Consider the following 251,996-nt stretch of genomic DNA (forward strand, 5'->3'; position numbering starts at 1 on the left):
GAGTGCACCTCCCTCACACCCCCACCCCAGCCCCAGAAAGTATCACCTGGGACCAGTAGCCCTGATCCCAGCTGCTGAGCTCTGAAATCCACATTCCCCCAGGCTGCCCCCAGCCAGAGGTCTGGCACGGCAAGGATACTGAGGCAGGCCCGTTCCCAGGGCACAGGGAACTTGCCGATGGCGCTGCGGGCCCTTTCCTCAGGGCCGGACCTGCAGCGCTGACCCACGGCGCTCCCCAGCTGCTTCTTGGAGGGTGCAGGTTAACACAGAGACCAGCCACCAATGCCACGGTTCATGCTACTGCCATTCCTCACCCAGCGGCGGCACAGGCCTCCCAGCCGGCACCCCGACACCTGGCCCCCAGGTTCCATCCTCCAGGCAGTGACCAGACCAACCCTTGGAAAACATGAATTTAAGGCCAGGCATGGTGTAATCCCAGCACTTGGGAGGCCAAGGTGGGAGGATTGCTTGAGCCCAGGAGTTTGAGATCAATCTGGGCAACATAGCGAGACCCTGTCGCAACAAAAATAGAGTTGTTGTTTTTTTTAAGTAAGTTACGTTAAATTATTAAAAAGACTTGTGATTGAAAGGCTCACAGAGCACTGAAAAGAAGACCCATACCCACAGACTAAGAGGAAAGAAAATCTAAACAGCCAAGACGAACAGGAGAAAGCTATGTCGACGCGAAGTCAAAGACTAGAAGTTATGAGCACAGGAGGAGTCAGGGCATCCCGGGAGACCAAAGCATGTGGGTGGCTGGTACGTCTGTGTCTGCTCAGGAGAGCACAGATGTTAATTCAGAAAACAGACGGCATTGAAAAGAAATACGAGGCTGGGCGCGGTGGCTCACGCCTATAATCCCAGCACTTTGGGAGGCCGAGGCGGGTGGATCACGAGGTCAAGAGATCGAGACCATCCTGGTCAACAAGGTGAAACCCTATCTCTACTAAAATTACAAAAATTAGCTGGGCATGGTGGCGCGTGCCTGTAATCCCAGCTACTCGGGAGGCTGAGGCAGGAGAATTGCCTGAACCCAGGAGGCGGAGGTTGCAGTGAGCCGAGATCGCGCCATTGCACTCCAGCCTGGGTAACAAGAGTGAAACTCCGTCTCAAAAAAAAAAAAAAAGAAAAAAGAAAAGAAATACGGAAAAAGTGAGACCAACTGAAATAACAGATTAAAATGGTAGAAACTGGTCCAAAAATATCAACAATCACGATAGAACAAAGTGGACTGTACCTAACAGTCAAACAGCAGACGCAGGTAGGGTGGGCTTTTAAAATCCTGATACACACGGTTTACCAAAGACACACATGAAGCCTAAGGACATACAGAGGCGGGAGACGATGGAGCGGGCGAACGCTCGCCAAGGGAAGGGACTCAGACACGAGGCTCTGCTAGGGATAGAGAGGCCACTAAGTGAGGATAAAAGGTTCAATTCACCCAGACGAGGAAGCGATTTTTTTTCTCTTTTTTTTTTTTTTTTTGAGACAGAGTCTGGCTCTGTTGCCAGGCTAGAATGTAGTGGTGTGATCTCGGCTCACTGCAACCTCCACTTCCCCGGTTCAAGCAATTCTCCTGCCTCAGCTTCCCAAGTATCTGGGACTACAGGCACCCGCCACCACGCCCAGCTAGTTTTTTTGTATTTTAGTAGAGACAGAGTTTCACCATGTTGGCCAGGATGGTCTCGATCTCCTGACCTTGTGATCCGCCCACCACAGCCTCCCAAAGTGCTGGGATTACAGGCGTGAGCCACTGCACCCAGCCCAGCGATTTTAAACCCAAGTGCACCCGATGGAGGGGCCTCGAAAACCGTGACACACAGAGAGAAGCAGGCAGAGCACGGATCTCGCTGGGAGGTTTCAACATATCCCTCAAAATACTGATCGTTCAACTATTAACAGAAAAGCAGCAACGGCTGAGATCTGGGACCCAATCAACAACGTGCATCCAGGGTTTTGCAGCCCATGAAGAACAAAAGCTCAAGGGGCCACGTATGGAAATCCGCCACGGACTACCCCAGCCACGAGAAAGGGCCTCCGTGTACTTCAAAGACCAGGTCTTACCCAGCCCATGAGCCCCGACCAGGTGCAGGAAGACAAGATATTCCCAACAAAAGGGAGAGGCTTTTTCAAAGGCCTCGCATGTTTGTTCTGGACAGCATAAAACAGCACTAAGTCATTCACGGGTTAAAGAAAAATATCAAAGTGGAAATGCCTACATCTAGTTGGAATTCTGGAAGGAAAGCAGCGATGGCTAAGTTTTCTAGAACTGCAAAAAGAAAGATACTGGCTTCCAGATTCAGAGAGCCCGGCTCTTGCTCTCCGGAAATTAGGCAGGCAGAAGACTCGGCACCAAACGTGAGGCAGAAACAGAACAGCAGGCGGAACCCGCAAGTGTGCCCTGCACATCTCGAGAGTGAGGCTCCCAGCTGCTGAGTGGGGCGCCGGGCAGCCTGGGGTCAGACGTTTGTTTACACACACACACACACACACACACACACACACAACATGCACACAACACCCACACAAGGAACCTCCCCTCACGCTCCGTTCTCTGCCGTGTGTGGCCTTGATATCTGCTTTTCAGGTTGACTGGAGATCGTTGGCCACATTTGCCATGAAAAGATAAGCGGTCTTCGCCATGGGCTCACCCGTGGTGCACAGAACTCCCAGCCCAGAGACCGCCCACGTCTGAGAACAGAATCACCAGCTACTTAGAAGGCCCAGCCCAGGCTGGGCACAGCGGCTCATGCCTGTAATCCCAACACTGTGGGAGGCAGAGATGGGAGGATCACTTGAGCCCAGGATTTCAAGACCCGCCTGGGCAACATGGTGAAAGCTCATCTCTCCAAAAAAAAAAGCAAAACAAAACAGCCAGGCATGATGGCCTGCACCTGTGGTCCCAGCTACTCGGGAGGCTAAGGTGGGAGGATCACTTGAGCCCAGGAGGTCAAGGTTGCAGTGAGCTGAGATCAAATTGAACCACTGCACTCCAACCCAGGGAAATACCCTGCCCCCAAAAAAAAGAAGAAGAAGAAAAAGAAGAAGGCACAGTCTAGGTGCAACTTAAGCCCACCAGCATCCTTCGAACCATAGCAGTTCAAATTAAAACAAGCCATTGGCCCTATTCTAATTTTTTTAAGGGCAAAATGGAAAAACGTCTGGCCTGAGAAGGAAATGCCGTATGTTACTCCGGGGTGGACTGTCAAGTCACTCTCCCCATCCGGGGCCAGAGCAGGATCCGTCAGGCCTCAGCATGGTGTGAAATGAGGCCTTTCCTGTCATAGAACGTGACGAAACAGTTGTGACATAACCACTTGGCATTTTGCTGTATACCAGTCCAGACCTTTAAACAAGATGCTGGGGTGGCCAGCCTGCTCTTTGGAAACACGGGGCTGGCAGAGGCCGCCCCTGCCCCTCGTCCCTGGCCCAGCACTATACTGCCTTTGCGCTGTGGTCAGAGACCAGCACTTCCCCTGCATCCCCTCCTACTCAGAGTTAATCCCAGCCCAGCCAGGGCGGGGAGACAGGTGTCACCAAAGAATCGCACTGGCTCCGCTCTGTCCTCCTGAGCCTCTGGGCAGTCCCACACTGCCAGGGCGTCTGCCCAGGAGCCTTCAAAGACCCCAGGCCCCTCTCCTTCATCTGCATCCAGGCATGGGCCTCATGACACCTCTTTGGGTTTCAGGCCGATATTAAATACACTAATCATGGTGTGGAAGGAGTTTCTGGCTCAACAGTAACCAAAGGCACAGAGAGAGAAGGACGTGAGGCAGGCACTGCACCGTGTCCCGCCGGCCTCCACCTCCCCACCCCTACACCCTGTAAGAAGCTCCAGAGTGGCCCCTGGGTACATCGGGATCCCCTCAAGGACCACAGGGTCCTGGAGGGCAGGGACAGTGGCCGGTTTACCTGGGATTTCCCAGCAGGGCCTGGCCTGAGGCTGATGGCGCTCAGACGTGTCTCCACATCTGCTTGGCTCCCCGCCACCAGCCCTACTGGGGCCTCCTTCCTCGGGCTGGCAGCCTGCTGAGCTCCCCTATTCCCTCCACATGCCTGGCAAGGGGCAGCCTGCCCAGAGCACTCACTGTCCCCAGGGCCACCACTCAGAGCCTGGGATGCTCACTTCCACCATGGTTTTTGTTATTTTTTGCTTGTTTTGGTTTTTTTGAGACAGAGTTTTGCTCTTGTTGCCCAGGCTGGAGTGCAATGACGAGATCTCAGCTCACCTAAACCTCCACCTCCTGGGTTCAAGCGATTCTCCTGCCTCAGCCTCCCGAGTACCTGGGATTACAGGTGACCACCACCATGACCAGTTAATTTTGTATTTTTGGTAGAGACAGGGTTTCACCATGTTGGCCAGGCTGGTCTCAAACTCCCAACTTCAGGTGATCCACCTGCCTCAGCATCCCAAAGTGCTGGGATGACAGGCATGAGCCACTGTGCCCGGCACCCCCATGGTTTAAACTCTGCCCCTTCCCATGCCACAGACTCCTTGTGCAGCAAGGCCTGATCACTCTCCAACATCTGTGCATCGGACTTGGGCACCCCACCTTCACATCCGGCCTCAGTGGTGCACCCCCCGTCCCGCCTCTGGTATGCCTCTCACTCCAGGAGCCTTCACAAGGGCTATTCCCTCTGCCTGGAAAGCCCTCCCCTAATTCTCCCATCCAAGTACTAACCAGGCCAACCTTGCTCAGCTTCCAAGATCAGAGGAGATGGGGTGTGCTCAGGGGCCAGAGCAGGATCCGTCAGGCCTCAGCATGGACCCATAACCCCGCCCTATTCTGTTCACCTGGCTGCTTCCTGTTCAGCATTTGGGGCTTCATTTAACTGGCAGCCTCCTTACGAAGGTCTTCCCTGACGCCCTTCCGTTCCCCTTCGCCCCAGCCCACTTTGCACACTGCTTCTCTGAATTCAGGTACTCCTGATTTTCCAATCATCACGTCGCATCGTAACTGTTGGTTTCCTGGGAGGCACAGGGTCAGGCTCCGCGTGGGCAGGGGACGTCTTCAAGGTGTGCTTACTGGATTAACCAAAGGTCGATGCCAATACAGGGTATCCCTGTGGGTGAAGATCCCCCTCCCTCAAGCTCACCGTGAGAAGACGCCTCCTCTGGCCCTTTTGCCCCAGCCGCCCTGACTCTCCCAGGTGAAAAGAAGCTGGTCGTGATATTTGCATGGCTGTGCCACGTGGAACTTTTACTGTGGGGCCATTTCCTAAGATCATGGGGTCCCATCGCTGATTCTCTCATCACTCCGCAGCTGATGGGGACAGGAAACTGCTCTGGGCACACCACTTGTGCGATCTCCGGCCACAAACAGCCACTCATCTGGCTGAGCGCAGAGGCATACAGGTGAAGGGGGTGGAGGGGCTGCTGAAGGTGGATGGTGCTTCGTTTTCTTTGGTCAGTAGAAGAGTGCAGAGAGCCCCCTGCCCATCCCAGCAGACCGAAGGAGGCTTTTTGTTTTCAAGGGCTAGGCCTCTAAAAGCAATGGATTATATCGTTCAGGCTGCATCAGTTGTGTTTGTGTTGTCAAAAGCAATAGTAGGCCGGGCGTGGTGGCTCACGCCTGTAATCCTAGCACTTTTGGAGGCCAAGGTGTGTGGATTATCTGAGGTCAGAAGTTTGAGATCAGCACGGCCAACATGATGACACACCACTCTACTAAAAATACAAAACTTAGCCAGGCGTGGTGGCATACACCTGTACTCCCAGCTACTCCGGAGGCTGAGGCAGGAGAATCATTTGAACCCAGGAGGTGGAGGCTGCAGTGAGCCAAGATCAATCGCGCCATTGTGCTCCAGACTGGGTGACAGAGTGAGACTCTGTCTCAAAAAAAAAAAAAGGCAATAGGGGAAAGCTACCGGGGAGTCGTAGGGGGCTCCCTACAGTCAGCTGATAACCAGGAACAACAGGGCCTGGAACAAGGGAGGGGACGGAGGGGGGTGTCTCAGTGAGGGGAATGGCAACATCTCTTTGTGCTCCACAGGTTTAAAAAACAACATGGCCAAGGCTCTCCCAGGTGTCGGTGGGATGGGAGGCACGGCCCAACTCTGAAACTGTCACGGCACAGTGGGCAGCCACCCTGGGGAACCCAGCTGGGATGACAGAGACAGCCCTGCACCTGGCATTCCTCATAATGGGGCCAGGCCCTGGGGGAGTCCTGAAGCCACAGACATAGATAGCCTGCGCCCTCTTCTGCCCCCAGTTCAGCGTGTTGCAGATCGGCCTCTGAACCGTAAGCGAAGACAGCACAGCAGGCACAGTGGCCTGTGGACTACTCCCCGAGAGCAAAAATGCCAAAGAACAGCCAAGCCGGCATGCTGGCTCACGCCTGGAATCCCAGCAGTTTGCAAGACCGAGGCAGGCAGATCCCTTGAGCCCAGGAGTTCGAGACCAGCCTGGGCAACACAATGAAACCCTGTTTCTACAAAAGGCACAAAAATTAGCTGGGCATGGTGGGAGGATCACTTGAGCCAAGGAGGTAGAGGCTGCAGTGAGCCTTGATCGTGCACTGCACTCCAGCCTGGGCAACAGAGCAAGACCTGGTTTCTAAAAAAAAATAAAAGTAGAGGCCGGATGTGGTGGCTCACGCCTGTAATCCCAGCATTTTGGGAGGCTGAGGTGGGCGGATCACCTGAGGTGGGGAGTTCAAGACCAGCCTGACCAACACGGGGAAACCCCGTCTGTACTAAAAATACAAAATTAGCCAGGCATGGTGGTGGGCATCTGTAATCCCAGCTACTTGGGAGGCTGAGGCAGGAGAATTGCTTGAACCTGGGAGGTGGAGGTTGCAGTGAGCTGAGAACACACCATTGCACTCCAGCCTGGGCAATAAGAGCGAAACCCCGTCTCAAAAAGAAAAGAAAGAAAAGAGAAAAGAAAGAGAAGAGAAGAGAAAATAAAAGATAGCCATTCATCAGAACAGCCACTCATCCTGGCTCTCAGCCCTCCCACATGCGCCCTGTACTGGCCAGCTACCTGGCTCACACACCATCTCTGCCTTCCCCAAGCTACTCTAGAGAGGGCTACCCCACAAAGCTCCCTAGGCAAAGTCTGACCGTAATAACAGCTAAGAATAGCTGCCTCTATTTAATACTTCAGGTACTGTGCCAGGAATGCCATAATTTACTCACCTGGCACTGACACCAACCTGCCCAGATGGGCACCATGACTGCCCCCGTCCCACTGCTGAGAAACAGGCACAGAGAGACGAAGTAACTGCTGGGGTCTACCCACCCGGTAAGCAGAGGCGCAGGATTCAGACCCCAGCCCCCCTCACAGCCTTCCAGGGCTCCACTTCGCCCATGGTCCCACCACTGCCACCCACCTGCCCACCTGGGCATCCCTGACGCTGCTGGCTGTCCCCTCAGTCCCTCCCCCAATCCTCCTGGCTTCTGTCGGGCTTTCTCCCTCCTTTCTCCTACCTTCCAGGGTCCCTGACCCCAAAAAGCCCTTCCAGGCTCTCCCTAACCTGACGTGCCTCTTCGACCCTTGAACTCCCAAAGTCTCTCTCTTTTGTTACCACAACTCACAGTTAGGGAAGAATTCTGCATGACAAACAGCACATACATTCAAACATGGAACTGAAACAAAACATTTCCCAGAACGATACTGTACTTAACCGTTACTGCACGCGGAGCACCCCGACCTGGTGTGTGCCGCTTTCATTTTTAAAAATGCTTTGCTGCATAGGATACACAACGCCAAGAGCGAGCCCGATGCAGCGATGGACCAGGTGGCCATGATGTGTCCAGCACTCACCCTCGATCTCCGTACAACGTCTCAAGAACCTCGCTTTAGGCTGGCATGCTGACTCGCACTTGTAATCCCAGCACTTTGGGAGGCCAAAGTGGGCAGACTGCTTGAGCCCAGGAGTTCAAGACCAGCCTGGGCAACATGGTGAGACCCCCTCCCCCTCGATCTCTACAAAAAATAGAAAAATTAGCTGGGTGTCGTGGCCTGTGCCTGTAGTCCCAGCTACTCAGGGGGCTGAGGTGGGAGGATCACCTGAGCCCGGGAGGTCGAGGCTGCAGTGAGCCATGACTGAACCACTGCACTCAGGCCTGGGTGACAGAGCAGGACCCTGTCTCAAAAGAAAAAAAAAAAGGAACCAGCCTCACTTTGATAGCACGTGATTTCCCTTTACTGAGATCCGTCACAACCACATATGTCTCCACTGGCCAGGGATGGGCTGTAAGAGCTCAGAAGAGGCAAATGTTATTTGGGGGTAGTGGGGAGCGTGCAGGGCTCCCCTGAGCACACCCTGCCCTAAGGGTTGTGTCATTCCAAGGAAAAAGGTATTTTGAAGCATAGTGCCAGCGAGCACGACACGTCTGCAGAGGCCCTGCTCGTCCCAGGCCTGCCAGGTCGTGCCCCGGGTTAGAGTTCAACTAAAACAATCTAAATTCTCACAGACCGTGTTAATGACCTGGGCGCCAAAGACGAAAACCTGTCTGTCTTAAGATGTATGGAATTTCACAGAAGGCCAACAGAAACAGATACAAGTGTTCACAATGAATTCCGTAGGCAATTGAATCCAAAGAACCAGATAAAAACATGTCACTGCAATTTAAAAAGGCTCGTAGGCACATCGCGTGCATATCAGAATTTCTGCTGAACACTGAATGTTGAGTTTGTTGGGAGGTGGCGACTATCATGAAAATAGGAAAGTACCCAGAGCGGACTTGATCTGGGCAGGAACGCGAAATTAAACAAATGTATCCATGTTTAAAAAAAGGTTCAGATTCAAACTTGGAAGGATACAGTATCTGAAAATAAAAAATGTTTCTAGCTGGCAGGGAGGTAGAAGAGACCCCTGAAAATAATTGTCTGAGACCTGGATTCTAGACCAGCTCTTCCTAAAGCAGCCCAGCTCTTACTCACGAAAAACAGGGGTTGGGACCAAAAGGCTTCCCATGTCCCTTCCAAATCTAAGTGTCTCTCACTCTAAAGCAGAAATTGCAGGCTGGGTGCGGTGGCTCACGCCCGTAATCCTAACACTTTAGGGAGGCTGAAGCAGGTGAATCACCTGAGCTCAGGAGTTCCGAGACCAGGACAACATTATGATAAAACCCCATCTCTACTTAAAATACAAAAAATTAGCCAGGCAGGCCAGGCACGGTGGCTCACGCCTGTAATCCCAGCACTTTGGGAGACCGAGGCGGGTGGATCACCTGAGGTCAGGTGTTCAAGACCAGGCTGGCCAACATGGTGAGACCCGTCACTACTAAAAATACAAAAATTAGCCAAGCGTGGTGATGCATGCCTGTAATCCCAGCTACTCAGGAGTCTGAGGCAGGAGAATCGCTTGAACCCGGGAGGCGGAGGTTGCAGTGAGCCAAGATCGTGCCACTACACTCCAGCCTGGCAACAGAACAAGACTTCATCCCAAAACAAAAACAAAAAATTAGCCAGGCATGGTGGTGCACACCTGCAATCCCAGCTACTTGGGAGGCTGAGGCACGAGAATTGCTCGAACCCAGGAGGTGGAGGCTGCAGTGAACTGACATTGCACCACTGCACCCCAGCCTGGGAGACAGAGTGAGACTCTGTCTAAAAACGAACAAATAAAAATTTAAAAATAAAATAGGCCGGGCGCGGTGGCTCAAGCCTGTAATCCCAGCACTTTGGGAGGCCGAGGCGGGTGGATCACGAGGTCAAGAGATCGAGACCGTTCTGGTCAACATGGTGAAACCCCGTCTCTACTAATACAAAAAATTAGCTGGGCATGGTGGCGCGTGCCTGTAATCCCAGCTACTCAGGAGGCTGAGGCAGGAGAATTGCCTGAACCCAGGAGGCGGAGGTTGCGGTGAGCCGAGATCGCGCCATTGCACTCCAGCCTGGGTAACGAGCGAAACTTCGCCTCAAAAAAAAAAAAATAATAAAAATAATAATAATAATAATAATAAAATAAAATAAAAAAGTAAAACAAAAATTGCAAACCGGCGGCCTACTGGCCAGTAAAATCCTTCAGTGTTTTGTTTGGGCTGCATGGAGCTTTTTCTTCCTAACTGAATAGAAATGCCGCTAAATTGAGCCCCTCCAGTTTGCCACAATCACCGCCGTTCCTTACTGCCTTGCCCCAGCCTGCTTCCCTCTGCCATCACCTGCTCGGCCCCTGAAGGACTCGGGCTTGGGATTGCTGTGCTCTGAGGTTAAGGGATTCCCATCACCGCACTTGATCCCATTACCACTTAGACCCGACCGATAGATGATGTCAGTGTACTTTGGTTTCTACCTGGTTGCTGAGCAAATTTCATGGCTTTACAATCTGGAGGCGGGCGGGCACCCTGTGGAGTACTATCATTCCTATACACAGGACACTGATAGCTCAAAACGCAGAGGCTTCTTCAGAGTCACACAGTTAGTAAGTCAGAGAGTTAAAATAATTTCTATTTGCCAAAGAAATGTTTAATTTGAAAAATCTGGAAAGATACAAACTGAAAACAAATTTTGTATATATATATGACTATAATTAATATTTATGATACATCATGTTTAATTGCAAAAATGTGAGCTTTTTATACATTCACCGTTTTGCATATATTTGCTTTTTTTTTTAAGAGTGGTGGGTCTCACCATGTTGCCCAGGTTGGAGAGAAGTGGCTATTCCCAGGCATGATCATAACACACTACAACCTTGAACTCCTGTGCTCAAGCAATCCTCCTGCCTCAGCCTCCCAGGTTTCTGGGACCATAGGTGAATAACACCATGCCCAGCTTTTATGCTGTATATATTTGGACATAGTCACTTAGTCTATTATTGTAGGGTACTGGCTTTTTGTTATTGTGGTAAAATAATGATTAAAATTTACCATTTTAACCATTTTTAAGTGCACAGTTCAGTGGCATTAAATATAATTACATTATTGTTCAACTCTCACCACCACTAATCTCCAGAAGTTTTTCATCTTATAAAACTGAGAGTCCGAAACATTGAACCACGACTCCCTCCAGCCCCTGCCCCTGTCTACTTGCTGTCTCTATGAATTTGCCCGCTCTAGGTACTCCATCCTAGCAGATGAAGTACTTCCATGGTATTTCTCCTTTTGTAACTGGCTTACTTCCCTTAGTTTCACTGATGAACCTTGAAGACATTATGCTGAGGGAAATAGACCCGTCATGGCTTTAAATTCTGACCGTGATTTGAAAGCAGCAAAGGTGTGTGTTAAAAATGGCTATGAACTTTGCAGATGCCTAGCAAGAGAGCATGGAATGTGAAGGACCCAGCCCGGAAGACTTCCTTCTGCACGAAGTACCCAAACATACACGTAGCCTTTATGAGCCGAACTAAAAAAAGGATTTCTGAGCACAGGCTCCTGGCACATAAAGCTCAGAATAGCTGAGCTTCGCTTACCAAGTATAACAGCACAAAATGTCACGCCGGGAATATTGAATGTGGGAGTTCATTGCTCAAGGAAAAAAAAAATCCCTCACCTAATTTAAGGAAACTCTAAATGAATCCATTTTTCTGTTGTAAAATCTCTACATTGCAACAGTCCCATCTGGTGCTAACTATATTTGCTTAGAGAAAGGAGTACCACAAAAGAAAGGTTATTTAGAGCACGCGATGGTTTCTGGATGGTTCTTCCATCTACTAGAGAACATAACAGAGACCTAGGAAATGGACCCTATGTGTGGACAGAAACTTGTGCCAACGGAAGGTTAGAAACATCACATTCCAGGCCAGGTATAGTGGCTCAGCTTGTAATCCCAGCACTTTGGGATCCAAGGTGGGTGGATCACTTGAAGCCAGGAGTCGGAGACTAGCCTGGTCAACACGGTAAAACCCCATCTCTACAAAAAATACAAAAATTAGCCAGGCATGGTGTTACACGCCTGTAGTCCCAGCTACTCGGGAGGCTTCCATCGCTCGGGCCCCGGACGCGGAGGCTGCAGTGAGCCTAGATCACACCATTACACTCCAGCCTGGGCAACAGAGTGAGGCACTGTCTAAAACAAGACAAAACGAAAATCACCTTCTGGGTCAAGAAGAGGATCAGACTCATCTCACCTTACACCAGAAGCCCTTGCTTCTGTACCGTCCATCTCCTTGTGAGACGGTCACTCTGGGAAATCGGCAGGGTAGCCAGTCCTACCGTATGGGGATTGTAAGTTACTACAGACTTGGTTTCAGGACAGTGACAGAAATATAGATTAGTTTCCTGCTGTCCATATCACAAGGGAGGAGTCTGATGGGAAAGAACACAGCCTGCTGGGCTTTGCAAGGAAGCACACACTACCCGTCTCTCAGGACCCTGCCTCTTGCCTGTGCCCACACAGCAGCTCTGCTCAAGTGACCCTCCTGCCTCAGCCTCCAGAGCAGCTGGGATTACAGGTGGGCAACATGGTGCCTGGTTTTTAATTTGTATATATTTGAATATAGTCACTTAGGTTATAATTGCAGCCTTGGTCAAGCTGCATAACCTCTCAGTGCCTCAGTTTCCTCATCTGAGCCAAAGTGGAGCAGCAATAGAATCTCTATTGGACAATTGCTATCGTGAGGATCCAATGATTAGTGTATCTGAAGCAGTGAAGCAACCGTAGCAGAGCTGCCGCCGGGCACTGGCTGACACTTTAGGAGTCTCCCAGAGTGGACAATGAGCAAGGGCCGTGCTCCACATTTCATGCGATTTGAGTGTTTTTAAATGTCTGTGGTTAGTTCACGTCCCCAAAGCAATACATTCTCTCACTAGACCCACCAGAAGAAAAAACAAAACAAAAACTGATAGATTTAACTCCTAAACCCAGGTACCTGAGAATGAGACCTTATTTGGAAATCAGGTTACTGCAGATTTAATCAAGCTACAATGTGGCCACACTGGGGTAGGGCAGGTCCTCGATCAAATATGTCTGGTGTCCTTATAAGAAGAGACACAGAGAGGAAAACGCCAAGTGAAGATACTTTATGTAAAGGCGAGGAAACCAAGTGATGACAGAGACAGATCTGGAGGTCCATGGCTGCAAGCCAAGAAACGCCAAAGACGGTGAGCAGCCACCAGACAGAGAGCACGTGGCACGGCCAACCCACCAGACGACAGAGAGCGTGCAGCACCGCCAACACACCAGACGACAGGGAGCGTGCAGCACGGCCAACCCACCAGATGACAGGGAGAGTGCGCGGCACCACCAACCCACCAGACGACAGGGAGAGTGCGTGGCATGGCCAACCCACCAGACGACAGGGAGCGCGCGGCACCGCCAACCCACCAGACGACAGGGAGAGTGCGCGGCACCGCCAACCAACCAGATGACAGGGAGCGCGCGGCACCGCCAACCCACCAGACGACAGGGAGAGTGCGCGGCACCGCCAACCCACCAGACGACAGGGAGAGTGCGTGGCACGGCCAACCCACCAGACGACAGGGAGCGCGCGGCACTGCCAACCCACCAGACGACAGGGAGAGTGCGCAGCACGGCCAACCAACCAGATGACAGGCAGCGCGTGGCACCGCCAACCCACCAGACGACAGGGAGCGCGCGGCACCGCCAACCCACCAGACGACAGGGAGAGTGCGTGGCACGGCCAACCCACCAGACGACAGGGAGCGCACGGCACCGCCAACCCACCAGACGACAGGGAGAGCGCGCGGCACCGCCAACCCACCAGACGACAGGGAGAGTGCACGGCACCGCCAACCCACCAGACGACAGGGAGAGTGCGTGGCACGGCCAACCCACCAGACGACAGGGAGCACGCGGCACCGCCAACCCACCAGACGACAGGGAGAGTGCGCGGCACCGCCAACCCACCAGACGACAGGGAGCGCGCGGCACGGCCAACCCACCAGACGACAGGGAGAGCGCGCGGCACGGCCAACCCACCAGACGACAGGGAGAGCGCGCGACACGGCCAACCCACCAGACGACAGGGAGAGCGCGCGGCACGGCCAACCCACCAGACGACAGGGAGAGCGCGCGGCACGGCCAACCCACCAGACGACAGGGAGAGCGCGCGGCACGGCCAACCCACCAGACGACAGGGAGAGTGCGCGGCACGGCCAACCCACCAGACGACAGGGAGAGTGCGTGGCACGGCCAACCCACCAGACGACAGGGAGAGTGCGTGGCACGGCCAACCCACCAGACGACAGGGAGCGCGCGGCACCGCCAACCCACCAGACGACAGGGAGAGTGCGCGGCACGGCCAACCCACAGACGACAGGGAGAGTGCGCGGCACTGCCAACCCACCAGACGACAGGGAGAGTGCGCGGCACGGCCAACCCACCAGACGACGGAGAGTGCGCGGCACGGCCAACCCACCAGACGACAGGGAGAGTGCGCGGCACTGCCAACCCACCAGACGACAGGGAGAGTGCGTGGCACGGCCAACCCACCAGACGACAGGGAGCGCGCGGCACCGCCAACCCACCAGACGACAGGGAGAGTGCGTGGCACGGCCAACCCACCAGACGACAGGGAGCGCGCGGCACCGCCAACCCACCAGACGACAGGGAGAGTGCGCGGCACGGCCAACCCACCAGACGACAGGGAGAGTGCGCGGCACGGCCAACCCACCAGACGACAGGGAGAGTGCGCGGCACGGCCAACCCACCAGACGACAGGGAGAGTGCGCGGCACCGCCAACCCACCAGACGACAGGGAGCGCGCGGCACCGCCAACCCACCAGACGACAGGGATTGCGCGGCACCGCCAACCCACCAGATGACAGGGAGAGTGCGCGGCACAGCCAACCCACCAGACGACAGGGAGAGTGCGCGGCACCGCCAACCCACCAGACGACAGGGAGCGCGCGGCACCGCCAACCCACCAGACGACAGAGAGAGCGCGCGGCACGGCCAACCCACCAGACAACAGAGAGAGCGCGCGGCACGGCCAACCCACCATACGACAGGGAGAGCGTGCGGCACGGCCAACCCACCAGACGACAGGGAGAGCGCGCGGCACCGCCAACCCACCAGACGACAGGGAGAGTGCGCGGCACGGCCAACCCACCAGACGACAGGGAGAGTGCGTGGCACGGCCAACCCACCAGACGACAGGGAGCGCGCGGCACCGCCAACCCACCAGACGACAGGGAGCGCGCCGCACCGCCAACCCACCAGACGACAGGGAGAGCTCGAGGCACGGCCAACCCACCAGACGACAGAGAGCTCGAGGCACGGCCAACCCACCAGACGACAGAGAGCGCGCGGCACCGCCAACCCACCAGACGACAGAGAGAGCGCGCGGCACGGCCAACCCACCAGACGACAGGGAGAGCGCGCGGCACCGCCAACCCACCAGACGACAGGGAGAGCGTGCGGCACAGCCAACCCACCAGACGACAGGGAGAGCGCGCGGCACCGCCAACCCACCAGACGACAGGGAGAGCACGCAGCACGGCCAACCCACCAGACGACAGAGAGAGCGCGCGGCACGGCCAACCCACCAGACGACAGGGAGAGTGCGCGGCACGGCCAACCCACCAGACAGAGCGCGCGCGGCACCGCCAACCCACCAGACGACAGGGAGAGCGCGCGGCACTGCCAACCCACCAGACAGAGAGCGCGCGGCACCGCCAACCCAAGGATTGGGACTTCTGGCCTGTGGAACTGTGAAAAAATAAATCTCTTTTTTTCTTGATAGAGTCTCACTCTGTCTCCCAGGCTGGAGTACAGTGACACCATCTCAGCTCACTGCAAACTCCACCTCCCTCAGGTTCAAGAGATTCTTTTGCCTCAGTTTCCCGAGTAGCTGGGATTAGAGGCGTAAGCCACCAGGCATGGATAATTTTTGTATTTTTAGTAGAGATGGGGTTTCACCATGTTGACCAGGATGGTCTCGATCTCTTGACCTCGTGATCCACCCACCTCGGCCTCCCAAAGTGCTGGGATTACAGGCGTGGGCCACTGCGCCCAGCCAAAAACTGAATTTCTGTTTTTTTGTTTTTTGTTTTTTGTTTTTTTTTTTGAGACGGAGTTTCGCTCTTGTTACCCAGGCTGGAGTGCAATGGCGCGATCTCGGCTCACCGCAACCTCCGCCTCCTGGGTTCAGGCAATTCTCCTGCCTCAGCCTCGCGAGTAGCTGGGATTACAGGCGTGAGCCACCGCGCCCCGCCCCCGGAAGTGCTGGGGTTACAGGCGTGAGCCACCGCGCCCCGCTCCCGGAAGTGCTGGGGTTACAGGCGTGAGCCACCGCGTCCGGCCCCCGGAAGTGCTGGGGTTACAGGCGTGCTGTTGTTTTAAGCCACACAGTTTCTGTTGCTTTGTTACACCAGCCTTGGAAAACTAGGACATTGTCTTAACTGGTTTTTGTTGTTGTTATTTTATTACTGTTATTTTATTCTGTTAAGTCCATATATTATATAAAACATAACAGGAAAAATGAACAAATGTATAAATAAATGGACCAAACTGTAAAATCAGGGAGAAATAAAAAGTTAAAGATGAAGCTGTTGTTCCTCAAGATGAGGGAACAAAATTTTACAAAAGGAGCGAGTAGGCACTCGCTTAACTCTACATGGAGAACATCCTTCTCAAGCAAGGTGGAAGAGGAGGAATAATATTCCCAAAGACCGACCGGGCCACTTGGAGACCAAAAGGAGAGGAAAAAGGCATTTAGGAAGCAAGCCAGGAAAAGAAGCTATTCCACGCCTGACTAGGTAAGGGAAGCTAAGGCAACCATACCAAAGATAAGTTACCCATCACGCCAGCATGAAGCCAGTGGCAAAATACCTCAAGACATTTTAAACCCAGAGAAGTGTATGAAAAATACGATAGTTAACCAAGCAAATTAAAATCAAAGAACTAATGGTAAAAATCTCTTCAGATCTGAAATCCAAGATACTCATTTTCCATTAATTCTGTGTCTTATGGGGGAAAAAGAAAGTGACAAACGTAAAGGTTTTTTCATTTCTGCTGGGGAGGGGGAAGGACAAATAGAACTGTTTTCCAATTAGTCTCCACTGTATACACACACACTCACACACATACATAGACACACACACGCCAAAAATACCCAAACAACAAAGAACAGGAATCAAAAGCCAAAACACCCGCAAACTGCACCAATACTTCATATTTTGACCGAAAAAAAATAACCTGGGAGGAAGTGCAAAATGCAAAATCAAATGACCAAAAAATGCTGAACAAACAGCGTTATTAATATACAAAATATTTGTATTGCTGAACTAGTAACTAGTAACAGGTGACGTTCTCCATGTCTGTAAAACTCTGGAACCACATAGCTGATTTGTTACATCCAGTCCATGCCAGCTTCCAAAAACCAAAATTGTAGTTAGCTTCACTCTTTATGCCTCATCGACATTTTCTACGAGATCTGGAACGTCATCATCCTCCGCGTCAGTGTCTTCTGGCTTCGCTGCTTCACTAAGACTTGCCGTGGGAACTGCTCAGCTAACTTCGCAAGGCTTGTTAAGCTGTCAGCACCAAGCTGAGTTAATATTCCAGGAAGCATTTCTGTGATTGGTTTGGCTTCTGCATGACTAGTGATTGCAAAGGTGTTAGCAGAAAGGGAAGCTTGGACTTTGGGACTGTTGAAATGAGTAACTGTCCCGTCATCTTTAATCATGTTCATCTCTTCAGTACCAGCTGTATTATTCAAAGCCAGTTTTTTTAGAGAACTCTGAAGCTTTTTGTCAGCAGCTGTAGCTGTTCTGTGTACCGCCTTCTTTCTGCGAGCTGTACCCTCGCCCCCTATCCGGACCTGAACCTGAAGTTTGGCTAACTTTTCTTGATTCATGCTGCTGGTAAATCTGAAGCAGGGAGGGTCCTCCGACACCAGCAAGTGGCAAGAGCAAGATGGCTGCCTCCGTCCTAACTGTTTAAATCCTCTAGGGCTAGCAGACGGGGGACATGCCACACATGTCCACTGAATGAATACATAAATGAGTAGAGATAAACAAAGGGATAAGGCACACCTGGAGGGGGAGAGGGCCCACGCCCACCTGGAGGGGGACAGGGCCCACGCCCACCTGGAGGGGGACAGGGCCCACGCCCACCTGGAGGGGGAGAGGGCCCACGCCCACCTGGAGGGGGACAGGGCCCACGCCCACCTGGAGGGGGACAGGGCCCACGCACACCTGGAGGGGAACAGTGTTCACCCACATACCTGGACAGGGAGTCACTGGATCTTTTCTGTGAGCCCTCAGGCCCCAACTTTGGGTCTAAATGGGTAGCTGAAACTTGGCTCCTGTAAAATGTGGGTATGTCAGGCCCCAACTTTGGGTCTAAATGAGCAGCTGAAACTTGGCTCCTATTATGTGGGTATGTCCCAGAGTACAAGTGCTTCCAATTTTTCAAGGAACTGGATTTTTAGGTGAAATCTTCCATGTTTTTCAATGTTGTCTCATGAAGAAAGTCCCCCCCTCAGGGGCCATTTGCATCTCCAGCGTCTGGTGCCCCCGGGCAGGATGCACACTGGCTAAGGAGTCTGTGGTGTAAAGGAAAACGCATGTTCACAGGCCAGGCAGGAGGACCGCACAGCCAAGTGGATCTTCCCTGACACGCAGATGTCCTGTCGTCCTGTGTTAGCTACCAGGGTTAGGACTTGGATCCTGCCTCTCCTCATGTGAAACTTAAAAAAGCATCTGAGCAAAGGAAATCCAACTGAGGGAAGAGAAGCAAATCTCTAGGATCTAGATGCACCACACAGGACCTAGTCCGGAGGAAGAGCTCTGAAGCTGGGAGTCAGGACACCTGACCCCCCAACTCGAGGCAAATCATCCCTCTCAGTCTAGGCTTCCTCATCCACAAAATGAAGGGGTAAAATGTATACTTGCCACCTCCTAGGGTGTGAGGCAGCCAGTGAGAGAGCACAGGTGACCAGACTTTGTCAGTACTGCAAGGACAGTGGCACCTTCCTAATCCTACAGGTGCAATCGCTCTAATGCCACTCCCACCAAGTCACCATTAGATCTGGGGACCACTTTTCAAATGCACCCACTGGGGCAGAGATTTTGTTTTTCTTTTTCACAGACAGACTACCTAAATTAGGGCAGCTGGAATATCTCAAAAGAAAGCTTCTGAGACTATGCTGAGGGGAAGAAGGGCATTTGGGTTCCAGCATCATGGGGATCCCCCAGTGTTAAGGCACATGACAGTCCTGGGAATAGCAGCTCCTGCGTCCCCTGGGACTTTGTCACTGGGGTGCTGTGTGTGGCTTCAATGTGACCAAGACAAAACCAACCTGACAGGGTAGGGCCTGCTCCGATCCTTCCACGTTTCTCCATCATCTGCTGCGTGCAGGACACTGTGCAGGCAGAATCAATACCACTGTGTGTTTTTTTCTTTTTCCAGAAACGCGACAATGCGGGATGCCTGGTGGGCGGGGTCACAGCTCCATACTTGGGATGGGGAAGACATTATGTCAGTCTCCAGCGCTCTCTCACCTGGACCCCCGTCTTTCTTCAGACACCTCTGCTTCCTGCCTCTGTCCCTTTGGGAACTGAAGGCCTGTTCTTAGCCAGAGTCCTTTCTTCTCAAGCATGAGTCCCCTGCCCTCCAGTTGCTTGGCCCAGTAAGGAAGTCAGACAAGGAAGCAGGCAACTGCGATCAAGTGATGTGAATGCCAGTGGTGTGGGGTAGGTGTGGTCTGGGCATGGAGTGGGCAGGTGCTCAGAGGGTCAGAGATTTCATGAAGGGCAAGCAGATATTAGCCTCTCCTTGTTTACATGTGACCTCTGGGGCAGGGTCTGTGATGCAGGCGGGCCTACACCCTTGCTGCCTAGCACAGAATTATGTATTGATAGGGATGCACTAGATTACCATGGTTTAGGACACCAGCCCTCAATTCAGCCGACGCCTCTGTACTCACCCGGTAACTTTCAGTCGCCTTCCAGCAGCTTCAAATGTCTGCTCTATGAACACCCCTGTGACTGGCTAGCGCTAGAAGAAAAATGATGCATACACCCTGTACAGCTTGTCCTGAAGTAGGAGAGACCAAAACTTAATAGTGTGCAGCTTTAAAAGTTGAGAGAGGGGTGTCAGAGGGAGGCCAGCTGGCCGGCCAGACTGTCCCTCACAGTAGACGATACCTGAGCCCATTCAAGAGCCCGCAGCTCAGAAACACAAGGCTCTCGGAATTGACCTTGGTCGGGGGTTGGGAAGGAGGGGACGCTCATTCATGCTCAAGAAAGTCACAACCAAAAGGCCAGTTTACCGATCTACCTTCCAGCAGCTATTCCAGTCTGCCATCGGGACACGTGCGGATACGTGTAACTCGTGTACTCGTTAACAAGGTTTTCACAAGCACTAAGTTTCCATTAGTTCATGAACTGTGAGCATCTGCTGGGGGAAATAACGCAGCCAGATGAGGTGGAGATCCAGAAAGGGGAAGCGGAATTGTGCAATGAGCTTGGCGTCACACAAGCTGGAGTTCAAACGCTGCCCATCATTTATTAGGGAGGTAACTTTGGAGAAAATTGCTTAACCTTCCTGAGTCTCTTTCCTCCCCTGTAAAATGGGCATAACAACATCCCCTTACGTGATTAGTAAAGAATGGGACTACATATGTAAAATGCCTAGTTTTCTTTGTTTTTGTGTTTATCTGGAGAGGCTATGCCACATAATTTTTAAGGGAACAGGCTTTGGGATCAGACAGATGTGTCTTTAAATCCTAGCGCTGCCACTTACTAGGTACATGATTTGGGTAAATTGCTTAATTATTTTCCCACTAAGCCTCAGTTTGCTCATTGGTAAAATGGGAATACAAATTTCTCATAGGGTCTGAGAAATAAGATAATGTATGCAAAGGACTTAGAAAACTTCTAGGATACAAGCATTCAACAAATGGTATGATTAAGGGTAATTTTTAGGTGCCAATATCCAGAATAAGCAAGGAACTCAACTCAACCACAAAAAATAAATAAATCTGATTTTAAAATAGACAAAGGATCTCAATAAATATATCTCCAAGACATAAAAATGGCCAACACATGTATGAAAAAATGCTTAACATCACTAATCAACAGGGAAATGCAAATCGAAACCACAAATCACAACCACAAAGACAAAAAAATAACAAATTCTGGCAAAGTTGCAGAGAAAAGGAAACTGATGCACTGCTAGTGGGAAGGTAAATTAGTACAGCCATTATGAAAAACAGCAAGGAGGCTTCTCAAAAAAATAAAACTAGGTCTTCCATATGATCCAGCAATCCCACTACTGGGTATTTATCCAAAGGAAATCAAATCAATATTATCAAAGAGATATCTGCACCCCCATGTTTATTGCGGCACCAGTCACAATACCAAAGATATGAAATAAACTTAAGCGTCTACCCACAAATGAAAGGATAGGCTGGTTGCAGTGGCTCATGCCTGTAATCCCAGCACTTTGGGAGGCCAAGGCGGGAGGAATGCTTGAGGCCAGGAGTTTGAGACCAGCCTGGGCAACACAGTGAGACCCCATCTTATTGTTAAAAAAAATGGATAAAGAAAATTTATTACAGGCCAGGCAAGGTGGCTCACACCTGTAATACCAGTACTTTGGGAGGCCAAGGTGGGTAGATCACGAGGTCAGGAGTTCGAGACCAGCCTGTTCAACATGGTGAAACCCTGACTCTACTATGAAAATACAAAAATTAGCCGGGCATGATGGCACGCACCAATAGTCCCAGCTACTCAGGAGGCTGAGGCAGGAGAATTGCTTGAACCCAGAAGGCAGAGGTTGCAGTGAGCCAAGATTGCACCACTGCACTCCAGCCTGGGCAACAGAGTGAGACTCCGTCTCAAAAAAAAAGAAAATGTGTTTTATCTGTGTGCTAGAATACCATTCAGTCATTAAAAAAAAAAAAAATGATATCCTGTTATCTGAAGCAACATGGCCGAGAATGGAGGACAGTATCATACTAAGTCAGGCACAGAAAGATAAATACCACATATTCTCATTTATATGTGACAGCTTCAAAAAAAAATTGACTTCATGGAAGTAGACAGTTGAATTGTGATTTATTAAAAGCTGGGAAGGGTAGTGAGAGGGGAAGAGAGGGAGAAGTTGATACAAAATTACAGCTTCACAAGTTCTAGTGCTCTGTAGTATTTCAGGGTGAATATACTTAACAATAATCTATTGAATATTTTCAAAAAGCTAGAGAATTCTGAATGTTCCCAACACAAAGAAATGATAAATATCTGAGGTGATGGATATGCTGATTACTCTGCTTTGATCATTATACATTGTATACATGTACTGAAATACCACTTTGTATCCTGTGTGTAGTTATGTGTTAACTAAAAATAAAAGGGAAAAAAATAACACAAGTTTTTTGTTTGTTTGTTTTGTTTTGAGACAGTCTCATTCTGTGGCCCAGGCTAGAGTGCAATGGCTCGATCCTGGTTCACTGAAACATTCCCCTCTCGGGTTCAAGTGATTCTCCTGCCTCAGCCTCCTGAGTAGCTGGGACTACAGGTGTGTGCCAGCACGCTCCGCTAATTTTTTGTATTTTTAGTAGAGACTGGGTTTCACTGTGTTAGCCAGGATGGTCTCAATCTCCTGACCTCATGATCCACCAGCCTCAGCCTCCCAAAGTGCTGGGATTACAGGCTTGAGCCACCGCACCGGGCCAAGAGTAATTTTTTAAAGTTGTCCATGGTTGCATACAAATAAATGAGTGGTACACATACTAAAAAGTAGTTAAAATTATCACAAACTTCTTTAATGAAATTAAAAATTGTGCCATTAAACATACGAGAAAGCTAATTCAGGTTTTGCTATTAAAACTTTTCTGAAGAGGAAGGCCTCTTACCTCAGACTAGTTTCACACCCATACTTCACAAAAAGAGTTTCTAAAATAACATCATTTGTGTGCTGTCAAGCAAGCAAAAACTCACAACTGTTTCAATATCGCTAAGTCACGCTCCACAGTGAAACAGCAGGAGCATCTCTGTGATCCCCAGGCTGGAGTGCAGTGGTGAGATCTACGCTCACTGCAACCTCCGACTCCTGGGTTCAAGCGATCCTCCTGCCTCAGCCTCCCGAGTAGCTGGGATTACAGGCGCCCGCCAGCACGCCCAGCTAATTTTTTAATTTTTTTTTTTTTTTAGTAGAGACGAGGTTTTGCCATGTTGGGCAGGCTGGTCTCAAACTCTTGACCTCAGGTGATCTGCCCGCCTCAGCCTCCCAAAGTGCTGGGATTACAGGCGTGAGCCACCACGCCCGGCCTGGGATCCGCTTTTCTAGTCTGTCTGATGGGAACCCTGGTACTCATAAGGCACTGTGCATTTGGCTTAACAACTACACACCAGCTTACACACTGTGGGATTAGAAAAGTCTCTGCTCTAAAGGACACAAATCACCTCTCAATCCTGGATCGTGCCTTTTTTTCTTCCCACCAACACTGCCGATTTTTGTTTATAAAGCTTTTAAGTTATGGAAGTGCGATCTTGGATTTTAATAAAAATCAACAGAGCTTCCAATTCTAACCTTAGTGCAAATGCAACTGCTCTAAAACAAAAGGCAGCCCCTTATCCACCTCATCCTGTCCTCAGCAACACTGCGCTTTTCCAGATCGGGAAATCTGCACGGCCATTCAGGACTTCACGATGATTGCACCTGAAACCAGAGTGCAGGTCAGCGGGGCTCTCAATCTATTGCAGCTAAGTTATGTCTTCGAACTTCAGGGTGGACTATGGATGCGTTAAGTCTCAAGTTTTCACACACACAAAAATCCAAGTTTCAGAAAGAATGGGAGAGTTTCAACAGAACTAAAATATGAGAGCCTCTTTCTACTTTTTTTTTTTTGAGACAGTCTCTCACTCTGTCGTCCAGGCTGGAGTGCAGTGGTGTGACCTCGACTCACTGCAACCTCTGCCTCCCGGCTTCAAGACTTCTCCTGCATCAACCTCACACGTAGCTAGGATTACAAGCCCGACACCACGCCAGCTAATTTTTTGTATTTTCAGTAAAGACAGGGTTTCACCACGTTGGCCAGGCTGATCTCGAACTCCTGACCTCAGGTGATCCGCCCACCTCAGCCAACCAAAGTGCTGGGATTACAGGCATGAGCCACCGCGACCAGTGTAAGTAACAGTAATTTTCAATGGAATACACTGGAATCTCATTATAAACTCCTGATCAGGGCTACGATTTCCCTGTCAAGGAATTCACAAGTCATTAACTGGAGGGGTGGGGTCGACAGGATGCCGACGAGGAGCAGGTACAGGGAAGCAGGAAGGAAGGACAGCGCTTTTCAAGCCTGGGAGCGGGGGAAGCCTTCACCAGAAGGCGGGACCCCACCACGAAGCGCCTTCAGGAGGCCCCAGGATTCCAAACCAGTTAAGGGCCTCCTCTTCCGAAAACGGGAAGCGCGCAGGCCCGGGGGCAGGCCGGCACCCAGGCGGCGGGGCAGCCTCACGACCGCCCCAGGCGGTCACTGGCGAGTCCCAGGCTCATTCCGCCTGCGGCCACTCCACCCAGGTCCGACACAGAAGACAGCCCTGGGATGAAAAACCCAGGCCTGGGGCTTAGGATGGAAAAACAACTCATTCCTCGAGGCCCGGAGACTTGCGTCCCCGGGGGGGACCGGAAAACGGACGAGCGCCCGCAGCTGGCAGAACGCGGTCGGGTTTCCTCTCCCCGAAAGTGTCGGCCTCAGAAACACGGCCTCGAGAGGGGTTTCGAGCGCGGTGGTCCTGGGACCCGGGAGTCGCCGCGACGCCGCGGCCTGGCCCAGACCCGACGTCGGGGAAACCAACCGCCATCTTCCCCGCAGCGCCCAAATTGACAAAACGCCGTCCCCCGCGGCCCGGCCCTGCCGCCAGAGCCGCTCTGGCTCTCGCGACAACCGAAGGCTGCGCCGCGAAGGCCTCTGGGAAGCGAGGGGGAGGGGAGAGGAAGGAAGCGGGGCTCGAGGCTGGAGGCGGGCCGAGGCCACAAGTGGAGCCTCAGGAAGCAGAAGGGGTGCGGAAAGGCGCGATTGACGCCGCAAGCGAGCCAATGACGAGCGAGCTGTGGCAGGCCTCGAGCCAATGGGCAGTGAGGCCTGACGCAGGGGGCGGGCGCTGGGGCCGAGGGTAGCTTGAGCGCGGCGGCGGCGTTGTTCAGTCAGAGCGAGAACATTCCAGAGGTGAGTCCGCTGGAGGGGCGGCGGCCCCGCGCCCCCTGCCCGGTGCTCCCCACCCCCTCGACCCCGCGGGCTGCTGGCTGGCGGGGAAGGCGCACCCCCCGACCCGCCCGCGGCTCACGGCGCCGTCTCTCCGCGCCAGGTCGCCAGGCTCCGGCGCTGACGGGTGTGGACCGCGGACGTCGCTGGGACAGCCCCTCCCCGCTGCTCGGCGGCGGCACCTGGCCCGGCCGCTCCTCGCTGCGCTCCGCCTCCGCCGACTCGGACTCGGACTCGGGTTTATATCGCGCCTCACTTCATCCCAGTCCCGGGCGAGCAGCGTTGGGTTTATGTCTTTATTTGACGAAAACGGTGAGTCTCGGGCGCGGCGGGCCGGGAGATGGCGGCCGCACAAGATGGCGGCGGCCGCCGCGTGACCCCGCCGCGGCGTGTGGCGCAGTTTGGGGGGGCGGCGGGCGGGCCCGGGCCCCGGCCGCCCCCTCCCCGCGCGCTCGCCGGGCCGGCCTCGCCCCTTCCCCGGCCTCGCGGGAGCGCGCCGCGCGTGCCCGCCGCTCGGGCTGACTCAGGTCCCGGCTGCTGCATTTGTGAGTCATCGCGCGCTCTGGGCGGGGGCGACCGTAGCCCCGGCGCCTCTCGGCCGGGTGTCGCTTCCCGGCCGCGCGCCCTCCCGGGCCGCCGGCTCTCGGGGACGCGCTGGGGATGGGGCCGGACGCCCGGGTCGCGCGCCGCCCGCCTTCGCGGAGCTGCTCGGAGCGCGGTAGCCATGGGGACCGGGGCGAAGGTTAACCGAGTGTTTGCTTAGCCAGGAAAAGGGAGGCCGGGCCGGGCCTGGCGTTTGGCGTTCGCCGGCGCTCCCGTGCTTTAATGGCACTGCTGGGCGGGCGCTGCGTTGAAGGAAGTGCAGCTTTGAAGTAGGCCATGGTTGCCGAAGCAACAATTAGTTGTAAAGGATGGTTCCCTAGTTTCTCCTTGAGAATGATGACGAACGGGGTGTGCCTGAGCAGTCTGCTGATCCGGGGCGGAGGGGGCTCGGGTTCGCTCTTCAGCACTTACTGGATGGCCGCAGAAGCAGATGCTGACCTGCTGCTTGCCCTCGGTCTGATGGAAACCCACGGCGGCTGAGACAGCACAGCGTGTTTTCTTACCAGGCATTTGCCTGCCAGAGTCAAAGCTTCGTTGAAATCGAGGCCTTTTAAGTTCCCGCAGGTGTACTGTGTTAGAGGAGAATGGCTATTTGCACGTGATCTCAGATGCTTTTTAAGGTAGAATTAAGCAGAAGCATAACTAACCAGAACGTAAAAGGAGGCGTTTTCGAGTAGCAGTGATGTTAAACCTGGGGGTTGGGGGTTGTGTGTTCTCTTTTCTCTTTCAGAGCTGTTGCGCAGCCATTGGTACCTGTATTGGGGAAACATAGCATACAAGCAAGAAGCTCACAGCCTCAGTGGCGAAAATTTTTTCATGTCAGAGACCGAGAACTCTTGCAGTCGTTTATGTCATCCCTTCTTCTCCAGACAGAAGATACCAAAAAGTTGCAATCAAAGATCTCTTCATCTTATTGATAAAGCCACTAATAATAAGCCAAAATGTCTGTCAACGTCAACCGCAGCGTGTCAGACCAGTTCTATCGCTACAAGATGCCCCGTCTGATTGCCAAGGTAGTATATACTGCTCTTCATTTTAGTTGATAGCTCTTTTTGCAGAGTTTTGAAGATTCCATCTGTCGGGGGAATCTGCAAAATTAAAATTTTTATTTCCTTTAGGTTGAGGGCAAAGGAAATGGAATCAAGACAGTTATAGTCAACATGGTTGACGTTGCCAAGGCGCTTAATCGGCCTCCAACGTGTAAGTAAAGCTTGGAAAAGTCTAAAAAGAGGGGACATTATGGATAGAGTCTTCAAAGTCTTTGAGCTGCGAAACTTGTTCTAATTGTATGCTAGTTGATTAGCTTACAAGTTAACTAAGGAACTCTGGTTTATTGGTTGTCATGAATTTACAAAACTACCAGGAGAACACATTTCTTTTTTTTTTTCTTTCTTTTTTTTTTTTTTGAGACAGAGTTTTCGCTCTTGTTACCCAGGCTGGAGTGCAATGGCGAGATCTCGGCTGACCGCAACTTCCGCCTCCTGGTTTCAGGCAATTCTCCTGCCTCAGCCTCCTGAGTAGCTGGGATTACAGGCACTCGCCACCCTGCCCAGCTAATTTTTTGTATTTTTAGTAGAGACGGGGTTTCACCATGTTGACCAGGATGGTCTCGATCTCTTGACCTCATGACCCACCCGCCTCGGCCTCCCAAAGTGCTGGGATTACAGGCGTGAGCCACCGCGCCCGGCCTAGAGAACACATTTCTTTAACCCTGTAATTTAAAAAGAGTGGTGGCTCGGGAGTGCAATCCCAGCACTTTGGGAAGCCAAGGCGGGTGGGTCATGAGGTCAGTAGTTGGAGACCAGCTTGGCCGACAAAGAGAAACCCCGTCCCTACTAAAAATACAAAAATTAGTCGGGTGTGGTGGCATGCCCCTGTAGTTCCAGCTACTCATGAGGCTGAGGCGGTTGAATTGCTTGAACCCGGGGAGCAGAGGTTGTAGTAAGACCACATCATTGCACTCGAGCCTGGGTGGCAGAGTGAGACTGCATCTCAAAAAAAAAAAAAGAGTGGTGGTTGAGTTAAGTAACTGTATAATGATCTAAACTTTTTTCATTCAAATAGATCCCACCAAATATTTTGGTTGTGAGCTGGGAGCACAGACCCAGTTTGATGTTAAGAATGACCGTTACATTGTCAATGGATCTCATGAGGCGAATAAGCTGCAAGACATGTTGGATGGATTCATTAAAAAATTTGTTCTCTGTCCTGAATGTGAGAATCCTGAAACAGATCTGGTGAGTGCTTTTGTGGTTGTTGTCAAAACAAAAGCCATATACCTACTTTTATGATCAGTTCTGTAATATCACAAAGTCACCTTCCTGAGAAGGCAGAACAGATGTAATTGTAAATCAAACCCAAAACCTCCAGTTTTGGGGATATTTCCATTCTTTTTTTAAAATAGGTCACTGTGTGAAAAACGTTTATTTTGTATGTGAAGCTGTGGTTTAGATGTCTTCTGATGAGATATTTTTATGTTATGGATAACGTAACTTGTTTTTATTTTTTATTTTGGCAGCATGTCAATCCAAAGAAGCAAACAATAGGTAATTCTTGTAAAGCCTGTGGCTATCGAGGCATGCTTGACACACATCATAAACTCTGCACATTCATTCTCAAAAACCCACCTGGTGAGTCTTCATGATGAACTCCTAAGATCCTAACACAAAGTGACTGTTGGGAATAAAACAGAAGGTTTTTTTGGAATAGGAATATAAGAGAGGCCCAGCACAGTGGCTCATGCCTGTAATCCCATCATTTGGGGACGCCAGGGTGGGTGGATCACTTGAGGCCAGGAGTTCAGGACCAGCCTGGCCAACATAGTGAAACCCACCCCGTTAATAAAAATACAAAAATTAGCCAAGCATGGTGGCACACTCCTGTAGTTCCAGCTACTCAGGTGGCTGAGACAGAAGAATCACTTGAATCTGGGAGGCAGAGGTTGCACTGAACTGAGATCGCGCCACTGTACTCCAGCCTGTGCAACAGCGAGCTTCTGTCTCAAAATATAAGGAATTTTCAGTCTTGGCACTATATTTTATCAAATCTAAGACATCTTCCAAAACTGTACTGTTAACCATTAAAGGTGAAAAACAGGCTGCCGATTAAACTGTGCCATATAATCAATTAAGACAGCTTATCTTGATGAAGTAATGACTAAAATTTTGATGGAAACCCAGCAAAGGATCTGTGTAAAGAGGGACCCCTTTATTAAACTTAAGCATTGCAAGCAACACTCTGTGGCAGATAATCACAACTGTCTGACACAATTTGAGCTTGCTATAGCAAAAAAGTCTAACCTATTCCGGTGTTCTCTCTCCCGTGAGATAAACCCTTATATAGACTTAAACACTGTTATAACTGTTGGCTAAAGCTGGGTTGAGTAAATGACCTTGTTCATGAGGGATGGCAGAGAGGGGTCCTTAGGGCCACCTTTCACTCCCTGGTTGAGACATCATCACTTCATTTTAATCTTCCCTAGCAGTTATATCCCTAATATTTTGTGTCACTCCATTCTTAGGCTGACGTTTTCATCTTACGTAATATATGAATTTGAAATACATGATGAATTTGATCTGTGAAGCCTCTTAAGTAGCATTGTGTGTGACGTGATTTTTCTGAGGGGATCCATAGTATAGTAAGGACAGGTTTTAAATGTTCATAATGGGCAGTGAGGTAAATTATGGGGCTAAATTTTTATTTCCCTTTTTCTCTATAGAGAATAGTGACAGTGGTACAGGAAAGAAAGAAAAGGAGAAGAAAAATAGAAAGGGCAAAGACAAGGAAAATGGCTCCGTATCCAGCAGTGAGACACCACCACCACCGCCGCCAAATGAAATTGGTCCTCCTCCACATACGGTGGTGAGTGTGGGGTTAAGGGCCTAGTGGGCACTAAAGTTGTGTAAAGTATATGACGTTCGGTTCAGGTGGACGGAAATGTTGAAACTCACTTTCAGTGTAATACACTAATACTTTGGATTCCAAGTACTATTGGCTGTTTGAGTTAAGGTGAACCCAATTTTGGTAGGGGATGAACTTGATGCCATTAACTTGACAAAATCTGACCCTTTTTCGTGTTTATGGCCTTGGATCAAGTAACTCTGTTTTCATAAACAGGAAGAAGAGGAGGATGATGATTGGGGAGAAGATACAACTGAGGAAGCTCAAAGACGTCGAATGGATGAGATCAGTGACCATGCGAAAGTTCTGACTCTCAGCGATGATTTGGAAAGAACAGTTGAGGAGCGGGTCAACATCCTGTTTGATTTTGTTAAGGTAAAACCTTAGCTTGGTCTGTAAATCAGCTTCAACCCAGCCTTGGGCCTTTAGATACGTGATACTTTAAACTGTATAAAGGATTACTCTGCATGGCTTATTTTCACTTTTTTGTTCATTCATTGGAGGGTGGTTCCAGGCACTATATGTCAACTGCCAAATTAGGTAGGAAAAAATACGTCCATCAGAGTAGGGACTGATTGATATCTTGAGCCTGGCAAATTGTGCCTCTATTTTACTGAATTGTTTCCCTTTTACTTGTAGAAGAAGAAAGAAGAGGGAATTATTGATTCATCTGACAAAGAAATTGTTGCTGAAGCAGAAAGACTAGATGTAAAAGCCATGGGCCCTCTTGTTCTGACTGAAGTTCTTTTTAATGAGAAGATCAGAGAACAGATTAAGAAATATAGGCGCCATTTCCTACGAGTAAGTGACTTACTCTGGATTCATGAATGAGATTACAGCTGTGTGGCTTTCAGGATGGTCATTTTAACCACTTTTGCTTGTCCTGTCATGCTTGAAAGTGGGGATAATTGGCCCACCTCTGTCCATCTGAAAGTGCTGCACATAGGCCCTTACAAACTTAATGGGGATCTTTATGCATTGACCTTTTTGAACCACTGGTGAATGGGCCATGCACTTACAGAACACTCTTAAGGGAAGGAATATTTGGGTACTAGCGTTGTCAAGTTAGAACATATAAAAAAGCTTGTTAACGCCAAGGTATCTATTTGCAGTTTTGTCACAACAACAAGAAAGCTCAACGGTACCTTCTTCATGGTTTGGAGTGTGTGGTAGCAATGCATCAAGCTCAGCTTATCTCCAAGATTCCACATATCTTGAAGGAGATGTATGATGCAGACCTTTTAGAAGAAGAGGTCATCATCAGCTGGTCGGAAAAGGTGGGGAATATATAGGTGGGCTCTTTAAGTTCACAGGTGTTCGGTTGGGTGGGGGTGGGGGTGGTAGTTGATAAAGAGTCTCATTCTGTCTCAGGGTGGAGTACAATGGTGTGATCTTGGCTCACTGCAACCTCCGCCTCCCGGGTTCAAGCAGTTCTGCCTCAGCGTCCTGAGTAGCTGGGATTACAGGCATCTGCCACCATGCCCGGCTATTTTTGTATTTTTAGTAGAGACGGTTTTACCATGTTGGCCAGGTTGGTGTTGAAACTTTTGACCTGAGGTAATCCACCTGCTTCGGCATCCAAAGTGCAGAGCTGTTCACTAGTATTGAGACAGCGTTTTGGGATCAAGAAGTAGTGTTTAATACCTAGTCTCTACGCTGAAGTTCAGTCCTTATGCTATAGGTTGTGATTCCCACCATGTCTGTTTTGTAGTCATGACGAACTGGTGAGACTAATAATGTGTTTGTTGAGTACGTATATTCTGTTGAGAATTCAGACTTATTATGACCCAGTCTCTTCAAAGAGATAACGGGGGGTTGTATAAATAATCAAAAATTGTTAAGTTCGGGAGACTGAGGCAGGAGAATTGCTTGACTCCTGGAGGCAGAGGTTGAAGTGAGCCAAGGTCGTGCCACTGCAATCCAGCCTGGGCCACAGAGTGAGAGTGTCTTTAAAAAAAAAAAAATTAAGTCCTCAAGAGAATTGTACCCAATTTTTTAGGCCTCTAAGAAATATGTCTCCAAAGAACTTGCCAAAGAGATTCGTGTCAAAGCAGAACCGTTTATAAAATGGTTGAAGGAGGCAGAGGAAGAATCTTCCGGTGGTGAAGAAGAAGATGAAGATGAGAACATTGAGGTAAACACTGCAGGGGGAGGGTGTTGCGTAGTGTTGGCAATGGGTGCTTGAGGTTTACAAAGGTCTGTGAGGAGTGATAAAATGGCAGTTTGGGGTAATTTCAAGTTTAGAATTTAAGATGCAATAAAATATAGCTTCCCAATAATTTGGAAAATAATAGGGTGTTGGAAGCCATTCCTACTCCTACACATTATAGTCTATTAAAAAAACTTGTAAAATATTAAGACTGTGGAACCTGTGTAAGATAACCTATAGGTTTTGCATAACAAAGCTGTTCAGTGAAGAAGAAATGGCTGCATCTAGGCAGTTTTCCTCCTTTGTGACCACAATTTATATTGATTTGTTTTATAAACAGATTTATCAGCTTATGTTGAATAAAATTATTCCTTTTATCAGGTGGTGTATTCGAAGACTGCCAGTGTACCGAAAGTTGAAACCGTAAAGTCTGACAACAAGGACGACGACATTGATATTGATGCCATTTAAGGGGATGGATGCAACCTAGCTTAACAGTGTAATGCTGCAGATTTTTTCCCATTATCAGCCAGAAGTGCAACATGTATGTGCAAAAGCTAAAATGGCTTAACATCATGCTACACTTTACACTAAAAATCTATTACTGTGAGTGGTCTGTAATTAAGCCCAGTGAGACACCTAGGGAGTCCATACACATCAGTGAGCAGATGTAGTTTGCTTATTTATAGCATGTTTCTTTTTGAAAAAACTAGTGGTGGACACATTTGGATCACATTTATACAGTTATAAAAATAAAGATTTGATTTTGGTCATTCTACAGATGTTTGGCTCTGAATGACTTAAGCTGAAGTAACTGGCTCCTTTTTTAAATGTGCCATCATTTCACCTGATGAGCATTCTTGGAGCCTGCTAGATGTTGTTAGGTGCTGAGGCTGTAAAGAGGTCTTCAACAGAAGGTAAAGCAAACTTACTTGTGATTACCTTATTCAGCCCATTAAATATAGTACTAAAGTTTTATCTCTGGTCCCTCAAATCGGCATCCGGTAGTGTCCGTTCTGAGGTAGATTGATAAATGAGTGCAACATCTTACCAAGAAGTAAATATGACCTGATGACCTGAGTGTCCTATAAAAGCAGATTTTGAAACTTGGAGAGTTGTACATCATGTACACTTGCCCCAAATCGTAGTCTTTGAAATCATATGCATTGCACATTGGATGAGCCAGGGAAATCATTACATTAGCAAGCATTTTGTGTGTGTGTAGTAGTTACTTTGTACTGAGAGAATTTGCTTTGGGGTGCAATTAAACAATAGACTGATTTTATTTGGGAGAAACAGGGAAGGGTGCACTCACTAGCAACCTAAGCATAATTTTTCAGCTTTTGCCCTTAGGGTTTAAATTACAATTCTAAAATGTTAGACGTGCTGTATCTTTTTGTTCAGTGTGGGCCCCCCCCCCCCCATGGTGGTTGTTTAATGCCTTTTACATTTGGACACAGTTTATGCTTTTTAGATTTTGGTTGCTGTGGTGCCAAAGTAAGTGTTTACTGTGTTTCAAATTTGGTTTTTTTTTTTTCCAAGAATGTCTTATTTAAAAAGAAAGCTAAAAGTATACTACTAAGTCAGAGCCTCTATTTTGGTGTAAGACTTGGGATATTTTTTACTTCACATTGAATATAGCCAGGCACCCAAGAGTCTGATGGCCACCTGAGTGCAGGTGACAAAGATCTGACAGAGCCTATGCAGGGCTTTAGATTTGGACACACAAGAGTCAATAACTTGCCCGTGAACTCCTTGCCTGATCTAAACTCAATATGAGTTCTGATTGTGTTTGAGTAATCATCTTTAAGGTTAAACTTGTTGACAGTTACCCCTTTTCACAAAGTGCACAGTGGGAATTGAGAATCGATAGGGTTAATTTTCGAGCAGTGGCTTATATATAATTCACCTCTTTTTTTGTGACTTATCTCACAGATAATGAGACCTTAGCAAGCGTAAAAAATTTTTCACATTGAAACGATACAAACATTTGATGTAATAACCGTGTTGGCTTGTTGTTGTAAGGAATTGAAACCTAGCAATCTACTGGAAAGGCAAGAATTGGCCTCCAGCTGCCTGTGCTAGATCGTAGTGCGAGTGGAGAGGAGCCACGTACCTGGAGGGAACGTGCTTTGTCACACCAAAGAGGATTTGTTTCTTCAAACACGATGTTGTCTAGGTTTCAGATTCTTTGCCGGGAGGTCGGTTTGCTTTCATTAACTGGAATTCTAAAGGAGATACTGGTGACCTAAGCTAAGTTGCATTCAACGTGTAGTGTCAAGCTAATGAGGTTCTGTTATAAAGCTTCTACTTTTTATCTGAGGGAAAATGTTCAGGGCTTCTAGAACACTAAAAATTTTAGCTTAGACCAGTGTTCAGTCTGGTGCCAAACTTCCAATGGAATTCAAATTCACATAATCTGAACTTTGTTCGCAGGTTATCCTAATAGAGTAATTCTTCACTTTGCTCTATTAAACTGTCTTAAGGATTTCTTGTTTCAAACAGCTAAGTTACTTGATTAAAATAATGATAAAATTGTATTTTGTCTCTGCTTTAATAAGTTTCCATTTTATAATGAGATCAAAGCATTGGAATCTGCAGTTTGGTAGCTGTTGCTTTGAATTTGTGTTGGATGTATCTTGCAGTTACACTCGCCAGCCTCACAAAGCAGTTCATTTAATCGGGTCACTGGCTTCTTTTAGGTTTGCTAGTCTGTGAACTGAGAATCTGCCTCAATTTTATTTTTTGAAATATTGACGGATACTTAGGGAACTCAGGCTTCAAATACACAGCTCTGTAATTGTGGAAATAGTATATATCTCTAGTTTAAAATGGGGGGGGCTGCTTTTTCTTTTTTTGGGTGGGGGAACGGAGTTTTGCTCTTGTTGCCCAGGCTGTAGTGCAATGGTGCGTTCTTGACTCACTGCAACCTCTGCCTCCTGGGTTCAAGCGATTCTCTTGCCTCAGCCTCCTGAGTAGCTGGGATCACAGGCATGTGCCACCACGCCCAGCTGATTTTTTATTTTTAGTAGAGACGGGGTTTCTCCATGTTGGCCAGGCTGTTGAAACTCCCAGCCTCAGGTGATCGCCTGCCTTGGGATTACAGGCGTGAGCCACGGTGCCCGGCCAAGGATTGCTTTCTAAACAAATATATTCTGAAGTTAACAGAGTTAAAAAATAAATAGCATGGGTCCTAAAATTTAGAGTGGGGCAAACAGGTACTCTAATCCAGTGCTTCCCGCTTGACAAGGAAGGTGTATCAGGATGGAGTCCCGAAGCTGTTTGTTCCAGTATACTGAGCACTGTCTTTATGCCTTTGGCCTAGAGATGCCAGAAGAATGAAAGCTGGGCATCTGCAAAAAGCAGATATGTGAATTTGAACCTTTGTGTTTTCTGTTAGTTCAGTCACTCCTCACAATGGTCCTGAGGCATAGGTACTGTTTACCAAGGTAACTTGTCTAACAAAATAACCAAGCCTTGATGTATTTTAAATTTCTCTGACATGTCTGCAGACAGTCCTTACCTAACCAACCCTTTTTGCTAATTGCCCACAGCTTGACCTACCAGTATTCCATTCCAGAGTAACCAGAAAACGCACAGTTGACCTTGTCCCTGCATTGTCTTTTTGATGGTTCAAATTTTCAGTCTTTCTGACGACTGCAGAACCAGAGCAATCTCAGCACCAGAAACAGTGCTGCACTTCTCTCTGCCCTCTCAAGGGCTCAGGGAGTCATTCAGTCATCTCTGTCCCCAGTACTCTGTACACATACTGACTCATAATGACATTCTGTAAGTGGAGTGACAGCAGATGACTTGCCAACGGTCTCATTGTAGGTTTGTAACACAGTAACCCTGTGACCCTTTGATAATAGGTTGGGAGCTCAGGATTTATGCCCACCTGTCTGTTCAGCCATAGCAAGTTTTGTTCTGGAAATCAAATTTCTGTGTTTTTTTTGTATGGCCAGAAAATGAAGGGCTTGTATGTGCTGGGATGTGAGAATAGCTACAGAGGAGTTCTTTTCTTGGAACCTAGATGGAGGTGCAGTGTGGGGGCCTCTCGAGTGGCAGGATCTGAGTTGGTCCTGCCACCTGCCATTTGCTTATGTAGTAGATTATTTTTAAGAGGAGGAGGATTCACTTGGATGTTAGGATCAAATCTGGATTCTGTCCTGGGCCTTACTGTAAAACTAGGGGACTGCCTTTCCACATCAGTGGGGGTGGAAACCTGCGTGCAGCCCTCAGAATGCCTGGCTAGGGCAGTAGGGGAGATTGTCTAAAAGGACAGAATATGCCTGCAACTGAAGACGTTTAGAGCAGGAGTCGGAACAAGGAGAGCAGTTGGCAGCTGCAAGGGAAGAGCTGTTGCTGGCTGTGGAGCATTTGAGGGGGCAGTCTTTGTCTCAGCCCCTAGTAGCCCATGGGTGGTTGTCACCAGCAACACTAGTGATTCCCAGACAAAGCCAGGTGACTATGGACAAGCTGTGCTCTCATGTGACCCCGTATCTGCAAATAGCCCCCAAACCATTGGGTAGCCCATCCTGTCACGTGCCAGGGCCCCAGCAAGCAGAGTTCTGTCCGACAGATGACATTAGTTGGGAAGCTTCTGCCACCACAGGCACAGGGCAGCCATGAGCTGGGCAGGGACACGTCAGTCCCTTGTGTGTTGCTCTTGGGAGAATGGGCCCTAGAGCTGCTAGTGATAGAATGGCATTGTGCCCCTAGTGACTGAGGACCATGAGGACAGACGGCCTGCACCAGTGCAGCTGAGTGGGCTTCCCAGGAAGGCGGCCTGCAACTTGCCTTTCAGCATGTCTAGCACTTGGCGAAGGAAGGGATCCTTCCAAAGTGTACCCGGATTGGTGGCACAAGCATTGGGTTACACATGCACTTCTCAAGGAGGAAACAAGCCCAGAGTCCCACAACAAATGCACATGGAGGTTGGGCCCCAGCTTCTGCTGTCACAAACCAGTGTTAGTCCTCTCCGTATGTGGCCCTCATGTCCTTACTGCCCCAGGGAGGACCTAGGATAGAGGTAGGGAGGAAATTTCTCATCCTTAGAATGTACAGTGGGGAGAGGACAGCAGTTCTCCAGGTCCTGGGGTAAAGTTGCAACTGACAGGCCTGGAGCCTTCTGAAGGGACCATCTGTGGACTGAAAAGCAAGTCACAGAGGGGTGGGTGGCCGTCTGCTCATTCATCCCACCAGATCCTTGAGTCCCTACTCCACGCCAGGCCTCTGGCAGTTCACACTTGACATCCTAAAGGAGCTCGCAGGCCAAGGCAGGCAAACAGGGATAGAGCCTTAGAGAAGGGAGGAGAGCGTCACAGAAAGAGGCAGTGTTCATGCAGGTTCTCAAAGGATGGGTAGGAGTTTGCCCCGGAGAGGAAAGTGGAGGAGCACTCCTGGAAGGTGGAAGCTCCATGGTGGATGGTGGGGCTGAGGCTGGTGGAAGCAGCAGGCGCTCCTGGACAAGTCTGCATCCCTCTGTTGCCAGGGAGGTTAAGGTCCTGTGGGAGACAGGAAAGGAGGTGAGGGGCAGGGCAGCGAGCAGACTGGTCAGAAGGATGCACTTCAGCCTGGGAAGCTTGGGTCCCCAACCAGCCTTGGCTATCTATGGTGAGGGCACGGTGCCCAGAGTGGAAAGGTTAGCAGGTCCAGGCTCCTGTCCCACAGCAGAATCTGAGGTCCCAGGAGCAATGAAACCTCTCTCTCTCTCCTCTCCCTTCTCTCTCTCTCTCTTTACTCTCTCGAGACTGGGATCGCCTATTTGGGGTCTACTTAAAGGCCAAGACCCAGGAGCAGGGCCATGGAGGTTCAGGAACAGTTCTCTAATTACAAGTTTGGGGTTCTCAGATTTGATCACCGTCTCTTCTCTGTTCATCAAGTGTTTTGAGTGTGTGTGTGTAGCAGAGACGCACGCTGTTGCCCAGGCTGGAGTGCAGTGGCACAATCTCAGCTGACTGCAACCTCCGGAGTTCAAGCCATTCTTCTGCCTCCACCTCCCGAGTAGCTGGGAATATAAGCCTGCACCAGCACACCCAGCTAATTTTTGTATTTTTAGTAGAAACGGGGTTTCACCATGTTAGCCAGGCTAGTCTTGAACTCCCCACCTCAAGTGATCTGCCTGCTTCAGCCTCCCAAAATGCTGGGATTACTAATAAAGTTCTTTTGATGACAAGATACAAAGTAACTCTTAAGTCAGGAAGCCAGCTGGGGATTAGGGGATAGTTTACCTAAGATTGACCTGGTGATAGAATCAATGGGAACCTCAACTGCACAAGTCTGGCATTCCAAGGACCCAGAGGCAGGAACAGGTCCAGCCTTGCGGATACATTGTACCCACTCACACTATTGTCTCCATAGTTTTGCCATTGATATGATTCCAACCATATGACATTCTGGAAAAGGCAAAACTGTGGAGACAATGAAAGCATCTGTGGTGGCTAGGAAGGGTTAGGCCGAGCCCAGGATTTTTAGGGCGGTGACATTACTTTGTATGAGCCTATAATGGTGCATGTATGTCATGATACATTTGTCCAAGCCTGTGAAATGTGCGCCACCCACAGTGGACCCTGAGGACTTTGGGTGATCATGATGTGTCAGCCTTGGCTCATCAGTTTTGACAGATGCACCATCTGGTGGAGAGGGAGTCTGGGAACTGTGCCTTCCATTCAATTTTGCTGTGAACCTAAAACCTCTTTTTAAAAAAGGTTAACTAGGGTCGGGTGCGGTGGCTCAAGCCTGTAATCCCAGCACTTTGGGAGGCCGAGGCGGGTGGATCACGAGGTCAAGAGATCGAGACCATCCTGGTCAACATGGTGAAACCCCGTCTCTACTGAAAATACAAAAAATTAGCTGGGCATAGTGGCGCGTGCCTGTAATCCCAGCTACTCGGGAGGCTGAGGCAGGAGAATTGCCTGAACCCAGGAGGCGGAGGTTGCGGTGAGCCGAGATCGCGCCATTGCACTCCAGCCTGGGTAACAAGAGCGAAACTCTGTCTCAAAAAAAAAAAAAAGGTTAACTAAAAAATAAAAAGTCTTTCTTTTTTTTGGAAAAGAGTAAAAAACCCAGGTATCTAAAAAGCAGGAAAATCTGAAAGAAATGTAGTAACAAGTTCACACGTTTTAAATCCCAATGAAAGTAAATGGAATAAATCTGTCAGGTCAAGGACAAGCCATAAGCTTGAATTTTTAAGTCTAGCAATACACTGTTTACAAGAGCATCACCTAAAATATGACAAGAGAAGTTGAAAGGATGAGAAAAGGTATTGTAGACATATACTAACCAAAGATGTAGCTCTTTGAATCTCAGAAAAAGTAGATTTGAATAAAGTATGAAAGTTGTCAGAATCAAAATGGGGTCACTTGAATTCAAGAAAAAAAAATGAACAGATAGAGTGGGGTTTGTAGTCTTTTGTGACAGTGAAAGTTCTCATGCTGGTGTGTCCAATAACAAAACTATCACAAAATGTTGCAAAAACCACAGCCTTGTACAAAAAGCATCACAGCCTTATACAAAAAAAATACTTCAAGGACATCTACCCAGCAACTGCCTGCCTAGCTGTGGACTTGCATCACCCCGGTTATGGATCTTTGTAGCCACAAATAATCTCAAAACAATTATGTAATCTTCATTTTTCCCATTTCTCTTTTAAAAACCATTCTCTCGGCCAGGCATTGTGGTGCACACCTTTGGGAGGCCGAGGCGGGTGAATCCGGAGGTCAGGAGTTCGAGACCAGCCTAACCAACATAGTGAAAACCATCTCTCCTAAAAATACAAAAAATTAGCCTGGTGTGGTGGCACATGCCTGTAATTCCAGCTACTTGGAAGGCTAAAGCAGGAGAATCACTTGACCCTGGGAAGTGGAGATTGCAGTGACCTGAGATGGAGTCACTGCACTCCAGCCTGGGCGACAAAGTGAGACTCCGCCTCAAAAAAAAATTCTCTCCCTTCACCCACCTAAAGCACACATACAGCTCACTATGACATGTCTATTGCCATTGCAATGCCCTATTCCTGAATACATAACTTTCTTTTAAAGAGCCTCTCTCTATTATTTAATTGACCTAAATGGGGTCAGAAATGGGACCTAAAGAAAGATCACTATCACACGCCGGGCACAATGGCTGACACCTGTAATCCCGGCACTTAGGGAGGCTGAGGCGGGTGGATTACCAGAAGTTTGAGACCAGCTTGGCCAACATGGTGCAACCTCGTCTCTACTAAAACTACAAAAATTAGCCCGCCCTAGTGACAAGCACCTGTAATCCCAGCTACGTGTGAGGCTGAGACAGGAGAATCACTTGAACCCAAGAGGCAGAGGTCACAGGGAGCCAAGATTGTGCCACTGCACTCTAGCCTGAGCAGCAAAGAGCGAAACTTCGTCTCCAAAAAAAGAAGAAAGCTCACTATCAGGAAGAACTCTTCTTTTCGGCCAGTATGCAGTCCTCTAATGAGCCCTTTGAGCTTCGGCCTTGGTGAGTCTCGCTCAGGCCAACCCTCCCTCTTTTTGGTGGAAGCTTTTTTTTTTTTTTGGTTGAGAATTTTTTATATTCAAGATCTGGTTTGGTTATGAGGCCACCTTAATAAAGAACCTTACATCCCTCCTGAGATGATAAAAGACTGTCTTTTTCTGGTAAGTCCTTTCTGGTGAATTACTTTTTTTTTTTTTTTTTTTTTTGAGACGGAGTTTTGCTGTTGTTACCCAGGCTGGAGTGCAATGGCGTGATCTGGGCTCACTGCAACCTCTGCCTCCTGGGTTCAATCAATTCTCCTCCCTCAGCCTCTGAGTAGCTGGGATTACAGGCGCGTGCCACCACACCCAGCTAATTTTTGTATTTTTAGTAGAGACGGGGTTTCACCTTGTTGACCAGGATGGTCTCCATCTCTTGACCTCATGATCCACCCGCCTCGGCCTCCCAAAGTGCTGGGATTACAGGCTTGAGCCACCGCGCCCAGCCTGAATTCAGTTTTGGTCTGAGCGTGTAAGGTAATACTTGGTCTGACCTGCATGCCTGGGGTAAAATTTGGCGAACACTCCTCTCGGTGTCCTTCGATTTGGTTTCACTTGTTTCCCTGGCTTGTTTTCAAAAAAATCTTCCACCGTTGAAAACGCCAAAATACCGGTCCAAACTCCTGACATTCTGACAGGATAAAAAAGATATTCTTTGCTCTTGAGAGATTAATAAAAAGCAGAATGGGATTCTCAAACATTACAACATGCTAGGCTTTCTGGGACTCCAGCCAGTTACATACTATAGCTCATTCTTGTGAACATTTTTTAAATGATGGACAAATTATGTCAAGGAAAAATCAGAGCTCAAATGATCATTACTTGAACTTCAAACAAACAAACAAAACCCCTGCAACTATAGAGTTCGGGTAGCCAGGCGCGGTGGCTCACGTCTGTAATTGCAGCACTTTGGAGGCCAAGGCGGGTGGATCACTTGAGGTCAGGAGTTCAAGACCAGCCTGACCAATGTGGTGAAACCCTATCTCTACAAAAAATACAAAAATTACCTGGGCATGATGGCACACGCCTATAATCCCAGCTACTCGGGAGACTGAGGCACTAGAATTGCTTGAACCTGGGAGGCAGAGGCTGCACTCCAGCCTGGTCAACAGAGTGAGACTCCGTCTCAGAGTTAATGTAAAGCCTTCTAAAAGTTTCTCTCTCTCTCTCTCTCTCTCTCTCTCTCTCTCCCTCCTTTCTCTCTCTCTCTCTCTCTCTCTCTCTCTCTCTCTCTCTGTCTCCCTATTTCTCTGCTGGCTCTTCTTCTGGTATTAAGATAAAACTCACTGCTTATGGTATTCCAGCCAAGTTTTTTTTTTTTTAAGTCTTAAAGGGCTTTCAGATTAATAGCTTATAAATGACAAAGGCTCCATGGTAACCAACAACCTAGACACCTTTTAGAAATGTAAATTTAGGTTTGCTTGACTAATAATTGCTTAGGGTGATGGAACAGTTAATTGAAAGATTAACAGTCTAAAAGAAAAGAGCTAGATAAATATTTATAAAGGTCAGGCTCTCAGATTAAACAGGCCAGAATCTTGAGCTCAGAGCAATAATATAAAATATCACTATGGGCCAGACGCTGTGATTCATGCCTGTAATGCCAGCACTTTGGGAAGCCAAGGCAAGTGGATCACCTAAGGTCAGGAGTTCGAGACCAGCCTGGCCAACATGGTGGAACCCCCTCTCTACTAAAAACAAAAATACAAAACTTAGCTGGGCGTGGTGGCATGTGCCTGTAGTTCCAGCAACTCGGGAGGCTGAGGCAGGAGAATTACTTGAACCCAGAAGGTGAAAACTGCAGAGAACACTCAAGTCTGGGTGATAGGGCGAAACTCTGTCTCAAATAAATAACTAAAATTTTAAAACAAAATAAAATAAAAAATAAAGTATCCCTGTGTATTGCTACATACTATAACTGGAAAAATTCCTCTAGGAAATTTGAGGCCCATATATGCAAAATGAGAAAACAGGCAACCTGGTTTCAACAGGCCACACCTAATTCCCTGTGGGCACTTGCATTGTTCGATTGGTTGCCTTTAAGCCTAGGTTTGTGGCTCAAAATCATTATGCAATGAAATTGTCATATTACTATTAATTTTACTTTTTATTTTGCCTTTTTAAACTTCATACTGGGCTGGGCACGGTGGTTCTCACGCCTGTAATCCCAGCACTTTGGGAAGCCGAGATAGGTGGATCACCTGAGGTCAGAAGTTCGCAACCAGCCTGGCCAACACGGTGAAACCCCGTCTCTACTAAAAATACAAAAATTAGCCAGGCATGGTGGCAGGCACCTGTAATCCTAGCTACTTGGGAGGCTGAAGCAGGAGAATCACTTGAACCCTGAGGTGGAGGTTGCAGTGAGCCAAGACTGCGCCATTGCACTCCAGCCTGGGTGACAAAAACAAAACTCCAGCTCAAAAACAAAACAAAAACACAAAAAAACTTTATACTGTTATTTGTTAAAATTTTCGCGAAGCCTGGTACAGTGACTCACACCTGTAATCCCAGCACTGTGGGAGGCCAAGTTGGGCAAATCACTTGAGCCCAGGAGGTCAAGACCAGCCAGGGCAACATGGTGGAATCTCCATCTTTATAAAAATGCAAAAAATTAGCCGGATGTGATGGCATGCACCTGTAGTCCCAGCTACTGGGGAGGCTGAGGTAGGAAGATTGCTTGAGCCCAGAAGGCGGAGGTTGCAGTAAGCTGAGATCGTGCCACCGCACTCCAGCCTGGGTGACAGATTGAGACCCTGTCTCAAAAGAAATTTAAAAAATTGTTTTTGAAGAATGGCAGGGCACAGCAGTTCACGCCTGTAATCCCAACACTTTGGGAGGCTGAAGTAGGAGGATCAGTTGAGGCCAGGAGTTTGAGAACAACCTGGGCAACAAAGTGATACCGTGTCTCTACAAAAAAATTGAAAAATTTAGCCAGGTACAGTGGCCTGCACCTGTAGTCCCAGCTACTCAAGAGGCTAAGGCAGAAGGATCCCTTGAGCCCAAGAGTTTAAGGTTGCAGTGAGCTATGATCGAACCACTGCAGTCCAGCCTGGGTGACAGAGCAAAACCTTGTCTCAAAAAAAATTTACAGAACTACAACTTCTAACAGAATAATGCTGGCCTGGCACTTTGAAATGATTGGGGAAAAAAAAACCCTGTGGAACAGACAAAATTGAACTTAATAATGGATTCTAGGTAGACTTAGCTGCCATCCTGTCCCTTCAAACCTCCCTTGTTGTTCACAGGTGGCTAAAAGGGTTTTGACACTGGCCCTGGTCGGCAATCACTCCCTGCAGTGCGGGACAAGGCTGGCAACCAGGACAGGTCCATCCTGGTATCCAGGGACAATCAAAACCTAACCACGGGCTGATTGACCACTGAGGCTTTCAGAGGAAGATCTTGATCAAAAGGGAGAAACGTGAAGCCTGTCAGAATGAAAATGGAGTCATTTGTGTTTTAAAAGGCAAAAACCAACCAACCAAACAACCCTGAGAAATAGAGCCAGGCAAGGCTGTGAAGAGAACATTCTCCTGCTCATTTGTCCAATCACAACTACCACCGATCACAAAAGACTACAAAAACCACAGCCTGCACAAAGGCCGTCACACCTGACACAAGTAATACTTCTGCAAGGACACCCGCCCGGCAACAGCCCGTCCAACCTTGGACCGGCGTCGGCCTTGTGATTGACCTTCATGGCCAAGGACAATTATCTCAAAACAATGATGTAATTCTCCTCACTTTTCCTTTAAAAGCTCTTCTCTCCCTTCACCTCCCTAAGTACACACACAGCTCACTATGACATGCATATTCCCATCGCAATGCCCTATTCCCAGATACCTTTTTCTTTGAGAGAGCATCTCTCTGTTTATTTTGTTGACAAACCCAGAAAAGTCATTAGGAATAAAGAGGATCGCCACAATGTGAGGAACCATCAACACATCAGAAATAACAGTTCTGGCTGGGCGCGGTGGCTCACACCTATAATCCCAGCGCTTTGGGAATCACCTGAGGTCAGGAGTTTGAGACCAGTCTGGCCAACATAGTGAAACCCCGCCTCTACTAAAAAGTACAAAAATTAGCTGAGCATGGAGGTGACCACCTGTAGTCCCAGCTACTCGGGAGGCTGAGGCAGGAGAATTGCTTGAACCCGGGAAGCGGAGGTTGCAGTGAGCCGAGATCGCGCCATTGCACTCCAGCCAGAGCAACAGAGTGAGACTCTGTCTCAGAAAAGAATAACAGTTATATCACTGAATGCACCTGCTGAAATACTCGCAAAATATATGAAGCAAAAATTTATGAAAGAGCCATAATAAAATACCGATACATACGCATCGGAACAGCTGAAATTTGAAACTTGACAACACCAGATACGGTGAGGAAGTGGGGCCACTGGGACTCTTACATACTGCAGGTTGGTCTGTAATATGGTACCAATACTTTGGGAAAAGTTCTGTTTCTTTTTTTTGTTTTTTTAGTAGAAACAGGGTTTCACCATGTTTTTCAGGCTGGTCTCCTCGAGCTAATTTTATATTTCTTGAAACCTTCAGAACATTTGCTTCTTTTTTTTTTTTTGAGACGGAGTTTCGCTCTTGTTACCCAGGCTGGAGTGCAATGGCGCGATCTCGGCTCACCGCAACCTCCGCCTCCTGGGTTCAGGCAATTCTCCTGCCTCAGCCTCCTGAGTAGCTGGGATTACAGGCACGCGCCACCACGCCCAGCTAATTTTTTGTATTAGTAGAGACGGGGTTTCACCATGTTGACCAGGATGGTCTCGATCTCTTGACCTCGTGATCCACCCGCCTCGGCCTCCCAAAGTGCTGGGATTACAGGCTTGAGCCACCGCGCCCGGCCGAACATTTGCTTCTTAAACACTTTTTGACTAGAGAAAAGCTATGTTCATTCAACAAATGTTTCTGTTTACATTAATATCATAGTTTTACAACTTTTTGTTGTTGTCGTTGTTGTTGTTGTTGAGACAGTCTTGCTCTGTAGCCCAGGCTAGAGTGAGGTGGTGTGGTCTTGGCTCACTGTAACCTCCTCCTCCCGGGTTCTAGTGATTCTTCTGCCTCAGCCTCCTGAGTACCTGGGATTACAGGCATCCGCCAGCACTCCCAGCTACATTTTTGTATTTTTAGTAGAGATGAGATTTCACCATGTTGGCCAGGCTGGTCTCCAACTTCTGACCTCAGGTGATCCACCCACCTCGGCCTCCTAAAGTCCTGGGATTACAGGTGTGAGCCTCTGAGCCCAGCCTTGGTGGAGTGTTTTTCTTACTACAAAATTAGGATACACCATATTGTCATAGGCAATTCAGGCATTGTATCTCACATATATACTAATAGACATTGTGATTAAATTTTATTGAAGCAGATCTTACATACAGAAGACTGCAATAAATCATAGTGTACAGGTCAATAATTATTTCAGAGTGAATTTGTGATGTAATTTAAATGGGTTCTAAAAAGACAAGCCACCATAAACTGAAGTCAACAAATATGTAACAATTTACATTTTAGTATATATTCCCTTACTTGTGCAACGTGAAAAATTAGCAACATGATCACTATTCCAAAGTTTTTCTTTTTGTTGTTGTTTTTGGGCTTTTTCTTTTCTTTTGAGAGACAAAGTCTCGCTCTATGGCCCAGGCTGGTCTTCAACTCAAGCAAGCCTCCACCTCAGCCTCCCAACACGCTGGGATTATAGTCGTGAGCACCTGGCCTTACCATTCTTTCAATGGTTTTGTATGTTTGCAATTTTTCATAATAAAATGTTGAAAATTTGATGGAAGGACAGAGAAATGGACAAACACACCTTTGTCATGGGCGCTTTAAACGAATCTCTTTCAGTTATTGAAACAACAAACAGGTTACCTTCCAGGGATAATTAGACTGACAGCTTATTTCTTTTTTTGTTTTTGTTTTGTTTTGTTGAGGCAGAGTCTCACTCTGTTGCCCAGGCTGGAGTGCAGCGGCACGAACTCAGCTCACTGCAACCCCTGCCTCCCGGGTTCAAGCGAGTCTCCTGCCTCAGCCTCCTGAGTAGCTGAGATTACACGCACACACCCCAACACCCAGCTAATTTTTGTACTTGTAGTAGAGACGGAGTTTCACCATGTTGGCCAGGATGGTCTCGAACTCCTGAACTCAGGTGATCCGCCCGCCTCGGCCTCCCAGAGTAATTGGGATTACAAGCATGAGTCACTGAGCCCGACCTACAGCTTATTTCTTAACAGCGAGAATGAAAGGCAGAAAACGAAGAGAAATGATCTCTTCATTTGTGCTAGGGGTGGGGAAGATGTTCCCAGTGAAAACAGCTTTCAGGAATGAGGGGGAAATAAGGCATATTTATACCAGCCGCGACTGAGAGCTTCTGACCAATAGGCGTGCACCAAAGGACATCCTAAAGGATACGCTTCACGTGGAAGGGAAAGGATCCCAGCTGGAAGGCCTGAGAAGCAAGGAGGAATAAGGACTAAGAAGGCGGCCTGGCGCAGTGGCTCATGCCTGTAATCCCAGCACCTTGCGGGAGGCTGAGGTAGGGGGATGCTTCAGCCCAGGAGTTCCACTGGGGCAACACAGCAAAACCCCATCTCAATGGGAAACACAAAATCATTAGCTGGGATGGTGGCACAGGTGTGTAGTCCCTGCCACTTGGGAGACTGAGGTGGGAGGATTGATGTGCCAAGGAGGTGGAGGCTGCAGTGAGTCAAGATCGCACCCACTGCACTCCGTCCTGGCTGACAGAGCAAGACCCTGCCTCAAAAAAAAATAAAAGGTAAGAAGGTGACAAATGTCTGAGCAAACCTAAAAGGACGGCAGTGAAAATAACGTGTTGTGGGTATTACAAGTCAGGTTCCTCAGTAAGCAGACTCGGAGACACAGATTTGCAGTCAAGAAGCTTCCGGGGCATGTTCCTGGGACCCACACCGGCGGGGAATGAGGGCAGTGGATGGGCAGAGGGAGAGGCTGAGCGGCAATGCGGCCATAACCGGGGGCTGAGGTGACTCTGCAGGGAGCTCGGGAGCCGGAACGTCCCTTCAGAGTGTACCATCTCTGGGCAAGGGAGCTGGGACTTTATACCAGGCACTGGATACGGGCTGCTCTGGGAAAGGGGGTGTGACCTTGACCCAGGCAGGAGCTTTCTTCAGCTGAGAGAGATTCCTGGAGTGTGGGTCAGCTGAGAGTTGTCAGGCAGAATCTCTGGGCAGTGGGGAGCAACAGCCTTAGCACGGGCAGAGCGGGTGGGCGAGGGTGGGAACAGCGTGGGCAGCACATCATGCCATGCACTATGTAGGGTTGATAAAGACATTAAAAACCTCAAGCAGGCAATACTTTTCTTATTTAACTTATATTTCTTTTTTATTGCTGGTGTCACTAATTTTTTTTATTCTCTTATATAATTTATATTTCTCTCTTTTTCTCTTTTTTGAGACCAAGTCTTGCTCTGTCACTCAGGCTGGGGTGCAGTGCGTGATCTCAGCTCACTGCAACCTCTGTCGCCCAGGTTCAAGTGATTTTCATGCCTCACCCTAAGGCTCCGAAGTAGCTGGGCTTACAGGCGCCCACCACCATACCCTGCTAATTTTTATATCTTTAATAGAGATGGGGTTTCATCATGTTGGCCAGGCCAGTCTCAAACTCCTGACCTCAGTGATCTGCCTGCCTCGGCCTCCCAAAGTGCTGGGATTACGTTACAGATATTAGCCACTGTGCCTGGCCTTATATTTCTTTTTTATTGAGCAGACAGTAATAACATATATTAATAACAAAAAGACAAATATACTGGGTGCAGTGGCTCACGCCTGTAATCCCAGCACTTTGGGAGGCCAAGGTGGACAGATCACGAGGTCAAGAGATCGAGGCCATCCTGGCCAACATGGTGAAACCTCGTCTCTACTGAAAAATATAAAAATTAGGCCGGGCATGGTGACTCATGCCTGTAATCCCAGCACTTTGGGAGGCCAAGGCAGGTGGATCACAAGGTCAGGAGATCGAGATCATCCTGGTCAACATGGTGAAACCCTGTCTCTACTAAAAATACAAAAAAATTAGCTGGGTGTGGTGGTACACGCCTGTAATCCCAGCTACTCAGGCAGATCACCTGAGGTCAGGAGTTCAAGACCAACCTGGTCAACATGGTAAAACCCCATCTCTATTAAAAATACAAAAAAATTAGCTGGGCATGGTGGCACGCCCTGTAATCGTAGCTACTTGGGAGGCTGAGGCAGGAGGATCGGTTAAACCCGGGAGGTGGAGGTTGCAGTGAGCCGTGATCATGCCACTGCACTCCAGCCTAGGTGACAGAATGAGACTCCACCTAAAAAATAGTAATAGTAAATAAATTATAAAGTTTAAAGTAGAAAGAAAGACCACTGAATTAGATGATCACTAATACACATAATGTCATGATGAATTTTTGTGAAAGTGCAATTAGATACATTAACATGGAATTCTAAGAAATATCCATTTAACCCAAAAGAAGGTAGAAAACGTGAAAGAGATTGTTGAGGAGAAGGGAACAAACAGAAGGCAAATAGTACAACCGTAGATGAAATCCAGTGCTGTCAATACCTACAACCGTAGGTGAAACCCAGTGCTGTCAATAGCTACAACCGTAGGTGAAACCCAGTGCTGTCAATAGCTACAACCGTAGGTGAAACCCAGTGCTGTCAATAGCTACAACCGTAGGTGAAACTCAGTGCTGTCAATAGCTACAACCGTAGGTGAAACCCAGTGCTGTCAATAGCTACAACCGTAGGTGAAACCCAGTGCTGTCAATAGCTACAACCGTAGGTGAAACCCAGTGCTGTCAATAGCTACAACCGTAGGTGAAACCCAGTGCTGTCAATAGCTACAACCGTAGGTGAAACCCAGTGCTGTCAATAGCTACAACCGTAGGTGAAACCCAGTGCTGTCAATAGCTACAACCGTAGGTGAAACCCAGTGCTGTCAATAGCTACAACCGTAGGTGAAACCCAGTGCTGTCAATAGCTACAACCGTAGGTGAAACCCAGTGCTGTCAATAGCTACAACCGTAGGTGAAACCCAGTGCTGTCAATAGCTACAACCGTAGGTGAAACCCAGTGCTGTCAATAGCTGCAACCGTAGGTGAAACCCAGTGCTGTCAATAGCTACAACCGTAGGTGAAACCCAGTGCTGTCAATAGCTGCAACCGTAGGTGAAACCCAGTGCTGTCAATAGCTGCAACCGTAGGTGAAACCCAGTGCTGTCAATAGCTACAACCGTAGGTGAAACCCAGTGCTGTCAATAGCTACAACCGTAGGTGAAACCCAGTGCTGTCAATAGCTACAACCGTAGGTGAAACCCAGTGCTGTCAATAGCTACAACCGTAGGTGAAACCCAGTGCTGTCAATAGCTACAACCGTAGGTGAAACCCAGTGCTGTCAATAGCTACAACCGTAGGTGAAACCCAGTGCTGTCGATAGCTACAACCGTAGGTGAAACCCAGTGCTGTCGATAGCTGCAACCGTAGGTGAAACCCAGTGCTGTCGATAGCTGCAACCGTAGGTGAAACCCAGTGCTGTCGATAGCTGCAACCGTAGGTGAAACCCAGTGCTGTCGATAGCTGCAACCGTAGGTGAAACCCAGTGCTGTCGATAGCTACAACCGTAGGTGAAACCCAGTGCTGTCGATAGCTACAACCGTAGGTGAAACCCAGTGCTGTCGATAGCTACAACCGTAGGTGAAACCCAGTGCTGTCGATAGCTGCAACCGTAGGTGAAACCCAGTGCTGTCGATAGCTGCAACCGTAGGTGAAACCCAGTGCTGTCGATAGCTACAACCGTAGGTGAAACCCAGTGCTGTCGATAGCTGCAACCGTAGGTGAAACCCAGTGCTGTCGATAGCTGCAACCGTAGGTGAAACCCAGTGCTGTCGATAGCTGCAACCGTAGGTGAAACCCAGTGCTGTCGATAGCTGCAACCGTAGGTGAAACCCAGTGCTGTCGATAGCTGCAACCGTAGGTGAAACCCAGTGCTGTCGATAGCTGCAACCGTAGGTGAAACCCAGTGCTGTCGATAGCTGCAACCGTAGGTGAAACCCAGTGCTGTCGATAGCTGCAACCGTAGGTGAAACCCAGTGCTGTCGATAGCTGCAACCGTAGGTGAAACCCAGTGCTGTCGATAGCTGCAACCGTAGGTGAAACCCAGTGCTGTCGATAGCTGCAACCGTAGGTGAAACCCAGTGCTGTCGATAGCTGCAACCGTAGGTGAAACCCAGTGCTGTCGATAGCTACAACCGTAGGTGAAACCCAGTGCTGTCGATAGCTACAACCGTAGATGAAACCCAGTGCTGTCGATAGCTACAACCGTAGGTGAAACCCAGTGCTGTCGATAGCTGCAACCGTAGGTGAAACCCAGTGCTGTCAATAGCTGCAACCGTAGGTGAAACCCAGTGCTGTCGATAGCTACAACCGTAGGTGAAACCCAGTGCTGTCGATAGCTACAACCGTAGGTGAAACCCAGTGCTGTCGATAGCTACAACCGTAGGTGAAACCCAGTGCTGTCGATAGCTACAACCGTAGGTGAAACCCAGTGCTGTCGATAGCTACAACCGTAGGTGAAACCCAGTGCTGTCGATAGCTACAACCGTAGGTGAAACCCAGTGCTGTCGATAGCTACAACCGTAGGTGAAACCCAGTGCTGTCGATAGCTGCAACCGTAGGTGAAACCCAGTGCTGTCGATAGCTACAACCGTAGGTGAAACCCAGTGCTGTCGATAGCTACAACCGTAGGTGAAACCCAGTGCTGTCGATAGCTACAACCGTAGGTGAAACCCAGTGCTGTCGATAGCTACAACCGTAGGTGAAACCCAGTGCTGTCGATAGCTACAACCGTAGGTGAAACCCAGTGCTGTCGATAGCTACAACCGTAGGTGAAACCCAGTGCTGTCGATAGCTACAACCGTAGGTGAAACCCAGTGCTGTCGATAGCTACAACCGTAGGTGAAACCCAGTGCTGTCGATAGCTACAACCGTAGGTGAAACCCAGTGCTGTCAATAGCTACAACCGTAGGTGAAACCCAGTGCTGTCGATAGCTACATTAAATGTAAATAGACGAAACACTAAAAAGCAGAGATTATCAGGGTAATTTTTTTTTTTTTGAGACAGAGTCTTGCTCTGTCACCGGGTGCCAGGCTGGAGTGCAGCGGCAATATCTCGGCTCACTGCAACCTCCGTCTCCCAGGTTCAAGCAATTCTCCTGCCTCAGCCTCCCAAGTAGCTGGGACTACAGGCACGCACCCACCACGCCCAGCTAATTTTTTTTTCTTTTTTTTTCTTTTTTTATCTTTTTCTTTCTACTTTTGCCCAGTTAATTTTTATATTTTTTAGTAGAGATGAGGTTTCACCATGTTGGCCAGGATGGTCTTGATCTCTTGACCTCATGATCCGCCCACCTCGGCCTCCCAAAGTGCTGGGATTAGAGGCATGAGCCACTGCACCCGGACTATCAGGGTAAATTTTTAAAAGCTCCACCCAATTATGTTATTCACACTAGAGCCATATAAATGTACAGTCACAGAAGGCTGGGCGCAGTGGCTCACACCTGTAATTCAACCACTTTGGGAGGTCGAGACGGGCGGATCGCTTGAGGTCAAGAGTTCAAAACCAGCCTGGGCAACATGGCCAAACCCCATCTCTACAAAAAATACAAAAATTAGCCAGGCATGGTGGTGTGCACTTGTACTCCCAGCTACTCAGGAGGCTGAGGTGGGAGGATAGCTTGAGCATGGGAGGTTGAGGCTGCACTGAGCCATGATTGAGCCACTGCACTGCAGCCTAGGCAACGGAGACCTTGTCTCAAAAAAACAAAAACAAAAAATAAAGTCACAGAGAGGCTGACAGTACGAGGCGGCACAGGAAGGCTAGATATTAGATTCTGTAGATTTCAAAACAAAGAATATTACCAGGGATACAAGAGACATTTGAGATGATAAAAGATCAAGTCACCAGAAAGACACAACAGTCAAAAAAATGTGAATGGTTGACAGTTTCAAAATACATGAAGCTCTGCTAGAACAGTGAAGAAGGGAAATGGAAAAAAAATACATGAAGAAAAAACGGATGGAATTAAAATTTAGTCAAGATGTAGAAGTTCATATTTCAGGTAACTTGACCCAATTGACACTTACAGAACATTCCCCCCAGCAACGGAAGAACACATTTTTTTTCCAAGTGCACACATCACACTCACCAGCATGGACTATACATTGGATCAGTTTCTTTCTTTCTTATTTTTTTCTTAGACAGAGTCTCACTTCATCACCCAGGCTGCCAGGCTGGGGGGCAGCAGCACCATCTCAGCTCACTGCAACCTCCACCTCCCAAGTTCAAGCAATTCTCATGTCTCAGCCTCCAAGTGGCTGGAATTACAGGCATGCGCCACCACACTGGCTATTTTTTTGTTTGTTTGATTGTTTGTTTGTTTGTTTGTTTTGTAGAGACGGGATTTCACCATGTTGGCCAGGCTGGTTTCAAACTCCTGACCTCAGGCGATCCGCCCACCTCCGCTTCCCAAAGTGCTGGGATTGCAGGTGTGAGCCACTGTGCCCTGCCTGGACCAGTTTCTTATGATGTTAGACCTATACTTACCATGCGACCTGGAAATCCCACTCCCAAGTATTTACCCAGGGAAAAGTAAACTTACATTCATGCAAAACCTGTATGCTCATGTTTTTAGCAGCTTTATTTATGTTTGCCAAAACCTGGAAACAACTCAAATATCCTTTAATTGATGAAAGAATAAACAAACTACGGTACATCCATAGAATCGCATCCTACTCAACAGTAAAAATGACAAACTCTTGCCACGTGCCACAACATGGATGGATCTCAAATGCATCGTGCTAAACGAGAAAGGCTGCGTGTTGTGTGATTCTGTTCACAGGAGATCTGGAAAGGCAAAGCCAGAGACAAGGCAGATTGGGACAGACTGGGGGTTGCCAGGAGTCAGGACGGAGATAAGTGGGCTATGAAGGGGCAGCAGGAAGGGTCAGGTGGTGGAATTGTTCTGTTTCTAATGTGGTGGTGGCTGGTGCGTGATTATATGCGTTTGCCAAAACTCATAAAACTGGGCATCAAAGGAACGATTTGTTGTTGTTGTTGTTGTTGAGATGGAGACTCGCTCTTGTCGCCCAGGCTGGAGTGCAGTGGCACAATCTCGGCTCACTGCAACCTCCGCCTCCTGGGTTCAAGCAATTCTCCTGCCTCAGCCTCCTGAGTAGCTGGGATTACAGGTGCACACCACCACGCCCGGCTAATTTTTGTATTTTTAGTAGAGACGGGGTTTCACCATGTTGGTCAGGTTGGTCTTGAACTCCTCACTTCAGGTGATCCGCCTGCCTTGACCTTCCAGAATGCTGGGATTACAGACATGAGCCACTGCGCCTGGCCAGGAGTGATTTTTATTACATGGAAAACATTCCAATCACTATGTAAAATGAAAATAAAAAGAAATATCTAGGTATGATAAATCTATTTAACAAAAAACAACAAACTGTATTAAATGAATAAATAATAAGATCTTTTCTTTTTCTCTTTTTTTTTGAGACAGAATCTCCATTTGTAGCCCCAGGCTGGAGTACAGTGGCATGATCTTGGCTCACTGAAACCTCTGCCTGCCAGGTCCCGGTTCAGTCAATTCTCCTGCCTCAGCCTCCTGAGTAGCGGGGATTACAGGCGTGCACCACCACACTCAGCTAATGTTTGTATTTTTAGTAGAGACAGGGTTTCACCATGTTGGCCAGGATGGTCTCAATCTCCTGACCTTGTGAGGGAGAGTGAGGGAGGGAGGGAGGGAGGAAGGATGGAAGGGAGGGAGGGAGGGAGGGAGGAAGGAAGGAAGGAAGGAAGGAAGGAAGGAAGGAAGGAAGGAAGGAAGGAAGGAAGGAACGAACGTAGGTTGGCTGGTTAGTTCCTCAGTGAGTATGTCTATGCAAACCTAACCCCAAAGGTTGAGGAAGGCAAGAAGCCAGAGAAAGAGGCTGAAAAATCCAGTTTCTCAGAAAGAAACGTTGAGAAGGGATTTACAAAGAGAAGTCAGGTCTCAGGTGGCCACAAGACAGTGGATGCCCACGCCTACCGTCCAGAAGGTATCCTTCCTATAGTAAGCTTTTAGGGTAAAGACATGTGCAGTTGGTCACGCCTCAGACTTTCTTGAAAAACTTGTGAGCAACAAAGAGGTTAGAAAAACACCCCCGGGCGTGGTGGCTCACGCCTGTAATCCAAGCACTTTGGAGGCCAAGGCGGGCAGATCACCTGAGGTCTGTCATCACGGTGGTTTGCTTCAAGATGGCGTCCCTCTTACACTCCTGTCCTTCCTATTGTAGAAAACAGGCTACTTTCCTACAGTAGGTAGAGAGGCTGGGAGCCATGTGATCCCAGCACTTTGGGAGGCCAAGGCAGGAGAGTCACTTGAGGCCAGGAGCTAGAGACCAGCCCAAGAAACAGTGAGAACACATCTCTATAAAAAGTACAAAAAGGCTTGGCATGGTGGCTCATGCCTGTAATCCCAGCACTTTGGGAGGCCAAGGCAGTTGGATCATGAGGTCAGGAGATCAAGACCATCCTGGCTAACACAGTGAAACCCTGTCTCTACTAAAAATACAAAAAATTAGCCAGGCGTGGTGGCACATGCCTGTAGTCCCAGCTACTCAGGAGGCTGAGGCAAGAGAATTACTTGAACCCAGGAGGCGGAGGTTGCAGTGAGCCAAGATTGTGACACTGCACTCCAGCCTGGGCGAGAGAGCAAGAATCCATCTCAAAAAAAAAATGTACAAAATATTAGCAGTATGTGGTGGCACATGTCTGTAGTCATAGCTACTCAGGAGGCTGAGATGAGGGGATTGCTTAAGCCTGGGAGGTTGAGGCTGCAGTGAGCCATGATCATGCCACTGCACTCCAGCCTGAGTGACAGAGTAAGACCCTGCCTCAAAAAATAATAGGTAAAATAAATATACAAGATATATATTGCATACACAGATATTTCAGTTAAAATATACAAAATATAAAACTATCTATTTCGGCCGGGCGCGGTGGCTCACGCCTGTAATCCCAGCACTTTGGGAGGCCGAGGCGGGTGGATCACGAGGTCAAGAGATTGAGACCATCCTGGTCAACATGGTGAAACCCCGTCTCTACTAAAAATACAAAAATTAGCTGGGCATGGTGGTGCGTGCCTGTAATCCCAGCTACTCAGGAGGCTGAGGCAGGAGAATTGCCTGAACCCAGGAGGCGGAGGTTGCGGTGAGCCGAGATCACGCCATTGCACTCCAGCCTGGGTAACAAGAGCGAAATTCCGTCTCAAAAAAAAAAAAAAACTATCTATTTCATTACATGCCTAGGATTCTCCAGAGTGGCCACGGCAACCGGTGTCTCTCAAGATGGCAGTTGCAGTATCAGCATGGCTCCCAGAGTGGGTAGAGCAAAGCCGCCGGTGGACCCTCAAGGGAGCTGGAATATCAGTGGGAAATCACCTTTGTTGTAGTAAGCCACTGAGACGGGGACAGTCCGGTCAGCCCAGCCTCTTTGCCTGAGGCATGCCTGATGCTGAGCGTGTCCTTTCCGAGTTCTCCTTTCAGTCGACATCAGTCTAAGTCAGCCTACGTCAGTCTATGTCCATTTACATCAGTCCACGTCAGTCTACGCCAGTCTACGCCAGTCTACGTCAGTCTACGTCAGCCTACGTCAGCCTACGTCAGTCTATGTATGTCAGTCTATGTCAGTCTATGTCCATTTACATCAGTCCACGTCAGTCTGTCAGTCTACGTCAGCCTACGTCAGTCTACGTCAGCCTACGTCAGTCTACGTCAGTCTACGTCAGTCTACGTATGTCAGTCTATGTCAGTCTATGTCCATTTACATCAGTCCACGTCAGTCTATGTCAGCCTATGTCAGCCTACGTCAGCCTACGTCAGTCTACGTCAGCCTACGTCAGTCTACGTCAGCCTACGTCAGCCTAAGTCAGCCTGTCGGTCTATGTCAGCCTACGTTAGTCTACGTCAGTCTACGTCAGCCTAGGTCAGCCTGTCAGTCTATGTCACCCTACATCAGCCTACGTCAGTCTACGTCAGTCTATGTATGTCAGTCTATGTCAGTCTATGTCCATTTACATCAGTCCACGTCAGTCTATGTCAGTCTACGTCTGTCCACATCAGTGGACATGCATATATAATGTCTACATCAGTCCACATCAGTCTATGTCAGTCTACGTCTGTCCACATCAGTGGACATGCATATATAATGTCTACATCAGTCCACGTCAGTCTATGTCAGTCTGCGTCTGTCCACATCAGTGGACATGCATATATAATGTCTACATCAGTCTATGTCAGGCTATGTCAGGCTATGTCAGTCTATGTCAGTCTGTAAAAGGGATTTTTGCTGAAACATTTTCTTGTTATGTCTGTGGCTAGCCACCCTTACAGAAAAAAAAGTCAATGTTATCAGAAATATTTTATGCATATTCAAGTGAAATCACACTTTTTCTCTTTTTTATAACACAAATGATTGCATGTTTTACATCCTGTTCTCAACCTTGTTTTTTTGACTTTATATTTTAGAAAGAAATTATTCCATAGCAGTACATATATATTTTCCTCATCATTTTTTTTTTTTTTTGAGATGGAGTCTTGCTCCGTCGCCAGGCTGGAGTGCAGTGGCATGATCTTGGCTCACTGCAACCTCCACCTCCTGGGTTCAAGCGATTCTTCCACCTCAGCCTCCCGAGTAGCTGGGACTACAGGCATGTGCCACCATGCCCGGCTAATTTTTGTATTTTTAGTAGAGACGGGGTTTCACCATGTTGGCCAGGATGGTCTCGGTCTCTTGACCTTGTGACCCACCCACCTCGGACTCCCAAAGTACTGGGCTTACAGGCGTGAGCCACCACGCCCAGCCTCCTCATCATTTTTTATAGCAAAATTATATTTCATTGCTAGAATGTAGCAATATTTATTTATTTAACCAGTGCCCTATTGATGGACCTTTGAGATGCTTCCAATCTTTTGCTATTACAAGCAATACTAGGTTAACCTTCAGTATACTGGAAAAAGGAATTATTATACAAAATTCATCTTGGGTCCAAAGGATCCTTTTCATTATATTTATATTTTAAGTAGCTTTATGAATAATTCATAGAAGAATAAAGGGGTAGTAACAAACAACTGTATTAGGAATGATGATAAGAATGGAAGTGTAGGAAACCCAAATTTCAACCCCAAACTCTCCTGTTTTGAAAGTATATATACCAAGAAAGGGCTGGGCACGGCGGCTGACACCTGTAATCCCAGCACTTTGGGAGGCCAAAGTGGATGGATCACTTGAGGTCAGGAGTTTGAGAGCAGCTTGGGCAAGGTGGCAAAACCCCATCTCTACAAATAAAACAAAACAGATTAGCTGGGCATGGTGGTGCATTCCTGTAGTCCCAGGTACTTGGGAGGCTGAGATGGGAGGATCACTTGAGCCCAAGAGGCAGAGGCTGCAGTGAACTGAGATCAAGCTGCACTCCAGCCTGGATGGCGGAATGAAACCCTGTCTTAAAAAAAGAAAGAAACAGCTGGGCGTGGTGGCTCACGCCTGTAATCCCAGCACTTTGGGAGGCCGAGATGGGCAGATCACCTGAAGTCAGGAGTTTGAGACCAGCCTGGCCAACGTGGTGAAACCCCGTCTCTACTAAAAATACAAAATTAGCTGGGCATGGTGGCATGTGCCGGTAATCCCAGCAACTCGAGGCACAAGAATCACTTGAACCCAGGAGGTGGAGGTTGCAGTGAGTAGAGAATGAGCCATTGCCCTCCAGGATGGAGGGCTGACAAGAGGGAAATTCCATCTCGAAAAAAGCAAGAAAAGAAAAGAAAAAAGGAAGGAAGGAAAGAAGGAAGGAAGGAGGGAGGGAAGGAAGGAAAGGAAGGAAGGAAAGAAAGAAGGAAGGAAGGAAGGAAAGAGGCCAGGCGCGGTGGCACACGCCTATAATCCCATCATTTTGGGAGGCCGAGGTGGATAGATCACCTGAGGTCAGGAGTTTGAGACCAGCCTAGCCAACATGGTGAAATCCCATCTCTACTAAAAATCAAAATTAGCCATCCATGGTGGTGGGCACCTGTAATCCCAGCTACTTGGAAGGCTGAGGCAGGAGAACTGTTTAAACCCAGGAGGTTGCAGTGAGTCACGATCGCGCCACTGCACTCTAGCTTGGGCAGCAAGAGCAAAACTCCATCTCAAAAAAGAAAGAAAGAAGGTACATATACCAAGAATGGGCTGCATGCAAAACAAGACGAACGTTTCTTTCTTTTTCTTTTTTTTTTTGAGACGGAGTGTCGCTCTTGTTACCCAGGCTGGAGTGCAATGGTGCGATCTTGGCTCACCGCAACCTCCGCCTCCTGGGTTCAGGCAATTCTCCTGCCTCAGCCTCCTGAGTAGCTGGAATTACAGGCACGCGCCACCGTGCCCAGCTAATTTTTTGCATTTTTAGTAGAGACAGGGTTTCACCATGTTGACCAGGATGGTCTCGATCTCTTGACCTCGTGATCCACCCGCCTCGGCCTCCCAAAGTGCTGATTACAGGCGTGAGCCACCGCACCCGGCCGTTTCTTTCCCTCCTCTGAAAGAACCCTGGAGGGAATCAGCACAGTGCTGATATGACGCTTTCAACAGCATCCGGGGCCAGCCTCCCATCTTTCTGCCCCACTCAGACCCACTCACTCCTCACTGCCGGTGGTCCTGTCCAGGCACAACTTCTCCAGGACTCTGGTTGGTCACACTCTCTGGGGTCATTCACAAGACAAGCGTTGGTGGGAAGAATCACACCCTGGCTGCTGCCAATGCCGTGAGGCTGTACGTGATACTCGCCATCTTCCTCCTCTCTGAACCATCTAGACCTTCTGCAGAACAGCACACTGGTCACCGTAACAGTGTGTGGCCCCTCCCCACATTCTTTCGCTCTCATTCCTGCCCAGTGAAACGCCTGCTACCGCTTTGCCTTCCGCCATGAGTAAGAGCTTCCTGAGGCCTTACCAGAAGACGCTGGCACTATGCTTCCTGCACAGCCTACCGAGCCAGGAGACAAGTGGCCTCTTTCCTTATAAATTACCCAGCCTCGGGTATTTCTTCATAGCAATGCAAGCGACATTTTAATGCAGCACACTGTAATAAATTACTTTTACAAGAATTCCCATTGCAGGCGCTGCTTCTAGGAACTTGACCTAGGCTAGCTGGAACCCCCGTCTCATCCTACGAAGGAGACCACAAGGATGGGATTCCTTAAGGACGACTCACTGGCTGAATGACAGGGAGCACCCACCACAGGTGGCGGTGGAGTATTGACAGTCCCTGACACGACCGAGCCCTGCAGTGGCTAAAACTTCCCCGGTGGTGCCCTGGGGTCACGACAGTCTCCGTGCGTCGTCTTCCCTGCAGCAATGTGAATTCTCCAGCTCTCTGTCACAATACAGTTCAAGACCTGACCCCTGGCCATGTGGTGTCCTGAGGCTGTAGGTGATGCTCATCGAGGGGGCGCTGAGGGAGAGGTGTTGGTGCAACAGCGGCGGATGACTCGGGTGTCTGAGCCACCTGCTGTGCAGCCCATTGCGCCCTCTGGTCCTGCCATGCGGAACTGCAGATGTACCACTTGCATCTCACCGTGGCTTGCTGTTGGGCTCACCTGACCTGAAGACGTGGTGGGTCCAGCGGAATCACTTTTTTTGTTTGTTTTTGTTTTTTTGTTTTTAATGGATACAAAGCCTTGCTCTGTCACCCAGGCTGAAGTGCAGTGGCATGATCTCAGCTTACTGCAACCTCCACCTCCTGGGTTCAAGCAATTCTCCTATCTCAGCCTCCCAAGTAGCTGGGATTACAGGGACCTGCCACCAGACTCAGCTAATTTTTGTATGTTTAGTAGAGACTGGGTTTTGCCATCTTGGCCAGGCTGGTGACCCTTCAGTGATCCACCTTCAGTGATCCCCCCCCGCCTCAGCCTCCCAGAGGGCTGGGATTACAGGCATGAGCTACTGTACCAGGCAGAATCACCGCCTCTTGGGAAGTTCTAGCCATCAGACAGTTTCTAGCAGGGCCCAGGAGCACATCAGGGCTGCTTTTTGAGTGGTCTGTGGTTCTCTGTTGTGTAAGGCACAGACTTTCTCCAGAACCCAAGGAGTCTGTACTGGGAGGTAGCATCTTTCCCAACCGCAGCCCCTCTAGTTCCATTGCACCTGCTGAGTTGTGGGTGCATGCAGGAAGCTGCTCGTGTGGCCGCCTGCACTCCTGAAGAGCTCTTTCTGCTCCTGGCCCAATGCAAAACTAGCAGTCTTCCACGTGACCTGATGAATGGATTAAACCGTCCACGAGGAGGCTCTTGATTCTTCATAGACTTTATCTCCAGTCCTCTGAATGGCATGTGTCTTACCAAGGCATCTGCTCTGATTCACATGACACCCTTGATACAGTGACCAGTGTGCTGTTCTGCAGAAGGTCTAGATGGTTCAGAGAGGAGGAAGATGGCGAGTATCAGGTACAGCCTCACGGCATTGGCAGCAGCCAGGGTGTGATTCTTCCCACCAACGCTTGCCTTGTGAATGACCCCAGAGAGTGTGACCAACCAGAGTCCTGGAGAAGTTGTGCCTGGACAGGACCACCGGCAGTGAGGAGTGAGTGGGTCTGAGTGGGGCAGAAAGATGGGAGGCTGGCCCCGGATGCTGTTGAAAGCATCACATCAGCACTGTGCTGATTCCCTCCAGGGTTCTTTCAGAGGAGGGAAAGAAACATTCGTCTTGTTTTGCATATTTTTTCATATATATGCAGCTAAAACTAGTCCAAGCTGATACAAAGGGGAAGATAAATACGCCCAGGAACAATGTGAAGAGTGTCGGAGAAACCCCCACTCAACGTCAGAGAGACAGCCAGGCCAGAGCAGCCCCAGCACGTCGTGGGCAAGATGACAGTCAACAGCTCGGCAGATACGCAAGCGCACACAGGGCTGCCACGAGGAAGGAAGATGCCAGTGTCACGAAGCACCTCCACCACCAACAACAAGATTTAAATCTAAAAGCCTTCTTTAATCTAGAAAGAAGGCTACTAGGGACTAGATAGCATCCTCCCAAAAATTTCTGTATTGCAGGCCAAACTCCCAATGTGATGGAATTTGGAGACAGAGCTTTTGGGAGGTGATAGGGTTAGATGAGGCCACAAGGGTGGGGCCCTCATGACAGGATTCGTGCCTTTATAATAAGAGACACCAGAAAGCATTTTTTGTTTTTTTTTGAGACAGGATCTTGCTCTGTTGCCCAGGCTAGAGTGCAGTGTCACAGTCTCAGTTCACTGAAGCCTTGACTTCCTGGGCTCAAGTAATTCTCCCACCTCAGCCTCCCAAGTACCTGGGACTACAGGCATGTGTCCCCACACCCACCCAATTTTGTTTATTTATTTTTTGTAGAGACAAGGTCTCACTATGTTGCCCAGCTACTGGTCTTTAACTCCTGGATTCAAGCAATCCTTCTGCTTCAGTTTCCCAAAGTGTGGGGATTACAGGTATGAGCCACCACGCTCAGCACAGGAAGCACTCTGAAGTGTGTTCTCTCTCTCTTTCTCTCTCTCTTTTTCTCTTTCCCGCTCTCCCCTGTGGGGTCGCATGAAGAACACAGCAAGCCAGGAGGAAAGCCCTCACTGGGAGCTGACCATGCTGACACCATGATCTGGGACTCTGCAGCCTCCAGAAGTATCAGAAAATAAACCTGATTGTGTAAGCCAGTCAGTCCATGGTTATTTTGTCATGGCAACTAAAGCAGACTAAAGATACATTTTTACTAAATGCAATGTGTGATCCTCAGTTGGAATCTGATTTTTTTAATTTAACCCGCAAAGGAAAGAAACAAAGACAAGTGTAAAAACAGGTGAAATTCAATCCAAGGCAGAAAAGCAGGTGTCCCCAGATGCATCTCCTCATAAAAGAGCTCATAACAGTGGCTCATGCCTGTAATCCCAGCACTTTGGGAGGCTGAAGTGGGTGGATCTCGTGAGGTCAGGAGTTTGAGACCAGCCTGGCCAACATGGTGAAACCCCGTCTCTGCTAAAAATACAAAAATTAGCCAGCCATGGTGGTGGGCACCTGTAATCCCAGCTACTCCAGAGGCTGAGACAGGAGAATTGCTTGAACCCTGGAGGTGGAAGTTGTAGCCTGAGTGACAGAGACAGACTCCGTCTCAAAAAAAAAAAAAAAAAAAAAAAAAAGCAACTTATAACTCTAGGGAAAAAAGCAAAAGTTGAATATAGAAAAATGTAGCACTGCACAACTTGGCTCTACAGTGATGAAATTTTGTATTATCTTAAAGAAAAGTATTGACCGATCTTCATCTTCAGACTTAACCTATAGGTAAAGGACAGAAAGCTTTATTCTGGGCCAGGTGCAGTATATAATCCCGACACTTTAGGAGACTGAGGCAGGGGGATTGCTTGAGTTGAGGAGTTCAAGACCAGCCTGGGCAACATAGTGAGATCCCATCTCTACAAAAAAAATCTAAAAATTAGCCAAGTGTGGTGGCATTGACCTGTGGTCCCAGCCACTTGGGAGGCTGAGTTGGGAAGCTCTATCTCAAAAACAAACAAACAAACAAAAAAAAAAAAACTTCATTTTGATTGCAAACATATTACAAATACTATTAATTCTGACAGTATAAAAGTAATAGTATAGATGACTTACGTTGGGAGCTGGAAGGTGGAAGTCATAAAGCCAAGGTTAGAGAAATAAATATCTTCATCTTCCTTTGTTGATGGTCAAGAGAAGCCTCTATGGATAGAAGAACCTGTAATAAAATCACAAACATTATCTTTAAGCTTATAGGAGGAACCAATAGAGGGATTGAAAATAATTAGAATGGCCGGACGTGGTGGCTCACACCTGAAATCCCAGCACTTTGGGAAGCTGAGGCAGGAAGATTGCTTGAATCCAGGACTCCTTGAGGTCAGGAGTTTGAGACCAGCCTGGCCAACATGGTGAAACCCTGTCTCTACTAAAAATACAAAAATTAGCCAGCTGTGGTGGCGCATGCCTGTAGTTCCAGCTACTTGGGAGGCTGAGGCAGAAGAATGGCTTGAACCCAGGAGGCAGAGGCTGCAGTGAGCCAAGATTGCACCACTGCACTCCAACCTGGGAGGCAGAGCAAGACTCCGTCTCAAAAAAAAAAAGAGACAATATTTCATATGTTGCCCTGGCTGGTCTCAAACTCCTGAGTTCAAATTATCTGGCCGCCTTGGCCTCCCAAAGTGCTGGAAGTTGTGAGCTGCGGGGTGTGAGCCGCTGTGCCTGGCCTCTTGCTGTGTCATTATCTACTAGACGTGCAGTGTTAAGGTCTCGGTTCTGTCAGTCCTGCCTTGTCTCTGAGCTGCTGCCTTACCGCATCACAGTCTTATGAGCTCTTCTTTTTTTTTTTTTTTTTTCTTTAAACAGAGTCTTGCTCTGTTGCCCAGGCTGGAGTGCAGTGGTGAGATCTCGGCTCACTGCCACCTCAGCCTTCTGGATTCAAGCAATTCTCTTGCCTGCCTCAGCCTCCTGAGTAGCTGGGATTACAGGTGCACGCCACCACGCCTGGCTAATTTTTTGTATTTTTAGTAGAGATGGGGTTAAACCATGTTGATCCGGCTGGTCTTCAACTCCTGACCTCAAATGATTTGCCCGCCTCGGCCTCCCAAAGTGCAGGAATTACAGGCGTGAGCCACCACGCCCGGCAGCAAGTTGCTTTTCTTTCTTTGTTGCATTGTCTTCCTTTACTGCATCTGGAGGCTCTTCCAGAATCTCAAGGGTGCTCTGGCGTCTGTGGAATCGCCTTGTTTTCGGGATGCCCCCGCCCACGGCTGTCGTGTTCTGCTCCAGTCTGAGCCTGCGCCCACTGTCTTCCCGGTCTTCCTTCATTGCTGTCGGAGTTGAATCTTCTGCTTCCTGGATCCCATGGGTTCCTCTCTCTGCCATCGCAAATCCCCAAGGAGCTTTCCCAGAAAGGGCATGTGGGAGAGAAATTGTTCCGAGTCCACGTGTCTTAGGTGCGTAACAAACTTCCCACAAAGCTCAGTGGCAAAACAACCGTTTATTTTTTCCTTGCATCTCTGTGGTTCAGCGGGTCCAGGCCGGTCTGGCTGGGCTTGACCCTGGACTGTGGATCAGCTCCCGGTCAGCTCCATCCGTCTTTTGTCCTGCGTGAACCAGCAGCTACCAGAAGGATGCGTCTCTTGGTGGAAGACACAGCCCAAGCCCACGCGAGCATATTGCAGGTTTCTGCAGGGTCACGTCTGCTTCCATCTGATTGGCCAAAGCAAGTCACGTGGCCAAGCCCAACCACAGAGGCCGGGAAGTTGGCGCCCCCAGCGGAGCTCAAGGGGAAGGAGTGAATATTTGCTAGGTGATAATAGGATCTTCCACAGCATGTAAGTCTAAAACTGTCTTTCTTCTGTCCTTACATTTTATTGATCAATTAGCTAGGTACAGAATTTCAAGTTTAAGGTGATTTTTACTGAGAACACTAAAGACGTTGCTCCAGGGTCCTCCAGCACCCAACGATGCTGTGAGTTTGATGTGATTGAATTTTCATTCCTTGCTAGGTTAATTTCTCTCTCTCTCTCAGAGCTTTTAGAATTGTCTGCCTTGTAGATTTTTCTTTGCTTTCTTTCTCAAAGTACTGTTTTATGTATGTTAAAGAATATGTACAATCAGTCTGGGCAAGGTGGCTCATGCCTGTAATCCCAGCAGTTTGGGAGGCTGAGGCAGGCAAATCACCTGAGATCAAAAAAAAAAAAAAAAAAAAAAATGACTTGATTACTATATATATACATACATACTGTGTTTTTTCCTATACCTGCATACCCATGATAAAGTGTAATTTATAAATTAAGCACAGTAAGAGATTAACAATAACAATGAAATAGAACAATTATAATAACCTGTTGTAATAAAAGTTATGTGAATGTGGTCTCCCTATCTCTCTCTCTCAAAATATCTTATGATATTGTATTCACCCTCCCTCTTGTGATAAGGTGAGATGATAAAATGCCAGCATCACTGCTCTTGCCTTTTGGGGCCATTATTCATTATAACGGGGTCACTTGAACACAAGCGCTGTGATACCGTGAGAGCTGATCGGAGACGGCTGAGTGACTAACGAGGCAGGTAGCATGTGAAATGTGGGTACGCTGGACAAAGGGATGATTCACATCCTAAGCAGGATGGAACAAGCTAGCAAGAGATTGCATCATGCTTCTCAGAACGGTGCACAGTTTAAAACTTATGAATTGTTTACTTCTGGAATTTTCCATTTAATATTTTTGGGCCACAGTTGACCATGAGTAACTGAAACCTCAGAAAGTAAAGCCTTGGGTAAGGAGGGGCTACCATGGCATACTCTGCTTCTGTGCGGCTTTGCCCACCACCCTCTCAGTTAATGATGTCAGAAATTACATCTTTGTGCATTGGGTGCCAAAAAAATTAACTTATTACTGTTTTTTTATTATTAGTCTTTTAAATGGTGTCCCACAGGCTTCCGGGACCCTGTTTCCTCCTCTTCAGTCTTCCTTCTTTCTGTCAATTGTCTTATCTTCAAGTTTGTTGATTCTTCTTCCGCCTGTTCAAATCTGCTTCTGAATCCTTGATGAATTTCTCATTTCAGTTACTGTGCTCTTCAGCTACAGAATTTCCTTTCACTTCCTTCTTGCATTCACTATATTTGTATTGATCTTTCCATTTTGTCCATAAATCATGTGCTTCACTTTGCGTCGTTCTTTTTTTTTGGTGGGGGGGAGCAGTTAAACAGTTTTTTTGTTCAACTCCTCCTCTTTCTTCTTCCTCCTCGTCTTCTTCATCTTCCTCTTTTTCCGGGCCACTTTAGCAGGACCCTTTGCGTCATCAAACTTTCCTTTTGACTTAGAGTCAGCAACGTCCTTCTCACACTTCTCCTTCAGCTTCGCCGCCTTAGTGATGGAAGGCTGCTTTTCGCTGTCATATAGGTTACTCCACATCTCACCCAGCTTTTTGCCATGTCTCCAATAGAGATGCCGGGGTTTGTGGATTTCGTCTCGGGGCGGAATTCTGAACGGAACAGGAAGAAGCAGGGGATGGCCGTGTGGGGGCATTAGGAAGCTCCTTCTCGCCTCCGTTTCCCAATCATAGCATACTTTATCTGCCTTTGCATTTTCATCAGATTCAGACTTCTCTTTCTCATTGTGTTGCACCTCTCAGAGGACTTCTTGGAAAATTCTGCAAAATCGACAGGGACCTCTGGGTTTTTCTTCTAAAGTCCTTCTCTGCACGTCTGCACAAAGAAGACATAAGCAGACATCTTGCCCTTTGGTTTCTTGGGGTCATGTTTAGCCATCCTGACTGTATTGTTCGCTAGTCTCTGTCAGCATCTTTCTTTAGCTCTCTGGGCATTATTAATCAGACAAAATGCTTTGTCTAGTAAGCATAAAAGACAAAGTCAGCCAGGCGCAGTGGCTCATGCCTGTAATCCCAGCACTTTGGAAGGCCAAGGCAGGCAGATCACTTTAGGTCAGGAGTTCGAGACCAGCCTGGCCAACATGGTGAAACCCTATTTCTACTGAAAATACAAAAAATTAGCCGGGTGTGGTGGCACATGCCTGTAATCCCAGCTACTCAGGAGGCTGAGGCAGGAGAATCTCTCGAACTCAGGAGGTGGAGGTTGCAGTGAACCAAGATTGTGCCTCTGCACTCCAGCCTGGGTGACAGAGCAAAACTTTAAAAATTCTCCTGTATATGTGGTTGCTTTTGAATATCCTAATCCTTAATTTTTTGGCCACCAAAAGGAGAAAAGGGGGGGAAAAAGAATACATCTCTCCAATATTTGGAGGACAGGGTTGTATGTTAACCCTGGCTGCTGCAAGCTATGCCAAGAATGACTGCATGTAGGGCTGAGGGGCTGGGGAACGAGTAGCCACTAGCATGCAAAGAGAGGACATTGACCGAAATTAACCAAGATTCACATTCAAGCTGTTACGGTTTGAATGTGTGTCCCTTTCCAAACTCATGTTGAAATTTGATTGACATTTTAACAGTATTACGAGTTGGGAGGTTTAAGAGATGATCAGGGCCACGTGTGGTGACCCTCACCTGTAATCTTAGCATTTTGGGAGGCTGAGGCAGGAGGATTGCTTGGGCCCAGGAGTTCAAGACCAGGCTAGGTAACATAGGGAGACCCCCCGCCGCCCGCTTCTCTACAAATAAATAAATAAATAAATTAGCCAGGCATGGTGGCACATACTAGCTACTCAGGAGGCTGAGGTGGGAGGATACTGGGGCCTGGGAGGTTGAGGCTGCAGTTAGCTGTAATCATGCCACTGCACTCCAGCCTGGGAGACAGAGCAAGACCCTGACTCTAAAATTAAAATTTAAATACAGAATAAAAAATTTAAAAGTTAGCCAGGTGTGGTGGTGCATACCTGTAGTCCTCGCTACTCAGGAGGCTGAATTGGGGGGATCACTCGAGCCCAGGATTTCAAGGCTGCAGGAAGCTATGATCATGTCACTGCATGCTATCCTGGGTAACAGAGTGAAACCATGTGCGCGGTGGCTCACACCTGTAATCCCAGCACTTTGGGAGGCCGAAGTGGGCGGATCACAAGGTCAAGAGATCAAGACCATCCTGGCCAACATGGTGAAACCCCGTGTCTACTAAAATACAAAAAAAATTAGCTGGGCGTGGTGGCGTGTGCCTGTAGTCCCAGCTACTCCAGAGGCTGAGGCAGGAGACTTGCTTGAACCCAGGAGGCAGAGGTTGCAGTGAGCCGAGATCACACCACTGCACTCCAGCCTGGCGCCTGGCAACAGCGCAAGACTGTCTCAATAAATAAATAAAGAAAATAAAAATAAGAGATGATTATACCACGAGAGTGGAGTGAATTAATTAATGCCATTATCTTGGGAATGCATTTATTATTATGGGAGTGAGTTAATTATAAAAGGAAGAAATCTGGGTACAGTGACTCATACCTATAATCTCAGTACTTTGGGAGGCCAAAGTGGGAGGATTGCTTGAGCTCGGGAGTTTCAGAAAGCCTGGGAAACATGGTGAGATCCTGTCTCTACTAAAAATAAAAAAGCTAGCCAGGCACAGTGCACATGCCTGAAGTCCCAGCTACTAGGGAGGCTGAAGTGGGAGGATTTCTTGAGCCCAGGAGGTTGAGGCTGCAGTGAGCTATGATCATGCCACTGCACTCCAGCCTGGGTGACAGAGTGAGACTCTGTCTAAAAAAAAGACAGGGGGGGAAGAATTAGACCCCCTTTTGCTCTTTCTTTCTCTCTCTCTCTTTGCCCTTCTCAATGGGCTGACACCATAACAAGACCCTCATCAGATGCCAGCTCATTGATCTTGGACTTCCCAGCCTCCAAAACTGTGAACCAATGAATTAATTTTCTTGTAAATTACCCAGTCTGTGTCATTCGGCATTCTGTTATAGCAGCACAAAAAGGAGTAGGATACAAGCCTTCCCCTGGAAGCTGCAAGCCTTCAGATGGACTCTCGAGTTCCCGAATAGTTGCATCAGACAGATTCTGCCAGATTGTTGACTGGATGGGGGCGACAGATTCCTGGCACTTCCTACCCTATCATCTTCCATGATATCACTGCTATAAAAAGAATGCTTACAACTCAATAATAAAAAGACAACTCACTTAAAAGTTGGGCTAAGCGTCTGTATACACATTTTTCCAAAGAAAATATACAAGTGGCTCATAAGCACATGAAAAGATGTTCAACACCATTAACCCTCAGGGAAATTCAAATCAAAATCACAGTGAGATACTACTTCACACCCCCGAGAATGGTACGCTAGGCCCCAAAATGGCACCCCCAAAAGACAGCCATATCCAATCTCTAGAATATGTATTTGTTACCTAATATGACAAAACAAGTGATTAATTTAAGGACTTGCGAGGAGGAAGTTATCCTGGATTATCTGGATGGGCTCTAAACGCAATCACCTACAACCTTATGAAAAAAAAGGCAGATGGTGTTTTGAGAGAGACAGACACACAGAGGAGAAGCCCATACGAAAAGCGAGGAAGACACTGGAGTGATGCAGTGACGAGCCGAGGAGCACCGGCAAGCACCAAGTTGGACGAGGCAAGGATTGGAGCCTCCACTGGAACCTCCGGAGGAAGCGCGGCCCTGCTGACGTCACAGGTCCAGACTTCTAGTCTCCAGGTGTATTAGCCTGTTCTCACGCTGCTAATAAAGGCGTACCTGAGGCCGCGCAACACATAAAGAAAAGAGGTTTGATGGACTCACGGTTTCACACGGCTGGGGAGGCCTCACAGTCAGAGTGGAAGGCGAAGCAGGAGCAAAGGCAAGCCTTACATGGAGGCAGGCAAAGGAGAGCGTGTGCAGGGGACCCTCCCTTTATAAAACCATCGGATCTTGTGAGACTTGCTTACTATGATGGGAACAGCGCAGGAAAAACCCGTCCCCATGGTTACCTCCCACCAGGTCCCTTCCATGACACGTGGAGATTATTATAAGTCGAGGTGAGATCCAGGTGGGGACACTGAGCCGAACCCTATCACCAGGACCGAGAGAATCCATTTCTGTTGTTTTGAGCCGCCCAGTTCATGACGATTTGTCCCAGTAGCCACGGAACACTAACACAGTGTATGGGATAATAACAAATGTTCGTGAAGGTGGGGAGAAACTGAACCTTCACATACATACGCTGCTGGTGGGAATGGAAAATGGTGCAGAGACTTTGGAAAACAGGCTGGCAGTTACTCAAAAAATTAAATATAGCGTTACCATATGACCCAGCAATTCCACTCCCTAGGAAGATACCAAAGGTAAATGAAAACGTATGTCCACACAAAAACTTGCCCATGAATCCTACAGCAGTATTAATCTTATTAGTCAAAAAGTGGAAACAACGCCAACATCCATCAGCTGATAAATGGCTAACAGTGTGGTCTGTCTACACAACGGAATATTATTCAGTGTTGGGTTGTTTGCTATTTCTTTGTGTCTTACAGGAAATATTTATATATTTGAGACACTAATGTTTTGTTAATCATGTGCATGAAAATTTTTTTTCCAAGTTTTTTTTTTTTTTTTTTTTTTTGAGATGAAGTCTCACCGTGTTTCCTAGACTGTAGTGCAGTGGTGTAATCATGGCTCACTGCGGCTTCAACCTCCTGGGCTCAAGGGATCCTCCTGCCTCAGCTTCCCGAGCTGTGTGCCACTATATCTGGGTGATGAAAGGCTTTTTTGTAGAAATGAGGTCTCATTATGTTGTTCAGGCTGATCTTGAACTCCTGCCCTCCCAAGCAATCCTCCCAACTAAGTCTCCCAAAGTGCTGGGATTCCCACCTGGCCTTCTCCAAGTTCTTAGGCTGTCTTTACAACACCTTTAATGGGGCTGAAGCAGTTTAATTTGAACTTTCCTGGTTGTTGACAAGATTAAACATCTTTACATATGGTTGTTGACAATCTGACATCCTCTTGTCACTTCTTGTGAAGTGTCTTTTTTTTTTTAAGACAGAGTGTCACTCTGTCACCCAGGCTGGAGTGGAATGGCGTGATCCTGACTCACTGCAATCCCCACCCCAGGCTTCTAGCGATTCTCCTGCGTCAGCCTCCCGAGTAGCTGAGATTACAGGTGTCTGCCACCTTGTCCAGCTAATTTTTTTGTATTTTTAGAAAAGATGAGGTTTTGCCATGTTGGCCAGGCTGGTCTTGAACGCCTGACCTCAGGTGATCCTCACCCACCTCCGCCTCCCAAAGTGCTAGGACTACAGGCATGAGCCACCGTGCCCGGCCGTGAAGTGCCTTTTTAAGTATCTTTTCTATTTTACTATTGGGCTGTTTGGCTTTTTCTTAAAGATCGTCGACATTTTTTACATACCCTGAACATGCGCCTGTGTCAGCTCTGTGCTGCACACACGTCTTCTCCAGGATGTTTGCTTGGCTTTTCCGTTCTTGTTGTTTGTTTTCTCTTTGAATAATGTTGTTTTATGAACAGAAGTTCTTACTTTTACTGTAAAAAAAATTGTCAGTCTTTTCTTTAGGGTTATTTCTATGCCTATTTAATCAACTTTCCCTACTCTAAACTCCTAAAGATAATCCTTTATTTTAAATTCTCCAAGCTTTCTATTTTATCTTGTGTATTTATTTCCTTTTTTTTTAAATTGAGGCAGGGTCTCACTCTGATTCCCAGGCTGGAGAGCAGTGGCACAATCTCAGCTCACTACAGCCTCCAACTCCTGGGCTCAGAGGATCCTCCCACCTCAGCCTCCTGAGTAGCTGGGACTCCAGCCACACACCACCATGCCCACACACCACCATGGCCAGCTAATTTTTGTGGTTTTGTTTGTTTGTTTGTTTTTGTAGAGACGGGTTCACCATGTTGCCCAGGCTGGTGTTTTGTGTATTTATATCTACAATTAATTTTTCTGTATGGTGTGAAGTAGGGATCAAGTTTCTGTTTTTTTCCTATGGGAATATCCAATAGTTCCAGAACCACTAATTTAAAAGAATGTTGGTCAACATTCAGAGTAAGAACAACAAAAACAAAAAAAACAAAAAAACTTGGGCCAGGCACGGTGGCTCTCGCTGGTAATCCCAGCACTTTGGGAGGCTGAGGCAGGTGGATTGCTTGAGCTCAAGAGTTTGAGACAAGTCTGGCCAACATGGAGAAACCCCATTTAAGAAAAAAAAAAAAAAGAAAAAGAAGTAATTGTTTCTTGCTGGTCCACTGGACGATTTTTGTATTTGTGCACTAAAATCACACTGCCTTAATGACCATACTTTATAATAAACCTTGACAGGCAGCGAGGTAATTGTCCTGCCTGGTTCCTCTTCTTTAGGAGAGTTTTTGGATATTCTCATTCCTTTGTGTTTTCATTTTATTTATTTAGAGACAAGGTCTTGCTCTGTTGCCCAGGCTGGACTGAAGTGGCAGATCGTGGCTCCCTGCATCCTTCTCCTCCTGGGTTCGAGTGATCCTCCCACCTCAGCCTCCCAAGTAACTGGGACTACAGGCATGCATTACCACACCTGGCTAATTTTTGTATTTTTTTTTAACAACTGTTAATCAATTTATTACAATAGTTGACTTAAGCATCTGCAATGATGACTTCGACCTGAACTCCTGGCTCAATACTGATGGAAGTAATCTGCTTAACAGTCTCAGTAGGACTGTGGGAGTCAATAAGTCGCTTGTGGATTCCCATTTGGAGATGATCCCACCATCTTAGAAGCTTCACCACAAGGTGTTTTTCTTGTAGTGATTCTCAAAGTCTTGGTGGGCATTTGAACTGGTCCTTTCACTTCGAGATTCTTTTCCTTTGCTCCTCTGATCAAGTCAGCACACACCTTCTCCAGGGGTTTTATGTCGTGGCTCCTTAGAGTGATTCAAATTCCATGAATTGTCACCTCGGGTTCCACAGGTGTTCTTCCGGTTTCCTTAAAAGCCATGGCAGCTGCGCGGCTTCCTGACCGAATTGTTCCCCGGCGACTGCGAACAGCGGTGAGTCAGGGGCAGGAGCGGGCAGATCAGAGCTCCACACCATCTACGACCGCGTCTTCCTCGAAGAGCTACGTTCTGGATTTTTGTAGAGATGGAGGGCTTGCCATGTTGCCCAGGCTGGTCTCGAACTCCTGGGCTCAAGTGATCCAACCACCTCGGCCTCCCAAAGTGCCGGCATTACAGGCCTGAGCCGTGGTCGACCGGGCCTTTTTCTCACTCTTGACGTTTTTTTTTTTTTTCAAATTCCTCTTTGTCTTTGGTGAGTCACCAGGGATGAGATTTTTAGCTTTGTTGATTCTGTTGCATGTTTGTTTCCATTTCATTATTTTTCCTCTCTTTTATTTCCTATCCTGTGCTTTCTTTGGGTTTGGCTTGCTGTTCCTTTAAGTTTCCTGAGATGTTTGCATAGTTCATGGATTTTCAGCGTTTCTTGTCTGAAATCATTTGTATGGAACTGAAATAATGTCTTCTTTGATAATCTGGTGGAATTCACCTGAAAACTATTTGAGCTTGCTTTGATTTCCTTAAAAGGAACGGAGCTAGTCACGTTCTATTTCTTCTTGGGTTGTTTTGATGATACCGTGTTTGAGGAACTGATTGGTTTTGCATAAGCTTTCAAAATTTATTGATGCAAATTTGTTCATTGAATTTCCTTATTTTTTAAATCTCTGAACATCTGTAGTTGTATCTTCCTTTGTGTTTTCTAATACTTACTTATGCTTTCTCTGTTTTATTCTGGGTTAGCCAGGCTAGAGTTTTGCCTTTTTTTAATGAGTTTTTACAAAGAACTGTTTCTGGGCTTTATCGATCTCTTTATATCTTTGGGATTTCCTTAATTTCTGCTTACTGTGTCCTTTTAACCTTCTTTGTGTACACTGTGTTCTTTTTCTTTCTTTCTTTTCCTTTTTTTTTTTTTTTTTCTGAGACAGAGTCTCACTCTGTCACCCAGGCTGGAGTGCAATGGCTCAATCTCGGCTCACTGCAACCTCCACCTCCCAGGTTCAAGCAATTCTCCTGCCTCAGCCTCCTGAGTAGCTGGGATTACAGGCACACACCACCATGATTGGCTAATTTTTGAATTTTTAGTAGAGATGGGGTTTCACCATATTTGCCAGGCTGGTCTTGAACTCCTGACCTCAGGCAACCCGCCTCAGCCTCTCAAAGTGCTGGGATTACAGGCGTGAGCCACCGCACCCGGCCTGCGTTCTTTTTCTTTATCATTATTATTTTTGAACTCTGTCACCTCTCAGGATGCATTCTTTTTCTATCTACACAATATGAACACATAGCTTATTAGTGTTTAGCCCTTTTTCTCTTATTCAAGCATAAAAGCTACAATTTTCTGTCTTAATGCTGCTTTTGTTGTATCCCACAAGTTTCGATGTATATCATAAAATTTTTATTATTATTTAACTTTATTCTTTTTAAAAACTTTTCTAACTTTATTCTTTTCTTCTTGATTTCTTTGACCTATAAATTATTGGTGTGGTGTGTGTGTGTGTTCAAATTTGTGGGATTCTTTGATAATCTTTGACTCCTGAATTGCTTTGTGGTTAGAGAATGTGGCCTGTATGAGATCTGTTCTGAAAGTGGTTTAAGACTTTCTTCATGGTGCAATACATGATCTTTTTTCATTTTTTCTTTTTTTTTTTTTGAGACAGAGTCTTTCTCTGCCACCCAGGCTGGAGTGCAGTGGCACAATCTCAGCTCACCACAACCTCTGCCTCCCAGGTTCAAGTGATTCTCCTGCTTCAGTTTCCCGAGTAGGTGGGATTACAGGTGCCTGCCACTGCGCCCAGCTAATTTTTGTATTTTTAGTAGAGACAAGGTTTCACCATCTTGGCCAGGCTGGTCTCAAACTCCTGACCTCAGCTGATCCACTTGCTTCAGCCTCCCAAAGTGCTGGGATTACAAGCATGAGCCACCTCGCTCAGCCTTTTCTTTGTTTCTTTTTTTTTTTAAAGACAGGGTGTTGCTATGTTGCCCAGGTTAATCTCAAACCCCTGGGCTCAAGTAATATTCCCACCTCAGCCTCCCTAGTAGCTGGGACTACAGGCATGCACCACTGTGCCTGGCATGATCCTTTTTTTTTTTTTTTTTGAGATGGAGTCTCGCTCTGTCACCTAGACTGGAGTGCAGTGGCACAATCTTGGCTCACTGCAACCTCCGCCTCCTGGGTTCAAGCGATTCTCCTGCCTCAGCCTCCTGAGTAGCTGGGACTACAGGTGCCCGCCACCATGCCAGGTTAATTTTTGTATTTTTAGTAGAGACAGGGTTTCACCGAGTTGGCCAGGCTAGTCTTGAACTCCTGGCCTTGTGATCGCCCACCTCAACCTCCCAAAGTGCTGGTTTCATGGATGGTTCAGAAGAATATGTAGTCCCTAAATGCTGATGAAGAGTTCTGTATATGTCCATTACATCAAGCTTATAAACTACATTGTTCAAAGAATCTATCTTTAATTATTTTTGTATGTTTGATTTCCCAGCAGTTAAAGGAGTTATTAAAATCTTTCATGTTTGTGAATACATGCTCCATAGTTCTGGCAATGTTGCTTTATATATTTTGAAACTTTTTTTTTTTTTTTTTTTTTTTGAGACGGAGTTTCGCTCTTGTTACCCAGGCTGGAGTGCAATGGCGCGATCTCGGCTCACCGCAACCTCTGCCTCCTGGGTTCAAGCAATTCTCCTGCCTCAGCCTCCTGAGTAGCTGGGATTACAGGCACGCGCCACCATGCCCAGCTAATTTTTTATATTTTTAGTAGAAACGGGGTTTCACCATGTTGACCAGGATGGTCTCGATCTCTTGTCCTCGTGATCCACCCATCTCGGCCTCCCAAAGTGCTAGGATTATAGGCGTGAGCCACCACGCCCGGCCATTTTGAAGCTATTTTATTAGATGTATACAAATTTTAAGTTACATCACCCTGGTAAATTAAACACTTTGTTATTATATAGTGACACACTTTATTTCTAATAATGCATTTTGTCTTAAAACCTATTTTGTGTGATATTAATATGGTTACAACAGTTTTATTTTTATTAGTATTTGCTTGGCCTATCCTTTTCTATCTTTTTATTTCAGCTTTTCTGGGAATCCCAGTTACTTGGGAGGCTGAGGCAGGAGAATCACTTGAACCTGGGAGGTGGAGGTTGCAGTGAGCCAAGATTGCACCACTGCACTCCAGCCTGGGTGACAGAGTGAGACTCCATTTCAAAAACAACAACAACAACAAAAATATATACATATATACACACACACATATATGTATATTTGTATAGATATGTATATCTATTTAACATTCTTACCAGCAGCGTATTTCTCTATATTCTGGTCAACAGTTACATCATATTATCTGGGGTTTTGACGATAGACATTCTCGTGGGTGTGGAGTGATACCTCATTGTGGTTAGATAGATGGCATTTCCCTCATGGCCAATACTGTGGAGCATCTTTTCATATGTTTATTGGTCACTTGTATGTCTTCTTGGTAAAAATATATACAATATATACTTTGTAGAAACCTACACAAATATATATATTTGTATATATACATATATATAATTGATTTTCGTATCTTGTATCCTGTAACCTTGCTGAATTTGTTCATTAAGTCTTAATTTTTAAGTGGATTTCTTAGTTCTTTTGTTTGTTTGTTTGTTTTGACCAAGTCTTGTTCTGTCGCCCAGGCTGAGTGCAGTGTCGAAATCTTGGCTCACTGCAACCTCCGCCTCCCAGGTTCAAGCAATTCTCCTGCCTCAACCTCCTGAGTAGCTGGGACTACAGGTGTGCGCCACCACACCCAGCTAATTTTTTTGTATTTTTAGTAGAAACAGGGTTTCGCCATGTTGGCCAGGCTGGTCTTCAACTCCTGACCTCAGCTGATCCACCAGCCTGGGCCTCCCAAAGCACTGGGATTACAGGCATGATCCATCATGCCTGGCCAGATTTCTTAGTATTTTCTATATACAGAATCATGACATCTGCAAATAGAGTTTTCCTTTCCAATCTGTTGCCTTTTATTTTCTTGCCTAATTGCCCTAGCTAGAACCTCCAGTGCAATGTTGAATAGAAATGCCGAGAGCAGGCATCTTTGTCTTGTTCACAATCTTAGGAAGAAAGCATTCAGTCCTTCACCGTAGTTGCTGCCTTTTTTTTTTCTTGAGACTGAGTCTCGCTCTGTCACCCAGGCTGGAGTGCACGATCTCAGCTTACTGCAAACTTCGCCTCCCAACTTCAAGCAATTCTCATTCCTCAGCCCCCGGAGAAACTGGGATTACAGGCGTGCGCCACCACACCCAGCTAATTTTTGTATTTTTAGTAGAGACAGGGTTTCGCCATGTTGGCCAGGTTGGTTTCAAACTCCTGACCTCAGGTGATCCACCCACCTCGGCCTCCCAAAGTGCTGGGATTACAGACGTGAGCCACCTCACCTGGCCCATAGATGTTCTTTATACAAAGTTCCTGTCTATTCCTGGTTTGTTAAGGGTGGCTTTTTTGTTTTTTGTTTTTATCATGAAATTGTCTTGTGGCCAGATATGGTGGCTCACATCTATAATCTCAGCACTTTGGGAAGCTGAGGTTGGAGAATCACTTGAGGCCAGGAGTTTGAGATCAGCCTGAGCAACATAGCAAGACACCATTTCTAAAAAAAAAATTTTTTTTTACTCTGCTCCCCTCACCCTCAAAATTTTTTTTTAAAGAATTAGCCAGGTATGGTAGCATGGCGGTATTCCTAGCTACTCAGGAAGCTGAGGCAGGAGGATTGCTTGAACCCAGGAGTTTGAGGCTACAGTGAGGTATGCCTGTGCCACTGCACTATGGCCTGGGTAACAGAGCTAGACTGTCTCTAAAAACAAGGTGTTGCATGGCCGGGCACGGTGGCTCAGACCTGTAATCCCAGCACTTTGGTAGGCTGAGGCAGGCAGATCACCTGATGCCAGGAGTTCGAGACCAACCTGGACAACATGGTGAAACTCTGTCTCTACTAAAAATACAAAAATTAGCCAGGCATGGTGGCACACACCTGTAATCCCAGCTGCTTGAGGGGCTGAGGCATGAGAATTGCTTGAACCCAGGAGGCAGAGGTTACAGTGAGCCGAGATCCCGCCAATCCTGTCACTGCACTCTAGCCTGGGCAACAAGAGCGAAGAACGCCATCTCAAAAAAAAAAACAAAGGGTGTTGCAGTTTGTCAAATGCTTTTTCTGTGCCTATTGATATGATTATATGGTTTTTGGCCAGGTGCAGTGGCTCACACCTGTAATCCCAGCACTTTGGGAGGCTGAAGCAGGTGGATCACCTGAGGTCAGGAGGTTGAGACCAGCCTGGCCAACGTGGTGAAACTAACCTCTACTAAAAATACAAAAATCAGCTGGGTGTGGTGGCGGGTGCCTGTAATCCCAGCTACTTGGGGGCTGAGGCAGGAGACTCACTCAAACCCAGGAGGTGGAGGCTGCAGTGAGCTAAGATCGTGCCACTACACCCCAGCCCTGGGCAACAAGAACAAAACTCCACCTCAAAACAAAACAAAACAAAACAAAAAAACAGAGTCAGGAATGACAGTGTGCTCCTCAGGGCCAGGCCTGAGGAGTGGAAGACAGCGGAACCATCACACACGCGCACACACACACGCGCACACACACACACGTGCGTACACGCACGTACACACATGCACACGCGCACGCACGCACGCACACACTCACACACACACTAAGCCCTTTTTCCATTTCAACCCTAAAATTGTAATTTTGAAAATATCATGCTTATAAAAATAGGATCTCTTCCAAGTAGGTTTCTGGTTTTAGGAGGTTTTAGGAAGTTTGGGGGTGTTATTGTATATGGGTTTTTTGTTATTGTTTTGTTTTTTGTTTTGTTTTTGCCTTAGGTGTACATTGGAGGATTTGCTTTAACAGAATATCTTTTTGGCTTTACTGGCTATCCTGGCCAGTTCCTGCTTATTAATACTCAAAGACGTCAATTATTCATCTGCACTTGGGTATATTACACACGCCGAGTCATCCATCCTCCTGCCCTCTTTGTTAAAGGAGGCTTTGAGGCCAGCAGCCCCATGGGGAAGGCGTGTAGTTGGGACTCAGGGCTGACTCAGAGGGCCAGCCCTGGCCAGCTCATGTCTGAGGTCACATCCGAGGGAGAGGAGGCAGCAGAGCTGAGTGAACAGAATCTTGTTCTAACAACATCCCAGGCTCCACGCTGCCTTGCCATGCTGTCTGTGTGAGGTCAGGGATTTGTCGAGATGAAGGGCTAGACCTTGGAGAGTTTTGCTCTTTCAATTCTGCTCTCGTCCTTGACCTGAAATTAAACTAGCAGCAAATAGTTTCTATATGCAATGGTGGCAGCTGATGTGTGCTGAGGAAAATGATGGTCAGTCAGAACCATGTGATCCTCAGATGGGGCAGGAAGGTCAGAGGCAAGGCTACTCGGCAGCCAAGTACAGAGTCACGGTGGAATCTCTGTCTCCTGATGACCATCAGCCTCCTGCAAGGAATTCATAGTGAGGGTCAGAACAGTGGAGGGCCTGCTGTTCTGTGTGCACTGACTCCCAGGTAAAACCAGATCCATAGGGGAGAAGGGAGCAAGATGATTATTTATTCATTTATTTGAGAAGGAGTCTCACTCTGTTGTCCAGGCTGGAGTGCAGTGGCATCATCTCGGCTCACTGCAACCTCTGGCTCAAGAGGCTCAAGCCATTCTTGTTCCTCACCTTCTAGAGTAGCTGGGATTATAGGCATGTGCCACCACGCCATGCTCATTTTTGTATTTTTAATAGAGACCGGTTTCACCATGTCGGCCAGACTAGTCTCAAACTCCTGGGCTCAAGTGATCCGCCCTCCTCGGCCTCCAAAAGTGCTGGGATTATGGGTGTGAGCCACCGTGCCTGGCCACCACTACCCTGATTTTTGTGTTTTTCATCCCCTTGTGTTTTTTTCAATAGTTTCATTCTACACGTTTGCATCTTGAAACAATATGTTGTTTGGTTTTGCATGTTTTCACTTCTGAATCATGCTATGTATATTCTAAGAATTGCTTGGGTTTATTTTTAATAATAACTCAAGATTATGATACTGAGACGCATTCAGTTTGTTGTGTGTGGCTGTAAAATTTTTTCTCTCTGTTGTATACTGTTTCTTTGTGTGAATATGCCGTTTTCTGTATTCATACAGATAATGGACATTTGAACTGTTTCCAGTGTGTTTCTGTAACAAACTATAGTGCTATGACTATTGTCACACATGTGCCCTGTGCGTATGTTTGAGAGTTTCTTTTTTTTGAGACAGAGTCTCACTCTGTCACCCAGGCTGGAGTGTAGTGGCACGATCTTGGCTCACCGCAGCCTCTGCCTCCCAGGTTCAAGTGATTCTGCCTCAACCTCTCAAGAAGCTGGGATTACAGGCGTGGACCACTAGGCCCAGCTAGTTTTTTTGTATTTTTAGTAGAGACAGGGTTTCACCATGTTGGCCAGGCTGGTCTTGAACTCCTGACCTCAGGCGATCCACCCTCCTTGGCCTCCCAAAGTGCTGGGATGACAGGCATGAGCCACTGCGCCCAGCCAAGAGTTTCTTTAGGATAAATACTTTGGGTGGAATTGCTCAGTTGTAGGGGCCGCACAGCTTCAGCTTTAATTGCTAATGTCAGATTGTTGTCCAAAATGTCAATTTTAATGGTTTTTGCCAAAAAACTAAGTTTTGGCTTTGTTGATTCCCTCTGACTCCAAGCTCTGTTCTCCTCTGAGGGGAGGGGTGGAAAGTGCAGCCGCCCAGGAGGTGAGTCCTCTGAGCTTTGGAAGGGTGGACTCTGCGCCTACTGTGCCAGTGCTTTCTGGGATTTTCTCCATGGACCCCCAGAGCAACTGTGAGCGGTAGCTATCACCATTCCCATGTCTGCCAGGGCCTTGATCTTGGATTTCCCAGCCTCCAGAACTGTGAAGAATAAATTTCTGCTGTTTTAAGCCACCCAGTCTATGGCATTTTGTTATAGCATCCAGAATGGTCTGAAGTAGCTTGCATTTGCAACAACAGATGACTTTAAGTGTTTGTTCTTATTATTTACCAACCCCAAGTGCCTGTTGCTGTCTTTTGCATATATTTCTATTGGGTTGTTGATCTTATTAAATTATAGATCTTTCTGTCTCCCTCTTTCTTTTCTTTTTCTTTCCCTCTTTCTTTCCTTCCTTCTTTTTTTTCTTTCTTTTCTTTCTTTCTTTCCTTGATGGAGTTTTGCTCTTTTTGCCCAGGCTGGAGTGCAATGGCACAATCTCAGCTCACTACACCCTCTGCCTACCAGGTTCAAGTGATTCTCCTGCCTTAGCCTCCCGAGTAGCTGGGATTACAGGTGCGCACCACCATACTTGGCTAATTTTGTATTTTTAGTAGAGATGGGGTTTCACCAAGTTGGGCAGGCTGATCTCGATCTCCTGACCTCAGGTGATCCGCCCATCTCAGCCTCCCAAAGTGCTGGGATTACAGGCCTGAGCCACCGCCCCCAGTCATATTATAGATGTTTCTTATATGGCATGGATTGAAATCAGTTAGAACTCCTCCCAGTTTGAGGCTCTCATTTTTACCCTCTTTATGGTGTTTTTGAAAAACATAAACTGTTAAAAGGTTTAACTGAGTGCCCTTTGCACCTTTCCATTTCGCACTATGTGTACCGATGACCAAAAGAAAAAATGAAATTTGAATTAAAACCAAAGAGCTTAGTCTGTATCACTCTCCCCTGATTACATTTCTAAATTGCAGTTCTCCTGTCCTGAATTTACAATATTCATGAGTTCTGCTGTGTGTGTCCTGTGACCTGGGAGTGGGCACGTTCTCTGTTCACAGCTATGTCCTCAATGCTTCAAATATATCTTTGCCCAAAGTAGGTGCTCAACACACACTGTGGATGGAAGGAACAAAGGAAGGAGAGAGGAGTGGGTGGAGCCACCAAAGACTGATGTGGCTTTTTATGACTCCACCTAATGGGGGCCAAACGGCTCCAAGGGTAGGGCAGCAGCCTGAGTAATAGAGGAAACAGTCTTTCCTCAAGCAGAGCTTAGACTTTATTATCTTTGGAAAACCTGTTTGTATTTCGGAGATGTGCTTACTTTAATACATCAGCCCTACGATGATGGGCAGGTCTGAGGCTCCAGGAGTGCTGGGCAGGCTATTCACCCACACACTCCTCTGTATCCTTTTTCACCTGCCTGTCTCTGGAGCCAGTCGGTGTCAGAGCCAGCAGACTGGAGTCTAAGGGCACTGCTTTCTGCCCGTGAGCTGAAGCAAGCCTCTTGCCCTTCTGAATCTCCAAGTCCTTGCCCGCAAAGCAGAGGCGATGATAGAAACGCTAACGCCTTATCTGGTGCTGCAGGATCCCTTACCAAGGGTTTTTATGTCTCCTATCAGAGCTCAGTGCTCAGGGAGGTAGGCGAAACTGGAGGAGAAAACAGGGGAGGTGGAGCGAGTCTCTCACGCCCCACCCTGTGCGGCCTCATGAGCCTTGATCTGTGTTCTGCAGACTCCAAGCTCTGTGCTCCTCTGCGGGGGGGTGGGGGTCGGGGGTGGAAAGTGCAGCCGCCCAGGAGGTGAGTCCTCTGCGCCTACTGTGCCAGTGCTCTCTGGGAGTTTTCTCCATGGACCCCAGAGCAACTGTGACTGCTCGCATTACCATTCCCATTTGACTTCAGAAACCGTGCCTGAGAGACAGGAAGTCATTTGCCCAAGGTCCCCCAGCATTCAGGGTCGTAGCCAGAGTTCCAACTCCAAAGCCCTCACCTCTGTCTTACCACTGTGGTCTCCCTAGACCTTTAGGCACGGTTCCAGACAGTGGGTTTTCCCAGCTCAGAGCAGAGTGGGGCATGAGACAGGGCACCGTCAAGAGGGCCAGGTTACCAGAAGCTGGTGATGACAACTGTGTATGTGTGTGTCTAGAACTGGATGGGTACCGATCATCTTCAGCAGATCCGAGAGCTGGAGAGTTACTGCAGGGGAATGGCCCTTTCCCTCTCACATCCCCAGGGCCGTCTCCACACCGCGGTGAAGCATGGGATACCTCCGGGCTGCGGGAAAAGTTGAGGCAATTTTTCAGAATAGTGTGCTTAGGAAGGTGGGGGTACCCATGTTCTCCCCAAGAGGTGTTCCATCCAGAGCTATCTGGAAAGGCTGTGGTACTGGAAGCCAGAAGGCAGAAAATCACTGATGCATCTCTACCGAGTTTTCAACTGGGGCCTCTTCTGACCTAAGCACAGGAGGCTCAAGGGCCTGCACTAACCAGGGATGGCAGGATTGACTGCAGAGTTTCGGCCTTGGAGCCCAGGCCTGGCTCTCCCTTTGCTTGCTCCTGACATTGGATGCATTACAGCCCCTCCTGGGTCTCTCACGTGCCCATTGACGTGTCACAGGCTGTTGGAGAGTTAGAGGGTCCTAGCATGGGTGTCTCGTGCCAGGTATACAGCTGGAGCTCGATAAATGTACTGTGACCTCAGGCAGGAAAAGCCAAGGAGGGGCAGGGCCACCCTGGGGGCCGGTCTACAGAGTCTTCAAGGAAGAAGCGAAGACGAGGACGAGGACAGGACGAGAGCAGGGAGGCTTCGGGCAGGCAGGGGAGCCTTTCAAGGTGGGCGAATGGCAGGAACACAGTCTAGGAAGTGAGAATTCCTGGGTGCCTTCTGGGCCTTGAAGCAGGGCTCACAGAGGGCAACAGTACCCCACTGGGATGAAGAAGGGGCCTGGAGGAGTAGATTAAAAGAACAGCAGCTTGCCTGCCTTCGTCCTCGATGTAGGGGGCAGCAGCCTGCATGGAGTCCAAACGGACCTCATATTTCCCAAAGACTCAAAGTATCTGGGGCCTCCCTGGAGTGTCCCAGGAACACCTACTGCCTGGCCCCTCCTCTTGTCCCTGCCGCCAGCATGATGACCCCAATGTCTCGTCAGTATCACACTCTGCTCTTCTCCATTTCTGTGGCTCTCCATATTCTCATGCTTAGCTGTTGGTCTGCAACATATCTGTGTACACACACACACCCCCAATACACACACGCACTGAGGAATGCTCCCGGGTCCCAGCAGTCCCCATACTCTGGTGGAGGAGCTGTGCTTGTGAGGGCTGTGATGTGGTGGCGAGCCTGCAGCAGCCTTGCCACACCTCAACTAGATGTGGTGCAGAGAGCATGGGCCTGTGGGTCAGCAGATACGCCACTCAGCATGATGGTACGGGTTAGGATCACACTGGGCTGCAAGTAACACACCACCCAACTGTGGTGGGTCCAATAAACAGGTGCTGCTTTTTTTTTTTTTCTGAGATGGGGTCTTGCTCTGTTGCCAGGCTGCAGTGCAGTGGCGCAATCTTGGCTCACTGCAACCACCACCTCCCAGGTTCAAGTGATTCTTCTGCCTCAGTCTCCCAGATAGCTGGGATTACAGGCACATGCCACCACGCGCAGCTAATTTTTCTATTTTTAGTAGAAACGGGGTTTCACCATGTTGGCCAGGATGGTCTTGATCTCTTGACCTTGTGATCTGCTCACCTCGGCCTCCGACAGTGCTGGGAGTACAGGCGTGAGCCACCGCACCCGGCCCTAGCAGGTACTGATTTTTTTTACATAAGAAATCAGGACAATGGCAATCTAACTGCTAGCGCAGTGCTCGAAACTGCCATGAGGGACCTAGACACTTTCTTTCTGGTGCTTATGTGTGTGTTGGGGGGTCTGCTGGGGCTTGGGAGATTTGGGCCCCCATTCTGGCTCTGTTGCTAACGAGTTGTCCAGCTTCAGATAAAGCTTCTAAAGCTTTCATTCCATCTCTTTGTCTTATTTGTTTTTAAAATTGTGGGCTGAGTACGGTTGCTCCTGCCTATAATCCCAGCACTTTGGGAGGCTGAGGTGGGAGCATTGCTGGAAGCCAGGAGTTTGAGACTAGCCTGAGCAAAATGGCAAACCCTCATCTGTACAAAAAATATATATATACAAAATTTTAGCCAGGCATGGTGGCACATGCCTGTGGCCCTGGCTACTTGGGAAACTAAGGCAGGTGGATCACTTGAGCCCCGAAGGTTGAGGCTGCAGTGAGCTATGATTGCGCCATTGCACTCTAGCCTGGGTGACAAAGTGAGGCCCTATCTCAAAAGTGAATAAATAAAACTGTGGTAAAATACATATAACATAAAACCATCTTAACCATTTTTAGGTGTGCAGTTTAATGGCATTGGGCACATTCACGTTGTTGTGCAATCTGGCCTCTGTCTCTTACCTTCCCAAATGGAAACTCTGCCCATTAAGCAGGAACTCTCTATTTCTCCCTCCCCACTGGCACCACCGTTCTACTTCCTGTCTCAATGAATTTGACTGTGCCAGGTAGTTCATAGAAGAGGGATCATACAGAATTTGTCCTTTTGTGTCTGACTTATTTCACTCATCATAATGTCCCCAAGGTCCGTCCATGTTGTAGCTAATGTCAGAATTTTCCCTCTTTTTTTTTTTTTTTGAGACAGAGTCTCACTCTGTCGCCAGGCACCAGGCTGGAGTGCAGTGGCATGATCTCAGCTAACTGCAACCTCCGCCTCCCAGGTTCAAGGAATTCTCCTGCCTCAGCCACCCTCTGAATAGCTGGGACTACAGGCGTGCGCCACCATGCCCAGCTAATTTTTTTTTGTATTTTTAGTAGAGACAGGGTTTCACCATGTTGGCCAGGATGGTCTCGATCTCTTGACCTCATGATCCACCCACCTTGGCCTCCCAAAGTGCTGGGATTACAGGCATGAGCCACTGCGCCCGGCCAGAGTTTTCCCTCTTTTTAAGGTTGATAATATTCCACTGCATGGACATACCACATTTTGTCTAGCCATTCGTCTGTGGATGGACACTTGCTTTGCTTTCACATTTCAGCTATTGTGAATAAGGCTGCCATGAACATGGGTGGGCAGATATTTTCTTTTCTTTTTCTTTCTGTGACCTGCCTTGGAAAGATATTTTCTTGAGACTGTATTTTCAATTCTATCTACCTAGAAGTGGGATTACTAGATCATATGGTAATTCTATTCCTAATTATTTTCAAGAAACTTAATACTGTTTTTCATAGAAACTGCCCCATTTCACATCCCACCAAGAGTGCACAGTTTCCGATTTCTCCACGTTCTTGCCAAAATTTGTTATTTTCTGTTTTTTGGTAGTAGATATTCTAATGGCTAAGAGGTGGCATGTCACCTCTTTGAGACTCAGTTTCTCATCTGTCCCACAGGGACACAGTAGGGCTAGATTATCTCCAGCTTCTGATGTTTCATGGTGCCTTCCTTCCTGCCGTGAAAGTGAGTACTGCTTATGCACATATACGACTTGGTAAATTTAGTTATATCTTTTCAGGTTGGGGCCCCAAGGTAGAAACTATTTTAATATGAAGACAGGAAACAAGAAATATGAAAATTCTGGGCCACAGAGAGTCCTTCGAACAGAACAATGCTTTACTCTTTCTTCTCCTCCTCTTCTTTGCTTTTTTGCTTGTAACTCACACACCCGGGTGGCTGGGCACAGTGGATCACAACTGTAATCCCAGCACTTTGGGAGGCAGAGATAGGAGGGTTGCTTGAGGCTGGGAGTTCAGTTAGGACAAGACTTGATCTCTACAAATAAAAATTATCTGGGTGTGGTGGTGCATGCCTGTAGTCCTAGCTATTCAGAAGGCTGAGGCGGAAGGATCACCTGAGCCCCGGAGTTTGTGGCTGCAGTGAGCTATGATTACACCACTGTGTCCCAGCCTGGGCAATAGAGCAAGACCCTGTGTGACTCAAGCAACAACAAAGGAAGGGAGGGAGGGAGGGAGGGAGGGAAGAAAAGAAGGGAGGAAGGGAGGGAGGAAGGAAGGGAGGAAGGAAGGGAGGAAGGAAGGGAGAGAGGAAAGAAGGGAGGAAGGAAGGGAGGGAGGAAGGGAGGAAGGAAGGGAGGGAGGAAGGAAGGGAGGAAGGAAGGGAGGGAGGAAGGGAAGAAAAGGAAGGAAGGGGGGAGGAAGGAAGGGAGGGAGGAAGGGAGGGAGGAAGGAAGGGAGGGAGGAAGGGAGGAAGGAAGGGAGGGAGGAAGGAAGGGAGGAAGGAAGGGAGGGAGGAAGGAAGGGAGGGAGGAAGGGAGGGAGGAAGGAAGGGAGGGAGGAAGGAAGGGAGGGAGGAAGGGAGGAAGGAAGGGAGGGAGGAAGGAAGGGAGGGAGGGAGGGAGGGAGGAAGGGAGGGAGGAAGGAAGGGAAGAAAAGGAAGGAAGGGAGGGAGGAAGGGAAGAAAAGAAAGGAAGGGAGGGAGGGAAGAAAAGAAAGGGAGGGAGGGAGGGAAAGAAAGAAAAAAGAAAGAGAAAGGAAGGAAGAAAGGAAGGAAGGGAGGGAGGGAAAGAAAGAGAGAAGAAGGAAGGAAGGAAGGGAGGAAGGAAGGAAGAAAGAGAGACAGAGAAAGAAAGAAGAAAAAAGAAACACACACATCTATCTCCAGCTCTTTACAGTGTCATGATGTCATTTAACATAAGTGCAAGGAAGAGTTCAAGGCATTTAATTCCAGCCTTTACAAAACCCAGAAGCATCTTGAGTTAAGTACTGTTATCTTCATTCCTAACGTTTGGCATTTGTTGACTCATTATTTCATACATGGCTTGGGTGAGAAAAGCACCTGGGTGGAAACCTCCTTCCCCAGCTACTTCTCTGGCCACTGTGGACAGTTCTGAATTTCCCATATGCTTTCTTGCAGCTCCTGCCTGAGGCTGAAACCCTTTCTGGGGTGTTTTCCCAACTGTTATCAGGATCGGATGCAGAACCAGATGCTGTGTTCTGTCCAAACCCCGTCGGGCTCCTGCCTTCTCCTGCAGTCTCACTTCTCACCGCTCACTCTCCTGATACTTACCCAGACCCACCATGTGGCTTCTCATGGCAGTGCTTATCAGGCCATCTTTTTGCTTGGACTGTCCTTTCCACCCATCCTCCCACAGCTAACTCTGCTCACGCTTTTACACTCAGCATAAACATCCTCTCCCCCAGGGAGCCGTCCCTGACCCAAACGCCCAAGTTGAGCTAAATGTCCCTGCTTGGGTCTCCCACAACTTATGCTCACCCACATTGCAGTCAAAGTGTGCAAAGCACACACTTGACTAATGGGAATTCCACTAACTCTGCTTGGCCAGAAGGAGAAAGAGAATAACTTTATTTATTTATTTATTTATTTATTTATTTATTTATTTATTTACTTTTGAAGCAGGGTCTTGCTCTGTCTCCCAGGCAGGAGTGCAGTGGCATTGTCCTTCTGCACCGCCACCCCCCCATTTTTTTTTTTTTTTTTTTTTTTAAGATTTTGTAGAGACAAGGTCTCACTCTGTTGCCCAGGCTGGTCTCCAACTCCTGGGCTCAAGTGACCCTCCCACCTCAGACTCCCAAGTAGCTGGGATTACAGATGTGCATGCCATTTCCCTATTCACTTTATTTTATTTTATTATTTATTTTTGTTTTTGAGATGCAGTCTTGTTCTGTTGCTCAGGCTGGAATGCAGTGGCTTGATCTCAGCTCACTGCAATCTTTGCCTCCCAGGTTCAAGAGTTTCTCTCACCTCAGCCTCCTAAGTAGCTGGGACTACAGGTGTGCACCATCATACCTGGCTGTTTTTTGTATTTTAGCAGAGATGGAGTTTCACCATGTTGGCCAGGCTGGTCTCAAACTCCTGAGCTCAGGCAACCTGCCCACCTCCACCTTGGCCTCCCAAAGTGTTAGGATTACTGTGCTGGCCCCTATTCACATTTTAAATAGAACCAGTCTTGGCCCCCAGAGCACTCCCCTGTGAGGGTTAGGTGGGAGCCCCGAGTGTATCTTAGTCCTCAGGTGTTTTAACATTGGGAGCCTCTGGCCTCTCTGGGAGTGAATCTGGCATTTAAAGATACATATATTTCCTGGAGCAAGAAATTTCTCAAATATAGCAAGACAGTTGGGATGCCAAGGACCAAAGGAAAAGCAAGCACGACATAGCCACCCACTCCGAGGGCTTATGATCCAAGCTCTGGGAACTAGGTTAGAACCCCAGCTCTGTTGCTAACCAACCTGGGTACTTTAGCCAAGTCACTGTACCTGTCTAGACTTCAGATCGCAAGTCCGCAGTAACAAATGTCATGAACTCACAAGGTAGACTCGACCCTTAGTAACAGTTCGTGTCACCTCCATCCCACACTACTCTCCCTCTTTGGACCCTGCACCCATGGATTTCATCCACCGCCAGCTAGGAGCTGAGCAGAGGCACCGAACACGTGAAGAGGTGAACTGGCAAGGAAGGCTTCCAGGACAGGTAGCATTTCCAGAGTTCCAGCCTGCAGGCATCTACCGAGCCTGGCCGAGGCTGGCACGCAGAGATGCTTCCAGCCTTCCAGCAGCTACGCACCGACTGTAAGAAAAGCCTGCTTATAAATCCCCTATAGGCATTCAGGAGCTGGTGGGGCCTCTACAAATTCGTTTCGCCCCCGACCACATCTTTGTGCCACCTTCGTTATTGCAGTCTTCCATCCGGATGGCATTTAGCTGGGCCCGGGTCTGTCACCCGCCTGACCACCAGTTCCTTGAGGGCAAGAGGCGTCTGCTACCATTGGGGTCTGCGCCCAGATCGCAGCTGCTCAGATCCGGAGACGGGAAGGTCTGTTGGCGAGAGCTTGTCGCCTGGGTCACAGTTAAGGATTCAAGAGCCCGGCTCCTTCCCGTAGCCCCGGCCCTGTCATTAATTGCTTCTGTGCCTCCATTCTGTGCTGCGCAGTCCCAGGGATGCAACCGCAACTTTTGCGCATAGTAGGCTCTCGATCTGTAATCCAGCCAACCCAGGCCGGTAGTCTGTAAATGCCAACTCAGCGGGAGGGCTCTGGCTGCTGCCCAGGGCCGTTTCCCGGCTCCTTCGGGGTTGCCCGCGCGTTCCTGACAGGAGGAACCCGCAGCTCGCGGGAGTCAGCGGAGACCCGGCCGGCACTTCCCAGCCCTCTGCACCGCCCCCGCGGCGGGGTCTGGACCAAGTCGCCCCTAGCAACAGCAATCGGGCCGGCTTTTCCAGGCCACGCTGATTGGCCGGACTCCGGGAGGCGGCGTGTCGTCACTTCCGGCAGCCGGAGGCAGCAGAGGAAGCCGAGGGGCGGCCATCTTGAGTCCGTGAGGCTCCGAGGTGCCGGGGTGCGGCGGCAGCAGCAGTAGCGGCAGCCACTAGGGCGGAGGCTGAGGCAGCAAGCTCGCTGGAGAGGGAGAAGCAGCCGGGCGCAGGCGCCTTCTCCGTAGGCCGTTCCATGGTCGGCGGCTACAGCCCGCGGCGGCCTGTCGTGCGCTCCACTTCCTTCACATCCTCCTCCGTCTCCTATTTTTCAGGGGCCGCCGGCGGCGCTGTGTGGAGGCCCGCGAGCTGAAATTGGCGGCGCGACGGGCGGGAGTGGAGAAGGAGGCGAGGGGGCCGGGGCTCGCGGGGCGCCCAGAGACGAGGGGACGCCGGCGGGCGGAAGCGCAGCACGCCGCGCGCAGCCTCAGCCGCGCGCAGCCTCAGCCCCGCCACTGCCGCCCTCCCGGGCTCCTCGCCGCGGCCGCCGGGGCAGGGAGAGAATGAGCCCCGGTACCCGCCGGGGTACGGCCCGGGCCAGGCCCGGGATCTAGGCAGCCGTAGGGGGAAGGGAGCCGCCCTCCCCACGGCGCCGCTCCAGAACTGCCGTGGACTCGAGGGCGCTGGTCGCCGGCCTTCTGGGGCTGTGCTGTTTTGTTTTCACCCTCGCATTGTGCAGAATTAAAGTGCAGTAAAATGTCCACTAGGACCCCATTGCCAACAGTGAATGAACGAGACACTGAAAACGTAAGTAACCTGGGCGTTCTCGTTGGCGGACCTTCAGGGTGGCCTTCGTGCTCCTCGGGCCGTGCCTTGCAGTCTGCTGTTCCCCCCCGGCGCGAACGCTCTGGAAATAGAGGGCAGGCCGTAGTTACCGAGAGGCAGCCGGGTCGGACCGTTTCCTCCAGAAGTCCGCCCTATCCCCCGCTCGCGGGCGGGTCTGCGAAGTCTATGGATTATGCGGGCGGTCTCGTCGATTAATAAAGCTCAAAAAAGTTGCAACGTTACGGATCGGTTCTTTGAAAGGTCAGGTTGCCGCACAATGGATTGTGCAAGTGTGTGTGTATCAGATCACTGCAGTGGTCAGTGCTTATTTTAACCAAACTCTGCTTTTAACTTGGTCAGGCAATTCTTCAGAGACCGTCACATTAATAACATATATTACTGGTGCTGATTAATGGATTCGGTCAAGTGGACTGTCTCGTTCTTTAAGATGGTCTGGAACTAAATTTAATCACAGCCACTAAGTGTCCACTGAGGGATCTTTGCGGAATTCCAAAACACTAGAGCGCAGCCTTTATTAAGGCACAGATTCCTGTGCATACAAATCTTTTTTGAAGGAGTTGCTTAAACATTTTGAAAAGCAGAAAAGCAGATGTATAGTGAAGCTCTGCTCTGTCACTCACTGCCTAGCAGAAGGACACCCGCTGGGGGCTTCGCTGTCGTCCTTCCTAAAAAGAGGTTGGCTTAGACGAGCTCTTAGGTCTCTTTCAGCGCTCACAGGCTATGATTTTATAAACGGAACCTTTTATTTTGTTCATGTGAAACTACAGAATGCTAGGAACAGCGCTGCTAGAGAATGAGAACTGGTAGTAGAAATTCCATTGAAGAAATGTTTGACTCTGTTCGTTTTCTGAACTCTTCTCTAACACACTGGGTTCAAAAGTGTTTCAATCTAGTTGTTGGCTGTCTTCTGTAAAACATCTAGCAAATAACTTGTAAAGAAATTTCACTGGCCTTTCATTAAAAGTGTTATGAGGTAATTGCTGGCACGAAATGTCTTCTCTTAGGGAATGCTTCCTTGCTTTGAGTATTTTCATGCTTTCAGTAATGTCCTGAGATGTGGCCTACTGGTGTCAGTGCTTTCATTTTGATCTTAAAAATGCCACTTGTTTGCTGGATAGCTGTCTGATAATTTATCCAGCTGGATAGCTGGACGCTTTAGTCTAAAGCGTCCCTGTAGCATATTAGTGTATAATATTTACTTTAACCCTCAGTAGGTAGAACAGTGGTCTCTGTTTCTCCACCCGAGATAGATTAGAAAATTATGTAAAGAGTAATAGAAACTCTTAGACTAGGTGAATCAGGGAACTAATTTTCTTATAGTCCGTTTAAAGACACTTTTTTTTTTTTTTTTTTTGGTGAGGTAGACCGAGTTTCTGTCTCCCAGGCTGGAGGGCAGTCGTGTGATCTTGGCTCACTGCAACCTCCACCTCTCAGGCTGAAGTGATTATCAAGCCTCAGCCTCCCGAGTAGCTGGGATTACATGCGTGCACCACCATGCCCGGCTAATTTTTGTGTTTTTAATAGAGATGGGATTTTACCATGTTGGCCAGGCTGGTCTGGAACTCCTGGCCTCATGTGATCCACCCGCCTCGGCCTCCCAAAGTGCTGGGATTACAGGCGTGAGCCACTGTGCCTGATTGATTAGTTTTGATCATTGATCTTCACTCAGAAGCAAAACCTTGCATTGGACCAGAGTAGGAGCTCCATACTTTCTAAACTGAAGCCAAAAACAGTCATAGCAGATTTGTGGTAATGAAGGATTTCAAATGAGTCTTCTTTTCTTTTCTTTTTTCTTTTCTTTCTTTTCTTTTTTCTTTCTTTTTGAGACAGAGTCTGGGCTTTGTCACCCAGGCTGGAGTGTAGTGGCACGATCTCAGCTCACTGCAACCTCCACCTCCCTGGTTCAAGCGATTCTCCTGCCTTAGCCTCCTGAGTAGCTGAGATTACAGGCATGTACCACCGTGCCCAGCTAATTTTGTCTTTTTAGTAGAGACGGGGTTTCTCTATGTTGGTCAGGCTGGTCTTGAACTTCCAACCTCAGGTTATTTGCCCACCTCAGCCTCCTGAAGTGCTCTGATTGCAGGTGTGAGCCATCAGCCATGTAGTGTATTTAAAACTGAATTGTTGGCTGTGTTTCAATCAGGTTTATCACACACTGTTGCATTAATTTAACGTGCCCTGTTACATTTTTAACTCTTGTATTGGCATGTTCTGGAAGGAGCTATGTATCTTTCACAGTGTGGTGCCCTTGTGTCAGTGTTACAACTCAGGTATATATCATATTACCTACATGACTGTACTGCTAAGTATTAGGCTTCCTGCCAATTGAGTGGTGAACATAAAAGAATGAATGGGAGCTCTCATTCTGTTGAGAAGCTTTTTTCTTAAAGTTAGTTTTATTGAGATAGAATGTTGATCCATTTTAAGTATACAGTTTGGTGAGTTTTGACAAACGTATAGTTATGTAACCACCTTCACAAGAGGTAGAACACTCCATTGCCAGAGAGGTCCCTTATGGCCCATTATAGTCAGTGCCCTCTCTCTTTCTCAGCCCCTGGGTGACCACTGATCTGCTTTCTGTCCCTATAGTTTTGCCTTTTCTAGAATGCTGTGTAAATGGAGTCACAGAGTAAGTAATTTTTTGTGTCTTCTTTCACTTAGCATAGTGCTTTTGAGATTTATTTTTTGAGTGTGTGTCAGTAGTTCATTCCTTTTTATTGCTGTGTAGTAGTTCATTGTTTGGATGTACCACAATTTTTTTAAATCCACTTACCAGTGGTGGACATTTTTTACTATTATGACTAGAACAGTTTTGTTTTTCTATTCTGTAAAAATACTTTTTATTGTGCTTATCCCAGGAATCTTACTTAATTGTGTATAACCGTGATAAGCATGTTACTTGTTAGATAAAGACTAAGAAAAGGCAGACGGGGTGTGGTGGCTCATGCCTGTAATCACACCACTTTGAGAGGCTGAGGCAGGTAGATGCCTTGAGGCCAGGAGTTTGAGACCATCCTGGCCAACATGGTGAAACCCCATCTCTACAAAAAAACAAAAACAAAAATTAGCTGGGTGCAGTAGTGCATGCCTGTCATCCCAGCTACTTGGGAGGCTGAGGCGGGAGAATCGCTTGAACCCAAGAGGCGGAGATTGCAGTGAGCCGAGATCATGCCACTGCTCTCCAGCCTGGGTGACAGAGCCTGTCTCAAAAAAAAAAAAAAAAAAAAAAAAAAAGCAGATAATTTGCAACAAAAATATTATCTTCATCTTTGTACGCTAACCTGTTTTTGATTGATTTCCAAATGTTGATGTCCACCCTTAGTGAATGGGTACATAAAAGTTCACTGTCGCCACATGGTGTTGTAGCTCAAAAGAACCAGTCAGTCTGATCCAGTAAGGATGATGAGACTCAGGGAGGTGACAGAGGCTGCTAGTAGTGACAGGAGACCACTATTTAGTAGCAAAGCGTCTGCCAGGCTCCAGATCGCTAGCTTAGGCTCCACAAGGAGATGTAGTTGTACCTATACACAGAATATTTCTAAAACTTTTGAAGCTTGTGGATCAGGGGTGTCCAATCTTTTGGCTTTTCCGGGCCACATTGGAAGAATTGTTTTGGGCTACAGATAAAATACACTAACACTAATGGTAGTTGATGAACTTAAAAAAAAATTGCCAAAAAAATCTCATAATGTTTTGAGAAAGTTTATGAATTTGTGTTGGGTCACTTTCAAAGCTGTGCTGGGCTGCATGCAGCCCTCAGGCCATGAGTTGAACAAACTTGCTGTGGATTTTATTTTTATTTTCTTTTGAGACAGTATCTTGCTCTGTCACCCAGGCTGGAGTACAATGGAGCAATCACAGCTTACTGTAGCCTTGACATCCTGGGCTTAAGCAGTTCTCCCGACTCAGCCTCTCGCATGCATGGCTAATTTTTTTATTTTTTTTTGTAGAGACAAGATCTCCCTATATTGCCCAGGGTGGTCTCTAACTCCTGGGCTCAAGCCGTCCTCCTATCCCAGCCTCCCAAAGCACTGGAATTACAGGCGTGAGCCACCACACTCAGTCAAAACAATTTTTTTTTTTTTTTTTTTTTTTTGAGATGGAGTTTCGCTCGTTACCCAGGCTGGAGTGCAATGGCGCGATCTCGGCTCACCGCAACCTCCGCCTCCCGGATTCAGGCAATTCTCCTGCCTCAGCCTCCTGAGTAGCTGGGATTACAGGCACGCGCCACCATGCCCAGCTAATTTTTTGTATTTTTAGTAGAGACGGAGTTTCACCATGTTGACCAGGACAAAACAATTTTTTAAAAATGTTTTATTATAGGAAAATTTAAATAAATAGAATATTATTTATTAATATCTCTCAGACCCAGGGCGATTTTGCCCTCTAGTGGACATTTGACAATGTCTAAAGACGTTTTTGGTTAACACAACTAGAGAGAGGTTTGACTGACCAGGAATGCTGCTTAACATTTTACAGTACACAGGACAGCCTTCCACAACAAAGAATTACCTGGCCTAAAATGTGAGTAGTACCAGGTTTGAGAAACCCTGATGTGTATACTCAGCCCCCATGTACTCAACAGCGCAGCTCAGTGGCCAGTCGTATTTCATTTATTTATTTATTTGTTTGTTTATTTTTTGAGACGGAGTTTCGCTCTTGTTACTCAGGCTGGAGTGCAATGGCGTGATCTTGGCTCACCGCAGCCTCGACCTCCTGGGTTCAGGCGATTCTCCTGCCTCAGCCTCCTGAGTAGCTGGGATTACAGACACATGCCACCATGCCCAGCTAATTTTTTATATTTTTAGTAGAGACAGGGTTTCACTATGTTGACCAGGATGGTCTCGATCTCTTGACCTCGTGATCCACCCGCCTTGGCCTCCCAAAGTGCTGGGATTACAGGCGTGAGCCACCGCGCCCGGCCCGCGATGAAGTCTTTTTTAAGAAAAATAGAATCAATACCTTTATCATATTTTCTTAATATCAAATATCCAGTGTCTAAATATCTCACATTTCTAATTTTAAAACTCTGTTCAAATTAGAATTCATCTTGAATTCATACACTGTTGTTGGCTGATATGTAAAATATGCCTTTTTTTTTTTTTAATATTGAGACGGACTTTCGCTCTGTCACCCAGGTTGGAGTGCAGTGGCAAGATCTCACCTCACTGCCAACCTCTGTCTCCTGGGTTCAAGCGATTCTTGTGCCTTCTGAGTACCTGAGATTACAGGTGCCCGTCACCACACCTGGCTAATTTTTTTGTATTTTTAGTAGAGATGGGGTTTCACCATGTTGACCAGACTATTCTCGAACTCCTGACTTCAGATGATCTACCCGCCTCAGCCTTCCAAACTACTGGGATTATAGGTGTGAGCCACCAAGGCAACCAGTTTGCATTTCAGTTTATGTTCTGTAGTTACATGGAGTCACGGACACATCCTTTTTCTATACTGGCAAAATTAGAAACATAGTTTTCACCTAAATTTCAAAGGATATGATACTTTTTTTTTTTTTGAGACAGAGTCTCACTTTGTCACCCAAGCTAGAGTACAATGGCATGGTCTCGGCTCACTGCAACCTCCATCTCCTGGGTTCAAGTGATTCTCCTGCCTCAGCCTCCCGAGTAGCTAGGACTACAGGCGTGTGCCACCACACCAGGCTAATTTTTTTTTTATTTGTAGTAGAGATGGGGTTTCACCTCATTGGCCAGGTTGGTCTTGAGCTCCTGACCTCATGATCTGCTCGCCTCGGCCTCCCAAAGTGCCCAGCTAATTTTTGTATTATTAATAGAGACGGGGTTTCACCATATTGGTCAGGCTGGTCTCAAACTCCTGACCTCAAGTTATCCACCAGCCTCAGCCTCCCAAAGTGCTGGGGATTACAAGCATGAGCCACGGCACCCAGCCAAAATCTCAACACTACTTTCTTATATTACAGATGTGAGCCACTGGGCCTGGCCGGATATGACACTTTGTAAGCCCTGGGTTATTTGCCAAAGTACTAGAGGCCCAGGGCTTTCCCAGTTATTTAACAGCTACTGATATGTGTGCATCATGTACTTATTATTAGTTAATGCAGATAGTCCCCCAAATTTCTGACCTCTGTGAAATAAACTGATGATGCTGCTGTCTAGCCAGCTCTCGGTTATGTGAGACTGAATTAACCTGTTCAGCAAGTCTGAGTGCCTACCATGTTATGACGCTGTGCTAGGTGCTATAGAGGCCATATACCTGGGAAGCATAGCATTCCCACACTTTAGGAATTCCTACCCCCTGCGGGACAAAGCAGTCTGAGCTTTGTGAAACTAGTCTGTAACTCTCAAACTTAAGCATAATTAGAATCACCTGGGCCGGGCGCGGTGGCTCAAGCCTGTAACCCCAGCACTTTGGGAGGCCGAGGCGGGTGGATCACGAGGTCAAGAGATCGAGACCATCCTGGTCAACATGGTGAAACCCCATCTCTACTAATACAAAAAAAAAAAAAAAATTAGCTGGGCATGGTAGCGCGTGCCTGTAATCCCAGCTACTCAGGGGACTGAGGCAGGAGAATTGCCTGAACCCAGGAGGCGGAGGTTGCGGTGAGCCGAGATCGTGCCATTGCACTCCAGTCTGAGTAACAAGAGCGAAACTCCATCTCAAAAAAAAAAAAAAGAATCACCTGACGGGTTTTAGAACCCTGATTGCAGGGCCTCACCCCCAGACCTTGATTTTAACTGTAGCGTTTGAATTTCTAGGCTGCGCACAGTGGCTCATGCCTGTAACTCCAGCACTTTGGGAAGCAGAGGCGGGTGGATCACGAGGTCAAGAGATCGAGACCATCCTGGCCAACATGGTGAAACCCTGTCTTTACTAAAAATACAAAAATAAGCTGGGCGTGGTGGTGCCAGCTACTCAGGAGGCTGAGGCAAGAGAATCACTTTAACCCAGGGGGCGGAGGTTATAGTGAGCCAGAATCACGACACTGCACCACTCCAGCCTGGCAACAGAGTGAAACTCTGTCTCAAAAAAAAGAGAGAGAATTTGGATTTCTAACAAGTTGCCAGGCGATGTTGATGCTCCAGGTCCAGGGACCACACTTACACTGTAGCAGGAATTTCTGATTATTTATTAAGAAAAAAAAAGAATCACTGCCTTAGTGTTGAGTGAAGCCTTGCTAACTAAACTATACTCCTTTTAGATTGTGCTGTGACTATATCAAGGAGAGGTTTCCAAATGATTTAACTGAGTTTTCAGGATCCAGTTAAAAAAAAAAACTGCCTGTTTATTAAAAAGTGTAGTTGTGGAAAATAGCAATAGTTGCCATTTGATGATCACTTACTGTATACCAGGCAACAATAGAGTACTTTATAGAGTAATTTCATTTAAAATATGTAGTATGGTTTTATTTAAGCAGCTTTTTTTTTTTTTTTGGAATTGGAGTCTCGTACTGTCACCCAGGCTAGTGTGCAGTGGCATGATCTTGGCTTACTGCGACCTCTGCCTCCTGGGTTCTAGTGATTCTCCTGCCTCACTACAGGTGGCCGCCACCACACCCGGCTAATTTTTTGTATTTTTAGTAGAGTCGGGGTTTCACTGTGTTGATCAGGCTGGTGTCGAACTCCTGATTTCATGATCCTCTCGCCTCGGCCTCCCAAAATGCTGGGATTACAGGTGTGAGCCACCGTGCCCAGTTTAATCAGCTTTTTGACTTCTAAGGACAACCTCTTGAATCAAGCAAGGTGTTTGGGCCTTATTAGAAAAAAGTTGGCCTGTAGTTTCAGCTACTCAGGAGGCTAAGGCCAGAGGGTCACTTGAGGCCAGGAATTCAAGTCCACCTGGACAACATGGTGAAACTCTGTAACTTAAGAAAAAAGAAAAAGTTGGCCGGGCGCTGTGGCTCACGCCTGTAATCCTAGCACTTTGGGAGGTCGAGGTGGGTGGATCACCTGAGGTCAGGAGTTCAAGACCAGCCTGGCCATCATGGTGAAACCCCATCTTTAAAGAAAAAAGAAAAAGTTGATCTTTGAAGAATTCATGAAAATACCTAGGCAGAATTTGCAGGGAAAGATCTTATAAACTTCAATTTGAACGTCATTTTCATCTTCTGTATGTAAATTAGGTAAAGGTTGAAATTTGTAGTAAGTAGAATTTTGGTCATTTCAATTATATAACTCATATACATTGTAATTAGACTTACATAGTGCATTATTTACATTGTAATTACATAGAGGCTTACACACAATCTAGTATAAATTAATAGTAACTATTTGATTTCAAAGAGGACTGTTCTGCATTTTATTACTCTTTTTTTGTTTCCTTTTTTTTTTTTGAGACAGAGTTTCACTCTTGTTGCCCAGGCTGGAGTCCACTGGCATGACCTCAGCTCACTGCAACCTCTGCTTCCCAGCTCCAAGTGATTCTCCTGCCTCAGCCTCCTGAGTAGCTGGGATTACAGGGGTGCCCCATCACGCTCAACAAATTTTTTGTATTTTTAGTAGAGACAGTGTTTCACCATGTTGGTCAAGCTGGTCTCGAACTCCTGACCTCAGATGATCCACCCACCTTGGCCTCCCAAAGTGCTGGGATTACAGGCTTGAGGCACTGCACCCAGCCTGCATTTTATTATTCTAAGATATAGCCAAATTTTATGCCTGGAATTTGTTCTGGGCTGGAACAAATTCCTAGTAAGAGTCAGGGAATGTTCCATGACTTGTGGCTTTTTAGAAAAGAAAAAGGAGTCAGGGAATGCAGCACCCTCTGATCACAACTGGGAGATCTAAAGCAGAAAATTCATTTGTCTCATAACCAATTTAAATTTTCAAATTAACCTGAAAGAGGAAATAAATCTCTTACCTGGGAAGCTTTAATGTCCCATCTCATACAAGAAGTTAAAGATTGTGCTTGGAGTTGGTCTGCAAAAGTAATAAGGAATTTGTACTGACCCATCTGCACCTGCTTTTACAGAGCAATAGGAAGGGCAGAGTTGGTGTTGGAAGAAAAGGCCTTTTTTGGAGGAGGGGAAGCATCCAACTTTGTCTTCAGCCTAGAGTTCACTAGCACTTCACTCTAGCCATTCAAGCCGCTTGACTATGATGAGTCTTGTGTACTTTGTAGACTAGATAAGACATTGTTTCTGTGGGTTATGTGGGACTCTGGTGTTCAGTGTTGAAGCTCAAACAAAGCAGGTATTTTTTCTGTATTTCTTGTTAATAGGCAGTTGCTTTTGGTTGGACCTAAATATTGTGGGATTTGTGTAGGGACAGTTCACACAGCATTTGTTTTGGCAGAATTTAGTATGAAATCCAAGAAGTTGGATTCACAGGTTTTGTTTCTAGAATTTTACATAACCCTAGTCTTTTTTATTTATTACTTATTTTTAAATTTTTTTGTGATGGAGTCTTGCTCTGTCGCCCAGGCTAGAGTGCAGTGGCATGATCTTGGCTCACCGCAACCTCCACCACCCAGGTTTCAGCAATTCTCCTGACTCAGCCTCCTGAGTAGCTGGGATTACAGGCGCCCGCCACCTCACCCAGCTAATTTTTGTATTATTAATAGAGACTGGGTTTCACCATATTGGTCAGGCTGGTCTCAAACTCCTGACCTCAAGTTATCCACCAGCCTCAGCCTCCCAAAGTGCTGGGATTACAAGCGTGAGCCACGGCACCCAGCCAAAATCTTAACACTACTTTCTTGAAGGGATGTGTGATAGAAAGAGTCTGGACTTCAAAGTGGAAGACAAAAATGGGAGCCTAAGACTGATTTAGAGAAAGCTTTTCTGAAGACAGTTATGAGGTAGAATGGAGAAGATATGGAGCAAAAAAGGAAGGAACAACAACATATAAAAGGAGAAATTAAAATTTAGTTATAGAGTGGAATTTAAAATTGGTCTTGCAATTTAAGTAATTGTGGACAAATTAATTCACTTGCCTATGCCTCATTTTTTTTTTTAATCAAAAGAGAAAAACATCTCAAGTTGTGTTTCTGTTTTTTTGTTTGTTTACTTAGATTTTTATGTCTTTTCACTTTCTCAATCTCCTCTATGGTCATATTCATCAGGCATTCTGTCACTTTCATCACTGTCAGGCTGGCCTTGTGTTCTATCTAGGCCTGCTGCATAGCTGTCATCCTGAGATCTCCCTTCACCCATTACCTAGGGATTCCTTTTAACTTTCCTATTGGGTCCTATTTTCTTCGCCTTGGTTCACTCCCAGGTTTCATTACAGCAGTTCTTCCAGTGATTTTCTGAGAAAGTTGCTGGGAGGTAAAATTTTAAAATCCTTTTGTATCTGAAAACATCTTTATTCTGTCCCCATACTTGACTGATACGTTGACTGCATATACACTTCCAGACTGAATACCCTTTTTCCTCAGAATTTTGTTTTTTTTCCTTATATAGCATCTGACACTCCGATTTGGAGAGATATAATGCTATTTTGAGTCTTGCTTGTTTTTCTGCATTTATTTAAGGCTAACTGGAAGTTCTGTGCATTTAGATGGATCTTTAATACAACAGTGGGGCATACTGTTAATGCTTTATGGAGCTCTTGATACCAGTATATTTTGTGTTATCACTCGGCCTGGGCAAGCACAGAATGCCCATATTCCAGGGAGCTGAGTCAGGAAAGAGAGCAGAAAGAAAAATCTGTGGCTTTGTGTTTTCTTTCCTTGTTTTCAGTATCCCTGCCCTCAGTTGTGCCCTTTGTCCTTAAGCCCAGAGACTTTCCATTTTGCCCTTTCTGAGGAACCTCCAGTTTTTTTTCCACAGTGGGAGAGGAGACCTGGGGATCTGTTATTTAATGGACTGACAGATCATCTTGTTTCAGGCTTACTTCACTCATATTTGTAGAGGTACTTGGTACCACCAGTTCCTGAACCTTTTGAGGGTTCTATAATACAAATCAGGATTTTCCAATATCTCTATAGCTGGTTTAGGATTAATCTTTCTTATCTGTGTTAAGTCATTTTCCTTCTTTTTTTTTTTTTTTTTTAGCTTCTGAAAGGGTATCTTTAGTTTCTAAAATTGTATCATCATTTCTGTTTTCTTTGTCTTGTGTTTTTTTCCTTATGCCTTTTTTTTTTTCTTTACTTTCATTTTAATGGAGTTTGGAGAGGGAGACAAGGTAAATACAGCCATGATTTTTAACAGACATGGATTAGGTATTTACATATGCCAATATATGTCTTTAAAATTTAGCTACTGCTTGTTATTATAAATAACAAACTAAAATTTATAGACTTCTTGAAAAATTGATGGTAAATCTGGCTAATGGTAGGGGGTTGTGCTAGCGTAGTGCTTCCCCTTACTCCCAAGCTTTCCTACCTCTTCTTGGTTGGTGCCTAGCCTGAGTAGACCCTCATCTCTCATAAGAACTCTCCTACTTGCCCTTCAAAGACTCCATCCTTTCACATCTTGGGATACCTTTTTTCCTTCATCTCACCCAAATATGATCATGTCCTTTGGATGCCTAGAGCTGCATTATCCAGCACAATGCCCAGTAGCCACACACGTGGCTACCAAGTACTTGAAATGTGGTTAGTCTGAATTAAGGTGTTCTGTAAGTATAAAAGATAAACCAGACTTCAAAGACAGTATTTCGAAAATAGGATATAAAGTTTTTTTATATTATACACTGAAATATTGGGGTATATATTGGGTTAACTAAAATATGTTATTTAATTTAACATATTAAATGTTTCTTTTTACATTTATTAATGTAGCTACTAGAAAATTGAAAATTACATATGTATGTCACATTATACACCTATTAGACAGCATTAGAGTATTCACTCTGATTTTCTTCTCTTTTTTTGAGAAGGAGTTTTCGCTCTTGCTGCCCAGGAGTACAGTGGTGCGATCTCGGCTCGCCACAACCTCCGCCTCCAGGGTTCAAGTGATTCTTCTACCTCAGCCTCCCGAGAAGCTGGGATTACAGGCATGCACCACCATGTTCGGCTAATTTTGTATTTTTAGTAGAGACGGAGTTTCTCCATGTTGGTCGGGTTGGCCTCAAACTCCTGACCTCATGTGATCTGCCCACCTCGGCCTCCCAAAGTGCTGGGATTGCAGGCGTGAGCCACTGTGCCCGGCCTTCACTCTGATCTTATGGGGCAGGAATTGCCCCTTGTTTCAGTTACTGTTCCCCCGTTAGCACCCCACGTATATTGTGAGTAACTTGAAGGTTTAACATCACACTTTTCTATTTCTTTTATTTCCTGATAATGCCTTCCATATAGTTGACTAGCCAAAAGTTACTGAATCAACATTTTTTTAGCCACAGCTTATGCCTTAGAGTTTTTTATTCTGAGGATTAGACAAGTAAATTATTTTTCAGTATATTATGCTAGTTCACCAACTATACCAGTAACAATTATTATATTCAGAAGTGAAACAGATTTTACTGTATTTATGGGACAGTAACAGTTCCCCCTTCCTATTCATATTCTTAGATGCTTTCTCATAAATTCAGCTGTGAAGAGTCACATTATCTTTGGTCTGTGTGACACTATCTTGTTTTATCTATTTCTGTCAATCCCCATATGTCATTTCTCTTACCTTCCGTCCCACATTACTGTTTTAATGTGTTTAGTATGTGTGTGTGTGTGTGTGTTCTTACACAGTTTATTTTGGTATGTTTGGTATGTAAATATTGCAGATGTCTCATCTGTGCACTTAATATATTGCATCTAACTGCTAAATAGCACTCCGTTGTATGCATCTACCACATTTTACCCATCTGCTCACCAGAGGTGCACATGCGGGTTTTCTCTAACTCTCTGCCACCACAAAAAAAAAAATGCTACAACATCTTCATGCAAGTCCGCTTATGGAACAATGTAAGAGTTTCTTTGGGATGTGTAGCTTGGAATGGACCTGCTGGGTCACAGGAAATGTCAGATTGTTCTTCTGGATGGCTGCTTGCCATCAATAGTGCATGAGAGTTTTTGTATTCCCCTTTCTCTGCCAACATTTCAGAGCTTTCTAATTTTTTGCCACCTAACAGGCATGTTATGGTACTACATTGTGGTTTTAACTTGTATTTCTCTATGATTTTTAGAATCTCTATATATTCCTTGGCTTTGAGGGCATTCTTTTCTGTAAATGCCATTTTTCCTTTGTCCGTTTTTCTATTGGTTGCTGTCTTTTTCTTGTTGATCCTTAGTAGTTCCTTAATTTTTTTTTTTTATTTTTTTGAGATGGAGTCCCACTCTGTTGTCCAGACTGGAGTAGCTGGGACTAAAGGCGTGTGCCATCACACCTGGCTAATTTTTGTGTTTTTAGTAGAGACAGGGTTTCACCTTGTTGGCCAGGCTGGTCTTGAACTCCTGACCTCAAGTGATCTGCCTGCCTTGACCTCCCAAAGTGCTGGGATTACAGGTGTGAGCCACCGCGCCCAGCCAATTTTTTTATTTTCTAGATATTACTCTGTTGTAGGCTTAAGACATTGCAGCTATCTTCTCTGTTCTTCATCTTTCCATAATACCCTTCATGAATAGAAAGCCTTACGTTTTATAAAATGAACATGCTTTTAAAGTTTGACTTAAATACTTCTATCAGAAGGATATTCTCTTACATTTTTTTTTTTTTTTTTTTTTGAAATGGAGTTTTACTCTTGCTGCCCAGACTGGAGTGCAATGGCACAATCTTGGCTCACCGCAACCTCCGCCTCCCGGGTTCAGGCAATTCTTCTGCCTCAGCCTCCTGAGTAGCTGGGATTACAGGCATGTGCCACTACCTACGCCTGGCTAATTTTGTATTTTTAGTAGAGATGGGGTTTCTCCATGTTGGCCAGGCTGCTCTCAAACTCCTGACCTCAGGTGATCTGCCTGTCTAAGCCTCCCAAAGTGCTGGGATTACAGGCATGAGCCACTGTGCCCAGCCTCTCTTACATTTCTTATGCTAATCTTTTATCATTTTGCCTTTCCTGTGTAGGTTTTTGTTCCCTCTAGATTTAGCCTACTTTTGTATGTGGCCTTAGGTAGGCATCTACTTTTATTTTTCTCCATTGGCTCATAGAGTAAACCAGTTTCCTCACTGCTGTCTATTCAGCAACCCATCCTTTCCCCACTGGTTTATGGGGCCCTCTTTATTGTATCTTATGTTCCCATATCTTCATGTCTTTTATTCTTGTATCCTGTTGCATTGGTCTATTTTTTTATTCTTGTGCCGATATCTCACAGCTCTCCTTTACACTTAGCATGGCTTTGCAGTATATTTATTTTTCTTTCTTTCTTTCTTCTTTTTTTTTGAGACAGAGTCTCACTCTGTCGCCCAGGCTGGAGTGCAACATGTTCCTCCTGGTTTCAAGCTGTTCTCCTGCCTCAGCCTCTCAAGTAGCTGGGATTACAGGCATGCACCACCACGCCCTGCTAATTTTTGTATTTTTAGTAGAGACGAGGTTTCACCATGTTGGCCAGGCTGGTCTAGAACTCGTGACCTCCAGTGATCCGCCCACCTCAACCTTCCAAAGTGTTGGGATTACAGACATTATTAAACTTTTTGTTTTTTGAAATAATTTGACATACAGAAAAATTGTAAAATAATAATAATAATAATAATAATAATGTAATAATGATGGTTGGCTCTCTCACATCTTACAGCTTTTTCTTTCCTTGAAGCAGTGGCCATGACTTTCACGTATTATGTTACATAGTAATAATGCACAACTTTGTCTTGTTTCTGATCTTAAATGATTCTGGAAGTTCTCTCCATTTATTTCATTTTATTTTTTCCCATTCTAGCACTGGAGAATAAGTAAACGAGAATAAATTTTCATGTAGTGTAATATTTGCAGAAGGTTGGGGTTTTTAATTGTTTTGATTGTTGTTTTTTGGGGGGTCAGTGATTTTTATCAAATCAATGACATTCCATTCTAATCCTAGTTTGCTGTTGAGTTTTGTGGGGGCTTTTTGGTAGAGACAGGGTCTTGCTATGTTTGCCCAGGCGTGTCTCAGACTCCTGGGTTTAAACAAACCTCTTTCTTCAGCCTCTGAAGGTACTGGGATTACGAGTGTGAGTCACCATGTCTGACCAAGAGTTTTTAAATTATAAATTGTTCAGTCTTATCAAATCCTTTTTCTGTGTTGAATGAAATAATTGCCTGGCTGCTTTCAAAAGTGAAATGTGACCTTGTGAATATCTCTAAAGTATAAAATACTTGGAGAACAGCCATTTATTGTCACAATTTGGCTTTTTAGTTTTTTTTTTTTTTAACATTTGGAAACCCTGCCTGTATGTTAAGGAGGTAGCTTGTAATTTTAGGATTAGAAAGGATGTAGGGGCACACTTCTTGTGTTTTACAGAAGGGACCAAGTTCTGTTCAGGAAGATTTGAAACATAGTGTAAAGTTGTTGCTGTTTTAAACTTGTAAACCTGATTTCTTCTCATGTGTGAGGTACTTAAGTAGGCCTCTCAAATTTCAGGTTGGTTCTCTGCCTGGTAGGTGTAAGGACAAAACTATTCCGGAACCTTATTAATGTTAAAATATTTTTTTTACTGACTTACTGCTGGCAAGGATTTTTTTAAAAAAGATTTTTAAAATGTGTCTAAGAAACGTCTTCTGATTATACAGTTATTTACAATCTGGTTCTTTTATATGTGGGCAAAATTAAGAACTAATATGTAAAACAAAATGGAGTGCATTCCCATTGATTTTTCTTACTGCTTTGCAATGATGTGGCATCTATGTCAGTTAGTAGTGCTTTGGCTAAACATCACAAAGACCTAACACAGTGGCCTAAACAAATAGGGGTTTATTTTTCTCCAGAAAGACTGGAGGTATGCAGCATCTTGCTTTAGTTCAGCAGTTCAGTAATATTGGAGTTGGTGGTTTTTTAAAAGTAGTTTTGTCTTTTCTCTCGTGTTTGAGACCTTGTAGCTACAGGATAACATTATATAGCCACAGCTACATGGTTGCATTCAAGGAAGGAGGAAGGAACTGTATTGACAACTCTGTCCTCCCTCCTCACCCTTTTTTTTTTTTCCTGAGACGAAGTCTCACTCTGTTGCTCAAGCTGGAGTGCAGTGGCAGGATCTCTGCTCACTGCAGCCTCCACCTCCTGAGTTCAAGCGATTCTCATGCTTCGGCCTCCCAAATAGCTGGAATAGGCATGCACCACCACGCCTAGCTAAATTTTGTACTTTTAGTAGAGATGGGGTTTCACCATGTTGGCCAGGATGGTCTCGAACTCCTGAACTCAGATGATCCGCCAGCCTCAGCCTCCCAAAGTGCTGGGATTACAGTTGTGAGTCACCATGCCCAGCCTCCTCTTTTATGATAAATTTCCCCAGACATTACCAACCCATACCCGCTTACCCACGTTGCCACCTAGTAGACTTTAATAAGAACTGGCCAGAACTAAGCCAGATGGTTATCTCTAGCTGCAGAGAAGTTTGAGAAAACAAGTATGACTGGCCATGTGGTCTCCCTGAACACACGTTCAACTTGAAGAAGGAAATCTCATGCCTTTGGCTATATTCCACATTATTTTCAGTAGCAGTGTACATATTCTGGTTTTCATGGTGGATGAAGTGATACCAGCTCAGTTCCACAGGAGGGAGAAGAATCAAGGCTCATTTAATCTATAAGAATTAAACTTGGCAGCTTTTGAGTACCCATTAGGTTCATAATCTGCCATAAAATATTATAAGGGAGCACAGGCATGGTGGCTTACACCTGTAATATCAGCACTTTGGGAGACCAGGGCAGGAGGATCACTTGAGGCCAGGAGTTTGAGACAAGCCTGGGCAACATAGTGAGACCCATCTCTAAAAAAAATTAAAACATTAGCTATGTGTGGTGCACGTGCCTGTAGTCCCAGCTACTAGGGAGGCTGAGGTGGGATGACCCCTTAAATCCAGGAGTTCAAGGCTGCAGTTAGCTATGATCACACTACTGCACTCTACTAGCCTGGGCAACAGAACGATACCCTGTCTCAAAAAAAAAAAAAAAAAAAAAAGAAAAGAAAAATCAAGTTTTTATCCAAGATTTATATAACGCGCACGCACGTGTGTGTGTGTGTGTGTGTGCAGGTTGTTTATTGGCTCTTTGGGAAGAAAAAAATGTATGAAATAGTACAAGAATTCAGAATTATTTGTTTAAATGTTTAGTGTTGATACTGAGTGTTATGATATAGGAATAGGAAACTTTTTCTTAGGGTCAGTGATGGATACTTGGGAGAATAAAATGAAGGCCAAATGGAAGCAAAAGACGATTTAATTTGCTTCTGTTTTGAGGGAATTTTTTAAAAGTTAACTCTTAAATTTTTAATTTAAGGACTTTGTCAGGAAACATCAAATTAAATATATTAAGTTTAACAACCTAACAAACATCAGATCTTTCAATCTGTTGTATGAGGAAATACAAGTTTCTTTCTGCTTTCTATTATGACTGTTGATTTGCATGATTGTGTTTTAGGTTAGGCTGGGTTATGCTGTGCTAATACACATCACCAAAATCCTAGTGATTTAACACAGTAAAAAGCTTTTACTCACACCAAGTCTACTTGAGGGATCCCAGTAAGGAGAAGTAACAAATTCTGATGAGATGCAGGGAGAGCCATAGAAGGCTTCATGATGATGGTGACAGATGATCTAAACATAATAGAATGAGTAGGTTTTTCTTAGGTTTAAAGAGAAGAAAGGACATTCAAACTGAGGGAACAACACTATGACTGAGTCAGAGCTAGACTCAAAGCTAGAGTATACTGGATGATGTAGTGGGAGAGGAAGAATAGATGAGCAGGCCTTGAATTAATTTAACATTCAGCAAAAATGTGTTGCATATCTACTATGGGCTAGGCACTGTTTCAGATCTGGGGGAATATCTGATAATGAACAAAACCCAAAAACCCTGTCCTCGTGAAGGCTACAACATGCTAGTGGATGAAGTCCTAAGGAGTTAGTATTTTATTATAAGCACATTGGTGAGGAAGCAAAGATAGGAATGTTGGATGCCTATCAATCTTAAGATTTTCCTGGCTGGGCACGGTGACTCACACCTGTAATCCCAGCACTTTGGGAAGCCAGAGTGGCTAGATCACTTGAGGTCAGCAGTTCAAGACCAGCCTGGCCAACATAGTGAAACCCTCTCTCTACTAAAAATACAAAAATTAGCCAGGTGTGGTGGCACACACCTGTAGTTCCAGCTACTCGTGAGGTCGGGGCAGGAGAATTGCTCGAATCAGAGAGGCGAAGGTTGCAGTGAGCTGAGATTGTGCCACCACATTTCAGCTGACAGAGGGAGAATCCATCTTAAAAAAAAAAGATTTTTCTAATATTCTATTTTACATGAAATAGAAGGCAGTTGGTTTGCATGAAAATTATTATTTCATCAATTTAACTGCCTCATGGAAAGCACACGTCGAAGTCAAACATAGAGATGAATATCTGAAATTAAAACATTTTATTTGGGAAGCAAGAATTGCTGTTTGGGGCACACACACAGACCACACGATGGTCTTCAGTATGTCTGAAGAACAAAGTAAAGGATGGAGGGTTTTTTTTGTTTTTTATTTTGGAGACGGAGTATCACTCTGTTGCCAGGCTAAAGTACAGTGGCTCCATCTCAGCTCACTGCAGCCTCTGACTCCCTGGATCAAGCGATTTTCCTGCCTCAGCCTCCAAAGTAGCTGGGATTACAGGCATGCATCACCACACCCAGCTAATTTTTGTATTTTTAGTAGAGCTGGGGTTTCACCATGTTAGCCAGGATGATCTTGATCTCCTGACCTTGTGATCCACCAACCTCAGCCTCCCAAAGTGCTGGGAATACAGGCGTGAGCCACTGCACCCAGCCCCAGCTGCTATTCTAAGATCCAAGGGATAATGAATTCTTGTTTTTGTTTTCATGAAACTTAAATTCTAGTGTAATCAAAATCATGTAGAAATAAATATAAACGTGATCACCCAACTTCTTTTAAAATTATACTGCAGTTGATGTAATCATTTGTATTACAATAGCATGCATCTTGTGCACAACAAAATCTACCTGTTTTTGTATTAAAGCCTTAGTGTCAAAGCTTTGTTATTTTAGTCTTTTCTTTTATCAACTCTGTATTTCTAAATGGGCTATTTTCCCAAAGTTCTAATATGGAAATTAGAATCATTTTTGTTATAGGAATAGTGCTACAAGTTACCTAGATTTGTAACTAGGTCATGAAAAGCCTGTTTTATCTAAAATACACATTTGCAGTAAAAACTTAGAAATTGTTGTTGGGATGCAGTATTATGTGATAATTGAGTAAAACAGACAACAGCCTATCCCCAAACCTGGTATGTGAGTGTGAAAATATTAGTTAGAGTAATAGTGAAGAAGTAGATGGAGATTAATATGGAAATTCTGAAAAGTACATCTTTTGAGAAATTCAGAGGTAGATGGCACAAGTTTTAAAGCTTACTTTTACTTTAAAACACCTGAATTTTGTTTCTTTGACAGGTGTATTACAAAGCAGTTTATCAGCTAGATCAGGCTTGTTTTGACTTATGGGTATATAGAGAAAGACAGGGCATTTTCCTGGACAAAAAGTTGGAAAAGAAGAACATATAAAGGGGATCGAAGTGGCTGTGAGTGCATATGAAGTGAGCAGGAGTTAACTGCCACAGTGGGGAAGGGATTGGGACATCTAATCCTTTGAGTGTGTATAGGGCCAAGGGAGCAGTAGTAGCAGGATGCCTGCGCATACAGAAGTGTACACAGTGTGTACACAGAAGTGTAATTCTCAGACCTGAATGTTTCATAGGATAGAGACATATTGAGTACTTTATTCAATATGCATATTGAGTACTTTATTCATCTGTTCAACAAGGGCCATCTATTAAGCGCCATACAGTCTAGCTGTTTCTTTAAGCACATTGTTTTGAATTACTGTTAGCAGTGTAGTGTAGAAAGGAAATTGGGAATCCACGTTCTGTATGGATTTCCCCCTGAACAGTTATGTGGCTGTATTCTTATCTGGTGAATGGGGACATTAGCGTTTCCCTGCTCTACAGGCTGTAGTGAGGCTCAGGTGTGCAGGTGCACTTGATAGCATGTGGAAAAGTTGAGCACTGTATAACCGGAAGGCAGCCCTTTTACTCCTATTTTATATAACAGCCATGTATGCAAAATATCTAATTTCTTCCTGAACACCCAGTTGAACTTTAACACTTGGTATTTTTCTTCTCAGAATTGTCATTTTCCTCATAAATTTATATTATGTGGTTAAATTCCTTTGAAGTGCTTAGATACTTTAGGATTAAAGTAGGAATGTTGTTTCTTCAATTAGAAGCTCTTAGAACTTGGCAAGTACTCTGTGTTCTCTCATTTCCTTATCTTTGTGTATGCTGTATTGCAGCACACGTCACATGGAGATGGGCGTCAAGAAGTTACCTCTCGCACCAGCCGCCCAGGAGCTCGGTGTAGAAACTCTATAGCTTCCTGTGCAGATGAACAACCTCACATCGGAAACTACAGACTGTTGAAAACAATCGGCAAGGGGAATTTTGCAAAAGTAAAATTGGCAAGACATATCCTTACAGGCAGAGAGGTAAATACCAGTTATGCTTATTTCTGTTATGACTGTTGCTCTGTTTATTTCCATGTAAGAGAGAGAAAAGAATACGGATATATTTGGCCTTATTTCTAAGCTAACTAAGCTTTTTATTTGTTTTATTTTATTTTATTTTCAAGACAGGGTCTCTCCCTGTCACCCAGGCTGGAGTGCAGTGGCGCAGTCATGGCTCATTATAGCCTCGACCTCTTGGGCTGAGGTGATTCTCTCCCACCTCAGCCTCCTGAGTAGCTGAGACTACAGGTATGTGCTGCCTCACCTGGCTAATTTTTTTAAAAAAATTTTGTAGAGACAGAGTTCTCACCATGTTGCTCAGGCTGGTCTCTAACTCCTGAGCTCAAGCAGTCCTTCTGCCTCAACCTCCACAAGTGTTGGGATTATAGGCATGAGCATTGTGCCTGGCTAATTAAGCTTTTTCTTTTTGGGGGTGCGGGCACAGGGGACGGAGTCTTGCTCTGTAGCCCAGGCCTGGAGTGCAGTGATGTGGTCTCAGCTCACTGCAACCTCTGCCTCCTGGGTTCAAGTGATTCTCCTGCTTCAGCCTCCCTAGTAGCAAGGATTACAGGCATGTGCTGCCACGCCTGACCAATTTTTGTTTTTTTTTAGTAGAGACGGGGTTTCATCATGTTAGCCAGGCTGGTCTCAAACTCCTGACCTCAGGTGATCCGCCCTCCTCACCCTCCCAGAGTGCTGGGATTACACGCGTGAGCCACTGTGCCCAGCCTAATTAAGCTTTTTCAAAAGAACATGAAACATATATTAGTTGCCTGGGAGTTATTTTGCTTTCCCATTACTTTAAAATGTTGTAAATATCATAGAGGGTTTAAATAATCTTTACCTTTAAAAATGAGTAACGTTGCCCGGCGCGGTGGCTCACGCCCGTAATCCCAGCGCTTTGGGAGGCTGGGGCGGGCAGATCACGAGGTCAAGAGATCGAGACCATGCTGGCCAACATGGTGAAACCCCATCTCTACTAAAAATACAAAAATTAGCTGGGCATGGTGGCGGAGGTTGCAGTGAGCCAAGATTGCGCCACTGCACTCCAGCCTGGCGACAGAACGAGACTCTGTCTCAGAAAAAAAAATGAGTAATGTTTTGTTCTTTTTCAGTAGTAAATGTCTGCCACCACAGTAAAAATTGTCTTTAACTTAAGGTACACACTTACATGTTTGAGCTCATATTACTTGCAAATCGATAGTATTGTCGATATTTACAAATTTATCTTCAAGAGGTTTCTTCATTTCTCTGCTTTTCTCATAGTGTATATTTAATGGGTTATTGTGTAGGAAGGCACATACTTTCCTAACCTTTGTGAAATGGCTTTCTGCTCAGCCCCATTTCTATTAATAAAAAATACATATATTAAAACCACAAAATTAACTCCCCCCTGTTGTGTGGTACAGAGCCTGTTTTGCTGTGCTTTTTTTTTTTTGACAAAGTTTTGCTCTTTCACCAGGCTGGAGTGCAGTGGCATGATCTTGACTCACTGCAACCTCCGCCTCCTGGGTTCAAACAATTTTCCTGCCTCAGCCTCCCGAGTAGCTGGGATTACAGGTGCCCGCCACCATGTCCAACTAATTTTTGTATTTTTAGTAGAAACAGGGTTTCACCATGTTGGTCAGCATGGTCTCGATCTCTTGACCTCGTGATCTGCCTGCCTCAGCCTCCCAAAGTGCTGGAATTAAAGGCATGAGCCACTGTACCCGGCCTGTTTTGCTTCTTTGATGTAGTTTGTTGCATTTAGGTCTTTGCACCTACTGTTCCCTGTACGTGAAATACTCTTTACCCTTCTGTTTAGGGATCACTTCTGAGAATCATTGACAGATCATCTTTTCCCATGCATGGGATCCCATAAAAATCCAAATATCCCCTTTGATGGCACAATTTACATTGTAATGGAATTGCCCGTTTGTCTCCTTCTCCAGTCTGTAGGTGAAAACGACAGAATTTAACACAGTGCTTGGAACCTGTTAGGTACTTAACAAATATTTGTTAAGTGAATGTAATAATACTGTTGTTGGTTTTTTTTTTTTTTTTTTTTTTGGAGGAGGGTGACAGAGTCTTGCTCTGTTGCCCAGGCTGGAGTGCAGCAGTGCCATCTCAGCTCACTGCAACCTCTGCCTCCTGGGTTCAAGTGATTCTTCTGCTTCAGCCTCCCGAATAGCTGGGATTACAGGCACCCACCACCGCACCCAGCTCATTTTTTGTATTTTTAGTAGAGATGGGGTTTCACCGTGTTGGCCAGGCTGGTCTCGAACTCTTGATGTCAGGTGATCTGCCCGCCTTAGCCTCCCAAAGTGCTGGGATTACAGGCGTGAGCCACCGTGCCTGGCCTGAATGTAGTAATACTTTTGAAGGAAGCTTTTAAAACAAATGCTGTCCCTGTGATAGATGTGCCAAGACTGTGACACATACACTATAGCATTTATGCTTACAGCCCACCAGGCCTGGGACTGCGGGAGCATGACCCCTGGGTCAGTCATCTGTCAACAGGCATCCTCTGTTTGCAGCAGTGTGCCCTATAAATATTCTCATTTCCTGTGTGTGCTGAGACTTGGAAAAGGTTGGAAAGCACTGGACTATGCTAACTGGAATCTTAAAAGACTCTTGCCAGAAATTTGCCTCTTCACAATTCATCCCAATGTTAGTGATAAAATCCTTGTGGATTTTTAGTCATGACTCCTGTTGTTGAGCTGCCTTAGATTACTTTTGGAACCTGTAAACAGCTTGTGTGGGCGGAGCTATCCCTGTTGTCCTTGATTAAAGCTTTCTTGAGATAAGGAACCAGACCTCTGAGTTTAATTCTCACCAGTTCCAGGTGGCTACTTGCCAGCTTCCTGATGTGGGCAGAGATGGTGGGCTAAGAGAGCATTGGGACAGACACACCCTCTCCCATTTACTTTACCTAACTTACATTGGCTGGAGTCTGGCCTGTGGTGTTTACTTCTAGTAGGTTCTTTCTCTAGAAATCCTTGAATATGACTGGCACTATGGTTTAATTTAAAATTTTTGTCAGTTTTTTAATAACTGAACAAAATCATTTTACTTTTTTTTTTGCCTATTGTAGATATGACCCAGAATCATATAAAATGTAAACATTATAGAAATTCATTATGTAGAAAGTAAAAGTTTCTCGAAATTTGTCTCTTCAAAGACAATCACTTTCAGCAGTTTGGTGTATATTCCCAGAGTTTTTTATATACACATTAACTTTTTAAAAGATTTTAACAAAAAGGGACTCATATGGGACATAATGATAGTTTTTTAGCTTAGTAATGTACCTTGACCATGTCTGGGTCTTAGTACTCATAGATCTGACACACTCAGTTTAAAGGCAGCATAGTCTTCCTCTGTAGGCTGGTATCATAGTTTATTTCATATCAGTGGTCATTAGAGTTGTTTCTAATTTTTTGTTGTTACGAATGTATCTGCAATGGACATTCTTTAGCATTGTGTGTTCTTGTTAAGTGTTTCTGTAGGATAATTCCTAGAAATGGAAGTCCTAGGTCAAAGTCGACAAATATTTGACATTGTAATAGATATTACTAAATTTGTTTTGAATAAAAAGTGATGTGTATCTACTTTGTCATCCTACCAAAATGAATGAATGTTCATTTTCCTACATGTTTCTACACTAGATAATTTTTGTCTATCTGAATGTCTTAGTCTGTTTTTGCTGCTGTAACACAATACCAGAGACTAGGTAATTTATAAGGAAAAGAAATGTATTTCTTACAGTTTGGAAGCTGAGAAGTCCAAGATCCAGGGCCTGCATCTGGCCAGGGCCTTCTTGAAACATGAAGGCATGATGGAAGGGCAAAGGGTGGAGAGTAGCAGGGAGGGAAGGGAAGAGGAGGAGAAAGAGAGAAAAGAGGGCAGAGCCCTTGCAGCCTGCTTGGCTCTCTAGGGCCCCACCTCTTAGTACTGCTGCAGTGGCAGTTACATTTTAACATGAGTTTGGGAGGAGACAAACATTCAAACCGTAACACGGATGGACAAAAAAATGATGTAGAAGAAAACAGAAGTTGCTTTTTCCCTTTTCACTACTTAGATTTATGATCTTTTAATATATTTTTGTCATTATTTTCTTTTTAAAACAAATTCCCTGGCCACCCACAGTAACTCATGCCTCTAATCCTAGCGCTTTGGGAGGCCACAGCAGGAAGATCACTTGAGCCCAGGAGTACAAGGCTGCATTGAGCTGTGATTGTACCACTGTACTCCAGCCTGGGCAGCAGTGGACGTGCTCTAAAATAAATAAATAAAGCAAGTTTCCTGTTTATATCATTTATTCATCTTTCTTTTTAAAAAAAAAATCTTAGTAATTTAAACCCTTTATGTTTTAGTCATCTGTCTGATGTGTCTGTTGTGTAGGTTATGAATATCTTTCCCTAGATTGTTACTTCTCTTAACTGTTTATGATATCTTAGGGAAGTTTTTAAGTATTTTTGTGGCAAAATTGTTTCATCTTTTTCTTTATTACGTTTGGGTTTCATGTCTTCGTGAAGATTTGTCCCATGACTTAAAAACCAGTTCCGTATCTTCTTCTAATATTCCTCTTACAGCTCACATTTTAACATTTAATTCATGTGGTATATAGTTGGGAGGATTCATATTAGGTGTAGGGATATGGCTTTTTTTTTTCCACTTGGATGATGACAATAGTCTCAGAACCATCAGTTCTCTCCCCCGATTGAAGATACCTGCGTTAACACATGCGGAATTCTTGTATGTGTCCCGTTGTTTCTCCAGTCTGTTTAGTCCCATACCATAGTGTTTTTATTACTACAGCTGTGGATGATATATTTTAGGTCAAATTCCCCTCCTGATGATTCTTTTTTTTTTTTTTTTTTTTTTTTTTTTGTGAGACAGAGTCTCACTCTGTCGCCAGGCTGGAGTGCAGTGGTGTTAACTTGCCTCACTGCAGCCTCCGCCTCCAGGATTCAAGTGATTCTCCTGCCTCATCCTCCCAAGTAGCTGGGACTACAGGTGCTCACCACCGTACCGGGCTAATTTTTGTAATTTTAGTAGAGACGGAGTTTCATCATGTTGGCCAGGATGGTCTTGGTCTCTTGACCTAATGATTTGCCCAGCTTCGTCTCCCAACATGCTGGAGTTACAGGTGTGAGCCACCGCACCTGACCAATAATTCTTATTTTTCGAAATTTTCATGTATATATATTTCGGCCATTTACTCTTCCAGATGAATTTTAAAATTAAATTGCCATTTTCTAAAAACAGAACATGAAATTTTGATTAGACTAAGTTTCACGGGATTAGTTGTTTTTTTTTGTTTGTTTGTTTTGTTTTGTTTTACTAGTGGCAGTAGAATTTATTCAGACGTGCCTTAATATACTTGCTGGGGCTTGCCCATGGTGCTCTTTATATATAAGGCCTAGACATTCTGCCAGTTTTTCTCAAACAGTGACACCAAGAAGTTAACAGCCAGGTGAATGTTATACACAAGCTCATTGTCTGTCATCTTCACGTGGCCGACGGCCACAGCCAGACATAACACCTTCTTCATTTGGAACTTGATTATGGACTTTGCCTCATTCACTTTGGCCAGCATGTTTTCGTTGTGTGTGAGCAGGGTACAGAACTTCCCTGCCTTATTTAGGCCTGGGCCAAGGATTCATGGGATTTGCTTGATGCGAAACTCTGAAGCCAAAAATGCATCATACTTCTTTGGCCAGCTTCTTGACCAGTTTCTTATTCTTGTTGAGTTTTTTCAGCGCCTCGATGTCCATGTGGGGGATATCCATGGCCTTGCCCTTGTCACAGTCCTGCTGGTCCCCCAGGACATACACTTGGGGCAGAGAGTGGACTTAAGCCTGATGGTGCCCAAGAAGCACTTGCCCTTGTGGGGTTCATGGTTCTTCAAGCTGATCTGCAACTCCACTGTCTCCAGGAACTTGTGGCGCTTGCACTGGTTCCCGTGCAGGACTTCCTGCCCCACCTCATACAGGGTGTCGTGGGAGACTTTGCTGTTCATGGCTTCTCCACCCATGCTAACTGGAAAAGAGGGATTAGTTGATTTTCTAAATTATTAATAGTTTGGGAGGAAATTGATATTTTCGTGATGCTAAGTCTTTTCAGGAATATGCAGTGTGTCTCAAATTTGTTTTCAGGGTTTATAACTTTTTTTAGCTCTTTTTATGTAATGCTTGTTAAATTCATTCTGTAGGTGTAGATATTTTATAATTTTTGTTGCTAAAAATGGGACTTTTTTTTCCCTCAAGGCAATAATATATAACATCTTGCATTTGGGAAACTTCTGATCTCTCATTTGGAACATCGAAAATTAAGCTTATGTTATTTTTTAATAGCACACTTTTTATTTGGTTTTCAGTTCTATGAATTTTAGCTCATGTACAGGTTCATGTTACCACCATTATAATCAGGATATGGAACAGACCCATTGCTCTAGTCCCTTGTGCTGTCCATTTAAATGGTAACCCCCTCCTCTACCATAACCTCCTGCAACCGCCTGTCTGTTCTCCATCCTCATAGTTTTATTTATTTTATTTTACTTTTTTGATATAGAATCTCCATCTCTCCCCCAGGTTGGAGCGCAGTGGTTCTGTCTTGGCTCACTGAAGCCTCCATCTCTTGGGTTCAGGCAGTCCTCCCACCTCAGCCTCCCCAGTAGCTGGACCACAGGCACACAGCACTGCACCCAGCTTACTTTATTTTATTTATTTTATTTAATTTTATTTTTGGTAGAGACCGGGTTTCACCATATTGTCCAGGCTGCTCTTGAACTCCTGAGCTCAAGCAGTCGATTTGCCGTGGCCTCCCAAAGTCCTGAGATTACAGGTGTGAGCCACCACGCTTAGGCAGTTGCCTTTTCTTGAGAATATCAAATAAAATGGGATCAGTTGATATGTATGTAACCTTTTGAAACTGGCTTCTTCTCACTGAGCCTAATGCCTTTAAGATTGATTCAGGCTGTTGCGTATATTGACAGTTTGTTTTGTTGCTGAGAAGTATTCTGTTGTATGGGTAGACCACAGTTGGTATTAGCTCTCCCACTGAAGGACATTTGAATAGTTTCCAGTGTTTGGCAGTTATGAATAGAGCTCCTGTACAAGTTTTTGTGTGAACATAAGTTTCAGTTTCTCCAGGAGTGACATTACTGGATCATAAGGTAAAGAATTAAGTGAATTGTTAACTAGAAAACTGGTTTTATATAACAGTATAATATTCCTTGTAGAAAGAAACCTAAAGCCTCTGGTCTATATTGGTATATTTTTATTACTTAGTACTGTTCTCAGCTAACATCTTACTTTTGTCAGTGTTCTCTTGCCCTGTGATGGGAATGTGATATATTTTGCCTATTGAAGAACTAAAACCTCTGAAGAAAACCCAGAGGGTTGCAGAAAGAGTAGCATTGATGATTTGGGGACTTAATTTATTCTGAGGCAGTATAAGATAAAGGGTTATTGTGTATTATGTTGAAAGTTTTAACTGCTATCCTTGTGGTAAGAATAGAGATGTAGAATTATATAGTGAAAAGAATTTTCTAAAAGATGGGAGTAGGGATAATCTATATCATGCATTTAAGTCACAAGGATGTTGTGAACATACAAAATACTCATGAAAAACTGTGTGTTCATTGGAAGAGAGGCATTTTAATTTAACAAACATGTTGGAGTAAGAATTAAAACCAAGATATGGTAATATGTACACTCTGGGCACCATTTTAAATCGAGTCTTTAAATAGCCTGCTTATGGTGTAAGTTCAATTTAGATGAGACCTCCCCCCTCCCCAGGATGGTGTAGACCATGAACCAATCAGAAATGGACATCAAAATGCTCATTTTATATATTTTTAAAATACATGTACCAGTTGTGAAATTCATCTGATTTAGCTCTTAAATTTAGAAAATGCTACCCATTATCCATATTGTCCTGGAAGCATCCATCCCATATTTACTGTGAATTTGGGGATGTTAGTTGTATCTGCTATCTTGCTTTTGACCAACTTTTCATAACTTATGGTTATTTTGGTGTGATATATTGCCTGTTTTACACCAGTTGTCTTTCAAGTTCATTATTCCCCCCACCCCACTAATTTTCATAGCCTCCCAGAGACCTTTCCCCTCACATGAACTACAGATAACTCACTTCTATCAGTCATTTGTACTTAATTGGAGTTATTTATTGTTAAAAGATTATTTACCTAAAGTAATGCATGCACATAGCTTAAAAAGTCAAATATACTAAAAACTTGTAATGACAATCAGAAGTTTCTTACCGCTCTTTTTCCTAGCCACAGGGAGATGTTAGGCCAAGGTATTTTTTAGAAGATGGACAAAATATCAATACATTTCTTTACTCATGGGGATAATCTAATAGAAAGGAGGAAAATGGAACTGCGGAAGAGATTTTGGAACAGGTGAGGGGATGGTGGAGACATTGGCCTTTGGATAAAGTGGACAGTTCTTCCATAGAAATAGAAGGAAAGCCGGCCAGGCGTGGTGGCTCACGCCTGTAATCCCTGCACTTTGGGAGGCTGAGGCAGGTGGATCACCTGAGGTCAGGAGTTCAAGACCAGCCTGGCCAACATGATCAAACCCCATCTTTACTAAAAATACAAAAAAATAGCTGGGTGTGGTGGCAGGTGCCTGTAATCTCAGCTACTCAGGAGGCTGAGTCAGGAGAATCACTTCAACCTGGGAGGCGGAGGTTGCGGTGAGTCGAGATCACACCAATTCCCTCCAGCCTGGGCAGCAAGAGCAAAACTCCATCTCCAAAATAAATAAATTAATTAATTAAATAAAACAAAGAAATAGGAGGGAAGCAGAAGGTGCTGGCATCGGTGCAGGTGAGGGGATACTAATGGTAGTAGGAGCTTGTAGAAATTCTCTTCCGAGTGCAAGCTATTTTTTCGCTAAAACGGAAAGCGACTGGTGTAAGATGAGATATGTTAGAGATGTGAATAGATTAAGTAATTGCTAGACCAGCAGGAGAGTAAATAGAGTAGAGAAAAAAGAAGTGCCAGGCAGCCTTAAGGCCAGTGACCAAGGATTTAAAGTGGGAAGAGTCAGCATGGAGGTGTGTTACTCTCCAGCCGCATTCAGTTGCCCAGCTGCAGGCAGGACATTTGCAGAGATTCGGGTTTTGTCACATTAGCATAGTGAAACGAGAAAGGAGCAAGGGCATTGATATGGAACCTCCCGGGGAGTGGTCACAATGAAATTAGGGATACAATGAGGAAGTAAGAACTTGAGGAAGACTGACCCTATGAAGGTGGTGGGGTAAGTGGATTACAGATGATGGTGAGTTCCAGTAGCTGTTGGAGTACTAGATTGAGTGAGCTGGAAGGTAGGAGAAGTTGGTTAAAGAATAGGAAGCTCAAAATTGGATCATGAAAGGTTTTCAGATATTGGTAATATCAGAGACTGGAGTATGACCATGTAAGTGGCTTAAGTATGTAACGTTTTTTTCTTTCTGGAAGTTTGTCCTTGGTTTTTAGAAATTTCACATTGAGGTGCCAAGAGAGTTAGTCTTCATTCATTGTTCTTGGTGCTCATTGGACCCTTTTCATATAGGGATTTTTGTCTTTCAGTTCTGGAAATTTGTCTCTTGTTTTTCTTTTCAACTTAATCTTCATTCTGGAATCCTTAACCAAAGACTAGAGTGCTTGAAAAGAGCCTCAATTTTTATAAAAATCTGTCTTCTATCTCTGTTTTTTTACTTTCTGGGAAATATTTTTAACTTTATCTTCCAGTCTGTTAAAAATATGTGTGGGGGCTGGGTGTGGTGGCTCATGCCTGTAATCTCAGCACTTTGGGAAGCTGAGGCAGGAGGATCACTTGAGGTCAGGAGTTTGAAACCAGCCTGGCCAACATGGTGAAACCCTGCCTCTACTAAAAAATCCAAAAAAATTAGCCAGGTGTGGTGTCGTGTGCCTGTAATCCCAGCTACTTGGGAGGCTGAAGCAGGAGAATTGCTTGAACCCAGGAGGTGGAGGTTGCGCCACTGTGCAAGTGAGCCAAGATCGAGCCACTGCACTCCCGTCTGGGTGACAGAGCAAGACTCTGTCTCAAAAAAAAAGAAAAGGTGGGGCCGGGCGTGGTGGCTCATGCCTGTAATCACAGCACTTTGGGAGGTCAAGGCAGGTGAATCACAAGGTGTCAGGAGTTAAAGACGAGCCTGGCCAAGGTTGTAAAACCCCGTCTCTACTAAAAATACAAAAATTAGCCAGGCGTGATGGTGGGCATCTGCAATCCCAGCTACTTGAGAGGCTGAGGCAGGGAATTGCTTGAACCTGGGAGGCAGAGGTTGCAGTGAGCTGAGAGCCGAGATTGTGCCACTGCACTCCAGCCTGGGCAACAGAGCGAGACTCCATCTCACACACACACAAAAAAAGCTGCGTGTGTGTCTTGTCTTCTTTCCCCAGTTTACTCTTTGATCATTTTTATCTGTTTGTTGTTGTTGTCTTTACAGCATCTAGCTCTGATATAATGAATGCTGTTTCTTCTGTTGGCTCCCTGAGAATAGTAAAGGCTTTTTTTTTTTTAACTTTTTTTTGAGACAGAGTCTCCCTCTGTCACCTGGGCCTGGAGTGCAGTGGCGCAATCTCGGCTCACTGCAACCTCTCACAAGTTATGTTAACAAGTTTGGAGAATAGAGGAGAAAAAAATCCCACAATCCTCATATTTTGAATACCATTTTCATTTTTGTATGTTCTCCATATACATGTTTTTTCAACGTTTTTATTGTAATTTTGTATCTCATTTTTTCTGCCCTTGGATTTTTATCCAAAGCAGTTTTCTATATTGCCACGTAATTGTCATAATTGTTCATTTCAGTGGTTACGTACAATGCCATTGATGAAAACAACAGTTCTCAAACTTTTCTGTCTCAGAACTCCTTTAAATTGAAAATTGAGAACTCCCCAAAGCTTTCGTTTATTAGGGTTATCTATATTGATAGCTACTGAATTGAAGTTATTACTTAGGAAACTTAAGATATATATTAATTCATTAAAAATAATCCTGTTACATGATAATGTAAATAACATATTTTCATGAAAAACAACTCTTTTCCAAAGCAAATTATTGAGACAGTAATATTTAAATTTTTGGCAAACCCCTTTAATGTCTGGCTTAACAGAAGATAGCTGGGTTCCCATATCTGCTCTGCATTCACACTATTTCGGTGTGTTGTTTTGGTTGAAGTGTATGAAGAAATGTATAGCCAACAAAGGAAGGGAGTATCTTAATACCCTTTTCAGGTGATTGTGGGTGTTGTTCTTTGACATTATATCAAAACTCAGTAGTTTTTGGGGGCTGGGTAGACAGTGATGAATCGAATTTTTATTCAAAACTGTTTGTGACTGACAATCAAAAGTTAAAACCCAGAATGATTTGCTTCAATTTAAAATTAATTATATCCTAAGAGCAGGAGTCCACCAGGTTGCCTGAGGGGAGGGGTGAGCTGGCCCAGGTCAGAAACAGCAGGTCAAAACTCCTGTGCTGATCAGTGGGATGGGAATTGGGATCAAGATTGCCCCTGTGAATAGCCGCTGCACTGCAGCCTGGGGAACGTGGGGAGATCCTGTCTCTTAAAAAAAAGAAACACACCTGTAATCCCAGCACTTTGGGAGGCCGAGGTGGGCGGATCACAAGGTCAAGGGATCGAGACCATCCTGGCCAACATGGTGAAACCCCGTCTCTACTAAAAATACAAAAATTAGCTGGGTGTGGTGGCGCGCGCCTGTGGTCCCAGCTACTTGAGAGACTGAGGCGGAAGAATCACTTGAACCCAGTAGGGAGAGGTTGCAGTGAGCCGAGATTACGCCACTGCACTCCAGTCTGGTGACACAGCAAGACTCCGTCACAAAAAAAAAAAAAACGAAAAAGAAACAAAAACTAATTGTAGCAGATTTGAAAACAAGCAGGACAAGGGTGAAAGCAAGCCTTGGTGTAAAATATATATTTTTTCTATATATGTTACATAACTTATGTAACTAAAAATCATAAAAACAATCAGCATGGGCTGGGCGCGGTGGCTCAAGCCTGTAATCCCAGCACTTTGGGAGGCCGAGGTGGGTGGATCACGAGGTCAAGAGATCGAGACCATCCTGGTCAACATGGTGAAACCCCGTCTCTACTGATACAAAAAATTAGCTGAGCATGGTGGCGCGTGCCTGTAATCCCAGCTACTCAGGAGGCTGAGGCAGGAGAATTGCCTGAACCCAGGAGGCGGAGGTTGCGGTGAGCCGAGATCACGCCATTGCACTCCAGCCTGGGTAACAAGAGCGAAACTCCGTCTCAAAAAAAAAAAAAAAACAATCAGCATGCTTTTAGTACAACCTGGAGGTATAGTTAATGTACAGGAAAAAAAACTCCATATAAACCTAATCCCAGTATATTAAAAAATCACTTGATTTTACAGTTTCAAACATTTTTTTTTCTTTTTGAGACGGTCTCGCTCTGTCACCCAGGCTGGAGTGTAGTGGTGTGATCTCGGCTCACTGCAGCTATCTACCTCTTGGGCCCAAGCAATCCTTCCACCTCAGCCTCCTGAGTAGCTGGAACCACAAGTGTGAGCCACCACATCCAGCTAATTTTTTGTATTTTCTGTAGAGATGAAGTCTCCACATGTTGCCCAGGCTGGCTTCCAACTCCTGGGCTAAAGTGATCCTTCTGCCTGGGCCTCCCAAAGTGCTGGGATTATAGGGATGAGCCACCGCACCCAGTCAACACTTTTTTTAATTGTGGTAAAATATATACAGCATAAAAGTTATTTTAACCATTTTTTAAGTGTGTAGTTCAGTGACATCAAGTATATGTAAATTGTTGGACAACCATCACTCATTTCCAAGGCAGATAGTTAATACTCACATTTTGTGGATTCTGTATTTGCAAATTCATCTACTTGATGCAATTTATTTATAACCCGAAAATCAGTACAGTGTGTTGGTAATCCTTTTTGGGCATAAGCAGAATGATGAAAAGATGTGCACATCCCTAGCTGTGGTTCAGCAAGGGAACACTTTGCCTTCTTATTTCAGTCTTTGTGCTGTAAACTAGTGTCTTTTTTGTGGTCTATTTAATGCCTTTTTTTTTTTTTTTGCATTTTTGTACTTTTTGTTGATGATTTTGCTGTTTAAAATGGGCCCCAAGCATAGTGCTGAAGTGCTAGCTAGTCTTCCTAACGCACACTTGAGTGAAACTTACCTAACACATGCGTTTTCTTTGTAAGGCACATCATAACCTTGCTATGGATAAAACTGTGGACATTTGAGTTTTTTCCTTGCACTGTGCATGGCTTTGATGCTTTACAAAGAAGATGCATGTGTTAGAAATTTCACTCAAGTGTGCATTTCAGTGCTGTGACTGTGAGTTCAGTGTTAACCAATAATATATAGTAAAGAAGACACACACGAAACAGATTGATCAGTTGATGCAAAAATGTTGTGACGAGAAGCTTGCAGAAACCTAACCCTATATTTCCCCTAGAAGCAATGATTTAGTATTCACTAATTCAGTGAGTACAGTAACTTCATAGAATGTCACCACAAACAACAAGAATTGACTATATCTCCTTTTTTGAAAGAAGAGGCTTTATTATGGGAAGGGCATTAGGAAAAATCATAGGCTTTCCTCATTTGCCTGATTTTTGATTCTGTTCATGTCTTCAAGAGAGGAGACCTAAGAAGAAAACTGAGAGCTCCCAGTAAATGGGTAACAAGTGCCTGGCTTAGCTTCATGGAGGCCAGAAGAACTTTGGCCTTTACACTGGGACATTTCATACACACAGCACAGAGTTGTTTTCTCCAGACAGTTGAGTTTGTCCTTTTCCAGGCATATTCTAGGGTTGTCTTCCTGTGCCCTACTGCATGTGCCACTATACTGTTATATTTTTATCTCCCAGAAATTCTTCAAAGTCACTTGTCTACTGGCGGCGCGACACCCCTTCCTTTCTCTTGGCCGTTCCTTGTCATTTGGTCTTTATTCTTCAGTGGGCCTGTCAGGTGGCAGGAGAGTGAAATGCATGTGATCAGTATGCCATTGTTAACCAATGTCCTCATTATGGTTATGAAAATAACTTTTTATTTAATTATTTTTATTCAAGTTACATATTACACACAGTTTAAAGAGTTAGAGTTACGGTTCAAGACTTGTTACAAGAGTCCCCCTAGACTCACCTGTTTCCCTGTCTCCCAAGATGGCCACTTTTAATCTTTTAAAGTGATTCTTTAGTCTTTTAAATGCTTCTTTCATACTTTATAACATGCTTGTAGTCTTACTTGTTTTTCAGGTTTAGGCATTATCGATTGACATTTAAAGTCATCATGGACTTTAAAAAGCACAAATATTCTTTATTGAAATGTACCACAGGCTGGGCGTGGTATGGCTCATGCCTGTAATCCCAGCACTTTGGGAGGCTGAGGTAGGCAGATCACCTGAAGTCAGGAATTTTGAGACCACCCTGACCAATATGGTGAAACCCTGTCTCTGCTAAAAATAGAAAAATCAGCCAGGCATGGTGGCATGTGCCTGTAGTCCCAGCTACTTGAGAGGCTGAGATAGGAGAATTGCTTGAACCCAGGAGGCAGAGGTTGCAGTGAGCTGAGGTCGCGCCACTGCATTCTGGCCTGTGCGACAGAGCAAGACTCCGTCTCAAAAGGAAAAAAAAGGCCAGGCACAGTGGCTCATGCCTGTAATCCCAGCACTTTGGGAGTCCGAGGTGGGTGGAAAATGAGGTCAAGAGATTGAGACCATTCTGGCCAACATGGTGAAACCCTGTCTCTACTAAAAATAAAAAAAATTAGCCAGGCATGGTGGTACACACCTGTAGTCCCAGCTACTCGGGAGGCTGAGGCAGGAGAATTGCTTGAACCCGGGAGGCGGAGGTTGTAGTGAGCCAAGATCATGCCATTGTACTCCAGCTGGGACGACAGAGTGAGACTCTGTCTCAAAAAATAATAATAATAACATAACACACATAAAGTGCCAAATCATAAATGTACAGCTTGATGAATTATCACAAAGTAAACACATTTGAATTACCATGACCCAGGCAAAAAATATACTGTGACCTACACCCTAGAAGCCTCCCTTTGGCCTCCTTCAAATCCCTTCACTACCTCCACTTCCTCAAGTGAACCACTGTGCCAGCTTCTAATGCCGTAGGTTTCATTTGTTTGTTGTTTTAACATTGTACTAATAGAATGTTACGGTATTATTAATAATAGCATACTTTGTGTCTACTTCTTTTACTCTACTTCATGCTTGTGATGTTCTTCCACGTTGAGGTTTTCATTTGTAACCAACTGTTGTAGTTGTTTGCCCTGGTTTCCATTTGCTATGGATTGAATTATATGTCCTCAAAATTTGTATGTGTAAGCCCTAACCCGAAGTGTGACTGTATTTGGTGATAGGGTCTTTATAGAAGATTAAGTGGAGTTGCAACTATGAGCCCCCATTGATAGGATTAGTGTTCTTACATGAAGAGACACCAGAAAGCTAGCTTTCTCTACCATGTGAGAACACAGGGAGAGGGTGGCCATCTGCAAGCAAGCCAGGGAGAAGGTCCCCTTCAGAACTGTGGTGTTTTCGTTATGGCAGTCCAAGGTGACTAATGCGTCGTTCTTCAGGCACTCCGTCCCCCTAACAGACTTGCAATCTTTTTTTTTTTTAGCCTCCTGTTTTAGTGGTTGTGGATGCTGTAACACCTTTCAGAAGCAGGGTGTTAGGATCTTTTGACCATTAGCGAACTAACAGAAAGTGGAAGATAAGGATTTTTCTCCAGTGGGTGTTTGCTGTGGATTCATTGGGAGAAGCCCTTCTCATGTATGAGCTGTCCTTATCCCTATTTTGTAATTTTCCACTTTGCTGCTGGAACAGAGAGAATGTAAATGGAATTTCCCAGAAATTTCCACAACAGGTGACTCTCACTTAGTGTGCCCCCTTGGCATTTGTTGCGTCTGCCTTTACCCAACTCCACAATCACTGGAATTAAGGAGTGGTCTTCTCTCAAGTCTGCACCTTTCTGAGGCACTGCAATCGGGGACACCCCACAGTTACCACCTGTTTTGGTTACCCCAAGATTTCAGCTTTGTCTGAGCTCTCCAGACTCCAGCTCTGGACCAAGGTGATTTTGGTGGAGTCATCCCAGCAGCGAGCTAGGAGGAAGAGGGGATTAGGCATTCCTGCTCAGACTTCCTTGCTGCACATACACATGTCACGCTAAATGATGATGTTTCACTCTGGGTGCCCTTTCTACAGTTTGGTTAAGCTGAATGAAACATATTTGAAGCTCCTATTTTTGCTTCAGATGCTGAAGATGAAAGCATTTAAGAACGGAGTCAGGCTGGGTGCGGTGGCTCATTTCTGTAATCCCAGCACTTTGGGAGGCCAGGATCACCAGCCTGGCCAACGTGGCAAAACTCCATCTCTACTAAAAAAATACAAAAATTAGCCAGGCGTGGTGGCATGCGCCTGTAATCCCAGCTACTTAGGAGGCCAAGGCATGAGAGTCGCTTGAACCCAGGAGGTGGAGGTTGCAGTGAGCTAAGATCCTGCCACTGCGCTCCAGCCTGGGTGACAGTCTCAAGGAAAAAAAGAAAATGAATGAAATCTTTAGAATAGTGGCAGGATGCTGTGGCTCATGGCTATAATCCTAGCACTTCGGGAGGCTGAGACGGGCAGATTGCTTGAGCCCAGGAGTTTGAGACCAGCCTGGGAAACATAAGGATACCTCATTTCTACAAAAAATTAGCTGGACATGGTGGCACGTGCCTATAGTTCCATCTACTCAGGAGGCTGAGACAGGAGAATCACTTGGGTCTGGGGAAGTCAAGGATGCAATGAGCTATGATCATGTCACTGCCCTCCACTCTGGACAACAGAGTGAGACGTCGTCTCAGAAAAAAAAAAAAAGAATCTTCAGCATAGGAGGACGATACTGAGCAGAACCAGGAGAAACTAGTGATTAAGAGTGCAGGTGTGAAAATAGAAACTAGATCTCAGGAGTTCAGAGAGAAGAAGAACTGGAAAGATAGCATGTTTGATGGATTTGGCCTTGAGTAGGAGGAAGGAAACAGAATGGAGGCCAGAACAGTGTGTGTCTGTCTAAGGATTTCTCTGGAATTGGGAGATCCAGGTATACCATGTAAAATTACTTATGAAGGTAAAGTTTGAAGAAAATTCATTCGACTTTGATTTATATAATTTTTAAAACCACATTATCTGGTAAAACACCAGAAGTCCTGTTTCTTGGTTACTGATACGAGTGTTCAAGGCCTCAGATCAACTCAGCATGCATTTATGTATTTATGTATGTACGTATGTATTTCTTTATTTAGGGATGGAGTCTCATTCTGTCGCCCAGGCTGGTTGCAGTGGCTCTATCTTGGCTCACTGAAGCATGCATTCATTTATTTAATCTTTTTTGAGATGGCGTCTCATTCTGTCACCCAGGCTGGAGGGCAATGGCTCCATCTTGGCTCACTGCAACCTCTCCCTCCAGGTTTCAAGTGATTATCCTGCCTCAGCCTTCCGAGTAGCTGGTGGAATTATAGGCATCCGCCACCAAGCCCAGCTAATTTTTGTCTTTTTAGTAGAGATGGGGTTTCACCATGTTGGGCAGGCTTGTCTCGAACTCCTGACTTCAGGTGATCCACCCACCTCAGCCTCCCAAAGTGTTGAGATTACAGGTGTGAGCCACCATGCCTGGACAACTCAGCATTTATTGAGTACTCCTTGTGTACCAGTTAGGGCTATAAAGATGAATAAGATATTTTCCCCAGTTGAGACATGTATAAGACAGTTCACATTTGCATATTTCAGTAGTCAGTATTTTTTTGCTTATTCAGTTTCCATTGAAACTCATATTTTCGAAATATAAAATTAGAATTCCAATTTTGTATTTTTCAGGCACACACACTCATTTTCCCTCCACTCCTTCCCCAGTTCTGATTTGCTTCCTCCCAAAGATGGGGGTGATGGTTCATCCACTCCAGGGTCAGAATCACTGGATGCCTTGTTGCAGTGATTTTTTCTGTGGCTCCTCTGGAGGTTATAGGCTCCTAGGGAATAAATAATGTGGTCAGGTGGAGGCTTCAGACCAAGTTAAGCAGGGTTTTAAAAACATGGTGTTCATATACATAGTGTAGCCATTCTCAAAACTATGGCATGAGGAGACTCCTGGAGGTTTCCTGAGACAGTTTTAAGGAGTCTGCTGAGTCAAAAAACTATTTTTGTGATACTATTAAAACATCTGCTTTTTTCATTTTTTTCTCTCACAAGTGTAGAGTGGAATTTTCCAGCGGTTACATGATGTGTGTGTGATATAGCACAACAGATTGAATGCAGAAGCTCCTATGAAAATTTCATACAAATATATTACTTGTGTTATAATAGGCTTATTGTTATTTTGAAATGAATTGTTAAATATTTATTTATTTATTTTTTTACAGTTTCTCAGTGTTTACTTGTATTATGGTAAATATTCATTGATACAACCCACATTTGGGGGACATCAGTAACCTTTAAGAGTGTAAAAGGGGACCAAAAAGTGTGAGAACCTTTGTTGTAGGGAAACTCTAAGCTCATTCCCTGGTCTTTGGCTATAGATGCTTTCTCCAGGGGTGGATCTTCCTGTGTCCTGCAGGGTGTCCAGTAGGAAGCACAGCCTCTTTGCTCTTACGGAGGTGGGCTCATTTGCTGTTCTGGAGCTCAAAGCAAGTGCAAAACAGTTATTTTATATTTCCTGGTCATGGCAAAGCCTCCACTTTTGTTCCCTTCTGTCGTCACTTTCGTTCTTTCCCCATTCTGGATACCCATAGTCCACAGAAATCATTTTTACCTGACAGTGATAAGCTGACCAGAAGCTATAGAAGCTGTGGTACGTCCTGTATATCCTAATGGTTTTTAAAAATACTGGCTGGGGCATATTCACCCTTTCTGAACAAAGGCTGCTAGGTGACCCTTTGGTTGCCTCCATATGTATTCACTTGGTTAGCCCACAGATTGCCTTGGACCTAGTTCCCTTTCCTTCTTCAACTGCCCAAAGGGCTTTTCTATTTTTTTAAAAAATAAGATGTTTTTAAAGTTTTCAGATACAACAGCTACTTATTTGTATGCTTACTTATCCCAGAGTCAGCTAAATTTAAAGTGTCAGTAAATTGTAAATAAAAGATTTACTACATTGCATATGTTTTTAGAAGTGCTTTCTGTGTATAATTTCTCTCTCTCTTTTTTTTTTCTTGGTTTGGAGGAGATTTTCCCCTTGTCTATAAGTAACTTAAATATAAAATGTTATAACAGTACCCTTATTAGATTGAAGCCCCAATTTGCTTTTCTTTTTTTCTTTTTTTTCTTTAAGTGAAAGGAAGTTTATTAAAGAAGTAAAGAAACAGGCCAGGCACAGTGACTCATGCTTGTAATCCCAGCACTTTGGGAGGCCAAGGAAGGTGGATCACCTGAGGTCAGGAGTTCAAGATCAGCCTGGCCAACATGGTGAAACCCCATCTCTGCTAAAAATACAAAATTAGCCAGGTGTGGTTGTGGGTGCCTGTAATCCCAGCTACTTTGGAGGCTGAGGCGGGAGAATCACTTAGAACCTGGGAGGCAGAGGTTGCAATGAGTCGAGATCGTGCTACTGCACTCCAGCCTGGGCAACAGAGGGAGACTCTGCCTTAAAAAAAAAAAAAAAGAAGTAAAGAAACAAAAGAATGGCTACTCCATAGACAGAGAGCATGGGCTGCTTGACTGAGTCTACTTATAGTGATTTCTTGATATTGCTAAACAAGGGGTGGATTATTCATGAGCTCTCCAGGAAAAGGGCAGAGATTTCCTGGAACTGAAGATCCCTCCCCTTTTAGGGTAACTTCTCAAAATAGCTGTGGCATTTGTAAACTGTCACGGCTGGTGGGAGTGTCTTTTAGCATGTTGATACATCATAATTAGTGTATAATGAGCAGTGAGTATGACCAGAGGACACTTTTCATCGCCATCTTGGTTTTGGTGGGTTTTGGCCTGCTTCTTTACCACGTCCTGTTCTTGTCAGCAGGGTCTTAGTGACCTGTATCTTGTGCCGAGCTCCTCCTATCTCATCCTGTTGCTGAGAATGCCTAACCTCCTGGGAATGCAGTCCAGTAGGTCTCAGACTTATTTTACTCAGCCCCTTTTCAATATGGAGTTGCTCTGGTTCAAACACTTCTGACATATTTTCCCCCTCCCTTTTACAGGGGGACCCTTAGTCCTAAAGAATTGTAGAGGGACAAAGATCTATCATCTGTAACTTCTTCAGGCCAAATAGGGGTGATTTGACTATTAGGGTCTCGTGTAATTAAGGTAGAGAGAAATTTAGTCAAAAAGCATTGGTATGGAAGCTTCTATTTTCAGTTACACAGTTTTATAAAGTTATAATTGCTTATTGTAACCAGCTGAGTTTTAGGTTTTGAGGTTTGTTTGCTTGCTTGCTTGCTTCTTAGCAATGCCATATATCTTGGCATTTATCAGTCCATAATTACTAGATTCTTAAAATCCATAAATATTTTTTTCTAGGTTGCAATAAAAATAATTGACAAAACTCAGTTGAATCCAACAAGTCTACAAAAGGTAAGATTGGTTCAATGTCCAGTATTTTTTAAACTATTGTCAGTGCTAATTGCCATCTAATTTGTCCCTTAAATACCTCAACTGTTATTTTTATTTTATGTTTAATGCCATAAAGCTTCCTATTCCTCAAATTAGTGCAGCTTAATGTAGTATTTCATAAAAATGGTTGGGTTATTTTCAGTCAAAGATTTAGCTGTACAAGGCTGTACTTTTTATTGGATATTCTAAATATTGACTAGAGAGTACAAAAATGTTTTCATGTAATTGATGTGCAGATTTGTACCTTTCTTATAGCTAATACTGAAAATTTTAAAGTCAACACTTTGGCTTCCTTAAACCCTTGACACACCACATCTGATTAAGGAATGACAATTAATATAAAAGGGAAATGTAAAAGTAAAACTGAAAGTGGAAAAGCATGTTCATAAAGCATTATTGCCATTGGTTTCATTTAACATCGATCAAGTCTTTGCTCTAGTGCCTTTTAGAATCACCTGGGCAAACTTTTGAAAGTCTTAACACTTGCATAATAATGCCTAAGCAATTAGGTAGGGCCCAGGCATAGGTATTTCACTGGTAGGTTCATCAGCAAATAATTAATGATCTTCATAAGAAAATCTTTCTAGTTGTTTTTAGCTTTGCAGAGTCTTTTTACGTACTTCATTTGATTTCTAGATTTGGCCTATAGTAGTTGGCAGGGTACAAAGACCATGAACTAGGAGCAGGAAGTACTGAATTTAAGTCCTGGCTCTGCCACTTAACCAGATGTCTGATTTGACCTTGAGCAAGGCACTTAACTTTTCTGGACCTTGGGTTTCTCACCTTTAAAATGGAGATAATTGGCTGGGCTTGTGGTGGCTCACACTTGTAATCCCAGCACTTTGAGAGGCTGAGGCAGGCGGATCACAAGGTCAAGAGATCAAGACCATCCTGATCAACATGGTGAAACCCATCTCTACTAAAATACAAAAAAGAAAAAAAAAATTAGCCGGATGTGGTGGCGTCCACCTGTAGTCCCAGCTACTTGAGAGACTGAAACAGGAGAACTGCTTGAACCAGGAGGTGGAGTTTGCAGTGAGCCAAGATCACGCCACTGCACTCCAGCCTGTTGACAGAGCAAGACTCCGTCTCAAAATAAATAAATAATAAGTAAAAAATAAATTTAAAAAATGGAGATATTTTCATCTTCTCATGATGGATGTGACTATTATTAAAACAACACATGTAAAAGAGCTTTGTAAACTGCAGTGCACTATACATTTGTAAGATGTTTTGATAAGTGCAATGCTGTATATATATTACTAATGTATTCCTCATGGTTATTTATATCCTGGTAATTTTGAAGCCCTGTCCCTGTTATGTGTGTGGGAGGTGGGGAAGGAGATAGACTTTATCTTGCACTAAAAATGTTATTGAGACAAGTAGTTTTTGTGATCTGCAACCCATATGGGCTTTAGGGCTTCTCAAGGTGGGCATGAAACATCTAAAAATTCCAGTCCTTTGTCCTGAACAGTAAATTTTATCTATTTCCTTAAACTTTCTATATTCATCTGTCTAAGGATTTGGTACTAATAAATACATTAGGGGTTACTAAAATTTGGTATTCAGAACTAAAGACATACGCAGATGTTTACTGAGGACTCTAATTGAGTAGTCTATGATGTTACATACCTTTCACTGTTCATGCGTACCTGGATATAATTGTAATCCTAGCAGTTTTCCAGGAAAAAATTTTATCATGGTGTTGTATCAAGTTGGCTGCAGTTTTTTCTTCTTGTTTGCTTCCTTCCTTTCTTCATTTTTATTTTATTTTATTGGTCCTGATTTTTAATTGCTGCTCTTTTATTGTTTGTCACATTATTATTAGTTTGTCTGGTTAGCCCACTAGTGTGAAGATTTTTTTGTGGTATCATTCAAGTATGAACCATCCACAGAAGACCTATTCTAAAGCTAGCTCTATCCCAAGTTAAATAACTTGATAAGTATAATATTATACGGCATTATTTAAAATTGTGTATATAACTTGATATAAAGTAAATTAGAAGCATTTTATATACATTTCTTTCACTTTCTTTTTCATAAGAGGTTTCTTATCTCCAGCCTCCCCTTCTCGTCCCCCTACCAATTCCTGCCATTTTGCAACAATGTAGAGTGTTCCAGGAGACCTTGTCAGCCCCCTTTGGAATAGTCATTCTTGCAGCCTTTTTTCTTGTCAGCACTATTCATAGCTGTTTCACACTTACTTCAGGAACAGCACTCTTAGATAGTGATTTAAAGCTGTGGAGCATGCCCTAGCAGCTAAGATTCATTGTAAAGAACATTCTGCCATCAACAGTATGCAGTCTGTTTTTACTGCCACTACCAAAAAAGGTAGACTGGCTCATTCAGGCAGTGTTTGAACACGCGTGTTAAAATATCAGTTTCATGATATTCAGGCTTGCACGCTGGGTCATGAATATTTACTAAATGCACATGTAAGTAAATCTGAGTTGACTCTGTTTGCAAATTGATATTATTTTCACAGATGAGTGTCTTCATTTTTCCTTTGTATTTTTCTAGCCATTGAATTAATAAACGTTAGATTTTAGTGAGAGATTTATTTTTCACCACTGTTTTTGTACTGTTTTTTTCTTTAAAAGATGAGTCTTGCTCTGTTGCCCAGTCTGGACTCGAACTTCCAGGCATAAGCAGTCTTCCCACTTCAGCCTCCCAAGCAGCTGGGACTCCAAAGGCACACCACAGCATCTGGCTGTATACCTTCTAACTTCTCACTACTCTATCTGGGATGCTATTCTATTTTTAAGCATATTTTAGGTCAGCTTTTTTTTTTTTGAAACGGAGTCTTGCTCTGTCGGCCAGGCTGGAGTGCAGTGGTGTGATCTGAGTTCACTGCAACCTCCGCCTTTTGGGTTCAAGCTATTCTCCCTCAGCCTCCTGAGTAGCTAGGACTACAGGCGTATGCCACTACACCTGGCTAATTTTTGTATTTTTAGTAGAGATGGGGGTTTTGCCATGTTAGCCAAGCTGATCCGGTCTGAAACTCCTGACCTTAGCCTCCCTTAGCCACCTGCCTTAGCCTCCCCAAGTGCTGAGATTACAGGTGTGAGCCACCACACCCATGCTGAGGTGGGCAGATCACTTGAGGTCAGGAGTTCCAGACCAGCCTGGCCAACATGGTGAAACCCTGTCTCTACTAAAAATACAAAAATTAGCTGGGTCAGGAGGCTGAGGCAGGAGAGTCGCTTAAATGCAGGAGGCAACAGAGTAAGACTTTGTCTCAAAAAAAACAAGAAATTTGTAACATGTAATGAAATAAAATAATTGATTTTTTAAAAATGTATTCAGGATAGTTGGTTAGTTAGCCAACCTTGAGCACATTCAGGGATAGAGACACACTCCTTCCCATAGCATCTTATGCCAGTGTTCAGTGGCTTTGTTATTAGAGCCTTTTCCCCTTACTTCAGAGTAGCATCTGTCTTCTAGAAACTTCTACAACACTGTTCTCTATTTTGCCATATGGAGTTATAGTCACTCCAAACATGGCCCTTAGAAGTTGCTATTTTGGGTCTTCTTGATTTTCTCTTCTCCAGAGTAAATACCCTCAGCCTCTGTGGGTACTCCCACAGGAGTTGCCCTCAACAGAGGTCTACTTTATTCCATACTTGGAATTGTTTCTCCCCTGCCACCTGAATTTGTTTGATTCCTGCTGAAATTCATTTAATTGATTTTCTGCCTTAATTCCAATCTTTTGGGGCATTTTGGAATAATGGGTCTTTTGTATTAGCTGCTATATAAATTGCATATGGAAGTCTCCATCCAATTAAAATATTAAGGCAAGAACAAGACCTTCAAAGGAGAATTCATCCTTCTAAGTTGATACTGCTGACCCAGTAGTAAAGCATATTTTGAGTAAGATTTAACCACCATTCTTAAATCTAGACTGACTAGGACAGAAAGGGAAATCCCTGTGTTTTTAAATTTTAATGAGATTTACAGAGGAAGAAAAAAAGGAACATTAAACACAAATATATGTGAAATACCCAGTAGGATTTATTGAAGCATTATTGACTGTAGATTTCATCAGGGTCTTTGTGGGGAAATCCTGCTTATACCCACCTCAGTCTCCTTCCTTCCTTCCATTCTTCCTTCCTTCAGCTGGCCTTATCGTGATTCTAAAATAGGGCAACACTGCATTCCATAAAATAGAATAAGTGTTCCTATGAGCTGAGCAGAAGTTGGCTTTAGAGCCAAAGACTGAAGGATGCTGAGGCAGGCCAGGCTCAGTGGCTAACTCCTGTAATCCCAGCACCTTGGAAGGCTGAGGCAAGAGGATCACTTGAGTGCAGAAATTTGAGACCAGCCTAGGCAACATAGACAGGCCTGTCTCTACAAATTAAATAAATAAATAAAACAAATTAACCAGGTGTCGTGGTGTGTACCTGTAGTCCCAGTTACTCTGGAGGCTGAGATGGAAGGATCGCTTGAGTCTAGCAGTTGAAGGCTGTAGTGGACTACGATGGTGCCCCTGCACTACAGCCTGGGCAACAGAGCAAAACTGTCTCAAAAAAAGAAGCTAAAGCAAAGAACAAAGAGTGTATTGGTCCTTTCGGAGTTACTTTTTCGTAAGGCAGGGTCAAGGAAACAGAACAATAGACCACAATAGACTACACCACATAGAAAGATAACTGATTAGTTAACATCAGGTTAATTCACACTACATTTGTTTCCTGTAAGGGTTAAAGCAGTAGGAACTTCATTATTGTGCCAGTTGAAGTTTTTTTGTTTGTTTGTTTGTTTAGACAGAGTCTCACCTTGTCGTCCAGGCTGGAGTGCAGTGGCGTGATCTCAGCTCACTGCAACCTCCACCTTCCGGGTTCAAGAGATTCTCCTGCATCAGCCCCCTGAGTAGCTGGGACTACAAGTGCACGCCACCACGCCCAGATAATTTTTGTATTTTTAGTAGAGACAGTTTTGCTATGTTGGTCAGGTTGGTCTCTAAATCCTGACCTCAGGTGATCCGCCTGCCTCAGCCTCCCAAAGTGCTGGGATTACAGGCGTGAGCCACTGCACCCAGCCAGGACAGTATAAATCTTCAATTGGGGGCTGGGCGCAGTGGCACACACCTGTAATCCCAGCACTTTGAGAGGCTGAGGTAGGCAGAACACCTGAGGCTAGGAGTTCGGGACCACCCTGGCCAACATGGTGAAACCCTGTCTCTATTAAAAATACAAAAATTAGCCGGACATGGTGGCATAGCCCCAGCTACCCAGGAGGCTGAGGCACAAGAACAGCTTGAACCTGGGAGGCAGAGGTTGCAGTGAGCCAAGATCGGGCCACTGCACTCTAGCCTGGATGACAGAATGAGACTCTGTCTCAGAAAATAAGTAAATACATAATAAACTGCCCTGTTCAGGAAATTTCCTGTTATCTCCTTTTTTTCTGGTTTCTAGGAAGGTCAGATAACTTAGTTTAGGTTTGGGAATGTGAAACTTTAGCAGGGATTACTCCATTTTTAATTTTAATTTGGTCTCCTGAGGCCTAATGTAGGAGCTTAGTCCCAGACAATGGCTTCCTATAATTTTTATTTAACGGTCAATCCTCTCCCCGCTTTTGGTCAGGCTCTCACCTGGGTAAGAGTGTAACCGAAACCTAGGATACCCTTCTGTTCTCAGTTGCCATCATTTTGGGTTTCCCGTTTCAGCATGCCATTGACAGGGTATTCTCATTATCATGTGTTTCTTCTGAGTTTTTGTTGTTCTAGCCAGAGAGAAACCATTTGATATCTGACAGGTGGCTATATGGAGACACTTAACACTCTGGGAGGATACAGCATACCAGAGACTGCTGTTATGACTATCATGAGGATCATACGAAGCGTTTAGAGTATGCTTCTTAGCCAGGGTTTCCATGAACCAAATCAACTAAAATTGTATAGACAAATAAAGGAGTCTGCCAATTTTAAGCAGGTAGTCTTCTCTACCATACCAAATCGCAATGAGAAGTGTCATGAACTGCAGATTCCTTCCTGTTTAGTAGGCAATCCAGCATCCTGTGACTGGCTAACTATAAAGCAGGGCGTGCAAGTTACCCACAGAAGCTCCCAATTGTGAAATTTTAGCTGCAGCATGGTCCTGCCAAAGTGTAAGAAGAAGGCATTAGTAAGGAAAAATTAAGAGGGGTAAAAGCCTTATTACGAAGTCTTCTTGTTCCGACAGTCTTGGGAAAAGCTGTCCATAGCCTACAGTCCACAACCTCTTGTCCTGGTTCACAGTTTGAATGTCTCTGGTTTTGGTATCTGGCATTCTGGTGAATTCTCTGTGTGGCCTACACATCAGGCATGAGACTTGAAATTTACATTGAGTTGTTGGCTTTGGTTTATAGGGCTTCCAAAATTGAGCAGTTCATTCTTCATTGGCAAGTTGTAGCCAGATATTAAAGAAAACTAGAAGAATTTAGAATCTAGTTCAGTCAAGAATAATCTTATTAGGTCATTTCTGGAAGTTATTTCTGTGAATTAATATTTTATTCATTGTGCCTCTCAAGCCTGGTCCACTGTGATCCCCTCAAGCCCTAGACACCTACCCAGGAATAGGAAGCTGTTTTCTTTTTAAAGTTGGTGTTTGCTTTGGAGCCACTGTTAGTGCTTACAGCTCTGCAGACGTAGTGGCCTTTTTTTGACATCCTAGGGAATCTTGGTTGTGGGACATATCAGGGAACCTTGTAATTTGAAAGCAGGGAGAACCAGTTCATGCTTTTCATGTGATCTATTGTGTAATTACTTTTACTGCTGCCACCACTGGGTTATTTAGGGCACCGTTGATTTGGTTTTCTTAAACCAGTAGCTTTCAACCCTTCCTGTGCATTAGAAACATTTGTGGAGTTTGAAAAAAGCATATTTCCTTCACAGTACTTTCCTCCCTAGAGGTCCTATCTGGTGGGTCTAGAGATGTGGTGATCCCAGTACACAACCCAGATGAGAATGGCTCCTGGTCTGCCTTCAGTTTCCCCTAAAGTTCTTAATTTCTCTCCTCTTCCAAAAGGTAACCTGTCTTCTTTATTTATTTATTTTATTGATTAAGTGATTGATTGTTGGGGTCTTGTTTTGTTGCCCAGGCTGGAATGTAGCGGCAAGACTAGAGCTCACTGCAGCCTTGAATTTCTGGGCTCAAGTATCCTTCTACCTCAGCCTCTTAAGGTAGCTGGGACTAGAGGTGCGCACCACCACACCCAACTAAAGTAACCTATTTTATTTTTTTATTTCACAGAGCCTCCCTCTGTTACCCAGGCTGGAGTGCAGTGGCATAATTTCAACTCACTGCAACCTCCACCTCCCGAGTTCAAGTGATTCTCCTGCCTCAGCCTCCTAAGCAGTTGAGATTGCAGGCACTTGCTGCTACACCCAGCTAATTTTTGTATTTTTAGTAGAGGTAGGGTTTTGCCATGTTGGCCAGGCTGGTTTCAAACTCCTGACCTCAAGTGATCCACTCGCTTCTAAAAGTGCTGGATTACAGGCATAAGCCACCATGCCCGGCAAAGTAACCTATTTTAAAGATGACTCCTTCCCCACATATTCTAAGTTTCATAGACAGCTTCCACTGCTAAATACTTCCTCCCTCTCTGGAACTCTTCCTAGGAATACCTTAGTACCCAGTTCCTGGCCTCTTTTCTCTATTGGGTGAAGCAGAAGTTATTTTGGGAATCCTTTTCATTGAACAACTCTTTTCATCTTTTTCTTTTCTTTTTAAGTACCTTTCTCTTTCATTTTTTTATATTGACTTATAGCAGGTCAGTAGTTCAGGTCATTAACAAAAGTAGTAACCACTGTAAAAATAGTTGTTACAGTTTTGCCTGTCATGTACAATCCAGTGTCTACATTCAGATCAGTGTCATAAATCTGATAAATTAATACAAATAGGGGATGGCACAAATGAAATCCAAGACAGATGCTTGTTTGACTGACTGACTGATTGATTGATTGATTCAAGGTTTTACTTTGTAGCCCAAGCTGAAGTGCAATGTCGTGATTATAGCTCACTGCAGCTGGAACTTCTGGGCTCAAGCAATCCTCCCGTCTTGACCTCCCAAAGCACTGCAATTATAGGCATGAGTCACCGCCCCCAGCCTGATTTTACATATTTAAAATATTGAGAATAAAAATGTATATTTTTTTTAGACTTTAAAAGAGGTATAAGAAATAGAAAAATAATACAGCTTCAATATTGTTGCTTCTTTATTCCTTACAAACTTTTAAATGTATTGCCAGACTTATTTTTGTTTTGGCAAGAAATAGTACAGCTTGATATTTAGAATACATTGTAAACTGAGAATATTAGAGTGTATTTTGGGGGTTTGTTTTATGTTTTGAGAAGCAAGGTCTCACTGTCTTGCCCAAGCTGGTCTCAGATTCCTGGATTCAAGCATCCTCCTGAGGATTCCAGTCTGCCTTCCAAGGAGCTAGGATTATAGGCACACACCACCATACCCAGCATACAATGATCATTGTATCAATGATTCATTATGCTGTTTTGTAAAAGTCACCAAGGAACCAAGTGTTTTAAGTAGGTTAAACTTAGAGCATAGCTCGGACCCATTTGCAGAAAATATAAACTTGGGTACAAATTAGACCTTTGTGAGAGAATTATAACAGCAACATAGCTAGAATCACAATTACATGTCTAGTGTTTATTATGTAGCAGGTGCTATTCCATGCACTCTGTATGTCAAACATCCTTTATTTGTAGAGTTGACAGGGCCAGGGAGGTCACGTTACCTAGACTCAGCGAGTGGTGCAGCTGGGTTGGAATTAGGTCGTATGGCCCTGGAGTCAGTTTTAATGACTATACATACTTTACATCATTGCATGTACATTTCACAACAATCCTGTGAAGTAGATGTTTGTAAAATCTGTCTTATAGATAAGTAGGTGGCTCTCTAAGATTTTGTGGCTTGTTCACTCATCCAGTGAATAAGGGACTGAACTAGCATTAGAACCTAAATCCGTAGCCTCAGATAGCTTTCTTTCCCTTGGAGAGCCAGTCGTTCATAGTACTTTCCATACGGGAAGGAAGCAAAGGAACATATTGAAATTCACCTTGCAGGTGGTAGATACCTAGTAAAATCTGATAAGTTAATTTTGTTAATACCAAATTCATTTTCACACTAAATTATTTTTTTTCTGATGTTGCTCTGATTCTAGGAATCTTGACCACCAGAACCTTGAGTTTGGGAGATGAGAGAAAATTCTTAGTTTGTCTTTGAAATATTTGATCATAAAAACCACATTGTTGGCCAGGTGTGGTGACTTAGGAAGCTGTAATCCCAGCACTTTGGGATGCCGAGGCAGGCAGATTGCTGAGCTTAGGAGTTCAAGACCAATCTGGGCAACGTGGCAAAACCCTGTCTCTACATACAGAAATTAGCCAGATGTGGTGGTGTGCACCTGTAGTCCCAGCTACTTGGCAGGCTGAGGCTGAAGGATTGCTTGAGCCCAGGAGGTCGACGCTTCACTGAACCATGTTCGTGCCACGGCACTCCAGCCTGGGTGACAGAGCAAGACCCTATCTCTTAAAAAAACACACATTGTTGCTACACTTGTTTTACATTTTTAGAAAACTGCTTTGTTGTATTAATCAGCTGAAGCAAAGCGATTTTTTAAATTTAGTTTTTAATTTTTATTAAATAGTGACTATATACAAAAGAATGTTCTGTTCCATGTTTAGCGTATAAATATGTATATGAGATGAACACCTTTATACTACCTGGTTTAAGAAATAGATCTTCAACAGTACCTTTAAATCAGTTCCATATTGTGCCCCTCCTCAACCTGATTCCCCTTCTTCATTTCCCACTTACTGGGTAACCGCTAACAAGGATTTTCTTAGTATTTTCTTGCTTGTCTGTATAATTTTACCACATATGGATCCCTCATCAATGTAGTGTAAAGGTTTTTTTTGTCTGTCTGTTTTTTGTTTCTTTTGGGTTTGTTGAGTTTTTTTCTTTTTTTTTTTTTTTGAGACTGAGTCTCACACTGTCTCCTAGACTGGAGTGCAGTGGTGCCATCTCGGCTCACAGTAACCTCTGCCTCCCAGGTTCAAGTGATCTTGTGCCTCAGCCTCCTGAGTAGCTGGGATTACAGGCGCCCACCACCACACCCAGCTAATTTTTGTATTTTTAATATGGACCAGGTTTCATCATGTTGGCCAGGCTGGTCTCAAACTCCTGACCTCAAGCGATCCACCCACCTTGGCCTCCCAAAGTGCTGGGATTACAGGCGTGAGCCACTCTGCCTGGCCAATGTAGTGTAAAGTTTTGAACATTGTATAAATAGACTCATGCTATATGTATTCTCCTGTTGGCTTTTGCTTTCTTTTTCTTTTTCTTTTTTTTTTAGACGGAGTTTCGCTCTTGTTGTCCAGGCTGGAGTGCAGTGGCACGATCTCAACTCACTACAGCCTCTGCCTCCTGGGTTCAAGTGATTCTCCTGTCTCAGCCTCCCAAGTAGCTGGGATTACAGGCACGCACCACCATGCCTAATTAATTTTTGTATTTTTAGTAGAGACGGGGTTTCACCATGTTGGCCAGGCTGGTCTCGAACTCCTGACCTCAAGTGATCTGCCCCCCTCGGCCTCCCAAAGTGCTGGGATTACAGGCGTGAACCACCGTGCCTGGTGCTTTCTTTTACCTCCATTGTGTTCCATGTTGATGTATTTTGCTATAATTCACCTTCACTGCTATGTCCACTTTCAAGAATATATAGTATCCCATTATGTGAATATGCCACTCTGTATTTATCCATTCTGTGGTTCAGGCACATTTGGATTGCTTTCTATATTGCAAACATGACTATTTGTATTGCAAACATGACTGCTGTGAATTGTCCTTTGTATGTCCTGGCACACTTGTGAAGTATTTCTTAAAGCTGTATACTTAGAATTCTTGTGTCACGGGGTCTGTCTGCACATCCTCCTCCTTCATTAGAAAAGGCCAAATTATTTCCAGAGCAGGTGTGCTAATTTATATTTTCATCAGTAACTTGTAAGAGAGCACAAGTAATGTAGCATCATTATCAAAATTTGATTTTCTCTGATTTTTTAAAATTTGTGCCATCACAGGAGAATTGCTTGAACCTGGGAGGCAGAGGTTGCAGTGAGCCAAGATCATGCCACTGCACTCCAGCCTAGCGACAGAGTAAGACTCTGTCTCAAAAGAATTTTTTAAAAAAGTTGTACCATCAGTTTAGTAAATATAAAACTGATATTTAGCCAGGCATGGTGACTCACTTCTGTAATCCCAGCACTTTGGGAGCATGAGATGGGAAGATCTCTCGAAGCTAGGAGTTCAAGACCAGCCTGGGCAACAGAGCAAGAATGTATCTACAAAAATATATTTTTTTAATTAGCTGGGCATGGTGATACATAGCTGTGGTCTCACATACTTGGGAGGCTGAATATTGTATTAAGCCCAGGAGTTCACAGCTGCAGTGAGCTGTGATCACACCACTGCACCCCAGCCAAGGGCAACAGAGCCAGATCCTCTCTCAAAAAAAAGAAAAAAAAAAAATCTAATTGTGGTTTTAATGTAACATTTTCCTGATTACTGATGAGGTCACACATTTTTTCATATTTAGTTTTTTTTGTGCCTATTCGTTTCTTTTAATTTCTAGTGGATTTTTTTATTTTAGGATATAATTGTATATCCTGGATTCTATTATATATATGTGGCACATATCTTCTACTTGATGGTATGTCTTCACTCTCTTGATATTGTCTCTTAGTAAATAGCAGAGGCTCTAACTTTGAAGCAGCTGAATTTATCAGTCTTTTTATATATATATATATACATATGCTTTGTACTTTTTCTGTCTTCTTTAAGAAATTCTTCTCTACCTGGAGTCATAAAAAATATTCTTCTCTGTTGTCTTCAAGTGTTTAATCTTTAAACCACCAGCAGTCATGTGTTATGAGGCAGGGATTCAGTTTCATGGTTTTTCATCTGTATAATCACTTGCTGCCTCACTTCTCCTTTCTTTACTGATCTGCATTGTGGACAGTCTGCATGTCTAAACACACGCTTTGTTCTTCAGAGTGGTTATTCTGGTTCACTTACCAATTGCCATTTTGAAGGCAATTATTTTTATTTTCATATTTTTTAATTATATTTTTAATGATAGGATACCAGATGATAACTAGAACCCCAAAATACATAGGTGAAAATCAGAGCTACATTGATAGAAACACAGGCATGACAGAGAAGACTTTATAACTTAACTCTCTTATGCCATTCATGAATGACATGGTAAATAGGGGAAAAAAAGGTATATATCTTAATATACAGCACCTGCATTAGCCCATATTATAGCTGTTCAATTTTAATCCTGTTTTCAGGATACATAACAGCTGTTGTGCTAGGATGTTATTGTCATAACTATTAAATCAATGTGTGATGACTATGAGGTAAATTATTTTCTCAGAGTTGGGCAATACATAACATTTGAATAAGCCAGGCTAACATCTTTCTAGGCTATAGTTTCTAATGTAGAGCAATAAAAATAGAACCAAACAAAAGACTCAAACGTGGAACTTAAAACAGAATTCTTAGATCAAAGAAAAATTACAAACCAAAATTGCAGTATATCTAGAAATTAATGATAATAAACTGTGTGTCAGAACCTATGTAGTACTGCTTTTTGGTGGTCCAGGAAATTTATATCCTTAAACATTATTAAACAAGAATGACAAGGAATGCATTACGTATTAAACTAATCATTTAGAAAAGGGAATAAATAATAATATAAGGAGTTAGTAAAGGCAGAAAAGGAGTCATTAAAAGCAGAAAATAATGAACTTGAAAACAATAGAAATGTTAAGTCCAAAACTTTGGGGGGTGTTTGGTTTTTTGTTTTGTTTTTTGTTGTTGTTGCCAGGAAGTGAGAAAAGAGGCATGAAATAGATAAGCTACTAGGTATTGCCAGGGGGAAGGGAGAGAAAACACACAGACAAAATGGAAAATAAGGAGGAAATACCAGATACTGAAGAACTTAAATTATTTTAAGGGAACCTTTTGTACAACTCTGAAAAAGAAAGCCCAAAGAAATGGATAATTTTCTAGGAAACTGTGACTTATCAAAATTGACTCTAGAAAAGAATCGATACACATCAGTAACAACAGAGTTGAGAAGCTGATTAAAAGGAGAATAGGTACCCATCTTGTATTGCCAAACCTGGAATTGATTATTGAATTCTTTGAGATCTGTGAGTACGTACGCCTACCTCTGTCCAGCTGTTCCAGAACTTAAGAAGAGGAACTTCGAAATTCTTTTCACAAATTTAGAAACATTGCTATTGAAATATATTAGAAACAGGAAAGAAAACTACAGTTCAGTTTCACTTATAATATCTATTCTAAAATTGGGAATTAATATCAGCCTATAGGACTAAATACTGATACATTTATCTTTGTTTCCCCCAGGATTCACTAAATGATGGTAAAGGAATTAAAAAGCAGGCAAAAAGAGACCAGGAATTGGGTACTGAGGCATTCTCAGGAAGAGCCCCAAGAGATGGAGGAGATACCCAGCTGTTACAGGGGAAGTTGTCTTTGAGACTTGGAGCACTTGGGGATGGGGTCATCTTTAAAACAGGTTACCTACCTAGCACAAGGGAGACCAGACCAGCCAGCCAGTTCTCTGCCTCTGTGGCAACCAGTGACATCAGTTTCTTTGAATCCTTCCAGAGATCTCTGTATATTAAGAAGCAGTTTTTTTTTTTCTCCTTTTTTTACACAAGTGCATTTTCTTGAAAATTCCTTCTTGTGAACTTTGCCAGCCTCTCTGTCTTGGTTTGTCTGAGAGGACCTTTGATGCATTCTTCCCTTTAGGTGCTGTGGTAATTGAGGCAAAGTTTCTGTACAGTGATGAGGGAGTGATTTAGGTGGCCTGGTCTTCCGTGCCATACCTGTGTATCTGGAGAAGGGAGCCCGAACACCTTCATTGTGATGGTTTAGATCAGTTTTATGTCAGTAATCCCTGTGTTCTCTTTCACGTACTCATTTTACTTTCGTATTGGTTGGTAAAATTGTCTTATTTATTTTTGACTAGCTAGAGACTAATATTCTCTCTCTTTGCCTTTTTTTTCTACTTGTCAAAAGGTAAAATTTTCTTTTTCCTACAATAATACTTGATAACCCCAGGTCCTGGCTATTGGGACATGTTTCTTTACTTCTCTGATACTGTAGATTTAGTGTCCTTGATATCCCCGTTGCCAGGATATCACATCTTTGCCTTCAAAGGTGTTTATCTTCCTCTTGTGTGCCAGTTCCGTCAAAGATGTGAAAATGTGTGGAGGATGTAGATTGATCAGTGAGGAGAGAATTCTTTTACTTTATACATTTCTATGTAATTTGATTTTTTTTCCAACTAACATCTATTTAAGATTGAAAAGGGGGCCGGGCGCAGTGGCTCACGCCTATAATCCCAGCACTTTGGGAGGCCAGGGCGGGTGGATCACGAGGTCAAGAGATCGAGACCATCCTGGTCAACAAGGTGAAACCCCGTCTCTACTAAAAAATACAAAAATTAGCTGGGCATGGTGGTGCACGCCTGTAATCCCAGCTACTCGGGAGGCTGAGGCAGGAGAATTGCTTGAACCCAGGAGGTGGAGGTTGCGGTGAGCCAAGATCGCGCCATTGCACTCCAGCCTGGGTAACAAGAGCGAAAGTCCGTCTCAAAAAAAAAAAAGAAAGATTGAAAAGGGAATGTGAAGAAATAACTTGTATTAAGATAATAGAAATAGGTGAGTTTCTCTTATTTAAATGTCCTTTTACAATTACAAAACTTTAAAAATTGTATTGTACAGTCCTCATAGGGACTTTTTTTTTAAAGTTCACATTTACCTTTCAGTAAATTATTCCTATCCAAATTTGACCATCTTTGGCCACCAGATTCAGAGATTATGAAGTCTCTTGCATTTTTATCGCACTGGTATGCCAGTTGTCAACTTCATAAAAAGTTCTGTGCCACTACTTACCAGTTGCTCTGGACTTTTCTATATCAGCTGCTTATAATTTGTTGATTCTTTTAGTTAAATTTCTGAGGTAGCAGTGTGGAATCCTGAGATGAGCGTTGACTTTGGAGTCAGGCAACCCAAAGTGAGAATTCTGGCTCCAGTATTTATTAGCTGAGTCTTTGGACAAGTTTCCTAACCTGTCTCAGTCATCTTTCTCTGTATACTGGAGCTGATCATACTCAGCTGGTAGAGTTGTGAAAATTAAGCTTAGATAAGATTGTAGATGTAAAGCACCTGGCTATGTGCTTCAGCCACAGCAGGCACTGGATAACTATTAGCTTCCTGCTTCCTCCCTGTCCTCCTTGTTTAGCTTATCATAAAGCTTATTTACACATTTGCTGCCTGCCAGTATCTACCTAATGCATAATTCCAATAGAGAGGTGAATATGTAATGTTGTTTGGGCTAATACCTAGCCACTAGCTTTCTAAGGAGTCTTTGGCTGCTCCTTTTGCCTACGGAATTAAATGTGTACTTTGTTTTCACATTGCATCCCTCTGCTGTAACTCAGCAGTTCTCAAATTTTAATACAGTGTCTGCAGAATATTAATCTGCTGCTGCCTAACAAATTCCTCCAGAACTTAGCAACTTAAAGCCAAATCCCTTGAATTCCTGTAATAGTCCATCTTTTTCCTGCTCTTTGGCTCTAATTCACTTTGTTTCATTTCTACTGTAAGTAGGGACTTGAAAATGATTGCCTTCATTTGACCGCTGCTCTGTCATCAGAACTGTGACAGCTCTGCAACAAGCATTGTGCTGCTGAGGATTTAAAAGCTGTGTGGTCATTAGAATGCTAAGGCTAGCTCAAACCGCAGTCGTTGGTAGTTAGTGCTTTCATGCAGGCGTTTATCAAATGCATTTCAGTTGTGTGCCAGGCTTGGTTTCAGGTATACAGTAGTGAAAGGAGACAGGCATGCTCCCTGTATGTGACACAAAATAATAAACAGATGCACAAAAATGTGTCTTCAGAACTTGAAAGACATCCCAGGAAAGAAGTGAACAGGTGGCTATGATATCAAACAAGGAGACTGACTTTGTTAAGTTTTCAGAGAACCTTCCTGAGACTTAAAGGGAGAAGACATTTAAAGGAATTTAGTAGGTCCCATGGCCAGGCGCGGTGGCTCACACCTGTAATCCCAGTGCTTTGGAAGGCCAAGGAGGACAGATCACCTGAGATCAGGAGTTAGAGACCAGTCTGGCCAACGTGGCAAAACCCTGTCTCTACAAAAAATACAAAAATTAGCCAGGCATGATGGCGCACAATTGTAATCCCAGCTACTCCGGAGACTGAGACAGAAGAATCCCTTGAATCTGGGAGTGGGAGGTTTCAGTGAGCCAAGATTGCACCACTGCACTCCAGCCTGGGCAGCAGAGTGAGACTCCGTCTCAAAATTAAACAAACAAACAAACTTAGTGTGTTCTAGTAACTAAAAGGAGTTGAGGTGACTAGAACATACCTTAGGGGGTATGCAGAAGCTGCGTGGTGCAGGACTGCCAAGGCCATGGTCAAGGTTTCATTGACAAGGTTTCATTCTCAGTGCAGTATCCCGGAGCTATATTGGTATGGCATCCAAACTGGAGATCATCCTTTTTTTGTTTTGGGTTTTTTTTTTTTTTTTGAGACAGAGTCTTGCTCTGTCACCCAGGCTGGAGTGCAGTGACGTGATCTCAGCTCACTGCAACCTCCAGGAGGTCTTCTAATTTAGCAGTTGTGGAAATAAATGGGAAATTTGAATTCTAGCTACCAATTCAACTATAATGGATTGGAAAATAAGATTTCCGTGTTAGTTTAACAGAGGAGAGCTAAAAAAGCACTCAAGCCTGAATGGTCGTCAGGAATTTGGGTGACTGTCTTCTTATCTCAGAACATAACATGTAGAGATTACCACAATAGCAAAAGGAGGTATTCATGTTGGAAATAAAAATGCTCCTCCCTTCAAAAATGTGACAGTATTTTAGATGGGAAAGGTTATTTATCTGATTACATGATTTAAAATTCTGAGCTTAAGGTTATGTGTCAAATCCCGTCCATGGGCTGGGCACGGTGGCTCACATGTGTGATACCAGCACTTTGGAAGGCTGAGGGGGAGGATTGATTAAGCCTAAGAGGCCAAGGCTGCAGTGAACTATGATCACACCACTGCGCTCCAGCCTGGGCAACAGAGCAAGACCCTGTCTCAAAAGAAAAAAAATCCGGTCCATGTCCATCTCTTCTTAGCTGCTAATTCAGTTTAAGATTAGACACAGTGGACAAGGACAAGTATGGTGAGAATCCTGTGATATTTTTCGCTAGCCTCCTTTCCACATAGGCCTCTGTTCCTCCTCTTCCAAGGTTTTCCCCAGCTCTTGCCTCCTGGAGGTTGTAGTTTCCTGGGTGTTAGGAGACTGGATTCCAGACACATTCCCCACAGAAAGATAGCAGGACCTGGGAAGATCTTTTTCTTTCTTTTCCTCATTTCCTCTTGTTTGCAAGAGGGTTGAAAAGGATGGCCTCTAAAATCCTGTTGTTTTTCTGGGTTGTATTAACCTAGGCCATGATGATAAGACCCTGCTCTGAATTCACAACATGTACTTATACAACAGCAATATAATATTTCTCCGTGTTCTATGGAATGGCTAGGAAGCTCTGCTGGTCTTGGTTGGATGGTTTTTTGTTTGATTTTTCTGAGACAGGGTCTCGCTCTGTCACCCAGGTTGGAGCGCAGTGGTGCCATCAGCTCACTGTATCCTCCACTTCCCAGGCTCAAACAATTCTCTTGCCTCAACCTCCCAAGTAGCTAGAACTACAGACTCATGCTACTGTGCCCAGGTAATTTTTGTATTTTTAGTAGAGATGGGGTATCACCATGTTGCCCAGGCTTGTCTCAAACTCCTGAGCTCAAGTGATCCACTCACCTTGGTCTCCCAAAGTGCTGGGATTACAGGCGTGAGCCACTGCACTTGGCCGATTTTTCTTAAAGTCTCACCTGGGTTCACTTGTGTGGCTGAATTCAGCTGTTGGGTTGGCAGGGGCTGGATGTAATTACGACAGAGGGTCTGTCTCTTTAAGTAACTACCCTTCATACTCAGAGGGCCAGACTAGCTCCTTCACAGTGCTCCAAAAGAGCAAGCCATGATGCCCAAGCATTTTATCCAGCCTCTGCTTTCTTCAGATTTGCTCATGTCCTACTGGCCAAAGCAAGTTACATGGCCAAGTCTAATGTCAGTATGAAAGGGGCCCTCCACAAAAGCGTGAACCTGTAAGGTATGACTCGTGAGGCTCACTAATGTAATAGTCACCACAACTTCCATGCTAAGTTACCTGTACTCTCCAGTAAGGATTTCCCAAGGTGGTTTTGTTCATAATCTTCTCATAGAATTGTTTGGAATTATCAGTTTAATATGCTCATGATGTGTTTCACTAGGACCATACAAGTTTTGATTCGCAGAGTTGGGAGGCCTGGGTAGATACTGGATCAGACTAAGTTTAATCACAAAAATTATTCTTACCTAAGTCTGATCTTATGTTTTCAAGATAGCATTGTAAAATTCAGAGTATGGTGTCATCCCCCTTTGAGACCTCTCCTGTTTTTAATAAATGGAAGCGTTTGAGAATACTATTTGGTAATAGTTTTATTAAAACTACTTCAGAGATATTCTGGACTTTCATATTAGTCTAGATGTGGAATAATAAAAATTAGCAATGAATCTGTTATCTATGAGAAAATTTAAATTTATATTACAACAGTTGAATATAATGTTTAATAATTTGTGTTGGGGGGATTATGTGTTTTGTTTGTTTGTTTTTTTTTAGCTCTTCAGAGAAGTAAGAATAATGAAGATTTTAAACCATCCCAATATAGGTACTTTCTGCTTTTTTAAATACTTTTAGATCTAAGTGCATTCTTGAAATTATGTCATAAAGCTAAACACGTATTCTAGAAATGGTAGAGTACACTTTTAGCAAAATAGATATACAAGTTGTTGATCATTTGCATTAGCTTTTTGAAATTACTGAAGACAGGTTAAAAGCTTAGGAATTAAATGTTGAATGTAAAGCTTTAATGTAGTAGAAACATCTGTAACCTGATTCTAATTTTCAAATATATTAGAAAATATAATTGTATTGCATGAGTAGATAGAAGGGAATTATAGGAAGCCAGAATTAACATTTTCAAAGGGGCTGGGCACAGTGGCTGGTGCCTGTAATCCCAGTACTTTGGGAAGCCAAGGCAGGAGGATTGCTCGAGGTCAGGAGTTTGAGACCAGCCTAAGCAACAGAGTGACACCATCTCTACAAAAAAAAAAAGTAATAATAATAATAAACTCAAAGATTTTTTTAAAGAATATTTCAACTGGGCACAGTGGCTCAGGCCTGTAATCCCAGCACTTTGGAAGGCTGAGGTGGGCGGATCACCTGAGGTCCGGAGTTCAAGAACAACCTGACCGACATGAGGAACCCCATCTCTACTAAAAATACAAAAATTAGCTGGATGTAGTGGCATGTGCCTGTAATCCCAGCTTCTCTGGAAGGCTGAGGCAGGAAAATCGCTTGACCTCAGGAAGCAGAGGTTGCAGTGAGCTGAGATTGTGCCATTGCACTCCAGCCTGGGTAACAAAAACGAAACTTCATCTCAAAAAAAAAAAAAAAAAAAAAGACTATTTCAAATGTCCAATACTTTTGGCTGTGACTGTGTCCTAAGAAAATACTTATATATGGAATCATATTTAAAAGATTAAAAGATGGAATACTTGCTATCTAATGAAATTTTGATAGGAGTTAATTTTATAAATCAAAGATTTGTTTTATGTGTCCTCTATGTGCACAACTCTGTGCCAGGTGCTAGCAGGTGTGTTTAAAGATGAGGAAGAGGCCGGGCGCAGTGGCTCACGCTTGTAATCCCAGCACTTTGGGAGGCCGAGGCGGGTGAATCACGAGGTTAAGAGATCGAGACCATCCTGGTCAACATGGTGAAACCCCGTCTCTACTAAAAATACAAAAAATTAGCTGGGCACGGTGGCGCATGCCTGTAATCCCAGCTACTCGGGAGGCTGAGGCAGGAGAATTGCCTGAACCCAGGAGGCGGAGGTTGCGGTGAGCCGAGATCGCGCCATTGCACTCCAGCCTGGGTAACAAGAGCGAAACTCTGTCTCAAAAAAAAAAAAAAAAAAGATGAGGAAGGGACATGGTCCTGCCCTTACAGTAATTGTGGGAACAAGAGAGAAGAAGAAAATGACAATACTGACCCTGCTCTGTATACATCCCAGTGAAAACTTTTGATCTCATATACATTATAATAGGGCTTTAAAAAAATTATGTAACTGCTTTTTTGTATAGTGATAGCTCATACAACCTAAAAATAACATTTCAAGAATGAAATCCCACTTAAGACAGCCCATAATCAGTTTTAGGAAATGACAGTGTTGATGTTTAGCATCAAGGATAGCCTATCAAGAACGCATCAGGCGCAAGAATAGAAGAGCAACTCGGAAACCACAGGAAGAAAGAAGCTTTTACACAGAGCTTTTTTAACAAAAGGCCTATGCCCGATTTTATCAGATGTAAGCCAGCATTATTTAAAAGTGTTCTTGTTTCATATACTACTAAGAGGAATGCTAGCAAGCCTTCATCCTGATATCAGGGATATTAACTAAAAAATTAGAATCAATAAGTATGGTTGAAGAAAAAACACTGAACAACTTCAAAGTTGGATTTAAGAAAAAAAAAAGAAAAAATCACAAGGAATATAGTGATGGGAAGAAAAATCTTGTTTCCTTGATTTTCATTTCAATCCTTTGGGGCTAGCTAGCCAATTCTGGATTTCAAATTCCAACTTTTCACACCCACCCCCCTGCCCCCCCAAAAATCTCTATCACTATTGCCTAGAACTAGCTAATGTAAACATATTTATTTTATCTTTTAATTACTTAAATTGTGCCCTGATTAGAGTTTTGTACTTACAACTTATGTATCTTTGATAATAAATTGAAATTTTTAAAAATTCTTATTACATTAAAATAGTTTTCCCACAAGACCCAAATTTTCATTGGAATATTAGAAGGGTTTTATTTTTATGCAGTTTACCAACACATATGCCTTAACTTTCTGGAGAGACTTTTCTTCACAGTCGAAACATATCAGAGTCTAGGGAATGGTTTGATAGCTTTATTCATCAGTTCATCAAACATTTACTGACATCTATGTTAGGCACTTTGTTTGGCCTGATACTCTATTAAAGCCTCAGAAAATTGCCTGAAATATAAAACACTAGCATATTCTCCCCCATTTTTGGGTAAACTTAATTTTAAAGTAAATATTAACAAAATAAAGTAGATACGTATAATGGTGATTTGATAGCTTCGGAGATTTACTCTAGTTTCATTTTTAAAATATGTGTGTGTATATGTATTTTTTGTTTCTCCTTCTCTCTTTTTTTTTTTCTTTCTTTCTTTCTTTTTTTTTTTTTGAGACCTAACCCTAACTCTGTTGTCCAGGCTGGAGTGCAGTGACATGACCTCAGCTCACTGCAACCTCCACCTCCCTGACTCAGGCCATTCTCCCACCTCAGCCTCCCAAGTAGCTGGGACTAGAAGCACATGCCACCACACCCAACTAATTTTTGGCATTTTTTTGTAAAGAGGGGATTTTGCTGTGTTACCCAGGCTGGTGTCGAACTCCTTAGCAGAAGCAATCCACCTGCCGCCTCCGTGTAATCCCAGCATGGGATTACAGGCATGAGCTGTCGCACCCAGCTAAAAATGTATATATTTCTAATTGATAGGGTTTTATAAATTAGTAGTAATAGAAATATTTCCATCTGTAACAAAGACTGCTCTAGGAAAATCACCCTGACCTACTGAAAATCATTCTTATAAAAAAGGGTTTTTCCCCCTCAATTAATTGCAGTATAATCCCTTTACTTCTTTCCATCTTTGGCATCAGAAAAGTAACAAAAGAACCTTGTTCTTTGAGAGTTGTCTTAAATTTCCCAAGCAATAAAGTTCTCAAATAGAATTATATCCTTAAAGCTGTAATGGTAAGCGACTAGATTTGCACCTGTGGGAGCAGAGTAGAGCTGAGCAGTTGCTGCAGGCTGACCACTTTTCCTGAGGTGCTGGGAGGACAGCTAGCCAGCACAGACATGCAGAAGGCCAGTGAGGACAGCAGAGGAAGTGAGCTCATACACACCTTGCTGGACTGCTGAGCACTCAGAAATCATCTTTGTTTTTATGGAATTCATGCTTTTATAGACTCTTTTCTGTTGTTGTGATATTTGATAAAATTCTCTAAAGGCATTTGTTAGAGGGCCAGCTATTAAAACCTTTAACAGGGAAAAGGTTGCTTTTCATAGTTACGGTTTATTTGTGTATGGTTTGTGCATACAGACATTTGTCTCTTTTTCTTCTGTATCCTCTCCCCTCCCCCAGTGAAGTTATTCGAAGTCATTGAAACTGAAAAAACACTCTACCTAATCATGGAATATGCAAGTGGAGGTAAGAACATTTGTATATTTATATATATATAGTGGTTTTCTTTCTTTATCATTTAAAAAAAATACACAACTACACTGCCTATATGGATCATCGTGAAGGTTTCATTTAACATAATACACTAGGATGAGAATCAGAAAAGCTGACTCTTAGCAGTTCTAGGGGTTGCCGTGAAGTGTTTCACTCTTAGCATAGTTAATTGATAATATCTAAATACCTGGATATTTTTTGTGGTAAAACATAACATAAAATTATCATTATAATCATTTTGAGGTGTACAGTTAAGTGGCATTAGCACATTCACATTGCCCTCACCACCACCCATGTCCAGAATGTTTTCATTTTCCAGCGCAAACCTCTATACCCACTAAACACTGACTCCCCATTTCTCCTTTTCCCAGTGTTTGGCAACCATTCTCCTTTCTGTCTCTATGAATTTGACTACTCTTGGAACCTCATACAAGTGGAATTATTCAGGACTTGTCTTTTTGTATCTGGCTGATTTCGTGCAGCATAATGTCTTACAGGTTCATCCATGCTGTAGCATGTGTCAGAATTTCATTCCTTTTTAGGAATACTCCATTGTGTGTGTGTGACACACACTCCACATTTTGTTTATCTCGAGTATGTGGCTATTTAAATGTATGAATGCATTAGTCTGAAACAAATGTGTGCTCTGGTTTAGATGCTTTTCTTGATCAGATTTTAATGTTATTGGTGTCTATCTTCCCCAAGGCCAGAAATGATGGTTACAGTACATATCGCTAGATTTTCCTTAAAATAAATATTAAGGACTACTAATTGTTTGCCTACAGTGTTGTAAACATGTAGACGTTTTCTGAAATGCATGTTTATAGCTGCTATCTTTGATAATGATTCTTATTTTATGGTTGAGATTGGGCTGGGTTTGTAGTTTGGGACCACACGTGAGTTTCATTGTCTGTGAAGAGCAGAAGAAGCTTTATAGCTCACCTTTTTGTGTCACCTGCCTTTAGCACAGTGCCTGCCACACAGCAGATACTCAGTAGATAAGAATTAGACTGCATTTATGATTTATAAACTACTGGGCACACATTCTGTTAAACTCTGTAGCAGTTTTATCGTTAGCACTTTGATCCATGGTAAAAAACCTGAAGATAGAAAGCTGGATTATAGTCTCATTTTAGTGAGTTAACCATTGAATAAAAAGATTGTAAACCTGTTGTGGGAAACAATGAGTTGTAGTAAGCATACCTCTGACACCACTTTCTCATTCTCCTACTTCATTATTAGTTGTATACTTTATACTTTGTGTGTATGTAGTTTGGGAACTTAGTTGGGATTTTCAAAACTTCAGGACCTAGTAGGGGAAGGTTAATCTCAGGACCAAACAGGAGTTCGAGACCAGCCTGACCAATATGGTGAAAGCCCATCTCTACTAAAAATACAAAAAAAATTAGCCAGGCATCGTGGTGTGCACCTGTAGTCCCAGCTACTTGGGAGGCTGAGAAAGGAGAATTGCTTGAACCCAGGAGGTGGAGGTTACAGTGAGCTGAGATCACGCCATTACACTCCAGCCTGGGCAACAAAGAGCAAAACTCTGTCAGTCAATCAATCAATATCACAACCAAAATGCTTTATGGAGTTCTAATACTTTCTACTCATCTTATGGGCAAACAACCCAGAGTAATGTTCATAGCGTTCTCATTGTACAGCCTGTACAGTGTACAAGGTGCTTTCTCTTAGCAGATCTCCTTTAACTTTCACAATGACTCCATGCTGTGGCCAGGCGGTGAATGATGGGCTTTTTACCCCTGAGGAAATGGAGGCTGGGAAGTCTCACTGTGGACACTCTGGGCCTGGACCCCCAGTACTCTGACAGCAGATAGCCTTTCTAGTTGGTCGTTCATGGCTCTCTGTTCCCATCTATTTTAGGTACCCAGGTCACAGAGATTACCCATATAGGGACAAGACAAAAACATCTGAGAAGCATCCAGGTTTAGTAGAAAGAGGATAGGCTCTGGAAGAGACAGACCTGGAGCGAGTCCAACCAAGGCCCTCATTGGCCATGTGACCTGACAAGTAACATGCGCTGAGCTGAGTGTCACAGTGAGCATAGTAACCTCCTCTGAGGGCTCAGTGCACTTAGCAGCATTGTAACAGCATTTAGTCCAAGGTGGTGGTTCTGTATTACCTTGGGCTTTTTTTTTTTTTTTTGAGATAGGATCTCACTCCATTGCCCAGGCTGGAGTGCAATGGCGCCATCTCAGCTCACTGCAACCTCTGCTTCCTGGGTTCAAACAATTCTCCTGCCTTAGCTTCCCAAGTAGCTGGGACTATAGGTGCACATCACACCTGGCTAATTTTTGTAATTTTGGTAGACAAGAGGTTTCACCACATTGGCCAGGCTGGTCTTGAACTCCTGACCTCAAGTAATCCACCTGCCTCAGCCTCCCAAAGTGCTGGGATTATAGGTGTGAACCACAGCACCTGGCCTCTTTAACAGTGTTTTGTTGAGTTTATTAAAACAATTTCCAGGACATATGTTTTATTGTTGATTGTGAAAAATTTCAGTAAATTGGCCACTCATTCCACCGTTGTATCTCCCCACCCCCCAGCCTTCTGCCTTTTGATTTGGTAGAATCACAGAATTTTAGAATTGAAAAGAATCTTAGAAATTACTTAGGGCAACTGTCTGATTTTTACAAATGAAACTAAAGCTCAGAAAGTTTGTTCTATGCCAAGGGGTCCATAGCGAGTTAGTTTTAGGACCTGAATTAAAACTAAGGGCTTTCTGAACTGGCCTGTCAGTGTCCTTCCATCCAGCCACCTGTTCCCTGCCTGGGCAGGAGAGCCACCTTTGCTTCTTGCTTCTTTTTTCTCTGACAAATAGCATTAGTGTTTTTAAGTTCAGCTGCTTAATCTGAATGTTAATACATTTTTAATAAGGAAAAAAGATCTGGATTGAATTCCTGGTTTAAGAGTTGAACTCCTGAATTATAATTTAGTAATTATGTGTGTAATATATGGGTCCAGAAATCTCTTGAGAGGTTTATATTGAATTCAAATTTAGAAAAAAAAATTATATTGACAGACTTGGATTTTATCTGTGTTAATTTACAACAGCTGGTGGGATTAATCTTTTAATTTTTTTAAGTAAAAACTTCTATATTATACTCATGTTTAATTGTTTTTGCTTATCAGCCACTTGTTTTGACATTGCATGCTTTTCTGCAAATAGAAAGGTCATTCGTGTAGAAAATGCCAATACTTTACTGAGTTGGCATTTAATTTCATACATAATTCATCATAGTTAAGTGAATTTGTGTCATGTAAACTTGACAGTATGTAATGCCTTTTAAAAGATCATTATGCAGGCCAGGCGCAGTGGCTCACACCTGTAATCCCAGCACTTTGGGAGGCCAAGGCGGGCGGATCTCTTGAGGCCAGGAGTTCGAGACCAGCCTGGCCAACGTGGCGAAACCCCTGTCTCTACTAAAAATAACAAAAATTTGCCAGGTGTGGTGATGTGCGCCTGTAATCCCAGCTACTTGGGAGGCTGAGGCATGAGAATTGCTTGAACCCAGGAGGCAGAGGTTGTAGTGAGCCAAGATCGGGCCACTGGCCTCCAGCCTGGGCGACAGAGCTTGACTCTCTCTCTCTCTCTCTCTCTCTCTCTCAGAAAAAGAGATCATTATACAGTCAAGTGATAACATGAAAATATTTATGTCTCTTTGTTATTTAAAATGTATTCTTTGAGAGTTAGGGTTAAGAGTTTCAAAGTCAGAGATAAATGTGTAATTCATAATGGCTTTCAAGTTTCAAAATATTTTGGTTGAATATTTTCACTAAGCTCATGGAGGTATTCCTTATTTGTATGAAGTAAAGGTGTTTCTTTCCCGAAAACACTTTATATCTAATTTTCTAAATTAGTATTCTTTTTTGTTTATTTCAGAGGTGGCGATTCTTTATTCTAAATTGATAAGCAGTTGACAGTGCTGATAATATATTCCTTGAATGTCACCTTTCTTCCCCAAGGAGTTAGTTGTGTAGACGGCCACCAAGCTGTGCATCAGCTAGTTCTGTTGGCTTCATCTCCGTTGTATCCTGAGCTCCCATTTCTCACCACCACTGCACTTCCCACTATAGTCCCCATCACTTTCATTATGGGTTTGATTATTGCACTGATCTCCTGGTTGGTCTTCCTGCCCCTTCCCTTCATTGGAAGCCTCTCCCCCGCTAGCAGCCAGTGATGGTTTTAAGAGGTCAGTTGTTTCATCTCCTCTGCTTCTCATCTCACTGATAGTAGAGCCAGAGTCCTCATGACAGCCTACAGGACTCTTCCTGGCCTCATGAACTACCTCTTTTCCCCTCATTCACACTTCTCCAGCCCTGTGACCTTCTTGCTGTTTCTGTTATTACTGTAGAATCTTACCCCAGATAACTACATTGTCCACACCCTCAGGTACTCAGCAAAACACAACTGTGTGCACGCACAGGCTTACTTGTCTGTCTCTTTCTCCTGCTTTTTCTCCACAGCACTTGCTGTCCTCTGATACAATATACATTTATTCATTTATTGTCCCTCTCCCCCAACTAGAATGTAAATGTGAGGAAAAGAATCTTGTTGTGTTCACTGCTACATTTCCCCAGAGCCTACCTAGAACAGTGCCTTGGAGTTAGTGGACATTCAGTAAATGTTTGTTGAGTGAATGAATATATTCAGGAAATGCTTTGTTGTCATAATCCTGCAGTGAGGGTGTCCTCTTCTAACACTAATAACTTCATCCATTTTAATTTTCTATTTTCATTGTTTAGTTTTTATTAAAGCATATTGAAAACACCCTTTAAAATAAGAGTTATATAATTTAGGCATAGGGAATTTAATTTTAAGGCTTTTTTCCAGCTTAAAGATTTTGTTGGTGAATTTAAATACCTGCAGTTAAACTTAAAGCCAGCTTAGTTCAGATTCCACATATTTCTGGCTAACTTTAAATTTAAAAATTAGTGCATTGCTAAAAGTGAAACATTATCAATTTATGGGAAAATTAATGCTCAGAAGTAGGGCTTCTACTTACTTTTATTTCTCTCACTTATAGGTGAAGTATTCGACTATTTGGTTGCACATGGCAGAATGAAGGAAAAAGAAGCAAGAGCTAAATTTAGACAGGTATGAATTAATGTGTCTTTACTTTGTTAATTTGATAATTTATCTCACTTAAACCCTGAAGCAAACAAGTGTTTGCCTCCATAAATGCTTTTAAGGCTGTTGGATGGCAGGGGTTGGCCATTCAATTCAACAAGAATTTATGAAGGACCTTTCATACCTAAGGCACTGTGCTGGAGGCAGCCAGGGTTCTATTCCTAGCTTTGTGATGGGAGCATTAGTCTTACACTTTACCTTCCCTTTCAACAATTGAGCCTTAAAAATCTAGAGCCTTTCAAAAACACCTGTGATTACATTAATTAAAACCATTTCAGAGTTTTTAGCGAGTGTCAGAACCCCAAAATTCATTGTTAACTTTGTCTGACATACACCAAGATCGAATGTAAGTCAAACTGCTAATTGGCAACTTCTTGCTTTGTTTTTACTCTGCTTTTTAAAGAGACATGGGTTTTAATAAGCAGATTTTAAGCATATGGGTTACTTAACTTTCCTGTCTTTATCAATAATAATTACTGTTGTTGACTGACCATGCCACACACTGGGACAGGTACTTGACCTACATTCATGTAAATCTTCCAGCCGCCTTGTGAATTAAGTCCTGTTACACCCATTTGCTAAAATACAACAACTGAGACAAGGGAAGATTAAATAACCTGTCCAGAATTGCCTTTCTTCCCCCTTACCCCTTATTGTGGAGAACGAATCTTGGTATATTGCCCAGGCAGGTCCCAGAATTGCCTTTCAAGTAGGAGACCTGCCACAGACTCAAGAGTCCCAAACCCTCTGACTCCAAAACTCAGATTTGCAATCATTATTGTGCTATTATTCAGACTGAAAATCAGCAAACTCCTGTAAAGGGCCAGATGTGAACATTTTAGGCTTTGTGGGCCACACTGTCTCTCTCACAACTATTTAACTCTTCTGTTGTAGCTTAGAAGCAACTGTAGGCTGGGCACAGTGGCTCACACCTGTAATCTCAACACTTTGGGAGGCCGAGGTGAGCAGATCACCTGAGGTCAGGAGTTCCGAGACCAGCCTGGCCAACATGGTGAAACCCTGTCTCCACAAAAATACAAAAATTAGCAGGGCGTGATGGCAGGTGCCTGTAATCCCAGCTACTGGGGAGGCTGATATGGGAAAATTGCTTGAACCTGGGAAGCAGAGGTTGTAGTGAGCCAAGATCATGCCATTGCACTCCAGTCCAGGCAACACAATGAGACTCCATCTCAAAAAAAAAAAAAAAAGGAGAAGAAGAAGCCGTAGACCATACCAAATGAATGAACGTGACTGTGTTCCAACAAAACTTTATTTACAGAAATAGAGATGGGTTGGAAGTAGCCAGAGGCCATAATTTGCCAGCCTCTGATTTAGATGAAGTAAAGGAGCAGTGCTTCACTGCTTTTAAATTAATTCTGTTCTCACAAGGTCTACAATGAAATGGAATTATAGCCTCATTTCTCTCAGAACCTTTGTATTTTGTTTTATTCACATACAAGATTGGCACGTCTTTACAGTGTCTCCTTTGATTTGCTTAATCTGAGGTTTACATTAGTAAGTTATAGGACTTACTACGTTTCTTATAAATGTTGCTTACATACTAATGGTACTTTGAATTCAAATCTAAAATCAAAGTCAGAATCAACTTTGACTGTCATTTGCCTTCTCTGATCCTGTTTTTTTTTTTTTTTTTTTTTTTGAGACGGAGTTTCTCTCTTGTTACCCAGGCTGGAGTGCAATGGCACAATCTCAGCTCACTGCAACCTCCGCCTCCTGGGTTCAGGCAATTCTCCTGCCTCAGCCTCCTGAGTAGCTGGGATTACGGTCACGCGCCACCGTGCCTCGCTAATTTTTTTTTGTATTAGTAGAGACGGGGTTTCACCATATTGACCAGGATGGTCTCGATCTCTTGACCTCGTGATCCACCCGCCTCGGCCTCCCAAAGTGCTGGGATTACAGGCTTGAGCCACCGCGCCCTGCCTGATCCTGTTTTTAAAGCTGTAAAAACAAGAAATTATACTTGATGAAGTCCATAGTTCTTTCCAGTTCTAATATCATTTGATTGTGTGGTCTATAAAAGGAAACCCAGATTTTTATTAGAAAAGTCTGTTTGGCTCTTTCCATAACTGTACTCTTAATTTTTACAAATTGGCCACCTAAAAGCTAAAATTATTTTGCTTCATAAAACTTACAGTCCTTTCTACTCAGATGAATGTGACTTGCAAACATGTATGTGAAGATGGCTTATTGACTATGAGGAAGAGGCTGGTGTCACCCAGCAAGAGCTTACTAACCTAAATCTTGAGGAAATTACTCCCAATTTTTATTGTAAATTCCCTGCAGAAATTCTGAAGCCTTTATTTGAGGAGCCTATTAATTGGACTAGGAAGGATGGTTTGTTATGTGTGTGTTTTTATAATTAGCAAATTGATTTAGAGTGCTTTAGAATTGATTTCTTCTCCCATGGTATTTGCCTATGACAACTCCATTAGACTTGGAAGGATATACATGATATTGGTGTTTCCACTTTTCTGTTTCAGTTGCTGTACTTTCTTTTTTTAATTTTTTCTTTCGTTGTTGAGATGGAGTCTCGCTCTGTTGCTGAGGCTGGAGCGCAGTGGTATGATCTCAGCTCACTGCAGCCTCTGCCTCCCATGTTCAAGCAGTTCTGCCTCAGCTTCCCGAGTTGCTGGGATTATAGGTGAGCACCACCACACCCGGCTTTTTTTTTTTTCTTTTTTTAATTTTAGTAGAGACGGGGTTTCACCCGGTTGGCCAGGCTGGTATCAAACTCCTGACCTCAAGTGATCTGCCCTCCTCAGCCTCCCAAAGTGCTGGAATTACAGATGTGAGCCACTGCACCCAGCCTCAATTTTTGTGCTTTCTAGGAGCTTATAAGTCATCATTACTTTGAATAAGTAAAAAAAGTTTTTCTATTTATGACAGAAAGGAAGGTATGCCACACACAAAGTACACTGTGCGATCCTTTTCCATATTCATCACCAGATGGGTTTTCCTCTTCCTACTTCCTTCACCATGCCCATCCTAGTTACTGCTTAGGACATTTTAAATTTTTGGACTCTTGTTCTCTTCAGAGAAAAATAATAGATTTCCAGCTCCATCTTTTTTACTTACCTCTTTCTTGGTTGGCTAGTGATGTTGATTCTTTGACACTCTTTGATGTATGGTTGAAAGTGAATTAGGCTAGCATTCATAGTTTAACCTAGATAATGTCTGTTAGACATCACCATTTCTAGCTGCTAACAGAATGCAGAAAAAGCTGTAAGTTCAAGTTGAGTCTTTTCAGCTTATTGTGGCATCAGGTTAGCTTTGAGCTGTTTTGGAGCCAGAGAAAGAGAGAAATTATTTGATCTCTTTGAGAAAGGACAGGAAATCATCAAATCCGATTCAAAAGCAGAATTTGAAAATAACCTATAAGAGAAATCTCCAATATGAGGAAAAACTAATATAAATTCTGAATGAGAAAAGGGAAAAGATTAAATAAAATTTACCTGTGTCCTAGGTGACAAAGCTATTACTTTGTTTTGGGAAAATAAAGTTATTTTACTTTTCCAGTTTTCATGCTGACAGAATAGAACAATCATAATAAATCCAAGGTAACAGATGCTCTAAAACCCATATTTTGGCATTGGAATTTCTGTACCTTTAGTTAATCGTGAGTGGGTCTGATATTCTGAATGTTAATTTTAAATAATGAAGCTTCTTAGCAAAGTGCTGATCTTTGTTATCATCTCATCCTAACCCCAGTTCACCTTTGCCTTGCTGCTTATTTTGAACCAAAATATTGTACAGCCCTCTCTGAGATTCCATCTCCATGGTTGGGTCCATGGGGCTTACAGTTGAGAGTTGATGATTTGGAGGAACCAACAGTATTTTTATTATAACCTCAGTTTTGTGTGTATGTAATCATATGCATCTAAATATACATGCAGAATACCAAAGAAAAGACTAGATGCAAGTACAGCAAAATAACAAGAGATGTTGCCTCTAGTTAGTGGTAATACAGGAATATATTTCCATAGACTTTTCTGTATTTTCTAGAATTTCTACAATGAGCATATAAAACTTTAATATTAAAAGACTTTTTTTAAGTGACCAGTAAGTTGAAATTTCAGTAAAACAGTTGTTTAATCATAGTCATGATTGCAAGTTGACTAAATAAAAGCATACTATTTGCTGAAAGTGAGAGGAATTCTTAATAGTACACATAGTAGTTTTCATAGTTCACATACGTTACAACATTCATTCTTCCATTTTAATAAAGGAAGAGGAAACTGACCCTCAGAGAAGTTAACTAGCTTTTGCTCCCCATGGATCCACATCAGTTAGAAGGAAGACTGTTGCAGGGAGCAGACTGGGAAGAGCACTTACAGAAGAGAACCAACCTGGATTAACACCTGGGTATGGGTAACTCTACTGCTAGTTTGGTTTGGAGTTGACTCCATGGGTATGGAAAGGTTGCACCAGGTTGGGCGCAGTGGCTCACGCCTGTAATCCTAGCACTTTGGGAGGCCAGCGCGGGCGGATCACCTGAGGTTAGGAGTTCGAGACCAGCCTGGCCAACGTGGTAAAACCCCATCTGTACTAAAAATACAAAATCAGCTGGGCATGATGGCGCATGCTTGTAATCCCAGCTGCTCAGGAGGCTGATACAGGAGAACTTCTTGAACCCAGGAAGAGAAGGTTGCAGTGAGCCAAGACTGTGCCATTGGTCAACAGAGCGAGACTCTGTCTCAAGGAAAAAAAAAAAAAAAAAAAGATTACACCAGAACCATCTGGGCCTGGGGGCAGCCAGGGTCCCCCAGATCCAGGCGATTTGTTGGGTCCTGGCACTACACTCTAAGTGGAATGTCAATGGTTAGGGTCCAAAGAGAGACTTCAGTTAATACGGTAGAAAACAGAAGAACATCCTCACCTACTTCGTTTTGCTCCATCCCTAAATTTCTCCAGACTGGAAAGTTCAAGGCATAGGAAAATTGTTTTTAGAAATCCACACAGACATTCAAGTACATACTGAGTATTCTGTGTGTGTGAACATTAACAAAGTTATTTTCATCTTAATTACGAATCTGCACCAGTGGTGACTGACTCTGTGTCTCTCCTGTTCAGATCGTGTCTGCAGTTCAATACTGCCATCAGAAACGGATCGTACATCGAGACCTCAAGGTGAGTAGAAGTGCCTCACTCAGCATATGCTCTGTCTGTATGTATTCAGTTCTCACAGTGGTCATTACACAAATGAGGTGTAGATTAGACTTATTAAAATGTTTTTAAATTTCATCATCATTGAATCTTCTTAAGTTATAGGAAAGAGCATTAAAATTTTTTTAAAAAGTAAAGTTTGTTGAAAGTATTTTACATTTCAGTTAAGGTGACTGATGGTTGATTTCTGGAGGACAGTCATCACACAGCCAAACAAATGGGGGCCTCCAGAAATTTATGGTTGTCCCCACAGCATCCCCAGTGCCGCCTGGCATTTTTTTCTGCTACTTTCATTATTTCTCTCCCGTTAACAGCAGTGCCTGTTTGAGACCTCTTTCAAGGTCTTCAACCTCTGCCCTCACTCTGGCATAGGATGAGGTTTCATATCTCACAGAGAAAATAAAAAACACCAGGCAGAAACTCCCTCAGTTTCTCCCAGGCCCTTAGACATAGCTGCATCTACCCCCATCCATCACTTTCTCCTCCTGTTAGAGGAAAGTGAGGCACCTCTGCTCTGAGTTCTGGGTCCTGATTCCCTCTGGGGACTGTGCTCTGTCTGATGCCTCTTTTCTCTCCATTTGTTTATTCACTCTCCGTCTCTGCTGGCTTTTCACCAGCAGCATTTACCCATGCTCAAGTCTGTATGCCTTTTTTTTTTTTTTTTTTTTAGCTAAAAACCACGCGTGTTCCCCTTCCTGATATACCCTTTTTCTGTCTTCTCCTTTGTAGCCATATTCTTCTGAACATTTCCTAGATTCTGTGTCTTAACTTGGCACTCACCTTCACTCTCCCCTCACGTGGTTGTCATTGACTTGCTTTTTCATATTCACTCTCTCAGCTGCAGTGGCCAACTGTATGCTGATGGCTCTGAATTCATTCCTGCAGCCACAGCACTCTTCTTGGATCCAGGACCCAGCTGAGCAAAGGGTATCTTCACATAAGCATTCCTTGGGTGCAGCAGGTTCAAAGCCTAAATTTTTCCTTCCTAAACCTGAATGTTCACTTCTCATTCAAGTGACTGATGTCCCTCAGGTGCCTTACCTACTCAGTCACCAGGCCCTTTTGCTGTTGTGTCCCAGATATCTCAAGCTCCCTCTTTTCTGTCTGTTACACTATCCAAGGCCAGACCACTGTTATCTCAGGTGGTTACGACACTGCTTTCTTACATGTTCTTCTCTGCTTCTAGTTTTGCCTCTTCCTCCCATGTATGTTTTCTACACTGCACCCAGAATGGTCTTTTAAGGAAACACAAATAAGATGGTCATTTCTCTGCTTGAACAACTCTTCAGTGGCTTCCCATTGCTCATAGGATGAAAACCCAAACTTCTCAAGTACAGTCCTTTGTTATTAAGCCCTGACCATCTCCCCAGCCCTCTCTACACATCTCTCTCCCACACACTGTCTTTCAGTTTCTTGGTGAAACATGCTGTGTCTCGACTCTTTATTCTGCCTGAAATACCCCTCATCAACACATCCATTATAATCAGATGCACCTTCTGGTGCTTTGATTTCTCTTCATCTGGGAAGCGGTCCACTCCTTTCAGTGCCAACCTACATTTCCCGGTGCCTCTTCAGTTATGGCACTTGTGTCTCAGGACAGCTGCTTATCTTTCTGCCTCTTCCCCTCTAAACTGTGAGCTGTCGAGGGCAGGGTTTTATCAGTCTTGTTCATCATTATCCATCCAGACACTAATATAGCATCTACTGTGGAGTAGCCACGTAGGAAATGTTTGTTAAAATAGAGTGACTGTGATTTTTTTTTTTTTTTTTTTTTGAGACAGAGTCTCGCTCTGTCGCTCAGGCTGGAGTGCAGTGGCACCATCTCAGCTCACTGCAACCTCCATCTCCTGGGTTCAAGCGATTCTACTGACTCGGCCTCTCAAGTATTTGAGATTACAGGCGCCCGCCACCACACCCAGCTAATTTTTTGTATTTTTATTAGAGACAGGGTTTCGCCAATTTGGCCAGACTGGTATCAAACCCCTGACATCAGGTGATGCACCTGCCTTGGCCTCCCAAAGTGCTGGGATTACAGGCGTGAACCACCGTACCCAGCTGCGATTTGTCTCTTGAATGAGGTTTGGGATTCTCCCCTTTTCATTTAACAGCCATTTCATAGCTATTTAGCCGTTTTTATGAAATGCTCCTTTTTTAAAAAAATTATTTATTTTTTGAGACAAGGTTTTACTCTGTCACCCAGGCTGGAGTGCAGTGGCACAATCATAGCTCACTGCAGCCTCAAACTCCCAGACTTAAGAGATCCTCCTACATCAGCCTTCTAAATAGCTGGGATTGCAGACGTTACCCAGCTAATTTTTAAAAAATTTTTTGTAGAGAAGGGGCCTCTCTATGTTGCCCTAACTGGTCTGGAACTCCTGGGCTCAAGTGAGCCACTGTACCTGGCCCTGCCCCTACCCCTGCCACATATTATTTTCGTTTTTTGTTTTTGAGATGGAGTCTCACTCTGTCGCCCAGGCTCGAGTGCGGTGGTACAGTCTCAGCTCACTGCAACCTCTGCCTCCTGGGTTCAAGCGATTCTCCTGCCTCAGCCTCCCGAGTAGCTGGAATTACAGGTGTGCACCACCATGCCCAGCTAATTTTTGTATTTTTAGTAGAGACAGCGTTTCAGCATCTTGACCAGGCTGGTCTCAAACTCCTGGCCTCAGGTGATCTACCCACCTCTGCTTCCCAAAATGTTGGGATTACAGGCGTGAGCCACTGTGCCTTGCCGCCATATTATTATTCTTAATTGAAAAACTTGTCAAGGCTTTTCTTGATCTTGGGACACTGATGTTTACATTAGTGCTAGAATTAATCTATACTTCATGCCTGTTATTAATGTTATAAAATAAGGAGTTCTCGTTTGTCTCCTGCATTTTTCTCTAGAAATAATGTTTTCACATTAATTAGGAGGTAACTTTATATCATTACAAAGAGCTTTTCTGAAAATACCTAATCCTGTCATATTTCTGATTCTATTTTGGTTAAATTTCATTTTTGTCTTGATGTTTTCCCTCCAGGCTGAAAATCTATTGTTAGATGCCGATATGAACATTAAAATAGCAGATTTCGGTTTTAGCAATGAATTTACTGTTGGCAGTAAACTCGACACATTTTGTGGCAGTCCTCCATACGCAGCACCGGAGCTCTTCCAGGGCAAGAAATACGACGGGCCAGAAGTGGATGTGTGGAGTCTGGGGGTCATTTTATACACACTAGTCAGTGGCTCACTTCCCTTTGATGGGCAGAACCTAAAGGTATAAGAAGCAGCTGCATCCATGTACTTCACAAAACTAAAAGAAGTTTCCTAATATTACATGGCTTCATGTCTTTAACATTGTATCAGTGTGGGGGCTTCAGGGTTTTTCTTGTTGTGTTTTGTTAACTAAACCTAAAAGTTGACTCACTAGTTTTCTTTCCTCTCTACCTCCCCAAAGGAACTGAGAGAGAGAGTATTAAGAGGGAAATACAGAATTCCCTTCTACATGTCTACAGACTGTGAAAACCTTCTCAAACGTTTCCTGGTGCTAAATCCAATTAAACGCGGCACTCTAGAGGTAATCATGTAGGTGGAAACAAGCAACAACTTTGGAGAGTCTTTAGAGCGGCCTTAGAACTTTGCTTGATTATGTGCCATACTGGATACATCCTGCTGCTTTGTAAGCGGGAATTGAAACATTTAAAAAAAATTTGAGTTTATGCTTTGAACAATCGTCAATGAAATGTTGAAAATAAATTTTTCTAAATATTATGGTTATCAGAATCTTTTATTTTACTCTGCTAATGAACAGTTTACCTTTTTTAGCAAATCATGAAGGACAGGTGGATCAATGCTGGGCATGAAGAAGATGAACTCAAACCGTTTGTTGAACCAGAGTTAGACATCTCAGACCAAAAAAGAATAGGTAATCACTCCACGCCTGCATGTTCACGTGTATTTGTCTAAGTGACATATTTCTATGTGGACTCGTGTGTACCTAAAATGTGAATAATGGAAAGTTAAGCACAGGTTATATGAACAGTTTATCTGTTCTGTCATATTTAGGAACTTAGCTACCTGCAGTTTCTTATGATAGCACCCAGTAACTCTGAAACAAGTGTCCATTTATATTAGAAAATGTATGTAATGTGTAATCTTTTAGGTCAAATGAAGAAAATTGTTTTATCCTATAAAAGGATGATTTCTTACCCAAACAAAACACATAAACTGTATTATGTCCTTCTTTTAGATATTATGGTGGGAATGGGATATTCACAAGAAGAAATTCAAGAGTCTCTTAGTAAAATGAAATATGATGAAATCACAGCTACATATTTGTTATTGGGGAGAAAATCTTCAGAGGTAAGAGTAATCAGAGAGAAAGAGCTGAAATACCCTTAATTATTAGTTCACGTAAACTGTTTTCTTAGTTTTTATCTTTTGAATATTTGTAATATTTGATATATCATTTTTTAGATTTACCTGCAAACAGAAAATCTAAATCCTCTGACTATTACAAGCTGTTTTAAGTTAACCCTTCATGATGGATATTAGCCAGGCATGGTGGCTCACATATGTAATCCCAGCACTTTGGGAGTCCGAGGCAGATGGATCAGTTGAGGCCAGGAGTTCAAGACCAGCCTGGCTAACATAGCAAAACTTCATCTCTTCTAAAACAAACAAACAAAAAATTAGCCAAGCGTGTTGGTGCGCCTGTAATCTCAGCTACTCGGGAGGCTGAGGCAAGAGAATCGCTTGACCCTGCCAGGCGGAGGTTGCAGTAAGCCAAGATCATGACACTACACTCCAGCTTGGGTGGCAGACTGAGACTCTGTCTCCAAAAAAAAAAAAAAATGCTAGGCGTGGTGGCTCACACCTGTAATCCCAGCACTTAGGGAGGCTGAGGCAGGTGGATCACAAGCTCAGGAGTTCAAGACCAACCTGGCCAACATAGTGAAGCCCCATCTCTACTAAAAAAACAAAAATTAGCTAGGTGTGGTGGCGCGTGCCTGTAATCACAGCTACTCGAGAGGCTGAGGCAGGAGAATTGCTTGAACCTGTGAGGCGGAGGTTGCAGTGAGCCGAGATCACACTGCTGCACTCCAGCCTGAACAATAGAGCAAGACTGTATCTTGCCGTAGGGGAGGGTATAGAGAAAAAAAAGACGGATATTGTTATAAACCTGGTCTTTCATAAATTAACCTATAGTCATTAATGGTTTAGAAATGACATAAAGCATCAGGTGAAGTAAATAGAGCATTTAAAGTTATTTGAGAAAGCCTGGAAAGAACATGATAAATACCTTACCTTTAGTGTCTTTCCAGCAGTCAGAAAACTACTTTTGCTTAAGTTTAGGATTAAAATTTTTGTACGTTGTGATTCCTGCTCTCTGAATGAATGGTTTATGAGGTCTGTGTTAATGAGAAGTTTAATTTCCTAATAAAACCATTTGGGTTCGTGTTGTGGTTTGCTCTGTTTTTCTCATTTTCTCTTAGCTGGATGCTAGTGATTCCAGTTCTAGCAGCAATCTTTCACTTGCTAAGGTTAGGCCGAGCAGTGATCTCAACAACAGTACTGGCCAGTCTCCTCACCACAAAGTGCAGAGAAGTGTTTCTTCAAGCCAGAAGCAAAGACGCTACAGCGATCATGGTAAGTTCTGGAGTATTCCAGTGCCTTCCCTTAAGAGTCCAGGCAAGAGATCTAGCACTGGGAAGCATTCTCTTGATCAGAGCCTGGCTTGATGTTCTTTCTTGGCATTTCTTTCTCTCTTTCATTTTTGAGACAGAGTCTCGCTCTGTTGCCCAGGCTGGAGTACAGTGGCACAATTTTGGCTTGCTGCAACCTCCACCTCCCAGGTTCAAGCAATTCTCCTCCCTCAGCCTCCCAAGTAGCTAGGACTACAGGCATGCACCACTATTTCTGGCTAATTTTTGTATTTTTAGTAGAGATAGGGTTTTGCTATGTTAGCCAGGCTGGTCTCGAACTCCTGGCCTCAAATGATCTGCCCACCTCAGCCTCCCAAAGTGCTGGGATTACAGGCATGAGCCACTGTGCCTAGCCAGCATTTTTTTCTTAGTGTTCCTGCAGGCGCTGGCATGATTACTTCAAGCCTCTGATCTTCTTGGTACATTCAGTAGATTTTTGCTGGGTAAGGCCTCAGTTGAGTGGAAACCTTACCATTAGCCCCTCTAGAACCTCTGCTTTAATCTGTAGTTTTTCTTTCTTTCTTTTTTTTTAATGGAGATGAGGACTTGCTATGTTGCCCAAGCTGGTCTCAAACTCCCAAGTTACATCCAGCCCTTAGTCTGTAGTTCTATTCACTCTCTTCACTTCTGCATTGGATTTACTTTGTAGAGTAGTACTGTCCAGTAGAACTCTCTGTGATTATTACAGTTTTGTATCTCTATGCTGTCCAGTCAGGTAGCTACTGGACGCTTGTGGCTATCAAGGACTTGAACTGAGGAAATGATTTTTACCCTTTTTATTTTTATTTATTTTTTCTTGAGATGGAGTTTCACTCTCATTACCCAGGCTGGAGTATAATGGCACAATCTCAGCTCACTGCAACCTCAGCCTTCTGGGTTCAAGCAGTTCTCCTGCCTCAGCCTCCTGAATAGCTGGGACTACAGACATGCGTCATCACGCGTATTTTGTATTTTTAGTAGAGGCAGGGTTTCACTGTGTTGGTCAGGCTGCTCTAGAACTCCTGACCTCAGGTGATCCACCCACCGTGGCCTCCCAGAGTGCTGGGATTGCAGATGTGAGCCTGTAATTGGCCTAGCCGATTTTTACTCTTTTAAAATTTTACTGGCCTGGTGCGATGGGTCATGCCTGTAATCCCAGTACTTTGGGAGGCTGAAGCCAGCAGATCACGAGGTTAGGAGTTCGAGACCAGCCTAACCAACATGGTGAAACCTCATCTCTACTAGAAATAGAAAAATCAGCCGGGCGTGGTGGCGCGTGCCTATAATCCCTGCTACTCAGGAGGCTAAGGCAAGAGAATTGCTTGAACCTGGCAGAGGTTGCAGTGAGCTGAGATTATGCCACTGCATTCCAGCCTGGGCAACAGAATGAGACTCTGTCTCAAAGAAAAAAGAAAAAAAAATTTTTTACTTAAGTAACATATATGTATAGCCAATTGTGGCCAGTAGCTATCATATTAGGGCAGCCCTAGAGAATATATGGAACCCCAGTTTTGCCTTAATTGGTTTCAGTGTTTTACGGTGTCATTCTCATCCATTCTCTTGCTGTTGGTGTGGTTAAGCCACCCTCCCTTTTAAACTTCAGTTATAGAAGCCAATCCTTTATAAGGCCTAAGACCCCCAGTGGGTAGGCCTGCCAAGCTCTACAGTTGTTCTGCCTTCAGCAGTCCACGCGTCAGTCCTGAGGCTAGCGTGTGTGTTTACTCCCTCATAACTATATGTTAACATTGTAGGTATCTCCTTTAATTCTGTTATTCTAGGATTCGGGAACTAAATCTATGTTTGTCTGGTCCTAACTTTTAAAAATATATTCTCATATAGAACCCCGATTCATCTCCTTGGGTTTTTTTTGTTGTTGTTTTTGTTTTTGTTTTTTTGAGACAGAGTTTCTTTCTGTTGCCCAGGCTGGAGTGCAATAAGCACGATCTCGGCTCACTGCAACCTCTACATCCCAGGTTCAAGCAATTATTCTGCCTCAGCCTCCCAAGTAGCTGGGACTATAGGTGTGCACCAACACACCTGGCTAATTTTTGTATTTTTAGTAGAGACAGGCTTTCACCATTTTTGGCCAGGCTATTCTCGAACTCTTGACCTAAGTGATCTGCCCACCTTGGCCTCCCAAAGTGCTGGGATTACAGGCGTGAGCCACCACTCCCGACCTCATTTTATTTCTCATCTCTGGACATTTTCCATCTTAATACTTTCATTTGAGATTTGACACTTAGGACTGCACAGAGCATTTTAGGTGTGGACAGCTTTTATTTTGTACTAAAATTGATGACTCTTGGTTTGATTTCTGTCTCCTTCTGTTTGATTTCTGTTTCCTTCTGTTGCCTGTCTTTCTACGTGGTTTAGACTGAAGCAACAGTGTACTAATATCACTAGTAAAGCGTCTACAGTGGCTGCTATTCTAGGGTATAGCTGAGAGCACAGAACTCTTTCTCACATTGGGATTTGTGCTCCTAGCATTTGTAGGTGATGTGTTGATCTAGGTCTGCCTTTTTTGTGTTCGTGTTAGTCACTAACAAGGGGGGTTTCCAGTGCCTATGGACCACATGACAATTAAATCCCTATGTATTGCCCTGAAACCATCTAGTTTACATGGAATTATCCCTAAATTCTAGAAGAAACCTGATCATGGGATTTTCACATTTCTCTAGGGAATATGTTAATAAGTTAGTTCTTCCTTAAGCACATAGATTCCATCCGGATTATTAGTGCCTTTTTGCCCCCAGCTGATAAAATTTTAGAGATAAAAAGGGCTTTAGACATGGTATCGTACACTCACCAAACTTCTATTTTATCCCTAAAGAAATAGACCAAGAGAGATCACCAAGTCTCCCAAGGTTACATAGTAAATCAGAAACAACCGGGCAGAGCCCAGGACTCCTGGTCCCAGCCCTGTGGCTTTCTCCGCTGAAGCACCTCACTGGAGTAGCCTTTTCATAATCCTCATCTTTCTTGGAATTTCTCAAGGCAGGCAAGCCTGTATGGCCAAGCCAGCTTTCACCTCTCTTGCCTCCTCTCACCTCTCCCTTCCTTTTTCCCTGCCTGTAGATGCTGACCTCTCTGCATGCATGCCTGCTTCTTCTCTAAAGCTGCAATGTAATTTGTAGCTGTCCTTCCTAATTTGAGACCCACATGTGAATACCCCATATACATGTACACACTTTTTCTGCAAGTGGTGATCTCCATCTGATTTTCAAGGGATTCTTTAGCTTGTTTTTTTAAAAAAGAATAATAATAATCACTGTTTACTAATCAGTGAGTGGTACTGGGGCACATTCGATAGTTCTCAGGAAAAAAAATGAATATGGATCAATTTCTCACATCTTATACCAGGATGAATTTCCAATTGGAATGAAGATACAAATATAAAAAATAAAACCCCAGAAATATTGAAAGAAAACATGGGATTATTTGCTTTTTAACTTGGACTGGTGAACGTGTTTCTGTCACCCCAAATACTAAACCCATGAAAGAAAAGACTTACAAATTTGATTACATAAAAATGAAATGTCTGTGTAACACATCCATACTATGGACTATACTACTCACAAGAAAAAGGAATAAACTATGATATGTTTAACTTGGGTGGATCTCAAGGGAATTATACTGGGTGAAAATACATAAAAGGTTACATTCCATGGATTCCCATTTATATAGCATTCTTGAAATGACAGAATTCTAGAGAGGATGAGCAGGTTAGTAGTTGCTGGGATTCAACAAAAGGGATTAGAGTAAGAGAGAAGTGGCAGTTGCTGTGACTGTGGCTGTGAAACGGTGGTCCCCAGGGTCTTGATGGAAATGTACTACATCTTGACTGGTGGTGGCCACATGAATCTAAACCTGTAATAAAAGGGTATAGAATGAAATACACAGACATACAAATTAGTGCAAGTAAAACTGGGGAAATCTGAATGAGGTCAGTGGATTAGATCAATGTCTATTTCTATTCAGAATCCCAAATCTTAAAAGGTTTTATATTTTCTAAACACAAAGTTTGAAAACAAATCAGTAGTGACCTGAAAGTTCACAATGTCAGTAGACCATGACATTGGGAAGAAAGCTAAGCATTGAGGCTAGTATCACCCTATACTTGGTTCAGTTTTGGTTTTATATGTTAAGATTACTAAAACAAAAGCTTAGTTGTTGTTCTCCCGTGAATAAAAGTAAGCCCTTATTTATTTTTAATTAGTTCCAAATAGATTTGCCATTTAGATTTTTGTCCAAAAACTAGCTCCTCTCATCCCCGTTTGTTTGTTTATTTTTTAAAACGGGACCTCATTCTGTCACCCAAGCCACATGCAGCCTCAAACTCTTAGGCTCAAGCTGTCCTCCTACCTCAACCTCCCAAAGTGTTGGAATTACAAGCGTGAGCTACCATGCATCCCCAACCTTTAATACATCTAAAATATAAAATGTCTTCTGCCTTAGAAAAAATGATGAGCATTTGATGCTGTCCTTCAAGATTACCACTGGATTATCATATCTGAGGCATATACTAGTTATGTTCATTTGTAAAATTCTTAGCACTCTGAATCTCCTGTGCTGCTATTGGAGTATCCCCATGGTTTACTATAGGACATCAGTCTGTTGTCCACATGTCCCTAGGCACATGTCCCTGGACATACTCCTCCTGGAGTAGCAGGAATGGCTAGTGACCTCCATCTACTTCCTCCCTGTCGCTTTCATGATTCCTTTGCTTCTACACCTTCCCCTGTCTACTCAAACTCCTGTTTATCTAAAAGATTATGGGTGTTTTTAAAAAGATAAGGTTAAAACTTCAAAAGAAATGGCCTATAAAATCTATACTTTTCTGTTCCAAAAGGTGATGGCATCTCTCCTACAAAAGAGGATGTAATTCACTCAGATGTACGAGATGAAGTGGTTCATTCTGCTTGATTTGTGTGCATCTAATTAGTTTGAACCTATACAGTAATACCACCTTAAGATGTTTCCAAAGGACAACTCTAAATGCTTATAATTTTTTGAAAAAATATTTTAAGTAGAAATTTAGGGGTATTAAGTGAAATTTCAATATTGAATTCATTGCATAGGGCAAACATTAGATAGAAGTGAGAAACATCTTAGAGGATTTTGCTGTTTTACATTTTTTTAGGTAAATAGCAATCTTAGATCCTCTTACAAAATACGATTACTGTCACAAAATAAAACTTGAAACTATATTCAGTCTTTTTAAAAGTGAACTCTTTATTTTAGCTGGACCAGCTATTCCTTCTGTTGTGGCGTATCCGAAAAGGAGTCAGACCAGCACTGCAGATAGTGACCTCAAAGAAGATGGAATTTCCTCCCGGAAATCAGGTGGCAGTTCTGTTGGAGGAAAGGGAATTGCTCCAGCCAGTCCCATGCTTGGGAATGCAAGTAATCCCAATAAGGCGGATATTCCTGAACACAAGAAAAGCTCCACTGTCCCTAGTGTAAGTGTTGTTGAACTGTAGAGTGGTCTTAGCGTGGTAGGGTTGGAACTGGCTAGACACCAGGTGTTCATTTTACTCCTGTGATCTCCTGTTCCTGGAATGTCCTCCCCACTAGGCCAGTCTTAACCTATAGAAATCCTCCCTGCTGCATTGTAGGTATTTGTTGTTGACACTCTCTTAGTTCATTCCTGCTGCTGTAACAAAATGCCTGAGACTGGCTAATTTATAAAGAAAAGACATTTATTTCTTACAATTCTGGGAGCCGGGAAGTCCAAGATGGAGGCACCAGCAAGTTCTGTGTCTGGCGAGGGCCCTGTTCTCTGCTTCCAAGATGGTGCCTTGGTGCTGGCATCTCCAGAGGAGACAAATGCTGTGTTCTCATGTGCCTGAAGGGACAGAAGAGGTGAACTCACTCCCTCAAGCTCTTTTATGAGACACTAATCTGGCTGGGCCCAGTGGCTCACACCTGTAATCCCAGCACTTTTGGAGGCCGAGGAGAGTGGATCAGGAGTTCAAGACCAGCCTGGCCAAGATGTTGAAACCCCGTCTCTACTTAAAATACAAAAATTAGCCAGGTGTGGTGGCAGGCACCTGTAATCCCAGCTACTTGGGAGGCTGAGGCAGAGAATTGGTTGAACCTGGGAAGTGGACGTTGCAGTGAGCCAAGATCACGCCACTGCACTCCAGCCTCGGTAACAGAGCAAGACTCCATCTCAAAAAAAAAAAAGAAAGAAAGAAAAAAGACACTAATCCATTCATGAAGGCAGAGCCCTCATGATCTAAACACCTCCTAAAAGACTCGTATCCAAATACTGTTTTCTCCTATTGGAGATAAAGCGTCAACATGAATTTTGGAGAGGACACAAACATTATCCCACAAAGTTCCATAGGTATGGCCGGGCACGGTGACTCATGCCTGTAATCCCTGCATTTTGGGAGGCCGATGTGGGTGGATCACTTCAAGTCAGGAGTTTGAGACCAACCTGGCTCAACATAGTGAAACCCCATCTCTACTAAAAATATAGAAATTGGCCAGGCAAGGTGGCTCACACCTGTAATCCCAGCACTTTGGGAGGCCGAGGCAGGTGGATCATGAGATCAGGAGATTGAGACCATCCTGGCCAACCTGGTGAAACCCTGTCTCTACTAAAATACAAAAAAATTAGCCGGGCTTGGGTACATGCCTGTAGTCCCAGCTACTTGGGAGACTGAGGCAGGGGAATCGCTTGAACTCAAGAGGCGGAGATGGCAGTGAGCTGAGATCACGCCACTGCACTCCAGCCTGGCCACAGAGCAAGACCCTATCTCAAAAAAAAAAATTACCGGGTATGGTGCTGTGAGCCTGTCATCCCAGCTACTCAGGAGGCTGAGGCAGGAGAATTGCTTCAACCCAAGAGGCAGACGTTGCAGTGAACTGAGATCAGCCTCTGCACTCCTGCCTGGGTGACAGAGCGAGACTTCATCTCAAGAAAAAAAAAAAAAACAATTCAAGGATTTGGAAAATTAAAAAATAAAAATGTCATAGCTGTGACTTGTTTCTTGCTTTTTAGTTTTTTATATTAAAGTTAATATTCATGTGAATTAAATTCATAAAGTTGAATTCATGAAATTAAATTCATGTGAATCCACATGACACATGATTAACCATTTTAAAGTGTGCAATTCAGTGGCATTTGGTACACTTACAGTATTGTGCAACCAACACCTCTCTTTAGTTTCAGAACTTTTTCAGCACACCAGAAGGAATACCTGGGCACAGTGGCTCACCCCTCTAATCCCAGCACTTTGGGAGGCTGAGGCAGGAGGATCATTTGAGCCCAAGAGTTTGAGATCAGCCTGGGCATCAGAGTGAAACCTCATCTCTACAAAGAAAAAATATAAAAATAAATTAGCTGGGCATGATATGCACACGTATAGTACCAGCTACTTGGGAGGCTTAGGTGGGAAGATCGTTTGAACCCAGGAGGTTGAGGCTGCAGTGAGTTGTGGTCACACCACCATGTTCCAGCCTGGGCAACAGAGCAAGACCCTGTCTTTTAAATAAAAGATGGGTATTCCTATTTATGTAAATGAGTTCTTTTTTCTTATTTTACTGTATTTACCAAATTAAGACAAAAATCACCTTTTTTATAGAGTAACACAGCATCTGGCGGAATGACACGGCGAAATACTTATGTTTGCAGTGAGAGAACTACAGCTGATAGACACTCAGTGATTCAGAATGGCAAAGAAAACAGGTAGGAAATTCTACCTGTTTGTAAGAAAAGTTGTTTTTCCCAAGAGAAATGGAAGCATGTTATTTACTGCTTTGTTTTTATAATAATTCTCAAATTAAAGCTGTAAGTATTCTCTGAAGGTAAGTTAAATTTGTGTACTAATTTTTAGCAAGATACTAGAATTGTAAATTGTTTTCATTATCCAGAGCGTCATCCTCCTGCCTGGCTGTGTATGATAATTAAAAGCATTGCGTTAAATCCAGGAGGTTTCCTAGAGGAAGCAGAAAGTAAGCTGCGAGTATGTTGTGGAACATTGACTAGGTGGAGATTGCCTTTTGCACATTAATGACTTGAAAAAAAGCCGAAAGTGGGGGAAGATAAGGACTCGAGGCAGAGAGCCACACTTGGGAGAATGCAGAGCACCACTTAGCGTTAAAGGTCAGCAGTTGACCAAAGCGTCCGGATGACTGAGTCTAAATAGAAGCAGTGGAGAAGCCAAGAGAAGTGGAGAGTCAAGCCTTCTGAATGCTTTTAATTTGCCTGCAGGGCAAGCATACGTAGGATGAGCACGATTTAAAAGACAGTGATGTTACATGTCAGTAAGGAAAGTATCCTATCATGCACACTATTTTCTTGGGGTTATGAAATAAGAAAATAAGTAGTCAGTAAAATGGAATTAGATAGGCCCAGAGACTCTGAGGTGGGGTTAGTCTGGATGGAAAGAAAAAAGAGAAGTTGGATTGGTAGAGGATAATTAAATATGCTATATTTTGTTGACAACAAATTTCCCAGGCTGGCATGGATTTTCCTTCTTTGTTTTTGGAAGAGCAGTATATAAACTAAATTAGAAGTGTACGTCATTCTTCTAACTTGAACATTGTTTGCATCAGAATTGTTTCTTCTGACATTTACTTTCTGCAGTTACAGTGTAAGGTTCTGTTTCTTAATCCTAACTTATGTTTGATCTCATTAGTCAAACGAAATGTTTGATCACTATATTTTGTGACAGCCTAAGCAAAAATTATTTCCTCCTTCATCCTTAGCACCAAACTGATTATCGCTTCCCTGTTCCATAGGCCACTTAGGATTGAACTGATATGAGGAGTAACATTTGTTCTGTAAGATTATGGTTATTAATCGTTGAATTTTTAGCATTATTTACATTCTCTTGTTCTCTTTTCTGACTTGCATGTGTGTGTATGTGTTTTAACATTGTCTTTTTTTCCTGTGATTAAAAACTGTTAACTTGAGTATAGCGGCTGGGGTAGGTGGTTTACAGATAATGGTTGGTATCGTATTTCTTAATAGTAGTCTACTCTTTGGTAGATTTGTATTATAGTTCCATTCTTAACTCTCAAATTTCTTCTAGTTCACAAGTGACTTAATAGAAAATATCAGTAGAAGACTTAAAAGTTTCTGATGTTATAGATTTTAGTCTACAGGACTACAAAAATGTTTCATGGCCAGGCGCAATGGTTCACACCTGTATTCACACCCAGCACTTTGGGAAGCCAAGGTGGGCGGATCACTTGAGGTCAGGAGTTCAAGACTAGCCTGGCCAACATGGTGAAACCCCCATCTGCACTAAAAATACAAAAATTAACTGGGTGTGGTGGCGAAAGCCTGTAATCCCAGCTACTAGGGAGACTGAGGTGGGAGAATCGCTTGAACCCAGGAGGCAGAGGTTGCAGTAAGCCGAGATCACGCCACTGCAGTCCAGCCTGGGCAACAGAGCGAGACTCCATCTCAAAAAAAAAAAAAAAGTTACTTCATTACTTTTACTTTTCCAAGTATTTCTAATGTAATTTGTACTTGAGTTAAGGCACTTCTAAATTCTGGAAGTGCACCACCCACCTCCTTCTGAACTTTAGGTTATGTGACTCTGTAAGGTACAAAGTCAGTCTCCTCAAGGGTGTTAAGACCAAGGTCTGCTCTCTGCTTCTCATCCTGTGTTACACATATACACCAGGCACATGCAGGCACATGCATGTATACCGGTGCTCTTCTGATTCTCTTTTCCTAAAATTTTTCATTTCACTCTTTGGAAATAGTGTTTAAGACTTCTTTTATTTGGCATAATTTCCTTTCTGCATTCCCACTGGAGACACCTGCCGTGTTGGGCCCACTCTTTTGTATCCTGACCTGGGCCTCATTGCGTCTCTTAGCATCAGTCATTGAAATACTTTGCTTTTGAAGGTGTCGTCTTTCTCTTTAGCCAAAGAGAGTCTCAGCGCCAAACCTTAAAAGACAGGGCCCATCGTTTTAATAATAATTGGATTTTCCTTTCCTATCTTATAAGTGAATTGAAAGACTGGAAAAAGTAATTACTGAGTTTGACAACTGAACCTTGCGATCATAATTTTTACTTGAGTTAAGGCACTAAATGTGACAGCTTTCCCTTAAAATCGATGCTTGAGTCTTCAGTGAGATACAATTAGCTTTCTCTGCACAGATGACTTTTTAGGCAGATTGTTCCTTTCCCTCTCTTCACCCACCCATATATCTTAATCCTTCACTAATTTAAAATGTGTGTGAGCTGAAAGAAGCCTGGACCTGTGTTAACTTCTGAAACAAACACGTTAAGTTCCAGTGTTAGCCTTAAGTATTTTTGGCTGTTTTCTTTTTTATATGAGTGTTTGTACAGAATTTCAACATCAGAATAATGATGGCTAATTCTTTTTAAAACTGTATAAAGGTTTAAACCAAAGACTCCACGTATCTTAAGCCCTAACTACCTTCAAAATCCTACTGTAAACATAGGATATGTTAAAGGCTTACCAAATGCAGGGCTTTTTTCTCTTGTCATAGGCAATATAATTAATTTTAATAGTTTTTTCTTTTGAAAATTACTTTTATTAATTGGTTCTTACCAGCTCAGCCTTTGTTTTATCAGCTTTCCTGTGGGAACAATAAAGTTAATGATTTGGGGAGCGTAGGTTAGGGCTGGTTGTTACTTTGGCACAAACACCTGTGAGTAGTTTTCTAAGACTTGTTTTGAACTGGTCATGCTGAAGGCCAGCCCACTTTCTGCTGTAATTTCTGCTTTCTGATGTTATTCTCAAAAAATGGCCAGATTCCAGTAATGACTAATAGTTGGTGTAAACTAGGCATGAGAAGGTTTGATTACATCTTCAATTGTATCATTCTATTAAGATGGTACAGGTTTGCAGTTTGAGTCTTAAACCATGTAGTAACTGGCACATAGTGCTCAACAAATGTTAGCTTTCATTATTAATTATAGACTGTTTAACCAAGGGTGAAGAATTTTCTTCGTTTACACTGACTAAATCTAATCTCTGAAGTTAATGTTGCTAAACAACCTACATAGCAGAGACACTCTGCTCCTACTATTTCATATGATTTAGATACCTGGGCGAGACTGTTTAGACTGCATTCATTTAAAGAACCCAGAGAAGTGACGTGATGGTGTTACAGTAATGCAAACAGAATTTTTTCTTTTCTTTTTTTTTTCTTTTTCTGAGATGGAGTCTCATTCTTTTACCCAGACTAGAGTGCAGTGGCGCTGATCTCAGGTCACTGCAACCTCCGTCTCCCGGGTTCAAGCAATTCTTCTGCCTCAGTCTGGGATTACAGGCACACACCACCACACCTGGCTGATTTTTGTGTTTTTAGTAGAAATAGGGTTTCACCAGGCTTGTCTCAAACTCCTGACATCAAGTGATCCACCTGCCTCGGCCTTTCAAAGTGCTGCGATTACAGGCGTGAACCACTTCATCCAGCTCAGAATCTTTTTCAAAGAAGTTTTAGATACTGGATATTATTGTAAACTTCAAAATCATAAAATGACTTTATTATTTTATCCACTTACCCTGCATCAAGCCATACAGAGATTGAGCAGAGAAGGATTGGGGACACTTAGCATATGTATCTTTGGACAACATATAAAAGATGTTGTTTTTTTTTAAATGGATGGAGTCTTGCAGTATTGCCCAGGCTGCAGTGCAGTGGTGGCTGGTCACATATGTGATTGTAGTGTACTGCAACCTTGAGCTCCTGGGCTCAAATGATCCTCCTGTGTTGGCCACTTGAGTAGCTGGGACTGAAGGCAGGCACCACTGCACCTGGCTAATTTTTTTTTTTTTTTTGAAACAGAGTTTCGCTCTTGTTGCCAGGCTGGAGTGCAATGGCACAATCTCGGCTCACCACAACCTCTGCCTCCTGGCTTCAAGCGATTCCCTTGCCTCAGCCTCCCAAGTAGCTGGGATTACAGGCGTGCACCACCATGCCCAGCTAATTTTTTTTTTTTTTTTTTTTTGCATTTTTAGTAACAACAGGGTTTCTCCATGTTGGTCAGGCTGGTCTCAAACTCTTAACCTCAGGTGATCCGCCCACCTCAGCCTCCTAAAGTGCTGAGATTACAGGCGTGAGCTACCTTGCTGGGCCTAATTATTTTTTGTAGAGCTGAAGTCTTCCCATGCATGTTACCCAGGCTGGTCTCAAACTCCTGGCCGCAAGGGATCTTCCCGCCTTGGCCTTCCAAAACACTAGGTTTACAGGCATGAGCCACCATGCCTGGCCTTGGACTATATTTTTAATTCTGCTTTTGCTCAATCACTGAGTATGCTTTTAATCAGCAGCCAAAACATTTCTTATCAGAATGTTCTGATAGGGGCTAGAGGTCACACCCACAAATTCAAAGTATCTATCCTTTAGTAACCTTAAGTGGATTAATATTTTAGAAAAGCTAGTCAGCCAGGCAGGGTGGCTCACGCCTGTAATCCCAGCACTTTGGGAGGCCAAGGCAGGCGGATCACAAGGTCAGGAGACCGAGACCATCCTGGCTAACACAGTGAAACTCTATCTCTACTGAAAAAAAAAAAAAAGGACTAGCCAGGTGTGGTGGCACGCACCTGTAGTCCCAAATACTCAGGAGGCTGAGGCAGGAGAATCGCTTGAACTCAGGAGGCGGAGATTGCAGTGAGCCGAGATCGAGCCATTGCACTCCAGCCTGGGTGACAAAGTGAGACTCCGTCTCAAAAAAGAAAAGAAAAGAAAAGGTAGTCAAGATTGAGCACAGTGGCTCACAAGGCCTGTCATCCCAGCACTTTGGGAGGCATAGACAGGAAGATCACTTGAGGCGAGGAGTTCAAGACCAGCCTGGGCAAAGTAGCGCGAGACCCTGTCTCTACAAAAAAAATTTTTTTTTAATTTTAAAAGATAGTCATGAATTGCCTCACTGGGAGCACGGACGCAGACCACCCCCCCCCCCCCACTTCTTTTCAAAAGCTCGGACAAGCCTGGACAAGCTCAGGCAAGCTCAGACATGCTCAGGCTTTTTCCCTTCTCCCATGCTCACACAGCCTGACCCTCCCTTAAAAGAGCCCAGTATGCAAACAAGGTGTGGTAACCCTAGCGTCTTAACAACCAATAGCAGCCGAGTCTTAACAACCAATAGCAGCCAAGTCCTAACAACCAATAGCAGCCGAGTAATTCCAACCAACAACAAGCCAAGTCCTAGGTAAAGGCTTGTAACTTGCCCAATAGCAGTCCTGCTCTCCCACAACCAATCGAGCTGTTTCACTCCCTATAAAACCCCCTGTCTGAGAGGAGTCCATGCGACTTCTCCGGCCCCTCCTGTCGGACCGCAGAACCTCGTCCGGGAGCCTGAATAAATTCCTTTGCTTCAGATCTTCTTGTGCTGGCCTCAGTTTCTTCACTTTAAACTTGGCGAGAACACACCTTACAATGAATACAAAACAATTAGGAAGATTAATAGGAACTCAACTTTATACAACTTGAATTTTAAGAAAAACATTACTATTTCTATAAATTAAAGTTTAAATGTAATACAGACTGGGCATGGCGGCTCACAACTGTAATCCCAGCACTTTGGGAGGCCAAGACAGGAGGATTGCTTGAGCCCAGGAGTTCAAGATCAGCCTGGGCAACATGGCAGAATATCGTCTCTACCAAAAAGACAGAAAAATTTGCTGGGTGCCAGGCATAGTGGCTCACACCTGTAAATCCCAGCACTTTGGGAGGCCGAGGCAGGTTGATCACCTGAGGTCGGGAGTTCAAGACCAACCTGGTCAACATGGTGAAACCCCATCTCTATTAAAAATACAAAAATTAGCCAGGTGTGGTGGTGCATGCCTGTAATCCCAGCTATTTGGGGGCTGAGGCAGGAGGATGGTTTGAGCCTGGGAGGTGGAGTTTGCAGTGAGCCGAGATCACACCATTGTGCTCCAGCCTGAACGACAGAGCCAGATGCTGTCTCAAAAAAATTAAAAAATTAATGTAATACAGCTAGTATGAATCCTCAAAAACTTTAAAAAATTTTTTTTAATTATAAAAAAAATTAATACTGCTACTGTTTTGCTTAGGTAAATTGTGGACTAGGCTACAAAATAAAGCTATCATTTTTAACACTTTTCTGGGGGGAAATATTCTTCAAGTTTCGTAACAACTTGATGACCTTTTAGAATATATATGTACACCATTGTGATGTTGAGGCTGCCTGTTGTAAATAGGATTTTTGTGAGCTTGATTGTACAGAATTGAAATTTGTAAACATCTTACTGAATTTACTGTTTCCTATAGCTGTTAGGCTTACTGAAGTCAGAAAAATCTATTTTGTTGCTTGCTTTGTGAAACTCATGATGTGACAGGAATTAAATTTCTAAAGAGTTTATTTAATTGTCTTTAAAATTAGTATGTAAAAAAGTTTAATTAATTATTTTAATTTGAAACAGAGTCTCTCTCTTGTCACCCAGACTGGAGTGCAGTGGCGTGATCTCAGCTCACTGCAACCACTGCCGCTGGGTTCACATGATTCTCATGCCTCAGCCTCCTGAGTAGCTGGGATTACAGAGGCCCACCGCTGCGCCCGGCCTCAAGTTAACAATTTATAATCCCAGCACTTTGGGAGGCCGAGGTGGGCAGTATGCCTAAGCTCAGGAGTTCCAGACCAGCCTGGTCCATGGCAAAGCCCCGCCTCTACAAAAAAAATTTTTTTTTTTAATTTATAATGAGAAAATAAATTTATATTTCCTTCTTAGAAAGGTCTCTAGAGGATCTGGGTTTTTTTGTTTTTTGTTTTTTCTGCAAAGCATGTGTCCACACCCTCTTGCCATGCTTGTATGCCTTAAAGATCTTGCTTGGCCTGTCAGTAGTGTGCTTCATTGGGAATCGATGCAGCACCCTCCTGCCTGCAAGCTGACTAAAAACCTTTTCCTTCTCCAGAGACTTTGGGACCATTTGTGTTCACCGGGGAACGGGTCAAACAACTCCTGCCTCTCCTCCTTGCCCTGCTTTTCTTGGCACATCTACTGATACTAGCTCCTCATTTGGACAAAAAAAAGTGTCAGCAGCTGGAGGTAGAGTTTATTGACCCTAGACTCCCCCTGAAAGGTAAGGACACAAGAGACAGTTGTATTTATCTATAACTTGTTAGAAAAATTCGTTTGTGTGCATTCATGTGTACATGTGTCTGTACGCATGTACAAGAAACAACTGAGTATTTCTTTAAAAACCTTAGTCAATTAGAACCATCTCTATTGCAGGTGACAGAAAACCCAGTCCAAACAGGCTTAAGTATAAAAGGGCTGTTAGTTCATATAACTAAAAAAAAGTCCAGGGCTAGAGTCAGGGTCCATCTGCCTCTGCCTCATCGGCAGCAGTTCCGTGATTGGGCTCGGCACCATTAGACATAACTTCCTCCCATACACAGCTGTGCTCAAGTAGAAGCCCTCAGGTTGTCTCCTTGATCTCTGTAAGACCTAGAGTTGCTTCCTCCAAAGCTAAATTTAAGTATTGTTGCTGCAGGAAAAGAATGGAAAATAATGAAACAATAAATTTTTGTCTTTATAAGACATTTGTTTCCAGTTCTTCTCCAACGGTATAAATTCTCCCAAGTCAGAGGGCAGAATTCTCAAACAAAAATGCAGGAACAGAACCAGGCACAGTGGCTAACAAGGCCTGTAATCCCAGCACTTTGGGTGGCCCAGGCAGAAGGATCAGTTGAACCCAGGAGTTCGAGACCAGCCTAGGCATCACAGTGAGACACCAACTCTACAGAAAATTTAAAAATTAGCCAGGCATAATGGCACACTTCTGTGGTCTCAGCCGCTCAGAGGCTGAGATAGGAGGACTGCTTAAGCCCAGGAAGTTGAGGCTGCAGCAAGCTGTGGTAGTGTGCTAATGCACTCTAGCCTGGGTGAATAGAGCAGACCCTGTCTCAGAAATAAAAGTTTAAATAAAAATGTTTTAATGTAGGAACAAGCATTTCTTCTTGATTTTAAAGACCTATCTCCCTCATGTTGGGGATGTCAGAATTCCAGTGGCTTATTGATTAACTAACCTGCTCTGTTAGGAGAATGTTTATTGAACACCTGCTCTGCAGGCTTTCTGCTTATACTCATGGGAGGCACATTGACAAGATTTCGTGCTGTGTTTTCAGGGACGTCCAGCAGGGAGGGTCACTAGGATATAGTGGGCATGCATGAGCTGAAAACAGAAGCGATTTAACTCTTAGTGGGAAAGTTGACCAGATAAGACTTCATGGAGTTGACGACCTCTGGTTCAGTTTTGAAGGGTGAATAAAAAGATACCAGCCCTCCATACCAAAAGAATAACTTCTGCAAACATTTTTTGACCTGGTGTTTGACCAATGGACTGCACATCATCAGGAAGGCCAGAAAGTCGAGTTCCTGGAGGGAATGATAGAAGGCAAAGACTAGAGAGATGGCATGGGCCAGACTTCAGGGGCCTGGGGATGTGTATTCTGAGTCGAGGAGACTGAACTTTATTCCAAAGACTTGGTGTTCTATAGAAGTATGAGAGATGAGTGACGGGGTCTGGTTTATATGTTAGGAAGTTCTCAGCTGTAAGGCGAATAGATCGGAGGTGTTGGGGCAAAGGCAGGGGGCCCAGTAAAGACTAGGAGTGAGGCTCTGTACTCAGTCCCTTGTGGTGGAAGTGGAGCAGGTGGGCCACCTGAAGGGCTGCTAGGAAGTTGACACCAACGAGATGTGGTTAGTCTGGGTATGGGGAGTAAGGGAAAGGAAGAGCTTGCCAGTTTCCAGGTTTCAATCCTTCCAAAGCATTTCTGCAGAAAGACTCTGGAAGAGCTGTATTCCTACTTACCCTTAAAGGAAAGAAACTGCCCTTGAATTCCAAGGACATGATGACTGAGCTGGAATTCCAAATAATGTGTCCCAGTGAGCCCCCTGTGGATAGTTTTGTCCGGTAGCTGTGTGTGTTAGGTGACACCGCAGACTTCTAGCCACTTTGTCTTACCATGTCTATAAACAGTCAATTTACTCTGATGAATTTGCCCATCTTGGAGAAGGGGGCTCTGCTGACTGTTTTTTTTTTTTTAATCATGGAGTAAATGTCCTTTGAGTAGGAAGGCTTTAGACTCTATTGTTAAAAGAACATAGGAAGGCCAGACATGGTGGCGCATGCCTGTAATCCCAACACTTTGGGAGGCCAAGGCAGGCATATTACTTGAGCTCAAGAGTTCAAGACCAGCCTGGGCAACATGGCAAAACCCTCTACTAAAAACACAAAAAATTAACCAGGCATGGTGGAGCGCACCTGTATTCCCAGCTACTTAGGAGGCTGAGATGGGAGAATAGCCTGAGCCCAGGAAGTTGAGGCTGCAGTGAGCCACAATCACACCACTGCACTACAGCTGGGTGACAGAGCAAAACCCTGTCTGGGGAAAAAAAAAATACCAAACAACATAGTATACTCTGTTATGTGGCAGCTAGTTCCTATACCTATAATTTTATTAGTTCATTTAAAATACATCAGTGTGGGCCAGGTGTGATGGCTCACGCCTGTAATCCCAACACTTTGGAAGGCCAAGGCAGGAGGATCACTTGAAGCCACAAGTTTAAGACCAGCCTGGGCAACATAGCAAGACCCTGTCTCTACCAAAAAAAAAAAAAAAAAGTAAATAAAAAATAAAATATGTCAGTGTGTTTTGGGAAGATGTTGAGAGCATAGCATGCTGATATATTCATTTTACCACTTAGATTTGAATTGAGGCATCTCTTAGAATAGATTTTGTTTTGTGCATACCTCAAAGGACGCTGTCCCTCTCATAGAAACAGATATTCAAACATGTAATCTGCTCTTTTCTATTAAGGTGATACATTTTTATGATTACTGTTTGAAAAACAAAAAAGCAGCTATAGGTTAGCAGTTGCTCCAGAATCTCCAAAACAAGCTCAGGAGATTTTTATTCTTTAGCAAAAATGAGATGGCTTGGGAAGAAAGTATGTGCATTACACACAGGTTGCTCTGTGGTCACTGCTCCTTCATACTGTGTTTCTGCCTCTGCCTGAACCCAAACCCCTCCCAGCCTGACAGAAATGTTCGCTTACGCAGCTAGCCCTGCCTCAGTTTGTACCACATCTACCTGTCGGCTGAGACATCAGAAGTCGATGTCCATGTCAGCCTCTGGGCACCCCAAGATGATGTTACCTCCAATAGACAGTGAAGGAGATAACTTCAAGGCTATGTAAGAAAAATGCACATTCTTTGTGAAACTAATGTGTACCCACTGCTTCTTAATTTTGTGCTGTGGATTTTATAGTCTGAGATTTTGTTAGTTGTCCACAAGGTGTCCTTCTTCCATGTGATTTTAGTTAGCACATCTTGTCTCATGGTGTCCTCAGTTGTGTGTGTGTCTTCGTGCCTTTGCATACTACGCCGTGTGTAAGAAGTTCCTGCTCCTCCCAAGTTGCTTTCAGCATGTGGAATTTTATACGTCTACCATTTGTGTACTTCCAAAACTTTTTAGTTGCCTGTTCTTCAGTCACATCTGCATATCCTTTATTTCTTTCGTATTGGCACAGTTCTCTGTGTATAAGCAATTTCAGAGGGAAGCAAAGGGGAAAAGTGTGAGTTAGCTGTTCTCTGTCCTAGAATTTCCCTGCATTAATTTTGTCCTCGAAAATATATATAATACTGCTCCCTTAAACTCCATGAGGCTTTGTCTCATTATGTATTGTTCTGTTGTACCATTTCCCACTTAACTTACCTTTTGCTCCTGAGTCCTATAAAATATCCCTTGGATCTGGATTTATTATACCTGATTTTCTCCACTGTGTATAAAAGGTATATTGTGACTGTAAATTTGTATATGTCATGTTCTGAGAGCTTCTTATTTTCTGGTCTCATAGCACTGTTCCTGGTCAGAGAACTCCAGTTGCTTCAACACACAGTATTAGCAGTGCAGCCACCCCGGATCGAATCCGCTTCCCAAGAGGCACTGCCATTCGTAGCACTTTCCACGGCCAGCCCCGGGAACGGCGAACCGCAACGTATAATGGCCCTCCTGCCTCTCCCAGCCTGTCCCATGAAGCCACACCATTGTCCCATACTCGAAGCCGAGGCTCCACTAATCTCTTTAGTAAATTAACTTCAAAACTCACAAGGAGGTAAGTGGTGGTTTTGATGGTTTTGGAGTGAACACATAGAGCGAAAGGAAAAATGCCTTTTTTGTTGTGTGAAGCCACTACTGCCTGGATGCTTTTCGGTCTGCCTTCAGCTCATGGTTTCCTGGTTTTATATACATCTAACTTTATACTTTAAAACCTTCAAAGTAGAAATTACAGAGCTCAGAGTCTTCATAACACTGAAAGTTAACTAGCATTTAGGAGGTTTTTGTTATTTTTCTTTATTTACTGTTCCTTTTGCTCACATATCTGTCTGCATGGCATGTTCGTTGTAGTTGAGCAGGCAGGACTTGAGTTCTGGTGTGGGTTGGGGCCTGGCACTCCGTAGCAGTCAGCAGGAAAGACCATGTATGTCTTTCATAATCATCTCCAGCCCTGGAGGAGAGAGACAGCTCCTCTTTTCTCATTTAATTATTGTTAAGTGGCGATAAATTTCTTAGAGTCCAAATCTTGAAAATTTCTCTCTGAGTCTTAGTAATTTATATTGAGAGCAAGTTAGTATCCTTAAATGGTATCGTTTCGGAGATAAAAATGTCTGATTTATTCTCAAAAAATAAAAAATTATTATTTTTGTATAAAATGCTCCATGATTCTTGGCTGGTGGTCCTGGAAATTTTCTAAAATGCTCCATGTGTCTAGTAGGCTAGCATTTTGGACCTCAGTAAACTCTTTTTTTGACACAGAATTTTGCTGTTGTTGCCCAGGTTGGAGTGCAATGGCGTGATCTCAGGTCACCACAACCTCCACCTCCCAGGTTCAAGTGAGTCTCCTGCCTCAGCCTCCTGAATAGCTGAGATTATAGGCATGCGCCACCACACCGGCTAATTTTTGTATTTTTAGTAGAGACAGGGTTTCACCATGTTGGTCAGGCTGGTTTCGAACTCCTGACCTCATGATCTACCCGCCTCGGCCTCCCGAAGTGCTGGGATTACAGGTGTGAGCCACCGTACCCGGCCCTGGGCCTCAGTAACCTCTTAAGTGTCCTTTGAGATAACTTCATTTCCATAACCTTGTGTACCTGTTACAAAAGCCTAGAAATACTAGCTGTTTCAAGAGGAAAAAGAAAGGATACCACTTTGAACCATAAACAAATAGTGAAAGGTACCTTTCCAAGAAGGAACCCAGGAAACCCAAGAGCCCCTGCAGTTTCAGGACTCCCTAGAGGAAATTTTTTGAAATTAAGCCTAGCTGTGGATCAGTCTGTCTGAGATATCCTGCAGGTTTGCCTGGGACACACCCTCTTATTTGTCATCTGTAGCTTACAGGACAACAGTAGCAGTCTTTGCTGGGTCTGAAATGATCAGTTCCCTCCTCTGTTTTTCTGTATTCCCTATGGCCTGTAGCTTATTACTTCATTTCACACCATCTCCATTATCTAAACTGTAAGCTAAATATTACTTTTCAATCTCTGTAATTTCTTAGTAATTTTATATTAGATCAATCATCTGAAACTTCGGTGAGTCACATTAAAGTCTGATGTACTTGTTATTAGGACATAGAATAGACTAGGGGCTCTTTCTTTCTTTCGTTCGTTCTTTTTTTTGAGACGGAGTCTCACTGCCATCAAGGCTGGAGTGCAGTGGTGCAATCTTGGCTCACTGCAACCTCCGCCTAGCTTAGGGAGGATTTCTGGCATCCATTAGCATTACCTAGAAGTCAGATGCGTCAGGTTTCTATTTACCCTCTTACTCACTTTTTAGCCCATTTATTAAGCCACCTCATTTCAGACTTGTCAGAACAGAATGGGCTAAAGAGCTTTGCTAGGTTTGGGGCACCCATCCATGACCAGCCAGCAAGAGAGACAGTGAGTTCAACCTGAGAAGAGTCTGGTGACTCTCAGAATAAATCATTCCTTCCTGGCCGGACACAGTGGCTCATGCCTATAAATCTCAGCACTTTGGGAGACAGAGGCCGGTGGATCACTTGAGGTCAGGAGTTCGAGACCAGCCTGGAACATGGTGAAACGCTGTCTCTACTAAAAATACAGAAGTCAGCCGTTTGTTGATGCATGCCTGTAATCCCAGCTACTTGGGAGGCTGAGGCTGGGGAATTACTTGAACCCAGGGCACAGAGGTGGCAGTGAGCTGAGATTGTGCCACTGCACTCCAGCCTGGGCAACAGAGTGAGACCCTGTCTCAAAAAAAAAAAAAAAATCATTCCTTCCTTTCAGGATTATCCCATGGCCTGTCTCAGGCCTCTCTGTCCCTAGCTCCTTCCTCAGGGATTAGGCTGAAATGAAATCTGCCTCTGAAACTTGGGTGGTAGTAGATGGAGCCAGACACTGTTCACATGGCTGTTCACCTTCCCGTCCCTGCCTAATATCAACAGGTAATTTTCCCCTCTGAGCCCCAAACACAGGGGGAATGTGTAGCCCTGAAGCTTGACTACGTTCAGAAAGGGCAGCTTTGCGTTCATCCACTTTGTTCTGTACTTGTCTCTTTAAATAACCCCTTGCACATCATTAAAATCTTTGAGTTTATTTGTCTTCTTTATACTATTTTTTCGGTCATTTTAAGACTAGCACTGATTTTATTACATGTATATGATGGAAAAAAGAAAACAAGAGTGTCATTGATAAAAATATGAGCTACCTCTTTTTTGTTTTTTTGGAGATGGAGTCTCACTTTATCTCCCAGGCTGGAGTGCAGTGGCGCAATCTCAGCTCACTGAAACCTCCGCCTCCCAGGTTTAAGTGATTCTTGTGCCTCAGCCTCCCAAGTGACTGGGACTACAGGCACCCACCATCATGCCTGGCTAATTTTTGTATTTTTAGTAGAAATGCAATTTTGTTAAGTTGGCCAGGCTGGTCTTGAACTCCTGACCTCAAGTGATCCACCTGCCTCAGCCTCCTACAGTCGGTGGCTTGAGCCACCATACCCAGCCAAAGCTATTTAGCTTATTATGTGCTAAGGTAGATGTCTATATATAGAGATACAGACATATTCATTTTATACATATAAATATGCATGTACATCATATATGTGTATATTTTATGTATAAAATGAGTATATTTCATATATACACACATTTATATGTGTGAAATGAGTTTATTACTATACACGTGCACACACCCACACTAATCTTCATAATCCACCCCATTTTATAAAAGAAACTAAAGAGAGAGAGATCCAAGATGGCTGATCACTAGCAGCTCGGGCACGTAGCTCCCGGTGAAAGCGCAGAGAACGAGAGGATGCCACACTTTCAGACGAATATTTGTTGCTCACGGACCAGGAGATTCCCAGCAGAGGAGCCCCACGGGTCGCCAGGGCGACTCTTGTGGCCGGCGCGGCGGTTTTGCTGGCACCTTAGCGCGCCAGTTTGTGGTGCAGAGTCTGGAGATTCCCAGGCAGAAAAGCACCTTCAATCTTAACACCACTGTTTTGGCCGACGCAGTGGATTGCTCAGATTTCGGCACTGGGAATCAACAAGTTGGACGTCTGCTCAGAGACCTAGTTAGAAAGTCGGTATTACAAAGACGACAGACGGATAAATACATAATGAAGGGAAGAAACCAGCGTAAAAAGGCAGAGAATACTCAAAATCAGAATGCCTCTCCCTCTACAGGGGATCGCAATTCCTCATCAGTAACGGAACAAGGCTTAATAGATTACGAGTGTGTTCCAATAACAGAAGCAGGTTTCAAAACATGGGTGATAAGAAACTTCTGTGAATTAAAAGAACTTGTCCTAACCCAATGCAAAGAAACTAAGAACCTTGAAAAAAGGTTTGACGAAATGTTAACGAGAATGGACAATTTAGAGAAGAATATAAGTGAATTGATGGAGATGAAAAACACAACACGAGAACTTCGCGAAGCATGCACAAGTTTAAACAGTCGAATTGATCAAGTAGAAGAAAGGATATCAGAAGTTGAGAACCAGCTCAGTGAAATGAAACGAGAAGACAAGATTGGAGAAAAAAGGATGAATAGGAATGAGCAAAGTCTCCAGGAAATATGGGACTATGTGAAAAGACCTAATTTACGTTTGATAGGTGTACCTGAATGTGACGAAGAGAATGAATCCAAGTTGGAAAATACTCTTCAGGATATCATTCAGGAAAACTTTCCCAACCTGGCAAGGCAGGGTAATATTCAACTCCAGATAATACAGAGAACACCACAAAGATATTCTTCAAGAAGACCAACCCCAAGGCACATAATTGCCAGATTTATTAGGGTTGAAATGAAGAGAATATACTAAGGGCAGCCAGAGAGAAAGGTCAGGTTACCCATAAAGGGAACCCTATCAGACTTACAGCAGATCTCTCAGCAGAAACCCTACAAGCCAGAAAAGAGTGGGGACCAATATTTAATATCCTTAAAGAAAAGAACTTTCAACCCAGAATTTCATATCCAGCCAAACTAAGCTTTATAATTGAAGGAAAAATTAAATCTTTTGCGAACAAACAAGTATTTAGAGACTTCACCACCACCAGGCCTGCTTTACAAGAGCTTCTGAAAGAAGCACTATACATATAAAGGAACAACCAATATCAACCTTTCCAAAAATATATCAAAAAGCAAAGAGCATTCACACAATGAAAAATTTACACTAACTGATGGGCAAAACAGCCAGCTAGCATCAAATGCCAGTATTAAACTTATATATATTCTAATTGGATAAAAAGCCAAAACCCATCGGTATGCTGCATCCAGACCCATCTCACATGCAACGATACACAAAGACTCAAAACAAAGAGAGGGAGGAAGATTTATCAACCAACCAGAGAGTAAAAATAAACAAATAAACAAAAAGCAGGAGATGCAATTTTCGCCTCTGATAAAGTAGACTTTAAAGCAACAAAGAGCAAAAGAGGCAAAGAAGGACATTACATAATGGCAAAAGGATCAATGTAACAGGAAGAGCTAACGATTTTATAGATCAACAAGACAGAAAATTAACAAGGACATCCAGGACTTGAACTCAGACCCGGAACAAGTAAACTTAATAAACATTTATAGAACTCTCCACTTCAAATACACAAAACATACATTAACACCTCACACCTATTCCAAAAGTGACTACATAATTGGAAGTAAATCACTCCTCAGTAATTGCATAGCATTTCATAGGTTTTAAATGAAATATTTGTTGGCTGCTTGTTTGTTATTTTCTTCCCTCATTCCTTCCTGTCTACATCAAGTATAATTATTGGTATAAAAGAGGTTTTCAATACCCATTACTAAACTGTATTCTAGCCTGGGCAAGAAAGCAATACTCCCATTCTCTCTCTCTCTTTCTCTTCCTTTTTCTTCCTCTTTTTCATTTTTTTTTTTCTTTCTTTCTTTCTTTCTTTCAAAAAAAAGTAAAAAAAAAAGAAACTGAAGATAAAGTTCAGAGACAGGCTCATATTTTTAAAAGCATCAGGGCCTGGTACAGTGTCTCACGCCTGTAATCCCAGCACTTTGGGTGGTCAAAGGAGGTAGATCACTCAAGGTCAGGCGTTCAAGACCAGCCTGGCCAACATGGTGAAACCCCATCTCTACTAAACATACAAAAATTAGCCTGATATGGTGGCACACGCTTGTAATTCCACCTACTTGGGAGGGTGAGGCAAGAGGATGGCTTGAACCCAGGAGGTGTAGGTTGCAGAGAGCCAAGATCACACTATTGCACTCCAGCCTGGGCAACAGAGTGACACTCTGTCAAAAAAAAAAAAAAAGTATCAGCTGGGTGCAGTGGCTCATGCCTATAATCCCAGCACTTTGGGAGGCCGAGGCAGCCAGATCACCTGAGGTCGGGAGTTCAAGACCAGCCTGACCAACATGGAGAAACCCTTTTAAAAAAAAAAGTATCAGGCACCCTTTTAGCCACTACACTGTGCTTCCCTTAGAAAAGACAGTTGCAGCCATGACAGTTGGACTATATTTATTTCATATATTTGAATTAAAATTGGAGACTCAGGCTTCTTATTTAAAAAAAATCTAGGCGGTCATCTTATTTACAATTTCCAGGCTATTTCCGCCCCCAAATTTTTGCAGAAAGGTAGTCTTTTATCATATCCTGTTAAACTTTATTAACTGAGGTCTATTGTCTCCCTTAGTGCTATACCTAATCAGCTATTGACATTTTGTTCTTAAAAAAATCCAAATCTTTGCTAGAGTGGTTGAAACTTCTTATTCTCCTTTAGCAATAATTGCTAGGATTAAAATTGCAGTGCCTGAAAGGCTGAAGTGTTTGTACTTAGATGCTGCAAGGGAGACCCAGTGTGGCCAGGTGTGAAGAGGGCTGGAGTCAGGAAGCCTACACTCTGCTTGGAGAGGTCATGGCTTTGGAGAGCTATGGGCCCTTTGTAGTCAGGAACAAAACTCTCTCCCCTTGGGATCAGGCCTGGCCTTGCTAAGAGGCTTCAGAGTCACCCATACCCTGCAGGCAGAACAGCCAGGCACACATGCAAGTGCCTCTGCCCTCAGGTTAATCCTTGTTGCCATGAGCAGAGTACGAGGCCTCCACCTGCAGCTTTCTCCTGCCTCTTTGTACCTCAAGGGATTGTAGGAGGAAAAGATAAGAAAAGCACTCCTATAGTAATTGACCAGTAACCCTGATTTTTCCCAGGTGGAAGATGAGGAAATGGACAGGCACCATGGCTCACGCCTATAATCCCAGCACTTTGGGAGGCCAAGGCAGGAGGATCACTTGAGCCCAGGAGTTCAAGACCACCCTGGGCAACATAATGAGACCCTATCTCTACACACTTTTATTTTCTTTGAGACAGAGTCTCGCTCTGTTGCCCAGGCTGGAGTGCAACGTGGCACCATCTCGGCTCACTATAATGTCTGCCTCTTGGGTTCAAGCAATTCTCCTGCCTCAGCCTCCCAAGTAGCTGGGACTACAGGTGTGTGCCACCACGCCCAGCTAATTTTTATATTTTTAGTAGATACAGGTATCACCATGTTGGCCAGGCTGATCACAAACTCCTGACCTCAAGTGATCCGCCCACCTCGGCCTCCCAAAGTGCTGGTATTAACAGGCATGAGCCACCAAGCCCGGCCATTTAAATTAAAAAATGGCCAGGCGTGGTGGCTCACGCCTGTAATCTCAGCATTTTGGGAGGCTGAGGCGGGCAGATCACAAGGTCAAGAGATCGAGACCATCCTGGCCAACATGTTAAAACCCCATCTCTACTAAAAATACAAAAATTTGCTGGGTGTGGTGGCACATGCATATAATCCCAGCTACTCAGGAGGCTGAGGTATGAGAATTGCTTGAACCCAGGAGGTGGAGGTTGCAGTGAGCTGAGATTGCACCACTGCACTGCAGCCTGGGCAACAGAGTGAGACTCTGTCTTTAAAAAAAAAAAAAAAAGTGTGTCTGTCTGAAGAACTTTAATTACAGCTACTGTCAATATTTACTGCTAAACTTTTTCTTACTTTTTTGATATTTCTAATTAAAAGATCACATACTCATTTAATTACCTGTAATAATTTTAATTTTTCAACAAATGTCACCAATACTTTGTTGATTGGCCAGAGGAGGAACCCTGCTTTGTTTTTTGTTTTCTTTCTGTAATTGATTAGATTTTCTGTTTAATGTGTGCAAATTGTTTTTGTTAATTTTTTTTTTTTTTTTTTTACTTAATTTCTTTTAGAAACATGTCATTCAGGTTTATCAAAAGGTAGGATTTATATATACACATTTATTTTTCAATCCTTACTCCCAAATGGCTCCTGCAATGTTAATTAACAGGTTTGGCTTTCTGGCCCCGTGTTTTCCTTATAAACTAAACTTTCTGCCGAGAACTAAATACTTAATTCCTTGAAAGGAAACTGGAAAGAAATAGATTAACTCTGTCAGACATTTTAAAGGGACTATAGCACCCATGCAACAAAAGGCCTATGCATGCTCTGTGTATTTTCTTTCTTTGGTAGAATTATTTAGCATCCAAATAATTCTGTCTTCATACTAATAACACTTAGCATGCTCCTGTTTGAAGAATGAGATGCTCAGTAACGTTAATGTACAATTAATGATTATCCCCAGGCATACAAAAGGTAAGTGGTAATTGTGTTATCTTTATTTCACTCAGGATTGAATTAGCAAAAGGCTTTAAAATGACGGGAAAATTAGCTAATACAGAAAACAAGCGTAAAATTCAAAGCTACAGCTTTATTTGATGTGGCTTTTTCAGAAATGTGAACAGCTGCATAGCAGAAATGTTTTAATATTTTCAGAATTGAAAGCCACTTTCCAGCAACCACTAAGAAAGAATATGTCATTATTTTTACTTAAAGTACTGCAGTAAGTGGTGTTCTGATTTTATTGATAATTTTTAAGCCAGGCGTGGTGGCTCATGCCTGTAATCCCAGCACTTTGGGAGGCATAGGCGAGCGGATCACTTGAACCTAGGAGTTCGAGACCAGCCTGGACAACATGGCAAAACCCGCCTCTACAAATAATACAAAAATAGCTGGGTGTGGTGGCGTGCATCTGTGGTCCCAGCTACTGGGGAGGCTGAGGCAGGAGGATCACCTGAGCCCTGGCAGGTCAAGGCTGCAGTGTGCCATGATCATGCCACTGTGCTCTAGCCTAGGGGAGTGAGACCCTGCCTCAAAAAAGAAAAAAATATTTTTTGATGGTGACTATCAAGAGACCAAAACTGTTGCTTTCTTAATGCGCACATGAGGCAGGAAGTCTTTCATGAAGGGTGATGTTGTACCTCTGCCTCTCAAGTCCCCAGAAGGCCACCCTGCAGGTCAAAACTGTGGGACAAGCAATTTCTTCCTATTGGCAGTTCCATTCTGTTACTATTTTTTAATTGATCTTCCCATTTGTCTGATTTTTCCTTGGACAGAACAGGTAATAACTGCATGTAGAGTCCACTCTAATAGACTCATTGGCTTTTAATTGGAGACCATTGTACTGTGGGGAGCAGTTAGAAAGTGAGAATAACACCATTCTGAGGCCAAGTGTGCTCAGGCTGAAGAGCCACCAGAGTGCCTGCTGTGCATGCGTGGTATGCAGTGTGCGGCGGTGTGGTGTGTGCGGTGTGCGGTGGTGTGGCGTGGTGTGTGCGGTGTGCGGCGGTGTGTGTGCAGTGTGCGGTGGTGTGGCGTGGTGTGTGCGGTGTGTGGCGGTGTGGCGTGCAGTGTGTGCAGGGTGTGGCGTGGTGTGGTGTGCAGCAGTGTGACATGCAGTGTGTACAGTGTGTGTGGGGTGTGCCGTGTGTGTGGTGGTATGGCTTGCAGTTTGTGTGGTGGTGTGGCGTGTAGTGTGTGCGGTCTGCAGCAGTGTGGCGTGCAGTGTGCCACAGTGTGATTTGCAGTGTGCAGCGGTATGGCGTGCAGTGTGTGTGGTGTGTGCAGTGTGGCGTGTGGTGTGTAGTGGTGTGGCGTGCGGTGTGTGGCAATGTGGCATACAGTTTGGTGTGCGGCAATGTGGCGTGTGGTATGTGCAGTGTGCAGCGGTGTGGCATTCAGTGTGTGCAGTGCATACAGTGTGTAGCAGTGTGGCGTGTGGTGTGTGCAGCGGTGTGGCATGTGGTGTTTGCGGTGGTGTGGCAGGCTGTGTGTGCAGTGATGTGGCATGCAGTGTGGCCTGCGGTGTGTGCAGTGTGCGGCTGTGTGTTGTGCAGTGTATGCAGTGCATACAGTGCAGCAATGTGGCATGCGGTGTGTGCGGTGGTGTGTGTGGTGTGTGGGTCGTGCAACGTGCCATGTATGGGGTAGTGTGGCGCGTGATGTGTGCAGCATTGTGGCGTGCAGTGTGTGCAGCATGGAGCTGACCCCTGTGCACAGCCGTGCAGCCTTGTGGGAAAAGGAAACACTAACTCAATCAAATGAGAGGAAGAGTTTTCATAAGCCCAGCTGGTGACGGAAATGTGCTTTGGCTTTGTTCATTTTATGGTGTTGGTGGTGGTGGTGATGGTCATGTACTAGCATGTAAGATTTCTTTTCTCTTTCCCTCTTCTCTCTGCTTCTACATTCTGTTCATTGAGGCTTCCAACTGAATATGAGAGGAACGGGAGATATGAGGGCTCAAGGTGAGGGAAATGATTTTTACTTAAAATTTTTTCCAGGTGTTTACCTCATTTCTGTGGCAGAGGCCACACTATTTTCTGAATATTCCCTACTGTATTCCTGCTGTCACCGTAGGTTAGCGAGGTTGGCTTCAGGTAGAGAGGGTGGCCACATGGGGGCACCAGCGTGCCATGCGCGCTGTCCAGGTCCAGCTTGGCCTCTGCCCTACATTTGTGTTTGTGTTAAAAGCATGGCGGCGGCTGGCCATGCTGATTCACGCCTGTAATCTCAGCTCTTTGGGAGGCTGAGGCGGGTGGATCACGAGGTCAGGAGATCGAGACCATCCTGGCCAACATGGTGAAATCCTGTCTCTACTAAAAATACAAAAATTAGCTGAGTGTGGTGGCGCTTGCCTGTAATCCCAGCTACTCGGGAGGCTGAGGCAGGAGAATCGCTTGAACCAGGGAGTCAGAAGTTGAAGTGAGCCGAGATTGCGCCACTGCACTCCAGCCTGTCAACAGAGTGAGACACCGTCAGAAAAAAAAAAAAGCAATGCTGGCACCTTCAGCCTTCCTGCCTGGGCATTAACCGCCTTTGGAGGTCTGGGTTGGATAGCACTGCTCAGAGAAATAAGCCCTCATCAGCTCATTACTGACTCCTCACATGGTTCTGTTCACAAGGAATAAAAGCAAAGTACTTAAAAGAATCTCCATATTTCAAACTAGATATGTTTTCTTCTAAGAATGGTGATTATAAAGTTGAGTGTTTTGCTTTTTTTTTTTTTTTTTTTTTTTTTTTCTGAAACAGGGTCTTGCCCTGTCACCCAGGCTGGAGTGTAGTTTCTCAGTCATGGCTTACTCCAGCTCCTGGGCTTATGCAATCCTCCCACCTCAGCCTCCTGAGTGTCTGGAACCACAGGCACTGCTATCATGCTGGCTAATTTTTGTATTTTTTGTAGAGATGGGGGTTTCACTGTGTTGGCTAGGCTGGTCTCAAACTCCTGGGCTTGAGTGAACCTTCCACCTCAGCCTCCCAAAGTGCTGGAATGACAGACATGAGCCACCGCGCCTGGCCTTGCTTTTCCATTTTGTGTAGTTATTGCATGAATGCGGGTGGGAGGTCACCAGGCAGCCTTAGGACTCTGGGTCCCTAGTTCTAGGTCTCTTCTGCTTGTGCCCTTTTTTATGCCAGTCACCAGCAGGCTCTTTCAGGTTCTCATTCACCATTTGCCCTCTTGGTCCTTCTAAAAGCCTGCTTCTGGTCATATGACCTTTCTGAATGAAAACCTTCAGTGACTTCCACTATTTCACCCATCCATGTCCCTGCGAAGCCCTGAGTGGTGTGGTCCAGGCTGCCCCAGCAGCCTCAGCTCTGCTGCCCTATCAAGGCAGAACACTGGGCTGAGTGCCAGGCAGCATTCCTCCTCCAGGCCTGCCCATCCCAGCCTGGAGCAGCAGGCTCTAGATCCTGGTTTGTTTTCCCACCCATAATAGAAAGGTGAGGTAATATGGCCTACGTGGGCATTAAGTAAGTTGAGGCCTGACCACCACAAGTGCTCAGTAAATGCCAGCAGCTGTTGTGATGACACTGTGCCTCCAATTCCACTCAGTCTGTATACTTTATTATGCCACAGACACATCCTGCACTTTCCTGCCTCCCCTTTGGCCTCTATTCAAAACAAAAACTCTTTTCCTTATCTTCATTGCATTTTGTTGAAATCCATGGCTCTTTATAGCTCTCCTCAGATTCAGGCCCACCCCAACTGCACCATTTCCTCCGGGTCTCATTTTGCCTGTCACACTCTCCTCCTGCTAGGCAGGCTCCAACTCTCCTGCAGCCCTCTGGAGATGGCCACGCCTTTCCTGTGCTGCCACTGTGGCCTTACCTTACAGTCTGCTGGCTCCAAATGGGTTTGAGAGCTTTTGCTTTTCTTTGTAACCCATTTAGTATCTAACGTGGCATTTTATACATAGGAAGCTTCTCATCAATTTTAGTGGATGTGAACCAAATTAAATATTTTACTAGCAGGTTGGTGGCATGGAGAGCTTATGTGCATAGGTAAAAACTGTAGCCCCTCACCTCTAATTAGTTGCCCATAGGATGGAGTATACTTGAGGTACATAGACTGTTTTACTCCCAAGAATGCTAGGCACACACTCTCTTTTTTTTTTGGAGACGGAGTTTTGCTCTTGTTACCCAGGCTGGAGTGCAATGGCGCGATCTCGGCTCACCGCAACCTCCGCCTCCTGGGTTCAGGCAATTCTCCTGCCTCAGCCTCCTGAGTAGCCAGGATTACAGGCACATGCCACTGTGCCCAGCTAATTTTTGTATTTTTAGTAGAGATGGGGTTTCACCATGTTGACCAGGATGGTCTCGATCTCTTGACCTCGTGATTCACCCGCCTCGGCCTCCCAAAGTGCTGGGATTACAGGTGTGAGCCACTGCACCCGGCCCGGCACTCACTGTCTTAATTGAGGCCACCAGATACACACACACATAAGAATAAATAACGGCTTGTGGCAATAATGACTAAATGCCAAGGAATGGCCAGTAAACCGTGGTGTTCCCTAGAGACCCATGCCTGGGCCCCACTCGTGCTGCATCTCAGGCATCCAGACCAAAGCTTACTTTCTGAATCCACAGGGCATCCACGTGGGCGGTGTCAGTCCTCCACAGACAGACAGACTGCCACATTGCATTTTTCCATCTATTCCAGTAGTAAGATTGTGTCATCTAAGATTTTTGCTTTAACTGTATAATTGGACATTTAACAAAACAGAGGAGGAAAAACAGTGAGGTGGGTAGAGCATCATGTTCAGCCTCAGGGCCGTTCACAGGGAGAGCAATTTTAGACTGCGGGTGTTGAGTCTCCAGTTATCCTGAGTGCCAGTTAGTGATTCACATCTGAAAGAACAGTGTCGCAGGAGAGGGACAGCCCAGGGTGGATGGGTGGGGTGGCCAGGAGCTGGCTGCCGACTCCCTCCCTGAGCTGGGCCTGCAGAGCCCAGACTTGGAGGAGTGGGGCACGCTGTCCACTTTGCCTCATTTCCAAGGATTCCGCTTAGCCAGTTAACGTTTCTTCATTTTAGTAAGCACAGGTGGCTGGTGAAGATTTTCCACCCTGGTAGATCTTGATGTATGTGACTTAGGACTTTTAGCAGGTGGGGGAAGAAAATAGACGAAAATAGACTTAGGTTACAAATGTGAGTGTGCAGGAAAATCAGGAGGTCAGTCGTTGTGTTGTATGGAAGATGCGAATTAGGAACTAGCTAAAGTAGAAGCGGCTGATTTTCCTGTGCAATTAAAAATAAACCTGCCTCTGTGCATTTCAGTCGCAATGTATCTGCTGAGCAAAAGGACGAAAATAAAGAAGCAAAACCTCGATCCCTACGCTTCACCTGGAGCATGAAAACCACTAGTTCAATGGATCCCGGTGACATGATGCGGGAAATCCGCAAAGTGTTGGACGCCAATAACTGCGACTATGAGCAGAGGGAGCGCTTCTTGCTCTTCTGTGTCCACGGTGATGGGCACGCAGAGAACCTCGTGCAGTGGGAAATGGAAGTGTGCAAGCTGCCAAGACTGTCTCTGAACGGGGTCCGGTTTAAGCGGATATCGGGGACATCCATAGCCTTCAAAAACATTGCTTCCAAAATTGCCAATGAGCTAAAGCTGTAACCCAGTAATTATGATGTAAATTAAGTAGCAATTAAAGTGTTTTCCTGAACACTGATGGAAATGTATAGAATAATATTTAGGCAATAACGTCTGCATCTTCTAAATCATGATATTAAAGTCTGAGGACGAGAGCACGCCTGGGAGCGAAAGCTGGCCTTTTTTCTACGAATGCACTACATTAAAGATGTGCAACCTTTGCGCCCCCTGTCCTCCTTCCATTGCCCTGAGAGTCAGCGTGTGGCCCCATCTCCATGTGCCTCCCGTCTGGGTGGGTGTGAGAGTGGACAGTATGTGTGTGAAGTGGTGTATATGGAAGCATCTCCCTACACTGGCAGCCAGTCATTACTAGTACCTCTGCGGGAGATCATCTGGTGCTACATTAAAATTGCCAAGGAGGAAAATGCTGAAATACTGCTAAGAATTAACCTTAAGATTAGTTCATAGTTAATACAGGTTTACAGTTCATGCCTGTGGTTTTGTGTTTGTTGTTTTGTGGGTTTTTTTAGTGCAAAAGATTTAAATTTATAGTTGTGAACATTGCTTGTGTGTGTTTTTCTAAGTAGATTCACAAGATAATTAAAAATTCACTTTTTCTCAGTAAAATCTTGCATTGTCTCCTAATACTGTGTTTAACACACCCTCAAGTTGAGCAAAAGGAATGTGTATGAAGGCTTGGAGCCTCATGGCCCTTAGCAGGGATCCCAGCATTTTGTGATTACCAGCATATTTTTTCTCCCAAGGCAATCAAGGGAGAAGACGGCCCTTATGGTGACCCAAGAAGAAAGGGAATCCAGAGCAGCTGCAGCTTAACCCTGGGAGTTGTGGCACAGCCCTGTGGAGAAACACCAGGTCTCAATGGTTCTAGGTTGGTTCTCCGTGAAGTATGTAAATTTCCTTTCCCCTTTCTTGTGATTCAGTACATGAATCAGACCTGCAGCTTTGTCCAGCACCTACCTATGTGGTTGTTTAGGGGTAATGAGCTCATCACTCATTGGGTTGCCTTATTCTCACAGTGACGTTGTCACACTGGTTGGTGTGCTCTTTTGGGGTCTGGGTTTGTTGTTGGTCAGAGTCTGAAGGTCTGGAAGGCGGGTACAGTAGTTCACACCTGTGAGCCCAGCAGTTTGGGAGCCTGAGGTGGGAGGATCGCTTGAGCCAAGTAGTTCAAGACCAGCCTAGGCAACGTGGTAAGACCCCGTGTCTTCAAAAAATAAAAACATCAGCCAAGCGTGGTGGTGTGCTTGTGGTCCCAGCAATTCCAGATGCTGAGGTGGGAGGATTGAGCCCAGGAGGTCAAAGCTGCAGTTAGCTGTGATTGGGCCACAGCACTCTGGCCTGAAGAATGAGACCCTGTCTTAAAAAAAAAAAAGAAGAAGAAGAAAAAGGAAAGAAAGTCTGGAGAGTCACTTAAGCAACCAAAAATATTGTTGTCTATCTCTAGCATGGACAAGGCACTGTTCTGATTGTTTGAGATGCTCAGTGAGCAAAACTGTCTCCTTGAGGCTACCATTCTATGCTGTGGATAAGTAAGTTACCTGGTATGGAGCACGTGTGAGAAAGCGCAGAGTGGGCACAGAGTTCCTCAGCAGTCTGGGTGTGAATAGTGCTGCTTGGGCAGAGGCCTGGGTGGGTGTGTTCACACATTTCTGGGGAAGAGCACTGCTTGGGCCTGAGGCCTGAGTGTACAGTGTGCCTGGAGCAGAGTGTGGAAATGCTTCTCCTACATGAGAGCTGCTGAGGCGCAACAAGAGCTGTGTGGCCTTGGACTTTCAGAGGATCACCCGGGCAGCTGTGTTTGGAACTCATCGAAATGGGGCAAGGAGAATCCAGACAAGCCGCTTGGAGGCGCTCAGCAGTAATACAGGCAAGAGGTAGTGCAGCCTTGGCTGAGGATGGGCCTGGCACAGATGGTGGTTTGGTTTTGGATGTTTTGAAATAACAGGCAACTGCATTTGCCTTGGAGTCGGATATGGGGTGAGTAGAGCCAAGGACAACTTCATGGTTTTTTGTCTGAACAGCAGAAAGGCCGGAATTGCTGTTAGTTGAGACGCAGAAGCTGGCTGGAGAGGTATTTGAGGACAGGAGAAGTAGACGAGGAGAGCAAGCTGGGACGTGTTGAGTTTGAAGTGCCTTTAGACACTGACTGGTGACGTCCAGTGGGCAGTTGGATAAACACGTGAAGGGTTGGGAGGGGTCGGGTCTGGGGGAGACACTAGGAAGCCCTCAGCGGGTGGAAGGCTCCTGTTCAAAGCTGTGAGACAGAGGAGAAAGCAGGACTGAGCCTTGGACACAGTGCAGGCAGAGGTCCCAGGAGAAGAGGTGAAGCTGGCAAGGCAGCAGCAAGAAGGGAGGGCCACCTAAGGCTCACCTTGCGGGAACCTCGCAACTTGATTTTTAGCAACTAAGTCCCCTTCCCCTCTCTCTGTCCAGTGCCTTCCAGAGTGGAGTCCTCCAGCAGAGCCCGGTGTGCCCAGCCACAGACATCAGTGAGGACTTTCCCAGCTTTTCTGTCTGGTGCAGGCTGGTTTTTTATATCCCATTAAAGCATTGCAAAGCCAACCGGGACAAGAGAAATGGGATGTCTGTCTGCACACATGATCCTCTTTGAGGAGATCTTCCCACAGACATCTCTCCCTCTTTGCTGTCTTTGTTTGTCACTGTCCCTTCTGCGGAGCAGAAAGCCAAGGATGTTTTGCCATAAATTACTTCTTCCTCTGGGTAGATGTTTCTGAGCTGTTCTACGAAATTCACGACTATGAAACTGGCTTCCCTAAGATTCCTACCCCAGAAACTCATTATAGCAGGTTCCTGTGCACAATTTCTGCAGAGGTAGAGCAGACCCCTGCCAAGCAGAGGTTGGGGCACAGCAGACTTCCTCTTCCTTATCTGTGTACCTGGGACTCATTTTGAATTGTTTTCCATTTTTGCATTCTCAAGGACAAATTGAGCGCTAGAAGTTAAATTCCTTTAAGAGAAATTAGTTTCCCACATGCCCTGATGCAGTGGCCACTCTTTATGCTCGTATTGTCATGAGGTGCGCATGTGTCATAAGTAGTGGCTGCATTTTAATGTGTTGCTTTATCAAATAAGGAATGTGTGTCTCAGAGACTAGCCTTCACAGAAAGTTATCCAAGTAGGTAATGTTTATAAGGCTATGTTACTAATTGATCTTGGCTTGATTTTAATGGCATCATGGGTAGTATTCCCTTTATCAAGGTTAAAATGTGAATACTCATCCATTACTAAGGTTCCAGGCCCTTTCTATAGATTCTCCATTCTCATAATGTGACATTTTTATTCTGCATATGATGAGTTTTGAAAAGGGATATTCTGGCCGGCGTGGTGGCTCACGCCTGTCCCAGCACTTTGTGAAGCCGAGGTGGGTGGATCATGAGGTCAGGAGTTTGAGACCATCCTGGCCAACATGGTCAAACACTGTCTCTACTAAAAATACAAAAATTAGCCAGGTGTGGTGGAGTATGCCTATAATAATCCCAGTTACTCGGGAGGCTGAGGCAGGAGAATCACTTGAACCCGGAAGGCAGAGATTGCAGTGAGGTGAGATTGTGCCACTGCACTCCAGCCTGGCTATAGAGTGAGACTCCGTCGCGAAAAAAAGAAAAGGAGTATTCTACAATCTGAAAATCATGGCCTGGGGGTGGTTTCTCACGCCTATAATCCCAGCACTTGGGAGGCCAAGGCGGGTGGATCACGAGGTCAGGAGTTCAAGACCAGCCTGACCAACATGGTGAAACCCGGTCTCTACTAATAATAAAAAGTTAGTCAGGCATGGTGGTGTGCGCCTGTAATCCCAGCTACTTGGGAGGCTGAGGCAGGAGAATTGCTTGAACCTGGGAGCAAGAGGTTGCAGTGAGCCGAGATTGCACCATTGCACTCCAGCCTGGGTGACAGAGCGAGACTCCGTCTCAAAAAAAAAAAAAGAAAAGAAAAACAAACTACATTTTTTCCTCATCGACTACCCGGAAGTGTCTCAGAAGTGAGGTGGGGCAGCTACTGGGGCTGTGCTGCTGTTTTTATTTACCCGCCAAGCAGAGCGTTGTCCTATCCTGATGGCAGCGTTTCTTTTCAGTGAGCGTGACTTCCCTCTCTTCTATATCAGCCACATTAGAGGAACCAAAACCACATTCCTACAAGTGAGTGAGTCCCCAGCTCTCAGGCCACCTTTGCATTTCTGACAGTGAAGGCCCATGCAGAAAACTGTTACAGAAACATGACTGGCTTTTAGGAGCATGACTGTGATCATTTTCACAGCATAGGTTTCTCCAAAAGCCTAGACAATAATGATATTTAGAAGAAAAACCTCCATACATGTGCATGTGAATAAATTATGGTTACTGTGGAAGCCGTGCCAGGCAGCCCCTGCCCAGTAACCGACCTTTGCGCCCACTTTCAGGTCTGCAGAGCAGTTGTGCCTTCCCTGGGTGTGGCAGCAAGCAGGAGCAAGGTCAGTGCGGGGTGTTTCCCACACACTGTCCCTTCCAGTCCATCTCAGAGGGGCATCAGAATGAGAAAGCTTTTGCTCAAGAGTTCAAACCTTACATTTCTGTTGTGGGTTTTTTGTTTGTTTCCTAGTATGCCATTCCTGGGATGCCACACAGCTCAGGAACCCTTTAGATGGGGAGAGTTTGTTGCTCTTCAAGAGAGTGAAGTGAAGATGGTGCCTTAGAGGTGTTCTGACAGTGCATGGGAAGTTCAGGCATGACTCCCCCATGAGTGGAAGGAACTCAGTGTCCTTGCCACTAGAGGAGAAAGAAGACAGTTCAAAGCTATGTTTGTTTTGTTTGTCTTGGGTTTGTTTTGTTTTCTTTTGCCTCTGAGACAGGGTTTCGCTCTGTCGCCCAGACTGAAGTACGGTTGTGCAATCACAGCTCGGTGCAGCCTCGACCTCCTGGGCTCAAGCGATCCTCCCACCTCAACCTCCTGAGTAGCTGGGACCCACAGGCATGTGCCACTTTGCCCAGCTAATTTTATTTTTCGTACAAACAGGGTCTTGTTCTGTTGCCTAAGCTGGTTTGAATTCCTGGGCTCAAGTAATCCTCCTACCTCAGCCTCCCAAAGTGCTGAGATTACAGGCATGAACCACCTCACTCAGCCCCAACAACTATTTTTGAATGATTCCTTGGAAAGTTCCAGTGAAGGCCGGGCACAGTGGCTCACGCCTATAAATCCCAGCACTTTGGGAGGCTAAGGTGGGTGGATCACTTGAGGTCAGGAGTTAGACCAGCCTGGCCAACATGGCAAAACCCCATCTCTACTAAAAATACAAAAGTGAGCTGGGCGTGGTGGCTTGCACCTGGAGTCCCAGCTACTCAGGAGCCTGAGGCACGAGAATAGCTTGAACCTAGGAGTTGGAGGTTGCAGTGAGCCAAGATTACACCACTGCACTCAAACCTGGGTGGCAGAACCAGTCCCTGTCTCAAAAAAAAAAAAAAAAAATCAAACACACTAACCCTCTTCTCTTCCTCCCTCTCCTGGCTTAGCCAGTGCAGTAAAGTCCTTCAACAGCGTGCTCCCTGGCCCTCAGGAGAGAACACTGCCTGTCGAGTAGAGACTTGGTAAGGAAATTTTTCCCATTTCTAAGATGGAGAGGTCTGGATTCTGGTCCTTCTGTTAGGAGTTTACAGGTCTGTACTGCTACCTCCCTGGCCTAGAGCTTTTGCCCTAGAGAACCGGTAAAAGCATTGAGCCTGGGGTAAGAACTCAGACCAACCGAAGGCTCTCTCCCTCCCTCCTTCTCCAAGAGGCCTGCCCTGGCTGTGACACCAGAAAGCACCTGTGCCCAACTCTGCCCCTTCGCCATCTGCCCCTGTTACACCAGCATCAGCATGTCACACAACTGTGCTGCTCTTTGTGTGTGCTCTCCCCACACTTACTAGAATGTGAACCCCATGGGGCAGACATCTTCATCCTTTTTCTTTTCCTCTATTCCAAGTACCTAGAATAGTAACCGGCAAAGGCACTGTCAGTGCAAAACAAGTGTTTCTTTTGTTTTGTTTTGTTTTCAATGATTGGAAGCAAGGAGGAAATACATAGAAGGTGCAAGACATTTTTAGTGGCTTGCAGTAAAACATGTCACTGAGGTCCCCCAAGCTGCCCCTGCCCCAGATGGCCCACGGATGAGATAGGCAGCCACTCGGGTCATGTTTTGGTTTGTAGCCTGGCCTGTATGGTTTCAGGAGCCCTTTGAGTCTTGCCTGTTTGGCAGAGGAGACTGAGGCCCAGAGGACGGAAGGGATGGGACTGGTACCCAGTGAGCTTTTCCCTTCACTGAAATGCTTACACAGGTAATGTGTGTCATTCAGCTTGGGTCAGGCGCATACCATGCACTTCGTGATGCTGGGTGCTATGGAAATGAAATAGATGGCCCCGTGTGGAGATGGCGTTTACCATCGAGTGTGGAACTGGGAGTTAAACTCTTTGACTTACCCCCCTAATCTGCATCTGCACAAGAGAGTCACACAGCCTAGGCACTGTTTGGCTTTCAACCCTGGGAAAGAACAGCAGCCTGCTGCTTGATGACAGCATGTGAGCTGGGGTTTAGTGAGGAGGGGGAGCGGTCATGTGGGCATCAGCAGTCACATAGCACCAGACCAAGGTGAGACCCTCCCAGCGGAGTCCAGGTCAGTAAGGAGGCTTCACGGGTCTCTCTCAGAAGAAGGAAAGCTGGACCTGAGGGTGGAGCCAGGGGAACCTGGGGGCCACTTCAGGCATCGTTTGTTGCCATCAACTTTGATTCAGTAAGCTTTGTTGATTTATTTTGGTTTGTTGTTGTTGTTGTTGTTAGTGTGATGGGGCTGATTACTTCTAAGTTCTGAGGTTCTTATTTGCGTTTCCAGCTCCCTGGGTATTCGTTCATACCTGGTTTCTGGCTGTGATTAAATGTCTTCTGACCAAGTGGGTTGATAAACGGTGGGGGGGGGGGGGCTCCACTGGAGCAGGAGGCGGGGGATGCAGTCACTGAGCAGAGAAAAAACTCATCTTCATCACTGAGGGGGTTCTTTCCCCCAGCCAGTGCCTTCTGCAATTTCCTGCTCTATCTACATTCCACCCACTTAACCCACCTCTAAGAGTTATTTTAAAACAGCATTCTAGAACCCATCTCACAAGCAGGAGGGAAGTCTCCAGTGGCTCATCCTGTGCGTCTCCTGTGTCTGCGGGCACCTGCAGTACCGGAGCGCTCACAGCCCACCCTCAGGACCAGTGCGGGGAGTTCAGCTGCCTCTGCTGCTCCGCGTGTGCATGGGCCTCCTCGCCACCCTGGCAGTCTCCAAGACTCAACGGCCAGGCGCGGCAGCTCATACCTGTAACCCCAGCACTGTGAGAAGATGAGGCAGGAGGATCACTTGAGGTCAGGAGTTTCAGGCCAGCCTGGCCAACCTGGTGAAACCCCATCTCTGCTAAAAAAAAAAAAAAAAAAAAAAAAAATTATCCAGGCATAATGGCAGGCACCTGTAATCCCAGCTGTTCAAGAGGCTGAGGCCGGAGAATTGCTTGAATCCGGGAGGTGGAGGTTGCAGTGAGCTGAGACCATGCCACTGCACTCCAGCCTGGGCGACAGAACAAGACTCTGTCTCAAAAACAAAAACAAGGCCAGGCACGGTGGCTCACACCTGTAATCCCAGCATTTTGGGAGGCCAAGGTGGGCAGATCACGAGGTCAGGAGTTTGAGACCAGCCTGGCCAACATGGTGAAACCCCATCTCTACTTAAAATATAAAAATTAACCAGGCGTAGGGGCACATGCCTGTGGTCCCAGCTACTCGGGAGACTGAGGCGGGACAATCACTTGAACCCAAGAGGCAGAGGTTACAGTGAGCGGAAACCACACCGTTGCACTCCAGCTTGGGCAACAAAGAGACTCCGTCTCAAAAAAAAAAAGACTCAAGTATTTGAAGATTAAAAATGTGTTCCCTCCCTGAATTACTATTATTATTATTATTATTTTCAGATGGATTCTCACTCTTGCCCAGGCTGGAGTAGAGAGTGCAATGGCATGATCTCGGCTCACCTCCACCTCTCTGGTTCAAGCGATTCTCCTGCCTCAGCCTCCCAAGTATGTGAGATTACAGGCATCTGCCACCATGCCTGGCTAATTTTTTATTATTAGTAGAGACCAGGTTTCACCATGTTGGCCAGGCTGGTCTCGAACTCCTGATGTCAGGTGATCCACCCTCCTCAGCCTTCCAAAGTGCTGGGATTACAGGTATAAGCCATCGTGCCCGACCCCCTCCCTAAATTCTTGTTTCTCCAGGTTAAGTTGTCCCAGTTCTTTTCAGGTATTCTGGAATAAGACAAGAAGACTTCTTGTCATTCATTTCTTCATGTGTTCATTCATTGTAGGCATATTTTGAGGGTTAAGGTAGGAGAAGCTCCTCTGTGCTGAGCCCTGGAGATATAAAAATAAACAAGATAACACCTGGCCTCAAGCAGCTCATCACACAGGGAGGCGAGGGGTACTGGTGCAATACCAGGATGGGCTGATGCTGCATGAGGAAGGCCCAGGACGCTGGCCAAAGGGAGCCGGGCCTGGGTGCAGGGAGTCTGTTCAGTGGGGGAGAGGGGAGTGGCACGTGCAAAGGCAGGCGCCAGGGGCCTGGCTCATCTCCGACTCAGGCGCGGGGGCAGCGACTGGGCCGCCAACTCCTGGGCAGGCTCTTTCTTGTCACCAGCCCAATATGTTATGTCTCAGACTCTGAGACACTGCACTTCTGTGAAGGGGCCTTCATTCCGCAGTACTTCATCAGGGAGTGACCTAGCAGGCTTTGACAGAGTGTGCTGCACCAGACAGCCAGAGCCTGGCGACCCCAGAGAGCCTGGCCTGAGCTCCGCCTGGGCTGGCGCCTTCCAGAGCAAGGCCTGCACTAACTCGCCTCGCCCTCCTCTCAGGAGCGAGCTGCCAGCAGGCGTGGGTGGGCATGAGCACATTCTCAAAGCAGTTATGTTTTGCATGGAAGTCAGCTGGGAAGTAGGAGCATATGTAGTCATGTTCATTAATGTGGCACCAGAAGTCCCTGGGTGGAGGGTACCTCAGAGCATTTCCAACCCGCCACCACTCCCACCCTCCACTCCACCCCTCCCCAAACGCACCTGTGCACTCGGGCGTTCTGCCTGCCAGTCACTCCCCGCTACAGGCTGGCCTCCGCTGCTCTTCAGCACACAGCTCGGCTGCTTTGAGCCGTGTGGTTCTCGTGCTCTCGCCCTAATCCACTGGCCACTCCTCTGCTACCCGCTTTCTGTGGGCTCTAGAGGACTCCAACAAGCTTGTCCCACGGCTGCTCAGACATCCCCTCAGCCTGCCACCGTTGCGGGGAGTTCCTGCTCCCCAGAATGGTGACGCTGTGTGTCCTCTTGTACTGACGTCACTAAGTACAAAGGGCACATTTTGCTGGTTTTCATTTCCTGGTTCAGAAACACCTTATCTGAAATGCTTGGGACCACCCACAGGTGTTTTGGGTTTAGGGTTTTTTCTGATTTTGGAATATTTGCATTATACATACTGGTTAAGCATCCCAAATTTGAAAATCTAAACTCTGAAATGTGCCAGTGAGCATTTCCTTTTAGCATTACGTCAGCACTCAGGTTCAGATTTTGGAGTATTTTAGATTTCAGGTGTTTGGATTTGGGATACTCCACCTGTATATATTTTATTAATTTAACCAAAACACTAGAACTTTGCTGACAAAGTCAAGTCATGTTATCCTGTGTCAAGGCCAGGAGAACAGAGGGAAGTAAGCATCATGCTCCTTTCTGATCTGAAGTGAGAGTGAGGAGGGTCAGGCCAGACTTCCGGCCCCTCTGCCACAGCATTTTGTCTCCCAGGTAGATGCTGCTGCTGCAACTTGGATGGGGGCCGCAGCATAGGAGTCCCTCAAAAGCACAGCAGCAGTTCTGGGAGCAGGCACAGTGGCTCACACCTGTAATCCCAGCACTTTGGGAGGCCGAGGCGGGTGGATCACCTGAGGTCAGAAGTTCAAGACCAGCTTGGTCAACATGGTAATACCCTGTCTCTAGTAAATATACAAAAAGTAGCCAGGTGTGGTGGAACATGCCTGTAGTCACAGCTACTTGGGAGGCTGAGGTGAAAGGATCACCTGAGCCCAGAGAGGTCAAGGCTGCAACAAGCCATGATTGTGCAACTGCACTCCAGCCTGGGTGACAGAGTGAAACCCTGCCTCAAAAAAAAAAAAAAAAAAGTCTAGTCACTGTGAGTGCAGAAAGCCTCTAGCTAGACTGAGAAGTCCACATGTAAAAAGCCTCAGCCTGGCCAGGTGCAGTGGCTCATGCCCGTAATCCCAGCACTTGGGAGGCCATGGCGGTTGGATCACCTGAGGTCAGGAGTTTGAGACCAGCCTGACCAACATGGAGAAACCCTGTCTCTATTAAAAATACAAAATTAGCCAGGCATGGTGGCTCATGCCTGTAATCTCAGCCACTTGGGAGGCTGAGGCAGGAGAGTCGCTTGAACCCAGGAGGTAGAGGTTGCAGTGAGCCGAAATCGCACCGTTGCACTCCAGCCTGGGTAAGAAGAGCACAACTCCATCTCAAAAAAGCCTCAGCCTTCTCAGCAGTACCAAAAAAGCCTCACTTTTCTAAGCTGAAATGCTGTCATGTGCTCAGTGGAAACCTCACAGCCAGAAGACTTGCCAATCAAATTATTTTCTTTTTACCTGTGGAAAAGGAGATTAACTTCACATCCACGTGAGTCCAGTGTGCAACCCCCAAGGGTGCTCTAGGAGGCTTCAGGAAGTGCCCGGCCGGCTCGAAATAGAAATCCAGAAGCCTGCTGGGCACGTGCAGCGTTTTAAGCCACTGCTTAGACAAGCAGGTCCCAACTGTGGGAGGCTAGAATGTTCTTAAAAGAGCAGTGAAAAGAGCCCAGGAGTTGGAGCTAGGTGGCCGGTCCTTCTGCCTCTCTGAGCCTCAGTTTCCCCATCTGTGGAGGGCCTCAGGCTGTGGTAGTGGTAAAGTCCTGCTGCAGCTTCAGTGGGTTTCCACAGACTGGAACACATGACCGCATTTTTAACAAAACACCATTAAAAAATTAATTTGGCTTATATAAGTAATACATGTGCCCTGTAGAAAATTTGGAGAATAAAGTATAAAGAAGGAAATCACCTGTTACCCACCACCCACAGTGACTACTGTTCTTTGGGGTTTTTCCATACATACTCTGTGTGGGATCTCAGAGCACAAGCTGTTTTATAACCTGCTTCTGCACTCGAGCTGTTCTCAGCATGTCACCACCTCGCTAGATTCCTCAGTGTCGTCCCTGTCTGCACAGGACCCCGGAGGAGGGGTGGGGCTGCAGCCGCCTCTTCAGTGTCAGCAAATCTCCCTTATGGTTTCCGTTTTCAGTAATTGTATCTGTTATTTCTGTAGGGCAACGGGACTCGAAGAAGCGGGCTGTTTTGCCCCCCAAGGGAAATTTGTCAATGTCTAGACATTTTTGATTGTCACAAGTTGGGGAAGCGAGGACTACTGGCATGCAGCAGGTGGACGCCAGGGCTGCTGCTTGGATGGCCCCCACCAGAGGTGTCTGGAGCGCCACTGTGGAAACCCGCCGTAGACTCATTCCCTAGCTGGGAAGTCCCTGAGTGACAGGAGGAAAGCTGAGGTAGGGCTTGGTGTAGCCAGACTGCCCTGCAGGGAGATGTTTCCAACGCCCAGGACGTCTTCCAGCAACCCTGCCACCCCTAGATACTGTCCTCTGCTGCCCATGTTTCACAGTGCTTTCAAGGAGAATGAAACTTGCCTGTTCAAGTCTCCAGAGTCGGAGGAAGAGGAAGGCTGTCTAGACTGTGGTTGGAGGTTCCATGGAACTAGTGGCCCCAGCAGGCAGAACCGCCGCTCACCTACTGAGGGGAGTGTATATTAAGCCCTGCCTGGTCCCCAAAAGAATTAATGCAGCAGGGTAAGCTATGGGAGGCACAGGGAACAGAGTGCTGACAAAGTCAAGTCAGGAGAGTTGGGGGTCCAGGCCCTGTGGGCGCCACAGGCCAGCCAAGGCACCACCTACCTTCAGAGTTTACTGCTTCAGAAGGAAGTTGTCCCGAGCCAGGCCCAGCCCTCGGCCTGTCAGGGCAGTGTGTTAGGCCTGCATGGGGTGATTAGCAGTTCCATTTGTTTGCCCACTGGTGGTTCTAGGAGTGCCCCACTCTGGAGTCTGCAGGGGAAAAGGGGAACATTGGAACACAAGTGACGGGCCTGCGCAGCCATGCCCTCAAGCCTGTGTTCACCTTGGAGTTGGGGCCACACCACCCCAGCGATGGTCGGGCTGGAGGGCTGGCTCTGCCCACGCCACGGTGAGGGGGACTGAGCCAGCAGGAGGGCCTGCAACTGGAGCAGCTGTTGAGCAGGAGGGACGGCAGCACTGACAGGGTCCCCTGAGGCTGGTCCCCTGCCTCACTGAGGGGTGCCACGTCCCTGGCCTGGCTCATGCCACATTCTGATGGTGCCGCACACCAAGCTGCTCACAGGAAGCCTCAGCTGGTGACACAGCAAGACAGGAGGGCTTCAGTGGCCGGGCCCCCACTGGGTCTGTGTCCCTTCCTCACTGCCCTCAGCCTCCCCTTTCCGGAGGGGCTTACTTCCTGTGCTCACCTTGGGCTTCTCATCCCAGCCCTTCTCCCGAGACTCCAGACTGTACGGCCCCGGCCTGGCCTGGCCCGGGCCTTCCTAGCTAAAGGCTAGCCAGAAACTGGCCCCTGGTCAGCCAGGGAGGGCCCAGTCCAGGGCCCAAAAGATGGATGCAGAAGTGCCCCCAGCCTTCTGCATGAGAGGACCTGCCCCCTGTGTGCCTAGCCTACACTCCAAGTCAACCCTGCTCTCAGGGCCCCCCAGGTGCCCAGCCCAGCTGCTCTCTTGCTAATGCCTCAGAGCCTCCCCAGCCTGGAGGGCCCTCTAGACACCTTAGACAGCCATTGTGGCAGATTCGAGGATGCACCCCACCGCTGCTCCTGAGCCCCAGTGTCTAGGTTGACAAGCCCCTCTTGTCCCAAGGAGGTGAGAGCCCAGTGATCCACACTTGTAGTGGATGCGGTGGGCATAGAGATACGGAATGAGGCCTGCCCCAGACCCTGATCCCCAGGGGTGGGGCGGAGGCGGCCCTGGCCAGCAGGTGGCAGCACAGGCTGCATCCTTGGAGCTTAGGAGCTGGAAGATGGGAAGCAGGATTCCTAGCTCCTGGCTGGCTCACCCATCTGCCTCCATTCCCTGAGCTGGCGGAGCCCCTCGGGGTGTCCAACCATGGTAGGAACTCTTGAGCCAGAGACTGGGCAGGGATGGCGGCAACTGACAACTGTAGTGGGAGGGAATTGCATCAGGGACCAGGGAGACCAAGCTCTAGACAGCCCAACCCCCTTCTGCCCCAGGGTCCCTACCTTGTGGTCCCACCTTGAGACCAAGGGGCTGGACACCCAGAGGCCCCTGAAGAGGAGGCTGGCAGTGAAGGGGGAACCAATGGCTCCCCAGGGCTGCTAGTGGGTCTTGAGGGCTAAGCCCAAGGGCCAGTGGGGCTGGGGAGCTCTTCAGCCTGAAGGCGGAGGCTGGGAGGGAAGGAAGCAGGGAGGAGAAGCTAGAGTATGTGTTGGGGAGATAGGAGGGAGGCAGGGGATGCCTGGATCTGATGCTGCTGCTGCTTGGAAGACTGGAGGAGGAACCCGGTTGCAGGAATCGGAAAGCTCTCAAGTTTCTGGGCTCAACCCCTCACCCCTACTATCCCTACCTCCCCGCCACCCTGCAGGATGGGGGCCATGAGCCAAGGAATGGGGTGGTTTTTATAAGGCCTGGGGAACATGCCAGGCTCCACACCCAGGCCTGAATGCCCTCAGATGCTCAGTCCTGGAGCTCCCCCCTCACTGCCCTCAATGTTCCTGGTAGACAGGAGGGAAGGGACCCACGGACTAGGTGGGGCAGGCAGAACACAGTGGCCATCTGCTGGCTACTGTCCCATCTCACAGAAGGCGAGGCCCACAGCAGGCCCAGAACTCACTTCTGGGGCCTGGCTGCTGCCCCCTAGGAAAGGAGAGGCACCACTCAGACGCGTAGGCAGGCCAAAACCTTAGTTTATTTCAGCATCAGCAGTATCTTAGCCATCAAAAAAATAAACTCTACCAAGGGTGACAAAGTCTCTACAGCAAGGCTAAGGGCTCGCCAGGTGGCGAACATCAGGGGTGCATGGTGGGCACTGCCCAGGCAATAAGTTAGGAAGCAGCAGGGCTGGTGTCGGGTGTGGGCCGGGCTTCACTTCTGGGCAGGCATGAGGTCATCGATGGCCTGGCCCTGTTCCAGCCGCTGCTCCATCTCAATGAGCAGCTTCACTCCGTCCACCACCATCTGCACCAGCTCCACCTCCGAGAAGCCCAGGCGGTCAGCGTTGGAGACGTCGAAGACCCCGCCCACCGCAGCTGTGTCCACACCGCCTGGGGAGACAGCAGGTCAGGGGAGGAAACAGAGCTGCCGAGGGCCAGCAGGAAGCCTACAGCACCTGCCCTGCTCACCTGTGCCTCGCTTCTGAAGTCGCAGCCGCTTAAGCACCTCCGAGAATTTCTCGTGCTTGCCCAGGTGGGGCAGCTTAATATGCACACCTGCCCGCAGCCCTGTGCCCAAGTTGGATGGGCAGGTGAGGATGTAGCCCAGGTGAGGGTTCCACATGAACTCATAGTTCTTAGACTTGAAAAGAGTTTCAATCTGCAGACCAGAAGAGGGTGTGAGTGGGAAGGCCTGCCTGAGACCACCACAGGCCCCAAGTCCCGGAAATCCCCCAGGGGGAGTGATGGGGTACCCACATCCCTGCCTGAGCCCTGGGATCTGGACCTGCCCCATCCCTGGCACCTGGGTGAGGCCGGTGCAGAAGCGGGTGAACACTTCCTTCATATTGCCCCCCTTCTGCATGGAGATGACCCGAAGGTGGTCCTCCTCGTTGACCCACACCAGGAAGGTCTTATTGTCATTGTGCCTGCGGGAGGGCTGATCTCAGGGCATATCCAGAAAAAAGCCCCAGGCCGTCCAGACCACAGGAACTTCCCAAGTCCCCGAGGTGCTGCTCTCAGCCGTGCCCAGGAGTAGGGGCTGTTGCCAAGACTCCACCAACACGGGGCAGGCGGGGAACGGAAAGCCTCAGAGAGCAGGAGAACTCCCGCTACCATCATGTGCTGTGCTCTGAGATGGAGCGGGGCGGGGACCGCCAGGACAACCCTGCCCACCCCCCACAGTGCGGGTAGGAGCCCTGCCCCTGGAGAAGCTTCTGCGTCACCAGCCCCTGGTAAAATCCCAGCAGCAGAGGAGAAAGAAGGAAGAGAAAACAAGGAGCTCCAGCTCCCGAGGGGCTTGGGGGACAGGCGCCAGCGAGCCCCGCCCCTGCCTCGCATGGAGGGAGGAGTCCCCACTGGCCCAGTCCCTTAACGCACCTGCGGCCAAGGTCACCTATGCGGAGGGCGGGGCGGCAACGAACCCAGACTCGGAGCGCGGCCCCTCCCTCCTCCTCGCTGCGAGCGAGCGGGGCCAGAGGGAAAGGGGAGGCGGCAAGGAGGGAGGACGCCGCAGGAGGGCGCAAAGGGATACGCACCAGATGCCGCGGGCGTCCGGCCAGTCGCGGGCCATGCCCGAGGCCAGCAGCAGGGGCGACACGGGCTTGTCAAAGAGGAAGTGGTCGTCGATGAGCTGCTGCTGCTCCGCCTCCGTCATGCTCTTGAGCGCGTAGTATCGGCCAGCCAGGTCGCCGTCCAGGCTGGACAGGGCTGCGGGGGGCGCGCTCAGGACGCTCGGCTACCGCGCCCGCCCCACAACCCTCATCGCGGACCCGCCCGCCCCAGGGGACGTCAGAGGCCCCCCCCCCACCCGCCCGGGTTTGCGCGCCTCCAATCCTCACGGGCCGGGCGACGGTCGCAGGCGGTGACCCCGCGCCAGGACGCGCCCTCCCCGGGCCCCAGGCCGCTGTGGACGCGGGTCTGGGCCGCCGGGCCGCCGGCCCCTCGGTCCCTCCGGGAAACTGAACCCAGGCGCGCGCAAGATAAGAGCGCGGCGGCGGCGACCGCTCCCGGGCGGCTGGTAAACAAGCGGGCGGGGACCGCGCCGGGACGGGGACGCGGCCGCCGCCGACCCTCGGCCCGCCCGGCCCCTACCTTCCACCGCGAGCTTCTCGATGGCGCGGCGCTCCCCGCGGCTGCAGTGCGGGGGGAGGCAGAAGCCGCGGATGCTGCGGCCCGTGCGCACCCGCGAGCTCAGCACGTAGTTGGGGTCCAGGTCGTCGCCGCCCTGGGGGCCAGATGGGAGTGAGCGCCGGGAGACCCCGGAAACACGGCTCGCCCCGCCCGCGCGCCCGCCGGCCGCTCCGCACCTGCAGGTTGTCAGGGTTGAGGTCGGTCTTGTGCTCATCGCTGGGCTTGTAGCCGCCATGCCGGTCCTCGATGATCGGGTCGAAGAGATCCTTGAACACTTCGTAGGACTCCTCGTCGCCCGCCACGCAGCCCACGGTCATGATGTATGGGTGGCCTGGGGGAGGGGGCGCGGGACGGGGACAGTGACGTCACTGCCGGCCCGAGCGCCCTGCTGAGGACCCTGCGGCTGCGCGCGGGGAGGGGGTGCCGGGACCCCGGCCCCGAGGGGGCGCGTACCCGGGTTGTCCACGCCTGTCTGGATGACGTCGTCCAGCGTGAAGCCACTCGGCGTGCTCTTGGCGCGCAGCTCCGCGTACAGCTCGGGGGTCAGCACCTTGGCCATGTGGTTGTTGTGGCTGCTCAGGTCGGGGAACTCGTCCTCGGCCGGGAAGCGCAGCTTCAGCGTGTTGTGGCTATTGGAGAACGGCATGGCGGCTGCGGGGAGACGCGGGGTCAGCGGGGACGGGCGCGCCGGGCTTCCCGGGCTCCCGCGAACCACTCAAGGCCCCGCCGCCGGGCCTCCCCGCGCCCCCGGGACGCGGCCAAGGTTAGCGGGGTCCACAGCGTGCGCGGGGAGCGCCACCGTTGCCGGGGACCCCCGGCCGTTCCGGCGCGCACTCCAGGCGGCGCGCCCCGAGCGCGTGACGCCGCAGCTCCCGCGCCCCCTTTGCACGCAGCCCCTCGCCCCGGCACGGACGCCCCCGGCCCTCGGACCCACTCACCGGGCGTCCGTGCGGGGGCGGGGGCGGGGTCGCTCCGTCGGTCGGCAGCTCCGGGCGCGGCGCAGGCGAACAGCGGCCGCTACGCGCTCCCGCGGCTCTTAAGGGGCGCAACGCGGGCCGCCCATTGGCGGCTATTTATAGCCCATTCATTCCATTGGCCCGCGCCGCGGGGTGGTGCCGCCGCTTTGTCCGCCGCCCGCAGCCCCCAACACCCCCCGGCCGCCCACCCGAGCCGTCCCCTCGCCGGGACCCCGCGCAGCCTGCCCAGCGCCGGCCCAAGACATCGAGGCCGAAACCTCAAGTCCTTAGCAGTCTGTATCCCCTCGCGCGCCCTGCCTCCGAGCGGGAAACTGAGGCCGAAGAGCCTCCGGGCACTCGAGGACGCTCGGATTCGTCCGCATCCTCGCGCCTGCCCGCCTCGTCCAGCCAGCCCCCGCGGCGGCGGCGGCGAGGGGCCGGGCGGAAGCGTTCAGCGCTTCCGCGGCAGGTACTGACCGCACCCCACGCCCGGCCTGTTCGAGCTGGCCCGGAGCCGCCGACCTTCCTCAAGGTGCCCGCGGACATCTCCTGGGCGATCTTGGTGCAAAGCGAAAGCACGCAGGAGGCGCAGTCTGGCTGCGGCCCAGCCCGGGGGCACCGCGGTGCCTTGACCTTGGACAAGTCCTGAGGCTCCGGGGGATGCGGGGCAGAAACCACTGGGACACTGTGGCCTTAAGAGACCGCCGGCAAGTGCAGCCTCGGAGTTTCCAGACCCCAACCCTGGGCCCTCTTCGCAGGGGACAAGTTCACCCGACCCCCAAAGGCAGTCTCTAGAGACTTCAGGCAAGGATGGGAGGAAATGCTAATAAACAATAAGCGTAGGTACGATTTAAAAAAACTCATCGCACGAATAACCAGAATCATGCAAATTAAACAGTGACTCCACCTGTCTCTACCCTCAACACTCCCAGATCGACCCCAGCCAGTGCTGGCTATGAGCTGGAATGCAGGGAGACAGGCGTCCACATGCTGCCTGCAACTTGAATTGCTGCATGCTTTTTGCAAGGTACTTTGGCAGAATCTATTAACATTAAAAATGTTCGAACTCTGTGACCCAGCAATCCCACTTCTAGGAATGCAGCCCTTAGGAGGGATGTCTCAGCACTCTCCACTAATGGACCAGGAGATGTGTGAAGGGAAAAACAAACACCTCTGGATACCCACCGATGCCCATCAGGCGGGCCTGGCCAAGGGTGGGAAGGCATCTGCCTGCTGTGGAGTATTATGCAGCTGTTAAGAGGGGGAAGTGGAGCATGTGGGGTTAATATCTATCAAGGACCCTCATATGTTGCTCTGTGACTAAAGCCAGGAAGGGGGGAACCCTTATCTGTGGGTATATTTGACAAAAACTCCTCCAGCAGTGGCACAGTGAGCACCTGCCCAGTGCCAGCCGCTGGGGATACAGCAGGCAGCAAGGTGCCCAGTGCCTACTGCTGGAGGAAGACTGGCCATGAGCCAGCAGCCCAGCAAACCAGATGACATTAGGAGATCAGTGCTGCTAGGGTTGGGGGGACACAGGGCACAACAGTTCCAGGCATAAGAGACCCTGAATAGGTGCCTCTAAGGAGAAGGCACCAGAGCCTGTCCGCCTCTGCCTGTGTGAGCATCAGCGTGGGGCCCTGCCTCATCCCCATGGTCACTGCCGAGGAAACACGTGCCTCCTCCCTGCTTGGCGTGCTTTGTCCTGTTCCAAGTCAGCCTTTTTTAGACTAATAAAACCAACCCCTGTAAAAAGGCAAACGGCCCCTCTGAGCTGGCCAGACAGCAGGTGTCCCTTAAGCCTGGAATTCCTGCTCTCTGTGCCCCCTGCAGCCTCTTTCCCCAGTTTTAGACATTTCTGCAGCTGCCCACCCCCGACCCCACAAAGCCTGAAGGGCTTAAGTTTCTGTTTCTAGAAGGGATAGCTGCAGCCCCTGGAGGCTGACTTGGGGGAGGGAGGGACTTGAGGGGACACTCAGGACTTCCTCTGTCTTCAGCATCTGCAGCTTCTCAGGCCACGCCTCCCTTCTCTCACCCTCCTGGCCGAGAGCCTAACCTGCTTCCCCAGGCCCCCATGGGAAAGGACCCTCTTTCCCCTTCCCTCCACAGGCAAGGTCAGAACTGCAGAGGTGAGGTCTGGAGAGCAGGACTGCCTATGGCAAGCAGTGAGCCAGGCACCGGGGTGGGTCCGGCCTGGGGCGGCTGGTGACCCTCAGCCTTCTGAGGTGGGTGTTTTTGTCCCCAGTGTGCAGACAGAAGATCGTTTTATTTTTGTTTTTATTATATTGAGACAGGGGTCTCGCTGTGTTGCCCAGCTGGTCTCAGTGTGCACACAGATCATAAGTTGGGTGACAGAAGTGTCCAGTCATAGGCCCAGCAATCCCTCCACCCTTGCAGAGTGACAGGGCAGCAGCAGCAGGTGAGACCCAAGTGTCAGGGTGAGGCCCCCCCAGGCAGGGGCACAAGAGGAGGGTCTGGAAGGTGCCGGCCTCCCCCCAGCTCACCTGCCCTGTCTGCAGACCCCTGCTTTCCCGAGGGCCCAAGGAGCTGAAGGCTGGTGATGTTACCAGGCCAGTGTTTGGCCCAGGTTCCTCAGAAATCACACCTGGTTACACATGAACCACTGGGCCTAGAGGGGGCTTCAGAGGAGGCCCAGGCCTTTTCTTCACAGAACATGACGTGGCTCGGGGGCCATCCGTGGAGTCTGCTCCCAGAGCACAGCAGAGGCAGCATCGCCTCCTCCAAGTGCCCTGCCCCTGAGTTCTGCAGAGCCCGAAGAGGAAGTGGGCTGAGGTCAGGAGAGGGACAGGGGCTGATGGGGTCACAGAGCACAGTGGGGCAGGAGACTGAGCCGGTCAGAGAGGGAGGGACTCCAGTGACATGGTCGCTGCCAGGGGCGTGGACAGAGCAGCCTCCCCCGTGGGCATCCTTCCTTCCTGTTCCCACTTCTTCAGATCGGCCATTGGTTCTCTGAAGCCAGTTTACTGGCTTTAATTCTTTTTTTTTTTTTTTTTTTTGAGACGGAGTTTCGCTCTTGTTACCCAGGCTGGAGTGCAATGGCGCGATCTCGGCTCACCACAACCTCCACCTCCTGGGTTCAGGCAATTCTCCTGCCTCAGCCTCCTGAGTAGCTGGGATTACAGGCACACGCCACCATGCCTGGCTAATTTTTTGTATTTTTAGTAGAGACGGGGTTTCACCATGTTGACCAGGATGGTCTTGATCTCTTGACCTCGCGATCCACCCGCCTCGGCCTCCCAAAGTGCTGGGATTACAGGTGTGAGCCACCGCGCCCGGCTAATTCTTAATGAATTAAGAGATGGGGTCTTGCTATGTTGCCCAGGGGGAACGCCAACTCCTGGCCTCAAGCAGTCTTCCCTTCTCAGCCTCCTCAGTGCTGAGTTTACTGGCTTCAAATCCTAATCCCACTTTGACCTCACTGGCTGTGACCTTAGGCAAGTTACTTAACCTCTCTGAGTTTCTGTTTCTCCATCAATAAACTATTCCCTCCCTCATAGGATCCAGGGGAGAATTCAGTGAGATGACGCAGCTGGGCATATACGGCATCAGGCCTTGTGGGGGGCCCCAGTACACACTGTGCAGGGAATCATCAGCTGAGGCAGGGGCGTTAGTTCTGCTTGAGGACTCAGGCTGGGGACTGGGGTAGGCTCAGATGGAGCAGATGGGCAGGGCTGAGAAGGCTGCCTGGAGGAGGGGGCACTGGAGGAGGTGGCCAGCCAGTAATGGACAGAGAAGCAAGTGGGAAGTTGGAACCAAGGGAAACCACCGCCGAGTCACCAGATCCTAACTCAGGCCCATACAGACAGCCGACTTAACTCTACACCACAGCTGAGAGGCTGGGGAAGAGAAGCCCAAGAGAAATGGAAAGTCAGAATCCCCCAGGGGAGCAATTAGGGGTAACTCAGGCAGGCACATCATCAAGGGAGCGAAGCATCTGCTGGAACAGAGGTTGGGTAGCCATGGATGGGACTGGGTTGTCTCGACATTGAGAGCAGAAGGCAGGGAGGCCATGAGGCAGATGTAGAGGCAGCTGGTGGCCAGCGTGGTGGTCCCATAGGGACAGGAGCCCACAGAGAGTGGGAGGCTATGGAAGGCCTCTCACCATCTTACTCCTGGGGGCTCTCAGCTCCAGGCCCAGCTAGGGCAGGGACACGGAGGGGCTGAGGCTGGACCCTGGGTTTCTATGATGGACCCTGAGAAGCCCATGGCAAGGGCCACAGACGCCCTGGCCTGGCCTGCCTCAGAGGTGAGAGAGTAGAGAGTGCCCACAGGCTGCCAAGGTCCCAGAGCAGAGCTGGCTCTGAAGGAGCATGGCTACCTCATTTTACCAGGCTGGAGTGGCAGAGTGCCTGGGGAGGGTGGCCTAAGGTCATTGCTAACTGGCTTGGGTTCAGTTGCAGGCTAAACCCTAGGCTGGGTGGGTGGGGAGGGGGGTCTCTGTTCCTCTCCAAGACCTGGCCCTGAGAGCTAAGGGCTGGAGGAGGAAAATGCACATCCCCTGCCCTGCTCTCCTGCACACACACTCCACAGAGGAGCCAGCTGAGAAGAGCGCTGTGGAAACAGAACAGCACTCTCGCTTCTCCTTTCTGCCTGTCCTCCAGCAGCTCCTCCTCCGTCTCCTGCTCGGCTCCTCACCAGACCCAAGAGTGGGCCCAAGTCATCCAGCTCTCACTGAGCCTTGGTTCCCAGAAGGGGACGCGGGACCCCGTCTCCCTCCTAGAAGCAGCTCTGCACTCAGAACGTGCCCCCTTTGGTGGAGGCAGGGCCTGGGCGGAAGGCCACTTCTGCAGACTCTTCCAGGCCCCTATCTCTGCGCCTCTGGCTGACCCTAGCCCAAGCCTTTTGGGATGGCCCCTTGACCTGCAATTTCTTTTCTGGAACTCATCTTGGGGCCCAGTCAGGGGTGTTCCCAGAGCAGTTTGCAATGACAAAATGTGGCAAAGTGTCCTCATAGAGGACCACGGGCCAGCCCTCTGATGAGCTCCCAGGGCCTGTCAAAGGGGTCCGGGACAGCAGTGACAGCCGCGCCTTGGCTCCTGACCCCCTTCGAATGTGGCTGGGTGTGACGGCCACCCGCGGCCGGAGGGCAGGGTGCCCTTTTGTTTGTTCGTTACTATTTCTACAGATGGTGGGGGTCTCACTACGTTTCCCGGGCTGGTCTCGAACTCCTGACAGGAGAACCTCCTGCCTCAGCCTCCCAAAGCGCGGGCTCATAAGCGACAGTCACCGCGCTGGCCGCCCGCCCGCCTTCTGGATTTTGTCCCGTCTTCCGATCTTCCAGCAACCAGCAAGTGTAAACAGAGCAGCTCACATAAAGTCAGAAGTCGCCCAGGAAACGTCCTCTGGGAGGGACGGGAAGGGCAGCCTGGCGCTCCCAGAATCCCGTGCGCTGAGGGGGCGGGGCGGGGCGCGACGTCATCAGCGGGCGCGGAGCCTGAAGTGGTGTGGCCGCCGCCGCGTGTCGCGGAGGCATGTGTGGAGCCCCGGCGGAGAGAGAGTCGCGGGTGAGACTCTGCGGGGCCCAGGATGGCAGGGCGAGGGTAAGGGTGGTCCGGGCAGGCGCGGCACGCAGGGCCTGTTTCTCCAGCCTCGCGTGGGCGGCCCCCGCCTGCCCGGCCTGCCCCCTCGCTGCTTCTGCTCCGGCTGGGCGGTGTTCGCGTTGACGGCCCTTCCTGGGGAGCCCTTACCCCTCCGGCGTGCCCTGTCCCCCGCCCACTCGGGAGCCTGTTGTGGGGGAGATTGGGGCGAGGAATCAAGCCTGGCTTGGAGGTGACCTCATTGACCATTTGCCTCTCCCCAGCCAGTGGACACCTCGCAAAGGCGCTTTCGTGAAGTCCTGGAGAAGGGTGATGGGAGGGTCGGGTCCTCACTCTGGGAATCCCTGGGACCAACCTCCGCCATTGCCAAGCCCCAGTCTTCTCATTTACGATTTAGGCTCATAGTCCGTCTCTTGTCCTAGACCAAGAAAGGCTGCACAGGCCAGACCAGAGTGCAGCGCTGTTGGGCTCCCTGTCAGGCAGTGGCAGAGGCTGAGCTAGCCACACCCCGCCCATGCCCGCTGCTGGGATCTCAGCCTTGAAGCCTTCTACCTAGACCCCAGGCCCTACTCCTGCCTCCTAACTTGCTCATGCCTACACACACCCCTCTCCAGGTCCTTGGCACTTGCCAGATATTAACACCATGAGCTTCGTGGCATACGAGGAGCTGATCAAGGAGGGTGACACAGCCATCCTGTCACTGGGCCACGGTGCAATGGTGGCAGTGCGTGTGCAGCGTGGGGCACAGACCCAGACCCGGCATGGTGTCCTGCGACACTCAGTTGACCTTATCGGCCGGCCCTTCGGCTCCAAGGTGACGTGTGGCCGAGGTGGCTGGGTGTACGTGCTGCACCCCACGCCTGAGCTCTGGACGCTGAACCTGCCACATCGCACGCAGATCCTCTACTCCACGGACATTGCCCTCATCACCATGATGCTGGAACTTCGGCCCGGCTCTGTGGTCTGTGAGTCTGGTGAGTTCCTCAGGCTGCCTCAGTTTAACTCAGAAATTGACATGAAGGTGGAGGTCAGAGCCTCCAGCCTCCCCTTCCTACAGACAGACGTGGCTCCTTAGCTTCTGTTTTCACATCTTTCAGGGAAGTCCCTTTGGAGGCTGGTGCTGTCATTGGAGTGAGAGGTGGTGGCAAATAGACTAGGGGAGCTGGGGAGGACGTGGTGCCCTTGTGAGGGTCCTGCTTGCCTTGGTGGGGCCTGGCCAGCTCGATGCTTGGCACTGTCCTGGGTGCTGACTGTCAATCTCTTGTCCTCTGTGCTGTGAAGCAGAGAGAGTTGCCCCTTCTGGAGAGAGGCCAGGGCTACCCCGGGGAGCTGTTGCAGGTTGGGAGCCTTCCCCATCCTCATCCATGATCAGATCTTCACCTGCCACCAATGAATGTGAGCACCATCTGAGTCCAGGGCCTGGGCTGTGGGAACCCCTGCACACATACAGGTGCTGGGGCCGCCTGGTGTGACGACTGAAGCCAAGATTGGCCCCAGGCCCGGATGCATCTAGGTTGTTGGTGGCATTTTTCTCATGGGCAAGAGGGCTAGGGTCCAGGTTCACGAAGAGTGCCTAGCACTGTCATGCTGGCTTTCTGAGGGCTGCAGTCACCGTGTCCCTCCCTGGGGTGTCTGGGTGGAGAGCAAGACTCAGAGCCAGCACCATCAGCTCCCTGTGCATCCTGTGGCAGGTGCTGGCCTCTCCGCCCCTGCCCCACCCTCGAGAGAGAGCGCAATCAAGCAGCACTCTCCTCCTGTGGCCTCCTCGGATATGCCAGATCCCCTCCTAGGAACCGAGAACAAGATAGATCGGGTTCCTGCCTTCGAGGAGAGAGGGGGACACAGCCTGGGTGTGAAGCTTGTGAGACAGGGCTGTGCGTCTGAGCGGGACCCAGAGTGGGGTCTCTCCAGCTAGGCCAGGCAGGGAAGACCTCTCTGAGGAGGGGACATTTGAGTTGAACATGATGAGGAGGGACCCACGAAGAGCCAAGGGACAGCTCTGCACCAAGGAGGAGCTGTGCAAAAGCCCTGCAGTTGAAGCGTGCAGCCAAGTCAGGCTCAGTGGGGGAGACGGAGGGGCTGGGAGTGAGGCTGGAGGGGAACTGGGCTGTATCCCGGAGGCCACCTCGACCTGGGAAGCAGTCAGACTCACCCCTGGGAAGGGGGCATGGTCAGCTCTGCGGAGGGGAGAGGCAGCAGGCTGGGAGCTCCTAGGGGAGGGGCTGGGCAGGTGGGGTGAGGGACCAGCCCCTGGAGAGAATGTGGGAGGCGGCAGGAGGCGGGACAGGATAGAGGGAGTGGGTGGAGGCCCCTCCAAGGGTCTGGCCGAGCACTGCGACGCTCAGCACTGTTAGGGTTCGAGGGGTGGGTGGAAGGTGTGCAGCGGATGCTCTAGCAGGAGTCTCAGTGGACGGGCCCGGGGATGGGAGGGCCATCAGGTAAATGGCCCCTGAAGGTGGAGCGGGAGGAGGGATGCAGGGCCTGGCTCGGTGCCACAGGACAGGGAGTCAAGCAGGGGTACGGTCGGGAGGGAAGCTGGGGGTATGCGTGCTGGGGAGGACCAGGGCTGTGGGGCTGGTGGCCGGGCCCTGCATCCTGAGTCCAACCAGGCCAGAGCAGAGCCCCAGCCCCTGTGTGGTGAGGGCAGGTTTGGGCTGGCTTGGTGGGGGTGAGTTGACTCAAAGGGGACGAAGAACTTCTGGGGAGAGGAGGGCACGAGGGCCAGCAGGGTGGGCCACTAGTGACGGGGATTGAGGAGCGGATTGGCCATGCGTGGGAGGAGACAGGGCTGAACCATGGGATGGGTCCCTGTTCCCTCTGCAGACTCCCCGGGAGGCTCCAGCCAGTGGACTCTCTCCGCTCCTGTACCTGTGCCAGGCAGGATGGAGCAGGGCTGCCGCTGGCCCGGCCTGTGCCCACAGCAGACACCACAGCCTACACAGCCTGTCAACCCCAGCTCACCCCCTAGACAGTGTGCCCAACGCAGGGCTGGCCAGGGCTCTAGGCAGCCGGGACCACACAGCCCACCTGTAGCCTGGGGTCCTCCTGAGCCCTGTGCGGGTCTCTAGGGTGAGGCGGGAGTTGTTTCCTGGAAGTCTGTGGGCCCTGAGCAGTCCCACCTGATGCCTTGCCCATCCCATCTTGTCCTGACAGGCACGGGCAGTGGCTCTGTGTCCCACGCCATCATCCGCACCATTGCACCCACGGGCCACTTGCATACGGTGGAGTTCCACCAGCAGCGGGCAGAGAAGGCACGGGAGGAGTTCCAGGAGCACCGCGTGGGCCGCTGGGTGACCGTGCGCACACAGGACGTGTGCCTTAGCGGCTTTGGCGTGAGCCACGTGGCTGATGCCGTCTTCCTGGACATCCCGTCACCCTGGGAGGCCGTGGGGCACGCCTGGGATGCCCTCAAGGTGGAAGGTGCGTCAGGGGTTCTGGGAGAGGCACAGCCTGGGGCAGGGCGTGAAGGGTGAGGGCTGAGCTCCTGGGAGCTCCCTCCTTGGTCTAGAAACTAAGACACACAAGGCGGTGGCCAGGCCAGGGCCCCTTTTCGGCCTGAGGTGAGGAGTGGCTCAGGGTGGCCGGGGCGGGCAGAGCTGGGGAGGATGGGCCCCAGCGGGGTCCTGCTCATCGTCTCTGGCCTCTCCCAACACCCCCCGATGGGAGAAGGTAGCAGCGCCCCCTAAGTGCAGGGCAGGCCCGGCTGGAGGTGTCTGGAATCTCCTGCCCCTGCTGTTTCCCGACGACTCTCCTCCCCCAGGCTCTGGAGCCCAGGGAGCTGGCCCCTTATAGGGAAGATGCTGGGTTCGGAGGCGGGGCAGCCCTGGGGAAGGTTGGGCCCCAAGCCAAGGAGGCGGCTGGGAGGCCCAGGTTTTTCCCTTTTCTGGAGAAGGAACGGCTCAGGCAGCAGGGCCCCCTTCCTTCCTCCCAGCTGAGAGTTGCATTGTGAGAGGGTGGAGGGTGGGGGCGGGGCCACACCCCACCTCAGACGAGCAAGGCTATGGCCGGGGGTCCCCTGCTGGCTCCGGCTCAGCCCTGACTCCTGGGTCCTGGTCTCTGCTGAGGAGCCTGAGGATAGCTGTGGGGATCTCCTCACCCTGCTTCCTCCCCTCCGCCTTTGCCCCTGTACCCTCGAAGGCTCCCGGGCTCTGGGGACACTTCTGAGCCTGGGCGCAGTCCTGAGGAGGCTGAACTCAGGAGAGCCCGCTCTGGGGCCCCTTTTTGCCTCTGACTCCTTCCTCAGGAGTGGCCCCCGGAACCCGTGCCTGCCTCTGGAACCCGCCGTCCCTTTCCCTGCGACCTCCCTCGTCGGCGCCTTTCCTGCACTGCCCCTTCCGCGTCCAGAGGCTCCTGACTTGTTCGGGGGGGCCGGCGGGGAGGGTGCAGCGCACAGCGTCACATCAGCAGGACCTGGTGCCTCCCTAGGCTGCTGTCACGCAGAAGGAGCCTCCTCTAACCCTGGACCTCCCGGCAGCCCCGTGTCAGGGTATAGCTGAGGGGACCAGGCCTCAGGGACATTTGGGGACACTTGCTTGGGCCACGTACCTCTACCTGGCCCTGGCTTCCCCAGGTCCTCCCTGCCAGGTCAGGGCCCGGGGCTGCGCTCTCATTCACTCGGGGCCAGGCTGAGTGAAGCCTGTGGCTGCCCTGGTGGGAGGAGGGAGGGAGGGAGGGGCTGCCACACTCGGGCTCTGCTTCAAGTAGGCGCCTCCTGTTCCCGGGAGCAGCGGCAGCCTCTAATTTCCTGTGACAGCAGCGGCCCCCGCCTGCTGGAGCCCCAGCCCCCGCCCCACCCCACACCGCACTGCAGTACTGTCATTGCTGCTCCAGGCCCAGCGTCCTGCAGCCCCGTGGAAGGCAGTGCCCGTGGTGGGCCAAGTGAGACGGTGGCAGCATGGGCTTGACCCAGTGCCTGGAACGTGGGAGGACCTGGCGCAGCCAAGCCGGGTGACGTGAACCATGGTGCTGGGCCCCTCTGCCCTGCAGTCCCCGCTCTCTGGAGGGCTGGTAGTCTGTGTTTTGGCCGTCTAAGGGTGTGAGTCCAGGGATGCCAGGGCCAGACGCCCTGCTCCGCCACCCCCTGCCCTCTGACCCGGGGTCCTGCTTCCCACAGGCGGGCGCTTCTGCTCCTTCTCGCCGTGCATCGAGCAGGTGCAGCGCACGTGCCAGGCGCTGGCAGCGCGCGGCTTCTCGGAGCTGAGCACCCTGGAGGTGCTGCCGCAGGTCTACAACGTGCGCACTGTCAGCCTGCCACTGCCTGACCTGGGCTCGGGCACAGATGGCCCTGCCAGCCCCGACACCAGCCCCTTCCGCAGCGGCACGCCCATGAAGGAGGCCGTGGGCCACACCGGCTACCTGACCTTCGCCACCAAGACCCCAGGCTAGGGGGCCGCCACCCTGGGCACCAGGGAGCTGAGAGCACGGAAGGGCTGGGCAGGGAGGCCAGAGGCACCTTATATGGTCGGCGACGCCTGCTAGACACAGATGATGGGGCGGGGTTTGAGGGCCTCCTGGGTGGCCAGAGTTGGGGGCAGGAGGGGCGGCTGTGATGGAGGAGCAGAGCCGGGGCTGGGCCTCGGCCTTTCTTGTCTAGCCCCGCGGCCTGTCCCAGCCACTGTTTGTTGCCAGTGTGAAGTCTCCACTGCCACAGGCTCTCCTGGGTATTGAGGCCAGAGGGTGGTTGGGGATAGTCGGACCCTCTCTCCAGGTAGGCCTAAGCAGGAAGTGGGTGGAGGAGGAGCATTGTCCCTGAGGCCATGCTGCATCTGACCCCTGGGCCCCCACAGCCCGGGCTGCCCCGCAGGGCCTGAGACCACCTCGTGCTCTGCCAGTCCCGAGCCTTGGCCGGCAGCCAGGGTGAGCTGACCCAGGATCCCTACCCGGCTCTCCCCAGCACTAGACCAGGCCAGCCCAGGAACCAGGGAGGTGACCCTGCTCTCTGACCTCCAGGCTGATGTCACAGCACTGGGCTCAGCCCAGACCTCCGTCTACTCATGTCCAAGAGGCAGGGGCAGCCCCCATCCAGCCGGAGTCCCTTGACACATGCTGCGCTTGGCACAGCGGGTTGTTTGCCACGGGTGACCAGGCAAGTTCCGTGTCGGGGCCGGGGTGTGAGTGCCGGCCTGTGAACTCTGCAAGCACCCCTGCCCCTCACAGAAGCCAGGGCGTGGAGGAGGCCCCCCAACGGGGATCATGGTGTGGGTGGGGGAGGCGTATCCAGGACACCTCTCAGGGACAGTGCCTGTGTGATCACCTCTTAAAGCTGAGGGGGCGTTTCCCAAAGCAGGACAGAGGGTGGGACGCCGGGGCTGGGGGCTCTCTTCACCTGCCCTGGTGTGTGATGGCCTCAAGGGAGGACAGAGCGTGTATCAGCCATGGGACCTTGGAGCTGCCTCTGGTGCGCGGGGGGCCTGAGTTTCTGCCCAGGAACCAGTCGCCGTTGGGAGCCTCGGTTTCCCGGTGTTGGCCTCAAGTGCTGTGCTAGCAGGGGCTTGGCCCCGAGTGTGAGTGATGAGCAATAAACGTGCCGCCCCCTCTGTGCTGAGTGATCCCTGGCGGCCAAGGCCACCCCAGCTGCTTTCCAGGCCAGCCCTGCCTGCCCTCTGCCCTGCCCCTGCTCCTCCCTGTCCTGGTTTGGCATGTCGGGCGCTCCAGACTCCAGGACAAAGGGGCAAATGTGTGGCCACCACTTGTCTCTGGGGTTGGGGTGGTCCAGGAGTGCTGGCTGAAATTGAGTGTGGCTGCCTGGGTTTCTCCCATGCTCCCCTGAAGAGCCTACCCCAGGCCACCTGGTCCCTGTGGAGTGTCACACTGTAGGGCATGTGGGCTGTGGCTGATGTGGTCTGGGAGGTCTGTGTCCCTGAGAGTGGCTCAGCCCTGCTCTGGGGGCTTGTCCCCTCCTTCCCGGACCCAGCCTCCCCTCTACCTCATTCTTCACCTGGGGCGCAAAGGAGGGGCCCCCGGCAGGTTCAACATGGAAGTGGGTGACCCTAATGCCAGGAGCTTTGGGGTCAGGGCTGTGCCTGGGGTATCATGAACTGGGTGATGCACACCCCTGAGATCCTAATTCCAAGCCTGCCCTGCTCTTCCTGGCCTGCGTGGTGGTGTCTGATGGGTGAACACCAGGAAGCTTTTCTTTGAGGCACGGCTCCGAGGGTCACAGGACATGCAGGCCTCAGGCGTAGTAGCATCCAGGTTATGCCCATTTTCCAGCCCCGGCTAGTAACCCAGGTGGCAGCCCTGGGTGAGTCACTAGGATCTGCACACGGAGAGCAGGAGGGCACAGCCCACCCCACCCTCAGTTGTCACGTGGAACAGAGTCAATGTTCAATGTCTCAATCCAGACTCCTCTCAGCCCCTCTGCCCTGCTGCTCTGCCCTGCACACAGGCCCTGTGATGACCCTGGGCCTCCAGGCATCCACCCCACCGTATAGCCCTCTAGAGCCAGCTGGGCCTCAGCCCGCTCCCTCAGCTTGGAACCTCACCTGGCCTTGAGCCAGCATCGAACTCCTCTGTGTCCTTCAAGACCCTCCTCAAATGTCCCTTTCTCAGCATGCTTCCCCAGACCATCTCACGCCCACCCACGGTGTGAGGGAGCCCCCACAGCAGAGCAGGAGAAGGCACGCAGCGCCTCGGTTCTGTGATGGGGAGCCTGACTCAGAGGCAGGGCCAGGGCCCATGGCCATGAGTCACGCCGACCGATCAGCAGGCCCCTGATGCTCAGGTTGAGTCAGCATGGGCTCTTCACGGGGCAAGGATTCACCGGAAACGCCCCGCCTGGTCCAGTGTGTACTCGCCTGGGGCCCTCAGATTTTCCCTGGAAATTCTCCCTGGCCCTGCTGCCTTGCACTGAGACAGCGGCGCATCTGACTCCCGGCCACCCAAGCCCTGGGGGACCCCAGGCCCTGGCCCCGGCCTCACTCACCTGCTTGGACGGCCCCAGCCCGGGTCCTGCCCTAGAGCCAGGATTAGAGTCCCTCCCTCAGGAGCGCCCCCAGGCTTTGTCTCGCCTGGGACCCTCCAGTTAGCTGCTCCTGGGGCCTCTCACTGTGCCCCAGCCTCACCTGCCTCAGAGACTAGCCTCTCTCTCACCCAGGAGCCCCAGAGGGCTGGGTCCATCCCAGACTGCACAGGTGGGGACCAGGGCAGGGTTTCCGGGTGGGCGGAGGGCAGCAGGCCGCTGGGGGCACACCCTATCTAGCGGAATGTGAGGAGGTGGGGCTGCCCCTGAGGGCCCAGGAGGCCCTCACCCCTGCAGTCTAGGGCTGGGGCTCGCCCCTCTCTGCCTCCATTGAGGCTTTGCTCTCTGCCCACTTCCTCAGGCCCAGAAGCTGGAGGGCAGGTGGGCTGCCAGGGGACCCTAGCCCCCTCAACAGTCCATTGCACAGATAGGGAAACTGAGGCACAGAGATGCGACTCCGGAATCCTGGCCATAAGTGGTTCCCTATGCGTGACCCTAGAGGGTAGAGGGTTTTCAGGTGGAGTCCTGGAAGGCTCCTCAGAAGAGGAGATGCCTGTGCAGACGGATGGGCAGGCCTTGCAGGTGAGGTGGGCGGTGCTCCAGAAGCAGTGGATGGAGAGGGTGGAACTCCAGCCTCTGGGCTGGCAAGTGCCATTTCCAAAGCTGCTCTAAGCAGAGTGAGCACTGGGCTCCATGCCCCACGGCCCCAGGACTATTGGGGTTGCATGCCAGCCTGGAGGGGCCTTGAGGAAGAGGGTCCCCAGAGAGAGGCTTGGCTCCTGATGTCCCCAGGAGGGAGCGGGCAACTGGGGCTGACTGCCGGGCCTTGCGTCCTGTCCTCACTAGCTACGGGAGGGTGGGTGCTGTCACCAGTAGGCATGGGCTAAGTGCCCACATGCTCGCCCCCACCTGTTCAGGGTGCCCAGGCCTGCCCTTTGGGGCTCCCAGGAGCCACCCGGATCTGGGCACACAGTGCAGGGCAAGAGGTGGCTGCGGGGGCGGCAGTGGCCTGGACCCTGTGTGGTAGGTCTGGGTTGGTGGGGGAGTGGGCGGGTCTTTCTGTCCTGGGGCTGTGTGCACCACCCACTTCTGGGCACTGGAACTGAGCCTCAAGAGAAGTCGCTTCCCAAGATGGCCAGCAGGTTGGCGGCAGACAGGCTGGGAGCCAGGGTGTGGACCCCGGAGCCAGTGGCTGGTCCCTGCCTGAGGTGGGTCTCAGTGAGCAAGGAGGGGCGCAGTGGGGCCAGCCTGCTGCCCTGCCCCAGCAGTGGCCTTGCCAGCCCAGAGGCCCTCTCCACGAGGAGCCTCTATGCCCAGGGGAGCCTTCGTGGCCCAGCCCGGCAGCCAGGACGAGGGCGTTTCAAAGTCAGGCCGCCTCCGAAGCGGTGGTGTTGGCGGGAGGGAATAACTGGCTCCCACCAGGCTGAGAATAGCTCAAAATTGGGTCACGCTCACCGAGATCTCCGGTCACAGCCTCCAGCCTTTGACAATAATCAGCTTTCTCCCGACATCTGTCCCTTCAAAGAGGGGGCAGGCCGGTGCAGGCACTTCTAGAAGCAGCATAGTGGAGGGGACAGGAGTGGGGAGGGACACCCTGTTCTCCTGGCCCTCCATGGCAGGCCCCCTCCCTCCCTCCCGCCCACCTCATGCTCCCTTCCATGCCAGGTTGGGGAGCAAAGCACGGCGGTGCCCCCTCACAGATGAGGACACCAGCTGGGGGCTGAGGGGAGGGTGGTGCCTGTGCCTGGCCCTCCCGTGCTCCGCCAGCCATGCCCCTCAGCTCCTGAGAGTCGGGGCCCTGCATGCCACCGCCCCAAGCCGCCCTCCTCTCGCCCCTACCGGCCTATCCTGCTCTTCTAACGTGGTTGAGCGGCATGGGTCAGAGCAGGCCATCCTGCCCTGCCAGACTTTTGGGGTCGTGTTTCCCCCAGCCCAGGACTTCACCCCATGTATTGTTTCCTATCCGTTTTCCTGCGTCTGGCCCTCCTCATCCCAGAGCAGCCTTCAGAGGGCCAAGGTGGGTGGTGTCAGAGGCCCTCAGCACCCGCATCTGTGCTGTCACCTGCATACGCTGCCACCAGGTGGGTGCTGAAGCCATTGTAATATATAGTGGGTGCCTCCTGCCGAGAGACGGATATGCCGACCACAGGCCAGGCGCACTGATTTTCGTTCTTTAATCTTTAAAAACCCACAAGGCAGTTCACGTGTTCTAGGTGACACCGTTGCTAAGCTTCAGCCATAGGTCTGTTCATGAAGTGCCCGTGACGCTGAGCTCCTCAAGATGGGGCCCCTGGATAGGCTGCTCAGCGTCGTCCCCGCCCCACCCCTGCTGAGCCGGAACTCCAAGCAGGGCCCAAGGGGCCCCCGTTCTCCAGGCCTCCAGGTGGCTGTGGTACTCAGTTTTGAGAATCGCTGCTGGAAGACCCGGGAGTCTCACACACATTTCTTTTTATTTCTTAAACAAAAAACCCCTTTATTAACTTAAGCGGCAGCTCTCCGGCAGCTTCCTGCACGCGGCTGGTTGATCCTCTGAGGCCGCGCTGTCAGCTGCAGCTCAGTTTCATCCAGTGCGGCTGGACTGTCTGCTTTCAAGCCCCAGACCCTGTCGCTCCCTTCAGCTCCACTGCGAATGCCCTGGGGCTCCCAGAGAGAGAAACTGAGGCAGCAACAGCAGGTCGCCGTGCGCAGACCCCACTGGCTCCCAATTTGAATAAACCAAATGTCTTTTTCAAAATAGGACAGTTGGCCGGGCGCAGTGGCTGACACCTGTAATCCCAACGCTTTGGGAGGCGGAGGCGGGCAGATCATGAGGTCAGGAGATTGAGACCATCCTGGCTGACACGGTGAAACCCCGTAGATACAAAAAACTAGCTGGGGGTGGTGGCACATGCCTGTAGTCCCAGCTACTCAGGAGGCTGAGGCAGGAGAATCGCTTGAACCCAGGAGGCGGAGGTTGCGGTGAGCTGAGATCTGTTGCGCCACTGCACTCCAGCCTGGGCGTCAGAGTGAGACTCCGCCTCAACAACAACCAAAAAAATAAAGAAATAAGTAAAATAGGACATTTGGGAAGTTGGAAGCTTGAGTGGCTGTTTTGTGAGTTTAAGGAGTGGCCACGTTTGCAACATGCTGACAGTGCTGGGGAATGGCAGGGTGGCTGAGATCCAGCTCTGAATAACGGGGTTGGGGAGGAAGGGGAGACCTCAAGCCAGGCTGGCCACAGACTCCTGGGAGCGGCCCACAGGATTCTTCACACAATTCTGCTGGTGCTTTTCTTTGACAATTTCCATAATAAGTTTTTTTTTTTTTTTTTTTTTTTTTAAAAAGAGGCCGGGCGCGGTGGCTCAAGCCTGTAATCCCAGCACTTTGGGAGGCCAAGGCGGGTGGATCACGAGGTCAAGAGATCGAGACCATCCTGGTCAACATGGTGAAACCCCGTCTCTACTAATACAAAAAATTAGCTGGGCATGGTGGCGCGTGCCTGTAATCGCAGCTACTCAGGAGGCTGAGGCAGGAGAATTGCCTGAACCCAGGAGGCGGAGGTTGCGGTGAGCCGAGATCGCGCCATTGCACTCCAGCCTGGGTAACGAGTGAAACTCCGTCTCAAAAAAAAAGGCTGGGCGTGGTGGCTCATGCCTGTAATCCCAGCACTATGGGACGATCACTTGAGCCCAGCCTGGGCAACACAGGGAGACCCTGTCTCTACAAATAAGTAAAAAATAAAAAAAGAGGAAAGATGCCCCAGGCCAGTGGCTGGCACTGGTAGCTAGCAGGACCCAGCCTGTCCTGCAGGTGCTGGCAAGGCACACGCAGGCCGAATGCAGTCCGGGGCCTGCAGAGGCAGGGGCCCTGCCGAGGAATGCTGTGCCAGCTGTGGGTGGGGGGCCGGCCATGGATGGGGTGGGAACAGTGGGGGCGACAGACCCGTTGCTAAGCTACAGGCACAATGGACACTCCAGGTGCCAGGCAACAGGAAAGGAGACAGCTGCTTGGTCGCGGAGCCCTGAGGGGCCCAGACCACACTTGTCCCTCAGCAATGAGGTGTGCACCCCCACCCTCAGGCCATGGAGGCCTCCTAGCTGCCTGGCCCTCAGGGTGAAGGGTGGCCTCCCTCCTGGTAGGGCTTTGATGCTCCCTGATGCCAGCCCCCACCCAGCCAAGGACCTGGTCAGAGGGTGGCCTTGATGGCTCCTGCAGCCCTGAGCCCTGGCCTGCTCGCCTCCTTGTGGCCTCTGTCTCCGGCCGCCTATGCTCCCTGCCTCTCCTGCCTCTGAGGAGCCTGCCTTGCTGGTGCCCCCAGGTGCAGGCATGGGGCCCTCATGGGGTTCAGGACAGGGCTTGGAGTTCTGGTGGAGCCTCCATCCCTTGCCACCCCTCTCCCCAGACTCAGTAACCAGCCCCCAGCCCTGCCAGCCAGGCTCTGCCAGAGCCACACTGCAGGGCCCCAGCCCCTGTGGCCATCCCTGTCCAGTGGCCTCAGGAAGGTGTGTGCCACTCCCTTCAGGCTCCACATGCCCCTCCATGGATGGCCTGCTGAGGCGCTCCGGGCCAGCTGGTGACTAGGAGAGAGGCTAGGAAGTTGCTGTGCCTGGGAGCCCTCCGCACCTCACAGACAGTTCCTGAGCTTCTGGGGACAGCGGCCAACCCTCGCCCTCACCCCTCCCCCCACCCCCCCAATCATGCATGCCCTCCATCTCTCCACGCCACACTGGCTGGGCCTCAGCCCCGCCTCCTCCCCCAGCCCTGAGGATAGAGGTCGGGTTGGACCCCAGCTGCTGTCTCCTGTGGCGCCAGGGTCCCGGCTCAACCACACATTCCGTGTGGGCCAAGAATGTGCAGCTCCTTTCTGTCCTGGGTGGGCCAGGTGCACAGTGGGGGCTCCGTGAACACAGTGGAGCCTGACAGACAATGCCGTCACCCGCCCGTGCTCTCGCCCCCCACCCCGCTCTGTTTGCATGGCTTTTGCCACCCTGGTCTCTGGCACCCAGTCCCCACTGGGCTGACCCTTTGCCCCACACCAGGTGTCCAGTGCCCTCCATGGGGGAGGGATGCCTCCTTTGTGCACTGCCTGGGGGAGGCAGGGAGGCCAGGTCCTTGCCCCACCACCCTGAGCGGGGCTTTGGGCAAAGGCCTTGCCCTCTCTGAGCCTCAGACCCCTGCCTCTGTCCCAGGGGTACCCTCAGGAGCTCCCCAACTGGGCTCATGGGGATCTTCTTGTGGCTGGCATGGGAAGTGCCCAGGAGTACCCCAGGTCTGCCAGCCCCTTACTCCACCGAGTGCATGCCAGGGAGGCCTGGTTTTAGCTACTGGTCTGCATGTCTCAGTGCTCACCCCCAGAGACCACCCCACCAGATTCTGACTGCCCAGGGAGCCCCTAAACTCTCAGGTTCCCGCCCCTTCCTGCAGCTGCCACCCCCGCCCCTAGAAGCTTGCCTGCCCCTCCTGGAGACCCAGGCAGACAGCTGGACACAGACTCCCCATGGGAAACCTCAGGAAGGGTCTGCCCCACAACAGGTGTTGCTGCTTGATCAGAAGCAAAGTCAGGGTGGGGGTTGCTCCCACCCCCCCCCCACCCCCCGCCCCACTCTGTGCTCCTCCACCCGCCCCGGGGTGGAAACCCAGGCTCCTCCAAGGCTGAGCTGGGGCCCCTCAGCGTCTCTCCTGGGCTGGGAGCTGGGGACAAAGAGGCAGCTGCCAGCAGGGCGGGGCGGGGAGGGCGGCTTTTGTGCAAGCGGGGCCCCTCCTGGTGACCTCACCACCGGCCGGAGAAGGGCCCTTTCTTCCCAAAGGCGGCTGTTGGGAATCCGCCTGGGGACAAAGCCGCTGCCAGGCAGGGCCCCAGTGAGTAGCTGGCCCCCCTCATGGCATAAATTGGGGGGGGGGGTCCAGGGTGGGGGAGGGGACGGCAACTACATCTGTCCCTGGAAAGGGGTCATTTGGTGCAGACAGCCAGCCAAGCCCCCAATTACACGTGGGGTGTATGGGGCTGCTCCTCCAAGCTTCAATCATTCGGCCCATTCCTTCATTCCGCAGATGGCTGCTGGGCGCTGGCCCAGGCAGCCGTGTGAGGGCCCTGGGGACACAGAGGGGACGCATCTGGTGGATGAGGGAGCAGTGGGTGAGGGGTGGGGCGCCCAGTCTGGAGGAGGAACTAGGGACAGACGAGTCAGAGCCGACCAGAGGTGCCAGGGCCCTGGTTGGGGCAGGCAGGGAGATCCCCACTGAGCACAGTCACCTAGCAGGTCACCGGCAGGGCAGCAGCCACGGGCCTCCAGTAGACCTCAGGAAGATATTTGGTTTTCAATGTGAGGTGTTGAGTGACATCCCACCTCCCATGTGTGGCCAAGAAGGGCTTCCTGTCCCTAGGGCCTGGGTGACCCACAAGGCGTCCACACAGCCTTGCTGGCCCTCGGCCTGGCTTCCCAGCCTCCCACAGGTCACTGTCCCCACCCCCCACCTCCCCATATATTCCCTGTCTCGCCAGTGCAGAGAGCAGTGTGGCCAGCACGGAGGACAGGTGGCCTGAGAGTCCTACAGGTGCCCAGCTCCCAAGGCCTGTTCCTCAGCCTCCCAGGCACTGGGCACATGCTCCATCCCCAAGGCACTGAGCACATCAGACCAGACCAGGTGGGCTTCCTGGAGGAGGCAGAAGGCCCAGAAGGTCAGGCTGGGTCCGGGAGGCAGGCTCAGGCTGTGCTGGTCAGCAGGGCTCTGCCAGGCCGGGAGGTGTCCTGGCCATGCCGATGACAGAGGCCCAAGTGGGGAGGCCAGAGGGTATGAAGGGCCTTGTCCCATGAGCAGGGCATGTGAGCAGCTCCTGGCCTGACCTGGAGCCCTGACGCCTGAGGCCTGAGCTTGCCTTGCAGTCACCAGCAGAACCGAGATCCCAGATTTCCGGGGCTGGGAAACTTTCAAAGCCTTTCAGAGCCACCAGGTCCACAGCTGCCCAGGGCGGGGGGCACCTGCTGGGTGCTGGACCCTGTACCCCACCTTCACCCTCATGTGTAGATGAGCAGGAGTGTCTGCAGGGCTGGCCCAGGCCGGGAGGAGGCTGACTCGAACTAAGCTTCCGGGGCACCGAGCCACCACAGGCCGGGGCGCGTGGCTCCCCCAGGAACCTCTAAGGCCCTCTGCCCCCTCCCTGGGAGTGGCGCGAGATGGGCGGGGGCGGGTGTAAGTAGGCCAGCGCTTTGTGCAGCGTTGCTATGGCGCTGCTGCCGCCTGTGCAGGCTTCTTCTGGGCACGTTCCCGGGATTCGGAGCCTGCCAGTCGGCCCTCCCAGCGCCTGGCCAGGCCCATCCCAGTTGGGGGCCTTGGAGCCTTCTCCACCCACAGGCTGCTGGGGGGCAGGCTAATTGTCCCATTTGGTTACACCCTCAAACCCACAGCACACACATGCTCACAGCCAGACAGCACACACACACACTCGCAATGTGCACATGTTCACACACATGCACACATAACCATGCGTATGCACATGCACACACCCCACAGCCACAGGCAGGCACTCAGTCCTTAGGATTTAGTGTGCTCCAGGCTGCAGCCTCCAGGGGCCCCAGGCCAGTGCGGGGCCTCTGAGCAGAGCATGCGTGGTGAGGGGTGTGTGAATGTACAAGGCCAGGGGCTGCCCCATCTCAGCTGCCTGCTGAGACTGAGAGATCATTGCTGGCTTTAGGGAGGAGGCTGGAGGCCTAGAATTCAGGGGACAAGCTGGCCCGAACCCCACTCCCCACTGCTGGGCCTGTGGGACAGACTCAAGGCCCTGTGCTGGGAGGGCTGGGACCTCTGATACTGGGGGGGCCGGGCAGCGGTGCTCCACCAGGTGTGGCAGGAGGGTGGCGGGCTCTCGAGGCATGAGGCCCTGGGCAGCCCAGCCCGACTCCCACTGTCAGCTGGCGTCAGAACCTGGGTGTCTGGGAAGAGAGGTGACCCCAGGGTCCCTGGCTGCCCTGAAACCTGCTGTCAAGGACCCCACTGATGGCAGGATGGCTTCCTTGCGGTTGGCATCCTGGAGAGGGGTCAGGCTGTAAGCTGGGGGTGGAAACTCTGGGAACACCCAGGCCCTCTCCAAAGACCATGGCGAAGGACCTTGCCCCACATGTGCTGCCGGTGGCTGCTGAGGGGCTGGTGGATGGGGACCTGGCAGTCTCTTACCAGCAGAGGAACGAGGCCCTCATGGCACTGCCACAGGGGCTGCGCTTCCCCAGGAGCCCATTTGTCCTTTAGGGTAAACGCTGCTGCCTGTTAGAATCTGAGGCCCCTGGGACAGGCTGGAGCTGAGGCTGATAGGCGGAGCCCTCGTCACGAGGCTGCTGCGCCCCCCGGCGGCCCTCCTGAGCATGACAGTGTGTGAGAGGTGCTCTCAGAAGGCAGGGCTGGGCTTGGGGCAGGGCAGGAGTGGGTACCGAGAGACACCAGCCAGGCTTCTCAGAGGCAGCTGCCCCCTCGACCCTGTGGCAGGTATGTCTGCTGGCACCGAGGTGTTCTGAGCAATGAGGGAGAAAGGGCAAGGCAGGGAGACTTTGGGGACACGGGGGCCGGGGTGGGGGCCCTGGCTCCTTGCAGCTGCAGCAACAGGCCCCGAGGCTCGCTTTGGGCAGAGGCCGCCACCACCAAGAAGCCAGGCTGGAGGGCAGGTGCTGACTCTCCATCACCGTACCCAGAGCCCCCGCTGGGTCCAGGGGAGCATGAGGAGGCCACTGCCACGGCCCCACGCCCTGCCCACAGGCTGCCCTGTGCAGCGTGGAGGTGGCTCCAGGGTGGCTGTGCACAGCAGTGACCCCTGCCTGCCTGCCGCATGGCCACCTGAGCGGTCCTGGCTGCCAGTGCAGTATGGTGACCCCATCGGCCAGGATGGGGCCAGCGCACAGGGACATGGTTGGGGAGGTCACCAAAGGTTTCTTGCAGGAAGTAGCATTTGGCTTGGGCTGTGGAAGAGGAGCACAAATTACCCAGGAGGGCTGGGCCAGGGTCCAAGGCAGAGGCCACCTGTGCAGAGATGCAGGGCTGATGGCACAGGCCTTGCCCACAGGCCCTGCCACGGGGAAGGACAAGTCCCTGCCAGCCGGCTGTAAGCTGCCACCATCCTGACGACAGAACCACACTGGCAGGCAGGCAGGCTGCCTGTGGCAGAGTTGGGGGCCCAGGCAGTAGGTTAGAGGCTGCCAGATCTCAGGGAGCTTTGTGCCAACACGTGGTGGTGGCAGGTGTTCACTGGACGCCTCACGCGAGCGCCATCCACCCCGGAACAGAAGCGTAGCCCAGGCGATACCATGGCCACCTGTCCACTATTGGCCAGGGCAGTTGCACCCGGCGGTGGCCCAGGCAGGACAGCTGCGCCGGCCGGCTGGCCTCAGACCACTTCCGGTGTTCTGGGCTCGGCAAAAATGTGGCCTTGGGCGCCACCTGGTGACCAGACATGAGAGAACCAAGCAGGCAGGTGGGGACCTTGGAGGGGCAGGCGCATGGCGTTTGGGGGACCTCCAAGGTCAGGGAGCCGCATGCCATGCAGGCGAGCCCCCCTGCAGGCCAAGGGCTGTGCGGCAGGCAGGGGGTGATGGGGTCTGTCTGGGGTCCTCCCTCTCCACCAGGCCTGGCCAGTGCCAATGCTCGGCTCCGCGGGGCCTTCGTGCACTGGGACTGGACGAGGGGACCGGCCAAAGCAGCCCAAGCCACGGTCCCCACCCCAGCAGTGACAGGGCTCACATGCTCAGCTAGCGGCACCTCCTGGGGTGGGTCTGCGCTGGCAGAGGCCTACTGCCAGTGTGGGCGTCCATGGCATTCACCGGGCCAGGCTTGGTGGGCTGCTGTGGGCCGGGCCTGGGGGGCTTCCCCAAAAAACCCAGCCCAGGGGCAGCCTGGGATTGGTGCTCTGCTCGCTGAGCAGTCACTGATCAGGATGCAGTCCTGCCCCTGTTGGGGCCCCCAGCCCCAAGGCCCTGTGGGATCTGGCCCTGCAGACTCGCACCTGCCTGCCCAGCTCCAACCTGCCTGCTCCAGCCATCCAGCCTGCACCCTCCTCCCCAGGCCCCCATGGCCCTCCCCGCAGGACCACCCGTAGAGCCATGTTGGTCCTGGGATGCCTGCTTTTCCTTTGAGGAGCTGGGTCAGGAATAAGGGCTGGAAGATGCCCTCTCCTGGGAGATGAAACCTGGACACACAGCGGAATGGGAACACACACCCAGGAGCACCCTGGGCCTGCTGTGGCCGTCTGCGGGGAGTGCCCAGACCAGACCTCAGCTCAAGAAGGCGGCTGGGCACCTCGCTGCCCCAGGCCTGCACTTTGACATCCCTGGCACTTTTGTTTTTTCACTTTTTTTATTTTTGTGATAGTCTCACTCTGTCCTGGGCTGGAGTGCAGTGGCACGATCTTGGCTCACTGCAATCTCCGCCTCCCGAGTTCAAGCAACCCTTGTTCTTGCACCTCCCGAGTAGCCGGGACTACAGGCACGAGCCTCCACGCCTCGCTAACTTTTGTGCCCCGGCACCTTTAATAAGCAGCCCCCTTTGCTATTAAGAAGGCCAAGTGGATTCTGCCACGTGCCCATGCTTCTGTGACCCTGCCCCCATGGCTAGCCGTTCCTCCTGCCAGACAGGCCAGACGCCTGGAAGTCCCCATCTCCTGATGCCGTCCTCACTGTGCCCAAATCCTTTCCCTGACCCCTCCCCCAACCCCACTGCTGCCCCCAGCGGCACTCAGCAAAGTGCCCAAACCTCCCTCGGCTAGTGCAGTCCGGATGGCCCTGGGAGTCCTGGCGCTGTCCCTACCCACCGCCCAGAGCTCTTCCAGGGCCTCCCGTGTCCCCGGCCCTGGCTCTGGGCTCTGCTTTTCAGAAGTCTTCATTTTCCTTTAATCCCTACATGCAGGGAGATGCTGGCTGTGCCACAGGAGCAGAGTTGGAGGCACCCCTGGAAGAATCAGGGCATTCCCCAGTTTCCTGACCTCTTTCTGGGCCTCACTTTCATCTCCGGCCATCAAGGGTGTGCCCCTCCACCCAAAGGCCCTGCCTCTGTGCCAGGCTCATTGTAGAGGGTGCACCCAGAAGGGCCTTGACTTCCCCACAACGGGCGACCCTGGTGGCACACGGGCTGGGCTCATGCACACCCAGCTACACCTGAGGGCGCCGGTTCCTGCTGACCCCTTAGGCCCCTATAAGACAGGCAGCCTCGGCTCCGCTCCTGCCGCCCCCAGGGCCCACACCGCTTGCAGAGTGCACACACACGTGTCAGCGTGTGGAGTCAGGTGCCGCTCTGGGAACTGGGGATACAGCAGGAACAGAGCAAGTTTCACGTCCTCCTGGCCTCAGGGGGCGGGCCCTGCATTGTGCTAAGTCCTCTGAGGACAGGGCAGGTGGGCTAGAGCGCAGCCGTTGTGGCTGGAAACTGCAGCTGACGTCTGGCACATGATGCCCGCTGGGGTTCACATGGCCCATTGGGGTATGGCCCTCCGGTGGCCTGGCCATGAGGGCGTTTCTGCCCGTGACCCAGCACCAGACAGCGGCCAGTCCACTCTCACCCGCCCTGGGTGACTGGTATACCCAGAGAGAGCAGAGGGGAGAGGGACCTCGAGAACCGGGCCGGCCCTCCACACCCATTTCTGCCCCTGGGAGCACGGCTCTGCTGCCTCTCTCAGTCCAGCCTGCCCAGACTGGGAGGGGCCGGCCTGGGACCCCAGGGGTGAGCAGATGGCTCCGTCCTAGCTCCTAGCCACACTGAGCCTTGGGCACCATGCCCTTCTGTCAGCTGCAGATGCTTGCTGGGCACCCTCCTTGCCCCACGCCTGGCAGGAAGATGAAGTGACAGGAGCCCCTTTCTCACCTGGCTGCCCCTCCCTTCGGCCAGAGCCAGACCCCACCCCACCCTGCCCCCTCTGCAAGCGCAGGGTCTCCCCGCCTCCTGGCCCACTCCGTGGTCCCAGGTGCCCTCCCCACACAGCGTAGCCATGGCCGTCTGTGGGTCTGTCCTCCCCAGCCCTCGCCAGGCTGTGGAAGCACTGGGGATGTGGCGAGTTCACATGCCCCTGGGGAAGGGCCCAGCAAAGTCACCAAAGTGGCAAACAGCAGGAGCATGAAGCTATGAGGGCTGGTGACCCCACCTTGCAGCCAGGAAACTGAGGCACACAGAGATGTACGTGTCAGGGCCCCAGGTAGGTGGTGGCAGGAGGCTGGGACCTTGGGTGGGCCTCACAGTCACACAGCCTTGGCTGACCATCTGTCCTCCTGTCCAGCCACAGGGACAAAGACCTCTTTGTCTCTCCACCCTTCCGCTTAGAGCCTCCCCAGCCAGTGCAGCTCTGAGCGCGTCCCCGAGGGAGGGAGCCAGCCCCTGGTGGGGCCTGGCAGTCCTGGCAGCTGCCCTGAGGTGCAGGCCCTGGGGGACTCAGTGCTTTGAGGGCAGGGGCAGGTGATGGAGGTGGGCTGGGGGAGGGAGGCCGAGAAGGCAGCAGTGTAGAGTGTGTGTGTGTGTTCATGAACTGAGCTACAAACATGCCTTTTCCAGTGTTACAGCTCTTCTAGAATTTGAGTAGCAGGTTTTCCAGTCTTTACCAGAAAGCCCTTTATATAAAAGAAAAGAAAAAAAGTCTTCCTCAGCCAAATCTGAGGTGATTTGACTCCTTCACCCACCAGGCTGGCTGGGTGGGGAGGGAGGACCCGAAGCCCAGGCTCCTGGGAAAAGGCTCCGGCCCAGCCTCGCCCACAGCAGCTTCGCTCCCCACCCCGGGGCTCGGCTGGCACACCAGCCCTTCTGGCAGCGGTGTCCTACCCCACAGAGGAGCCACCGCTGGGGTACTGCCCTTCACCAGGCCCAGAAGCCCAGTTCTCAGCCTGGAAAGAAAACCTGCCTGGGCCCCTTGTGACCAGGGTGAGGCTTAGTGGCCACAGAGGGCCTGGTGGGAGCACCGGAGCCCAGTGGCCTGGGAGGGGCCCAGGTCTGACGCCTCATATGGCACCTGGCTCGCTGCAGGCCTTCAGCTCCAGAACCGTGTCCTCAAAATCCTGTAGATGCTGTCACAAGCGAGCTCTCTCCTCCCTGATTCCGGGAAGGCTCTGGGTGAGAGACTGCCTGTCCCTCCCACCAGGAGCTCTGGTACTGAACTGACAGCCACCTGCAGCCCCCACCCCATCCCAGGCCAGCGGGACCAGCCTAGAGGGTCCTCCTGGGGCTCTGGGGCTCATGGGCGGCCTCCCCAGGAACGTCTCTGCTGGTCTAATTTCTGTCTGGGAGGGAGCTGGGTGAGCACCAGGGAGAGGCCAGGTGGATGCCCGCCCATCGGGAACACTGCTGGGTGGGGATGGGGGCACCACGGGGCACACGCGAGCCACTGGAAGGGCTGATGTCCACTCAGGGCGAGAGTCACCGGGGATGGCTGTGGGGGTGGAGGTGGCCAGGAAGAGCAGATGTGGCAGAGTGGGCACGGCTCACATGGACTGGTGGGGCCCTGCCCTGCTGGGGACCATCCCGGAGGGGAGCATGGCACGTCACTCCCCAGGCTAGACCATCCACGGCCGCCCTTCCTCATGGCTGAAATGCAGCTCCCAGGCCCCACCCCGAGGCTTGTGGGTCCCCTTCCTTCCCTCACCCTGCAAAGCGGACCTGCCTCCTGTCCCTCGAAGGACTCTCAGGCCCTAGCCCTGCCCCAGCAGCTCATGGTCCGGCTTGGCTGGCTCTGCAGGCTCCCACAGCGGTGGCGGCCGTCGGCATAGCTGGGCTGCCAGCATGGCGCCTCCCAGGCAGGCGGCACGCTTGCTCTGAAGCTCCCACCTGCCGACTGAACGGTGCCCTTCCGACCACGGTCTTGCCCGGGAAGAAGACGGACTCCTGCACCTCGCACCGCATTCCGCTTCTCGTCAGTGACTGGCTAACCTCCCCACCTCGACCAGGAAGCCTCCCTGGGCTTCTCAGCCACCCATCACATCTGGCCAACGCTCCCTGCGATGGATCCCTCAGAAAGCCACGTGGCCTCTGCAGGGGCTCTCGCCCAGGTCCATGCCTTTGCCCCCGGTGCCTCGCAGGCACTGGGCAGATGCTGGTTAAATGGAGAGCCCACCCCAAGGCTCAGCTACGCTCCCTCAGTCCTCATCCCCACAGGTTACTGGGTTTCCTTCAAGTACTTCACCCAGCAACCAGGAAGATACCTTATCATCTGGAAACGGTCTGAAATGTGTGCTAGGCCCGCGCTGTCCCTGACGCTGCCCCTCCCTGGTACTTTCCAACAGCACCGACATGGATGTTGGCCCAGGCTCAGGAAGCAGAGCTAACTGGTCATTTCAGCGTCACAAGTACAAGCAGATGAATTTCAGAGACAGAAGCCAACGTCACCACCCCTCACCTTTAGAGGCGTGGCTCCAGCCAGCCTGGCCTCCATGGCTGGGTGGTCAGCCAAGGGCTCTGGCATCAGAGAGGCCTTGCTTCTCCAAAGCAGGACGTGACTGGTCTGCCCTGCTGGCCCTCCTGCCCCAGGGACCGAGTGGGAGGCACTTCTGATTCCACCTGGGCTCTTGGGGGAGATGAGGTGGCCTCAGGAGAGAGATCTTGATTGGCAACCCCAGAGTCCTGGTAGAAGGCGCAGCAGAGAAAAGGTCCTTTGGATGTGATAAGCAGAAAGATTTTAAACACTCTCTGAAGCTATCTGAAGATCGAGATGTTTCCACTCATTTATTCAGCAAGTATTTGATGAACGCCTATTACATGCCAGGAGCTGAACTATTTCCAAAGAACAGCTCATCTGAAAGGTATGTGAATGCCTGTTACTGCCAGGACCTGAGGTTGCACGGATGAAGAGACAGATGTTGCCTTGAAAGGCACTGTGGCCTGGCGTGGGAGAGACAGGCGAGCCAGTGTGTCCAAGAGCTATTAATAGGGTACAGGACAGAAAATACGCTCCACAGCTGGAGAAATGGGCAGGAGGGCTTCAGATGAGAGCGCCAGAGCCCAGGGCCATGAAGAGCAAAGGATGGCCACTTGGCACGCAGGACCACCGGCTCCAGGTCCCAGTACCCACAGAGACCGAGGTGGGACGGACACCCGTGTGAGGAGACAGAGGCGGGGAGCTGGCAACATTCATCTGAACACACGGCCACAGGGAAACGTCTCGAGAACTAACGGATTCTAACGCACGCTGAAAAGCAGCCATTCGCTGCGACCGCAGCAGGGACCAGAGATGGAGAGGCAGCGTGCGGCACTGAGGCCTTAGCAAATGGGGTCATGGATCCCTGGCAGCTCAGGAAAGACCAAAGAACCCTAAGGGGGGAAGAGCTTGACTTCGCCTTACTGTCGAAAGATACAGTTTGCAGTTGTAATAATTCACAAGTGGAAGAAGTGTGGACAGAATAAAGCATTCGTTTAAGACAGTCTTTCCATGATGAGGGATGCCGGCTTCCTGATGCAGTGGCTTTGGGACATAATCCTGGAGCTGAATGCTCACATTAATCAGCTGAATCCTTCAAACCTAAGTGCTAAATACTGCCCACCTTTCAGAAGAAACTGAAGCTCAGCGGCTCAGCTTTGAAAGTGGCACAGCTGGGCCGGGCGAGGTGGCTCACGCCTGTAATCCAAGCACTTTGGAGGCCAAGGCAGGCAGATCACCTGAGGTCGGGAGTTCAAGACCAGCCTGACCAACATGGTGAAACTCTGTCTTTAAATAAAAAAGAAAAAAAAAGGAAGTGGCACAGCTGGCCAGACGTGGTGGCTCACACCTGTAATCCCAGCACTTTGGGAGGCTGAGGCATGCAGATCATGAGGTCAAGAGATCAAGACTATCCTGGCCAACATGGTGAAACCCCATTTCTACTAAAAATACAAAAATTAGCTGGGTGTGGTGGCACACACCTGTAGTCACAGCTACTTGGGAGGCTGAGGCAGGAGAATCGCTTGAACCCTGTAGGTGGAGGTTGCAGTGAGCCAGGATCATGCCACAGCAGTCCAGCCTGGCAACAGGGCTAGACTCCATTTCAGAAAAAAAAAGGAAGTGGCATAGCTGAGATGTGAACCTAGCAGTCCCGGCACCAGCCTGCTTTTAGCTAGTTGGCCAGCATTCCCTAAGTGGGAGCTTTTAGAAATCCTGATGTCCAGACTGTACCCTATCCTGATGAAACTAGAATCCCTGGCATGGGCCCCAAGCACCAGCCACTTCTTCAACTCTCCAGTTAAGTCCCACATGTGGCTGACTCATGAACTGTAACCAAACTGTCCTGCCCTCCTTTGCCATGTGACCCTGGGCAATTCCCTGGGCAAGGGACCACCTGAATCTCAGAATCACCTATGAAACAGGTAATATGAAAACCTGTCCCGGAGAATCGCCTGAACCCAGGAGATGGAGGTTGCAGTGAGCTGAGATCCCACGCTGCACTCCAGCTTGGGCGACAGAGCGAGACTCCATTTCAATTAAAAAAAAGAAAAACCTGTCTCAAGGGGTGCTGAGAACTTAAAAATGTATGTAGAACAGATGGCCGGGCAGCGGAGCTGGGGCAGTCTGGACCACATCACTCAGGGCCTTGCAGGGACATGGCCGGTGAAATAGTGGAGGTCCCTGAAGGTGTTCCTTCAGAAAAGCCGTATGATCAGAGCCGTGCTTTTAGAAAGACCAAGACAGCAAACAGGTGAATGAGGACCTGAAAGGGTCTGCTGGTGACTGGCATAACAAAGGGCACAAGTGGAAAAGGCCTAGAAGTAGGCACCCAGAGTCCTAAGCCTGCCTGGTGACTCTCCCAAGCCTTCAACTTCGTGCAGTGATAACTACACAAAATGGAAAAGCCCGCCCGGGTGCGGTGGCTCGTGTCTGTCATCCCAGCACTTTGGGAGGCTGAGGCGGGAGGATCGCTTGAGCCCAGGAGTTTGAGATCAGCCTGGGCAACATAGTAAAACCATGTTTCAAGCTGGGCACGGTGGCTGACGCCTGTAATCCCAGCACTTTGGGAGGCTGAGGCGGGTGGATCACCTGCGGTCAAGAGTTTGAGACCAGCCTGACCAATATGGTGAAACCCCATCTTTAAAAAAAAAAAAAAAGACCCTGTTTCAATAAAAAACAAAAGAACCCAAAACATTTTGTACAGGGCTTGACACGCAGGAAAGTTTAACCAATGATAGCTTAACCAGGGAAGCATCTAATCACAGCACAGGGCACGTAAGATGCCCTCAGACATGTCCTGACTTGCGGGGGCAACCCCAGACCTACATACAAGGGGACCCCAATTAGGGCCCAGCGGATACCAGAATCAAGAGGCAAGCTTGCCAGGGCACTGCCCTCAGCCCATTCCAGGGTTTCTTTTTTTTTTTTTTTAGCTGGGACTACAGGTGCACACCACCACACCCATCTAATTTTTATATTTTTAGTAGAGATGAGGTTTCACCATGTTGGCCAGGATGTTCTTGACCTCTTGACCTCATGATCCGCCAGCCTTGGCCTCCCAAAGTGCTGGGGTTACAGGCGTGAGGCACCAAGCCAGGCCAGGTTACTTTTTTAAAAAAAATTATTTTAATTTTTTGGTAGATACAGGGTCCGTGTTGCCCAGGCTGGTCTTGACCTCCTGGGCTCAAGCGATCCTCCCACCTCAGCCTCCCAAAGTGCCAAGATGCCCGCTGTGAGCCACCACTCCCACCCTCTCCTGTCCTTCTTTTTTCTTTTTCTTTTTTTTTTTAAGACAGGGTTTCACCATGTTGGTCAGGCTGGTCTTGAACTCCCAACCTCAGGTGATCCACCCGCCTTGGCCTCCAAAGTGCTTGGATTACAGAAGTGAGCCACGCTCGGCCTCCTGTACTTTTTCTAACCGGCCTTGACGAGCCCGGTGAGACCCTTCCCTAAGCCACTGTTCTTTCTCCAGCTTGCACTTGGCACCCTCCTTGACACCAAGACATTCACGCCTGAGACAGACCCGGAGCAGCTGACTCCCCCGTCCCTTCTCCTACTGGCCTGGAATTTCTCCTCCGCCACTGGTGGCACAGTGGATCCTTCAACCCTCAGCGCAACACGAGGATACGCTCGGAGCCTGGTTGGTAAGTGGTAGAGGATTTACTGAAAAGCTCGCATTTCCCCCAGAGTGTTTCTCTTTAACCAGTACCCGTCGTTTCTCTGGGTTCTGGGCCTGCCGTGTGCTTGTGAGGCTTGCACAGGCCGCCTCTTTTCGGATCACCTGGAATATAAAAGCGGGCAGAGAAGACAACAGAAAATACAATAGGAAAGGGCTAAAAACAGGAAAACAAGTTAGTGCTGTCACGTAGCGGACTTCCAATGGACAAACAACTGCCCAAGGTGAGCTGGGCACGTCCGCAGTCCCTGCACACCGGCTTCACTCGACTCAGGGCTGGGAGAGGGCCGGAGGCTCGAATCAGGAAC

The 251,996-nt window shown here is 47.4% G+C and overlaps 4 protein-coding genes, 2 non-coding genes and 4 pseudogenes across 19 annotated transcripts; 6 read left to right on the plus strand and 4 right to left on the minus strand.

Moving 5' to 3' along the window:
• Nucleotides 1-16,164: 16,164 nt before the first annotated feature.
• Nucleotides 16,165-18,147, minus strand: LOC105711442 (transcription factor BTF3 homolog 4-like; annotated as a pseudogene).
• Nucleotides 18,148-25,277: 7,130 nt separating this feature from the next.
• On the plus strand, nucleotides 25,278-34,262 carry EIF5 (eukaryotic translation initiation factor 5). Its single transcript, XM_064375247.1, has 11 exons — nucleotides 25,278-25,382; nucleotides 26,404-26,686; nucleotides 26,792-26,873; nucleotides 27,738-27,910; nucleotides 28,192-28,303; nucleotides 29,392-29,534; nucleotides 29,790-29,948; nucleotides 30,213-30,374; nucleotides 30,686-30,850; nucleotides 31,573-31,707; nucleotides 32,104-34,262. Exons 2-11 carry the CDS (start codon nucleotides 26,615-26,617, stop codon nucleotides 32,191-32,193), a joined length of 1,293 nt encoding a protein of 430 aa, XP_064231317.1. The 5' UTR covers nucleotides 25,278-25,382; nucleotides 26,404-26,614; the 3' UTR covers nucleotides 32,194-34,262.
• Nucleotides 28,901-29,026, plus strand: LOC135274460 (small nucleolar RNA SNORA28). Its single transcript, XR_010342283.1, has one exon. It is a non-coding gene; the product is annotated as a small nucleolar RNA SNORA28 (small nucleolar RNA).
• Nucleotides 34,263-72,340: 38,078 nt separating the features above from the next.
• On the minus strand, nucleotides 72,341-72,701 carry LOC105730107 (small ribosomal subunit protein uS10-like; annotated as a pseudogene).
• A 17,175-nt stretch (nucleotides 72,702-89,876) lies between these two features.
• MARK3 (microtubule affinity regulating kinase 3) lies at nucleotides 89,877-203,148 on the plus strand. Of its 14 annotated transcripts, none has more exons than XM_012471188.3 (19): nucleotides 90,382-90,561; nucleotides 110,911-111,102; nucleotides 131,658-131,711; nucleotides 150,565-150,613; nucleotides 154,179-154,244; nucleotides 159,320-159,390; nucleotides 164,515-164,571; nucleotides 167,628-167,864; nucleotides 168,045-168,164; nucleotides 168,413-168,512; nucleotides 168,837-168,949; nucleotides 170,131-170,236; nucleotides 175,513-175,730; nucleotides 177,864-177,967; nucleotides 188,277-188,435; nucleotides 189,100-189,357; nucleotides 196,969-196,995; nucleotides 199,315-199,359; nucleotides 202,669-203,148. In XM_012471188.3, the coding sequence occupies exons 1-19, from the start codon at nucleotides 90,511-90,513 to the stop codon at nucleotides 203,012-203,014; spliced, it is 2,373 nt and encodes a 790-aa protein (XP_012326611.1). In that variant the 5' UTR covers nucleotides 90,382-90,510; the 3' UTR covers nucleotides 203,015-203,148. The 14 variants fall into 14 exon arrangements, with proteins under 14 accessions (XP_012326614.1, XP_012326615.1, XP_012326617.1 ...); XM_012471186.3 differs by having other exon boundaries at nucleotides 90,384-90,561; nucleotides 170,083-170,236; XM_012471191.3 differs by lacking the exon at nucleotides 188,277-188,435 and having other exon boundaries at nucleotides 89,877-90,561; nucleotides 170,083-170,236.
• LOC105730160 (large ribosomal subunit protein uL1-like) lies at nucleotides 116,474-117,121 on the minus strand (annotated as a pseudogene).
• A 1,835-nt stretch (nucleotides 203,149-204,983) lies between the features above and the next one.
• On the plus strand, nucleotides 204,984-212,280 carry LOC135274209 (uncharacterized; annotated as a pseudogene).
• Nucleotides 212,281-217,079: 4,799 nt separating this feature from the next.
• CKB (creatine kinase B) lies at nucleotides 217,080-220,165 on the minus strand. The gene is made up of 8 exons (XM_021675238.2): nucleotides 220,133-220,165; nucleotides 219,648-219,845; nucleotides 219,371-219,525; nucleotides 219,156-219,288; nucleotides 218,600-218,771; nucleotides 217,867-217,990; nucleotides 217,533-217,722; nucleotides 217,080-217,454 (listed from the first exon to the last, which is right to left on the minus strand). The coding sequence occupies exons 2-8, from the start codon at nucleotides 219,838-219,840 to the stop codon at nucleotides 217,276-217,278; spliced, it is 1,146 nt and encodes a 381-aa protein (XP_021530913.2). The 5' UTR covers nucleotides 219,841-219,845; nucleotides 220,133-220,165; the 3' UTR covers nucleotides 217,080-217,275.
• A 5,432-nt stretch (nucleotides 220,166-225,597) lies between these two features.
• TRMT61A (tRNA methyltransferase 61A) lies at nucleotides 225,598-231,606 on the plus strand. Its single transcript, XM_012471185.2, has 4 exons — nucleotides 225,598-225,675; nucleotides 226,323-226,682; nucleotides 228,862-229,128; nucleotides 230,822-231,606. The coding sequence occupies exons 2-4, from the start codon at nucleotides 226,352-226,354 to the stop codon at nucleotides 231,091-231,093; spliced, it is 870 nt and encodes a 289-aa protein (XP_012326608.1). The 5' UTR covers nucleotides 225,598-225,675; nucleotides 226,323-226,351; the 3' UTR covers nucleotides 231,094-231,606.
• A 14,554-nt stretch (nucleotides 231,607-246,160) lies between these two features.
• LOC135274390 (U7 small nuclear RNA) lies at nucleotides 246,161-246,222 on the plus strand. The gene has a single exon (XR_010342229.1). It is a non-coding gene; the product is annotated as a U7 small nuclear RNA (small nuclear RNA).
• The last annotated feature ends 5,774 nt before the right edge of the window (nucleotides 246,223-251,996 follow it).

This window comes from Aotus nancymaae, unplaced genomic scaffold (assembly GCF_030222135.1).
Source record: "Aotus nancymaae isolate 86718 unplaced genomic scaffold, 86718_ANA_hifiasm-v0.15.2.pri h1tg000011l, whole genome shotgun sequence".
Lineage (NCBI taxonomy): Eukaryota > Metazoa > Chordata > Mammalia > Primates > Aotidae > Aotus > Aotus nancymaae.

Excerpts from the sequence above, each read along its gene's own strand:
- EIF5 (XM_064375247.1), top strand. The coding sequence starts at position 26,615 with ATGTCTGTCAACGTCAACCGCAGCGTGTCAGACCAGTTCTATCGCTAC. Across the intron at positions 29,535-29,789 it reads GTCCTCCTCCACATACGGTG|GAAGAAGAGGAGGATGATGA; the intron begins GTGAGTGTGGGG and ends TTTCATAAACAG. Across the intron at positions 29,949-30,212 it reads TCCTGTTTGATTTTGTTAAG|AAGAAGAAAGAAGAGGGAAT; the intron begins GTAAAACCTTAG and ends TTTTACTTGTAG.
- MARK3 (XM_012471186.3), top strand. The coding sequence starts at position 90,511 with ATGTCCACTAGGACCCCATTGCCAACAGTGAATGAACGAGACACTGAA. Across the intron at positions 168,513-168,836 it reads CTCAGACCAAAAAAGAATAG|ATATTATGGTGGGAATGGGA; the intron begins GTAATCACTCCA and ends TCCTTCTTTTAG. Across the intron at positions 177,968-188,276 it reads CAGAATGGCAAAGAAAACAG|CCTGACAGAAATGTTCGCTT; the intron begins GTAGGAAATTCT and ends AACCCCTCCCAG.
- CKB (XM_021675238.2), bottom strand. The coding sequence starts at position 219,840 with ATGCCGTTCTCCAATAGCCACAACACGCTGAAGCTGCGCTTCCCGGCC. Across the intron at positions 219,289-219,370 it reads TCAACCCTGACAACCTGCAG|GGCGGCGACGACCTGGACCC; the intron begins GTGCGGAGCGGC and ends TCTGGCCCCCAG. Across the intron at positions 217,991-218,599 it reads CCGGACGCCCGCGGCATCTG|GCACAATGACAATAAGACCT; the intron begins GTGCGTATCCCT and ends GCCCTCCCGCAG.
- TRMT61A (XM_012471185.2), top strand. The coding sequence starts at position 226,352 with ATGAGCTTCGTGGCATACGAGGAGCTGATCAAGGAGGGTGACACAGCC. Across the intron at positions 226,683-228,861 it reads CTCTGTGGTCTGTGAGTCTG|GCACGGGCAGTGGCTCTGTG; the intron begins GTGAGTTCCTCA and ends TTGTCCTGACAG. Across the intron at positions 229,129-230,821 it reads GGATGCCCTCAAGGTGGAAG|GCGGGCGCTTCTGCTCCTTC; the intron begins GTGCGTCAGGGG and ends TGCTTCCCACAG.